The 288,358-nt window shown below is 42.3% G+C and overlaps 7 protein-coding genes, 1 long non-coding RNA gene and 1 pseudogene across 11 annotated transcripts; 5 read left to right on the forward strand and 4 right to left on the reverse strand.

Moving 5' to 3' along the window:
* The first annotated feature begins 40,924 nt into the window (after window positions 1-40,924).
* Window positions 40,925-42,219, forward strand: LOC139555848 (4-galactosyl-N-acetylglucosaminide 3-alpha-L-fucosyltransferase 9-like; annotated as a pseudogene).
* Window positions 42,220-42,330: 111 nt separating this feature from the next.
* On the forward strand, window positions 42,331-58,320 carry LOC139556195 (E3 UFM1-protein ligase 1-like). Of its 3 annotated transcripts, none has more exons than XM_071369826.1 (19): window positions 42,331-42,560; window positions 46,436-46,581; window positions 48,445-48,473; window positions 48,572-48,669; window positions 48,763-48,877; window positions 49,275-49,405; window positions 49,514-49,572; window positions 49,772-49,918; window positions 50,056-50,231; window positions 51,718-51,897; window positions 54,571-54,697; window positions 55,023-55,145; window positions 55,425-55,545; window positions 55,686-55,852; window positions 55,962-56,092; window positions 56,221-56,301; window positions 56,449-56,534; window positions 56,657-56,837; window positions 57,087-58,320. In XM_071369826.1, the coding sequence occupies exons 1-19, from the start codon at window positions 42,484-42,486 to the stop codon at window positions 57,288-57,290; spliced, it is 2,379 nt and encodes a 792-aa protein (XP_071225927.1). In that variant the 5' UTR covers window positions 42,331-42,483; the 3' UTR covers window positions 57,291-58,320. The 3 variants fall into 3 exon arrangements, with proteins under 3 accessions (XP_071225927.1, XP_071225928.1, XP_071225929.1); XM_071369827.1 differs by having other exon boundaries at window positions 57,044-57,177; XM_071369828.1 differs by lacking the exon at window positions 48,445-48,473 and having other exon boundaries at window positions 42,338-42,560.
* Window positions 58,321-63,098: 4,778 nt separating this feature from the next.
* LOC139556196 (probable G-protein coupled receptor 63) lies at window positions 63,099-72,702 on the reverse strand. Its single transcript, XM_071369829.1, has 2 exons — window positions 72,172-72,702; window positions 63,099-64,842 (listed from the first exon to the last, which is right to left on the reverse strand). Exon 2 carries the CDS (start codon window positions 64,714-64,716, stop codon window positions 63,457-63,459), a length of 1,260 nt encoding a protein of 419 aa, XP_071225930.1. The 5' UTR covers window positions 64,717-64,842; window positions 72,172-72,702; the 3' UTR covers window positions 63,099-63,456.
* A 767-nt stretch (window positions 72,703-73,469) lies between these two features.
* On the reverse strand, window positions 73,470-76,236 carry LOC139556197 (NADH dehydrogenase [ubiquinone] 1 alpha subcomplex assembly factor 4-like). The gene is made up of 3 exons (XM_071369830.1): window positions 76,015-76,236; window positions 75,536-75,627; window positions 73,470-75,426 (listed from the first exon to the last, which is right to left on the reverse strand). The coding sequence occupies exons 1-3, from the start codon at window positions 76,154-76,156 to the stop codon at window positions 75,124-75,126; spliced, it is 537 nt and encodes a 178-aa protein (XP_071225931.1). The 5' UTR covers window positions 76,157-76,236; the 3' UTR covers window positions 73,470-75,123.
* Window positions 76,237-82,478: 6,242 nt separating this feature from the next.
* Window positions 82,479-110,079, reverse strand: LOC139556211 (dermatan-sulfate epimerase-like). The gene is made up of 6 exons (XM_071369850.1): window positions 109,952-110,079; window positions 106,410-106,881; window positions 100,811-101,064; window positions 92,548-92,787; window positions 84,580-84,787; window positions 82,479-84,373 (listed from the first exon to the last, which is right to left on the reverse strand). Exons 2-6 carry the CDS (start codon window positions 106,835-106,837, stop codon window positions 82,624-82,626), a joined length of 2,880 nt encoding a protein of 959 aa, XP_071225951.1. The 5' UTR covers window positions 106,838-106,881; window positions 109,952-110,079; the 3' UTR covers window positions 82,479-82,623.
* A 235-nt stretch (window positions 110,080-110,314) lies between these two features.
* LOC139556214 (5'-nucleotidase domain-containing protein 1-like) lies at window positions 110,315-200,313 on the reverse strand. Its single transcript, XM_071369853.1, has 12 exons — window positions 200,067-200,313; window positions 199,304-199,395; window positions 198,974-199,045; window positions 198,667-198,776; window positions 198,383-198,462; window positions 198,178-198,259; window positions 153,363-153,537; window positions 136,009-136,106; window positions 122,339-122,460; window positions 116,546-116,719; window positions 112,052-112,220; window positions 110,315-111,768 (listed from the first exon to the last, which is right to left on the reverse strand). Exons 1-12 carry the CDS (start codon window positions 200,157-200,159, stop codon window positions 111,653-111,655), a joined length of 1,383 nt encoding a protein of 460 aa, XP_071225954.1. The 5' UTR covers window positions 200,160-200,313; the 3' UTR covers window positions 110,315-111,652.
* On the forward strand, window positions 155,805-187,463 carry LOC139556215 (uncharacterized). Its single transcript, XR_011671084.1, has 3 exons — window positions 155,805-155,937; window positions 157,039-157,140; window positions 187,054-187,463. It is a non-coding gene; the product is annotated as an uncharacterized lncRNA (long non-coding RNA).
* LOC139556213 (collagen alpha-1(X) chain-like) lies at window positions 190,244-198,020 on the forward strand. 2 transcript variants are annotated; one of them, XM_071369851.1, is made up of 4 exons: window positions 190,244-190,375; window positions 190,900-191,038; window positions 191,952-191,987; window positions 195,545-198,020. In XM_071369851.1, exons 2-4 carry the CDS (start codon window positions 190,915-190,917, stop codon window positions 197,398-197,400), a joined length of 2,016 nt encoding a protein of 671 aa, XP_071225952.1. In that variant the 5' UTR covers window positions 190,244-190,375; window positions 190,900-190,914; the 3' UTR covers window positions 197,401-198,020. The 2 variants fall into 2 exon arrangements, with proteins under 2 accessions (XP_071225952.1, XP_071225953.1); XM_071369852.1 differs by lacking the exon at window positions 191,952-191,987.
* Window positions 200,314-215,092: 14,779 nt separating the features above from the next.
* LOC139556198 (tyrosine-protein kinase FRK-like) lies at window positions 215,093-231,584 on the forward strand. Its single transcript, XM_071369831.1, has 8 exons — window positions 215,093-215,777; window positions 220,455-220,576; window positions 222,998-223,161; window positions 224,255-224,423; window positions 226,938-227,096; window positions 228,988-229,190; window positions 229,392-229,557; window positions 229,900-231,584. Exons 1-8 carry the CDS (start codon window positions 215,401-215,403, stop codon window positions 230,106-230,108), a joined length of 1,569 nt encoding a protein of 522 aa, XP_071225932.1. The 5' UTR covers window positions 215,093-215,400; the 3' UTR covers window positions 230,109-231,584.
* Window positions 231,585-288,358: the final 56,774 nt, after the last annotated feature.

Below are 288,358 nucleotides of genomic sequence, written 5' to 3' on the forward strand. Positions count from 1 at the left end.
GGATACACTGCACCAGTAATGAATGAGTAGGAAAGTGTATTGATAGTCTTGCATTGCTGGTATTATTAGCAGATTGGGTCTTTTTTAATATTGAGAAACTTTCACTTTTCATAGGAGTAACACCATAACTTTGTGCATGAGGCAGAAATTATGCGGTGAGATTCGAGTTTCGCAATCAGCTCGAAGACAGTGTCCCTTTTTTGTCAATGTCAGTGGAGGAAAGGGAGAGAGGAGGGCTGTTGACAGGGACGGACCCTCAGTCTGCTGCTCTCTCCCTCCACTGAGACTGACCATCAGATGCAGGCACCATCACCCCAGTAAAATAAAAATAAAAAGCGAATTAATTAAATGTATGCTCACTCAGCTGTGCCTCACAAGTAATACAACAACAGATCTATAGCCTACCTCAAAAATGTCCCGAACAACAATGCATTGGCAGTGCAATTCAAGCAAAGCCACTATGTGGTGATAATGTATTGGGCCTATAGCTTACTGCACAAACCTCATTGATACAGTACTGTTTTTAATTGGTTAATGTTGCATAGGCTTATGTATTTTAGACATGTTAAAAAATATATAAGCGTGAGATCTCGGCTTGCGTTTTGACTCAGAAAGTCATCTTTACTCAGAAAACGTTAGTGACCACTGTTCTAGAGTTTTCCCTGTTAACACTGTCAATGTTTCCCTTTACTGTGGGAATTGTAATCAAGTCAAAGCAATATTAGCCACGTTCAATACAACATACCGAAACAAAACTAACTATGCAAGAGATTTAGTTGTAGGCAGAATGCATCGGAGTAGGATTATATTGCATTGGCAAGCACGACTCAGCCCGTACTCTACACAGACTGGTGTGGCATCAACAATCAGAGCTGCAGTAGGCCGATATGTAAATAGACCATTGCCATATATGGATCTGTGCCATTGACTTTGAACTGGACTGTGTTTACAGCATGAGCGGTCGTGAGTAGATGTGCTTGTATTGAGATCAAAGTGAGAGCTGCATGTAGCCATGTGTGCAAATTTTGTTCATATCCTTTGCTAGTTAGTGAGTTATTACCCCAGTTATAGATCATTTGTAGTCAGCAATACAGGAGTGATTGTTTCCTACTAGAGCACAAAACGTGTACTTTTCTATCTTTGAAAAGTGAGTCAGGTAAAGAGCTTTTTTATCTTAAAAGTGCAGTGTTGTATTTTGAGACAGGCTGAATAAGCTATGTAACCAATAGGCAGAGGGTTGCATAATTTGTCTGATTCTCTGTAATAATAGTATGGGAATAATAATGCATTTTATTTTGTAAAGTGGTTTCTTGCATCAAACAACACAACAACATATTCAGTCACCTCCTTGCCTGAAGGACATGTGAATAAACAGGTTAACCTGTTAGTGTGTAGCAGGCGCTATTTTCACTTTGGGAAAAAATCGTGCCCAAATGAAACGGCCTTGTACTTTATTCTAGATCGTGCAATATGCATATTATTATTACTATTGGATAGAAAACACTCTCAAGTTTCTAAAACTGTTTGAATTATATCTGTGAGTAAAACAGAACTCATTTTGCAGCAAACTTCCAGATAGGAAGTGAAAAATCTGAAATCGAGGCTCTGTTCCAGGGCCTGCCTATTCAACTGGCTTATATCTATCGATATACATGCACTTCATACGCCTTCCACTAGATGTCAACAGGCAGTGGGAGGTGAAATGGGGTGTCTAGCTTGATCTGAGGTCGAACAAGAGCTTTTGGAGTGACAGGTCTGGAAATTTCATTGTCTTCGAAGGCGCGAGAAGGAACCCCAGATTACCTTCTGAAAAGCGTTCGGTATACACGGCTAATATCTCCGGCTCTGATTTTATTTGTTACATGTGATAATATCATCGTAAAGTATGTTTTTTCAACCGAGTTTTATCAGATTATTCAACGTTTATCGGGACTTTGAGTTTTTCGTTGTTTGCGTCGAGAGAAGATGGACATGTTCGCGCCACTTGGCTAGCTAAGGTTGCTAATTCGACAGGAGAAAAGGACATTCTAAAACCAAACAACAATTTATTCTAGACCAAGGACTCCTTGTACAAGATTCTGATGGAAGCTCAACAAAAGTAAGAACAATTTATGATGTTATTTCGTATTTGTGTGAAATGTTTAGTCCTATTCTCCGCCCTTTTAGCGGGCGCTGTCTCGCAATAACGCAAGCTGTATGTCGTACTAAAGTTATTTTAAAAAATCTAACTGTCACGATCGTGTGGAGGAGAGACGGACCAAGGCGCAGCGGGATATGAATACATCTTCTTTTATTAGAACGACGAAGATGAACATGAAACAAAACACTTATACAAACTATACAAAACAACAAACGACCGTGAAGCTACAAACGAAAGTGCACACACAAGCTACTTACGTTCAACATAGACAATTACCCACAAACACCTAAAGCCTATGGCTACCTTAAATATGGCTCCCAATCAGAGACAACAATAACCAGCTGTCTCTGATTGAGAACCAAATCAGGCAACCATAGACTGTCCTAAACACCTACACTCAACCATAGACAATACTAGACACATACACTCAACACAAACCCATACACTACAACCAACACCCCCTATACCATATAATCACCCAAAACACACACATACCCCATGTCACACCCTGACCTAACTAAAATAATAAAGAAAACAAATAATACTAAGGCCAGGGCGTGACACTAACACAGCGGTTGCATTAAGAACCAGTGTATGTTTCATTTGCCATACAACAAGTGTTTTTATGTAAAGTTTATGATGAGTTCTTTGGTCAGATTAGGTGAGTGTCAGAAATATATCCGGACATTCTGGGAAAAAGTTGCTACATTTTCACAATGTATAACCACGGTTTTCAGCTCTAAATATGCACATTTTCGAACAAAACATAAATGTTTTGTGTAACATGATGTTATAAGACTGTCATCTGATGAAGTTGTCCAAAGGTTAGTGATTTATTTTATATTTATTGCTGGTTTTTGCTAAAGCTATCTTTGCGGTGAATAAATGCGGTTGTGTGTTTGGCTATTGTGGTAAGCTAATATATTTCTATATTGTGTTTTCGCTGTAAAACACTTAAAAAATCGGAAATATTGGCTGGATTCACAAGATGTTTATCTTTCATTTGCTGTACACCATGTATTTTTCATAAATGTTTTATGATGAGTATTTATGTATTTCACGTTGCTCTCTGTAATTATTCTGGCTGCTTCGGTGCTATTTGTGATTGTAGCTGCAATGTAAAACTATGATTTATACCTCAAATATGCACATTTTTCGAACAAAACATAAATGTATTGTGTAACATGTTATAAGACTGTCATCTGATGAAGTTGTTTCTTGGTTAGTGACTAATTATATCTATATTTTGTCGGTTTTTTGAAAGCTACCTATGCGGTGGATAAATAGCATTGTGTGTTTGGCTATTGTGGTGAGCTAACATAAATATATATTGTGTTTTCGCTGTAAAACATTTTAAAAATCGGACATGTTGGCTGGATTCACAAGATGTTTATCTTTCATTTGCTGTATTGGACTTATTCATGTGTGGAAGTTAAATATTTCTAAAAAATCTTTTTTGAATTTCGCGCTCTGCGAAGGCAGCGGAATGTTGTGGGTGTTCCGCTAGCGGAACCCCGGGGCGAGAAAGGTTAATGTCAAGCCCTGTAAATTTTTTCAAAAGTCTCATGGAATGTAGGCCTGCATTGAACACCACACATTGGCTGCTACTGTAGGCTGAATGATAGAACAGCTATTTCCATGTTAAAATGTTATGGGGTGCATTTCCTCCATTGTTTTTGATGATCGGACACTCTGGTAGGCCTACATTATGATCAAATAGCCACAGTGGTCTACTTGGGCGCTGTTAAAACTGTAACTTAAAACGAGTACAGCCTCAGTGTTCACAGTAAACACGCGCTGTAAGTTGCAAGTTCAAGTTTGAAGTCATCAGACCTGAAATTTGCTTATTGACATGGATTTCTCCGGTCCCTAGTGTTGCAGTCATAACTCAAGTGGCACTATGCCCTATGTCAGCGTTCCCCAACTGGCGGCGGTGGTTTTATTTGGCACCCCAAGTCTAGAGAGCGAAAAACATTACTATAATTGTTGGACATAAAAAAAACTGTAAAAACAATAGGAAGTCAGCTCCAAGTGATTTTAATTTAAGAAATCTGTTCCCAAGTATTCCTATGCATAATAGAGAGACCCATGATCATTTGCAAATGTAAGCAAGATTAGAAATGATTATGTTTTAGTCAAACATTATATATTTTTAGGCTTCTTGCGGTCAATTTGCAGTCTACAAATTATTTGTAACTATGTTACGGCCCACCGACCATCTGCTCAAGAAAAAATTGTCTCGTGGCTGAATCTAGGATCCTGGCCTGTCGAATCCTCCCACATGTGCATGCAGGCTAAGCTGTCCTCTGCAGTTTATCAGGCTCCCACTAGAGGGAACTAACTTGGCAACGCCACTCCTCTATGGCAACGCCACTCCACTATGGCAACGCCACTCCACTATGGCAACGCCACTCCTCTATGGCAACGCCACTCCTCTATGGCAACGCCACTCCACTATGGCAACGCCACTCCACTATGGCAACGCCACTCGAAAGGACCAATCTGTGCAGTCAAACTGCTCCTAAATAAGTAATGCGGAAGTCTTTACTCAAGGGGCCTCAGTGACTGCTCTTGTTCATCCTTTTAACTGATAAGCAATTAATACTGTAAATACGGGGGACTAGGTGCTTTCTGTATTTTATTCGTCTATAAAGTAGTGCAAGCCATCATTTACCTTCCTACAACTACTGAATGTAAGAGATTAAATCTGCAAGATATGTCTTGCTGAGAAATGTAAAGCTTGATATCAGGATGCTACAATGATAATATGAGAAGGATTTGAGAATACAGTACATCTGTTTGATTATACTAGACAGTCTGAAATAGGGATGTCTGAAAATAATTCTGACAGCCTTATCAGTCGCTGGGTTAGAGCGAGAAAAAAATATAAAGGTTTGGCACACAGAACATCTCTCAGAGGTACCATCATCTCTTTTTCTGCCTTCCAGCCTCTGAAAGAAGATTCAATAAATATGTGATGGGAACTAGAGAAAAAAATCTAACAACTACCCCCTCCCCTGAAAATGTCCCTCCTCTGAAAATTCTACACCTCCAGAGAAAATGAAGTAGTTTAAAGATTTATGTAGGGTCCTACAAAGACCTAAATATGCATGCACATACTGTACATTCAACGCGTCAAAACTAATCTGTGTCTCTTATCTGATTCTGGAGTTATCTAACACATTTCAGAGTCTAGCATAATACAGATCCTGGCTCCTAGAACAGAAACCCATGCAGGAATCTCAAACCTTTCATTTTCCACCCAGATAGAGCCCAAGTAATTTCAGAATCAATTAGAGCTGGTGCCTGCACCATCCCATGTGTTAAGGGGATTAGCCGGTCACTTGCTCAGCTGCACTCCTCTCTGCCTGTTTTCTCAGCTTTACATGGCGAACAGGCTTATTTCATACAGCAAAGAGGCAATTGGAAGCACCGGCGGCAACAGCAGATGGCAAATAATGATGGTTAAAGCAAGCCCACTCCTCATCTCCTCCTCTCCTATTCTAGGCAACACAAACAAGCAGACACAAAGAAAGTCCCCATTAAAGATGCCAAGGACAGGGTTGTCTATCCAAGCTCTCTAAATGCGTACCTTTTTTACATCACGCATTTTATGTGAAGATAAATTCGTTGTGAAAAAGGATTAGGGGATTACAGCGCTGTGACACTCGTCTCCAAGACACAGGGGTCAGAAGTTCAGCGCTGCCCAGGGGTATCAGGCCTGCTCAGCCAGCTTCAAAGCCTGGGCTGTGATGCTGTGCCAGTGTGACTGGGTTGCCCACCAGCCTGCCAGAGTGAAGAGCTATGTGCATGGCAGAAGATAAAGACACCCTGCTGTCTGGCGATAATAGAAGTGGGTCCTGTCCTGGGCCTGACTGGGATGTCCAGACCCCCCAATACAACACCCACACACGTCCACATGGTCAGCTGAGGCCAGCATTAGCCCTCCCCCAAAACCCAAATGAGAACATTTTGAATCTGTCAGACCTCCCATAGAGGTGAATCAAGGACATCAGTAAATGCCTCTCTCTGTTTGTGGTTTAGCGGCCTCATCAACACAGTCGGTTTACACTGGGCTAGTGACCTGCTGACCAACACAGCCCCCCCCAAAAAAAAAATATATATAAGAAAAAGTAAATAAAGAAAATTAACTTCCTTGCCTTTCTTGCACTAATATTCCCACAAGACAGCTTTGCTGATAGCTACTTTATTGAGGACATTGTTGTTGCTTACTATGACTGTGATACGTGGTTGTCTCACCTAGCTATCTTAAGATGAATTCACTAACTGTAAATCACTCTGGATGAGAGTGCCTGCTAAATGACAAAACTGTTCAAATGTAAAATGTAAATAATTTACAGCTCTTCAGACCTGGGCTTTTTCATTGGCAAACAGCAAGCCATTTTGGTAACTTATCATGTAAAGATGAGTCGTTGTATTGATCATATGTGATGTGGTGCTATAATTGGACAATGTAGGCATATTTCTACAGGAATTTGTTGTTGAATTTGTTGAATTTGTTTGTATGTATGCTGAGGGCAAAAATCTAAAATAAATCCACAAACCAAATATATGTTTTCAAAAGTCAGAGGCATCTGCAAGTTTCATGTATGACAAAATGTAGGTCGAGCACTGTGGTTGCCAACATCTGAAACACTTTTCTGTTGAGAAAGATTTTAGGCTTTAGCTTTGTCTGCATTATTTTTTTTTAAATTTCAATTGAATTAGGCAAGTCAGTTAAGAAAAAGATCTTATTTACATTGACAGCCTACCAGGGAACAGTGGGTTAACAGCCTTGCTCAGGGGAAGAACAACAGATGTTTACCTTGTCAGCACAGGGATTTGATACAGAAACCTTTTGGTTACTGTCCCAATGCTCTAACCACTAGGCTACCTGCCGCCCCTCATGGTCAAAACTGGCATGGGATGTGTGCTACTTTAACTATGTGAACTCAAATGGCCAGGGGTTCTTTGAGCATGGGGCTATTGATATGGACACCATCACTCCAGATACGGATGGATTTTTCCTTATGCGTTGCTATTGACTGTTTCACATAGTAAATGGGTATTCTGAGGACAGAGGAGTTCACAGAATGGATGTGTCCTGTGAACACAGCATGGGATTGTTCAACACCCCGTCTATGACCCCACGTGGAAGCCCCTTTTAATCATGGATGTAAAACAGAACATCACTGTAGGCTACTGGGGGCTCTATTTTAAGATAATATTACATTTACATTTACATTTAAGTCATTTAGCAGACGCTCTTATCCAGAGCGACTTACAAATTACCTGCATATTTGAGCAAACGAGGAAGTTATACATTGCTCTACATGAATATTGCCTGCTCCTTAAAGGCCCAGTGCAGTCAAAAACAAGATTTCCCTGTGTTTTATATATATTTCCACACTATGCCATACAACTCTCCTTCCGTGGCCTCCAACTGCTCTTAAACGCAAGTAAAACTAAATGTATGCTATTCAACCGATCACTGCCCGCACCTGCTCGCCCGTCCAGCATCACTACTCTGGACGGTTCTGACTTAGAATACGTGGACAACTACAAATACCTAGGTGTCTGGTTAGACTGTAAACTCTCCTTCCAGACTCATATTAACCATCTCCAATCCAAAATTAAATCTAGAATCGGCTTCCTATATCGCAACAAAGCATCATGCTGCCAAACATACCCTCGTAAAACTGACCATCCTACCGATCCTCGACTTTGGTGATGTCATCTATAAAATAGCCTCCAACACTCTACTCAACAAACTGGATGCAGTCTATCACAGTGCCATCCGTTTTGTCACCAAAGCCCCATACACTACCCACCATTGCGACCTGTACGCTCACGTTGGTTGGCCCTCGCTTCATTCTCGTCGCCAAACCCACTGGCTACAGGTTATCTACAAGTCTCTGCTAGGTAAATCCCCGCCTTATCTCAGCTCACTGGTCACCATAGCAGCACCCACTCGTAGCCCGCGCTCCAGCAGGTATATCTCACTGGTCACCCCCAAAGCCAATTCTTCCTTTGGTCATCTTTCCTTCCAGTTCTTTGCTGCCAATGACTGGAACGAACTGCAAAAATCTCTGAAGCTGGAAACACTTATCTCCCTCACTACCTTTAAGCACCAGCTGTCAGAGCAGCTCACAGATTACTGCACATTACCTGTACATAGCCTATCTATAATTTAGCCCAAACAACTACCTCTTCCCCTACTGTATTTATTTATTTATTTTGCTCCTTTGCACCCCATTATTTCTATTTCTACTTTGCACATTCTTCCACTGCAAATCTACCATTCCAGTGTTTTACTTGCTATATTGTATTTACCTCGCCACCATGGCCTTTTTTTTGCCTTTACCTCTCTTATCTCACCTCATTTGCTCACATTGTATATAGACTTATTTTTCTACTGTATTATTGACTGTATGTTTTGTTTATTCCATGTGTAACTCTGTGTTGTTGTATGTGTCGAATTGCTATGCTTTATCTTGGCCAGGTCGCAGTTGCAAATGAGAACTTGTTCTCAACTAGCCTACCTGGATAAATAAAGGTGAAATAAATAAATAAAAAAGATGTTGGGATGATACTGTGAAATTGTGAACATTTTGATAATGCCATTTTAGTGTAAGAGCTGTTTGAAAAGACCGCCTGAAATTTCAGCCTGATTTGGTGGGATAGAGTTTTGGCCTGCCTGGTGACATCAACAGGCGGTAAATTTGTTAATTATTTAATAAATTAGTTTATAAGAGAAAGAGTTCCAGACCGCTCTGCCAATAACAGCTAGTATTCCCCTCCCCACTCAAACCACTCCCAGACAGTGCTAGCAAAGTTCATGCTTGCGAAATTGCTCTTGCTAAGAAGCTATTTTTGTTTCTTTTTGACCAATTAAATTGAAAAAAAATCACAGTATGTTACTTAATTGTTACCCAGAAATATTGACATTGAGATAAAAACGGCTGTATTGGGCCTTTAATGTCATCACATTGTGTGATTAGGGTGAACTCATTCGTCTCTGGGAGCAGGTTTACTCAGTCTATTGAGTTTTTCTATCCTGATTGCACAAGGCGTGACCAAATTGCAACACCACTCGGAGTAGTCAATTAGCCGGCAGTATTTTGAGTCAGTCACCATGTTGCTGTGAGCTTCGTTACTGCATTGATCACTGCTCTGCCAGCTGTGCTCTGAACTTTCAGCAGGGCGGAGGACTCCCACTCCTCTCCAGGCCACTAGTTATAGAACGAACCACAGCACTGTAAAAGATGTTGCATTCCATTTGTCCATTTCCTCAAGGGAAATGTTCATGAATTCCCATATTGAAATATTATTTGATTTCATAGCTGGGTTACACACACATGGTTATTTGAAAGAATATGTAAGCCTATATTTTGCTTGCTGTCCTTTCGGGAAAGTTGCGAGGGCCACCCTGTGCTTTAGATCTGAATGAAGCCTTGTGCTAGTATACTGGTAGCCACTCCATCCGTCCATTAAAAAGCAGCAGAAGCTGCTTACTATTCCTCTAGACACACTTAGGTTAAGTAGTTGTTTTGGCGCAAGGTTAAGCTCAAGCCCCAGAAAGCAGCAACCACCTGCAAGCCATTGTTACTCCCAGGCAGCCTGACACTTCAACTACACTACACGCGTTGCGTTGCGTCACCATCAGTATCGTGTCAATGTGACAATCTACCTGCTACACCAGAAACGAACAGAAATCTACTTTATTTCTCATTCTTTCAATTGACAAGATAGAATGAACGCCTGCATCAGCCATCGATAATTGAACCTCTGCGATTCTTGAGGTTGGACGCTACCATTGGACACGACACAACGTAGGCAGAAGAGCAGCTTTCATTAATTTCAAAGAAAGCATTCCCTCAATGGCTGATGGCAACACCGGACGCCCGGTGGCTGTAGTGTAGCAGAGCATTGAGGGAGCCATTTAAAATGCCATCCTGCCAATCAAAACGTGCCTCCACACAGCGAATCCAAACAATGACACAGGGATCAAGCCCATGACATTAAACCCTGCAAAGTAAATGGTAAGTGGTACAGTATCTTATTATCTACCTGCTGCTACTTCACACTGAGTAATACCACTTCCTTAATCTACTTATATCCAAGGGGAAATGTCTTGAGCTGCACAAGGTGAGAAAATTAAAGCTTTCCCATGATTTCCCAGTGTGTGTGTGATGCTCTGCTCCTATCCTTGGAGATCCCCGTGTAGATTAGTATCCAGACCTGTAAACGCCACCTCTCATTGGTGGAGGTCTCTTTCAATCTCACATCCAATTCAGTGTGTGAAGATCTACAGTTGGTGTGTTCCTGACTTTACTAAGTGGGTAGGAAGAAGACTGATCAAATTTGGTGACATATCTATTGTGACACCTGTACCATTCTTGTACTATAAGTCATATACCATACTATTAATGCATGAACATCCCTGCTAGATGTCGAATGACCTTTTCTCTCTGAACAACATTCATTGTCGGTTACAAGTTTGGGTGTCTGTGTGTGTAGGTCTAAAATGAAAGTTAATGGCCTCATGAGTCATTACACTTTACATTTTAGTAATTTATCAGACACTCTAATTCAGAGCGACTTAAACATTTATGCAGCCCATAGGCTTGGTACGGAGGGTGTGACGCAATTGCAGAGCCTCCAGAGATCTGCAGAGCCTCCAGAGATCTGCAGAGGCAAAATCAAGCTCGGATCGGCAATGTTGTGCACCTCCCAAATTTTGTAACAATGCGGAGGGCTCCGTATAGCTCCGCATTGACATGATTGGTTGACGGTAGGTGGGGGCGGTACGTGCAAGAAGTATCAATACTCAGACTTCTGCAGAGGCCACATCGCAGTAAATGCAGTATGGTCAATGCAGACGCCAGATTGACCATGTTGCTAGCTTTACAGTATTGCATACATTTTCTTACTTTTTTCATTAAACCTTTTTTACATTATAAGGCTGGCTGCCCATGTCACTGTCAATGTGAGTGTAATCCGCTGTCACCATGCACTGCAGCTTAGTAAACAGATTTGAGCTTCGACACATCAAGTCCAGGAAATGGTGGTGTCAATTCAATCTGATTGCCCCAACTTCAGTGGCCAACCATCCACTCAAGTTGTTCGTATCAGCTAATGGAATCGAGTAGCTGCCAATGTTTGAGATTATCTTCACATTATAGGGACATGTTGGCTGGGCCCCCTAGATAAGAATCCCTGTACTGGTATACACCATCTCAGTGAGACAGCATGGGAGATCACACTTAAGCCTCTTTCCTTAGATCCTAAAGTGGCAGATGGACGTGAAGTGCAACTTTTGTTAACCATGCATCTTTGAGATTCAACTTCTTCTGTCAGTGCATAGAAACTCAAGATCATCCAATTTTGGGTAATCAAAGCATTTATGATCTAGACCACCATCTAATGTCCCAATCCCTCTATTCCTCTCCAGGTATACAGTATTTAAGATCTAGTTACATTTATACATTTATAGGGTAGATCAAACATGTATAGGAAGGCCTAGGAGTCTATAAGTAAAATAAATACCACTGTTCACTCAGATTGACCAAGTTCAGGCTGGATCCCCAGCACTGTAATGTGAATATTAACTAAACTAATTGGATTTGGCTCTTAAGTCTCTTCTACAAGGGGACTGCCAAAAAGGCAGAGATATGGACCATATCTCTATCTCAGTCTGGCCATGGGAATACAAAGACGGGAAATTACAGTCATTTAATCCAAATTATATGTGTGAATCTTTCTGGGGAGAAAATGCCTGACTGTAACCTTGCATGAAAAACCTTGGTGTATATTTCAACAATAGAAGGCCAGTTAAGCTGTAATTGGACATTTGTGAACTGAAGTATCGATGATCAGAAGAAATTTGTGAAACTATGATTACTCGATGACAGAATGAATGAGGGTCATAACAAAAATGTCAGCTAGTGTGAGTTTTTCTTGTTAAGCGAAGCCAATAAGAAACTAAAGTTAGATCAAGTGTGGGTGTTGTGTTACATGCACTGATGTTATGCTGGCAGGGAATACTTATCACACTTAATTATGACGGATACAGCGCTAAGGGCTTCAAATGTCAGTGAAAATAACTGGGTTTTTCACATAGCTGCATGGTAAACCCAGATGCTACGGGTTGACTGACACTAGGCTACACTCTCTGTAAGTGCATTGATTTTCATGCTGTATGTCCAACATATTTCCTACCCTGCTGTGAAACTTTAATTTAGAATTTGTACGAACAAAGCTGTTCAGCTCCATATCAATGTTACAGTAAGCTCCAAAAGTATTGGGACAGTGAAATTGTTTTGGTTGTTTTGGCGCTGTACTCCAGAACTTTGGATTTGAAATTATACAATGACTATGAGTGCAGACTGTCAGCTTTAACTTAGAAGTATTTTCATCCAAATTCACTTATATATGTATTATACTAGTAAAAAGTATTTGGTCCCATATTCATAGCACGCAATGACTGCAGCAAGCTTGTGACTACAAATATGTTGAATTCATTTGCTGTTTGTTTTGGTTGTGTTTGAGACTATTTTGTGCCCAATAGAAATTAATAATGTATTGTGTCACTTTTATTGTTACAGACACTCAAACATCATCCCCTCCACGAAATAAAGCTAACCTCCCCTGTTATTATAATCGTGAGAGGTTAGCCTGTCTTGGTGGTATGATATATGTCCGTCTGTAACTTTCTCACTCATCATTATTTTACGATTCATTAAGGATTATCTGTAATCATGATTGCATCCACATTAATGTAATATAATCACATTCTATTCTTATTTCCATTTTTTTTTTTAAAACATACCTAACTTTTACTACTTTAATAGACATATAAGTGAATTCCTCACAATACTTTTGGTCCCCTAAAATGGGGAAACTATGTACAAAAAGTTCTGTAATTTCAAAACGGCTCACCCAATGTGGATGAAAATACCTTCAAATTAACAGTCTGCACTTTAACCTCATAGTCATTGTTTCATGTCAAATCCAAAGTGCTGGAGTACAGAGCCAAATACCTTTGGAGCTCGCTGTATATAAATGCTACCTGTGTTATGTTTGATAATAATATGCACTAAAAAGTTTACTTTTAAGCTAGCTAACATTTCTGTTGACTCAAGAGTTCACCTAAGATGAGGGAGTCAGGCAAAGTTGAGCCATCATATCTTTCTCCCACAGCTCAATTCTCAAGTCAATTTCATAGTGCCAGCCCGAGGGGGAAGTCATTCCTAAGAATATATAGCCACATGTTCAGTACAACTCCTCACATCAAAAGAGTCCTTAGAAAACATAAACTGTTTATCCAGAACATCTAGAGAACAACTTTCACCCTTTGACTGGACCTAGCTGTAGTGTCACATAGACAGAGTACAAATGAAAGTGTTATTAAACCTAGGCCTATCCTACCTCCTTGAGTTGGAAATAAGTCAGATCCTTCTCCCCGTAAGTCAGATCCTTCTCCCAGTAAGTCAGATCCTTCTCCCAGTAAGTCGGATCCCTCTCCCAGTAAGTCAGATCCTTCTCCCAGTAAGTCAGATCCTTCTCCCAGTAAGTCAGATCCTTCTCCCAGTAAGTCAGATCCTTCTCCCAGTGAAAGCCAATTTATGTTTGATCAGAAAAGGTTGTTGGAGGCTCCGTATGGAGGGTATGAAGCAATTAAAGAGTCTACGGAGGCATGCAGAGGCCAAATCCTAGCTAGTATTAGGAGAATGAAATTGTAATTCGTGTTGTTTAACTTCTTATGGATAGGGGGCAGCATTTTCACGTTTGGATGAAAAGTGTGCCCAGAGTAAACGGCCTGCTACTCAGTCCCAGTTGCTAATATATGCATATTATTAGTAGATTTGGATAGAAAACACTCTGACGTTTGTAAAACTGTTTGAATGATGTCTGTGAGTATAACAGAACTCACATGGCAGGCAAAAACGTGAAAAAAAATCCAACCAGGAAGTGGGAAATCTGAGGTTGGTCGTTTTTCAACTCATTCCCTATTGAAGATACAGTGGGATATGGGTCATGTTGCACTTCCTAAGGCTTTCGCTAGAAGTCAACAGTCTTTAGAACTTTGTTTGAGGCTTCTACTGTGAAGTGGGGCCGAATGAGAGGGGAATGAGTCAGAGGTCTGCCAGCAGCCACGAGCTGGTCACGTGCATTCACATGAGAGGTAGCTCCTGTTCCATTTGCTTTTCTGAAGACAAAGGAATTCTCCGGTTGGAACATTATTGAAGATTTATGTTAAAAACATCCTAAAGATTGATTCTATACTTAGTTTGACATGTTTCTACGACCTGTAATATAAGTTTTTGGACTTTTCGTCCGTACTTTCCGCTGGACTTGCACGCCCGTCGTGAGTTTGGATTTGTTTACCAAACGCGCTAAACAAAAGGAGGAATTTGAACATAAATGATGGACTTTATGGAACAAATCAAACATTTATTGTGGAACTGGGATTCCTGGGAGTGCATTCTGATGAAGATCATCAAAGGTAAGTGAATATTTATAATGCTATTTCTGACTTATGTTGACTCCAACATGGCGGATATCTTCTTGGGTTGTGTTGGTCTCTGAGCGCCGTACTCAGATTATTGCATGGTGTGCTTTTTCCGTAAAGTTTTTTTTAAATCTGACACAGCGGTTGCATTAAGGAGAAGCAAATTCACGGGATATTTTGGAGGCAAAGCCAAATGTAAACTGAGGTTTTTGGATATAAATATGAACTTGATCGAACAAAACATACATGTATTGTGTAACATGTTGTCCCGGAGTGTTATCTGATGAAGACTATCAAAGGTTAGTGATTCATTTTATCAATATTTCAGCTTTTTGTGACTCCTCTCTTTGGTTGGAAAATCGCTTTATGCTTTCTGTGACTAGTTGCTGACCTAACATAATGATATGTTCTGCTTTCACCGAAAAGCCTTTTTGAAATCGGACACTGTGGTTGGATTAACGAGAATTTTATCGTTAAAATGGTGTCTAATACTTGTATGTTTGAGAAAAGTTAATTATGAGATTTCTGTTGATTGAATTTGGCGCCCTGCAATTTCATTGGCTGTTGGCGAGGGGTTCCGCTAGCGGAACGGGGTTAATGTCCTAGACAGGTTAATGTTTTAGGGACTCCTGAGAAAACCAGTGTAACGGCTGTCGTCGGTGGAAGAAGGTGAGGACCAAGGTGCAGCGTGGTAAGTGTTCATGATATTTAATAATAACCAAAACTGAACACTGAATAACAAAACAACAAAAAAACAACCGAAACAGTTCTATCTGGTGCAGACACACAAAGACTGAAAATACCCACCCACAAAACCCAACAGAAAACAGGCTACCTAAATATGGTTCCCAATCAGGGACAACGATTGACAGCTGCCTCTGATTGAGAACCATATCAGGCCAAACACAGAAATAGAAAATCATAGAAAAACTAACATAGACAACCCACCCAACTCACGCCCTGACCATACTAGAACAAAAGACAAAACAAAGGAACTAAGGTCAGAACGTGACAACCAGCAAAACAGGCTTGCGTCTTGTGAAACAGTGGATGTTAAGAATCTAGTTAGCTAAAGCATTTACTGCAAATTGAATGTACAATTGTGTAAGCTTGCATTGCAATGCAGCTGAAGTAGCATAGCTCGCTAACTATTTACTTCAGCAGACACAAATTGCCTCAAAATAATAATACATGTTAAAACACTGCAATGGAATGTAGTTCAATGTTCAGGGTCTATGACAAGTTCATGATTCTACTGAAGTCGAAAAAATACTGGGGTGAGTTTCAGGCCAAGGGTAAATCTGTGGTTTGTCTGTGGGCTCACACTGCACTGTGGTAGCATCATAGCCACGTTACTCTACCACTTTCAAGCTCCATCTTGCTCCCTTGCAGTCCTTTTTCATAACTTAGTCAACATGCATATTTTGACAGCGAAACCTGCTGTGCTCTCCAACTTGGTTACCATGGACACCGTATAATTAGGGAGGGTTGCATGTTGTGCTATCTCCCTGCCATTTATCCTGTCGGAAAAGGATCTGACTTACGGAGAGAATAATCTGACTTACGGAGAGAAGAATCTGACTTACTGGGAGAAGGATCTGACTTACAGAGAGAAGAATCTGACTTACCGGGAGAAGGATCTGACTTACGGTGAGAAGAATCTGACTTAAAGGATCTGCATGGTCTATCCGATATCTGCATTGGCCGAGCAGTATTTACAGTGATACAGCCTCAAGTCAGGGCATTCATACTTCTTGCACTTCGCGGTGCAGCACAGAGCTGTTGAGCAGAGCTGTTGTGAAGGAATTTGTTAAGGAAGTGAGTTTGTGTTTATACAGGACCTTCTCGCCACCACCTACGGTCAACCAACCATGTCAATGCAGAGCTATACGGAGCCCTCCACATTGTTAAAAAATTTGGGAGGTGCACGGCGATGCGGTACAGAGCTCAATTAGGCCTCTGCATGCCTCCGTAGGCTCTTTAATTGCTTCATACCCTCCATACGGATTCTCCAACGACATTTTCTAATCAAACATAAATTGGCTTTCACTGGGAGAAGGATCTGACTTACGGGGAGAAGGATCTGACTTACTGGGAGAAGGATCTGACTTACTGGGAGAAGGATCTGACTTACTGGGAGAGGGATCTGATTACGGGGAGAAGGATCTGACTTACTGAGAGAAGGATCTGACTTACTGGGAGAAGGATCTGACTTACTGGGAGAAGGATTTGACTTACTGGGAGAAGGATCTGACTTACGGTGAGAAGGATCTGACTTACTGGGAGAAGGATCTGATTTACTGGGAGAAGGATCTGACTTACTGGGAGAGGGATCTGATTACGGGGAGAAGGATCTGACTTACTGGGAGAGGGATCTGATTACGGGGAGAAGGATCTGACTTACTGAGAGAAGGACTTGACTTACTGGGAGAAGGATTTGACTTACTGGGAGAAGGATTTGACTTACTGGGAGAAGGATTTGACTTACTGGGAGAAGGATTTGACTTACTGGGAGAAGGATCTGACTTACTGGGAGAAGGATCTGATTTACTGGGAGAAGGATCTGACTTACTGGGAGAAGGATCTGACTTACTGGGAGAAGGATCGGACTTACGGGTGAGATGTTTTTGCCCTGAAACCTGTGTGGCTCCGCAGGGGAAGGGCCATATTGATTGAAAAACGCACTCCGAGCAGCACCCGGCTGGGAGGCAAAACTGATTTAGAAGCAGCTACACAGCTGAGCCTCGCTTCACAGGTCACACAGAAACAAGCACACAGTATGACAGTTGACATTTTATCACATCACCTTTCCATCTCAACTAGGCACTTTTGATTTTAATGGTCCAGTGCAACCATTTGTATCTCAATGTCAAATTATTTCTGGCTAACAATTAAGTACAATACTGTGATTTTTTTTCAATTAAAATAGTCAAAAATAAACAACAATAGCTTCTTAGTAAAGCTGTCTCGGAGTGGTGTGAGTGGGGAGGGGAAAACAAAAAATGTGCTGTTATTGGCAGAGAGGTTTGGAACTTTCTTTCCTATTGGTCTATTAACTAATTTACCAGGCCAAAACTATGTCCCACCAAAACAGGCTGAAATTTCAGACAGTCTTTTCAAACAGCTCTTACACTAAAGGGGCATTATCATCACTGTCACAATTTCACAGTATTATTCCAACTTCATAGTGTGGAAATATATATAAAGCAAATCAAAATAAAGTATTTGACTGCATTGGGCCTTTAATGGTGCCTGGGGTTGGAAACTGAAAGCATTTTGAGAGTGGAGATTATAGAAATGATAATATGTACCAGAGGAGGCTGCTGAAGGGAATAGCCTTCATTTCTCAGAACAAGAATAGACTGACACGTTTCAGAAGAAAGGTCTTTGTTTCTGGCCATTTTGAGCCTGTAATCAAACCCACAAATGCTGATGCTCCAGATACTCAACTAGCTTAAAGAAGGCCCGTTTTATTGCTTCTTTAATCAAGACAACAGTTTTCAGCTGTGCTAACATAATTGCAAAAGGGTTTTCTAATGATCAATTAGCCTTTTAAAATTATAAACTTGGATTAGCTAACACAACGTGTGTAACGTCCTGACCAGAGTTATTATGTGTTTTGCTTGTTTAGTGTTGGTCAGGACGTGAGCTGGGTGGGAATTCTATGTTGTGTGTCTAGTTTGTCTGTTTCTATGTCCAGCCTAACATGGTTCTCAATCAGAGGCAGATGGTAATCGTTGTCCCTGATTGAGAATCATATATAGGAGGCTTGTTTTGTGTTGGGATTTTGTGGGTGTTTGTTTCCTGTCTCTGTGATTGTCTGCACCAGATAGGTCTGTCTCGGTTTTTGCACATTTGTTATTTTGTATTGTTGTTTGTAGTGTTTCACTTGTTCTTTATTAAACATGTTTAACACTAGCCGCGCTGCACTTTGGTCCTCTCCTTCACCCCTGGAAGAAAACCGTTACAGAAACACCCACCAAACCCGGACCAAGCAGCGTGGAAATGGGCAGCAGCAACAGAAGCAGCGGTACCAGGAGGAATGGTCTTGGGAGCAAATATTCAACGGAGAAGGACCCTGGGCTAAGGTTGGAGAGAATCGCCGCTCTCGGGAAGAGAAGGAGGCAGCCACAGCCCAGGAGCGGTGGATTGAGGAGGCAGCACGTAAGAGAGGCTGGAAGCCCGAGAGGCTCACCCAAACATTTATTGGGGGGGGGGAGGCTAAAGGGGAGTGTGGCGAAGCCGGGTTGGATACCTGAACCAACTCCCCGGGCTTATTGTGGAGTGAGAGGGCGTCGTACTGGTCAGACACCGTGTTATGCGGTGGGGCGCACGGTGTCCCCAGTACGCGTGCTTAGCCCAGTGCGGGCTATTCCACCTTGCCGCACTGGTAGGGCTAGGTTGGGCATCGAGCCGGGTGCCATGAAGCCGGCCCAACATATCTGGCCTCCAGTACGTCTCCTCGGGCCGGCATACATGGCACCAGCCTTACAGGTGGTGTCCCCGGTTCGCCTGCATAGCCCAGTGCGGGTTATTCCACCTCGCCGCACTGGCAGGGCTACGGGGACCATTCAACCTGGTAAGGTTGGAGAGGCTCGGTCCTCAAGAGCGCGTGTCCTCCTTCACGGTCCGGTATATCCGGCGCCACCTTCCCGCCCCAGCCCAGTACCACCAGTGCCTACACCACGCACCAGGCTTCCAGTGCATCTCCAGAGCCCTGTTCCTCCTCCACGCACTCTCCCTATGGTGCGTGTCTCCAGCCCAGTGCCTCCAGTTCCGGCACCACGCACCAAGCCTCCTGTGCGTCTCCAGAGCCCTGTACGCACTGTTCTTTCTCCCCGCACTCGCCCTGAGGTGCGTGCCCTCAGCCCGGTACCTCCAGTTCCGGCACCACGCATCAGGCCTATAGTGCGTCTCAGCCGGCCAGAGTCTGCCGTCTGCCCAGCGGTGCCTGAACTGCCCGTCTGCCCAGCGGCGCCTGAACTGCCCGTCTGCCCAACGCCGTCTGAACTGTCCGTCTGCCCAACGCCGTCTGAGCTGGCCGTCTGCCAAGCGCCATCGGAGCCATCCGTCTGCCAAGCGCCATCGGAGCCATCCGTTTCCCCAGCGCCGTTAGAGCCATCCGTCTGTCCCGAGCCGTTAGAGCCGCCCGTCTGTCCCGAGCCGTCAGAGCTTTCGTCAGTCAGGAGCCGCTAGAGCCATTCGTCAGTCAGGATCTGCCAGGGCTGCCAACCAGACAGGATCTGCCAGAGCCGCCAACCAGACAGGATCTGCCAGAGCCGCCAACCAGACAGGATCTGCCAGAGCCGCCAACCAGACAGGATCTGCCGGAGCCGTCAGCCAGCCATGAGCGTCCAGAGCCGCCAGCCAGTCATGAGCCGCCAGCCAGTCATGAGCCGCCCTACAGTCATGAGCCGCCCTACAGTCATGAGCCGCCACTCAGTCATGAGCTGCCACTCAGTCATGAGCTGCCACTCAGTCATGAGCTGCCACTCAGTCATGAGCTGCCACTCAGTCATGAGCTGCCACTCAGTCATGAGCTGCCACTCAGTCCGGAGCTGCCACTCAGTCCGGAGCTGCCACTCAGTCCGGAGCTGCCACTCAGTCCGGAGCTGCCACTCAGTCCGGAGTTGCCCCTCTGTCCTGAGCTACCTCTCTGTCCTGAGCTACCTCTCTGTCCTGAGCTACCTATCTGTCCTGAGCTACCTCTCTGTCCTGAGCTACCTCCAAAATCATGTGGGGGCCTTGGGGAGGATTCTTAGGCCAAGGTTGTGGGCGAGGGTCGCCACTCAAAGGACGCTAAGGAGGGGGACAAAGACAGTGGTGGAGTGGTGTCCTCGTCCACCGCCGGAGCCGCCACCGCGGACAGATGCCCACCCAGACCCTCCTCTTGAGTTGTAGGGGTGCGTTCGGAGTCCGCACCTCAGGAGGGGGGTACTGTAACGTCCTGACCAGAGTTATTATGTGTTTTGCTTGTTTAGTGTTGGTCAGGACGTGAGCTGGGTGGGAATTCTATGTTGTGTGTCTAGTTTGTCTGTTTCTATGTCCAGCCTAATATGGTTCTCAATCAGAGGCAGATGGTAATCGTTGTCCCTGATTGAGAATCATATATAGGAGGCTTGTTTTGTGTTGGGATTTTGTGGGTGTTTGTTTCCTGTCTCTGTGATTGTCTGCACCAGATAGGTCTGTCTCGGTTTTTGCACATTTGTTATTTTGTATTGTTGTTTGTAGTGTTTCACTTGTTCTTTATTAAACATGTTTAACACTAGCCGCGCTGCACTTTGGTCCTCTCCTTCACCCCTGGAAGAAAACCGTTACAACGTGCCATTGGAACACAGGAGTGATGGTTGCTGATAATGGGCCACTGTATAAAACATCTGCTGTTTCCAGCTACAATAGTCATTTACAACATTAACAATGTCTACACTGTATTTCTGATAATTTTTTTATCAGGACATTTCTAAGTGACCCCAATCTTTTGAATGGTAGCGTATTTGATACCATGCCACTGATTCCGCTCCAGCCATTACCACGAGCCCGTCCTCCCCAATTAAGGTGCCACCTACCTCCGGTGGTATGTACAGTATGAATTTTGCTATGACAACTGATCCTGACAACTGATCCTCTTACTCTCCTGTCAATTCACACTTTTATACTGTTGTTGTGACACATCTTTTAAAAGGAATTAAAATGGATAGAATTAACTTTCTTTGAATTAGATGATTTTATCCTCATGACAGGCTTTCAACACTTTACGATCTTTATTGCATGCTTGGAGATTAATGCTTTAATCCAATTTTTCCAGAAAAATCCTGGTTCATTAATGTTTACCACCGCCACTTTCCCAAGTAATTATTTTTTTCTCATTCGACAATGCCACATCATTTTACATGTATTGCTACCTTGCTGAATGCCCTTGCAGTAAACTTAATCCAACAGGAAATGCTGCATATTGTAGCCAATTTCCAAGGATTTTATGTGGAGACCTTTTTTAGGATTAAATCATGACGTATTGAAAGGAAGTCATCTGGAATAGGTTGCATGGCATGTAACGAATGCTAATTCACTCCATATGTTGATTGATAGGGTAAAACACTTTAATTAATATCAGAAAGAGAAAGGAAGGGAGACATTAGAATGGACATTGAAATATGGAACAGAACAGCGATGATGATTATAGAGTTAAAGGTTCTGCCATGGCTCTGAATAATCAAAAACTGAAACAATGCTAACAATTTGACTACAGTGCCTTTATGTCCACTTCGTGAATGACAGAACTGTGTGTTTGTAATAGGTTAGATCAGTGTTTCCCAAACTCAGTCCTGCCCCCCTCCTGGGTGTTTTTGCCTTAGCAATACATAACTGATTCAGATAATTAACGCTTGAGGATGAGTTGATTATTTGAATCAGCTGTGTAATGCTAGGGCAAAAAACAAAATGTGCACCCAGGGGGGGCCCCAGGACCTAGATGATTTGTATTATCATCTAGGCCTGTTAGTTACACAGACCACATAGAAACGACCTCTTGACTAGCCTACTCTCTACAAGGCGCATCAGAGGATTTAGACATTCTGTATAGGAAATCTACTTTCAGTGCCTTCTATCCCAGTCTTCTCCTGAATTCTCCTTGCATTTTCCTGACCCCGATTTCTTAGTTTGCAGCTAAGATTAGGATCCCCAGAGGAATTGGCTCTGATGCAGTCTGCAGCAGGGCCAACAAGGCTGGGGGTTTTCTGCACTACTTGGAGGCTACGGATCCCTCTGGATGTGGAAATAGATGTCAGTCAGAGACTGGCTCTAATTGTAGCTGCTCAATGTCCTGCCCATGTCGTGGCACATTTCTCTCAAATTGTTCACCAACGACAGAAAAGGACTAGAACAATCCAGAACACTCATAAAGGAATTCCATCCGTTCTGATATCTCAATTCTTGACTTCTACTCTTTTTTTCTACTCTTTGGTGGTTTAGAGTTACAAAACTATAGTCACTGGCTCCTTTTTTTTCAGCCTGAAATTACTATATGATGGCAGGCATTGAGAACTAATTAGCAGTTTTAATATTTAAAGAGAATATTGTCTGCCCAATTTTCCCCCTTTAACTTTTCAAGGAGATTGTTTGTGCTATATTCACCATAATTCACAGCAGGGGTCATTTAAACTATATACCTAGACCTCTAAACTATAAAAAGACTGCATGAAACATCCTTCATTTGGCCGTGATGAATGACTGTTTCCGATTTCATTTCCCATTTCCGCTTACCATTTATTTTTGTAGGTTAATTATTTTTCTAATATTATAGGCATAAATTAAAGCCTTGTTTGTTTTGTTCACATCCCTGGAATAGGGAGAAAAAAAGACCCCATGGATATGGAAATTTGATTTAGATCCAGGTGATTTGAATCTTTAAGTAGTCCCCGAGTCAGGTGAGTAGTGGAAGATATGCTACTGGCTCTTATTCTTGATGAAAATGATCAGTTCATGAGGTAGGATCTGAGAGAGAATGGGCACAAGTTATAATTAATCCTTAATTTCTTTCATATTGGAGGGCTTCCATCTAAAACAAGTCTCTCCATCACTTCACTATGCACTGCCATGTGCGGCAGTACATTTTAAAACACAGCCAAATGGCTGTTGAGTTTGTACACCATAGCAACAAATGACCAGAAGCAATTGTTTATCATGCAGGTAATAAGGCCATTACAAATGACAGAGCTGTTGATAAACCTGGGCTTCTGTTCCTGACTGTGTACTCACTGGCACACCTGGGGCCACGCAGCTGTAAAAACACTGAAAAAACAGAGGAGAAATCAATACTATATTAACTAAATTAAACTTGCACAACCACTGGTCCCTGAGCCCAAGGTGTTGAGAGAGCGAGTCTGAGAGACACAGAGCAGCCAGCAGGCTACATGTTGGGCTACTGATGACCTAATAATGAGGGTGTAGAGCAGGGGTCTCCAACCCTGTTCCTGGAGAGCTACCCTCCTGTAGGTTTTCACTCCAACCCTGTTCCTGGAGAGCTACCCTCCTGTAGGTTTTCACTCTAACCCTGTTCTTGGAGAGCTACCCTCCTGTAGGTTTTCACTCCAACCCTGTTCTTGGAGAGCTACCCTCCTGTAGGTTTTCACTCCAACCCTGTTCTTGGAGAGCTACCCTCCTGTAGGTTTTCACTCCAACCCTGTTCCTGGAGAGCTACCCTCCTGTAGGTTCACTCCAACCACAGTTGTAACTAACCTGATTCACTTTATCAACCACTATATTATTAGAATCAGGTGCGCTAGATTAGGGTTAGAGAGAACAGGGTTGAAGAGCCCTGGTATAGAGGCTCTATAATTTGTCATTATATTGTTACTCAAAATAAAGCAAAAAACATTTACAAGACTATTTGTGAATTATTAGCTATTGTGCCCTTCATGGATAAGATATTTGTGCATGTCAATGTTTCAAGGAATGAATGATAACATACCATGATGTATTTAATGTAATTCATCATGTTTAACTGAATGTTTGGTTTCATGCATATTTAAATTAAGAGGCGGCAGATGGGATAGCTCAAAATAGAAGAAAAACAAAGGATGTTGTTTACTCTCCAGTCTATAGGGAGAAACAGAATGGTGGACGTTGATCATACAATTCTAATGACAGAAGATAATTTTGGCTACTCCGTTTTTGATCAATATGACATGCCTAAAATATCCCAAAAATGTTTCTATTTCTTTTGTATTTTCATCAAAATATCAGCTTCAAATCATAACATTTTTCAATTACCCCTCATTTTTACCATTGAATATCGTGTTACAATAACCTTGCAGCCTGTTACTATTAACCCTGTGAGAAATACAAGAGGGACCTTTTACTTCCACCACTTCCGGTTGAATTGTACACAACTTGTACGTCCTAGAAACTCCTTTACAGTCTGTAATGGCAGATAAGATACTGCATGTACTGTATGTTGTTTATAGAAAAAAATGATGAATCTCAAATATTATTTTCATACTAAGCAAAAGCCTAAAACAGTTACTTTGTTCCCCGGTCTCCCCTACTTCTGATTTCTTCTGTACTGAGATTTGAACCACAAGCCCTCTCCTCACAATCAAACATTCATTACTGAAATAATAAAAGCTAAGCATACACTGTAGATAATGTAAATACAGTCAAGTATATCCCCTTTCTTGCACCACGCCTACCCAATGATAATTCATCAACATCAATAAGGAAACGCTAGTTATGTTCGCTTTGATTTTATTCATGAGAAATTTCCAAGGCACAACTATTTTTCAAAATATACATTCATTAGTAATGGGTTCTACCTCATTCTAACTTTTTTCCTGATATTTGTCCATTTGAAAACATTGTCCAACCTACATTGCAACTTGATAAATGACTAATTTAATGTAATGACAAATGGTGCAGAAACTGCTTTGGTTAGGAACACATGGGAGGTATTGCTTTTTAATTTGATTTATTACATTTTTCTCTGAGCATATGTGAGAACCAAAATTATACAAATGTGCGAGCGGATTCCCACCCCACACACACACCACACGCAGAGGCAACACATACAACACATACGTTCCCACCCCGCACACACACACACAGAAAGACAGATTTGTGAATAAACACATCCATGTGAAAAGGATGAAATGCTTCAGTCATGATTACAATCCCTTCAAAAATCTTTACCATATGCAGAGATGACCACCTTCTACCACAATCAAGAAACCAGGAGACTTCAGAGGAGGAGATAAAACAAAGTGAATCACTCTGCCCCTCAGACCTGATGCCTAGGCAGAAACACCACTACAGCACTTTTCCCTCTGTTGTGTAGACCAGCATCCAGGTGTGTGCCTTGGCCTATGAAAACATTTCCCCCAACACACTTGCTCTCATGCCGCACTTTAAGTATAAATACTAGTCAGCTTAATTTTCTCCAGAGAGATAAGGAATTGGTTGGCCAATTGAATAGCTATTTGAAAGACAGTCTCTGTCAAGCCTGAAAGCATGAGGAACTGACAAGCTGACCAATGGAAAAAAGAGAGAAAATGTGACAGGAGCTGACAGAAAACACTCACATTCAACACACAGGCGTACACATACACATACACAGCCACACAACTCCCTCTTCTCCCTGCTTTCCTGTGCCTTTGATAGGGAGGCACTAGAAAACAGTGAGGGGGCTTGAAACAAGCTGCACAGTAATATTTTTAAAAGAGCACCCGTTAATTTTGATCTGCAGACCTTTATGCAAATGAGCTAGTAGATACAGGTCCCAGCAGAGAATGTGTTGCTTTATTCTTTGTTCTGTTTTTTGTTGTTGTTGCTGTTGATAAATCTAAATGAACTTTTCACACTCCCTCTGCAACCCTGCTGCAGAAAAGGATAGTTAAACCCCTCCGCCTCCAGCAGAGTGTGTGTTTGTGCTTGTGTGTGTGTGTGTGTGTGTGTGTGTGTGTGTGTGTGTGTGTGTGTGTGTGTGTGTGTGTGTGTGTGTGTGTGTGTGTGTGTGTGTGTGTGTGTGTGTGTGTGTGTGTGTGTGTGTTTGTGCTTGTGTGTGTTTGTGCTTGTGTGTGTGTGTGTGTGTGTGTGTGTGTGTGTGTGTGTGTGTGTGTGTGTGTGTGTGTGTGTGTGTGTGTGTGTGTGTGTGTGTGTGTGTGTGTGTGTGTGTGTGTGTGTGTGTGTGTGTGTGTGTGTGTGTGTGTATGCGCTTGCAGATAAACAGCTGGCCATAGTGAAAAGCCTGTACCACTAACAAGGGAGTCACTCTACATAATGACCCTGAAAAAGAATTCAATATAATGTGTGAGTCTCAAAAGTGTCACAGAATACTGCCTCTCTACCAGTTAGTTGAACACTGACTATACAGTATAGCATGATTTGGCATTACAGTGTGACAGTGAGCTGAATGCAATTATGGGCTACTCTGAACATAGTTAGCCTCCCCCCATTATTACACAATTCATTTCCAAAACCATGCACTTCACCTAGTCGCTAGATTCTAGCTCCCAATGTGAAATAAGCTGCTGTATTTCAGGATAAAAGGTGACTCTATCTTCCGCCCCCCGATGTGAGGTAACAGCTATGAAAAATTTAGATATCTGCAGGACGAGTGGACAAAGATAATGGGTTTAATGTGGATCAGGTGTACTTCTCGACATTCATTTAGCTCAACATTCCTTTTAGGTTCACTGCTTTCCCTCAATCCTTCCGGAAAAGACGGCCAAGAATCTATTTAGAGCCATTTCAACCACAAACTTCTTGTACTGTGAAAAAATAAAGATCTTAGCTTTGCTGAGACCTAGCCTTGCATAAACTCTCAAACTGGTGCCACATTTTAACCTATTGTTATTCAGTTTATGAAGAAAAATGTGCGTTTCAGAGAGTCAATCCAGTTTATGTTGGTTAATACAGTACATCTGAAATGTCAAACATTTGAAATGTAAATGTGAACAAAAGTCCCAATGTAAATGTGTTATTTTCATGATTGGTTGAGGGAGTTTAGGCCCTTTAAGAATAATACCCTTCCCACTCATATTGAATTTTAAGACTTATGTATGTATTTATGTAAGTGTACGGTTCATATGTCACCCTATCGAATAATCAGTTGGAGAAACTATGTGGAACATAACAACCATATTAAAGATCACCATGCTGAACAACAGTGATTATGCATTTTTACAGCTTTTTCTAAGTTCACTGAAAACCTGAGTGTGCAATACTTGTGAGTACATGGGTAATTGTGACCCATAACCACTCATAATTTCCCTACGTAATTTGGTAATATTCTGTGGGGTTTAGTAATCCCCATTTCATCTGGTAGAAAATAAGGAAAGTATTTTTTTCAAACGTGTGTGCGTGTGTGGAGGGGGGGATACTGTAATAGATGGAAGAAAATGCACGAGGCAAAGGAGGGGCGGTGACTACAGGCTTTAATGCAGTCCCCATCAGAGGGAGAGATTGTGACCCAGACTAAAATGGTTTTCTATTAAGTCTGTGTCAGAGTTCATTTTCTCCTCAGTATGTTTAACACCAGAATGCAAATGATTCACATTCACTATATGCAGTAACCTCTACATTTGTGCGCGTGTGTGTGCGTGCGAGCGTTTGTGTGTTTGTGTGTGTGTGTGTGTGTGTGTGTGTGTGTGTGTGTGTGTGTGTGTGTGTGTGTGTGTGTGTGTGTGTGTGTGTGTGTGTGTGTGTGTGTGTGTGTGTGTGTGTGTGTGTGTGTGTGTGTGTGTGTGTGTGTGTGTGTGTGTGTGTGTGTGTGTGTGTGTGTGTGTGTGTGTGTGTGTGTCAGTGGAGGCTCCTCAGAGGAGGATGGGGATGACCATCTACCTCAGTGAACTTCATAAAAATGGTAAAACGTTGAAAAAGTTATCCTTTTTAGATAAAACTATACAAAATATATTCACATGTCACCAAATATTTGATTAAAACACACTGTTTTACAATGAAGGTCTACAGTAGCCTCAACAGCACTCTGTAGGGTAGCACCATATGGTGTAGCTGGAGGACAGCTAACTTCCGTACTCCTCTTGGTACATTGACTTCAATACAAAACCTAGGAGGCTCTTGGTTCTCACCCCCTTCCATAGACTTACACAGTAATTATGAGGACGTACTCCAACCTATCAGAGCTCTCATGAACTGACATGTTGTCCACCCAATCAAAGGATCAGAGAATGAATCTAGTACTGAAAGCATAAGCTACAGCTAGCATAAGCTACAGCTAGCATCTACTTACATGTGGTGAGTAGATGACTTAGAGACAAAGACAATAGTTTAACAGTGTTCAACAAATTAAAAGAAGCAAGAGAGAGAGAAATACATTTTTTTATTTTTTATTTTCAGTTTCGTTTACTGAGCTAGCCAATGCAGCTTTCTAGTTTAGCTACTCAAACACACGGCTCAAACAGAGGGATGCTATGTTAGCTAGCTGGCTATGACTATCCAACACAACACTAGAACTATTCCAAGTCAAGGTAAGCTTTTGGTTTTATTCATTTATTGCCACGGGGCCCGCCGGTGTAACTGCTTACTGACTATACACTGTAACGTTACTGCATGATTGTAGCGGGTTTACTAATGCATTAGTTCTATTAGCTATGTTGACTAGGATGTTACTTTAGCTACATTTACATTACATTTAAGTCATTTAGCAGACGCTCTTATCCAGAGCGACTTACAAATTGGTGCATTCACCTTATGATATCCAGTGGAACAACCACTTTACAATAGTGCATCTAACTCTTTTAAGGGGGGGGGTTAGAAGGATTACTTTATCCTATCCTAGGTATTCCTTAAAGAGGTGGGGTTTCAGGTGTCTCCGGAAGGTGGTGATTGACTCCGCTGACCTGGCGTCGTGAGGGAGTTTGTTCCACCATTGGGGTGCCAGAGCAGCGAACAGTTTTGACTGGGCTGAGCGGGAACTGTACTTCCTCAGAGGTAGGGAGGCGAGCAGGCCAGAGGTGGATGAACGCAGTGCCCTTGTTTGGGTGTAGGGCCTGATCAGAGCCTGAAGGTACGGAGGTGCCGTTCCCCTCACAGCTCCGTAGGCAAGCACCATGGTCTTGTAGCGGATGCGAGCTTCAACTGGAAGCCAGTGGAGAGAGCGGAGGAGCGGGGTGACGTGAGAGAACTTGGGAAAGTTGAACACCAGACGGGCTGCGGCGTTCTGGATGAGTTGTAGGGGTTTAATGGCACAGGCAGGGAGCCCAGCCAACAGCGAGTTGCAGTAATCCAGACGGGAGATGACAAGTGCCTGGATTAGGACCTGCGCCGCTTCCTGCGTGAGGCAGGGTCGTACTCTGCGAATGTTGTAGAGCATGAACCTACAGGAACGGGTCACCGCCTTGATGTTAGTTGAGAACGACAGGGTGTTGTCCAGGATCACGCCAAGGTTCTTAGCACTCAGGGAGGAGGACACAATGGAGTTGTCAACCGTGATGGCGAGATCATGGAACGGGCAGTCCTTCCCCGGGAGGAAGAGCAGCTCCGTCTTGCCGAGGTTCAGCTTGAGGTGGTGATCCGTCATCCACACTGATATGTCTGCCAGACATGCAGAGATGCGATTCACCACCTGGTTATCAGAGGGGGGAAAGGAGAAGATTAATTGTGTGTCGTCTGCATAGCAATGATAGGAGAGACCATGTGAGGATATGACAGAGCCAAGTGACTTGGTGTATAGCGAGAATAGGAGAGGGCCTAGAACAGAGCCCTGGGGGACACCAGTGGTGAGAGCACGTGGTGCGGAGACAGATTCTCGCCACGCCACCTGGTAGGAGCGACCTGTCAGGTAGGACGCAATCCAAGCGTGGGCCGCGCCGGAGATGCCCAGCTCGGAGAGGGTGGAGAGGAGGATCTGATGGTTCACAGTATCAAAGGCAGCCGATAGGTCTAGAAGGATGAGAGCAGAGGAGAGAGAGTTAGCTTTAGCAGTGCGGAGCGCCTCCGTGACACAGAGAAGAGCAGTCTCAGTTGAATGACTAGTCTTGAAACCTGACTGATTTGGATCAAGAAGGTCATTCTGAGAGAGATAGCAGGAGAGCTGGCCAAGGACGGCACGTTCAAGAGTTTTGGAGAGAAAAGAAAGAAGGGATACTGGTCTGTAGTTGTTGACATCGGAGGGATCGAGTGTAGGTTTTTTCAGAAGGGGTGCAACTCTCGCTCTCTTGAAGACGGAAGGGACGTAGCCAGCGGTCAAGGATGAGTTGATGAGCGAGGTGAGGTAAGGGAGAAGGTCTCCGGAAATGGTCTGGAGAAGAGAGGAGGGGATAGGGTCAAGCGGGCAGGTTGTTGGGCGGCCGGCCGTCACAAGACGCGAGATTTCATCTGGAGAGAGAGGGGAGAAAGAGGTCAAAGCACAGGGTAGGGCAGTGTGAGCAGAACCAGCGGTGTCGTTTGACTTAGCAAACGAGGATCGGATGTCGTCGACCTTCTTTTCAAAATGGCTAATATAGGGACAATGAGGTAGGCTGTGTCTAGCAGTTATGACATGATTTGGCTTGGAAAGGTTTTTTCAGATGTTCACATACAGCTAATGTGTTGTTCATTGAAGTCCACAAACAAAGGGAAAAGATGAGAGGAAGCAAACAAAACGGGGATAAAAATACGTAAATTAATATAAACTCTCATTTGCAACTGTTGGACTAATGATTACACTTTAGATAAGCTAGATGCAGGCAAGAGTGTGCAAGGCATTATTGAATGTGTCACTGTCTGTCCATATGTTACTGCCTGTCATCTCAAATTATTGTCTCGTCCTGTGTGCACCTGCGTTGTAAACTTTCACTCGTTGGCTAGGTTGTAGCAACCTCATGATAGGTATAGGGAACATTTGAGTATCATGTAGTAGCCTAAACCTATTGATGTTACATTGAACTGGGTGAATGGAATAGGAATAGTCATCCAACATGCTGTAATAGAAATAAGGCCATGCTCATGAACAAAAAAAATGTCCTCCCTCATCATAAACGGCACTGACCACCACGTGTGTTTGTGTGTAGGTCTAAACTGTATGTACATTGTAGCCACCTAAGTATACATAGCCTAGCTATATCCTAAAGGAGAGCAGAAATGACTGCTAAAATGACTGTTAAAATTAAAGATTACCTCTGGGACTAATACATACAGTATATTTGATTCCACAGTAAAATATGACCCTGTTTATTTTGTGTATTGGGTATAGTGATGATGAAGCCAGGTCACCCGTGACACAAGTCACTATTCGACATCCATCCATGTCTAAGGAATGTTTGGAGATGATGTTGAAACCAGCCACTGAGGGCAGCAGTGAGCGCTGTTACCTTCAAGTCGGTTTCGGTTGTGCTGGGGTGTTGAAGATGGGGAAGGCATTTTCCTCTGGTGCTGACGGTTGAATGTTTGAATCCAGTGATAAAATGTGGTTTTGGAGATTTTGGTTTTAAGCCTATCCAAACCTTAACCCTTACCTTAACTATTCGGAGTTAATGCCTAAACTTAACCCTAACCTTAATTACAGGATCAGTGGGTCCTCAACGGGACGGTTGAGCTAACGTAGGCTAATGCGATTAACATGAGGTTGTAAGTAAGAAGAACATTTTCCAGGACATAGACATATCTGATATTGGCAGAAAGCTTAAATTCTTGTTAATCTAACTGCACTGTCCAATTTACAGTAGCTTTACAGTAGCTACAGTGAAAGAATACCATGCTATTGTTTGAGGAGAGTGCATAGTTATGAACTTGAAAAGTTATTAATAAATTAGTTAGGCACATTTGGGCAGTCTTGATACCAAATGCAATGGTTCATTTGATCAGTCTAAAACTTTGCACATATATTGCTGCCATCTAGTGGCCAAAATCTAAACTGCACCTGGGCTGGAATAATACATTATGGCCTTTGTCTTGCATTTCAAACATGATGGTACAAAAAAAATACAAAAAGCACATGGTTTTTTCTTTGCATTATCTTTTACCAGATCTAATGTGTTATATTCCTTTCACATTTCCACAAACTTCAAAGTGTTTCCTTCAAAATCGTATCAAGAATATGCATATCCTTGCTTCAGGTCCTGAGCTACAGGCAGTTAGATTTGGGTATGTCATTTTCGGCAAATATTGAAAAAAGGGGCGGATCCTTAAAAGCATCCTTCAAAAAAAGATCCTTAAAAATGTGGAGTTAATGCCTAAAATCAACCACTTCAAAATGGTATGTTTGGAACAACTTTGAAGTTTGTTGGTTGAGGAACAGATGAACGTCTAATTCTGCCGTGAGATCGTGAGAGCTTGTTGGGTGGTAGTTACGTTAAGGAGCGTGCACAGACACTTCCATATACAGTATAGCATTCACGCCCCATAGGTGTGGAAGTTCACAGTCATTGCCAGCACCATGAAGTAAATAGCCAAACTTACCTTTCTGCCTCCTCGTTATTGTCTTGTGCTTTCACCATGACACAAACATAATAGTTTAATTCCTCATCTTTTCATCATATTCCTATCTAAATGTTTATCATTGAGTTAGTGACAAAGCTAAACACTAAGTCAGAATGAATCCATCGGGTGCTATTTCAGACTATTCTATTCTAGTGTAGACGTGCCAAACCTCTACCACAACATAAATTCAGATTATTTTTTTTTTACAATCCTTCTCTCCTTTTGGATGTTGATACATTTCAATGACAAAACCAATACTTCAGTTAAACTTTCTGACTGGCAGTCAGCCATTTACAAAGCATCCATTTCATACACCCTTTCACCAAAAAACTATTTTTGTCAGCGACTCCTGTTGTATTTCAATACAAATCTGTTCTCAGTGAAACCAAGGACATGTACAGCTCCATATAACCAGGTTTCGGCTTAGGAAAAATAAGGATATCTGTCAATCTACTGGATGTGGACAGAACATGTTTTTAGGTATCCAGATGGCCAGTCAAGGGGATCTCCCAGCTGAGCCCTCAGGAATGACAATGACATGCTGAGAGACTGACAGCCAATGTTACCAGCACCAGATCCAGGATGCCACAAGAACATGGACAAGGTCCTGTTCCGGCTGAAATTAAAGACACTGACAATAATTACGCAAAAGTTGCACTAACTACAGACCTACACTTTCTTTCAAGTTATGTTTTCTGATATTTATAAATCACAAATACTCACAAAAGATAGTCAATATGAACACATCTTGTGAATGCATGGGTGAGAACAGGACACTGTCATGACATGTATATAAGGACATTTGCATCAGTCAGATCACAGCAGGTAGGTGACCGCCATGCCATCTTCGCGTTATTATGACCCTTTAGTATGACAACCTTTCACAAACGCATTTCCACCCCTGTGACTGGATCAGGGCAGATCTCAGGTGAGCATCACAGTGCTAGGCTATACACTGTCAGGTGAGGCTCCACCTTGCCACTTGCTGAACACCAGCTGTCCCCCAGAGGATGGAGTGTTTGTTGAGGGGTGATACCAGGGTTATATCTGGGACCATGGGGCTTTTTCTCCTGTCAGGTAATGAAAAGATAAGCGCCAAACCAAGGCCTCTGCTGTGGGCAATACAATCCCTTTGTGAATTCACCCAGCACTTCTGCTGCATGATAGATAGGCAGCTCACCCAGGAGAGAAAAAATATATAGAAATAAAAATGTCTACCCACCCTCACTGAACATGTTGGTCTCAATAGAGACCGCTGGTGTAGTTGACTATATACCCCTGAAAGGAGTATTGGCTACTGTGTTCACACCCCCAAGCATCTCCAACTACTGCATGAGAGTGGCTGCTGTGTACATGACCCAAACCTCTCCAACTACTGCAGAAGACTTGGACAGCTGAAGATCTCTCCCCCTCCACCCACCCCCTCTGTTCTACCCTTCATGTGGCCAGCTGAACAGCCATCATACACAATGTCCAGTTGGCTTCTGCATAATTAGTAAGACCCGTTTCAATCAAGAGGAATTTACTTTTACAGAGACAAAACTGAAATGTCTGAATTTTAATAGCTTGTTATATCTATCATTAGTGGAGCATTTAAATGCTGGCCAAAGCTGGATTAAGAGGAATACTGGACAAAACACTTCTACACTGTCATGCTTGTTAAGCTAGATGTTAACAAGAAATTCATGTTAATCATTTATTCATAACCATAACATGCAATCACGATCTGCATTCACTCAGACAGCAAAGACCAAATAAAAAACATGTAATGATTTCCAACAGTCAGGCCTGCATGAATGCTACCCATAGGATGATATAGCAGTGTTCAATCTAAGAGAGCATCCCAGAGAGAGAGACATTACTGTGAAGGTACGTATTGTGCTCTCACACTGGCACTACTCTGTTATTTTCCTGTCTTTATCATGTTTCATTTCCTTCTCTGCTTAACACCTAACAGGGTAGGAGATGTGTCTCGTTACAAATGATAGTTTGGACAGGCAGAATTGCTACTTACAAGGCCTTTCAGGATGTTCTATTATACCTGTTAGAGAGCCAAATGTCAAGTAAGCACATCGGCATTGTTCCTTTTTCCTTCCTGATGGGGACAGAAGGGAGACTAGACTACACAAGAGCCCTACTCATGAGACTCTTAAGCTTAGATAAAAGTGCTACAACATTTTCACACACCCAATACTCCAGAAAATAAATAACCCATAATCAATCCAAAAGTGTTGAACAAATAGGCTCATTGCTTTTTTCAGCATGCTTTACTGTTGCATATCAATTGGATCAATGTCTTTCATGACAATAAGACAACACATATTAGCACTTGTGACCTAACTCTTCAGAGACGGAATAAGAAGAGGGACAAACCGTGTAATGAGGTAATGTAACACAAGCTGTTAAAAGTCTACAGGGCTATTTGAGTACAATTCTGAACAGAGCTGTGAAACATGCCCCATGAACATGTTTCTGCTGTTACACAAGAAAGCAAACAAATGAAGACATCGTACAGCAGCTTTTCCCACAGTAACCAAGTGGCAGCGTTAGTGACCCCAATTTCTTTGCATAATGATTCGAAAGCTCCTTCTCTGTGGGAGGTTTTACTGCAATAAATGGTTGCTTGTCCTGAATAACGTATCTTCCTCCTACATTCCACTACCTACAACAGAGCAGTCATAGGAACACTTTCACTCTCTTCCTTTCAAGGAATCGGAAGAAGATCACCACCAGGGTTGTCAACACTTTTGGAAGGTTGTGTGGATTTGTGGAATCACCTTTCTCTGCAACCCCTGTCTCAGTCCTAGTGGATCTGAATGGGCCCTGGTCATCAGACCATAACACAGGTGACAACCTGATGACACCCCTGATATGTCATGGCAACACCTGGTTAAAACCGTAGGTCACACTTTATTTGGATAGTCTGGATGGTCCATGTGTAGATGCTCTACAGATGGTCATACTATCAACAAACTATCTGATGATAAGCACCTGCTTGCTAAGGTTACGGTTAGGGTTAGGGTTAGGTTTTGAATAAGGGTTAGGCTAAGACTTAAGATTAGGTTTAGGGTTAGGGAAAGACTTAAGATTAGGTCTAGGGTTAGGGTAAGGGTTAGTAGATAGTTAGTTGAAATGTTACTGTAGATAGTCTGTAGAGCATCTACAGATGGACTATCCAAATAAAGTGTTAACAAACCATATTGCTAAAGAATATAATGTTACTTACCGACTTAGTCTTCTTCGTCCCGGGTGGGACACACGGCTGGAACGATCTTATACCATCAGAGTCCATCTTTGGTCACAGCTTGCATAAGAGAGGAGAGGATGCCTTTGAAGTATACAGTTAGATTGGAAAACTCTTGTCCCTCCTTTGGTGTGTGTGGGGGGGGGGGGGGGGGGGCTTATCATTGACAAACCACTTCGCTGGTCTTAACACACTTTTAACAGAAGGTTTACAAAAAATATCAAAGAACATTCTCGACCGCATTTTCAGCTTTCTTCATGTGAAAGTGTGTGCAGCATGTAGTCTAGTCTGTCCTTCAACTGTATCCTGTCATTACAATCAACATAGTACATGTAGAATATGAATTATAACAGGCAACTAACTGCATTTTGGGAAGTGGTGCAAATTGTTCCCAGTCATCCGGACTGTTGCTATGGTACAATAGTGAAGTGTATGCTACACGGGTGCAGGATGAGCCCAACTTGAATGAGTACACTTCTAATTGTAGTCCAATTCACCACAACCTGTAGGTGCTCAGTGCCACATAAGGTCAAACACATCTATTTTTGGAATTCTATTAAATTGGACTTTTAAGGCAGAGAAAATGTGGTATCTCACATTTGCTGAAATAGAGTCATACTGTGTGAACTAAATAGAGTATTATGCTCTCCTGCTGAAAATGCAAAAAAAGGCATCTCCATACAGATGGCATATCACATTGCAGAAGGTTGTAGCATTCTCCCACAAAATAAACAAAGCAATAATACTATGTGTACTCATTGACATACGACGGAATGTTTTCCCTGTTTTCCTCTAAGGTCAGTCCTATTTTATTCTAAACATATGAGAGTGGTCTTACACAAAGAGGAAATAGCCACCTGCAGCCCCTATCTAAATCGACCCCTTTAACCTGCACCCTCCACTCGTTGCTACAGTAATGTGCCTTGACGATTTAGATCAAATGCAAAGGAGGTGCACTAGTTGTTTGTGTAATGCAAACAGAGCTCCATTCTGTGGTGGGAGAAAAGACCATGCACTTTGCTTTTGTAAATCCTATATGTAAATTAGATGCACAGTCGAGCATACATATGAGTACTTAAGAGTTATCCGATCTCTCTGTAGGCTCCAATGGAGTCCATTTTGAAGTAGAAAAAAAAATCCCTGTGAAAATAAATTGCTCTGTCTGAGGATGGAACTGGCTGACACTGGGCACAGCAGGGCCCACAGGTTAATCAGGAGAGCAGGGAGAGAGGGTGAGAGAGAGAGAGGGAGGGAGAGGGAAAGAGAGAGAGAGAGAGAGAGAGAGAGAGAGAGAGAGAGAGAGAGAGAGAGAGAGAGAGAGAGAGAGAGAGAGAGAGAGAGAGAGAGAGAGAGAGAGAGATATCTCAGAGTGGCTATAAGGACAGAGGAATTTTCCTGCTGCTGCTTTCCCATTCAACCGAAATCCTCTCAAATGTCAAAGCCATGCTTATCTTCAAGGGGGATTTCGCAGAAATTAAGACTATTAGTTGGTCCATAACCATTACATAAAATAAGACAATAATTGGTTTCCAACACAGTGACACTTAATGTGTAAAAACAGTTTATAAGAATGTCTGTGAGTCTGTTACATACCTGTACTTACTAGCCTAGACAACTGAGACTTATTATAGTGGCTTCCTATTCAGAGCTTAATCTTGGGCTTCCATGACAGTGCTGTGACTGGTTTAATGCTACCTCACGCCATCTGCAGACGTCAATGAAAAGACATTACTTGTATTTTACTGCCCTCCAGAGTCTGTACTTGGAAACTACAAGTTCATCTAAACGGGGTAAAATCTCAACACAGTTCATTAACTTGAACTCTTTATAGAGCTAGACGGGAGAGTCTATAGACCAGGGCCCATATCCACAAAGCCTCTCAGAGTATGAATGCAGATCGCCTTTTAGATCATAACGAATAAGACTATATGGACAGATGGGGACCTGATCCTAGATCAGCACTCCTACTCTGAGACGCTTTGTGGATACAGGCCCAGGGCAGTGTTTCCCAAACCATGGATCTGAACGCATTAGCAAGATGCACTTGCAGCATATTCCTTTTGGGTCATATTCAGACTGGATTGTATCTACAGAAAAAACATAGTTTCATTTATTTTAGAGGGTCAAGAAATGTAAAAAGGTTTTAGGTGGGCCACCGAACAAAAAGCAACCACTAATGGCCCAATACAGCATATTATCCTGTAATATCAATCAATCAATCAATGAAATGTATTTAAAAATACTTTTTTACAATACCAGAAAGTGGCAGCAATGGCCAGTTCTCTCCCACAGTGACAGGTGGGTTGACTCCAAACACCTCTAAAATGTGTTTTGTACAAGTTTGTCTCTATTCTAAATAGAAAAAATAATGATAATGTGTAATGGCAACACATTGTCTAAGGTTATGATATTGGGAGACACGACTATTGGCACGAGTGCATCGTCCATGCATCACCGCTATTCAATATTTTCATCATTGGGTGAGTTGGTACGTGCCACTGGGAATGTTTTTTTAGGATTATACATAGAATTGCATGAAAGGCATTTATAAAATGCCATTTTTTCCCCGGACCCTACAAAAGAATTTGCCTCATATGCCTAAATCCTACAAATACTGTACCTCTAATCTACTCTATTCTATTATGCAAATGCGATGATAGTTCATGTAAAAGAACAAATGCCAGAGTCTGGTAGATTAATCATGTCATTCATTTAGAAGTGTTTGTCTTTTTGTTCAGGGAAGCAAATGCTGGTCGCTGACTTGAAAGGCAAACATCCTACCCATCGCAGCAACAGGGTTAACCTCTACAGGATCGGTGTCCCCCCCCGCGCGACGGTTGAGCTAACGTAGGCTAATGTGATTAGCATGAGGTTGTAAGCAACAACAAAAAATCCCACAACATAGACATATCTGATATGGGCAGTTAATCTAACTACACTGTCCAATTTACAGTAGCTATTACAGTGAAAGAATATCATGCTATTGTTTGAGGAGAGTGCACAATTATGAACTTCAAAATGTATTAATAAACCAATTAGGAACATTTGGGCAGTCTTGATACAACATTTTGAACAGATATACAATGGTTCATTGGATCAGTCTAAAACTTTGCACATACACTGCTGCCAGCTACTGGCCAAAATCTAAATTGCGCCTGGGCTGGAATAATACATTATGGCCTTTCTCTTGCATTTCAAAGCTGATGGTTACAACAAAATAAAATAAAACATTTTTTTTTCTTTGTATTTTCTTTTACCAGATCTAATGTGTATTATTCGCCTACATTAATTTCACATTTCCACAAACTTCAAAGTGTGTCCTTTCAAATGGTATCAAGAATATGCATATCCTTGCTTCAGGTCCTGAGCTACAGGCAGTTAGATGTCATTTTAGGTGAAAATTGAAAAAAAGACTCCAATCCTTAAGTTAACCTACTTGGTGGGAATTATAACATGGCTCATATAGCGAGGATTGCTACAATATTGTTTAATGTGTTTACTGTTCGCCAGTGATGTTAAATGAGCCACAGTGTTGACTTTAAAGTGTAGGCCATAGAGGGGTTCATTGTCATTTTGAAAATATAGCCTACCTGTTTTAGGTTTGTGCCCGGTAAGGGCAGGTCGTTGTAGGATGCCCGTTCTGCTCATTGTAGAAGAGCTATTGCATGTAGAGGTAACATGTAGCCTAGTTATGGCTCTGCCAGTTATAGCCTACTCAGATGCATGAGTTTATGGGTGTTTTGACCTGTGTTTGAAGGGCTTTAGCCCTAATTGTCCTAGGCTAGTATTGTTATTGGCCATGTTCATTTTCTTAAGTAAAACTGAACTTCTATGTGTTGGTGCAGCATGAACTACTGACAGTTGAAGGGGCAGGAGAGTGAGCCATGGCACTCATGTGGAGGAGATTCACCTGACCGAGACTGTTATTCATGGGCAGCTAGTACATCCCTTGCAGGCAAACTGTGAGATTTACAGACATGTAGCCACATTATTACGCATAATCTATTGCTTAAGTATCCTAGTTTGATATGAAAAGAGATTGCTTAAGTATCCTAGTTTGATATGAACAGAGACGGTGGAGAAAGCGAGACACCCCTCTCCCTAACCTTTTCTGATCGGGGCTGGGCCATTCTGGTCTACCTACTGCCCCAGGGGGAGTCCCAGTGCAAGACATCTCACTGGCAATTTTTTTCTGGTCGGGCGGGCGTGTGGAGCGAGTGGGAGGGGACAATAACTAGACCAGAAACAGCTGTTCCCTCTCTCCCATGAGTGTGACAGATATTATGGAGGAATCAGCTCACATGGGAAATGCATGCTCACATGGGAAAAGCAGGCTCGTGTAAGAGAGGAAACGCCCACCTACACAGACAGGAACCTTGACCATTTTTTAAAATGGTAAATGGTTAGAGTAAACTCTCTTATTTATCCACCATCTTTGATATTAAAATAACATGATTTTGTTTGCAAATCGTTATGCTCGATTGGTCAACATCAAACAGGAAGCCTAATTCACAGTGCGCTTTCCTCCTCAAATGCGATTAATAGATGTTGAATGAATGGGATGCGCATGGTTTGTAAATTGCCTTTTTAAACGTAAAAGCAACAGTAGTACTGTATAATGAATCAGCAGCCTATATGATTTGATTATCCTCTGAGTTTCTCTAACCAGTAAATCTTCTCATTTGTTAGTAATGTATGAAATTAGTTGGTTTATAGGTTATTATTCAATCATGATCAACCTACAGTATGAGCTTCTTAGGCTATTTGATCATCTTTTCCTATGCATCGATTGTGATCTTGCTATGTAAGCTAAAATAAGTAGACATGTTCCTATGTTGGACATCTGTGATTAGATAGTGTCAGATTTTTGTGATATAAAGGCTATAAGGTAAACAATGCATAATCACCTGAGAAAATATACACACCGAAACAAAACCAATACATTTACTGCATTGTTACATTATTAAACCACCAAATAACTTGCAAGACCCATTGAATCATCAAAATTACCAATTCAGAAGGAAGAACATCTTGACGATATTACAAAGGAGGTTAATAATAAGACCATAGTTTTAATAAGGCTGTGGCCTTCTGGTCATTCCGATGATTTGGACACATGCAGCTGTTCCCTCTCTCCCATGAGTGTGACAGATATTATGGAGAAATCAGCTTCAATATTGATGGCTGTTTTTTAACAGCTGACTGAGACCTATACAATAAGTCAAATGTGGTCATCATCCATCACAGAGACAGAAAAAGTGATTTCTCAAATCTACCACCATTGCAGCAGTGCCCACCTTTCCAAAAATGGGTGTGGAGGAATCTAGAGTCCCCGTCCCACACTTATAAAAAGCCAGGTCTTGGAAATATTTTCAATTTGACTTTGAATTATAGGCAAGATGCAGATATTGAAGTGCCTTATGGGTCAGTTGTATTCAGCCAAGAGGAGGGGGAAGCTTTCGTATTGCCAATTAAAACTAAATTGGTCTGCTGGATTGTGAGCAACTGGAACCCTGACCATGCCAGGGCGAGGTATGAATTGGTCAAACACATCGATAAACACACCTATGGAAAAACCTTTAGAGAACACATCAATGATCAATACTTCCTGAATACAATTTCCAGTTGTAAATTCTATCTGTCATTTGAGAACTCAATTCACAAATTACATCACTGAAAAGCTGTACAACCCACTAGCTGCTGGATCTGAGCTAATTGCTCTTAAGCCAATTAGAACTCTGTGCCTAGAGATGCCTTTATACATGTGGATAATTTCCTCTCAGTATTTTGACTGGCGCAGACATTTCAATGTAAAGAGGTCCCATTTCTGGGCGAACACACACGTCGTGCCTACGATTACATTAAAAGGAACAAGGAATATAACGTTTGTAATAACCTTGACACTTGGTTTTAGGGTTGATAGCTCATTTTCTTCTGTAATGTTGTGGTTCAACCAATGTTATGGTAGCTCATGAAACATAGCCTGATCTCTTGTCTGATAACCAGGACACCTAATTTTGGAGTATAATGTATATAAGGAGACTGCCAACATGTTTTGCTGCAGAATTTCCCTCCTTGTAATTTCTGTAGGCTACAGCATTGCATATTAGGATGAAATCATACAATTTCATATTTTTCAATAAGCCAATTTGTTTGTAGGCTGATTTCCAGTGAGTAATTTACAACAATGGATACTCAAACCATTTGTAGCTAGCTTGCATTTCCTGCTCTCAAGCAGTTTTTATGAAATTAGGCTATTATAATATTAACAGGCTAATAAAATGTGTGAATCAGTGAAATTGTACAAACGTGATTTTTTGTGTGTGTGTGTGTGTGTGTGACTGTATAATAAGGTGTGTTTGTTCGATGTTTTCCCAAAGATGTGACGTGCAGGTGCCAGATGATGATTAATTTAATTATGTGACGTCACACGCGAGGAAGGAGGAGGGGTTACGGGAAAAAATGGGTGGGGGAATTCTGGTGCTTTTTGGACTCTAGGGCTTTCCGTATTACGTTACTGTTATGTTGACGTGTGAATTTGTGAATCACTACTAGCTAACGTTATTGTACTTTGCACAACATGGTTTAGCTAGTAGCAAGAAATATAGCCATAGAGTTGAAGATTAACGCCCATGCAAACCTGTAGTTGAATCGTTTTAGAAACCAACAAATACCATGGCAGCCGCCTGGGAAGAAATCAGACGTCTGGCAGCGGATTTCCAGAGAGCACAGTTTGCTGACACAGTGCAGAGGTAGCGAAAGCCAGCTGGCTATTCCAAAATAGCTAACGATACTCGAGTCGTTAGCTAGCTTCTCTGAACTTTATAGTCAGATGTAACTACTAAGTTAGCTAGCTAGATAACTGACTTGTTGATTGTTTATGTCTGGGCAGTCATAGAACTAACGTTACAGTCCGAGTTGGCTAACTGGAGCGAACGTGTGGTGGGCTGAACCAGCAGGACAGCTATCGTTAGCCAGCTAACTATCTGTGCCTACGTACATTTTATTTTTAGTGTAACAAATACAACATACTTAAAAATAAACTGTGCCTACGGGCTTCCTGCAGAAGTTTTTAGCGGGACTAATATTGTATTACCTAGCTGTTAACTAGAGTCTGTTAGGTAATGTTAACAGAACCTCTGGCCTTCTATAGGAAACAGCTGCTAAATCTAGCCATTTCAGATACAATTTGATTTGTAACGTTACATAGTAAACGTTATGTCACATGCATCGAATACAGCTGGTGTAGACTTTACCGTGAAATGCTTGCATACAAGTCCTTCCCGACGATAAAGTTACAAATAAAATAGTAACACGATACAAGAATGGAGCTATACAGGGCGTACTAGTACGAGATCAATTTGCAGAGTTACTAGGTATGATGTAGACACTAATGTACTTGTCCTCTTGCTCAGTTGTGCCTCAGGGCCTCCCACTCCTCTTTCTCTTTTGGTTAGAGCCAGGTTGCGCTGTTCTGTGAAGGGAGTAGTACACAGCGTTGTACGAGATCTTCAGTTTCTTGGCAATTTTTCGCATGGAATAGCCTTCATTTCTCAGAAAAATAATACACTGACAAGTTTCAGAAGAAAGTTTAATGCTGATGCTCCAGATACTCAACTAGTCTAAAGGCCAGTTTTGTTGCTTCTTTAGTCAAGACAACAGTTTTCAGCTGTGCTAACATAATTGCAAAAGGGTTTTCTAATGATCAGTTAGCCTTTAAAATTATAAACTTGGATTAGCTAACACAACGTGCCATTGGAACACAGGAGAGATGGTTGCTGATAATGGGCCTATGTAGATATTCCATAAAAAATCTGCTGTTTCCAGCTACGATAGTCATTTACAACATTAACAATGTCTGCACTGTATTTCTGATCAATTTGATGTTATTTTAATGGACAAAATCTTCCAAAAACAAGGACATTTCTAAGTGACCCCAAACTTTTAAATGGAAGTGTACATAAGTATTCAGACCTTTTGCTATGAGACTCGAAATTGAGCTCAGGTTTATCCTGTTTTCATTGATCATCCTTGAGATCCACCTGTGGTAAATTCAATTGATTGGACATGATTTGGAAAGGCACACACCAGTCTATATAAGGTCCAACAGTTGACAGTGCATGTCAGAGCAAAAACCAAGCCATGAGGTCGAAGGAATTGTCCGTAGAGCTCTGAGACAGGATTGTGTCTCAAGGCACAGATCTGGGGAATGGTACCAAAACATTTCTGCAGCATTGAAGGTCCCTAAGAACACAGTGGCCTCCATCATTCTTAATTGGAAGAAGTTTGGAACCACCAAGACCTTTTGTAGAGCTGGCCACCCGGCCGAACTGAGCAATCAGGGGAGAAGGGCCTTGGTCAGGGAGGTGAACAAGAACCCGATGGTCACTCTGACAGAGCTCCAGAGTTCCTCTGTGGAGATGGGAGGACCTCCCAGAAATGGAAAGGGGGATACCTAGTCAGTTGTACAACTGAATGCCTTCAACTGAAATAGAAGGACAACCATCTCTGCAGCGCTCTACCAATCAGGCTTTTATGGTAGAGTGGCCAGATGGAAGCCACTCCTCAGTAAAATGCATATAATAGCCCGCTTTGGAGTTTGCCAAAAGGCACCTAAAAGACTCTCAGATCATGAGAAACAATATTATCTGGTCTGATGAAACCAGATTGAAGTCTTTGGGCTAAATGCCAAGCATCACGTCTGGAGGAAACCAGGCACCATCCCTACGGTGAAGCATGGTGTTGGCAGCATCATGCTGTGGGGATGTTTTTTAGCTGCAGGGCCTGGGAGACTAGTCTTGATCGAGGGAAAAATGAACGGATCAAAGGACAGAGATCCTTGATGAAAACCTACTCCAGAGCGTCCGGAGCTCAGACTGGGGGGAAGGTTCACCTTCCAACAGGACAATGACCCTAAGTACACAGCCAAGACAGAGCAGTAGTGGCTTCGGGACAAGTCTCAATCTACTTGAGTGTTTTTTTAGCAGTCTAATGCATTGGGGGTAGAAGCTGTCTCGAAGCCTGTTTGTCCCAGAGCTGACGCTCTGGTGCCGTTTGCCAGATGGTAGCAGAGGGAATAGTCTATGGCTTGGGTGGCTGAAGTTTTTGGCAATTCTTGGGGCCTTTCTCTGACACTAACTGATCTTGAGGTCTTGGATGGCAGGGAGCTTGGCCCCAATGATGTACTGGGATGTCCGCAGCACTATCTCTAGCGCTTTGGTCGAGGGCGGTGCATTTGCCATACCAAGTGGTGATGCAGCCAGTCAAGATGCTCTCTTGATGGTGCAGCAGTAGAGCTTTTTGAGATCTGAGGGCACATGCCAAATCTTTGCAGCTTCCTGAGGGGGAAGAGGCGCTGCCATGCCCTCTTCACGATTGTGTGGGTGTGTGTGGACCATGGTAAGTCCTTAGTGATGTGGATGCCAAGGAACTTGAAGCTATCGAGCCGCTCCATTACAGCCCTCTCGATCCAATCCACTATAGTGAGTACAGGAGGGGACTAAGCACACACCCCTAAGGGGGCCCCGTGTTGCGGTTCAGTGTGGCTGAGGTGTTGTTGCCTACTCTCACCACCTGGGGCCAGCCCATCAGGAAGTCCAGGATCCAGTTGCAGAGGGAGGGATTCAGTCCCAGGCTCTCTAGCTTGGTGATGAGCTTGGAGGGGACTATGGTGTTGAATGCTGAGCTGTAGTCTATGAACTGCATTCTCACATAGTTATTTCTCCTCTTGTCCAGGTGGGAGGGGGCAGTGTGAAGTGCAATTGAGATTGCATCATCTGTGGACCTGTTGGGGCGGTATGCAAATTGGTGTGGGTCTAGGGTGTCATGGATGATGGTGTTGATGTGTGTCATGACCAGCCTTTCAAAGTACTTCATAATTAAAGATGTGAGTCCTACAGGGCAGGGTAGTCATTTAGGCAGGTTACCTTGGTGCTCTTGGGAACAGAGACAATGGTGATCACCTTGAAACATGTTGGGATTACAGACTGGGACAAGGAGAGATTGAAAATATATTTTACACTTGCCAGCTGGTCTGCACATGCAGGTATTCCACTTTGTGATTGTTAACCTGTTTAAACGGTTGCTCACATCGGCCACGGAGAGCGAGATCACAGTCATCCGGAAACACAAGCATAAAAGGCATTTAGCTTGTTTGGGAGTTCTGCATCGCTGGGCAACTCATGACTGGGTTTCCCTGTGTAATCCGTTATCGTCTGCAACCCCTGCCAAATAAAACAAGTGTCGGAGTCAGTGTAATAGGATTCCACCTTCCTCCTATATTGTCCTTTTCCATGTTTGGTGTCTCGTCGGAGGTCGTAGTGGGCTTTCTTGTATGCATCCATGTCTGTTACCCGTTCCTTGTAAGAGGTAGCTCTAGCCCAGTAGGGATACTGCTTGTAATCCATGGTTTGTGGTTGGATACATTCTTAAGGTCACTGTGGGGGAAAACATCCTCTATGAACTTATTGTTGAAGCCCGTGACTGTAAACTCCTCAATGCTATTGGATGAATCCCAGAACATCCCACGGGAAAGAAAGGCCTTTTTACTAAATGCATAGAATTTCATATAGAACTAAATTCTAGGATCTTGTGTCTAAATACCCCTTCTACTGTAAATCCATCCCAGGTTGTCGGAGAGGAACTGCATTGAAATCGTTGCCAAGCTGGTTGAAGAGAAGAAGTTGGATGTGGTACACACACTTGATGGCAAAGAGTACATAACCCCATCCCAAATCAGTAGAGAGATACGGGATGAGCTCTACGTCCATGGAGGTCAGTTGGCTAGGCAATCTTCTTCTGATTCCAATACCTTTGTCATCAAGGAAAAAAGTGTTGCACTCATTCATCTCAGATCATGGTTGCGTAGATGTTCAAGGTTTAACATACACCTACACTTATTGACATGGACAAAAGGTTATGTAAAAGACCATCCTCTGTAGTTCAGTTAGTTGGTAGAGCTTGGTGCTTGCAACGCCGGGGTAGTAGTTTATTTTCCCAGGACAACCCTTATGTAAAATATACGCACGCATGACTAAGTCGCTTTGGATAAAAGCGTCTGCTAAATTGCCTACATAGCTCCCGAGTGGCGCAGCGGTCTAAGGCACTGCATCTCAGTGCTAGAGGCTTCACTACAGACACCCTGGTTCGATTCCAGGCTGTATCACAACCGGACGTGATTGGGAGCCCCATAGGGCGGAGCACAATTGGCCCAGCATCGTCTGGGTTTGGCCGGTGTAGGCCGTCATTGTAAATAAGAATTTGTTCTTAACTGACTTGCCTAGTTTAAATTTTAAATATATATATGTATATGTATGTATATGTATGTGTGTATATGTATATATATATTTAAAATTTAAACTAGGCAAGTCAGTTAAGAACAAATTCTTATTTGTATATATACACACACACACACACAGTTGAAGTCGGAAGTTTACATACACCTTAGCCAAATACATTTAAACTCAGTTTTTCACAATTCCTGACATTTAATCCTAGTAAAAATTCACTGGTAGGATCACCACTCTATTTTAAGAATGTGAAATGTCAGAATAATAGTAGAGAGAATGATTTATTTCAGCTTTTATTTCTTTCATCACATTCCCAGTGGGTCAGAAGTTTAGATACACTCAATTAGTATTTGGTAGCATTGCCTTTAAATGATTTAACTTGGGTCAAACATGTTGGGTAGCCTTCCACAAGCTTCCCACAATAAGTTGGGTGAATTTTGGCCCATTCCTCCTAACAGAGCTGGTGTAACTGAGTCAGGTTTGTAGGCCTCCTTGCTCACACATGCTTTTTCAGTTCTGCCCACACATTTTCTTTAGGATTGAGGTCAGGGCTTTGTGATGGCCACTCCAATACCTTGAGTTTGTTGTCCTTAAGCCATTTTGCCACAACTTTGGAAGTATGCTTGTGGTCATTGTCGATTTGGAAGACCCAATTTGCGACCAAGATTTAACTTCCTGACTGATGTCTTGATGTTCTTTCTATATATCCACATAATTTACCTCCTCGTGATGCCATCTATTTTGTGAAGTGCACCAGACCCTCCTGCAGCAAAGCACCTCCACAACATGATGCTGCCACCCCGTGCTTCACGATTGGGATGGTGTTCTTCGGCTTGCAAGTCTCCCCCTTTTTCCTCCAAACATAACGATGGTCATTATGGCCGAACAGTTATATTTTTGTTTCATCAGACCAGAGGACATTTCTCCAAAAAGTACGATATTTGTCCCCATGTGCAGTTGCAAACCGTAGTCTACCTTTTTTTATGGTGGCTTTGAAGCAGTGGCTTCTTCCTTGCTGAGCGCCCTTTCAGGTTATGTCGATATAGGACTCATTTTACTGTGGATATAGATACCTTTGTACCTGTTTCCTCCAGCATCTTCACAAGGTCCTTTGCTGCTGTCTGTAAACAATTGTTGGAAAAATTACTTGTCATGCACAAAGTTGATGTCCTAACCGACTTGCCAAAACTATAGTTTGTTGTCAAGAAATTTGTGGAGTGGTTGAAAAACGAGTTTTAATGACTCCAACCTAAGTGTATGTAAACTTCCGACTTCAACTATACATATATAATACTATTATGGTGACGTAGATTAAAAAAAATATATATCTTGTTTCTGCTTTCCAAAGGTCGGGTCAACATTGTGGACCTACAGAAGGTGTGTGTCATTCTGCAGTACTACTAATTCCTCTTCCTAGTTTGTAGCACTGTAGTTAAATGTTTCTGACAATAATGCTTTTTTATTATTGTTTACAGGTTATCAACGTTGATTGGGTTCATGTTGAGGCCAGAGCAAATGACATTGCAAGATCTGATAAAAGCGTTCAACTGGTGCTGGGGCAGCTTATCGATGAGTGAGTAGGACTTTTCACACAACACATTTTTTCATTGTAGTGCTGTCAGCTACTGGGCTATTAGATTTGTTCTGAATTCCCCCTGTCTTCTAGAAACTACCTGAATCGAGTTTCTGAGGAGGTGAATGATAAACTACAAGAGGCAGGCTTTGTGAACATCCCAGAACTATGTAAAAACTATGACCTTCCAGGGGACTTCCTGACTGAGGTGAGGCAAGGGGAAAAAAGTCTAAACGTGGTCCTTGGGATGTCCCAACTCTGACGTCACCCCATTTAAGTTGAAATTCAAAATGCTTAAGGTAAGGGTTAGTGTTTAGGGTAGGGACGTCCCAAGGATACCGGATAGCACTAACCGTGAGTCTAGAACCACCTCTGTCTCCTTGTCAATACCATTTACCTCTTCTATATTTGAGGTGATGCTTACAGAAAAGATCTGTTTTTTATCATGTTTATACTTTGATATCAATAGTCTTTTGAAAGTTAAGTATCTGTGTGCTTTGTCGGTAGCTTGAGTTTCAGCTTGAGGTGCATGTATGGACCTGTACACACAGTTATCTGAAATGTTAACCACTTTGTCTGATTGTGTGCTATGCTGTGTCTCGTAGGAGCTGTCGAAGCGTCTTGGGAAAGTCATCCAAGGCCAGATGGATGAGTACAACAGGGGAGTCTTATTTACCCCTGCATTTGTCTCTCGCCATGGAGCTCGCATCCGTGGGCTTTTCAGTGCAGTGACTCGGTATGTTCCATACCAATCCCTACCTGTCTTGCTTTTTTAACCAACACAATCTTAGTTTTTCCCCCCGCCCTGCTCCTAATACTTAATTCCTTTGAATTCCTTTTGTAGGCCAACACCAGTTGGTAATGTGATTGGCGTCTATGGTTTTCAGGAACATCTTCTCTACTGTAAGTAGCTGTTCCTTCTGTTGTTTTAAAATTCAGACCAAGCTGAATTGTCAGTACTGTACTGTGTTTTGGGTGTATAATGATTTTATCTGTGTGTTCTGTACAAACAATGTTTTGAGTACGCCTAATCAATCAAATACTTGTATGTCATGCTATTGTTGTATGTCATGCTATAGTTCAGCTAACTTTTGGTCCCCAGCTGTTTTGGAGGAGCTGGTGAATACTGGCCGTCTGAAAGGCACTGTGGTGGGGGGCCGGCAGGACAAAGCTGTCTACATCCCTGACATCTACTCCAAAACACAGAATGCCTGGGTGGACTCCTTCCTCAAGCAGAATGGCTATTTAGGTACTCCCACCTTTGATTATTTAGGGGATATACTAAGCTTATTGGTTGCAATATTTCTTTTTCATAATTTCCATACTGGAAATCTGCGTAAAACCTGATTTGTACCCTCAAATATGTCCTCTGTTCTCTCCACACAGAGTTTGATTCTTTGATCAGACTTGGCATCCCTGACCCAGTGAGCTACATCAAGAAACGTTTCAAGTCCAGCAAGCTGCTGTTTCTCATGGCAGCCTGTGTAGGCCAGGCCCTGGTAGACCAGGTGGAGGCTTCTGTGGAGGAGGCTGTCAACTCTGCCACATGGGCCGATGTGCAGGTCCATACCAACCTGCTTTATCAATCGTTCTCTGCCAAATCACAAAAATGATTTATAGCATAATTTGTTGATTTTGCTCAGTAACTAACCTGTCACGTTTAAAATATACAGTGCCTTCGGAAAGTATTCAGACCCCTTGACTTTTTCCACATTGTTACGTTACAGCCTTATTCTAAAATGTATTAAATCGTTTTTTCCCTCATCAATCTACACACACTGCCCCGTAATGACAAAGCAAAAACATTTTTGCCAATTTATATAAAAAAATACAACTGAAATATGTCGAAGGAATTGTCGGTAGAGCTTCGAGACAGGATTGTGTCGAGACAAAGATCTGGGGAAGGGTACCAAAACATTTCTGCAGTGTTGAAGGTCCCAAAGAACACAGTGGCCCCCGTCATTCTTAAATGGAAGAAGTTTGGAACCACCAAGACTTCCTAGAGCTGACCGCCCGGCCAAACTGAACAATCGGGGGAGAAGGGCCTTGGTCAGGCAGGTGACCAAGAACCCGATGGTCACTCTGAAAGAGCTCTAGAGTTCCTCTGTGGAGATGGGAGAACATTCCAGAAGGACAACCATCTCTGCAGCACTCCACCAATCAGGCCTTTATGGTAAGGTGACCAGACGGAAGCCACTGCTCAGTAAAAGGTACATAACAGCCTGCTTGGAGTTTGCCAAAAAGCACCTAAAGGACTCTCAGACCATGAGAAACAAAATTCTCTGGTCTGATGAACCCAAGATTGAACTCTTTGGCCTGAATGCCAAGCGTCACGTCTGGAGGAAACCAGGCAACATCCCTACGGTGAAGCATGGTGGTGACAGCATCATGCTGTGGGGACGTTCTTCAGGGGCAGAGACTGGGAGACTAGTCTTGATTGAGGGAAAGATGAACAGAGCAAAGTACAGAGAGATCCTTGATGAAAACCTGCTCCAGAGCGACGGTTCACCTTCCAACAGGACAACGACCCTAAGCACACAGCCAAGATAACGCAGGAGTGGCTTCGGGACAAGTCTCTGAATGTCCTTGAGTTGCCCAGCCAGAGTCCGGACTTGAACCTCATCGAACATCTCTGGAGAGACCTGAAAATAGCTGTGCAGCGACACTACCCATCCAAACTAACCAAGCTTTAGAGGATCTGCAGAGAATGGAAGAAACTTCTAAAATACAGGTGTGCCACGCTTGTAGCGTCATACCCAAGAAAACTCGAGGCTGTAATCGCTGCCAAAGGTGCTTCAACAAAGTACTGAGTAAAGGGTCTGAATACTTATGTAAATGTGATATTTATGTTTTCTGTTTTTTTATTATTCTAAAATCTTGTTTTTGCTTTGTCGTTATGGGGTAATACATTTTAGAATAAGGCTGTAACATAACAAATTGTGGAAAAAGTCAAGGGGTCTGAATACTTTCTGAATGCACTGTATATAAAATCATCTCATTTTCTTGAGTCACAGTGTCACATGTGCTCCCCCTGCTTTTGACATGTAGCCCATTCTGCCCAGCTGTCTGTCCATGGAGGATGTTGGCATCATAATCAACGAGGCCATGAGAACGACCAATGTGCAGTCGACTGCCAGGGTCCTGGGAGACACCGTGGTGGTCAGCGAGAAGTTCATCAGCAACTGTCTTTGTCTCTTTGAGGAAACCATGCAGCATAAAGCTCAGAAGGTATATCACACCTGTCATGAAGTTACCTGATGGGCAGATTGTCATTGTCTTTTGAGATGGAGATACACTTATTGTACAAAACATTAAGAACACCTGCTTTTTCCATGAGACTGACCAGGTGAATCCATGTAAAAGCTATTATACCTTATATATGTCACCTGTTAAATCCACTTCAATCAGTGTAGATGAAGGGGAGGAGACAGGATAAAGAAGGATTTTTAAGCCCTGATACATGGATTGTGTGTGTGTGCCATTCAGAGGGTGAATGGGCAAGACAAAATATTGAATTGCCTTTGAACGTGGTATTATAGTATGTGCCAGGCGCACCGGTTTGTTTCCAGACCTGCGACACTGCTGGGTTTTTCACGCTTAACAGTTACCTGTGTGTATCAAGAATGGTACACCACCCAAAGGACATCCAGCCAACTTGACCCAACTGTGGGAAGCATTAGGGTCAACATGGGCCAGCATCCCTGTGGAATGCTTTCGACACCTTATGGAGTCCATGCCCTGACGAATTGAGGCTGTTCTGATGGTAAAGGGGGTGGAGGTGCAACTCAATATTAGGAAGGTGTTCTTAATGAGTTGTACGCTCCGTGTATAGCTGTGTCTTTGAACTACTCACCTCTGGGTGCAGGTATAGGGCACCACGGTAGGGCTGGGCGATGTGGCCAAAATATTATATCACAATATTTTTTTTTAAATTGGACGGTTTGACGGTATTTTTAGTTTTTGAATAATAAAAGTTGTACATTTGCTCTATGAGTAGTGAGTGATCCTAGGGTGGCAACATATACATTCTAAGTGAGTCTTTCTCCATTCTGACTGTTTTATACTGTTCAATTAAACTTCAACCAAAACTAAATTTCAGTACTTTTATAATTTCTGCATTTCCTGTACTCAGTTGCAGCGGTGGAAAAAGTACCCAATTGCCATACTTGAGTAAAAGTAAAGATATGTTAATAGAAAATTACTCAAGTTCAAGTCACCCAGTAAAATACTACATGAGTAAAAGTCTAAAAGTATTTGTTTTTAAATATACTTAAGTATCAAAAGTAAAAGTATAAATAATTTCAAATTCCTTATATGAAGCAAACCAAATGTCACCCTTTTCTTGTTCATTTTTTTTTTTTTTACATTTATGGATAGCCAGGGGCAGGCACACTCCAACACTCAGACATCATTTAACAAACAAAGCATTTGTGTTTAGTGAGTCCTCCAGATCAGAGGTAGTAGATGACCAGGGATGTTCTCTGGACAATTGTGTGAATTGGACCATTTTCCTGTCCTGCTAAGCATTCAAAATTTACTTTTAGGTGTCAGGGAAAATGTATGGAGTAAAAAGTACAGTATTTTCTTTAGGAATATAGTGAAGTAAAAGTTGTCAAAAAGAGTCAAGTAAAGCACAGAAACCAAAAGACTTAAGTAGTACTTTAAAGTATTTTTACTTACCACTGCTCAATTGAGAGAATTTCCACATGTAGGGCTGCACGATATGGGCAAATAATCTAGGACTTATTTTTAGCCTAATGTTGCAATTGCGATTTGACTTGCGAATTAGAGAAACTGTTGGAATCATGGAAATAGAATGACTATTCTAATTCTATAGTTAGAATATAATAGTAGGCACTTTGAATAGAGTGTTTGAGATGACAATGAATTAAAATGCCAGGGAGAAGTTATTGTGACAGGGTAGGAACGAAAGTGTTGATAAGTGTTTCCTAGGGGACTCTATAAGCTTCGGCTACATTGCATGTTTTTTCTTAGCAACTTCATGTAGCTAACATATTCTTGCTTTGCGTATTCCTCTTTGATTTAGAAGATACTGTTGCACAAACAACATGCTGATTTAGGTCTACACAATCACTGGTATTATCAGGCTGTATTAGCTAGCTACGTTTGCTCTTACTCAGTACATTTATTAGCTAGCATTGGCGGCTAACAATTAGCGTCTCACAAGATTTAGGGCAACTTGCTAAGAAAAGACAAACTAGCTGTTTGCTGATTTAAGAAACACAAACTAATAGTGTCATTATAGAACGCTAGTGGATTTATATTAAAAGTGAAAACAGCATTGTTGTCATGAACATTGTTGCATGTGCTGCATTGACCAAGCAGACTGAACGCAAGTGTCTCGTGGTTGAGGAACATCAAATGCGCTCCTTGAGTGACGGGGGGCGTGGCTAGGTCTGTGGAAAGTGGCACGGAGAGAAAGTGGAGAGAGATGACTCAAGTAGCAAAGTAAACTATACAAATTGATATTACACATGGCATCACATTTAACAAACCAAACATTCAAATACCGGTATAGAAGGTAAAGTAAAAACCCAAACCGGTCCCTGCATCAATACCGGTATATCATAAAATACAGTATACCACCAGGCCTACCCCACGGCATGAAAAACAGAACTAGACAATAATTTGTGCCAGGTGTGATATCCCTCCTAAATAGCTCGAGCTAATGTTCCTTTCGACCCAGTAAGGCCAGCAGGCGAGTCTCTTTTTATTGGTATGTAACTGTTGTGTGAAAGTTGTTTTGTCAATTTGGTTTGTATTTAAACACGACTTTAAACGTGTACATGACACTAACAAAATGTCCCCATGGCGACAGTAAAGTCAGTAAATTAAAGTGTCTCCTTTCCACTTCATCAATTCCATGCTGTTCTCTTTCAGGAAGCCAAGAACAACCCTGTTTTCCTGATAACTGAAGACGATCTCAAGCAAGGCGCTATGATGACAGAAAATACAGCCCCCTCCAAAAAGGAGAAGAGGGAGACGGAGAGGAGGAAAAAGACTACAGGTAGTACAGGCCAGGCCTCATTCTAATCCCTCTAGAAAATGTCTGTTAGGTTATCAACTAGACATGATAAACTCTTCTAAGCCCAGGTATTTTCTGCTGGGTAGTTGGTGAGATTTGACTCCTGGTCAATTCCCCGTTATTCATTAATTAACCTAACGTAGCAGGTGTAAAAAGACGCCTGAGTGGAGACCCCACATCCGTTTTTCAGGAAAAATGGAAGTTAGGTTAAAAATACTGCAACCCTGAACCAGACACATCTGCTTGCTGCAGACCCTGCAGAGAGTGTTAATTAATTGTTTGACTCTGATATTGTTTTGCTTCCTAGAGGGCAGTGGCAGTAAAGGAGGTGGTGGAGGATGCAATGCCAGAGAGGTCAGGATACGCAAAACCAAGAAGAAGGGCAGGAGGGACGATGACAGTGATGAGGAGACAGCAGTCACCCCACAAAGTATGACTACAGTCATTATGTTGCCTGGGTTCCACAATGAATTCACTATGTAGCACTGGTCCCGTTTGGATCACAGGCTGAAGTTATTGTGGGTGTGCACAATAAAACCCTATGTCAATTAATGTACAGTATTACATTGTTTGTTCAGTGAGGTAGTCCTCTGTAATGAGATCTTAACAGTTGTGTTGGAGGAGATTGCTCCCCTGGGTGATTAAGCCTGTTAGTGTAAGACCAAGGTAACTGTAGTACCCCAATTAAGGACAATTATATATTTTGCAGATCGTAACAAGCAGACTGAAGTCCCCTTCATGGCCCTGGAGGAGATCACTGCTGTCCTAGAAGAGAGAGTGTGTGACTGCCCCGAAGAAATCCTCTCTGAGTTGGCGGAGCATTTAGTAAGGTAGGGATTCCTGTCACACTCAACGATCAGTCACAATCACTTTCAAGCACAATGTTTTAACCCCTTTACTCAATACACAAAATAAATACTGTGCATCAATGTGCCAGTTTTAACATGCAAGAGTCTTGCTCTGTCTGCAGGCCTTTGACTAAGACCTACCAGGAGGTGGTTCGGACTGTGTTCATGTCTTCCACTAGCTCCACGACCGGGGTGACAAAGAAGAGAAGCGTGAAAGACTTCCAGGAGGAGCTCTCCAACCTGTACAACAACATCAGGCTCTTTGAGAAAGGGACCAAGCTCTTCTCTGGTAAACCGCTTTATTTAACTCCTACAGAAGTACAGGTAATCCTCATTGAATGAAAAACCTAGTAATGCAGCATAAACATCAACTGATCCATCATTATTTGAGTCCACAGATGAGACCCAGGTCCACATTGCCAAGTACGTCCTGAAGACAGTGTGCACGGACGTCACCAACATCCTGGTGAATTTCATGGCAGCTGAACTCATGATGTCAGCAGAGAATCCCAACTCTATCACCAATGAGGTTAGCTCTCCTCTCAGCTTGTCATTCCAAGCCTGTTCAATCCTGTTGGTCGAGAACTTTAGTGAGGCTTCATCCATGTACTGCACATTCCCAAATGTCACAATGCATGTCAATATATCTCCCTTTAGGTCAGAGTGAAGATATTAGGAATGTTTCCAGTGGAAACCAAAGGGCCTCTTATGAAAGTGCACAACAGTCTGAATGGAAAGGTAAGTTATGTTCATTCAGTTGATGGAGGTTTACTACTTATCATTGCAGATGTTATTAAACAAAGAAAAGTACTTTGAGATTGCTCTCTCATATATGTATCATGTGCATGGAAAGCTTTTCTGACACTATTGATATTTTATTTTCAGACAATTGAAGATTTTGTAACCAATATAGAAATGGCAGTTGAGGTGTGTGGATTCATGCTGAAGAAGGGAGACAAGAAAAGAGAAAGGTAAAGGGGGAACATTTAAGTCCAAGCATATACCTTGTCTATAATCATGGACCTGGGTCATTGTCTGAGGTGCTACACATTGTTGGCTGACTGGGCAGTGTGTGTTGTTCTGGTTCCTATAGACAGGCCCTGTTCCTGCACCGCCAGGCTCTGATAGAGCAGCTGAAGGAGACTGAGGACCCAGCCCTGATTCTCCACCTGACCAGTGTATTGCTCTTCCAGACCAGCACCCACTGCATGCTGCACGCCCCCGGACGCTGTGTCCCCCAGATCATAGGGACTCTGGTGGGCCGCGTCTCTGAGGTACTGCTCCTTTTCTCCTTGGTTCTCATTGATTATACATTATACTAAATTGCTAGTGTTATTATACCAGTAATAGTTATAATGGTGTATATTTGCAGCCTTTAATGTTATTGGGATGTTTTTGATTAGCTCTATGGGGGACCTATGGTGATCTGTTTCTGCAACACTTACATTGTAACCTGTTTACAATTGACACCATTTTTAAGATGACGTCATACTGAAGCTTTTGGACGGGTGTGGTTGTTCCAGGAGCAGCACAGGCTGCTGACGGGCTACCAGGGTCTGGTGGTTAAGAGGTTGGTGATCCAGAGCCAGGGGAAAAAGCAGGGGGAGGGAGAGAACCCAGAGGAGGGGGACGAGGCAGAGGCCATCCGGAAGGAACTGGTCTCCCTAACCAGCGAGGTAAAGGATCTGGTCCTCTCTCAGAAGAAGACGTCTGGGACTGAAGAGTGAATGGGCTTGTGCTACATCGACTGCGTTGCAGTTGGAAACTGCCAGCTGACTGATCTGACTGATCACCTAACTACTCATTATTATTTGTAGATCAGCCTGTTAGTACCGATTTACCCACAATCCATTGCGGATGTATTGCTCGCCAAAGCGGCCAATGAATGTCTCGAGATCTAGAAAAAATCATAAATTAATAATGAAATTCTGTAGATCAGCTGCCCCAAACACAATTGTCTTACAAAGTGATTTCTCAACAGTCATACCCATTTAGACTAAGAAATATCTGATACCCACCTAGTGTAGTAGCGTTGTGAATGGTCCTGTTATTTCAAATGATTTGCAGAAAATTCCTTTGTGGGGTGTCATTTGAATTAACATTCCAATTAAGTCCTCAGTGAGGTAATGTAATAAATAATTCATGGTTTAATTAAAAAAACACTTAGCCTCTCTTGGAATGTAACTTAGTTTGTGTCTTTTGGGTTTATATTCAACGTGATAATTCAGAGGTGGTAACTATTTTATTCATGTCACTTCAAATTTCACAGAAGCTAGATATGTATCCATAGTAGTCCTAAATCACTGCCTCATCCAGGCTACTGTATCTTCAGTATCTTCTTCATTCTACTGAAATGAAAGATACACAGACCACTGGCGCCCTCCATTGATAACACACACTGGGAACAACTGCACATGAAACTTGTATTAGGGACAGATCGAAATTTACTGGGGAGAGGGCTAGTCCAACTAAAGGTGTCATAAAATAAATTGAAGACCCTCCCCCTCATACAATGAAAAACAATAACTGTAGCGACCCTGTGTTTATAAACTTGGATATCAACTTTGCCACTTGTGTGGCACATGCCACCACAGATGAGCTCCCTCTCCCTCTACACTGCGATCTGAGTTAGCTGCAGACAATGATCAGCTAGGGGGAAATCAGATGTTCTACATTTTGATGGCATATTTATAATAATATAAAATATATGTAACAAATGTCAATGCACCATACAAACAATAAACAAAGCATACTGACTTTGGGCACTTTAATATTATGGTTTGGGTTTTCAACACCACAATAAATAGACTGTCAAGCTTAACAAACAGAAAATACATCCCTCCCTACCTTGTAGGCTTACCCAGTATTGAAGGCTTGGCTCAACAATCTCAGAATGTCATTAAACTTTTTGGTGTTTTGTAACAGATGTCTCTTTCCATTCATCAATTGGCTGCGGCACAGTTTGGATTGGTTGATTTTTATTTGTCAGTAAAAAAAATACATCCAGTATATTCGGGAAAGAATTCAGACCCTTGACATTTTCGACACTTTGTTATGTTTACAGCCTTATTCAAAAATGTATTTAAAAAACTATCCCTCATCATTCTACAAACAATACCCCATAAAGACAAAGCAAAAAGACTATCACATTTACATAAGTATTCAGACCCTTTACTCAGTACTTTGGTGAAGAACCTTTGGCAGTGATTACAGCCTCGAGTCTTCTTGGGTATGACGCTACAAGCTTGGCACACCTGTATTTTGGGAGTTTCTCCCATTCTCTGCAGATCCTCTCAAGCTTGGTTAGGTTGGATGGGTAGTGTTGCTGCACAGCTATTTTCAGGTCTCTCCAGAGATGTTCGATCGGGTTCAAGTCCGGACACTGGCTGGGCAACTCAAGGACATTCAGAGACTTGTCCCGAAGCCACTCCTGCGTTATCTTGGCTGTGTGCTTAGGGTCATCCTGTTGGAAGGTGAACCTTCGCCACAGTCGCTCTGGAGCAGGTTTTCATCAAGGATCTCTCTGTATTTTGCTCCTTTCATTTTTCCGTCAATCCTGACTAGTCTCCCAGTCTCTCCCCCTGAAGAACGTCCCCACAGCATGATGCTGTCACCACCATGCTTCACCGTAGGGATGGTGCCTGGTTTCCTCCAGACGTGACACTTGGCATTCAGGCCAAAGAGTTCAATCTTGGGTTCATTAGACCAGAGAATCTTGTTTCTCCCATCTCCACAGAGGAACTCTGGAGCTCTGTCAGAGGGACCATCGGGTTCTTGGTCACCTCCCTGACCAAGGCCCTTCTCCCTCGATTGCTCAGTTTGGCTGGACGGCCAGCTCTAGGAAGAGTCTTGGTGGTTCCAAACTTCTTCCATTTAAGAATGATGGAGGCCAATGTGTTCTTGGACCTTCAATGCTGCAGAATTTTTTTGGTACTCTTCCCCAGTTCTGTGCCTCGACACAATCCCATCTCGGAACTCTATGCTCCAAAGCGCTCAGGACTTCAGACTGGGGTCAAGGTTCACCTTCTAACTTATGTAAATGTATATATTTTCTTTTAAATAAATGCAAAAATATCAGAAAAATATTTTTGCTTTGTCATTATGGAGTATTGTGTGTAGATTGAGGGGAAAAAACAATTTCATTTATTTTAGAATAATGCTGTAACAAAATGTGGAAAAAGTGAAGGGGTCTGAATACTTTCCTAACCCCAGAGAGATATGTCGGTGGTATGCTACGACACAGATATAGACGTGCAGATGGAGGGTAATTTGTAAATTTTTGGACTGAATATTTTGTATAAAGAGAAGCATATTCTTAGATTATAGGAGTAACTCTGGTAGGCCTGAACAAGTCTTCCTCACCTCAAGTTCAACTGTCGAAGTCAGTTGTAGCGCCGTGGCACACTGCCTTCATATCATAGGCCTGCAGTAGCTAAAGCCATACCAAACCTTACCAAACGTTTCTAAACTTTTTTAGTGTAATGTCAAGCCATTGTTTAGAGGGAAAATACGAGCAGAAGCACAAATGTATACAACCCTCCCCAAAGCAAAAAAAAAAGTTTGATAACCCTCCACTATTTTGGACCACCCCTCCCCCAGTAAATTTCGATCTGTCTCTTACGTTTTTGCCTCATGACTTCCTAATGCACAATATTATAATCATCACCACCGTGAGAGGGGAGTATTCCCTAATATTGAACAGCAAAATAGACTGAAATCTGTAAAATATTTTCTCTTTAGACTATGCCAGAAGTAAATTAAATCATTTTTATCCCCCCATCATGGTACCATGTGAACGGTTGAGTGAGTGGCTTGGATAATATTACATTATCTGGATTGTGTGTGCCAGATGGAACGAGATTTGCTGCTTTCAAAGGGGAATGCCAAAGCGGATATTTAACTGGAAGGTAGTAATCAACGTTCTACACATATAGATTGCTGAATGATAAATTTTTAGATGGAACCGAATGTAGACCGCTGTAATAGAAGAAACATGATTATAAAATGCTTTTCTTCATGGGTTTTAGGAAGGTCAGTGTCTAGACCTGCTCCATTTTCTACCATGTGGCAGTTGTCTGTCAGCTGATCTTTAGTAAAGCCCATGGCAGCATACTGTAGAGATGGTGGGTGCAACTCAATATTGTAAAGTGTCTTCTTTTCCTTCTACACTGATCTGATGATTAAGGATGGATGCAAGCAATGTAACAGAACCTACAGGTTCTAGCTGCATAGTAATTCTTTCTGATCGCTGCAGATCATCTGTGATGCAGTCTAACACCTGACTGCTATAGGTCTACTTGACTGACAGTATGCCACCACAGAGATGAGGGAGTCTGTCTTGGGTGGTTTTCACATAGACCTGCCTGAGGGACATATGCCTTACACAAGTCTATCCACAGGCATGTGCCTCCGATTTGCCATGGAAACAATCAAGAGCTCAAGCTGGATGAGCTATGTGCATGAAGTAGAGCCTGGGCCCAAGCACGAAAGTTAACTGTCATTTTTAGTTTTTCCAGTCCAAGGTTTCAGTGGGTTTTGTATCTTTAGCCCCTACTCTAGTAATCAAGTCAGTGGACCGCCCTTCATCTCTGTTCGAAGGCCGTCCATCTCCTTTCTCTTGTTGCTCGCCATCGCTTTTCATCAGCCATCCATCTCCTTTCTCTTGTCGCATGCCATCTCTTTTCATAGGCCGTCCATCTCCTTTCTCTTGTCGCTCACCATATTTTTGTTTACAACTCTTATATTTTTGTTAGCATTTTGGGGGTTTTGATCTCAACACACATTTCTTCATTTGCTTACAATTATTATTATTTCCGTTTACGGTTTTTATTAGTTTGAAGTCAAATCATTAAGTCCTCAAATTGACTGCATAGAATACACCTGTACACAAGAAGAGCTTCAGGCTCATTACCTGAGAGCTGACCTGATGACTCAAGGGTGCATGGGCAATGTGTTTCCAGGAGAGAAAAAAATACGTATCTTGCTAGTAGACAATCCACAGGAGCAACTGCAACATCATAGAATAATCAGGTTATGGCACACATCACATACCATTTATTGCCCATATAATTGGATATCATTCGTGTTATGTTCAACACATTCTATAATGCATGTTATTTAAACACAAGGCTCCTTAAGAGGAAGAAAACAACACCTTTTACTGAACAATACTAGATCCACCTTCTCTTGAGACACCCCCAAGTAGCTGTTGCTTAGTAATAGTGCTCGGAGCTATGATTTATAGTGAGCTTGAAAGCCCTTAGCACGCTCATTAGTCACTGCTGGCAGAATAATGAATTCCAGAGAGGAAGCCGATTTAAGAACACTATCTCTTATATTCTTCAAGCTGAAAAGAATTGCCTTGGTCCAACTCTGTTCTTTTGAATTTATCTTTATCTAAATTCACCTGGCCCAGCTACAAAGGGTTGCAGAGGCCAACGTCTCTTTGAGGCTAAATGTCCACATTTGGAAATCAACCCGTTGACCTTTCAGAGTCTGGCATCCGTTTTAGACTATAATGCCTGGGACCATGACCCAAATGTGTCTGCAGAGATGACCTTTGCTTTTGTCATTTAAGTTCGTATTAACAGAAATGAGCTGTTTACCTATTACTATCTATCCCAGTTGAATGTTAAATACATCAGGAGAATTCCACTAAAACCTGTTAGCAGATCAAACAGAACCTTGTGCATAAACACCTTCAAATAGTCCAGGCATCAGACATGACCGACTGGTAATATACCATTACCATATTCAACATTGTTTTATAAGCGGTGTGACCAATGCAACATTGAAGTGTGTAGCTAATATCAATAGCCAAGACGAAGGCGGATTTATGGAAATAAGTGTATGGTGAGATCATGCGTAAATGCACTGTGGAAACGTTTCACGTGTGTAGCCACTCGGTGAAGGGGCTGACAGGAAAGAGACACCACTGGGTGATGCAGAGATGTGCCGTGGGCCAATTATTTTCTTGAGCGGATGATCAGGGAGCCGGAAAATAATTACAAATCATTTGTAGACTGCAAATTGACCACACGCACATATAATATTTGACTAAAACATAATTTCTAACCTTGCACACATTAGTATTCAATCACGCCATGCGTGGGAATACTTACGAACAGATATCCAAAATTAAAATCTCTTGGAGCTGATTTTCTGAGGTTCTTAGTCTTTTTTTGCACAACAATGAAATTATTAAAGAATTTAAGAAGATTTGGGGGGCCAAATAAAACTGCCCGCAGGCCACCAGTTGGCAAACCCTGGTGTAATGCGTCTCTAGAGTGCATGGTACATTAAACACAAATAGGATTCAAGGCCATGTTGAGTCAATCTAAACAAATAGACTGCAGAAAGAAAAAAAAAATGTAATACAAAAATTAGTGGGTTGCTAATGAACTTTTTTATTTTCTTTGCCTTTTTTTATGGCGTGTGTGAACCATAGTATAATTGCAGAAGTACAGTATAAGTCAAAAATCTAACATGAGATATAAAGAAGTAAACCAAACCAGAAGTAAATGCCAAAGACTGTATTAACATGGTAAGAAATGTAAATGTTTTATTACATTCAAGAGAGGCCTAAGTGCAGTACACCGAAATAGCACATTTTCAGCAGATGTAGCAGCATTCTGACTGGCATAGACTAATTAATAGGCACAAAACAATCAAACAGAAATATCAATGAAAAAAATGTAATAGCCTGGCTGCCTTTCACCATCAAAACCACAGAAGCAGTTAATTTACATGCTTTGTAAACAAGTTCAACACAGCTAAAATATACTGTCCTTGTCGAAACAGCAATCCCAACTCCTCATGAATTTGACTGGTGAGAGCAAATTGGATAAATGGTCGAACAAAACCTACATGGCAGTGAAGTCCGTGTCCTCCAAGTCAGACCACAGAGCGATGGTCCCCACACACGTACACAGCGCTGGGTCGAATACGCCGCTTCGTGTGGCCGGGCAGCTGAGGGAGAAACTTGAAGTACTTGGGCATCAGGTCAAGGCATGCATCGCGGAACTTCTTGATCCGCCAGTAGTAAATGAGAGGGTTGAGGGCCGACTTGAGGTAGCACAACCAAAGGAGCCAGGTGCTGACTTCAAAGAAGTTGGCCTTGTGGTAGAAGGGGCTGCTGAAGGTGGAAACCAGGCTGTAGGCGGTGAAGGGCGCCCAGCACATGGTGAACACCGAGAAGAGGATGAGGATGGTGGTGAAGGCACGCGTCTTGAAGCTCATGTCTATGTTCATCTGGAAGGGCCTCTGCAGGCTCATGAGGCCCAGCTTGCTGGCCTGACTAAGGCAGATGCTGTCCGGATGGCTGTGGATGCGCACAGCGTTGTGCCGGATGGTGTTCAGGATCCCCATGAAAGTGTACAACATGACCATGAAGGGGATGAAGAAGGAGGCCATCATGAGGAGCAACACGTAGGCGTGGTACCCCGGCTCGCTGGTGTAGCCAAACACACACTGTGGAGCTCTAGAGGGGATCTGGAGAGAAGGGTGACCTGTGGCTAGTGGGAAAGAGAAACAGAGGGAGAGAGTCCAAGTGATGACTATGAACACTTTGGCTCTGTGGGGACTCAACCTGTCCTGTTTCTGGACTATGATCAGGAACCGATCTATGCTTATTATAAGCAGGATAGCCATGCCCTCTATGACAAAGAGCCAGAAGAACATTGCCGACACTCGGCAGAAAACATCCCCGAAAATCCAGCGTGTGGTCACCACAGTAACCAGGGCGAAGGGCATGTTGAGGACAGCCAGCATCATGTCTGCGAAGGCCAGGCTGGCCAATAGGATGTTGATGGCGGATCGCATGGCAGCACGCTGGTAGACCATCAGAACCACCACCACGTTCCCCAGGAAGGCCACCAGCAGGATGGAGACCATGGCCATGCAGAAGAAAACCTGGAGGGGCAGGCTGACGCCCTGCACACTATCCTGGGCATCAGATGTTGGCGTGACTGTGCCCAGGTCCAGAGGTGACCAGGAGATGCCATTGGAGCTGTTTTGCATGGACATGTCTTCCATGTCAGGCTGGCCCTGGAGGAGGTGGTCAGAGAGGTTCAGCAGCCTCATGACGAGGCAGCAGAGGCTGGCGTTGCTGAACTCCCCTGCCTCCACAGGGGGAACGACAGTGGAGTAAACCATTCTTCCCCAAGGGGTGCAGGCTTGGGTTTAGGCATTGTTACTGGAGCTCTTCTCTCGCCAAACATGATACCTCGGATGCATTTCTTAGTCCTGAAGAAGCCAGCATCTTAGCATGGAGGAGAGATCCTGGGGAGACAGAGAGGGAAATGGAGGCAACACAGAAACATAAATGTCTAAATAGCTTTGTCTGTTTTTCCATAATAATAATACATTTAAAATGGGTATTCTTTGTTTTAAAATGTTGCAATCCTCAAAAGACAATATTATGTATAAAATTAAATGACTTCATATACACATTGATCTGCACGTAATTCACTGTCTCCATGATTAGGCACTTTGAAAGGAGATCAACAGAGATTGAGATAACATCCTTTCCCTCCAAATCCCCTCAGTGTTACAGTGAATGAGACACCTAAAGCCTCTAATCCATTCAGTGTTGGACGGGAGGGAAGGCCCTTGTGGAGAAAAGTCAGTCAGCAAAATCCTACCCTGACACTGCACACAGCGCACAGAGAAGACAATAAAACCGCCAAAAGCTACCAACTTCATATGGCACTGGCAAGGATCTTCCCTGCACTTGCCATACTCCTCTCCATCCTCAGTAAATACTGCACTTCCCTACAAACAACATGGCCTTCCCAACACTAACATAACAGTTGTTGTTTCTCATTTTTAGGTTTCCATTTGGAGATAACTCCACTTTAACTCTGCCAATCAGCTGGTGGAACTGGTGTACAGAATGACTTTAAAGATTTAATGAGATATCTTTTGTGTAGTTATGTATCCCCTTAATGCCACAGGTAATTTATTTTCCCAGAAGAAGTGTGTTTTACAGATGTTAGAATGCCTAGCCTACATGGGGGAGAGTGGGGTAAATTGAGTGTTTTATATTCAGAATCACTCCGTCAAGGGAAATATATTATTCTTTCTAACAAAGAATATATACAGAATATACAAAGAAAAATATCTACATACACTACCGTTCAAAAGCTTGGGGTCACTGAGAAATGTTCTTGTTTTGTAAAGAAGAGCAAATTTAAAATAACATCAAATTGATCGGAAATACAGTATAGACATTGTTAATGTTGTAAATGACTATTGTAGCTGGAAACGGCAGATTTTTTGTATTTTTATGGAATATCTACATAGGCGTATAGAGGTTCATTATCAGCAACCATCACTCCTGTGTTCCAATGGCACGTTGTGTTAGCTAATCCAAGTTTATCATTTTAAAAAGCTAATTGATCATTAGAAAACCCTTTTGCAATTATGTTAGCACAGCTGAAAACTGTTGTCTTGATTAAAGAAGCAATAAAACTGGCCTTTAGACTCGTTGAGTATCTGGAGCATCAGCAAATAACTTTCTTCTGAAACTCGTCAGTCTATTCTTGTTCTGAGAAATGAAGGCTATTCCATGCGAGAAATTGCCAAGAATCTGAAGATCTCGTACAACGCTGTGTACTACTCCCTTCACAGAACAGAGCAAACTGGCTCTAACCAGAATAGAAAGAGGAGTGGGAGGCCCCGGTGCACAACTGAGCAAGAGGACAAGTACATTAGTGTCTAGTAGTCTAGAAACAGATGCCTCACGTGTCCTCAACTGGCAGCTTCATTAAATAGTACCTGCCTCAACATCAACAGTGAAGAGGCAACTCCGGGATGCTGGCCTTTCTGATCACCAACAACAATGAGACAGCCTATAGGGAGAAGGTCAGAGACCTGACCGTGTGGTGCAAGGACAACAACCTCTCCCTCAAAGTGATCATGACAAAGTAGATGATTGTGGACTACAGAAAAAGGAGGACCAAGCACGCCCCCATTCTCATCGACGGGACTGTAGTGGATCAGGTTGAGAGCTTCAAGTTCCTTGGCGTCCACATCACCAACAAACTAGCATGGTCCAAGCACACCAAGACAGTCGTGAAGAGGGCACAACAAAACCTATTCCCCCTCAGGAGACTGAAAAGATTTGGCATGGGTCCTCAGATCCTCAAAAGGTTTTACAGCTGCACCATCAAGAGCATCCTGCAGAGGGTAGTGCGTACGGCCCATTACATCACCGGGGCCAAGCTTCCTGCCATCCAGGACCTCTACCCCAGGCGGTGTCAGAGGAAGGTCCTGAAAATTGTCAAAGACTCCAGCCACCCTATTCATAGACTGTTCTCTCTGCTACCGCACGGCAAGTGGTTCCGGAGCGCCAGGTCTAGGTCCAAGAGGCTTCTAAACAGCTTCTACCCCCAAGCCATAAGACTCTCCCGCACATTGAATCTGTACCGGTACCCCCTGTATATAGCCCCGCTATTGTTATTTAACTGCTGCTCTTTAATAATTTTTTATTATTCCCCTACCTTTTTTTTAGGTATTTTCTTAAAACTGCATTGTTGGTTAAGGGCTTGTAAGTAAGCATTTCACTATAAGGTCTACCTACACCTGTTGTATTCGGCGCATGTGACAAATAAAATTTGATTTGACCTCGTATTCCTGCGATTAATGCCTTGCATTACACCTGGGAAGAAAACACTTACATCTGGTCAACTTGCCATAACCTCAACTTACCCCATGGCCATTGGCTCAACTTACCCCAAGGCAAACATTTTGACTATATTAGCCCACACAGCTACAAGGATGCACTTTAGGATCTAGGTTTAGGATCTCATATTTAAGCCTATAGAGACCCCGAATTATGTATAGAACAATATTTAAATGATCTACTTTGGTTTAAATAAAAGCATCATGAAACCTCTAACACAATAAATTCATTTGACTTGGTTAAAATCTGTTTTTTGGACCTAACTTGCTTACCACTTTTTCCATGTGGTTTATTCCTTCAGACTCCATGAAATTATGACCTCTTCCTAAATATTTGGTATACTTTCCTAGAAACATGGGTGGCACATCATACCTATTTGGTTCAACTTACCCCACTCTCCCGTACTTTATTTAGATAAGGCTAAGACTATTTGTTGGTACTTTGTCTGGCATATGGTTTATATCCAGAACTTGTATTGTAAGGGCTAAAAGGACTTCAGTCCTTGGAGTTTAGCTATTTAGATGTAAGCCCGGTTACTACACTATTATAAGCAGGCCAAACAACTAATTTACCACTGCTCTCCATCTCCAAAATGTCATAGCAATTTCATGCATTAATTAAACCGTGCCAGGGAGCGATTTCTCAAACCATGTCACTGACCAAGTCAATGTTTTTATGGGGACAACTCAAGACTGCAATAAAAAAGGCTTATCGCTTATATAAACATTGGATACTGTTATTTTAGACAGGCTGGTATCATTTAGAATGGCTCCACGGCAAACCTCAAACAGAAAATGTTGTAACCGCCAAACTATAAGCAGTTCCATCCATAGAGCTCGCCAGCTTGTAGTACTAAAGAATGGAAATGAAACCTCTGGTTCATTCAGCCATTCATATGAAGGGAGTTATTTGTGAAAGAATGGGGTTTTGGGATAAACGCCGAAAATAAGGTCTGAGGTTAACACAGATTCTGGAGATCTTTACGTGTTTAAAAACAAGAATGTATGAGATATTTCAGGTTGACGTTTATTGTCATGAGTCTTGTCCTGGAGGCAGAACTGCACGGTTTGGCCAGCTGCAAAGTCTAAATTGGCCATATTGTAAAAATGTATGAAAACAAAAATATGCTTTTGGTCTTCATTTAAGGTTAGGGTTAGGTACTAAGGTTAGCAGTGTGGTTTTGATTATATATATGCTTTAAAATTCATAAAAAGTGTCATTAGCTGATGAATATGATCTCATAGAAGAAAACATAAGATCTCCTAAGCATGTGTTTACCACAGACCATATTTTAGGCGTTTATCCAAAAACCCTAAAAAAAAAACATTAATTGTCAACGAGCCATGGCGGAGTAACACCTCGATCACACCAACAGTGTCATTGCATTTTGGTACACCAAAAGTACATTCATTTCCAATGGAACTTTGTGTTTGCCTTGCAGCATTGCATTACAGAGGCAGTTGCAGTGCGTTCGGTGTGGTGCATACGTTGGATTTATTGAACGCTCAAACTGTATGCGTAGACAGCTTGACAGAAATGGTAGCAGAATGTGAATGTTGAACTTTTGTTGCACACATCCAGATGATGCTGTGTGCCATTTTGCGCAATAACGCTGTAGGTGTGATCGAGGCATAAGCCTCTGTTAGTGCCTACAACAAGGCGCCATTACTATTTCTCTAAGTGTGATTTTCTAACATTCCTGCAGCACTTTCAAATGTGCTCTCTCTCATTTCTATTTTTAGTCATTCCATGTGGGTTGAACACACAAAGTGATACATTCAAAGTGATAAAGCGGATTCAAGGCCTATTAAATATCTTGCAGTAAAATGTAAATTGGCCTGCTTTTTTTCTACATTAACATTAATTTGTACACTGCACGGAGGACATGATTGTGTGATGGCTGTTGCTAGACTGAAACCTTGAGGCAAATTCTATCTATTTACCATTATGCATCAATAGAATTGTCAGTCACCTCACCACACCAAGGGAGAGAGTAAAATGGTTCATTGATGAAATAAACTGGCTAGCCAGAATAGAACAGGAACAAATGTATTATTAGGCGATAATACAATGACTGTTGGGTTGTGTGCTCCTCCTCTTACCTTGACAACAGGGTTAGAATACGCATGGCTATATTCTGTTTAAGACCGAAAGGATGTGTGCAAACAAACCTCAGACTGAAATCCAGGTCTGCCTCCTATCACTGACACTGATTGATCATAATGCTCTGCTCTCCTCTCACGAGGATACTATTGCAGGCAGTGTTGATAGATACAGTCGCACCAATTCTGCACTGTGTAGCAGACTTGTATTCTAATTCCCACTGGGCACAGACATCAATTCAACATCTATTCCACGTTATTTCATTGAAGTGACGTGGAAACAATGTTGTTTCTACATAATTCCTGATACAAATGATACAAATAGCGAGGGAAATGGAGGATATTGGCCATTCCGTCATTACAGAGGTTTTCAGTAATCCAAAAACAATTATTTGAGCTAAATGTCAGGGAAAATCATGGCCTACAGTATCTGTCCCCTTTTCATACAGAATGACCCAAAAGCCATTTGGCAGCTATGCACACACGGCTGACCCATAAAAGCAACCTTTTATCTTACCACTTTCAAATAGAATAAACATGAATTGGTGGTTAGGCCAGTATTCTTCCATTTTCAGATATTCAGCAGAATACAGTCATTTAAAGCATGTGATGGTAGAGCTAGAAAGAGATTAGAGTACATGTACTGTATCAGTCAAAAGTTTGGACACACCTATTCATTCAAGGGTTTTTCTTTATTTTTAATATTTTCTACATTGTAGAATAAGACTGTTTCAGGATGCAGCTGATGCAACTGTCAAAACTATGAAATAAAACATATGGAATCATGTAACCAAAAAAGTGTTATACAAATCAAAATAGATTTTAGATTTTAGATTCTTCAAAGTAGCCACTCTTTGCCTTGATGACAGCTTTGCACACTTGTGGCATTTTCTCAGCTAGCTTCATGAGGAATACTTTCCAACAGTCTTGAAGGAGTTCCCACATATGCTGAGCACTTGTTAGCTGCTTTTCCTTCACTCTGCAGTCCAACTCATCTCAAACCATCTCAATTGGGTTGAGGTCAGGTGATTGTGGAGGCCAGGTCATCTGATGCAGCACTCCATCACTCTCCTTCTTGGTCAAATAGTGCTTACGCAGTCTGGAGGTGTATTTTGGGTCATTGTCCTGTTGAAAAACAAATGATAGTCCCACTAAGCGCAAACCAGATCAGATGGCGTATCGCTGCAGAATGCTGTGGTAGCCATGCTGGTTAAGTATGCCTTGTCACCAGTGAAGCACCATCACACCTCCTCCTCCATGCTTTACACGGAGACCATCCGTTCACCTACTCTGCGTCTCACAAAGATACGGTGGTTGGAACCAAAAATGTCACATTTGGACTCATCAGACCAAAGGACATAATTCCCCTGGTCTAATGTCCATTGCTCGTGTTTCTTGGCCAAAGCAAGTCTCTTCTTCTTATTGGTGTCCTTTAGTAGTGGTTTCTTTGCAGCAATTCGACCATGAAGGCCTGATTCACGCAGTCTCCTTTGTTATTACTGTTATTTCTCTCTGCTTATTTGAGCGGTTCTTGACATAATTTGGACTTGGTCTTTTACCAAATAGGGCTATCTTTTGTATACCACCCCTAACTTGTCACAACACAACTTATTGTCTCAAATGCATTAAGGAAAGATATTCTACAAATTAACTTTTAACAAGGCACACCTGTTAATTGAAATGCATTCCAGGTGACTACCTCATGAAGCTGGTTGAGAGAATGCCAAGAGTGTGCAAAGCTGTCATCGCGGCAAAGGCTGGCTACTTTGAAGAATCTCAAATGTAAAATATATCCTGATTTGTTTAACACCTTTTTGGTTACTACATGATTCCATATGTGTTATTTCATAGTGTTGGTGTCTTCATTATTATTCTACAATGTAGAAAATAGTAAAAATAAAGAAAAATCCTGGAATGGTGTGTCCAAACCTTTGACTGGTACTGTACATATCCACAGAAACCATAGTAACTGGTAAGAAGGAACTGCCTGGTACCTTGCAAGTGAATGATAACACTGCATGTTGAGTAGTTGTGGAACCTAGCAACAGGGACCTGCTGCCAGCCACTAGGCCTACCTATCTGAATGCTTTGGATCTCTTTCAAAACGATGTTGAGCTTTTCATTAACCACTGCAAATGATCATGTTGATGTATCATATGGTCCTTAAAGCCTTAGATGATTCTAAGAGACGCAAAAGTTATGCTGCTAAATTGAAAGGGTTACCATACATTTAATGGAAATTGCGTGTGTGGAGTGTCTTTTGGAGTGTCTAAATAGGAATTTGAATTACACATTTGTTACTGAGCTGGATAATGTTGTTCAGTTATCAAATGGGGAAATAAAACATAATAAAGCCGAGTAATTCGTACAGTTGTAAAGTTACAAATAATAGTAGTCCACTTTAACATGGTAAGAGGTGTAGAAATTAGTGATTAAACGACATGACTACAGTGATCAAAATGTATAAACGTTCCTTTTGATGCATTTTCTGCAATTATAGCCTACAGTCAGCCATTATGTGCCGGCCTATTTAAAGAGTATCTCATCACAGGATATTATTGATTGTGAGGCTATATAATTTCATAGCCTATACATTCTGCGATATACAGACACTGAAACAAACCCATACAAATTCAAATTATAAGCCTATTTGGATATTTTTGATAACAGTGTTATTATTATTATGCTTGTTTGATGATAGCCTAATATTAATTTAATAAAACAGAATTGTTTTTAAATGTTTGCATTGTATTAACTGAAATCACTTTTCAGTGAGTATTTATTTCGATTATATTATCCTCGGTCTAGAAAAAGTTAAATTACCTTTTTCCTTCCAAAGTCTCAGGTTGACCAATATCGTTATTGGGTTTCAGTTAAGACAGACCCTTTCACGCTGCTTGTTTCATATAGTCTTTCTGTTGATCCATCTCGCTGTCCAGATGCTTTTTGTAATTCCTCGAAGTCAGACGTCACAACTACATATTCGAGGTGTATTCATCTCTCATTGCACGCTATTTAACAAGTCTAATCAAATAATATTGTTTACAGAGCGAGAAACGGCGAATGCCACCTAAACAATTCAACAAAAGCAGTGAAGTAAAATATAGCTCCTCTGCGTATCGTTATAGCTTTGTTTAGCAGGGAATTGATTTCGCAGCAACAACAAAAAAACTGCTGGATTGGCCTAATGGCCTACAAGACAAAATCATGACTCAAAACGGGCTTTAAACAAGTTGATTGTCTGTCATTTGATTTTCTTTCCTATAGCTCTACCCTAATCTTTCTGTTATCCTGAGAACGATCATTTTGATTTCCACTGTCAGGGTCCACCGTAGGCTCTAATATTGCGTCACTAAAATCTCTGTCGGTATCCCGGTTAACTGACAGTCCCATCATCCAGTAGTATGGACAGGATTGGGTACGGTCCTCCGTTAAGGCACACCCATTATCTCGAGCTCCAATTGAAATGGATAATGGCCATAAAGAGGCGTAAATATTTGGTTGCATGACTAGGCCTACAGGGCACGTGCGATAGGCGTTGTATTGTTACATTGTATACAATCATCATCAAACACTCTCAGAAAAACAAAATGTTACAAGATTCCATTCAGTGTATGTTTGGTCATTAGATGTTCCACTAATAATAGCTACTTACAGCTGTTTACAATTGCTTATTACACATCTCACTACCCCATTTTCAAATCAGGCGACCCCACATGGTGTCTCGACCCCTAATTTGGGAAAATCTGTGCAAGTTACACTATATTTTTTTAAGTCAGCGCTAAATGGATAATAGCAAGGTCAGTGCCTCCGTATTAGCAGTGCTCTATTCTCTGCCATCATCTCAGAAACTACACTTAGTAATGGTGAGAGGAGCGATGAGAGAACTCAGCAGTATCCAAGAAGCTGTTAAGTGTGAATAACTCAATCCAAGCATGTCATTCACACATTCAAGCTTTGGAAAGACTTATATCATAAATACAGTGCACGTAATAGATCGCATACATCCCTTCTAGTTACATCCGGTTGTAAAATGGGAACACACATTAGAACAGGAAGACTGATAACTGCTGAGGAACATTCTGGAATTTCCTTGCCATAAAAAAGGCCTACATTAAAGCAACTTTTAAAAACAATGTCCTTTATTTTGCAAAAAATGTGCATTTGCAGCAAGCTGTGAAAACTGAGACCATCAAACCAAAGTAACCTCACAAAATTGCTACTGAATCAACAAAGAACCCACTACTCATATCTCATGAATAAATAAGAGTTTATAACTTAATCACAATGTGGAGTAGGCCACAGAACATGACACTGTTAGCCATGTCAAAGTATGAACACCACAATACTTTTTTTATTACATGGGCACCCCCTTCCACAATAAATCAATTTATTTACACATTAATTACATTTCAAATGTATTAAATGTCTCTCAAACATCCCTTTAATTCACATCTTCATCAACATTAGTGACAAGTAAATAATGGCATCCTGATTATTCACTCTTTCATGAAATGGCCCAGCAATGCATTTATATATAAACTATAGAAGTTCTTGCCAGGATATCCCCACGCCGAACACAGAGATACATTCACTGGTCATTGCAAACTGCAGTCCTCACTTGATACACACTGGAGGTTTACATATCATGACACATTGGGGGCACACATGGAAGACAAAAACAAGTCAAATATATTAAATGATTTCCACTCTTGTAACAGGATTGACAAACATACAGAACATTTGTTTATATAAATGTCAAATTAAAGAGAAGAGTAGCTTGATACTTGCAGAGAGATGCACAACTGCTAAGTGACAACTTACTAGCATCTAGAACCAGTTTTGTAACTGGGATCCATTTACCACGGGGTCAGTTGTATGTGAACATGTAGCCTTATGACTCAACATACAGGGATGAAGCACTTAAATAAAAGTACTTTGTCAATAATCATTCATTAATTTGCAGGCCAAATATCATAGCTATCAGTCATAACTATATAATATAGGCCTAAATGGTTAAAGCAGGAATCCTTAATGGGGAAACAGCCACGTCCATTTGCGATATTACAACAAAGAAGTTACTGCAAACAACAAACACCGTTTTCTCCCCTCAGACATCATTGCACACGCGATAGAGGAGCACAATATGTAGATATATTTTTTTACTATGCTGATGCTCCGCAGTTTTGCAAAAACGATAACAATGATGGTGGGGTGGTCAGTGTTGCCGTTTCCCCCTTCTGCAGATTTCATCTTTAATGTGATTAGTAAATGTGTATTGAGATTGAAAGATGTCACAAATTATATGATTGTTTTATTATTACAACCTTGGTGTTTATAACACTGATTACCACCCCCACAAGGACGCCATATTTTTGGAGCAGTGGTAACATGTCTAGCTCTGGACCCTAGGGTACTGGGTTCAAATTGCAGGTTATCATTTATTGTCATGAATCTTGCCCTGGAGGCAGCTCTGCAGAGTGGTCACTAGCTGGCACAGCCAGAAAATCTGATTTAAACCTAACCTTAACCAAATATCCAATTGTCTTAATTAATATATAGCCAATTTTGACATCTTGCCTCCAAGACAAGATTCATGACAATAAACGTCAACATGCATTCAAATCATGCCTCAAAACCTCATGCTTCTCCCTCATTTCATTACAGTATGTAGAACTCCAAATATTGCAGTTTCATTTGGACGAGGACAACAAACATAAATAATTAATACACTTGGCTGTTGTGTTTAAAGACCAGGAATAATGCATCTTCGTCCTAGATATCTTTGATCTTCTTTGCATCCTCTGTCTTTGGTGGTATGATCTTAACCTCGAAGGGGATGAAATGCTCCAGAAGTGCTTTAGTATCTTTCAAGTCAAGAGAGTACTCCAGGGCGACCTTGTCCAATGTCCATGTTTGGGGAGCATTCTTATGATTGTTGAGAGCTTGGAGGGCCTCAATAATAGACAGTTTGCCTTTAGGGACATTAATGATCTCAACAATACCATAGGGGTCCCCAGGTAGGCTGAAAATTAGAGGCCTGCGCTCCTCTTTCTCCTCAGTCACCTCCTTTGGAGCCTGTTAGGATCAAACAGAGTAGGGTTATAATCAAGCACATAGATAAAGGCCTAGCTATCAAATAATCCATCACTGAAATGTAAATTGAATAGTCATTATTTAGACTCACCTCTGTAGGATCCTTTGATTCCACATAAACCGACTTCAGGAACCCCAGTAGAGGGTCGTTTCTCTTGTGGATGGCATCAGAGATCTCAGTAACTGAAGGAAACAGAATCAGCCCGAGCATGGAGGTAGAGGGTGAACCCTAGTGTTGAATGGGTAATTTGCCCACTGCCACACTAGGAATCTTTGCTGGTAACTAGGTAACGTTAAATAGCTAGCTATCTTTGTGCTTGCTACAAAATTGGAAAACTGATAGTCACCACACATTCATCCACACTTAAACCTTGGTTTCAAATTAGTTAACTAAGCTGTACGAAACACCACCCAGTACAGAGTAAGCTTTACTAGCTACCTAACGTTACTTGCGAGCCTGGCAGGCGTAACTGACTTTGATGACCCTCCGATTTGAGTTAGCTAAGTACTGTCTGTAGCTAGTCAACAGTACTTCAATGCAATGACATAAAGTCCTATGTATGTACTCACCCTGTGTACTCTGAACAGGATCAATGTGGGTCTGATGTCGAGGTGCCGCTTCAGGTTTTGCCTTCCCGATCTCACGATGTACCCGGTTTTCTAAGTTAAAATTCCTAAACAACCGTGCAACGCGTGCCCCCATGTTTGACATAATCAACTCTGGGAACGGTGAAGTTCGTCCAACAATTTTAACGGAGAGCGAGAAAGTTCTATCATGGTAGCTGGAAATTCCACAGCGAGCCCGTGTGGCCCGGAGAACATCAAGCATCTGGTTCCACCAGTCTGGGTTCCACATTCATTATTTCGCTGGGGACACACTTACCAGCAGGTGGTAGCAGATCCTTGGAGTCTATTCAGTACAGTAGCCTACAGTGTAGGTAGGCAGGCAGGCAGGCAGAGGGTGGAAACCGTATGATGCCTCTGGAAAAGGCTATAAGGACACGCAGGCGCCTGACGCCCAAACCGATATTTAATTTATAAAGCATTAGGTTAAGGTTAGGGTCAGGATTATGGGTTTGGTTAAGGTTAGGGCCGTTTTAGGTTTTTGCTAGTTGGTTTACGTGCCAGCTGTGTCCTTATAGTCTCCCAGCCTCTTTGGTGTAGGCGGGCCTATAGTTCAGTGTTGTTTGTTCTAATATTAGTGAGTGTGAGTGACACTTCTGGAGGCACTGTAGGCCTATGACCAAAGAGGACTGGTTATTGTAGTAAGGTAATGCTAGAGTCATACAGGTTTCTAGTCTTTTTACTTAGTAGAAAAACATATATTGCAGGTTTTACCTTCATAAATGCAATAAATATAACATCTGTATTTGTTAGTTTATGTATAGGTTAAGTTTGAGTGAGTCTGACTTGGGTTTGAGTTATATGGGAGCCAGGAAGGTGTTGTATATCTCTTGAATAGTTTGACCAACCAAGTCACCTTTACATATGTGAACACTACAGAGCAAATCTGGCAAGGACAAATACCACATTTCAAAATACCATAGCCTACAGTATTAGAAACACAAACATTATTTTGCTGAAATGTCATTGACTTGGGCGCCACTACTCACATTCATAGGAACTGTCAGGTGAAGTAGCATTTGAGCAACGTTGGAAATGTTTCAAAGGTCATTGTTTACCTAAAATATGATTTTGGCCTGGCTGTCACACTACCGAGGTCATGTTTCTGACAGTCTGATCACCTCTGAATGCAGGCATTGAGATTAATGATGGACTCATCGTCCTGTAACTCAAATTATTATCTAAGTAACTCAATTCAAGTTTATTACACATCATCACAACATTTGAGACAGAAGAGACACATTTGAGATCTTGCGTAAAACTCTTTATTGAAAAAATTGGTGAAAATGTGTTATTTAATGAGATGGCAAAACAATGGATTCTGATTGTTGCTTGTTGCGTGCAATCCCTGACCAAAAGCTGCTACTTGATTGTCATAAGTGCTTTCATAATCTCGGCATCCAGAGACAAATCTCTGCGCTGTCACAAAAGGCTAGGGCTTCCATTACTCATAGTTTAGTTAAATTCATTGGCAAGATACAGCACGATTAGGCAATAGTGGTATAGTGTATTGAGCACCACACTCACCTAATCAAACTGAATTCAACTAGTGGCAACACTGTCATGGGTTGTAGCTCCTCCCACTTGCAGGCTGAGGAGTCATGTGTCTAGATTCTAGACCAGGGTTCCGCTACTGGCAGCCCACAGGTGGTTTTATTTGGTCCCCCAAGTCTTCTGAGCAACATTTTCATTGTTGGACATAAAAAACGGTAAAAACACCAGGAAAACAGCTCCAAGTGATTTAAATTTGGGAAATCTATCCCCAAGTATTTCCACGTATAATAGAGAGACACGTGATCATATACAAATGTAAGCAAGGTTTGAAATTATACTTTTTTTGTAAAATATTATGTATATTTGGGCTTCTTGCGGTCAATTTACAGTCTACAAATTATTTGTAATTGTGTTCTGGCCCCCCGACCATCCACTCAAGAAACAATCGGCCCGCGGCTGAATCTAGTTGATGATCCCTGCTCTAGGCCATAATATTGACTTGCACATGTTCAGAAGACACGTCTGGGAATGTGTCTATCTTACAGAGAGAGAGAAAGACTCCGACATAGATAGTTGGACAGAGCCCACCCTCACATGTGCAAAACACGTCAAAGGAACTAAAGACTTGTTTGCATGTCTCTCCTTGTTATCTGTGTGACTGAGCAACAGTGAGTAAATATTGATAGCTGCATCATCTTCCTACAACCAACCTCCTGATCTGAGGAAAACTTGATCATACACACACTAAATTGAGGACAGATACGGGTAACTGCCAAAATAAAGGAAACACCAACATAAAGTGTCTTAATAGGGCATTGGGCCAACACGAGACAGAACAGCTTCAATGCACATTGGCATAGATTCTACAAGTGTCTGGAACTCTATTGGAGGGATGTGATGCCATTCTTCCAAAAGAAATTCAATCATTTGGTGTTTTGTTGATGGTGGTGGAAAACGCTGTCTCAGACGCCGCTCCACAATCTCCCATAAGTGTTCAATTGGGTTGAGATCTGGTGACTAAGACGGCCATGGCATATGGTTTACATTGTTTCATGCTCATCAAACCATTCAGTGACCACCTGTGCCCTGTGGACTGTTATCCTACGGGGGTATAGCCATGGTAACCAAAATATTGGCCCGCCAAGCATTTTTATACATGACCCTGAGCATTATGGGATGTTAATTGCTTAATTAACTCAGGAACCACACCTGTGTGGAAGCACCTGCTTTCAATATAATTTGTATCCCTCATTTACTCAAGTGCTTCCATTATTTTGGTAGTTACCTGTATGTCTGTATACATACAGTATGTACAGGTTCAGGACTATTTACATATTTCCCGAAAATCTCCTCCACCAATGCCCACCAAAAATCTACCCCTCTCCTAGCATTTAGTTCTCCCTTCCCTAACAATCCCATAATTATCAGAGTAGCGGTTTCCTCCTTACCAAGGTACATATCCCATCAAAGTAACACAAAAATCCTCATCCCTGTTATGCCGCCTGTAGACCCATTAGAATAGTCAGTAACAACAATAAACATGGGCAGTGATGACAAATGTTTCAAAATAATGCCACATTATAAAATCGGGAGGTGCAAGTGTGTAATTATTTTGGGTGGGTTTTGTGATGGAAAATAAAATGAATCAACGCTAGCATAATGGAATGGCCTTCACCAACATACTGTTGACAAGCAGTTGAGAGCATGAAAGTAAATCTATTACAGAGCAAAATTAATATTCAAAAGTGTATTAATCTAAATGGAATCACATGGACCCTGACAGCTATAGAACAATATCACAAGACTTAAATGTGGTTAACAATGTTTTCTGTTATGCAGTTAAGCCAATTTGGTTGAATGCAATAGTATCATGCTGCAGTTATAAACACAGAGAGGACCACCGCCTGTCACCTGAAGTAACATATTTCTACTGTTTTATATCTGCAAAGTCCCCACATCCATCAGACAAAAGCAAATACACAATGACAATAACATTGCACATCTATGCATATTGTTCCTTTTTCATTACAAAGAGTAGAAAATAACACAAAAATATATCTTGTTTGAACATACAGTACCAGTCAAAAGTTTGGACACACCTACTCATTCCAGGGTTTTTCTTTATTTTTACTCTTTTCGACATTGTAGAATAATAGTGAAGACATCAAAACGATGAAATAACGCATATGGAATCATGTAGTAACCAAAAAAGTGTTAAACAAATCAAAATACATTTTATATTTGAGATTCTTCAAAGTAGCCAGCCTTTGCCTTGATGACAGCTTTGCACACTCTTGGCATTCTCTCAACCAGCTTCATGAGGTTCACCTGGAATGCATTTCAATTAACAGGTGTGCCTTGTTAACTTGTTATGGATAGGGGGCAGCATTTTCACGTTTGGATGAAAAGCGTGCCCAGAGTAAACTGCCTGCTACTCAGTCACAGTTGCTAATACATGCAAAAGTATTAGTAGATTTGGATAGAAAACACTCTGACGTTTGTAAAACTGTTTCAATGATGTCTGTGAGTATAACAGAACTCATATGGCAGGCAAAAACCTGAGAAAAAATCCAACCAGGAATTGGGAAATCTGAGGTTGGTTGTTTTTCAACTCATTCCCTATTGAAGATACAGTGGGATATGGGTCATGTTGCACTTCCTAAGGCTTCCATTAGATGTCAACAGTCTTTAGAACCTTGTCTAATGCTTCTACTGTGAAGTGGGGTCGAATGAGAGGGGAATGAGTCAGAGGTCTGGCAGAATGCTTTGAGCTCGTGACGCTCGTTCACGTGAGAGCGAGCTCTGTTCCATTTGCTTTTCTACAGACAAAGGAATTCTCCGGTTGGAACATTATTGAAGATTTATGTTAAAAACATCCTAAAGATTGATTCTATACTTCGTTTGACATGTTTCTACGGACTGTAATATGACTTTTTGTCTGAACTTTTGCCTGGACCTGCCCGCGCGTCGTGAGTTTAGATTGTGTACTGAACGCGCGAACAACAAGGAGGAATTTGAACATAAATAATGGACTTTATGGAACAAATCTAACATTTATTGTGGAACTGGGATTCCTGGGAGTGCATTCTGACGAAGATCATCAAAGGTAAGTGAATATTTATAATGCTATTTCTGACTTATGTTGACTCCAACATGGCGGATATCTTCTTGGGTTGTGTTGGTCTCTGAGCGCCGTACTCAGATTATTGCATGGTGTGCTTTTTCCGTAACATTTTAAAAAAATCTGACACAGCGGTTGCATTAAGGAGAAGTATATCTTTAAATCTGTGAATAACACTTGTATCTTTTATTAATGTTTATTATGAGTATTTCTGTGATTTGATGTGGCTCTGTGCAAATTCACGAGATGTTTTTGAGGCAAAGCCAAATATGAACTTGATCGAACAAAACATACTTGTATTGTGTAATATGTTGTCCCGGGAGTGTAATCTGATGAAGAATATCAAAGGTTAGTGATTAATTTTATCAATATTTCAGCTTTTTGTGACTCCTCTCTTTGGTTGGAAAATCGCTGTATGCTTTCTGTGACTTTTCGCCGAAAAGCTTTTTTGAAATCGGACACTGTGGTTGGATTAACGAGAATTTTATCTTTAACATGCTGTCTAATACTTGTATGTTTGAGAAAATAGAATTATGAGATTTCTGTTGATTGAATTTGTCGCCCTGCAATTTCATTGGCTGTTGGCGAGGGGTTCCCCCGTCCTAGACAGGTTAAAAGTTAATTTGTGGAATTTCTTTCCTTCTTAATGCGTTTGAGCCAATCAGTTGTGTTGTGACAAGGTAGGGGTGATATACAGAAGATAGCCCTATTTGGTAAAAGACCAAGTCCATATTATGGCAAGAACAGCTCAAATAAGCAAAGAGAAACGACAGTCCATCATTACTTTAAGACATGAAGGTCAGTCAATACGGAAAATTTCAAGAACTTTAAAAGTTTCTTCAAGTGCAGTCACAAAAACCATCAACCGCTATCATGAAACTGGCTCTCATGAGGACCGCCACAGGAAAGGAAGACCCAGAGTTACCTCTGCTGCAGAGGATAAGTTCATTAGAGTTAACTGCACGCCAAATTGCAGCCCTAATAAATGCTTCACAGAGTTCAAGTAACAGACACATCTCAACATCAACTGTTCAGAGGAGACTACGTGAATCAGGCCTTCATGGTCGAATTGCTGCGAAGAAACCACTACTAAAGGACACCAATAAGAAGAAGAGACTTGCTTTGGCCAAGAAACACGAGCAATGGACATTAGACCAGTGGAAATCTGTCTTTTCGTCTGACGAGATCAAATTTGAGATTTTTGGTTCCAACCGCAGTGTCTTTGTGAGACACAGTACAGTAGGTCAACGGATGATCTCCGCATGTGTGGTTCCCACCGTGAAGCATGGAGGAGGAGGTGTGATAGTGTGGACCCCCAGTTTCAACAGCATTGCTGGTGAAACTGTCTGTGATTTCTTTAGAATTCAAGGCACACTTAACCAGCATGGCTCCCACAGCATTCTGCAGCGATACGCCATCCCATATTGTTTGCGCTTAGTGGGACTATCAGTTGTTTTTCAACAGGACAATGACCCAAAACACACCTCCAGGCTGTGTAAGGGCTATTTGACCAAGGAGAGTGATGGTGTGCTGCTTTAGATGACCTGGCCTCCACAATCACCCGACCTTTCTATATTCTTTATGACTTAGACTGCATGTCAAAACGTACGCAGAGAGAGGCAGAGACATCTGCATTTTAGTGGCTAGCCTTGGAGATCTTTGATATGAGTCAGGGGGTCTAATCTAAAAACTCTACATGACAAAGTTTATATAGACTCCATTCCCAAGCTCCACAGAAGCTTAGGATCTCCGAGGTTGTCTGGCTTAATATCGTTAAGTCTATCAATTCCTATTTGGAATTAATTATTTCCTGGACACCCATCAGGTAGATTTGGCTCAGACTGAGGTGTATGGTGCATTTTATTAACCCATGGCGAACTACAATAGTTCAATAGGTCTGTCTGTACATTGACATTCCCCGTCGTTGCACAGTGATGATGTCAACACTGTGCGCGAGAGCAGGAAGAGTAGAGGCAGAGTAAGATGAAGCTGTCGATGAGGAGAATGCCATAGAAACACCTTTGGGTGTGTAGACTTCTGCCTCTCTGGAAGCGTGTCAATAACACAGCCAGTAGCAGGAAGAAGGTGGCTATGTTTAAGATTAGGAATAGTCTGATATAAGAGGCTGCGTTTGACAGACTGTCACTCTTGGCTGTCGCTGACATGTGGACCTCCTTGAACTTGCGACCCTTCACAAAGCCACCCTTCCTGCCTTTATTTGAGTCTCCATAATCCATAAACGCCCTGGAGTCTCCATCTTCCTCTGAGCTCTCCTCAATAATCCGCTTTGTGCTCTTCGATCTCTCCTTCTTCTCACTCACCTCGATCTGTGCAAAGATGTCAGGCAGGCTCTCTGAGAGCTCTTTCCCAAGGTTCCCCAAGGCTTTCTTGGCCCCCTTCCCTTTGCCCTGTTTCTTAGTCAGAGCAAACATTTTCTCGATGGCCTCCTCTGTCTTCTTCTTGTCTGAGAACTGTAGGAGGCGCTCAGCTGTCTTGCGGAAGCTGGCCGTGTTGAGTACCCTGCCCAGGATGTGTCTCTCCAGCTGCTGGAAAACAGGCTTGGCATGCTGGAGGTTGTCCTCTACTACGTTGACATACTCCTCCACCTCCTCTGGCGTGTCATTCAGCACTTCTGCTGCTTTCTCAAACACAATCTTCTTCTGGTCCACCAGTACCATGGCGAACAGAGGCTTGTTGGTCACCTCTCCTGTCAGAAGGTAGATGGTGTAGGTGTGCTCGTTGGTGGCCAGGTAAATGTCCACCCTATTAGCATCAGCACGCAGGCTAAAGCTCTGCACGTCCACCCCCGGCCCAAAGAAGATATAGGCCACCCTGGTGTGTGGGTACCTCAGTGGCATTGTCACATTCACATAGTTAGAGCCATTATAGGGGTAACCACGTGGATAGTTCCAGTACCCCAAGACCCCTTTCTCACTGAAGCCCGTGTCATCCATCCAGAACATTTTATACGGGTCTTCACCGTGTCTGACAAAGGCTCCGTGCACACCATCTATTTTGGCTTCCTGAAAGGACAGGTCCGTGTTGTGGAAGAAGGCACTCATGGCCCTGGTTGGGCTGTCTGTCTCCAGATGGATATGATCCACTAGGACCAGCAGCTGGGGGTGCAGGAGCAGCAGGTTCCTCTGGAAGCTCCTGATCTTCAGGTCAGGGTTGTAGGCCGACTGGCCCTCCCCACGGATGAACACCATCCCCTGCCTCTCCAGAGCAGCCTCCACCCTGCCCTGGGCGTCCGCCGCCAGCCCCACCTTGTACTTCAGCCACTTGGAGTCACAGGCCTCGGTGACCTGACCTTCCCATGGCTTGAAGCAGCTCCTTGAGACAGCTGGGGAGAACAGCACTGCGTTGTTGAGGAAGGTATACTTGGGCCCGTACAGAGCCTCCGTGATAAAAGGAACACCGTTAGGGGCGAACGTAAAGGTGTTCTGGTCAGGGTGCTCATGGCCAGCGTTAAAGTTCCGCCACCCTTTGATCCAGTCTTTGTACTTGTTCCTGTGAACAATGTCAAATATGGCCTGTCCACCCAGCTTCCCCGACTTGAAAGAGAGGAAGGTGTGGTTGGTGTCTGCGGGTAAAGCACTTCCATACGTGACGACACCCCAGTCCTCAAAGTAGTGGAGTTGGGATGTACCGAAGTCTGCAGGAGCCCTGGGAGTCAGGCTTGGATCATACCTGCAGAATTGAAAAACAACAACATATTAATTTCATACATACAAATTAAGCTGCTCAAAATCCTATTTAACATTCAGAATGGAGTAAATTATTTAATTATCAGTATGATAATAAACTGTAGGTCTAAATCCATACAATACAGCACATTTAACAGTACAACTAAACCAACAGACAAGAGCGAAAGAGAGAGAGTGACTCAGTCTCACCAGATGAACTCTGTGTGCAGTGTGCACCATCTCTGTCCCTTCCCGGCCTGTCCTGGCCCCTCCAACACCCGGTTCTGATGGATCAGTTCAGCCAGCCAGTTCCCGCTGCCGTTCCTCATCACGTATCGGTCCAGGAACACCAGCTGGCTCTCAGGCCCGTAGAACCAATTGTAGTTGGAATCTGCTACGGCTACAGTCCTCTGGAACCCTGGTGAGATGGAACAGGCCAGGGCCAAGATCCATATGGATTATTTTACAGTTAAAATATAGGAGGAGGCAACTGCAATAGTGGCTTTTCATAGTGGTTTGTTAGAGAAATATTGAATGTTATTATCATAAAACTCTTACAAATTTGAAGTGACCGCTACATACTGATCAGTCCAAGGTCCAGTTTGGTTGTACAAACAATATACCTTCTTATGATTCAATCTTGAGTAGTCTACAAAATGTAAGTAATACGGTACATGTTGTATAGATATATAGTGCATTCAGAAAGTATTCATACCCTTTGACTTTTTCCACATTTTGTTGTGTTACAGCCTGAATTCAAAATGGCTTAAATATTTTTTTACCTCACCCATCTAGACACAATACCCCAAAATGACAAAGTGAAAACATGTTTTTTGCTAAAGTATTGAAAATGAAATACAGTATCTAATTTACATAAGTATTCACCCCTGAGTCAATACATGTTGGAATCACCAATGACAGTGATAACAGCTGAGTCTTTCTGGTTAAGTCTCTAAGAGCTTTCCACACCTGGTTTGTACAATATTTGCACATTATTATTTTAAAAATTCTTCAAACTGTGAAAACAGACATTTTCAAGTCTTGACATATATTTTCAAGCCGATTTAAGTCAAAACTGGAACTAGGCTACTCAGGAACGTTCAATGTCGTCTTGCTAAGCAACTCCAGTGTATATTTAAGCAATAAGGCCCGAGGGGGTGTGGTATATGGCCAATATACCACGGCTAAGAGCTGTTCTTAGGCACGTAGCAACGTGGAGTTCCTGGACACAGCCCTTAGTCGTGGTATATTGGCCATATATCACAAACCCCTGAGGTGCCTTATTGCTATTATAAACTGGTTACCAATGTAATTAGAGCAGTAAAAATAAATGTTTTATCATACCCATGGTATACCCGTGATATACCATGGCTGTCAGCCAATCAGCATACAGGGCTCGAACCACCCATTTTATAATTGGTCTTGTGTTTTAGGTTATTGTCCTACTAAAAGGTGAATTTCATCTCCAAGTGTCTGGTGTCTGGTGGAAAGCAGACTGAACAATATTTTCCTCTAGGATTTTGCCTGTGCTTAGCTCCATTCTGTTTATTTTTATATTGGAAAACTCCCCAGTCCTTAACGATTACAAGCATACCCATAACATGATGCAGCCACCACTATGCAAAAAAATGTGGAGAGTGGTACTCAGTAATGTGTTGTATTGGATTTGCTCCAAACACATTGTATTCAGGACAAAAAGTAAATTGCTTTGCCACATTTGTTTCAGTATTACTTTAGTGCCTTGTTGCAAACAGGATGCATGTTTTGGAATATTGTTTATTCTGTACAGTTTTCCTTCTTTTCGCTCTATCAATTAGGTTAGTATTGTGGAGTAACTACAGCATTGTTGATCCATCCTCAGTTTTCTCCTATCACAGCCATTAAACTCTGTAACTGTTTTAAAGTCACCATTGGCCTCATGGTGAAATCACTGAGCGGTTTCCTTCCTCTCCGGCAACTGAGTTAGGAAGGACGCCTGCATCTTTGTATTGACTGGGTGTATTGATACACCATCCAAACTGTCATTAATTACTTCACCATGCTCAAAGGGATATTCAATGTCTGCTTTTTTACCCATCTACAAACAGGTGCCCTTCTTTACTAGGCACTGGAAAACCTCCCTGATCTTTGTGGATGAATCTGGGTTTGAAATTCACTGCTCGTCTAAGCGACCTTACAGATAATTGTATGTGTGTGGTACAGAGATCAGGTAGTTCTTCAAAAATCATGTTAAACACTATTATTGCTAAACGTTTACTCCTAAACTTATTTAGGCTTGCCATTACAAATTATGTTTTTAGAAATGTTTACAAATTAATAAAAAATGAAGCTGAAATGTCTTGAGTCGATTAGTATTCATACTTATTGTGTAAAGACAGACTACAGGGAGTGAACGTTTAATAAATAATGTACATGAAACAAAACCCGGACAGCGTCTGGACAGGGGAAACATAATGACATTAATGCTGACACTGGGATCAAACTGAGAAACAGACAGATATAGGAGGGGCAATCAACAAAGTAATGGAGTCCAGGTGAGTCCAAATACGCGCTGGTGCGCGTAACGATGGTGACAGGTCTGCGTAAGGATGGGCAGCCTGGCGCCCCTGAGCACCAGGGAGGGGGAGCAGGCATGACATATTGACTGAAGACATTTCAGCTTTGAATTTTTTATTAATTTGTAAACATTTATAAAAACATTATTCCACTTTGACATTATGGGTTATTATGTGTAGGCCAGTGACACAAAATTTCAATTTAATAACATTTTTATTCAGACTGTAACACAACAAAATGTCAAAAAAAGTCAAGGGTTTTGAATACCTTCTGAAGGCATTGTAGAATCTTAATTTAAGACAGTTTGCTACAGCAGGAAAATAATCCTGCAGCAACAGGAAATGTGAATTATTATGTGGATTATAATGAATGGACATTTTTTATACATTTGTATAAAACGTAGAAGCCTTTGTTAAACCTCAAATACACTATAAATCTTACATATGTAGCTTCAACAGAATTTTTGCATTTTTAACACAAATGTCAAAAATGCATGGCATGCCATGTCCTAAAAGGGAAAGAGAAACTACAGGCCCTGTTGAAATTAGCATCTCCCTAGCTTTATTGCTGAAGCCATTTCCCCAAAACACACGGTTCCCATAAATTTAGCTTACTCTCAGTATCTAAGAAGAATGGCAGTTTGGCTTGAAAAGGTATCTTAATTAAAACCTAGCAACCAGTAGTAAATATTTAACCACAATAAATTGTTTATAAGCCAAAAACAACAACAGCAATAACCAAAATCAGACAGTGCACTGTCACACCCTGATCTGTTTCACGTGTCTTGTGCTTGTCTCCACCCCCTACCAGGTGTCTCCCAGTTGTCCCAGTTATCTCCTGTGTATTTATACCTTTGTTTTCGGTTTGTCTGTGCCAGTTTGTCTTGTCTTGTCAGGTCTTACCAGCATGTTTCCTGGTTCGCCTGCTCTCAACTTTGTTTTTCTAGTCTTGCCGGATCTGACCTATCTGTCTGTCCTGAGCCTGCCTGCCGTTCTGTCCCTGTTTGACCCTGCCTTGTATTACGAACCTCAACCTGCCCTTTGCCTGCCCCTTTGTAAAATACTTTGGTGTAAAGTACTTAAAGTTGAAGTCGGAAGTTTACATACACTTAGGTTGGAGTCATTAAACTCATTTTTCAACCACTCCACAAATTTATTGTGAACAAACTATAGTTTTGGCAAGTCGGTTAGGACATCTACTTTGTGCATGACACAAGTAATCTTTTCAACAATTGTTTACAGACAAATTATTTCACTTATAATTCACTGTATCACAATTCCAGTAGGTCAGAAGTTTACATACACTAAGTTGTCTGTGCCTTTAAACAGCTTGGAAAATTCCAGAAAATGCTTTAGAAACTTCTGATAGGCTAATTGACATCATTTGAGTCAATTGGAGGTTTACCTGTGGATGTATTGCAAGGCCTACCTTCAAACTCGGTGCCTCTTTGCTTGACATCATGGGAAAATGTAAATAAATCAGCCAAGACCTTAGAAATAAATTGTAGACCTCCACAAATCTGGTTCATCCTTGGGAGCAATTTCCAAACGCCTGAAGGTACCACGTTCATCTGTACAAACAATAGTATGCAAGTATTAACACCATGGGACCACGCAGCCGTCAAACCGCACAGGAAGGAGACGCATTCTGTCTCCTAGAGATGAATGTACGTTGCGAAAAGTGCAAATCAATGTGCGAATCAAATCAATGTGCGAAAAGTGCAAATCAATACCAGAACAACAGCAAAAGACCTTGTGAAGATGCTGGAGGAAACAGGTACAAAAGTATCTATATCCACAGTAAAACGAGTCCTATATCAACATAACTTGAAAGGCCGCTCAGCAAGGAAGAATCCTCTGCTCCTAAACCGCCATAAAAAAGACAGACTACGGTTTGCAACTGCACATGGAGACAAAGATCGTACTTTTTGGAGAAATATCCTCTGGTCTGAGGAAACAGAAATAGAACTGTTTGGCCATAATGACCATCGTTATGTTTGGAGGAAAAGGAGGAGGCTTGCAAACTGAATAACACCATCCCAACCGTGAAGCACGGGGGTGGCAGCATCATGTTGTGGGGCTGCTTTGCTGCAGGAGGGACTGGTGCACTTCACAAAATAGATGGCATCATGAGGTTGGAAAATTTTGTGGATATATTGAAGCAACATCTCAAGACATCAGTCAGGAAGTTAAAGCTTGGTCGCAAAAGGGTCTTCCAAATGGTCAGTGACCCCAAGCATACCCAAGCATACTTCCAAAGTTGTGGCAAAATGGCTTAAGGACAACAAAGTCAAGGTATTTGAGTGGCCATCACAAAGCCCTGACCTCAAACCTATAGAAAATGTGTGGCCAGAACTGAAAAAGTGTGTGCGAGCAAGGAGGCCTACAAACCTGATTCAGTTACACCAGCTCTGTCAAGAGGAATGTGCCAAAATTCATCCAACTAATTGTGGGAAGGTTGTGGAAGGCTACTTGAAACATTTGACCCAAGTTAAACAATGTAAAGGCTATGCTACCAAATACTAATTGAGTGTATGTAAACGTCTGACCCATTGGGAATGTGATGAAAGAAATAAAATGTCAAATAAATAATGCTCTCTACTATTATTCTGACATGAGATGGTAGACGGATCTTAGGCGTAACAAACACAAGTCCAACATTTATCGGAAACTGTTAAACTACCTGTTCACTACCCTCCTGCTCTCCGGGGATGTGCAACTCAATTCTGGGCCTAACATCACCGAGCCAGCGATACTCACCGGAGTGGAAAGCAGTGGATGGCCTTTGTCCAAGATGGACAAAGGGGGCGTTGTTGGGGCTGTGTTTCTGGACCTAAGGAAGGCTTTTGATACTGTTAACCATGAGGTTCTCATCACAAAATTGTCCAAGTTCAACTTTTCCCCCGATGCCTTGAGATGGATGAAATCATACCTTGAAGGCAGAACTCAGTGTGTCAGAGTGAGCAATGAGCTGTCGCCCACTCTTAGTTATGATGTGGGCGTGCCCCAAGGGTCAGTACTGGGGTCCCTCCTGTTCAGCCTGTACATTAATGATCTGCCTTCTGTCTGTACTGGGTCTGAAGTTCAAATGTATGCAGATGATACAGTGATATCGGCGCATGCAAAGAGCAAACAACAAGCTGCACAAGAACTCACTACTGTAATGGTCCAGGTTACAAAGTGGCTCAGTGACTCGTGTTTGCATCTCAATGTGAAAAAAACTGTCTGCATGTTCTTCACAAAGAGGGCAACCGTTGCTACTGAGCCAGATGTCTATGTGTCAGGGGATAAGCTCCAGGTGGTATCTGATTTTAAGTACCTTGGCATCATACTTGATTCCAACCTCTCTTTTAAAAAGCAGGTGAAAACGTAATTCAAATAACCAAATTCAACCTAGCTAACAAACAGGCTCTCAAAGTGCTTGATAGAAAGCCCAAAAGCCATCATCACTGTTACATCCTCAGAAAGCATGAGCTCCTGAGTTGGGAAAATCTTGTGCAATACACCGACGCATGTCTTGTATTCAAGATCCTAAATGGCCTGGCTCCCCCTCCACTCAGTATTTTTGTTAAACAGAAAACCCAAACATATGGCAGCAGATCCACAAGGTCTGCCATGAGAGGTGACTGTATATTTCCCTTAAGGAAAAGCACCTTTAGTCAATCTGCTTTCTCTGTGAGAGCTTCCCATGTCTGGAATACACTGCCATCAGACACACATAACTGCACCACCTATCACACTTTCACAAAAAACATGCAGACAGGGCTAAAGGCCAATCCGATTTGTGAACATAATCCCTAGCTGTGTATTGCCGCTTTCAATGTTGTCTGTTGTCTGTAGCTTGTGAGGTGTGGAAACACTTTGTTGCTTTTATGGATTTTGTCTTGTTGCTTTTTGTGCTATGTTGTTCTGTCTGCATGCTATGTCTTGCTTGTCCTATGTTGCTCTGCGTGTGCTCACTGCTCATTGATTGTCTGTATTGTAATTGTTTTAATAACCTGCCCAGAGACTGCGGTTGAAAATTAGCTGGCTGGCTAAAACCGGCTCTTTAACTGAAACGTTGATTAATGTGCACTGTCCCTGTAAAAATAAAATCAACTCAAACTCAAACATTTCACATTCTTAAAATAAAGTGGTGATCCTAACTGACCTAAGACAGGGAATTTTTACTAGGATTAAATGTCAAGAATTGTGAAAAACTGAGTTTAAATGTATTTGGCTAAGGTGTATGTAAACTTCCGACTTCAACTGTAAGTACAAATACTTAACTTATACAAAGTATAACTTAAGTCGTTTTTTGAGGTATCTTTACTTTACTTTACTATTTCTATTTTTAACAACTTTTACTTTTACTCCACTACATTCCTAAAGAAAATTATTACTTTTTACTCCTTACATTTTCCCTGACACCCAAAAGTACTCGTTACATTTTGAATGCTTAACAGGACAGAAAAGGTTCAATTCACACACTTATCAAGAGAACATCCCTGGTCATCCCTACTGCCTCTGATTTGGCGGACTCACTTAACACAAATGCTTAATTTGTAAATTATGTCTGATTGTTGGAGTGTGCCCCTGACTATCCGTAATTTTAAAAAACTAGAAAATTGTGCTGTCTGGTTTGCCATATACAAGGAATTTTACTTTTGATACTTAAGTATATTTTTGAAATTCCATTTACTTTTGATACTTAAGTATATTTAAAATCAAATACCTTTAGACTTTTACTCAAGTAGTATTTTACTGGGTGACTTTCACTTTTACTTTATGCATTTTCTGTTAAGGTATCTATACTTTTACTCAAGTATGACAATTGGGTATTTTTTCCACCACTGGTAAAATAAATATTCTGAGTATGAAACTATTCGCCTGTCTGCATCTGGGTCACATCCTGAGCTGTGATAGTGCACAAGCGGTGTGATACTAGGTGTGTGTGTTTCCCATTCTGAAAGATCGTCTGTTTACAACACTCCTGCCGTGATGCAAAGCTAGATCTTGGACAAACAAATGCCCCATGTCAAATATTGTGGGAGTCCAAAACTAGATCTCCTAGAGCTGCTCAGCCCCAGTCACAATACAAAGTGTTGGGAGGGGGCCCTTCCTCCAGCACTGCCCTCCCCCTGACTTTCAGACAGTCAGCCAGAAAAGGAGAGGAGAGCAGAGGAGAGGGATCAGCACAGCTCTGACAGACCTCCAGGAAGCTATTAAGTGCACGCATGCATATCCCATATCAGGACAAATGAGTAGTTACACTCTCTAACATGGTGGTAATGCACTCAGGGGGTTTCATACATAATCTACTTAGAACTTGGGAAACATTGCCAAGAAGGACGCTGGCTGGATGCAGGGCCAGGACGGGTGCCTCAGCAGTTCACTAAAGCATTTATGAACACTTATTCACAGATTGTTGACTGGCACTGTATTTCCTTTAAAAAATGGTCTTGCTCCTTATACAATATCCATATGACCTTTTAATATATCACGTGATATCTAGACTAAATGCACAGTTAGAGGTAAAAAGTCGATCGAACCAAGCAACTTCTGCAAAGGGAAACATTAATTATGTTCTATGCAATTGAATGGCAGAGCAGAGCAGAGTATACAACATCAATTATTGTATTACCTGGCAGGATGGTCCTGTACATGAATGCAAAGTGTTTGTGGAGCCAGGGGTGGTCGAAGTGGCTGATGGAGAAGTGTCTCTGCACGAGGAACATATACTGGAATAGAGAGCGGGTGGTATAGGTACCGTAGGCCACGCCCTCGTACAGTGAGCCGTCCGTCACGTCCTGGAGGAGCACCATAGACTTCTCCATGATGGCCAGAACCTGCTTAGTCCACAGGTAGGCCTCCTGCAGATAACCTGGAAAAGAACAGAGGAGAAACCAGGGTCAGCTTAGTGGGTGTGAGATAGATTGCTGTCAGCCACCTAAAGTGTTTATTGTCATGACTTTAACTAAGTAACTAGGTGTAATATGTGGTCTCAAGTGAGGTACTGTAGTTGTAAATGCAGTTAAAGCTACTCAGTTATTCAAAATTCAGATTTCTTAATTTCCAGGAACTTCATACAGGAGCCTTAACTCACGTTATATGGAAAGCATGATACTACCATACCAGACTAATGTATAGCGTCTCTCTCTCTCTCTCTCTCTCTCTGGATCACACACAGAGTTTACTATGAGAAGAAGTGACCACATAAACACTCCAGCCACACTTCATTGAGGAATCCCAGTCCTTCACTGGTGCCTGGCAGCTACCTAGTGGACTGGCTCCAGCCAACCACTCACCGGTGCCCACAGCCCAGCCCCTGAGCCGGCGTCCACCCCCGTGTTTAGTTTGGGCTAGCAGATCAGTGGCCTACACAGAGCAGGTATTTACCATTAAACAGGAACTACTGGCACACAAAGACCACATTTACACAAACAGCATCTCACTACACTAATGCCCACAGTCCGGTTCCATACTCCCAAGTCCACACACTGTTTGGACAGTTCTGCATTTTCCATTATTAGACAAGGGCATCATGTAGGAATTAATGAACCAATTTTTTTTATATAATTACAATAGAATATAAAAAAATACATAGAATTAAATCAAGTCAGGGGAATACCCAAACTAATCTGATTAATTTTATAAAGTCAAAAGATCCAATAATCTTAATGACCAGTAAGAAATTCTACCACCCATGGCTCAATCACATCACGTACAGTAACACTGTGCTCTAGCCATGAACTCCACAATCGATCTGGAGCCTAATGATGTGCCTCAGTTTACCTAATGACTGGCTGAGTGGATAATGCTGCTGTCATGCTGGGGCCTTATCTATGGCTTCTCTTCAGCCATGCTGTTAGTGATGTTACTGGCTCTGGAGCCCTCATCAGTACACATTAGTTGCCCACACCATGACGCTGTGGTTCGCAGGAATGTGGGAGGTCAAGGGATTTACTATTTATATGGTGCCATTTGACTTGCCTTCTACTCCTTTGAGTTTTTTTTAAACTAATTATGATTTGATGAGCCATTAAAAGAGAAGTTCTCTTTTTTACAACCAAATCTCTATTTTTGATTTCAATGGCATGTTCTAGAAGGGTCCAAACACCTCTTTTGTGATTTGACATGTTTTAGAGAAACTTACCCCAAACAGCAAATCACTTCCTCATCCTCATTGTGTAGTATGGGGGCCCTAAAAAACATGAACAAAATAAAAAATAAAACACCTCAAAACATCCTTTTAGAAACAGAAAAGCTCTCAGTATTGTGATGCAGGTCTTTAGATGTTGTACACATGAAGTTGTGTCATTCTGAACTTTATCCACAACGTTATATGCCCTTTCCCGCAACTCGAGCCGTCTCGAGCGGTTCCATTTTCTGTGTAGCCTGCTGCTATAGGTAACTGCCGAAATAAAGGACACACCAACATATAGTGTCTTAATAGGGTGTTGGGCCACCACATGCCAGAACAGCTTCAATGCACCTTGGCAAAGATTCTACAAGTGTCTGGAACTTCCTGTGTGGAAGTACCCCATGCTTTCAATATACTTTGTATCACTCGTTTACTCAAGTGTTTCTTTACTTTTGGCAGTTACCTGTAAAATGGACGGAGATGTATCGCTCGTGACACAACAAAATGGAAAATAACGTTGCGGATAAAGTTCAGAATTACACAATTTAATGTGTACAACATCTAAAGACCTACATCACAATAGTGAGAGCTTTGCCGTTTCTAAAAGGATGTATTTGGGTGTTTTCTTGGAGCCTTTGTTCATGTTTTTTGGGGATTTGCTGTTCGGGGAAAGTTTCTCTAAATTTGTGAAATCACAAAAAAGGTGTCTGGACCCAGTTGAGGAAAATTCCTGAAGCCTCTTATTTCATTTCCAAGAATGAACAAAGAATGATTTCTAAGAATGAAATAACCAAATATGACATAGGTTAAATACAATGATAGTGGGCTGACAAGAGTTTCTGCTTCATTTATTGACATGATGCAAATCAAGTGGGTTTAGATTATACAAGGCGGGAGGAGGAACAAGTCTAGACAATTGCTTAAAGCTGAGAGTATTGGCAAAATCATTTTCCATACTGTACCCACCGGGCAAAGACGTCAGATCTACAGTACCAGTCAAAAGTTTGGACACACCTACTAATTCATGGGTTTTTCTTTATTTTTACTATTTTATACATTGTAGAATAATAGTGAAGACATCATAACTATGAAATAACACATATGGAATCATGTAGTAACCAAAAAAGTGTTTAACGAATCAAAATATATTTCAGATTTTAGACACTTCAAAGTAGCCAGCCTTTGTCTTGATGAAAGCCATGCTGGTTAAGTGTGCCTTGAATTCTAAATAAATCACTGACAGTGTCACCAGCAAGGCACACCATCACATCTCCTCCTCCATGTTTCACGGTGGGAACAACACATCCGGAGATCATCTGTTCACCTACCCTGCATCTCACAAAGACACAGCGGTTTGAACCAAAAATCTCAAATTTGGACTCATCAGACCAAAGGACAGATTTCCACCAGTCTAATGTCCATTGCTTGTGTTTCTTGGCCCAAGCAAGTCTCTTCTTCTTATTGGTGTCCTGGTGTAGTGGTTTCTTTGCAGCAATTCGACCATTAAGACCTGATTCACGCAGTCTCCTCTGAACAGTTGATGTTGAGATGTGGCTGTTACTTGAACTCCATGAAGAATTTATTTGGGCTGCAGTTATTTGAACTCTGTGAAGCATTTATTCGTGCTGCAATTTTTGAGGCTGGTAACTCTAATGAACTTATCCTCTGCAGCAGAGGTAACTCTGGGTCTTCCTTTCCTGTGGCTGTCTTCTTGAGAGACAGTTTCATCATAGCGCTTGATGGTTTTTAAGACTGCAGTTGAAGAAACTTTCAAAGTTCTTGACATTTTCTGGATTGACTGACCTTCATGTCTTAAAGTTTGATGGACTGTCATTTCTCTTCACTTATTTGAGCTGTTCTTGCCATAATATGGACTTGGTATTTTTCCAAATAGGGCTTCTGTATATCTTCTGTATACCAACACTACCTTGTCACAACACAACTGATTGGCTCAAACTCATTGAGAAATTCCACAAATGAACTTTTAACAAGGCACACCTGTTAATTGAAATGCATTCCAGGTGACTACCTCATGAAGCTGGTTGAGAGAATGCCAAGAGTGTGCAAAGCTGTCATCAAGGCAAATGCTGGCTACTTTGAAGAATCTCAAATATAAAATATATTTTGATTTGTTTAACACTTTTTGGTTACTACATGATTCCATATGTGTTATTTCATTGTTTTGATGTATTCACTACTATTCTACAATGTAGAAAATAGTAAAAATAAAGAAAAACCCTTGAATGAGTAGTTGTGTCCAACCTTTGGACTGGTACTTTACATACAATTTTATTTGACATCTGAAAAAGTTCTCAACAAACTGTCAAAATGTAAACCAAACGTGTTGTTAATTCGTGTTTGAATATGATGTAAATTACATTGAAATAACGAGGGAACTAGGTCGACTCAACCCATTTTGCCCATAGGTTATACAGTATGTGTAAAATAGACACTTTTTCACAAATCAATCAAGTGTTCATGTATAACAGCTTTTGTTTAAGGAAGCAACACAATGTAATCTGACTGTGGCTATGACTTTGAATGTCTCCCAGAGTCCCAACATTCTACACTAAATAATACAACTTGAGCACCTGGTGGTCGTAGCAGACAGGTGGATGATTCAGGTCTTAGGGTGAAATCCTGATGGTTAAGTACTGATGAACCCATGGTAAACTACTGCACACATGGCTGTCCAATTAGGATCCCACCACGGCAGACCAGCCGCCAAGCGTCAACATGCGGACACCGGAATGCACTGATCCCATATCAGATGCTGTCCTGCGATCTAGTCATCTGTTCCACTCTCTCCCCGTGACTCACCCTTTGGATAGAGCCCATACAATATCCCTTCTGATGATAAGACCATAATGTACACAGTAGCTATATGCTGAGATTAACTTTCTCATAGAGGCCTTAAGAGGTTTTATGCTTTGGACAGATATGTCTTCCTTTATTTTCAACAGATGGAGCCTATCCCATTCTTATAAATAAATGCTTCAAATGGGCTTTTTATGTCCCCTATAAAATAATACACATATTTTAAAGAGAGGTGCTGTATTCTTCCATAAATCTCAGTACTATAGACATGTGCAATACAATGGCTCTGAATTAAATGTGACATGAAGCCAATGTTTGCTAGGATTGATTTCTGGCAGAACCTTAGTGGCAAAGTTCCATTTCTTCACTGGGTTCTTGATAGAATAATATTTGCCTGTTATGTCATACTTTTGCACAGGGTATGAATGATAAATTCATGACAAAGGAATGCAGAAAGTGAATATGCACACAGTAAAATAATTATGCCAGAGTTCGGCCCCTAAATAAACTGGTCCAAGAATGAGCAAAGTAACGGTTATCTGCCTTTTCTCAATCTGCTATACCCTAAGCAAAAACTGTTAGTTAGTTAAGCTACCTTTTCTCAATCTGCTATACCCTAAGCAAAAACTGTTAGTTAGTTAAGCTACCTTTTCTCAATCTGCTATACCCTAAGCAAAAACTGTTAGTTAGTTAAGCTACCTTTTCTCAATCTGCTATACCCTAAGCAAAAACTGTTAGTTAGTTAAGCTACCTTTTCTCAATCTGCTATACCCTAAGCAAAAACTGTTAGTTAGTTAAGCTACCTTTTCTCAATCTGCTATACCCTAAGCAAAAACTGTTAGTTAGTTAAGCTACCTTTTCTCAATCTGCTATACCCTAAGCAAAAACTGTTAGTTAGTTAAGCTACCTTTTCTCAATCTGCTATACCCTAAGCAAAAACTGTTAGTTAGTTAAGCTACCTTTTCTCAATCTGCTATACCCTAAGCAAAAACTGTTAGTTAGTTAAGCTACCTTTTCTCAATCTGCTATACCCTAAGCAAAAACTGTTAGTTAGTTAAGCTACCTTTTCTCAATCTGCTATACCCTAAGCAAAAACTGTTAGTTAGTTAAGCTACCTTTTCTCAATCTGCTATACCCTAAGCAAAAACTGTTAGTTAGTTAAGCTACCTTTTCTCAATCTGCTATACCCTAAGCAAAAACTGTTAGTTAGTTAAGCTACCTTTTCTCAATCTGCTATACCCTAAGCAAAAACTGTTAGTTAGTTAAGCTACCTTTTCTCAATCTGCTATACCCTAAGCAAAAACTGTTAGTTAGTTAAGCTACCTTTTCTCAATCTGCTATACCCTAAGCAAAAACTGTTAGTTAGTTAAGCTACCTTTTCTCAATCTGCTATACCCTAAGCAAAAACTGTTAGTTAGTTAAGCTACCTTTTCTCAATCTGCTATACCCTAAGCAAAAACTGTTAGTTAGTTAAGCTACCTTTTCTCAATCTGCTATACCCTAAGCAAAAACTGTTAGTTAGTTAAGCTACCTTTTCTCAATCTGCTATACCCTAAGCAAAAACTGTTAGTTAGTTAAGCTACCTTTTCTCAATCTGCTATACCCTAAGCAAAAACTGTTAGTTAGTTAAGCTACCTTTTCTCAATCTGCTATACCCTAAGCAAAAACTGTTAGTTAGTTAAGCTACCTTTTCTCAATCTGCTATACCCTAAGCAAAAACTGTTAGTTAGTTAAGCTACCTTTTCTCAATCTGCTATACCCTAAGCAAAAACTGTTAGTTAGTTAAGCTACCTTTTCTCAATCTGCTATACCCTAAGCAAAAACTGTTAGTTAGTTAAGCTACCTTTTCTCAATCTGCTATACCCTAAGCAAAAACTGTTAGTTAGTTAAGCTACCTTTTCTCAATCTGCTATACCCTAAGCAAAAACTGTTAGTTAGTTAAGCTACCTTTTCTCAATCTGCTATACCCTAAGCAAAAACTGTTAGTTAGTTAAGCTACCTTTTCTCAATCTGCTATACCCTAAGCAAAAACTGTTAGTTAGTTAAGCTACCTTTTCTCAATCTGCTATACCCTAAGCAAAAACTGTTAGTTAGTTAAGCTACCTTTTCTCAATCTGCTATACCCTAAGCAAAAACTGTTAGTTAGTTAAGCTACCTTTTCTCAATCTGCTATACCCTAAGCAAAAACTGTTAGTTAGTTAAGCTACCTTTTCTCAATCTGCTATACCCTAAGCAAAAACTGTTAGTTAGTTAAGCTACCTTTTCTCAATCTGCTATACCCTAAGCAAAAACTGTTAGTTAGTTAAGCTACCTTTTCTCAATCTGCTATACCCTAAGCAAAAACTGTTAGTTAGTTAAGCTACCTTTTCTCAATCTGCTATACCCTAAGCAAAAACTGTTAGTTAGTTAAGCTACCTTTTCTCAATCTGCTATACCCTAAGCAAAAACTGTTAGTTAGTTAAGCTACCTTTTAACAATTTGCAGCTGTTCAAAAACATACAAGTGCAAAGTCAGCTTTAAACATTTATACAGTCAGTACATAGACCCCAGGCCATGACCAAATTACGTTTATTTCCAAGGTAACAGAAGAGTTAACAACCAAAGCTGCTGGACCAAACTCGGTTTTTCCTGGACTTGAAACAAAAAAGCTGATTCAAAACAAAAGGGGTACTATAATTCTCCAGTCTGCACCCCCCCCCTCTCTCCTGCCCTCTGCTCAGTATCATAAACCAGACTCCAAGAAAAACCACGATGACCACAGTAATCTCCATAAGCCTGCTGTCATTTAGTTTACATGACTCTCATTCTTTCTGTACCAGAAACACTTCCCTTGTAAACAAACCAAGATATACCATAGCACTGCTGGGGACAACAATAACAACTTCACCTTCCTTTGGCCTCTCTGCCTCTCCGACTGAAACATCCAATAAAATACAACCAGGAAATTGAAAGCAAAACAATAGAAGGAACAGTTTTGAAATTAGCAGGAAATAATAAGGCCCTTTTTCAGACTTATGTTCCTTCCTTAAGTCTCTACTAAGAGAAACACTGGGAAAAGGTCAATCCAGAATGTTATGGAATTGTGTGGAGAGTCTCCGCTGGAGAAACAATTATGAGGGATTAAGTGCAGCTATGGAGAATAAACCCGGGCTCACTGAATGGAAATTCCAGCCCAGAATGTTTGTCTACTCAGGGGCAGAGGGGGCTGACTGGGAAGCCTCCACTGGATGAAACAATCTTACTCAAGTCATATGGAGCTGGACTGCAGCCATCCATTTAAGGCAAATGTGATTTCAAGTAACTCAGGAAGGATGTGACACAAGTTAACAAGAAGAGGCCACAGTATTCCAGGAACATGAATAGACTAAGTAGAAACTGACCAATCTACTGGATCTACACTGAGTGTACAAAACATGCTCTTTCCATAGACGGACCAGGTGAATCCAGATGAAAGCTATGATCCCTTAATGATGTCACTTGCTATATCCTCTCCAATCAGTTTAGATGAAGGGGAGGAGACAGGTTAATTAAGTATTTTTAAGCCTTGAGACAATTGAGACATGGATTTAAGTGCCTTTGAACGGGGTATTGTAGTAGGTGCCAGAAATATTGGTTTGAATGGGTCAAGAACTGCATTGCTGCTGGGTTTTTCACACTCACACCTGTGTGTATCAAGAATGGTCCACCACCAAAATGACATGATCTAGGTTACAGAGTAAAAACTGTAGGAACCCTCTGAAAGCTGATGATGTAATAATAAATGTGTTTGTGTTTAGCTGCACACACACACACACACACACACACACACACACACACACACACACACACACACACACACACACACACACACACACACACACACACACACACACACACACACACACACACACACACACACACACACACACACACACACGTTCACAGTGCATGGACCAGATGTACTCACCCTGGGCCATATAGACCAGGCTGCCAGTGAGGAGAGCCACACAGTTGGTGGGCTGGTGGTTGTGCAGGTACTGGAAGCCCCAGCCGCGGATGTAGGACTTCTCATACATGAAGCGCGTAGCATTACCGATCACCCGCAGGAAGCGCTCCTGCTGCACCTTGCTCAGGTACTCATACAGGAAGTCATAGGCTGTAGCGAAGCCAACCAGAGAGTGGGCTAGAGGAACCTCATCCCAAGGAGCATCTTTAACCAACCTGCAACACACAGAAAATGATTGATGAGTATAGTCCTCTGTGATAAATACGGATTTATATTGTGCCATTTCCTAACTTTGAAAGACTTAATACAATATGTAGTATCCTTACAAATAGTTTTGAATTAATTGAAATTCCTTTTTCACTCTAGCCCAAGCAAGGCAGGTGGAGCTTTCTCTTTGTCAACGCTTCAATAAGTGGTGAGTGCAGAAGTCAGGCGCAGAGAGCAGGGTAGTTCCAAACGATGTGGATTTTTAATATTCCAAATACAACCAGAGAGACGGTCACGCCACACACACAAGGGCGCGTAAAGTCCCAGTCCAACAAACAGGACGAAACTGAGCAGGAACAGACACCACAAGAATAAACGAACACCACAAACAGACAAACAAGCCCGCACAAAAGCCGGCGGGCCAACTGGGTTTAAATAGCCCACAACCAAACCTAAACATGAAACAGGTGCAACAAATCAGACACAACTAAATGAAACAGAAAAGGGGATCGGTGGCAGCTAGTAGGCCGGCGACGACGACCGCCGAGCGCCGCCCGAACAGGAAGAGGCACCATCTTCGGCAGGATTCGTGACACTCTTTTTATAAAACAACTAATTAACCGACATCTGTTCTATTATTTGAATTTCCATTTCGTTCATTTTTTTTCTGTGAGCGCAATGAGCAGTTTCTCTGGAGATAAATCAGATCAAGCTCGAACTGAGCAATGTAGTAGGCTTTCCAAAAGGCCAATATTCTACAAAGTTTAGTGTAGGACACATTAATTAACTAATGTGGAGTTTCTTGTCCCTATTATCCATTGTGCACCTACTTGTCTGAGCTAAGACTGATATTTAATATTCAGCAGTCATAAAAGTATGCCTTATTTACTTTGAAAAACTGCTAAAATAGTGACTTTGTCAGACAGCAGCTCTATAGAGATGATGACTTGGAATTAAATAATAAAGTCATCAAATAGGCCTGAAATGTTTTTATATACACAAGAACTGAAATATTTTATTAAAGTGTGAATAAAGGACGGTTAATAAGTGATAAGCAGTAATGTGCAGTCACTACCATCATGGGATATTAACTTTTTTATTATCTGTTGTTACAGCATTCAACTCACATAAAGCATAGTGCATTTAATGTCTAAAAACATTATCAAAACCAAAATCGAAAACAAACTGATCTCAAAACAAACGATTCGCTCAGTACTATAAGCTCCAATAAAAACAGAAAAGTTTAACTACATATTCTTGAAAGTTAAATGTCATCAAAAGTGTAGACTTTAACTTATCTTTCTCAGGCCCATTTTCTGATTTGGCAAAGATCTAAATAGCTTTCAGTTCTTTTACCAAAAACATGCAAAACAGCATCTTCACACATGCTTTAAAGTCCAACAACATATACTGCCTTTTAAAGTGATATATAGTGCACTATGTGCAATTTCAAAAGTAGCTGGCACCTCATACATTTTGAATGCTGACTGAATTGTGTTTTTAAGAGCTACTAATTGTGAAATTGGCAAATTAGTCCTTACCCATGCGTTAATGTCATATAACACCTACGAAGTGTTCTTGAAAAGCTCTCTCTGTGTAATTATAGTAAAAATGACAGTAAAATGTGGCAGTAAAATAAAAATCCAAGAAGGAAATTGTATTTTGAGCAGTTACCATTAAAGTGCATGCCATGTAAATACATTTTCATCCCCAACTTGACAATCATTCTTCTCAGAACATATAAAAGAAATAGTAGAAATCTGTTCTACTCATCACATGGACCCATACACTTTACTCCGTGCCAAATATCAAAGAAGCTGCCATACTTTAAAATTTGATTTTTTATTCCAGCTCGGATGTGGCAGTGCTTGCAAACTATTACAGACTACAAAGGGAAACCCAGCCGCGAGATGCCCAGCGAGGCGATCCTACCAGACGGGCTAAAGGCCTTTTGTGCTCGCTTTGAGAAACGCAACACTGAAGCATGCATGAGAGCACCAGCTGTTCTGGACGACTGTGTGATCACTCTCTCCATAGCCAATGTGAGCAAGACCTTTAAACAGGTCAACATTCACAAGGCCGCGGGGCCAGACATATTACCAGGACGTGTACTCAGAGCATGTGCGGACCAACTGACAAGTGTCTTAAACTGACATTTTCAACCTCTCCCTCACCAAGTCTGTAATACCTACATGTTTCAAACAGACCACCATAGTTCCTGTGCCCAAGAAAGCGAAGTTAACCTGCCTAAATGATTACCGCCCTGTAGCACTCACTTCGGTAGCCATGAAGTGCTTTGAAAGACTGGTCATGGCTCACATCAACACCATCATCCCGGAAACCCTAGACCCACTACAATTCACATCCCGCCCCAACAGATCCACAGATGATGCAATCTCAATCGCACTCCACACTACCTTTCCCACCTGGACAAAAGGAACACCTACGTGAGAATGCCTTTCTTTGACTACAGCTCAGCGTTCAACACCATAGTACCCACAAAGCTAAGGACTCTGGGATTAAACACCTCCCTCTTCAACTGGATCCTGGACTTCCTGAGAGGGTAAGCAACAACACATTTGCCACGCTGATCCTCAACACGGGGGCCTGTCAGAGCTACCCTCCTGTATTCCCTGTTCACCCACGACTGTGTGGCCAAGCCTGATCACCGACAACGATGAGACAGCCCATAGGGAGGAGGTCAGAGACCTGGCAGTGTGGTACCAGGACAACAACCTCTCCCTCAACGTGAGTAAGACAAAGGAGCTGATAGTGGACTACAGGAAAAGGAAGGCCTAACACGCCCCAATTACATCGATGGGGCTGTAGTGGAGCGGGTCGAGAGATTCAAGTTCCTTGGTGTCCACATCACCAACAAACTATCATGGTCCAAACACACCAAGACAGTCGTGAAGAGGGCACGACAATGCCTATTCTCCCTCAGTAGACTGAAAAGATTTGGCATGGGTCCCCAGATCCTCAAAAAGTTATACAGCTTCACCATCGAGACCATCCTGACCGGTTGCATCACTGCCTGGTATGGCAACTGCTCGGCATCCGACCGTAAGGCGCTACAGAGGGTAGTGCGTACGGCCCAGTACATCACAGCCATCCAGGACCTATTTACTAGGCGGGGTCCCAGGAAGGCCCAAAAAATTGTCAAAGACTCCAGTCACCCAAGTCATACACTGTTCTCTCTGCTACCGCATGGCAAGCGGTAGCAGAGAAATGACCTCGACTGACCTGTACCCCCTCACATTACCTCAGTACCGGTACTCCCTGTATTATTTTATTTTATAGTTATTTTATTGTGTCACTTTTTATAATTGTTGAAACTTTATTTAGTAAATATTTTCTTAACTCTATTTCTTGAACTGCATTGTTGGTTAAGGGCTTGTAAGTAAGCATTTTGCGGTAAATTTCAACTGTTGTATTCAGCGCATGTGACAAATAAAATTTTATTTTATTCACACATATCAAAGATATGCAGCTACCCTCTGGCAGCATTTCTTCCATTTTATGTAACTAATACATTATTTCCATCTGTCAACGACTAGTTAAAATGTTTTTTTGATGACAGTCTTTGGTTCACAAACCAAGTTTAATGGACTGTTAAAGTATTTAGAATGAGTACTGCTGTACTGTACTGTATATTACATTACACCAAAGCACACAAGACATCTCTTCTGTGTGTTTACACATGGACTGCCTTAAAACAAACCAGGGACCAGAGTACGTCACAAGCTGGAGTTTACCGGTCGGAATATGGTTCTCCTCGACAAGTTGTCGGAGCCACTTTTATGGATCCCTGTGAGATTCAGAATTCAGAAACTATAGTAAATGTGTGGCTGAGGAGAGAACTCACATTGTATGTTGTTAAACTGGGAAAATGTGCTCAGTGGGTTATCATTTCTTAACTTGTGCCACGGACAAATTTTGTGAGAAGTATTGGCAAATTTGGACTAATGCTTCTGGTCAGTACCCATAAGAAAACCTTGTCTCTCCCTCTGAACGGGGTGGCTAGACGCAGCAGCTAAAGACTAAGTAGAGGATTTAAACAATGAGGCTGAGGTAATGCTTTTTTCTGAAAAAGGATTGAGAGATAAGGAGAAGGTGAAACTGGAAAAGGGAAGCCCTCTGACCATGAAGCTAAAAGCAAAGACGTTCTGAGAACGCAGGCACCATGACTCCAAAATTGGTTGCGACAGTGAAATGACTTGCCTCATATGTCAGAGACCCCTCCTTAACACTGAATTCATTGGCTTGCGACGTGCAGAGAAAGCTTGTTATGAAGGACTTTATAAACTGTACTGTTAGTGAAAATATTAAAACCACAGAAGTTTCACAATCACAACCCTCACAGGAGGTCGGGGGTCATCTGAAGTACAGTACTGTAAGGGTTGGTTAAAATACAGAAACAACATGCTATCTCATAGGTGCCCTTGTCTTAGCCTATGATTTTTGTGCAACATAATGTGAACAAGTCTGCATGATAGCCTAGTACGGTTAAATAAATATCATATACTTTTGATTCAAATATAACATCATTCAGACTTTAAGCGATTCCCTTCTGATTCTGTAGACTGAGACCGCATTAGCACATCCTTTTGGTTGGGGGTGAACAATGTGAGATGCAGATGAGATTTCCCATGTAACCACTCAGAGTACCCCAGTCAAATGACTATCTCAGTCTCTGACCTCTAATCCAGAGCAGTAGTAGAGGCTGAAGGTCCTCCCATCCCACTGCACAAGGCCAGGCAGCTCAACATCGGAACATTTAATTTCCTTTCAACGGGGGCATGTTCAGCAATGAATTCGAACAGCTGCTAAACATATTTCCTGGACCACAGGCCCATCGGACCACAATGCATCTCTACTTGCAGGTCTGGCCATAAAGAAGGGGAGTAGGATTTGTCATGTATCCCCAGTGGGCACATGGTGATGTACAGAGGACAAATACATTGATTAAGCTGCATCTGTGCATTCTCCAAATATATCAGTATTGGTCATTGTAATGAGAAAATAGTTTTTCTTACTGCAAAGGGTAGGCTAAGCATAAAACAATAGAGATCCCAAGGGAAGAACGGCTCAGTTTTCTGCAATTGAGAAGCAAGGAATTCACTCAGGGGTTGAATTTGAGAATCTACTGTACACAGTAACTGTTCCCACAGGGGCTGAATTTGAGTAACTACTCAGAAACTGTTTCCACAGATTGTATCTCATATTTCTTTTCCCTATAAGTAGGGATGATGTTCACAGACAATTGATTGCATTTAGGTTTGCTTTCTGCAGCAATATCTCGGATAAGAAGATGTACACAAAGATTTGGGAAAAACAAAGATAGAAAATATACCAACTAGGCTGAGCTGCCATCCTCTCCATGTAATCCTTGGCCAGGTCAAGGGCCCCGGCCCTGTGTGGGTAGAGCAGACAGAACATAGACAACACTCCCAGGTTGTTTCCATACACCTCGTTCCAGCGGGCGCTGAACTCTGCCGGGCTCCAGGAGGGCAGGTATTCCTCAGGGTGCTCCAGCATGGCCTCCCCCGCCTCGCGGATCCTTGCAGCCATCTCCTGGTGAGTCCCAGCCGCTGCTGCCTGCAACTCCTCCACCTCACCCTGGCCGAAAAACAGCATGGGGTGTCCATCGTAGTTCCCTCCCATGAAGGGTATCCCTCCAGTGGGGTCCGTCTCCTCTCCCATCCCCACCACCGGGGACACCAGGGGCCACAGTAGACTTATGAAGAATGCTGTGGGGGCCCCTCTGGTGTAGGTCCTCATCCTCACATCAGAGAGGGCACCGTGGCATTTCCAATAGAGCTCAGCTGAGGAGGAAAGGAAAGGGGAGAAGAAAATACTTTGAGAAAGCTAGCCAGCCATATTCTCTCTCTCGACTCCCCAGCCTTTTCATACAAAGGGTGCATTCCTTGAATAATTGGATACAGCTGTATTCCTGATCATTCTGGCTATCCTCTACTGTTTTGAAAGGTTATTAAACACTACAAAACCATAGCACTTGCTGTAGACTGTCACAATTGAAAGGAAAATTGAGCTCTCTGTTGTAAAAATGCAACTCTTATCTTTATGAGTAATCATAACAGACCCCCCCCCCCCTCCTCCTCCCCCATGTGTGTCTTGAGAAGAGGTAGCAGTAATGTGTAAAGTGTGCTATGACATCTATTGTCGAGATGTGTGTTCATCGCTATGAATCCTGAGGCCTAGTTCATTCTTGTATTGACAGTATCTCAGGCAAGTCTAGCCATGTACACCCACATAGTCAGACACGTTGTCCTCAACACTCTAAAGGTCATAGAGTCCCCGATTAGTATTCTTATTCATCAGTTCTACTGGTTTGACTTAACCGATAACTAAGATGACATAGGTCAATTTGACACTATGGTAGTGCTAGTCATCTCTTCTCAGGAACATGGACGTACATTCCAGGACCTTACTCTTGGCACTTGTCTAACAGAAAACCATTTGGTGGTGATTTGAAGGTTGTCTAGAGAGTCTAGACTCTGGTCAGTTCCATTGGCATGAATTGTCTGTTGTGTATTATGCTACACTATTTAGTGTTGCCTAGCAGTGTTCTGTTCGAGACCACCTTAAGCGAGACTGATTCAAGACCAAGACTGGAGCGAATTGAGTCTGAGTCAAGACCAAGACCAGAGGGGGGGGGGGGGGGGGGCAAGACCGAGTCAAGACCGAGACCGGGAGGGGGACGAGAGGTTCGAGACTGAGCCAAGACCGAGACCAGAAAAATGTGAGTCCAATTCAAGACCATGACTGTAATTTTGTAAAATCGTCACCATGACAAGAGTTTAAAATGTCCAGTAGAACATATGGATTCTTTAGACAGAGAAAGACTAATGATTTATAAAATAATACAAATAATAATTGTTATATTATTTTCAATGATGTTCTGATTAAATCTATTCAGTTTTTGTTAGAAAGGAAAGGGTTAACACTGAAGAGAAAAAAAGATCCAATCAGGATTTTTCTATGGTGGTCTCTGGAGAGATAAATCAGCCATTGGCTAGGCCATCAGAAGCTTGATAGAAGGCATCTGACATTCAATTGTATTTGGGCAACTTTTTTTGAGTGACAGTGGAATCAACCAATCACATTGACCTGTAATGGGTTGGACCGTTTTTACAAAAATGCATGGAAACGTATGCCTTCTCGAAGGCCAACAGGTCGCTGTGCAATAGCGAGCAACGGTTTAACTACCTAGCTTTTGTTGTAGGCTATTGTAGGCTAGTTTGCAGTGGCTGCAGCAGGTGTTATCAAAGAGGATGTTGTTGCTAATTTGTTAGCATCTCCCTTTTAAACAATAACTTTCAACAAGAAGTTAAGTTTCAAATGATCATCATCAGGTGAGTGGAACTGTGTTTTTTATTGCAGCTCGCATGCTGTTGTTAGCCATCTCTTTGAAAATAACTTCAACTACATGACCAAAAGTATGTGGACACTTGCTCATCGAACATCTCATTCCAAAATCATGGGCATCAACATGGAGTTGGTCCCCCCTTTGTTGCTATAACAGCCTCCACTCTTCTGGGAAGGCTTTCCACTAGATGTTGGAACATTGCTGCGGGGACATGCTTCCATTCAGCCACAAGAGCATTAGTTACAGTAGGTCGGGGACTGATGTTTGGCTCGCAGTCGGCGTTCCAATTTATCCCAAAGGTGTTCGATGGGGTTGAGGTCTGGGCTCTGTGCAGGACAGTCAAGTTCTTCCACACTGATCTCAACAAACCATTTCTGTATGGACCTCACTTTATGCACCGGGGTATTGTCATGAAATAGGAAAGGGCCTTCCCCTAACTGTTGCCACAAAGTTTAAAACACAGAATCGTCTAGAATGTCATTCTAAGCGTTAAGATTTCCCTTCACTGGAACTAAGGGGCCTAGCCCGAACCATGAAAAACAGCCCCATACCATTATTCCTCTTTAGCCAAACTTTACAGTTGGCACTATGCATTTAGGCAGGTAGCGTTCCATTTCATGAAGCTCCCAATAAACAGTTATTGTGCTGACGTTACTTCCAGAGGCCGTTTGAAACTCTGTAGTGAGTGTTGCAGACTATTTTTAGTGCTACACGCTTCAGCAATCTCGTTCTGTGAGCTTGTGTGGCCTACCACTTAGTGGCTGTGCCGTTGGTGCTCCTAGATGTTTCCACTTCACAATAACAGTCCTTACAGTTGACAGGGGCAGCTCTAGCAGGGCAGAAATTTGATGAACTGACTTGTAATTACTGTAGAATAATGTGTCAATAATGTATTTTGGAAAGTATTCTATACTGCTCCATCACTAGAAAGTAATACAACAAACCCTAAACTCGTGTTTATATTTACAATGGCAATATTTATTAGGCAGCTCCACAGATCTTTCTTTACTTGGCTGTTCTCACCTCCTTACCTTGGATAGCCACTTTCAGGCCGCCAGCGTCTTAACTTGATACTTATATTAAAATACACCTTTGCAAAGTGTCCCAGCTTTTTCATATTAGTAGTTTTCATAGGACATATAATTATATATTTTTATACCTAAACACACCTCTGAGAACATCCTACACATTTCCATTTGGTAGGCTATCGAATGTCATCAATCGAGTAACGTTACTATCCTTGTACGTGACTTTTGTCATCAGTGTCATATTAAGAAAACTATTGAGTTCATTATTTCGTTTTATATGTACATCTACTTAAATAAATAGTACTTTTCTTAGGTTTAATTAATTATTATTCTCACATTGGAAAAACGTTACACCTACTAGTACCACACCACATAATCTCAAAATAGGATTACGCGCAAATTGCGCACTGAAATGGACATTTTCCGATCAGTGAAGCCTTGGTGTAAAGAATGGTACACTGATTAAGATTAGCCTACCTGTCAAAACCAGTTGTTGTAAAATTGTAGTCCAGATTTGATACTCCTACCAGTCACTTCATAATAGAATCCCCGCGACATTCATCGATGCTTTGAATCTTTCAAGTGGTGAAAAAAAATGACCATTCTGCGTAAGGGGAGAAATTGCTGTTTTGAAGAGAACGTCATAAATTCTGTTGTATGAGGGGCAGTATGGGTAAGTGCCTAGAGAAGTGGGACGTGGGAGGGAGACCGAAAGTAATGATTGTACACACAAACAACCAGGTAGGCAGAACAGATTTATAGAATTGAAGGCAGGCAGCCAATAGTCTCAAATAGGTTTGAAACAGTCTATTCCAATTTGGTAATGATCTCTGACTGACACATTTTCAGAAATGTTTTATTTTTACTGTCAAGAAACACAAAGCACGAGAAAAGGCAGTGTAACAAAATTGTAGAACATTTTTTAAATTTCATAGACAGTACATTAAACACTTTCCCTGTATCTTCTCTAGAACACAAGAGCACTAATGAATTGAACATAAGGCAAAGGGGCTTATAAAAGTTTGCAAATCACATGAAAAAAAGTAAATGGATCACTAAAGCTGCATTGTGTTTTACACCAACACACATTTATAACAAATAATAACCCACTTTGGCTTCCCAATTAAAGTCTCCTGTCCTCTCTTATCAACTAATACAGTACTTACTCTTAAAAGCATATTAAGACTTTGTTTCTTATCAATATAATACAACTAGTCTATATGCAGTCCACCAACACATGTAACCATTCAGGAGTCAGTTAAAGCATCTCTTCAGATTGGTACTGCATATGAAGCCTAAGTATAACACATTTTTACACAGTCACCCCAACAGCACTATAGTTTACTGCTGCACCAAGATAATACATAGAGTACACAGAGCATAGTATTAACCACCCAGTATTACAGTTTTCCTTTATTATAATTTTTTTTCCACAGAAAGGTAACACCAAGGACAGATTGTGCCATTTCTTCAAGAACAATGCTCTTACACAAAATCAATACAGGGGAAATGTTTTACCTTTAAGGGCATCTAAAGTTACTGTTATTCAAATGCATACAGCGAAACAAAACCAAACTGAATGTTTTATGTATTATACACACACTAATACCATGAATACTTGACATAATGGATTATTCGGAATTTCTCTCGGGAGACAAACACTGCTGGGACTGTTCAACGTTGCATTTCAGATCAGATTTGAGGTAAGGACACACAAAAACAAAATGTAGGACATTATTTGTGGGGCTTGAAAGGTTTGTTACTACTCTAAAGAGTTATTAACTTACATTGAATGATGCACTTACAGTATAGGGGGTTCAACTGGAACACCAATTACCTATCTATCTACATAAAAAAAATAGTGGTCTTCACATAAAACAATATGAATGTGCTTTAATCAGCACTGTATGCTGACAGATACCTACACAATTGGCAAGTCACATTTTCCACACACATGTACAATAATCCACGTAAAGAACAACGTTCAAATGTAGCCAAGTTACTTACAGAGAGATACTGTGCTTTTACATTCCCATGGTTTCTATCAATGTGAGCGTGATTTCCTGTGCTCTAGGGATGATTGGCGTGGTTCAGGTGTGGAACTACAGGAAAGATGGAGGCACATTCCTCCCCACTAGGCTGAGGAGGGTGAGGGGCGACTCTGGGAAGAAGGACTCTTTAAGACGACTGACTCTGGCATTTCTTCAGCAGGGAATCTGGAGGTCTGGGGTAGTAGCCGGTGGTGCAGGGTTTGTTGGGAGAGAACCTGGGGAACTTGTAGTCCAGAGGGAGATCTATGGAGGGTTGAAAAAATTTGTGAATAATACGACGTCACATCAACCAGTTTGGCCTGCTTAGCTGAGACAGTAGCTTTGCTAAAACCAACCTTCACAAAAAGGTACAGAAAATATTCCAGAGACACTTCTCAACAAGAATAGGGAACGGGTAGTAGAGGATATCTGGGGTCAAATGCCTCTTCAAACGAACAAAGCACGCCTCTCTCAAGACAAGACGCTACAGTAGTTAGGTAGGCCATTACGCAACACAAGAGTCCCCATAGCTCTCTCCTCCCTGTACCTGCAATAGACTCCACACTGGGGATGGCCATTGTGCTGTATTTGTGGATGCTATGGCAGCACCAGGTGAGTTTTTGGCTCTCCTCATCCCCTCCAGGAGTCTTGTGTGCGTCCACAAAGTAGGATCCCCACTGTTCGGATGGCGCAGAGGGAGCCTTCATGCCCTGGTCCTGAAAGCACATCACACGTGCTAATAAGGGAGTGATTCTCTGACCAGACAGAGGGAATGAATCCTACTAGGAGGGAAATTCATGAGTAATGATGGATCCACTGTTTTTTAACAGGAATTTCAAAATAAAAAGCTGTGTGGAGTTAGTCTAAAGTTTTCATGTCACCTGCACAAGTAGGGAAAATGCCTTTCTTGTAAGCTCTAAACCCAACAATGCAAACAATGTAATGAATAACATAGTAATACTACAAATAACAAGGTAGAACAGAAACACATAAGAAATGAAAATAAGAAATAAGAAGAAACGAGAAAGAAGTTATATACAGGGCCAGTTCCAATACCAGATTTACAATGTGCAGGAATACTGGAGTGATAGAGTTAGATATGCATGTACTGTACCGTATGTATGTACTGTAAGGTGACTAGGCATCAGGAGATATGATAAACAGAGTAGCAGCAGTGTATATTATGATTGTATGTGAGTGGGTGTGCGTGTGCGTACAGTCAGTATAAATGCATGTGTGTGTGAGCAAATGATGAAGTGACTGTGTGTGTGTTGGAATAAAAAATAAAATACAAGGGTCAACTCAGATAGTCCATTTAGCCATTTTGCTAACTATTTAGCAGTCTTATGGCTTGGGGATAGAAGCTGTTCAGGAACCCGCTGGTGTCAAACTTGATGCACCACTTTGGTTTCAGAGAAATCAAATCAAATTTTATTTGTCACATGCGCCGAATACAACAGGTACAGATAGACCTTACCGTGAAATGCTTACATACAAGCCCTTAACCTACAACGCAGTTCAAGAAATGGAGTTAAGAAAATATTTACTAAATAAACTAAAGTTAAAAGAAATACAAGAAAAAGAAAGTAAAACAAGAAAATGATATAACGAGGCTATATACAGGGGGTACCGGTACCGAGTCAATGTGCGAAGGTACAGGTAATTGAGGTAATTTGTACATGTAGGTAGTGGTAAAGTGACTATGCATAGATAATAAACAGCGAGTAGCAACAGTGTGAAAACAAGGTAGGGTCGGGGCGGCAATGTCAATAGTCCGGGTGGCCATTTGATTAATTGTCCACCAGTCTTATGGCTTGGGGGTAAAAGCTGTTAAAGAACCTTTTGGACCTAGACTTGGCGCTCCGGTACCACTTTCCATGCGGCAGCAGAGGGAACAGTCTTTAACTTGGGTGACTGGAGTCTTTGACAATTTTTAGAACCTTCCTCTGACACCGCCTAGTATATAGGTCCTGGATGGCAGGAAGCTTGGCCCCAGCTTGGCTACCCTCTGTAGCGCCTTACGGTCAGATGCCGAGCAGTTGCCACACCAGGCGGTGATGCAACCGGTCAGGATGTTCTCGATGGTGCAGCTGTAAAAAAAAATTGAGGGTCTGGGGACCCATGCCAAATCTTTTCAGTCTCCTGAGGGGGAAAAGTTGTTGTCATGCCCTCTTCACAACTGTCATGGTGTGTTTGGACCATGATTGTTTGTTATGTGGACACCAAGGAACTTGAATCTCTTGACCCGCTCCACTACAGCCCCGTTGATGTTAATGGGGGCCTGTTAAGCACTCCTTTTCCAATAGTCAACGATCAGCTCATTTGTCTCGCTCATATTGAGGGAGAGGTTGTTGTTCTGGCACCAAACTGCAAGGTCTCTGAGCTCCTCCCTATAGGCCGTCTCATCATTGTGAGTGATCAGGCGACACTGTTGTGTCGTCAGCAAACTTAATGATGGTGTTGGAGTCGTGTTTGGCCACGCAGTTGTGGGTGAACAGGAAGTACAGGAGGGGACTAAGCACGCACCACTGAGGGGCCCCAGTGTTGAGGATCAGAGTGGCAAATGTGTTGTTGCCTACCCTTACCACCTGGGGGCGGCCCGTCAGGAAGTCCAGGATCCAGTTGCAGAGGGAGGTGTTTAGTCCCTTAGCTTAGTAATGAGCTTTGTGGGCACTATGGTGTTGAACGCTGAGCTGTTGCCGATGAACAGCCTTCTCACATAGGTGTTCCTTTTGTCCAGGTGGGAAAAGGCAGTGTGGAGTGCGATTGAGATTGCGTCATTTGTGGATCTGTTGGGGTGGTATGCGAATTGGAGTTGGTCTAGGGTTTCCGGCATGATGGTGTTGTGAGCCATGACCATCCTTTCAAAGCACTTCATGGCTACCGACGTGAGTGCTACAGGGGGGGTAATCATATAGGCAGGTAACCTTAGCTTTCTTTGGCACAGGGACTATGGTGGTCTGTTTATAACACGTAGGTATTACATAATTGGTCAGGGAGAGGTTGAAAATGTCAGTGAAGACACTGGCCAGTTGGTCCGCATATGCTTTGAGTCCACGTCCTGATAATCCGTCTGTTGGCCAATAATACGGAGGGTAGTGGTGGTTTACCTACTCGCCGGCAAATTCTCACAAGGCACTCCGCCCTTCTCCCCCTTTATCTCCGTCTTTTCTTCACATGGATGACAGGGATTTGGGCCTGGTCTCGAGAGAGCAGTATATCCTTCGTGTCTGACTCGTTAAAGAAAAAATCTTTGTCCAGTTTGATGTGAGTAATCGCTGTTCTGATATCCAGAAGCTCTTTTAGGTCATAAGAGACTGTAGCAGCAACAGTATGAACAAAATCTGTTACAAACAATGTGAAAAAACTAACAAAATAGCACAGTTGCTTAGGAGCCTGTAAAACGGCAGCCAACCCCCCCCCCCTTCTTACTCATCCTTATCAGTGCCATTTGTCGGTCCAACATGTTAATCTCTAAAAAGTGCTGAAAGGCAGAACATGCCTTAAAAACAGGATGTGGTTAACAAGTACAGACTGTTATCAGATCAAACTAGAGGTAGCAGAAGACACGTATGCATCTAAATTACTCAACTCTTACAGATACTTCCTTGAAATGTGATTCAGTTCATCTGGGAGAAAGGGCATTGCGTAAAAAAAAAAACTGTTGCTACTTTGTCCCTCTCTTGGTGAAAAGTGTGATGGAAGACATTCTTCTGAATAATGACGCTTTTTGACTTCCAACCAGACTTGGAGACAGAGTTGAATGCTGAGAAGATCTGTTTATGTTAGAAGTCATTCATAAGATTAAATGAATCCACGATCTTTCACGTTAAAAGAACGTAGATAAAAGATCAGCTCCGAACTCTGAGCCATGGAAACATTCTGGCTTCTTCTGCACTAACTACTTCTCCCTCTTCTCTAGTTTATATCTTCTCTACACTGAACCTCATAATATATCATTAATAAGAGGCAACGTGATGCACAACATTACATACAGTAGCCTACTCATGTGGAAATTTTTACCAGATATTGAGGGACAAATTGTAACCAAAAGGAATCTGGGAGAAACATGTCATTCCAGGCAGTTCTCTTAAGAGTGTTACATACACTCTGGCTGCAGCAGAGCAAAAGAGAGATGGAGACCAACTGGAGCTTCCAGGAATATCTATTAAATGAGGCAAATACGTTTTAGAAAGGAAAGGGAAGTAGAGAGAGAGAGGCTGGGTGGGAGATAAAAAAAGGAGAGTGAAGTGAGTGAAGGGGTGAGACCGAGAGAGAGAATAAGAGGGAGAGATGGGGGGGAGGGGGACAAAAAGAGAGGGAGAAAGGACAGAGAGAGAGAGAAGAGGGTGGAGGGGGAGACAAAGAGAGAGGGAAAAGGGAAAAAGAGAGAGAGAGAGGTGGAGGTGTGAGTCTAGGCGGAGACAATTTGTCCATCTACAAGGCCCAGTGCTCCAAACGTGGCACAACCTCCTCAGTCAGTCCCTTCAGATGAAGGAGTCATCTATCCTAGTGGTGTTTTAGCCAAACAAGGACATTCCTCTCATTGCTCCTGGCAACAGATATGCTGACTCATCTAACTTCTCTACTGTCTGGAACAAAACATCCTCCATGGCCTGGTCAGTGAGGGAGAGGGCAGCACTGGGTGATATTGCATCCTGGTCGTACGGATTACTTCATAGTTTCCTTCCTAATAGTACGTCAGCTTCCCTAAAATGTTTATTTTCTGACTTTACTGTACTCACACTAGGCTTATTCTGAGAAATACAGACTCACATAAACTTGTTTTACAGGTTCCTCCTTTAGATGTGAAACTGTAATAATATGAAACCGCCACGGTATACTTACAACAATGCAATTGCAGAACGTCTTTTGATAATGCTCCAAAATGAACACACGCACATTCTCAGACACACATGCTACATTGGGTATATTTTGGCACTGAGCCAATGGATTGGGGGTTGGGAGAATATGTCTTTTAGGTAGCAGGGGCAAGGTGGGCGAGCACATTAAACGGAAACAACTGCTGGTGTGAACTTACCTTAAACTTTCCCTTCTTCTCCTGAGGCTCCACTTGGGCCTCGTTGGTCTCTGCTGCGTCGCTCCTCGGGACGCACTCTCCCTCCATTTCCTCCACGATCATCACAGTCTCCCACTTCCCAAACGTGCTAGCAGGGAACATGTCCGACCGCATGCTATCCCCAAAGTACACCACCTATAGAGGGTAGGAGACAGGACATAGACAAAGAATGAGGCCATTATCTGAGCAGCTGCTCTGTAAATTAAGTAGACGTTTCATAGAGTAACTACTTCTTTATGAGATTTGTAAAGGTTCAGTTGTAAAGTGCTGATAAAATAGCAATTTGGCTGGATTTGTTTCAAAGGGGGCATTCAGTCGTAGTCGAATTCAATTACGCTGACATGTCTTACTGCCCCTAGGGCAAACTAGACCAGACACGATGTGGCTGCAAAACTCATCATGTCTCTTTTGTACTTTTGCTATGGCTGGAAAGAAAAACACGTTAAGACAGGCTTAGCTGAATGGCATACCTCAACTGACTGGCAACCCCTTTCCTGACATTCAAAACCCATTGCAACAAATGTATATAGTTGTATGCTTTGCAACTCCAATGGAACCTAAGGGTTAAGAAGAGTGTCAGAGGGATTAGAGAACCACTAGGAAAAACAAACAAGAATTCTGCCATAATGGAATCAGCTTCAGCACATCATCAAACCCTGACTTCTTGAGGGGTTATTTTAAGGAGAGAATAAAGGTTATTACACCAGGCCACTGAGGCCAGTGTTCTATAAGGATGATACTATTTTGGTGCTTAAGACACACACTTAAAGAGTCCTTCACACAGCTATCTGTGTGGAATGCAGAGTGGTGTGTATGTGTTTGTTTTGGAGGCAGGCAGACACCCACTAAGAGAAGGTGGTGAGGGAGGAGTGGAGGGTCTCTGTTCATGTGGGCTGCTGGACTCACTCCGCAAACCCCCTCCTCTTCTCAGGCCCTTTACAGTGTCTGTGACCAGGTCTTGCAGTTACACGCATAAATAAACAGGACAGCCAGCCGGGGACTAGGCTGTGGAGCTGTGAGCTGGGCCTGTGGATCTCTGGAGCTGGGCATAGGTATCAGGTTTTCAGAGAAACTGGCCACAGAGAGCGAGAGAGAGAGCGAGAGAGAGAGGGCACTGCTGCGGAGTGCACCAATCGTTTTTCATCTCCCCACTGCAGGCAGAGGCATCGGATCAGTACGATAAATATTTACAGGCCAATTCCAACACAGCGGCAAAACATTAGAGAGAGACTTTCATGGGGCTCGCTAGATGCAAAACACAGTTTCATAAAGCTGGGACGAAAACCGCAACGTAATTTAGGTTTCAGCTACAACAAGACTGCTCTTCTGAGGACTCTTTCCCCTGAAGATATAACTTGCTACAGTCTGCAGCTCCCTCCTTTTCCCTAGGAGAAAATTAATGTCAGCCTGACAGCATGGCCTTTCCCCTGGGGAGGAAACAGGGTGACCAGAGCCCATTGTGCTCCACTGTGTGGTGCCTGGCTGGGACAGACAGAGCCTCCCAAATGCCACCTTGTTCCTTATGTAGTGCACTACTTTTGACCACGGCCCTTAGGGGTGCCATTTGGGACGCAGACAGAGAGGAGGGAAGGGGAGATCGCATATCTGACATGAGAGGACTATATCCATGTTACTTAGTCCCCAATCCGATCATTACAGCAGCTTTGCTCATACATGAAATTGTAACGACACAACAGAACTTTTAGAATGGTTAAATGTGTCTGGGGGCAGAAAAAGGTCTGAGATTCCAGATAGAGAGAAGTGAGTGGAGTACGCTTACTACAACAAAATGACTCACAGAGGAAAATGAGTGCCATTTGAATCATTGACTCATTGAGTCTGTATGAGCAGGGCAGCTCAGTGTCTAAGCTTTGATCCTCCATGTCGCAGCCAGACCTGTGCTCACTGCTACAGGGGACTGTAATCTGCCCTGAATGCCTCCCATTCAGCCGGCCGGCATTAAGTCCTGTCAGGTGAAAGTGAGGAGAACCCAAATCAGACTGCCTCAGATCACCGTTAGTGCTATCCGGGATGCTTGGGACATCCCTACCCTGAACCCTAACCGGAACCGGAACCCCTACCCATAAACCCCAACCTAACCCTTACCATAACCATTTTAAATCTCAACTTCAAATGGGGGTATGGACATCCCAAGGATCCCGGATAGCAATTACCCTCTGGTTACCCCAGAGGGGCTGCCTTAAAGCTGCCATAAGTGCAGGTTGTGGAGGTTGACACTGCATTCCTCGAGCGCTTTCTCCACGTGGCCCGAGAACAGAGGGGGCATTGAGCACTCCTGGCCGGGTGGGAGGGGTGGAGGAGGGGGAGAGGGAGGGGAGGCTGAGGACGTGGATGATGGGCGTCCCTGGGTGCACAAGTCCGTGAGCCGGAGCCTTTCCTTAAAGCTGAGAGAGGGCTCAAACAGGGTCTCGGAGTGAGAAGAGCTGGCTGCCTGCTTGTTAGAAATCGTATAGGCTGTGTACTCTACAGTAAGGGCCTGTTAATCACAGACCCTCTCAGCAGGACAGGCAGCTCTCTGGGCTGGCACTCTAGCCCTGTTGACACTTATGCCAAGGTGTGCACGGCCATGTTTCCCTCTCCTTCACACCGGTGTGAATAACCCCGAGCTGATTTATAGAGGACGTCAGATCTCTGTGCGTCTGCCAGGAATGGAAGCTCAAAGCAAACCTACACTGCTTTGTGGATAAACATTTTGACAAAAATCCCAGGATAATATGGAAGTGATGTGGTTACTTGGATATATACTGAACAAAAATACAAACACAACATGTAAAGTGTTGGTCATGTTTCATGAGCTGAAATAAAAGATCCCAGAAATGTTCCATATGCACAAAGTGTATTTCTCTCAAATTGTGTGCACAAATTTGTTTACATCCCTGTTAGTGAGCATTTTTCCTTTACCAAGATAATCCATCCACCTGACAGGTATAGCATATCAATAACTTGATTAAACAACATGATAATTACACAGATGCACCTTGTGCTGGGGACAATAAAAGGCTCCTTTAAAATGTGCAGTTTTGAAACAACACAATGCCAGAGTCTCAAGTTTTGAGGGAGCGTGCAATTGGTATGCTGACTGCAATAATGTCCACCAGAGCTGTTGCCAGATAATTTAATGTTCATTTCTCTATCATAAGCCGCCTCCAACATCATTTTAGAGAATTTGGCAGTATGTCCAACCGGCCTCACAACTGCAGACCACGTGTAAATGAGCCAGCCCAGGACCTCCACATCCGGCTTCTTCACCTGTGGGATTGTTTGGGACCAGCCACCCGACACAGCTGATAACTGGGTTTGCACAACCAAAGAATTTCTGCACAAACTGTCAGAAACCATCTCTGGGAAGCTCATCTGCATGCTCTTCATCCTCACCAGGGTCTTGACCTGACTGCAGTTCGGCGTCGTAACCGACTTCAGTGGGCAAATGCTCACCTTCGATGGCCACTGTAATGCTGGAGAAGTGTGCACTTCACGGATGAATCCCGGTTTCAACTGTACCGGACAGATAGCGTCGTGTGGGTGAGCGGTTTGCTGATGTCAACGTTGTGAACAGAGTGCCCCATGGTGGCGGTGGGGTTATGGTATGGGCAGGCTTAAGCTAAGGACAACAAACACAATTGCATTTTATCGATGGCAATTTGAATGCACAGAGATACCATGACGAGATCCTGAGGCCCATTGTCGTGCCATTCATCCACCACCATCACCTCATGTTTCAGCATGATAACGCACGGCCCCATGTCACAAGGATATGTACACAATTTCTGGAAGCTGAAAATGTCCCAGTTCCTTCACGTCCAGCATACTCACCAGACATGTCACCCATTGAGCATGTTTGGGATGCTCTGGATCGACGTGTATGACAGTGTGTTCCAGTTCCCGCCAGCAACTTCGCACAGCCATTAACTTCTTATGGCTGGGGGCAGTATTGAGTAGCTTGGATGAATAAGGTGTCCAGAGTAAACTGCCTGCTACTCAGGCCCAGAAGCTAAGATATGCATATTATTAGTAGATTTGGATAGAAAACACTCTGAAGTTTCTAAAACTGTTTGAATGATGTCTGTGAGTATAACAGAACTCATATGGCAGGCAAAAACCTGAGAAAAAATCCAACCAGGAAGTGGGAAATCTGAGGTTTGTAGGTTTGCCTATCCAATATACAGTGTCTATGGGGTCATATTGCACTTCCTAAGGCTTCCACTAGATGTCAACAGTCTTTAGAACCTTTTCAGGCTTCTACTGTGAAGGATGAGGGAATGAGAGCTGTTTCAACCAGGTGTCTGGCAGAGTGACATGAGCTCACTCAGGCGCGCCCCCGTGAGAGGTAGCTGCGTTCCTTTTCGTTTCTAAGGAATTCTCCGGTTGAAACATTATTGAAGATTTATGTTAAAAACATCCTAAAGATTGATTCTATACATCGTTTTACATGTTTCTACAAACTGTAATGGAATTTTTTTACTTTTCGTCTGGCCTGCGCGTCATGAATTTGGATTTTTGAACTAAACGCGCGAACAAAAATAAGGTATTTGGACATAAATTATGGACTTTATCGAACAAAACAAACAGTTATTGTGGAACTGGGATTCCTGGGAGTGCATTCTGATGAAGATCATCAAAGGTAAGTGAATATTTATAATGCTATTTCTGACTTCTGTTGACTCCACAACATGGCGGATACCTGTATGGCTTGTTTTTGTGTCTGAGCGCCGTACTCAGATTATGGCATGGTGTGCTTTTTCCGTAAAGTTTTATTGAAATCTGACACAGCTGTTGCATTAAGGAGAAGTTTATCTAAAGTTCCATGTAAAACACTTATCTTTTATCAATGTTTATTATGAGTATTACTGTAAATTGATGTGGCTCTCTGCAAAATCACCGGATGTTTTCGAGGCTGAACATAACGCGCCAATGTAAACTAAGATTTTTGGATATAAATATGAACTTTATCGAACAAAACATACATGTATTGTGTAACATGAAGTCCCATGAGTGTCATCTGATGAAGATCATCAAAGGTTAGTGATTAATTTTATCTCTATTTCTGCTTTTTGTGACTCCTCTCTTTGGCTGGAAAAATGGCTGTGTTTTTCTGTGACTAGGTACTGACCTAACATAATCAGATGCTGTGCTTTCGTCGTAAAGCCTTTTTGAAAATGGACAATGTGGTGGGATTAACAACAAGTTTATCTATAAAATGGTGTAAAATACTTGTATGATTGAGGATTTTAATTATGAGATTTCTGTTGTTTGAATTTGGCGCCCTGCACTTTGACTGGCTGTTGTCAAGTCGATCCCGTTAACGGGATCTCAGCCGTAAGAAGTTCAAGAGGAGTTGGACAACATTCCACAGGCCACAATCAGCAGCATGATTAATTCTATGCGAAGGAGATGTCTCACGCTGCATGAGGCAAATTGTGGTCACACCAAATACTGACTGGTTTTCTGATCCCAGCTCCTACCTTTTTTTAAGGTATCTGTGACCAACAGATGCATATCTCTATTCCCAGTCATATGAATCCATAGATTAGGGGCGAATTAATTCATTTCAATTGACTGATTTCCTTATATGAACTGTAATTCAGTAGAATCTTAGAAATTGTTACATGTTGCATTTACACACATCAGTGTATTTATTACACAGCTTGTTAGTTATTTCAAAACATGATCAGTAGAATTTCCTCTTGAAGGATAAGAAAAGATTAAACCAACTAACCAATCTATCAATCTTACCTTGGGCTCAGGATTGCCAGTCATGGTCTTGAGCAGCTGGTGGAGGTGGGGCCAGTTGCCTTGAGAGTACCAGCCAGGCTTGTCCAGGGATGGCAGCCCTTCGCTCTCCTCCACATCATTCACTACAGCCAGGAAAAAGACAACAACCACAAAGTCACCACACAGATCGATTACACCGTTCAACGACATGAACATACACGACCACACCGCTTAGCACACAACTACAACACCTCTCTACCTCTCCACAACATAACTCAACACTGGGCCCACAAGCAAATGTGACTCACTTCAGGAAACTAGGCGTATGTCGCGTGTCCCTACTTCACAGGAGAGGCATTTGTACGTAAACTTTTTTTTAATCAAATGCATTTTTGGGGGGGCAGAAATGCATTCTGGAACATTTCATGTGCCTTAACAACAAACGTGTATGCCATCTGTAAATATGAATACAATTGTGAAATTACAAGCCTAGTTGGTTTAGCCACGGAAAAAGGCAGGAACCTTTCCACTAGCCATGACTGGCTGAGATATTGGATGGGCTGGACATGCCAAGAGATTAGTTCGGATTTGTCTACCATGTAGCACACTTCTGTCTATAACATGAGCTGGTCAGTATGTGTAGGTAATCTTTTATAACGCAGATTTTTTGAAAGATATAATGTAGAACTGCAAAAGTGTTGTTCTCCACTTTCTGGAGGACCGAGTTTTGAAATCAGTGGAATGCCCGGTGGAATTAGAGTACGATAGCTAAGGAGATGGAGAAAATTCTGTTGTTTGATTGCAAATACGCAGAGGGAGTTGAAAAAAGAACACACAGAAGGCTGTTGTATAAAACACCTGTATCCAGATTACATCTTCAAACTAAGGGGAACCATGGCATCCGTGACAGATAGGGAGAAGCGTCCATCCATGTATATGGGTAAAATAGTCTAGCTAGCTACATTTTCAGATGTTATATGTTTCTAATTTTGGTAGTTTAGTTAAAGCGTACTGTTAGCTGGCTGGCTCGCTAGCTAACGTTACGTGTATGATCTGTGTAGTAATATTATAAGTATCTCAGAGCCATTTGCATTGCTAGTTATAGCCTAATGTTAGCTAGCTAGCTAACATTGAACCTGGTTGGTTAGCTACCTGCAGATTCATGCAGAGTAGTAACGTTAGGAGTTGGGATTATGGTTCTTTGTTTAGCTAGCTAGCTACATGTCTAAACAAAATACTCTACTATGCAAGTAACCATTTCACTACACCTTCTGTATCCTGTGCATGTGACAAATTAACTTTGATTTTATTTGATATAGTATGTGTTTACCAGAGATGGTAATGAGACCTGCACCAAAGTCAAATTAGGATATAACGTTAGGCCACTGAGACAGTGTCCACATTCTAAGATTTCTTTGGTAGAATGCCCTGCTTATATTTCGACACACTTACAACCATAAGCTATTTTCTGTAATTGGCTCGCCATTACCTTGCAAATAATGATCTTGTTGTGAGTTTATTTTCCTGTAATAATGAAGACCGTGTCAAGCTATATGATATGGTCATTATTTGAACTGGCTAGCCAGCTAACTTAACATTAGCTAGCTGGCTAACAAGCTAGAAACGACCCAAAACATTGTTTAGAAAGTAGCTTTTAGGTGCCTAGTTTGCTTGATTGACATATCCTAAATTCATTTTTAAAATGGGTGGATTTATTTACTATTTTGGTCCACGAGGCCGCTGATGTCATGCAGCATGTACTTTTTGTGTTTAGTACATGGCCTCACATGTGAATCCTTAAAGAGATGGGTGGGGGCTAAGGCTTAAGAGAGTGTGTACGGTGCTAAATGGGTGTAGACTAAGATGAGCTCTCCAGTAGGTGTACCAAAACATTCAAGGGCTATTTTCTCAAAAGTGAGGTTACAAGTTCATCAACTTTCAAAGCAGAATTACTTTCCAATTGTTACTCAACTGTAGTGTATGATATACCATTTTCGAGCTCAGTCTTTACTTTTCCGATGTAAAAAACACAATTTCAAATTTTGCTACATAAGACCGAATTGAGCCAGTCGGTAAAAAATATGGATTCTAATAATATATGGATACTTTCATATACATAATTTGTGAGGGATAAAAGTAACTCATTTAAAATAGATTTTTCACAGGTGCCTAATTGGAGCTACTGTACTTCCATGACTATGTTTACTAAACAGATATAGTGCACTACTTTTGAACAGGGCATATAGGGCTCTGGTTAAAAGAAGTACACTATGTACTTCTTTTAACCAAATGGCACCCTATGTACACTAGGGTGCCATTTGGGACAGACCCATGGAGGCTCGTCTACTTCCTCCTTTTTCAGGCACTCACTCACAGAAGTCACACATTATACAGGAAAGTGTGTCAATGACCTCATGGAAGCATTTACAGTTCATAAATAACACCCAATGATCTTTCCAGACTTCAGGAACCACGTGGTTTATGTCTTATTGCTCAACAACAGCCAAGTACTTTTCACTAAGAGAAAAAGTCTGTATCTATAGTCATTCCTGATTGACTGGAGGGTTTTTTGGCTTCCTTGATTGGGCTGCTGCTGGTTAGCAATAACCACAGTCTGTTTCAGTTTGTGCAAGGGGGTAGTGGAGCAAAGCCAATATAAGATACAGAGAAGCTGGAATCTAAACTGCACCACACAATTCTCACAGCATTACTCACACAATAGTAACTGCTGGGAGGGAGGCCCCAGAAAGTTCCTTGAAAACAAATGGAATGTTTAGCTGAACTCAGTAAAAGAGCTTAGGCCTACCGGGAATCTCCATTGAGTAAATATAACTGTATAAACTTTGTTATTCATATTGTGTTTCATCTTCAAAGTCTATGTGCCTGGCTTAACTGATTGGTGCTTAAGACCAGCAGCAGGAAAACCTCTACTTTCATTTGTTAAAACCACAGCCCTTGACAAAGTGGGCTGCAGGTTCAAATCAAATCAAACTTTTTTGTCACATGCGCTGAATTCAACAAGTGTAGACCTTACTGTGAAATGCTTACTTACAAGCCCTTAACCAACAGTGCAGTTCAAGAAGAAGAAAATATTTACCAAGTAGACTAAAATAAATAGTAACACTATATACTGGGGGCACCGGTACCGAGTCAGTGTGCGGGGTTACAGGCTAGTTGAGGTAATCTGTACATCTAGGTGGGGGCGAAGTGACTATGCATTGGCAACAAACAAACAGCGAGTAGCAGCAGTGTACAAAAGGGGGGGTTCAATGTAAATTGTCCGGTGGCGATTTAAAAAATTGTTCAGCAGTCTAATGGCTTGGGGGTAAAAGCTGTTGAGGAGCCTTTTGGTCCTAGACTTGCCGTGCGGTAGCAGAGAAAATAGTCTATAACCTGGAGTCTCTGACCATTTTATGGGCTTTCCTCTGACACGCCTATTATATAGGTCCTGGATGGGAGCTTGGCCCCAGTGATGTACTGGGCCGGACGCACCACCCTCTGTAGCGCCTTACGGTCAGATGCCGAGCAGTTTCCATACCAGGTGGTGATGCAACCAGTCAGGATGCTCTCGATGGTGCAGCTGTAGAACCTTTTGAGGATCTGGGGACCCATGCCAAATCTTTTCAGTCTCCTGAGGGGGAAAAGTTGTTATCGTGCCCTCTTCACTACTGTCTTGGTGTGTTTGGACCATGATAGTTTGTTTGTGATGTGGACACCAAGGAACTTGAAACTCTCGACCCGCTCCACTACAGCCCCGTCGATGTTAATGGGGGCCTGTTCGGCTCGCCTTTTCCTGTAGTCCACGATCAGCTCCTTTGTCTTGCTCACATTGAGGGAGAGGCAGTTGTCCTGGCACCACACTGCCAGTTCTCTGACCTCCCTGTAGGCCGTCTCATCGTTGTCAGTGATCAGGCCTACAACTGTTTTGTCGTCAGCAAACTTAATGATGGTGTTGGAATTGGAATCGTGTTTGGCCACGCAGTCGCAGGTGAACAGGGAATATACGAGGGGACTAAATACACACACCTGAGGGGCCCCAGTGTTAAGGATCAGCGTAGCAGACGTGTTGTTGCCTACTCTTACCACCTGGGGGCGGCCCGTCAGGAAGTCCAGGATCCAGTTGCAGAGGGAGGTGTTGAGTCCCAGAGTCCTTAGCTTAGTGATGAGCTTTGAGGGTACTATGGTGTTGTAGTCAATGAACAGCATTCTCACATAGGTGTTCCTTTTGTCCAGGTGAGAAAGGGCAGTGTGGAGTGCGATTGAGATTGTGTCATCTGTGGATCTGTTGGGGCGGTATGCGAACTGGAGTGGGTCTAGGGTGTCCGGGAGGATGCTGTTGATGTGAGCCATGACCAGCCTTTTAAAGCACTTCATGGCTACCGACGTGAGTGCCACGGGGCGGTAATCATTAGGCAGGTTATCTTCGCTTCCTTGGGCACAGGGACTATGGTGGTCTGCTTGAAACATGTAGGTATTACAGACTTGGTGAGGGAGAGGTTGAAAATGTCAGTGAAGACACTTCACAGTTGGTCCACGCATGCTTTGAGTACACGTCCTGGTAATTCATCTGGCCTAGCAGCTTTGTGAATGTTGACCTGTTTAAAGGTTTTGTTCACATCGACTACCAAGAGCGTTATCACACAGTCATCAGGAACAGCTGGTTCTCTCGTGCATGATTCCGTGTTGCTTGCCTCGAAGCGAGCATAAAAGGCATTAAGCTCGTCTGGTAGGCTCGCGTCACTGGGCAGCTGGTGTCTGGGTTTCCCTTTGTAGTCCGTAATAGTTTTCAAGCCCTGCCACATCTGACGATCAGCAGAGCCGGTGTAGTAGGATTCAATCTTAATCCTGTATTGACGCTTTGCTTGTTTGATGGTTTGTCTGAGGGCATAGCGGGATTTCCTATAAGCGTCCGGATTAGTCTCCCACTCCTTGAAAGCGGCAGCTCTAGCCTTTAGCTTTATGCAGATGTTGCCTGTAATCCATGGCTTCTGCTTGGGATATGTACTTACAGTCACTGTGGGGACAACGTCATCGATGCACTTATTGATGAAGCCGATGACTGAGGTGGTGTATTCCTCAATGCCATTGGATGAATCCCGGAACATTTTCCAGTCTGTGCTAGCAAAACAGTTCTGTAGCGTAGCATCCGCGTCATCTGACCACTTCCGTATTGAGAGATTCACTGGTACTTCCTGCTTAATTTTTTTATTGTAAGTAGGAATCAGGAGGATAAAATTATGGTCAGATTTCCCAAATGGATGGCGGGGTAGAGCTTTGTATGCATCTCTGTGTGTGAAGTAAAGGTGGTCTATGATATTTTTCCCCTGGCTGCACATGTGATATGCTGGTAAAAATTTGGTAACACTGATTTAAATTTGCCTGCATTAAAGTCCCCGGCCACTGGGAGCGTCGCTTCTGGGTGAGCATTTTCTTCTTTGCTTATGGCCTGATAGATTTGGTAGAGAGCGGTCTTAGTGCCAGCTTTGTTTTGTGGTGGTAAATAGACAGCTATGAATAATACAGATGAGAACTCTTGGTAGATAGTGTGGTCTACAGCTTATCATAAGGTACTCTACCTCAAGCGAGCAATACCTCAAGACTTCTTTAACTTCTTGTGGGCAGGGGGCAGCATTTTCACTTTCTGATAAATAGCATGCCAAAATTCAACTGCCTGCTACTCATCCCCAGAATATAAGATATGCATATTATTAGTAGATTTAAATAGAAAACACTCTGAAGTTTCTAAAACTGTTTGAATCATGTCTGTGAGAATAACAGAACTTATGTAGCAGGCAAAACCCTGAGGACAAACCATTCAGAATTGTTATTTTTTTGATGTCACTGTCTTTTCAATGAGATTTCTTAGAGACACCAGATTTCTAATGGACTTGCTTGCAGTTCCTACCGCTTCCACTGGATGTCACCAGTCCTTGGAAATCGGTTGAGGTTATTCCTTTGTGTAATGAAGAAGTAGGGCTATCGTAAATGAGGGTCACATGAAGTACATTTTTTGAGAGAGGCACGTTATGAAAAAAGTTGCGTCAGTTTGTTTTCTTTTTGTATTGAACACAGATCATCCAGTCTTCAAATTGATCGATTATTAACGTTTAAAAATACCTAACGTTGTATTACAAAAGTAGTTTGAAATGTTTTGGTAAAGTTTACATGTAACTTTTGATATATTTTGTAGTGACATGGCGAAAGTTGGAAGCTGTGTTTTTCTGGATGAAACGGTCCAAATAAATTGACATTTTGGATATATATCGACGGAATTAATCGAACAAAAAGACCATTTGTGATGTTTATGGGACATATTGGAGTGCCAACAAAGAATTTCGTCAAAGGTAAGGCATGATTTATATTTTATTTCTGCGTTTTGTGTCGTGCTTGCAGTGTTGAATTATGCTACTCTCTTTGTTTACTGTTGTGCTATCATCAGATACTAGCATCTTATGCTTTCGCCGAAAAGCCTTTTTGAAATCTGACATGTTGGCTGGATTCACAACGAGTGTAGCTTTAATTTGGTATCTTACATGTGTGATTTAATGAAAGTTAGATTTTTATATCATTTTATTTGAATTTGGCGCGCTGTATTTTCCCTGGCTATTGGCCGGTGGGACGATTGCGTCCCACCTGCCCCAGAGAGGTTAATATTAGACATCACGCACCAGCTGTTATTGACAAAAAGACACACACACCCACTCCTCGTCTTACCAGAGGTAGCGTCTCTGTTCTGCCGGTGCATGGAAAATCCCGCTAGCTCCATATTGTCCGTATCTTCGTTCAGCCACGTCTCGTTGAAACATAATATGTCACAGTTTTTAATGTCCCGTTGGTAGGATAATCTTAATCGTAGGTCATCAATTTTATTTTCCAATGATTGCACATTAGCAAGAAGAATGGAAGGCAGTGGGAGTTTACTCGCTCGCCTCCGGATTCTCAGGATGCCGATCTGCGGCCCCTTTTCCGGCATCTTTTATTCACGCAAAAGGCGTGGATCTTGGCCTGTTCCAGTGAAAGCAGGATATACTTCTCGTCGGATTCGTTAAAGGAAAACGTTTCCTCTAGTCCACGGTAGAGGTCGACCGATTAATCAGGGCCAATTTCAAGTTTTCATAACAATCGGTATTCTGCATTTTTGGACACCAATTGTGGTCGATTACATTGCACTCCACGAGGAGACTGCGTGTCAGGCTGACTACCTGTTATGCGAGTGTAGCAAGAAGCCAAGGTAAGTTGCTAGCTAGCATTAAACTTATCTTATAAAATACAATCAATCAATCTTAACATAATCACTAGTTAACTACACATGGTTGACGATATTACTAGTTTATCTAGTTTGTCCTGCATTGCATATAATCGATGCAGTGCCTGTTAATTTATCATCGAATCACAGCCTACTTCGCCAAACGAGTGATGATTTAACAAGCGCATTCGCGAAAAATAACACTGTCGTTGCACCAATGTGTACCTAACCGTAAACATCAACGCCTTTCTTAAAATCAATACACAAGTATATATTTTTAAACATGCATATTTAGTTAATATTGCCTGCTAACATGAATTTATTTTAACTAGGGAAATTGTGTCACTTCTCTTGCATTCTGTGCAAACAGAGTCAGGGTATATGCAGCAGTTTGGGCCGCCTGGCTCGTTGCTAACTGTGTGAAGACCATTTCTTCCTAACAAAGACCGTAATTAATTTGCCAGAATTGTACATAATTATGACATAACATTGAAGGTTGTGCAATGTAACAGGAATATTTAGACTTAGGGATGCCACCCGTTAGATAAAATACGGAACGGTTCCGTATTTCACTGAAAGAATAAACGTTTTGTTTTCGAAATGATAGTTTCCGGATTTGACCATATTAATGACCTAAGGCTCGTATTTCTGTGTGTTATGTTATAATTAAGTCTATGATTTGATATTTGATAGAGTAGTCTGACTGAACGGTGTAGGCAGCAGCAGGCTCGTAAGCATTCATTCAAACAGCACTTTCGTGCATTTGCCAGCAGCTCTTCAAGCATTGAGCTGTTTATGACTTCAAGCCTATCAACTCCCGAGATTAGGCTGGTGTAACCGATGTGAAATGGCTAGCTAGTTAGTGGGGTGCGCGCTAATAGCGTTTCAATCGGTGACGTCACTCGCACTGAGACCTTGAAGTAGTTGTTCCCCTTGCTCCGCAAGGGCCACGGCTTTTGTGGAGCGATGGGTAATGATGCTTCGAGGGTGGCTGTTGTCGATGTGTCCCTGGTTTGGGGCAAGGAGAGGGACGGAAGCTATACTGTTACACTGGCAATACTAATGTGCCTATAAGAACATCCAATAGTCAAAGGTATATGAAATACAAATGGTAGAGAGAGAAATAGTCCTATAATTCCTATAATAACTACAACCTAAAACTTCTTACCTGGGAATATTGAAGACAAGGAACCACCAGCTTTAAAAGGAACCACCAGCTTTCATATGTTCTCATGTTCTGAGCAAGGAACTTAAACGTTAGCTTTTTTACATGGCACATATTGCACTTTTACTTTCTTCTCCAACACTTTGTTTTTGCATTATTTAAACCAAATTGAACATGTTTCATTATTTATTTGAGGCTAAATTGATTTTATTGATGTATTATATGAAGTTAAAATAAAAGTGTTCATTCAGTATTGTTGTAATTGTCATTATTACAAATAAATAAATAGGCCGATGAATCGGTATCAGCTTTTTTTGGTCCTCCAATAACCGGTATCGGTATTGGCGTTGAAAAATCATGACTGGTCGACCTCTAGTCCACGGTGAGTAATAGCTTTTCTGATGTACAGAATTTATTTTCGGTCATAAGAGACGGTAGCAGCAACATTATGTACACAATAAGTAAAAAAATAATTTACACAAAAAGCAAAAAATAACAAAATAGCACAATTGGTTGGGAGAATGTAAAACGTCAGCCATGTTCTTCGGCACCATCTTTTAGACACTGTTGTTGATACGTTCAATGTGATATAAATATTGTGGCAGAAGATAGAAAGAAGAGACTTGGGGGTGCGGACTCTCTCGCTCGCACGCACACACACACAGCTGTGAGGACGTAAGGACCTTGACAGAAGATGGAATGAGAAGTATGTGGTCTCTGGAAGACCACAACCGAGCACAAAAACACACACACATTTCTATCTCTGAGCCCCCCTCCCCATATTAGAATGTGAAATCCGGTGGCATTTTCACTGTAACCAAAGTGAGGCTGTATGCACAAGGCAAATATTTAGAGAGACCTGGCCTGGCTGACATCCTTTGGACAAATGACCGCTGAAGGAAGGTCATGCTTAATACGAGACTGGGAGGAGTCTGACACCAGCAGCCAAAGTAAAGGATCGTTCCTGGCAGGAACTGGGCTCTTCTTAACTTCTTATGGCTGCAGGGGCAGTATTGAGTAGCTTGGATGAAAGGTGCACAGAGGAGCCCAGAGTAAACGGCCTGCTCCTCAGTAATAGTTGTATATATATGCATATTGTTATTAGTATTGGATAGAAAACTCTGAAGTTTCTAAAACTGTTTGAATTATGTCTGTGAGTATAAGAGAACTCATATGGCAGGCAAAAACCTGAGAAAAAATCCAAACAGGAAGTGGAAATTCTGAGGCTGGAGGATTTTCAACCACGCTCCCATTGAAATCCCAGCGAGATATGGATGAGTTTTCACTTCCTACGGCTTCCACTAGATGTCAACAGTCTGTACAACTTTGTCTGATGACTCTACTGTGAAGGGGGGCCGGATGAGAGGAGAATTAGTCACCACTGCCATGAGGTGACCATTCTTTGACCATGCGCGTTCACATAAGAGGGAGCTCCGTTCCATCGCTCATCTGAAGTCAATGTAATTCTCCCGTTGGAACGTTATTCAAGATTTATGTTAACAACATTCTAAAGATTGATTCAATACATCATTTGACATGTTTCTACTGACTGTTATGGAACTTTTGGACATTTCGTCACGTTTTAGTGAACGCGCTTTGTGACTTTGGAATTGTTTACCAAACGCGCTAACCAAAGTAGCTAATTGGACATAAATAACGGACATTATCGAACAAATCAAGCATTTATTGTGGACCTGGGATTCCTGGGAGTGCATTCTGATGAAGATCATCAAAGGGAATATTTATCATGTAATTTCTGGTTTCTGTTGACTCCAACATGGCGGCTAATTTGACTATAGTTCTGAGCACCGTCTCAGATTATTGCATGGTTTGCTTTTTCCGTTAAGTTTTTTTTAAATCTGACACAGCGGTTGCATTCACTTTGTAAAAAATCATGCCCAAATGAAACTGCCTCGTACTCTATTCTAGCTCGTACAATATGCATATTATTATTACTATTGGATAGAAAACACTCTCAAGTTTCTAAAACCGTTTGAATTATATCTGTGAGTAAAACAGAACTCATTTTGCAGCAAACTTCCTGACAGGAAGTGAAAAATCTGAAATCGAGGCTCTGTTCCAGGGCCTTCCTATTAATTTGCTTGAAATCTATGGATATACATGCACTTCATACGCCTTCCACAAATGTCAACAGGCAGTGGGAGGTGGAATGGGGTGTCTAGCTTGATCTGAGGCCGAACAAGAGCTTTTGGAATGACGTGACTGGAAATTTCATTGTCTTCGAAGGCGCGAGAAGGAACCCCAGATTGCCTTCTGAAAAGCTTTCGGTATACACGGTAGATATCTCCGGCTCTGATTTTATTTGATAGATGTGATAAAAACATCATAAAGTAGTTTTTTCCAACCGAGTTGTATCAGTTTATTGAACGTTAATTGCGAGTTTTGGAATTTTCTTTTCTTTGCGTGAGGTGAAGTTGGGCACGTTTGCGCCACATGGCTAGCCATGGTTGCTAATTCGACAGGCGAAGAGGACATTCTAAAACCAAACAACGATTTATTCTGGACAAAGGACTCCTTGTACAAGATTCTGATGGAAGCTCAGCAAAAGTAGGAACCATTTATGATGTTATTTCGTATTTCTGTGGAAAATGTTTAGTTCTATTTTCCGCCCTCATTGCAGGCGCTGTCTCGCTATAACGTAAGCTGTATGTCGCACTAAAGTTATTTTAAAAAATCTAACACGGCGATTGCATTAAGAACTAGTGTATCTTTCATTTGCTGTACAACATGTATTTTTTAGTAAAGTTTATGATGAGTTCTTTGATTAGATTAGGTGACTGTCCAAAATATCTCCGGACAATTTTGTGCAGTTTGGCTACGTATTCACATTGTAAAACCAGGATTTGTAGCTCTAAATATGCACATTTTCGAACAAAACATATATGTATTGTGTAACATGATGTTATAGGACTGTCATCTGATGAAGTTTGTCAAGGTTAGTGAATAATTTAATATCTTTTGCTGGTTTTTGCAATCGCTACATTTTGCTGCTGATAAATGCGTTTGTGTGGTTGGCTATTGTGGTAAGCTAATATAATGCTATATTGTGTTTTCGCTGTAAAACACTTAAAAAATCTGAAATATTGGCTGGATTCACAAGATGTTTATCTTTCATTTGCTGTACGCCATGTATTTTTCATAAATGTTTTATGATGAGTATTTAGGTATTTCACGTTGATCTCTGTAATTATTCCGGCTGCTTTGGTGATATTGTTTATGGTAGCTGCAATGTAAAACTATGATTTATACCTCAAATATGCACATTTTCGAACAAAACATAGATTTATTGTACAACATGTTATAAGACTGTCATCTGATGAAGTTGTTTCTTGGTTAGTGACTAATTATATCTCTATTTGGTCGGTTTTGTGATAGCTACCTATGCGGTAAAAAAATGGTGAAAATATGCAGTTGAGTCTTTTGCTATTGTGGTTAGCTAATAGAAATACATATTGTGTTTTCGCTGTAAAACATTTTAAAAATCGGGAATGATGGCTGGATTCACAAGATGTGTATCTTTCATTTGGTGTCTTGGACTTGTGATTTCATGATATTTATATGCTAGTATTTTTCTTGTGGCGCTATGCTAGGCTATGCTAGTCAGCTTTTTTACTGATGAGGATGCTCCCGGATGGTGACCAAGTAGAAGTTAAGGAGAGGTATATCTATAATTCCATGTGTATAACTTGTATTATCATCTACATTTATGATGAGTATTTCTGTTGAATAGATGTGGCTATGCACTATCACTGGATGTTTTTGGAACTAGTGAACGTAACACGCCAATGTAAACTCAGATTTTTTTATATAAATATGAACTTTATCAAACAAAACATACATGTATTGTGTAACATGAAGTCCTATGAGTGTCATCTGATAATGATCATCAAAGGTTAGTGATTAATTGTATCTCTATTTGTGCTTTTTGTGACTGCTATCTTTGGCTGGGAAAATGGCTGTGCCTATTCTGTGGCTTGGTGGTGACCTAACATAATCGTTTGTGGTGCTTCGCTGAAAAGCATATTTGAAATCGGACAATGTGGTGGGATTAACAACAAGATTACCTTTAAAACGGTATAAGACACATGTCTGAGGAATTTTAATTATGAGATTTCTGTTGTTTTGAATTTGGCGCCCTGCACTTTCACTGGCTGTTGTCATATCATCACGTTACCGGGATTGCAGCCATAAGAAGTTTTTAAGGAGTAGATAATGTTATTATGTCCTGTATAAGACTAGAGCCCATTGACTTACAGTATGTGACCCAGTCCATCAACTTGAAGCTCATGTTGAAAAAAATCTAAAATGGGGTTTTACATTTTTTCGGTAAGTACAGAATTAGTGAGATTTGAATTATCGATAACTTGTTGAATATTGATGGACATAAAACTGTTGTGCTGACATGATAGCAACCTGCTGATAGTCAACTAGCTTAGCTTTGAGCTGAACTTGTCAGTTCTTTATCTGATCAACTTGACAGGCAAATACAGCAACATCATTAGAACATAATAACTGAGGCAAAATAAGTGACAGTGATGCTGTATCCAAAAAAGCCCCAAGGCATACAGTATCTCTGCTACATTATGGAATAAGATCTCTCCCAATATCTCTGCTATAGTATGGAATAGCAGCAGTCACTGACTGTGGCTATATCTGCCAACGTTGCGAGGGCTGGAGGAGGTATGAATATTTGAGTGACTGGGTCATTGTTTCATACATACCGCATCCATTCCTGGCAGGAACGCAGTCCAGATGGGGGAGCATTCCAGAGTTTGTGCACACCTTTAGGAACCGACCGTGATTAAATATCAGCTGCCTGAGCAGGAAAACTACGATCACGTGTGGATAACAGATCAAATTAGAAATACTGACAGCTAATATGAACCTAGTTTAAACCCTACTATGTCTGCAAGTAGAGGTGGTGTGATGGTCACCACCTGTCTTGATGCTAGTTTATCTTACTGGTTTCAGAAGAGATTTGATTTGACGCTTGGGTTTTATCTTCTGGAAGACAACTCCACTAGTAGTGCTTTTCTCATCCTAAAAAAGGAAATAATTTGCAGTAATCACCATCATGAGATTCCATTAGGCTATAAAGTCCACAGCCCTGTAATGTTCTTTTTGATGTTGGCAGAAAGCTGATCTACAGTGCTTACTGTTGGTGGAGTGTACTGTACGTAGGGTACTGATGGTTTTCTGGGAAGTGGGATCCTGTATGGACAGGCAGACATACAGACAGGCAGGGAAGCAGGTACTCACCCAGGGTCCTGAATGGCCTCTGTTGGGGCACCAGTGAGAAGAACCCAGGCTTCAAGGCGTTGGTGATGATGATGTCAAACAGCTCCTCCCAGTCCTTCCTGCAACAGCCAGTGAGAAACAAACCCCTGATTATGAAAATACATCAGCAAATACTGTGAGATCAAAACCTGGCCGCCATCCAACTGGATTTGTGTTGCACACAAAAACACTTACTTGAACTAAACATTGGCGAGTTGATGAAAAACATGAACCATAAACAGTGTATTTATGAAAAGAGCATGAGGAAAATGTTAAGGAACCTCTTAAGGATCGGACCCTTTTTTTTAAATTTTCGCCTAAAATGACATACCCAAATCTAACTGCCTGTAGCTCAGGACCTGAAGCAAGAATATGCATATTTTTGATACCATTTGAAAGGAAACACTTTGAAGTTTGTGGAAATGTGAAATGCATGTAGGACAATACAAAGAAAAAAACATGTTTTTTTGTACCATCATCTTTGAAATGCAAGAGAAAAGCCATAATGTATTATTCCAGCCCAGGCACAATTTAGATTTTGGCCACTAGATGGCAGCAGTGTATGTGCAATGTTTTAGACTGATCCAATGAACCATTGTATTTCTGTTCAAAATATTGTATCAAGACAAGACCAAATGTGCCTAATTGGTTAAATAACTATTAATAAAATTCATAACTGTGCACTCTCCTCAAACAATAGCATGGCATTCTTTCACTGTAATAGCTACTGTAAATTGGACAGTGCAGTTAGATTAACAAGAATTTAAGCTTTCTGCCAATATCAGATATGTCTATGTCCTGGAAATGTTCTTGTTACTTACAACCTCATGCTAATTGCATGAGCCTACGTAAGCTCGGCTGTCCTGAGTGGGACCCATCAATCCTGTAGCGGTTAAGGAACAATAAACATTTTTTGAGAGAAACAAACTCAGGCCAAAAAAGACATACAACAGCCAAAAAAGACATACACACATACACGCATGGTAATTATTAACACTGGCTTAGTGTTAGCATCATGCTCCAAGCACTAGCAGACATTCAGACCAGGGTTGCATCCTGTCTCCAGGAGTTTACCTGGACCTCCTCTCCAGAGCAGAGCCATGTGGGTGGGTGGACTGGTGTTTGCTGTTCTCTGACCTGGCTAGAGCTGACTGGGATTACACTATGAGAGAGACCTCTAACTGCAGCCCTACGTGGGCAGATACAGTACCTACCCTGAGTGGAGGCCCAGGATCATTCAGAGCACTGCCTTTTGATATAAAACTCACAATTCTAAAGCTAGGTCATGGGCATGCAGGACCTCATCCGTCTCAGAGTCATACACCCTGGCAGCTTCATTAAATAGTACCCGCAAAACACCAGTCTCAATGTCAATAGTGAAGAGGCGACTCCATGATGCTGGGCTTCTAGGCAGAGTTGCAAAGAAAAAGCCATACCTCAAACTGGCCAATAAAAATAAAATATTAAGATGGGCAAAAGAACACAGACACTGGACAGAGGAACTCTGCCTTGAAGGCCAGCATCCCGGAGTCGCCTCTTCACTGTTGACGTTGAGACGGGTGTTTTGCGGGTACTATTTAATGAAGCTGCCAGTTGAGGACTTGTGAGGTGTCTGTGTTGTACAAGATCTTCAGTTTCTTGGCAATTTCTCGCATGGAATAGCCTTTATTTCTCAGAACAAGAACAGACTGACGATTTTCAGAAGAAAGTACTTTGTTTCTGGCCATTTTGAGCCTGTAATCGAACCCACAAATGTTGATGCTCCAGATACTCAACTCGTCTAAAGAAGACCAGTTGTATTGCTTCTTTAAATCAGGACAACAGTTTTCAGCTGTGTTAACATAATTGCAAAATGGTTTACTAATACTCAATTAGCCTTTTAAAATGATAAACTTAGATTAGCTAACACAACCTGCCATTGGAACACAGGAGTGATGGTTGCTGATAATGGGCCTATGTACGTCTATGTAGATATTCCATTAAAAATCTGCCGTTTCCAGCTATAATAGTCATTTACAACATTAACAATGTCTACACTGTATTTCTGATCAATTTGATGGTATTTTAAAATGGACTAATAATGTGCTTTTCTTTCAAAAACAAGGACATTTCTAAGTGACCCCAAACTTTTGAACAGCAGTGTACATGCATACATATACACACTTTCTTTAGAATATACAGTGGCTCGTGAAAGTATTCAACCCACTTGACATTTTTCCTGTTTTGTTGCCTTACAACTTGGAATTAAAATAGATTTTTGGGGGGGATTGTATCATTTGATTTACACAACATTGCACTTTGAAGATGCAAAATATTTTTTATTGTGAAACAAACAAGAAATAAGACAAAAAAAACTGAAAACTTGAGCGTGCATAATTATTCACCCGCCCAAAGTCAATACTTTGTAGAGCCACCTTTTGCAGCAATTACAGCTGCAAGTCTCTTGGGGTATGTCTCTATAAGCTTGGCACATCTCGCCACTGGGATTTTGCCCTTTCTTCAAGGCAAAACAGCTCCAGCTCCTTCAAGTTGGATGGGTTCCGCTGGTGTACAGCAATCTTTAAGTCATACCACAGATTCTCAATAAGACTGAGGTCTGGGCTTTGACTAGGCTATTCCAAGACATTTAAATGTTTCCCTTTAAACCACTCGATTGTTGCTTTAGCAGTATGCTTAGGGTCATTGTACTGCTGGAAGGTGAACCTCCGTCCCAGTCTCAAATCTCTGGAAGACAAACAGGTTTCCCTCAATTATTTCTCTGTATTCAGCGCCATCCAGCATTCCTTCAATTCTGACCAGTTTCCCAGTCCCTGCCGATTAAAAACGTCACCATGCTTCACTGTGGGGATGGTGTTCTTGGGGTGATGAGAGGTGTTGGGTTTGCGCCAGACATAGCGTTTTCCTTGATGGCCAAAAAGCTACATTTTAGTCTCATCTGACCAGAGTACCTTCTTCCATATGTTTGGTGACTATCCCACATGACTTTTGGTGAACACTTTAAGCAATGGCATTTTTCTGGCCACTTCTGTGAAGCCCAGATCTGTGGAGTGTATGGCTTAAAGTGGTCCTATGGACAGATACTCCAATCTCTGCTGTGGAGTTTTGCAGGTCCTTCAGGCTTATCTTTGGTCTCTTTGTTGCCTTTCTGATTAATGCCCTCCTTGCCTGGTCCGTGAGTTTTGGTGTGCGGCCCTCTCTTGTCAGGTTTGTTGTGGTGCCATATTCTTTCCATTTTTTTATAATGGATTTAAATGGTGCTCCGTGGGAGGTTCAAAGTTTCTGATATTTTTTTTATAACCCAACTCTGATCTGTACTTTTCCACAACTTTGTCCCTGACCTGTTTGGAGAGCTCCTTTGTCTTCATGGTGCCGCTTGCTTGGTGGTGCCGCTTGCTTAGTGGTGTTACAGACTCTGGGGCCTTTCAGAACAGGTGTATATATACTGAGATCATGTGACAGATCATGTGACACTTAGATTGCACACAGGTGGACTTTAATAAACTAAATATGTGATTTCTGAAGGTAATTGGTTGCACCAGATCTTATTTAGAGGCTTCATAGCAAAGAGGGTGAATACATATCAAATCAAAGTTTATTTGTCACGTGCGCCGAAAACAACATGTGTAGACCTTACAGTGAAATGCTTACTTACAGGCCCTAACCAATAGTGCAAAAAAAGGTATTAGGTGAACAATAGGTAAGTAAAGAAATAAAACAACAGTAAAAAGACAGTGAAAAATAACAGTAGCGAGGCTATATACAGCAGCGAGGCTATATACAGACACCGGTTAGTCAGGCTGATTGAGGTAGTATGTACATGAATGTATAGTTAAAGTGACTATGCATATATGATAAACAGAGAGTAGCAGCAGCGTAAAAGAGGGGTTGGACACACAATGCAAATAGTCCGGGTAGCCATTTGATTACCTGTTCAGGAGTCTTATGGCTTGGGGGTAAAAACTGTTGAGAAGCCTTTTTGTCCTAGACTTGGCACTCCGGTACCGCTTGCCATGTGGTAGTAGAGATAACAGTCTATGACTGGGGTGGCTGGGGTCTTTGGCCATTTTTAGGGCCTTCCTCTGACACCGCCTGGTGTAGAGGTCCTGGATGGCAGGCAGCTTAGCCCCAGTGATATACTGGGCCGTACGCACTACCCTCTGTAGTGCCTTGCGGTCGGAGGCCGAGCAATTGCCGTACCAGGCAGTGATGCAAACGGTCAGGATGCTCTCGATGTTGCAGCTGTAGAACCTTTTGAGGATCTCAGGACCCATGCCAAATCTTTTTAGTTTCCTGGGGGGGGGGGGGAATAGGCTTTGTCGTGCCCTCTTCACGACTGTCTTGGTGTGTTTGGACCATTCTAGTTTGTTGTTGATGTGGACACCAAGGAACTTGAAGCTCTCAACCTGCTCCATTACAGCCCCGTCAATGAGAATGGGGGCGTGCTCGGTCCTCCTTTTCCTGTAGTCCACAATCATCTCCTTAGTCTTGGTTACGTTGAGGGATAGGTTGTTATTATGGCACCACCTGGCCAGGTCTCTGACCTCCTCCCTATAGAAAGTCTCGTCGTTGTCGGTGATCAGGCCTACCACTGTGTGTCGTCTGCAAACTTAATGATGGTGTTGGAGTCGTGCCTGGCCATGCAGTCGTGGGTGAACAGCGAGTACAGGAGGGGACTGAGCACGCACCCCTGGGAGCTCCAGTGTTGAGGATCAGCATGGCAGATGTGTTGCTACCTACCCTCACCACCTGGGTGCGGCCCATCAGGAAGTCCAGGATCCAGTTGCAGAGGGAGGTGTTAAGTCCCAGGTTCCTTAGCTTAGTGATGAGCTTTGAGGGTACTATGGTGTTGAACGCTGAGCTGTAGTCAATGAATAGCATTCTCACATAGGTGTTCCTTTTGTTCAGACAGGAAAGGGCAGTGTGGAGTGCAATAGAGATTGGATCATCTGTGGATCTGTTTGGGGGGTATGCAAATTGGAGTGGGTCTAGGGTTTCTGGGATAATGGTGTTGATGTGAGCCATTAACAGCCTTTCAAAGCACTTCATGGCTACGGACGTGAGTGCTACAGGTCTGTAGTCATTTAGGCAGGTTGCCTTTGTGTTCTTGGACATAGGTACTATGGTGGTCTGCTTGAAACATGTTGGTATAACAGACTCAATCAGGGACATGTTGATAATGTCAGTGAAGACACCTGCCAGTTGGTCAGCACATGCCCGGAGCACACGTCCTGGTAATCCGTCTGGCCCCGCAGCCTTGTGTATGTTGACCTGTTTAAAGGTCTTACTCACGTCGGCTACGGAGAGCGTGATCACACAGTCGTCCGGAACAGCTGATGCTCTCATGCATGACTCAGTGTTGCTTGCCTCGAAGCGAGCAGAGAAGTGATTTAGCTGGTCTGGTAGGCTCGTGTCACTGGGCAGCTCGCGGCTGTGCTTCCCTTTGTAGTCTGTAATAGTTTGCAAGCCCTGCCATATAAGACGAGCGTCAGAGCCGGTGTAGTATGATTCAATCTTAGCCCTGTATTGATGCTTTGCCTGTTTGATAGTTTCTCGCAGGGCATAGCAGGATTTCTTGTAATCTTCCGGTTTAGAGTCCCGCACCTTGAAAGCGGCAGCTCTACCCTTTAGCTCAGTGCGAATGTTGCCTGTAATCCATGGCTTCTGGTTGGGGTATGTACGTACAGTGATGCACTTATATGCACGCACCACTTTTCTGTTTTTAATATATATATTTTTTTAAACAAGTTATTTTTTTCCATTTCACTTCACCAATTTGGACTATTTTGTGTATGTCCATTACATGAAATCCAAATAAAAATCAATTTAAATTACAGGTAGTAATGCAACAAAATAGAAAAAACGCCAAGGGGGATGAATACTTTTGCAAGGCACTGTACCTTTATTATTCCCCGCAAACCCTACCACCCTTCCCCCAATTGGAGTAAACTAATAAACCATAACACTTAGGCTTCTACCTTCAGTTTATACATACTATACACATTTTAAAGACAATCTATTTTACAATAGTTAGATTTCGTTTGTTTTTAGTCCTTCCTCTATTTCTGATGTCCATCCAGTTTGATTTCTATTTGTAACTGCTATTTTACAACATTTCTGAACCTATATACATTTTACAGACCCCGTATGTTTTACATTGGTTATCTTGTTGTTATTAGTTCCACCCTTCAGCTCCATTCAACCCCTCCCATCTATCTCTTAACACCATCCATTTTGGATTTCTATTTGCCATATATTTTTCAAATGTGCTGTCATGCATCGCAAAAGTACTTTCTATTTTCAGATTCTACAGATTGTAAATTAAAGATAAACATTTTTGCCAAAATAATTATTATATTATTGATCGATTGACTATGACTTTTCAAATCACCCAGTAGCGCTGGGCGATATGAAGATATATATCGTTTGACGATAGAAAAACATCTACCGTTTCATATTGTGCTCTATCATTTATTTTGTTGTGTTGCAAATCACACTCTTTACGGCAATATTTTTTGTCAATTGGACGACGCTTTGAGTTCTTCAACACGTGCCGTTTGAAAGGAAATTTGCAACACAAACAAACATGGAAGAGAGTGAACATGACACAGAGCACGGAGACACTGAGCTCGTACCTAAGAGGGGCAACTTCGGTTGCATGCATGTGGTTTGGGTATGAAAAGTCTGACACGGACCAGAAAACTGTCCACTTCAAAATATGCCGCAGGCAGGTACCAACAACAGGCTCAAACACCACAAACACCACTAACCTATTTTACCACCTACGCAAGAATCATGTGAAACAGTACGGAGAGAGTCTACGAATGAGACCCCAAAAAGTACAGTCGAGTGCTCAAAACAAACCCCCGACTCAGACGTTGCAAGAGGCTTTTTGTCTGCGGCACACCATATGGCAAAGAATCACTAAGATGGAAGGAGATAACAGATGCCCTTACAACTTACATCTGCAAAGACATGGCCCCAATTTACACGGTCCAGAAACAAGGGTTTCGTGAGATGGTGCTCACACTTGACCCAAGGTACTAAATGCAAATTGATATGTGACACGTATTAATGCCAAAATGACATGCAAAACAGGCAAGCCCCCAAAAAGATGTATATATTTTAACCCTATATTTATTTTGTTTGCAACTATAGTTGAAGTGTTTTTTATTTTCCTTTTTAGATTTTATACATTCATATTTTATATTTTCTTACATGCTTAATTGAAAATTTGTACAGGTTCTAAATAAAATAAATAATCAAATATGAGTAAGAACCTTTTTATTTGTTGAGTATAATTCAAAATGTAATAAGAAATAGGCCTTTACATGTGGTCATTTTATATAAACTATTTATAAATGGAATTTACAGAAAATATATCGTGATATGTATCGTTATCGGGATATGAAATGACCTATATTGGGATATGAGATTATGGCCATATCGCCCAGCCCTATCTACCAGTATTGCTATATGCAGCATTAGTTCTAGGAAAATGTTGCAATTCTTCAGCCATTCCTGAACCTGTGACCAAAAACGAGCTACATATGGACAGTACCAAAATAAATGATCTAATGACTGCCTCCTCGCAGCAAAATCTGCAGAGCTGGTAAGATTGTATCCGCCATATATATATAACATTGTATTGGTTGCAAGAATTTTGTATAATCATTTAAATTGAAAAATTCAAAGTTTTGAATCAGGCGTCGTTTTGTGTGTCAATTCATAAACCATGTGCCATGGAATCTGTACATCGAAAATCTCTTCCCAACTATTTTGCAATTCATATGGCACAGCTGTCAATTTTTTGGCCTTAAATGAAATTGTAATATATTTTTATTCATCACAATTTTCTTTAACCATTTTTGGTCATTATTGCAGGGCCAACAGACAAGTTCCTTACTTTTTTCCCCTTCTACTTGCCTCTTTTGTGGTAATGCTGCAATTAATTGGTTGTAATTTTTGGTAGAGCAGACATTTCCTAATGTCTGTGTTAGCTGCATGTGTGACATAATGCCATCGGTCCTATTTATGATATCACTTACAAAAATTAAACTTTTTTTTATTTTTTATGTTAATCAAAAAATCAGTTTTTTTTAATCAATTAGTATATTTGTTGTATTATTTGTTCTGTCTTTTCAGGTGGATTAAACTGAAATTGCAACCAACTTTCTTAGGCTTGTTTAACTTCTCTAGGATAGGGGGCAGCAATTTCACGTTTGGATGAAAAGCATACCAAAATTCAACTGCCAGCTACTCATCCCCAGAAGATAAGATATGCATATTATTAGTAGATTTGGATAGAAAACACTCTGAAGTTTCTAAAAAACTGTTTGAATCATGTCTGTGAGTATAACAGAACTTATTTAGCAGGCGAAACCCCGAGGACAAACCATTCCGATTTTTTTGTTTTTGAGGTCACTCTCTTTTCAATGGGTTTTCATTGGGAATCCAGATTTCTAAGGGACCTTCTTACAGTTCCTACCGCTTCCACTGGATGTCAGTCTTTAGAAATTGGTTGAGGTTTTTTCCTTTGTGTAATGAAGTACGGCCATATTGAACGAGGGTCACGAAGTGTACTGTTTGTTAGAGGCGCGTGACCAGAAAGCTAGCTACAGTTTGTTTTAATCCTGTATTGAACAAAGATCATCCAGTCTTCAATTTTATCGATTATTTACATAAAAAAATACCTAAAGTTGTATTACAAAAGTAGTTTGAAATGTTTTGGCAAAGTTTACAGGTAACTTTTGAGATAATTTGTAGTCACGTTGCACAAGTTGGAACCGGTGTTTTTCTGGATCAAACGCGCCAAATAAATGGACATTTTGGATATATATCGACGGAATTAATCGAACAAAAGGACCATTTGTGATGTTTATGGGACATATTGGAGTGCCAACAACAGAAGCTCGTCAAAGGTAAGGCATGAATTATATTTTTATTTCTGCGTTTTGTGTCGCGCCTGCAGGGTTGAAATATGCTTGTTTACTCTGTTGCTATCCTCAGATAATAGATTTGTTTGCTTTCGCCGAAAAGCCTATTTTGACATGTTGGCTGGATTCACAACAAGTGTAGCTTTAATTTGGTATCTTTCATGTGTGATTTAATGAAAGTTTGATTTTTATAGTAATTTATTTGAATTTGGCGCTCTGCATTTTCTCTGACTTTTGGCCAAGTGAGACAGTAGATCCCGCCTAAACTCAGATTTTTGGATCTAAATATGAACTTTACTGAACAAAACATACATGTATTGTGTAACATGAAGTCCTATGAGTGTCATCTGTTGAAGATCATCAAAGGTTAGTGATTAATTTTATCTCTATTTCTGCTTTTTGTTACTGCTCTCTTTGGCCGGAAAAATGGCTGTCTTTTTCTGTGACTTACTGGCTTTTGGCCAAGTGGGACGTTAGCGTCTGCTGTTTCCTGAAGTCCACGATCATCTCCTTTGTTTTGTTGACGTTGAGTAAGAGGTTATTTTCCTGACACCACACTCCGAGGGCTATCACCTCCTCCCTGTAGACCGTCTCGTCGTTGTTGGTAATCAAGCCTACCACTGTAGTGTCGTCTGCAAACTTGATGATTAACTTGGAAGCGGGCTGAGAACGCACCCTTGTGGGGCCCCAGTGCTGAGGATCAGCGGGGTGGAGATGTTGTTTCCTACCATCCCCACCTGGGAGCATCCTGTCAGAAAGTTCAGGACTCAGTTGCACAGGGCGGGGTCGAGACTAGAGGTCGACCGATTATGATTTTTCCGATACCGATTATTGAAGGACCAAAAAAATCTGATACCGATTAATCGCCTGATTTTTATATATATATTTGTAATAATGACAATTACAACAATACTGAATGATCACTCTTATTTTAACTTAATATAATACAACAGAATCAATTTAGTCTCAAATAAATAATGAAACATGTTCAATTTGGTTTAAATAATGCAAAAACAAAGTGTTGGAGAAGAAAGTAAAAGTGCAATATGTGCCATGTAAGAGAGCTAACGTTTAAGTTCCTTGCTCAGAACATGAGAACATATGAAAGCTGGTGGTTCCTTTTAACATGAGTCTTTAATTTTCCCAGGTAAGAAGTTTTAAGTTGTAGTTATTATAGGAATTATAGGACTATTTCTCTCTATACCATTTCTATTTCATTTACCTTTGACTATTGGATGTTCTTATAGGCACTATAGTATTGCCAGCCTAATCTCGGGAGTTGATAGGCTTGAAGTCATAAACAGCGCAATGCTTGAAGCACAGCGAAGAGCTGCTGGCAAATGCATGAAAGTGCTGTTTGAATGAATGCTACGAGCCTGCTGCTGCCTACCACCGCTCAGTCAGACTGCTCTATCAAATATCAAATCATAGACTTAATTATAATAACACACAGAAATACGAGCCTTAGATCGTTAATACGGTCAAATCCGAAAACTATCATTTCGAAAACAAAACGTTTATTCTTTCAGTGAAATACGTAACCGTTCTGTATTTTATCTAATGGGTGGCATCCCTGTAATGTAATACTGCTGTTACATTGCACAACCTTCAATGTTATGTCATAATTATGTACAATTCTGGCAAATTAATTACGGTCTTTGTTAGGAAGAAATGGTCTTCACACAGTTCGCTACAAGCCAGGCGGCCCAAACTGCTGCATATACCCTGACTCTGCTTGCACAGAATGCAAGAGAAGTGACAATTTCCCAAGTTAAAATAAATTCATGTTAGCAGGCAATATTAACTTAATATGCAGGTTTCAAAATATATACACATGTGTATTGATTTTAATTAAGAAAGGCATTGATGTTTATGGTTAGGTACACATTGGTGCAACGACAGTGCTTTTTTCATGAATTTGCTTGTTAAATCATCACCCGTTAAGTAGGCTGTGATTCGATGATAAATGAACAGGCACCGCATCGATTATATGCATCGCAGGACAAGCTAGATAAACTAGTAATATCATCAACCATGTGTAGTTAACTAGTGATTGTTAAGATTGATTGTTTTTTCTAAGATAAGTTTAATGTGTCCACAAATGCCGATTATCGATTGTTATGAAAACTTGAAATTGGCCCTAATTAAAATCGGCCATTCCGATTAATCGGTCGACCTCTAGTCGAGACCCAGGGTCTCGAGCTTAATGACGAGTTTGGAGGGTACTATGGTGTTAAATGCTGAGCTCTAGTCAATGAACAGCATTCTTACATAGGTATTCCTCTTGTCCAGATGGGATAGGGCAGTGTGCAGGCGATTGCATCGCCAGTGACCTATTGGGAAGGTAAGCAAATTGAAGTGGGTCTAGGGTATCAGGTAGGTGGAGGTGATATGATCTTTGACTAGTCTCTCAAAGCACTTCATGATGACAGAAGTGAATGCTACGGGGCGATAGTCATTTAGTTCAGTTACCTTAGCTTTCTTGGGAACAGGAACAATGGTGGCCATCTTGAAGCATGTGGGGACAGCAGACTGGGATAGGGATTGATTGAATATGTCTGTAAACACACCAGCCAGCTGGTCTGCGCATGCTCTGAGGATGCGGCTATTAATGCCGTCTGAGCCGGCAGCCTTGCGAGGGTTAACACGTTTGAATGTTTTACTCACGTTGGCCACGGAGAAGGAGAGCCCACAGGCTTTGGTAGCGGGCCGTGTCAGTGGCACTGTATTATCCTCAAAGTGAGCAAAGAAGTTGTTTAATTTGTCTGGGAGCAGGACGTCAATGTCCACGACGGGGCTGGTTTTCTTTTTGTAATCCGTGATTGACTGTAGACCCTGCCACATGCGTCTTGTGTTTGAGCAGTTGAATTGTGACTACTTTGTCTCTATACTGACGCTTTGCTTGTTTGATTGCCTTGCGAAAGGAATAGCTGCACTGTTTGTATTCGGTTATGTTTCCAGTTGCCTTGCCATAATTAAAGGCGGTGGTTCGCACTTTCAGTTTTGCGTGAATGCTGCCATCAATCCACAGTTTCTGGTTAGGAAAGGTTTTAATAGTCACAGTGGGTACTACATCTCCGATCAACTTGCTAATAAACTCGCTCACCGAGTCAGCGTATACATCAATGTTATTGTCTGAGGCTATCCGTTTCCTGTTTTAGTTTCTGTCTATAAGCTGGGAGCAACAAAATGGAGTCATGGTCAGATTTGCCGTATTCCTGTTCGTAATGATGGTAAGTTGACATCGCTTTTATATCCAATAGTTCTTCCCTGCTGTATGTAATAACACTTGAGATATTCTGGGGTGACAATGTAAGAAATAATACTTAAAAACAAATAACTGCAGTTATTTAAAACTTTCTGAGATGTAACCATTATTTAGTATTTTACACCTAGGGTTACTGTACATAACTTTAACCCATTTTATAAGAGATTCTCCAAAATGGAAATATTCTAGGCATTTATATGTCAACTCCAGTCGTACTTTATCAAAAGCCTTTTCAAAATCAGCCATGATAACCAGGCCTGGTTTCCACGATATTTCATAGTATTCTATTTCCAGTTTCCAGTACTTGTCTTATATTATCGCCAATGTATCGTCCATGTAAAAAACCTGTCTGATTAGGATGAATAATATCTGACAATACCTTTTAAATTCTATGCGCCAAACATTTAGCTAGAAATTTGCATCACAACACTGAAGTGTAAGAGGCCTCCAGTTTTTTTTAAATGGACTGGATCTTTATATATACCACTTGGATCCTGTTTCAGTAATAATGAAATCAGACCTTGTTGCGTGTCCGATAATCTACTGTTTATAAAGGAGTGTTTAAAACATGCTAATAATGGTCCTAGGAGTATATAAAAAAAAGTTTGGTATACTTTCACTGGTATGACATCCAGCCCTGGAGTTTCCCCAGACTTAAAGGCTTTAATTGCATCAAGTTCCTCCTCTGTAATTTGGCCTTCACATGAGTCTTTCTGTAGATGTAAATGTTTCATTATTAATAGGGAAAAAATCCATACAATTAGCTTCAGTTAGTGGAGATGGAGGAGACTGAAATGAAAACATATTCTTAAAGAACTTTACTTCCTCTTTCAAAATATTGTCCGGTGAATCATGCGTGACTCCATCATTTGTAACAAGTTTCAATAAAACATTTTGGTAGCATTTCTATGTTGAAGATGGAAAAATAATTTTCAACAATGTAGAAAATAGTAAAAATAAAGAAAAACCCTTGAATGAGTAGGTGTGTACAAACTTTTGACATGTACTGTATACAAAAGTTTTAGAACACCTAATCATTCAAAGGTTTTTCTTTATTTTTACTATTTTCTACGTTGAAGAATAATAGTAAAGACATTAAAACTATGAAATAACACCTATGGAATCATGTAGTAACCACAAAAGTGTTAAATCAAAATATATTTCATATTTGAGATTCTTCAAACAGCCACCCTTTGCCTTGATGACAGCTTTGCACACTCTTGTCATTCTCTCAACCAGCTTAATGAGGTAGTCACCTGGAATGCATTTCAATTAACAGGTGTGGCTTCAAAGTTAATTTGTGGAATTTCTTTCCTCAATGCGTTTGAGCCAATCAGTTGTGTTGTGACATGGTAGGGGGGTATACAGAAGACAGCCCTATTTGGTAAAAGACCAAGTCCATATTATGGCAAGAACAGCTCAAATAAGCAAAGAGAAATGACAGCCAATCATTAATTTAAGACATGTAGGTCAGTCAATAAGGAACATTTCAAGAACGTTGAAAGTTTAAGTGCAGTCGCAAAAACCATCAAGTGCTGTGATGAAACTGGCTCTCATGAGGACTACTACAGGAATGGAAGATCCAGAGTTACCTCTGCTACAGAGGATAAGTTCATTAGAGTTACCAGCCTCAGAAATTGCATCCCAAATAATGATGTGATCTGTGATTTATTTAGAATTCAAGGCACACTAAACCAGCATGGTTACCGCAGCATTCTGCGGCGATACGCCATCCCATCTGGTTTTGGCTTAGTGGGACTATCATTTGTTTTTCAACAGGAAAATAACCTAACACACCTACAGGCTATGTAAGGGCGATTTTACGAAGGAGAGTGATTGAGTGCTGCATCAGATGACCTGGCCTCCACAATCCCCCGACCTCGGGCGGGGAGTGAAGGAAAAGCAGCCGACAAGTGCTCAGCATATGTGGGAAAAGCATTCCAGGTGACGCTGGTTGAGAGAATGCCAAGTGTGTGCAAAGCTGTCAAGGCAAAGGGTGGCTATTTGAAGAATCTCAAATATATTTTGATTTGTTTAACAGTTTTTTGTTTACTACATGTTTCCATGTGTGTTATTTCATAGTTTTGATGTCTTCACTATTATTCTACAATGTGGAAAATAGTAAAAAATTAAGAAAAACCCTTGAATGAGTAGGTGTCCAAACTTTTGACTGGTACTGTGTACACACACACAATGAAATATAGCTCTCTTTCACTGCTCCTTAATTTTGGAAGAAATTAATTTGTTCTACTATTGTCTTTCTCTTTGAGTCAACTACTCACCACATGCTATGCACTGCAGTGCTTTCAGTACTAGAATCATTCTCTGAGAGGTTGGAGGACGTCCTCCGGAAGTTGTCATAATTACTGTGTAAGTCTATGGAGGGGGGTAAGAACCATGAGCCTCCTAGGTTTTGTATTGAAGTCAATGTACCCAGTGGATGACACAAGCTAGCTGTCCTCTGGCTACACCACTGTGCTACCCTACAGTGCTGCTGGGCCTTCATTGCAAAACAGTATGTTTTAATTATTTGGTAAAGTGAATATATTTAGTTTTATCTAAAAAGGCTAACTTTTAAAATGTTTCAATATTAAACATTTTCTGAAATTCACTGAGGAGGATGGTCCTCCATATCCTCCTCTGAGGAGCCTCCACTGGTGAAAATCCACATTCTACAGCATTAGGAGCTAGTCAAATATATTCCTGACATAACATTATAGATACATCCATTTCTAGCCAGCAAAAAGTATTACAGGGAGGTCTAAAAATACTAGTCAGAGCAAACATACTCACTGTCCAGTTTATTGGGTACACCCATCTAGTACTGGGTCAGACCCCCCTTTGCCTCCAGAACAGCCAGAATTATTTGGGGTATTGATTTTACAAGGTGTCGGAAACCTTTGTTGCTCAATTGGTATCAAGGGATCTAACGTGTGACAGGAAAACATTCCCCACACCATTACACCACCGCCACTAGCCTGTACCATTGACACCAGGCACGATGGTGCCATGGACTGCTAACGCCAAATCCTGACTCTGCCATCAGCATGATGCAACGTTTTTTCCGCTCCTCAATTGTCCAGTGTTGGTGATTGAGTGCCCAATGGAGCGGCTTCTTCAATTTAGTGTATGGGGTGTTGTAACTAATAAACTCCCCGGTGAGTGTATAAATGAAGCTGTAATGTAGACTGCTATGGTTTCATCTTGCTGTGTCCAACGGCAGGAGAGGCCAGGAGACACCTAGCTACACTTGGCACGTAGGGGCCTGTCTGGCATCCCTGGTCTTGTTGTGCGACTTCTGACAGCTGTCTGTCCCTGGTCCACATCCTGCACGCCTCTGTGGTGTTCCTGAGAGAAGCATGGGCTTTAAAAAGAGGTGACATTATTTCTTCCCAACAGAAACCAAAGTCAGATCACGAGGGGGCATTCTTCACTGGGGAGTGTCTATGCATTAGAGAGGTGTTGAAATGCATATTGTTTATAGACTCCAGACTGGAACTAATCTGAGTTTCTTGTGGAGTCAAATGTTGCCTCACACAGGAGGTTCACATGCAGGCCAACCCGTACAGCAGAACAAAGCAAAGCTTATCCCTGAGCCACCACACGGACAAGACACAGCCTGCATAATTTCCTGGCTTCAGTTATCTGTGGGGAAAGCCTGGGCCACAGAGGTCCCTGAAGACCTAGCAGGCATCCAGAACAAACGGTTCACTTTCAGCCGCTCTCCCCTAAGTCTGACTGTCCATCATAACGGCCAGCTACACTAGCAGAGTGGGACAGAATAATAGATTATCTGGATGTGTGGTTGGTTACTTACCAGATGAGCATCAAACGTTACTGTAGCTAGGCTATGGCATTGGTTGGATTAAAACTCACGACCAAGTTCTCCACTGTGAAGTAATACTGGTGATGTGTGATTGTGTCTGTTTAGATAATGTGCAGAGACACTTCACGAAGGCATTCTATTAAACACACTTTGCCACCAGCAAGACCAGCCACAGCACCAGTCCGCAAGACTTCCCCTTGCTGCCTGACCGAATGCGTAAGAGGTTTTAGGCTAGAATAATAACCCTAGACCACATAGTGTACACTGGAGAGAGAGAGAGAACAGTGATACTGACACAGTCCAGTCCCCTGGTCTAGGTCAGTCCACAGCTGCAGCTGGCTAGTAATAATGAGTCTATGGAGAGTCTGCTAGCACAAACAGCACCACTACATAATGGTCAGGCTCAGCCATTGTAAGTTTCACTCTAGTCTTCTGTTATATTTCTGCTGGGCTGAGTGGGAATGAGAGCTGACAGTGCACGGTGTTGAGAGGGGGTGATGAGCTTGGAGGGCACTATGGTGTTGAATGCTGAAATATAGTCAAAAGAAAAGCATTCTCACATAGGTGTTTCTCTAGTCCAGGTGGGAGAGGGCAGTGTGGAGTGCAATAGACATTGCCTCATCTGTGGATCTGTTTGGTTGGTATGCGAATTGGAGTGGGTCCAGGGTGTCTGGGATGACGGCATTGATGAGAGCCATGACCAGCCTTTCAAGCATTTCATGGCTACATATGTGAGTGCTACGGGGCGGTAATCATTTAGACAGGTTACCTTGGCATTCTTGGGCACAGGGACGATGGTGGTCTGCTTGAAACATGTAGGTATTACAGACTGGGTCAGGGAGAGTTTGAAAATATCAGTGAAGACACTTGCTAGCTGGTCAGCAGATGCTCTGGTGACTGAAGGAATGAGGTGTAATGGCATGTGAGAGCTGTACGCAATGTGGGTTGGGAGAGATGAGCCAGTAGGGCAGGGCTATTCAACTCTGGTCCTGGAAAGCCGAAAAGACTTCTGGATTGTGTTTATACCTGGTAGTTAATTGCACTCACCTGGTGTCCCAGGTCTAAAACGGTCCCTTATTTGAAGGAGAGGAAGAAAACCAGAAGTGTTAGACCCTTCTGGACTGGAGTTAAGTAGCCCTGCATTAGTGGCTCATCATAAAACCATAAAATAAATATTGACTTTAGCCCGACTGGTTCTGCTCTCCCATCTCACATACTGGGGCTAAACCAATATGGTTAGTGCCTGGCCCCTATCAGGTGTGTTTTATGATCTGCGTCCCAAATGACATATTGTGCACTACTAACTCACCCCAGGATTTGGTCACAGATGAGCCTGCAGTAGTCGCTGTGGGAGCTGGTGATGAGCAGGAGGACCTTCCCTGCACTCTTCATGCTCCTCAGCCAGGTCTTGACAGACTCAGAGCAGGGCTGCAGGTAACGACCAGGGTCCCTCTTCACACTGGGAAAGTACCACCCAGCATCCTCTGAGGGGCAGACAAACAAAACACCCATTACTAAACTTAGAGACCCATAACTTGCATAGTAGCTAATATTTGAGATGTAGAATACAGATGTAGGATCTTCATTTGATCATGCTGTTGCATGAAATGCAAACGTGTAGCCTATTCAAGGTTTAAAAAAGGTTACACTTTAAAATATCAGACTTGATTTGCCCTAACTAAAAATGTATCAACCACTGGAAAAATGTCCATTAATTATAGTCCACAGAATAACTAACATTTCCTGTTGCTACAGGATTATTTTCCTCCTGTGAGAAATTGATCAAATTATGATCCTAGCTGCACCTGTAGATACACAAAAGTATGTGGACACCCCATCAAATCTGTGGATTAGGCTATTTCAGCCCCAGCCGTTGCTGACAGGTGTATACAATCAAGCACACAGCCACGTAATCTCGATAGACAAACATTGGCAGTAGAATGGCCTTAATGAAGAGCTCAGTGACTTTCAAAGTGGCACAGTCATAGGATAACACCTTTCCAAAAAGTCAGTTCATCAAATTTCTGCCCTCCTAGGAGGTCCCCTGGTCAATTGTAAATACTTTTATCGTGAAGTGGAAAGGTCTAGGAGCAACAACGGCTCAGCCGCAAAGTGGTAGGCCACACAAGCTCACAGAACGGGACAGCCGAGCGCTGAAGCGTGTAAAATTCATCTGTCCTCGTTTGCAGCACTCACTGCCGAGTTCCAAACTGCCTCTGGAAGCAACGTCAGCACAATAACTTTATTTAACTAGGCAAAGCTAGTTAAACTAGGTAAAGCTCGAACAAACTCCATATTAAATGCCCATGATTTTGGAATGTTCGACGAGCAGTTGTCCACATACTTCTGGTCATGTAGTGTACTTTATTTTCCATTTGCAAAACAAATATGTCTTCAGCCCAACTCAACCCCCCCAAATATAAATAAATATATATACACATACACACACAGGGTAACTATCCCTGGATGGAGAACAAAGCAATTTCATTACAAGAATTCCATGATGACCACACTCCTCTCTCTTTCCAAAAAGCTGTTCCTGTCAAAGAAGTATAGCCTTGTCCTATACACGAAGAGTTGTAATGGATTTGAGAGACAATCATGGGACACAGAACATCTATTTTCTCATTAACGTGTGAGTCAGTAAGCTTAGCCAAGGATGATCTTCTGGTCGTTCTATTTTCCATGTACAGTTGGCGTATTACAAATGTCATCTGGCAGACAGCCCTAACCAAGTGGATGAATACTATTCAATACGGCTGTGTGCCATCCTGGCAGGCCAGGTCAGAAGACAGGCACAACTCCCCTTCTAAACCAGTGGACTGTCTGTTTGAAGTTAGAAGGCTCTCAACCAGTATATGGTTTTCATTAGAGGATAATGAGCCCCAGACTCACTCAAACGGCACCCTATTCCCTATAAAGTGCGCCTTTTTAATACCAGAACCCTTTGGGCCTTAGTCAAAAGTAGTGTACTACAAAGGGAATAGGGTGGCATTTGGGATGCATCCTCAGTCTGGCCAGGATGATGAGATGGTGCCCTGTGACACTGACTGGACTGAAGGACAAGACTGACTTATGTAGAATTAACCACAGAGTGGACAGCTCACTCCCTGAGCTATATCACAGGAAACAGCAGGAGGTTAGGGGGATGAATGGGTCACGTCCCACCCCCACTCAGACAGCAGTACGGGCAGCCTGTTCTTCAAAGACCCACTGGCTGCTCCAAGGCACCTCCAGCCGGGCTAAATTTGGTACAATCCTCTGATCTCTGTTATAAAAACAGGCAGTCAAAATATCCCACTTAACCTGCTGTACTGAAAACAGCCTGCTAAAATGCAGCATCGAAAGCAATCTGAATGCATTATAATGGGAGGGAGTTATTTGCAGCAGCAACACATGCTTTTCTACTACTTGTTTTTTTTAAAGAGGAAACCAGGGAAAATATTGCATAGTACCATACCCTCACTGGAATGCAATTGATATGCTTGTCATATAAACAGGAGACAAAGGCCAAATTTAAAATGAACAATAACACATTAGCAAGCTTATTAAAACAGGCCTTATTAAAAACAGGACTTGTAGAGTTGTATTTGCACCGGAGCAAAAGAACGTGACCAATATGTGAAAAAAAAGCAGTGCCACTTCTGACGAGTAAGAGAAAAGAAGGCATAGGGAAACATCCCGTGTGCAAATGAGTGGAGTGTATTCATCAAGCCAGGTGTTTATCCTGGCACAGAGAGAGGGGAGGAGAGGAGCTCTCAGGGAGGGAGCATCACAGTGCACACACTACAGATAGCAGGGAGAGGAGAAGACACTCACCCTTCTATTCTACTTTTCCACTCCTTCTCTCAAGGCAACAGCCCAGAGTCCTTACCTCAACAAAGGTAATAAGCTACAGACACCAGAAGTTGCATGGGTAAATGATAAATAGCTAGCTAGCTGCATAGCATGGGAGTAGGGCGAAGTCGCCCCTAGACATTTCCCCCACTAATGGTTGAGGTTAGGATTGGGGAAGAGAAAGCTGATCCTAGATCTGATCCTAGGCAGTTCACAAGCTCAGTTCACCAGAGGCCCATGTGCAAATGATAAATAGCTATATAGCGTTCCGTGTATGCAATGGGAATGTCTTCTGTAGCTAGCAAAGGGCTAAACACAAACATTGACTCACATCTACGTAGCTTAGCTTACTATGTAGGAGTTGCAAGTGCTTCCATATGCAACATGTATATAAGGGTGACATGATAAAGGACATCTGTTACAGCTCCAACATACTGTAAAGAAAATAAACCTTATTTCAACCGCCACTAAGGACCCTCTACTTTCAAACTAAACAGGACTTTCTAGAGGCTGTAAAAGATTTGAGCATACTGCCATCATGTGGTACAAAAGCAACATTGCATTTACCAAGAACAAGTCCAACCCTATTCATACACCTCAGCAGAAGAGGGGAGACTGATATCAGATGAGACTCTCTTGAATATTTCATCAATGACAAGCTATGCATTGCAAAGAAAATTATCTATTTAGTAAAGCCAAAGTAATTTTTGTTATTTTAATTTGAAATACAGATTTGTACTGGAAGTTTTAATCATGTTATCCATCATGCTAACATTCTTAAACAGATTGAACGGGATCTTAACCACCTACAAATTCAAAACATATTGTATGAATTGGAATTCAGGACCAGTTTTGGATCATAAGCGCTATTTTCAAAACTAGCATCACTTTAACAGCAGAGGTCAGCATTGGACGAGAAACAAACTGATACAGAAAAGCACCCATCAGTCTCACAACCAACTTCCCAGTGTGACATGATAATGTGTCCTAATGAAAGGTTACATAACCTAAACATTAGGCAAAAACTGATTAACTTTGTTTCTCTTTTTGAAATATCAGTAGTTTTAGGAAATAAACAAACACCTGGCTGTGATCTCCAGCCCTGCTGTCGCCTCCACTGTTTTTCTCACACTTCATTTCATCTCTAGATAAACAGAACAGCCTGGCCAGAGTGGCTGCCTGGCCTGCCTGACAACCTATGGACCGAGGGCCAAGGACCCGGTTGTCCCTCTGGATGTCACCCTGCTACAGTAAGACACCCAGCCTGCATCCTAAATGAGACCATATTACCTATGTAGTGCACTACTTTTGACCAGGGCCCTTAGGGCTCTCAGTGTTTCCCCTACATTAATAATGGTCACTAAACCCAACACCACTAATAGAAGAAAATGGGAGGGCACGCATGTCATGAAAGGAAGATGTGTATTTCACAAATAAAGCAGATTGCATAGAAAATTCAACTAGTGAAAAAAATCGAACCAAAGACTCAATGTTCCTGAGTGGCCAAGTTACAGTTTTTGACGTAAATGCTTGAAAATCTATGGAAAGACCTGAAAATGGTTGTCTCGCAATGATCAAGAACCAATTTGACAGAGCTTGAAGAATTCTGAAAATAAAAGGGCAAATGTTTCACAATCCAGGTGTGCAAAGCTCTTAGAGACTTACCTAGAAAGACTCACAGCTGTAATCGCTGCCAAAGGTGATTCTAACATATATTGACTCAGGGGGTTGAATACTTATCTAATCAAGATGTTTTTTTTTATATACATTTATCTTCCACTTCGACAGAGGATTTTGTGTAGATGGTTTACAAAAACAAATTAAATCCATTTGAATCCCACTTTGTAACACAACAAAATGTGGAAGTCAAGGGGTATGAATACTTTCTGAGCGCACTGTATATCATCATGGAAACTAGGCATTCAAACATTTCCTATTCACCAAACATTTTCTCCAACCAACATGCACTCAAAATGCCATGCCCGCCCCCTACATCCTGACACACACACGTCCTATATCACCTTAAACCAGGAAGTGACAATGGGTGTGTCTAGGGAGTGACCAGGGCGGAGCCCAAAGCCTATACACATGTCAAGAACCGTGTGGGTTACATATACTGTACACCCCCTTCAAACGAGGCTCAGAGAGGCGGAAATACAGTTTAAAGTTTTGAACATGATACACATCACTGAATCTTAGCACTTAGGAGCTAGTTTGGCCATGAAACCAGCATCAGCTTTGGACAGTGGGTGGGCTCTGATCCACACCAGATCAGTGTTGTGCTTGTCCTTAGCAAAGGATGCGATTATGGTCTTCAGCGTGCAATTGATATGTTCTGTCAGAATTGTTTGTGGATGGCATGCTATAGTGAGCTTTTGTACGCCACTCCATTGCTGGCAAATCTGATTGAGAAGGGAGGTGAACTGAGCTCCTCTGTACGAGACAGGCTGTTGTTCCCTTTCTGGTGAATATTTCATCAGTGAGAATGGAGACGATCTTTGGGGTCTTCGCCTCTCTCATGAGGAACAATTCAACCCACTTGCTTCAGTAGTCAACGACCACTAGGAGGTGCTGATGTTGCCTTCTGCTCCTAGATTGTAGTAGACTGCAGATGACCCGACAGCTTAGTCAGTTGAGGCTTGTTCTTCTGAAAAGTAATGCACCTCTTGGTGTATTCCTAATACATCCTTCCTCACATCTGGCCAGTAGGTAACTTCCAGCACCTTCAGTAGGGTTTTTAGCTTCCTAGATGTCCACCAAGTGGACTGTCGTGGAAGTGTCTCAAGAACTGCTCTCTCATCCCCTGTGGCACAAACAGTTGAAACTTCTATACATCCCTTGTCCAACAGGGACGACCCGGAACAGATACCTATTTTCAATGGCCTAATTGATGCTTCCATGTCTTGGTATCTCGCCCTGGACTTCCTTCATTATGGTCTGCACCTCGGGGTCGTACTGTTGGGATGAAGGTATTTCAGACTACTCCACGGGGAGTGGACATTTGTGACTGCTGGAAGCTTGGCTGACGCAGACCGTGGATTGCTTCTGTATCCCAACCGGGGCACAGGAGAGAGCATCCGGGACAATGTTGCACTGTAATTTTCTGTAGGTGATATTGAAGGAAAACTCCTGTAGTCTGATCATCCATTTTACCAGTCTTGAATTGGGCTTTGGATGGTTGAACACCTAGACCAGGGCTGAGTGGTCAGTAATGACCTTGAACTTCCTACCTTCAAGGAAAGCCTGACACTTTTTCACCGCCTAAATGCCTGCTAGGCACTCTTGCTCAGAGACACCGTAGTTCTTCTCAGCAGAGTTCAGCAGTCTTGATCCATAGGTGATAACTCACTCACCGCCAATCTCGTGTCAAAACAGCAACAAGACCGATGTCACAGGCATCTGCTTTTATTTTGAAGGATAGTTAGATGTCAGGGGAGAGGAGCACTGGTGCTTTGGTTAGGGCTTACTTCAAGTCCTAGAAAGCCCTCTGGCATTCTGATGTTCAAGCCCAAGACACATCCTACCTCTTCAAGCATTGAGAGGAGCAGAGCCGTCTGCATAGTGAGGGATAAAGCGATGATACCATCCTGCCATACTGAGAAATCTCTCCACATTCTTGACTAAATGAAGCGTTGGAAAAAAACTTGATAGCCTCAACCTTCTTTGCCTGTGTCACGATGCCCACAGTCGACACCACATGCCCAGAGACAGAAATGCTCCTCTGGAACAGGCTACACTTCTTCAGGTTCACCATGAGCCCGGCTTTGTGCAACCTGCTGAACACAGCTCTCAGGTCTCCCAGGTGTTGCTCTGAGCGGGAGAACACTGCATGTCGTCAATGTTTACAAAGAAACACTTCCCCTTCACATCTTCAAGGGCTATTTCGATGAGCATTTGGAATGATGCTCCAGCATTTTTCAAACAAAAGGGAAGAACGAAAACCTCAAATAAGCCCACCGGAGTAACAAATGCCGTATTCTGGATGCTGTCAGGGTCCATCCCCACCTGCTCAAAATTCTGAATACTGTAAGGACTCCAGTATTTCCTGAATTTGAGGCATGGAGATGGCGTCAAGAGGGGTCTTCACATTGATGCCTCTACAATTAACACAGGGCCTTGTTCCTTCATCCCTTTTCTTCACATGCACTAGAGGTGAGGCCGAGGGGGATGTTGATCGTCTGATCTTGCCGTCGCTCAAAATGTCCTTGACGTGTCTGTCGATAAACTCCTGCTTCTGCAAAGACACTCGGTAGGCCTTCTTATTTATTGGGACCTCATCAGTTGTTATGTTGCGGTGAGAGACAACAGTAGTGTGTCCAACAGAATTTGTGCAAACAGTGGGCCACTCATGCAAAAGACTGTCAAGCTGCGGGCTGGTGTCCATCCCACTAACTAGCTGCTGTATTAGGGCTTCAGATTACCCACTGGTTGACGTGGAGACATTGGCCTCCTTCTCTCGATCTCTTGAGAGCCTTAGCTACGCTACCCAGTGGTGTTGGGATGGCTAGACACTGTGGTCTGTGGGTTGCCGGCTGTTGACCCCTGCTGGTAAAAAGGGAAGTAGGAAAGTCCTGGGACTACTGGTAGACCATTACATGAGTTCTTGATGTCAAGACTGAGGCCAGTCATGGACAGAAAATCTAGCCCAACAATAACAGGAAAGGCCAGGTGATCATCCCTCATGACATACAGTTGAAGTCGGAAGTTTACATACACTAATGTTGGAGTCATTAAAACTCGTTTTTCAACCACTCTACAAATTTCTTGTTAACAAACTATAGTTTTGGCAAGTCGGTTAGGACATGTACATTGTGCATGACACAAGTCATTTTTCCAACAATTGTTTACAGACAGATTATTTCACTGTATCACAATTCAGAAGATTACATAAACTAAGTTGACTGTGCCTTTAAACAGCTTGGAGACTCTGAGACTATTGATACTGACAGAATAAGAACAAATCTTTGATACTAATTACTAGTCTGCAGCTAGGAATTATGTACCCGTAAACGCGAAGTCCGACAACTGCCGAAACATCTATCTATAACAAAAAATATAAAAAATCCAACCACTGCAGAGAGAGAGAGAGAAGACGGACAAACTCTCCAACAGAAACAAACTTTCCAACAGAGATCACAATGACACACTGAGCGTAAATAAATATATTGATTGCAATTATTCCCGAATGAGTGAGACGACATGTGCAAAGGATTAGCATTTCAATTGTTATAATTATCAACTTTGTAGTGTCTTATCTTTCGCGCCCTTCTCAGTCCCTTTGTCTAACAAGCCGGCATGCCGGTTTAGCCCACTAGGGCACATTCCCCTATAATTGCCTTGTAACCATATCTACTTGTTTGTTTGTGTGTGCATTTCTGTGATGATTTGGTTAGTTAATAAATAAATGATTGAGACAATTGATGTATGGTTGACTCATAATGAAGACTGGGTTCGTGCAGATAACCAACAATATATGACGTTTGGAATGAGACTAATGTGAGGTAAAGAATAATTCATTAATTAGAAGACTAATTGATCAGATATTAAAATATCTGAAAGTTATATTAGGAAAATTATAACTTTGAAATCTGAATATTTTCCTTGGTGCCCCGACTTCCTAGTTAATTACATCTACCTAATTAGTTAACTTCTCTAGGGTATGTGGGACGGTAGCGTCCCACCTCGTCAACAGCCAGTGAAACTGCAGGGGGCCAAATTCAAAACAACAGAAATCACATAATTTAAATTCCTCAAACATACAAGTATTTTACACCATTTTAAAGCTTACACTTGTTGTAAATCCAGCCAAAAGTGTCCGATTTCAAAAAGGTTTTGCGACGAAAGCACACCAAACGATTATGTTAGGTATGAGCCAAGTCACATAAAAAGACAGCCATTTTTCCAGCCAAAGAGAGCAGTAACAAAAAGCAGAAATAGAGATAAAATTTATCACTAACCTTTGATGATCTTCATCAGATGACACTCATAGGACTTCATGTTACACAATACATGTATGTTTTGTTCAATCTGAGTTTAGGCAGGACGCTACTGTCTCACTTGGCAAAAAGCCTGAGAAAATGCAGAGCGCCATATTCAAATTAATTACTATGAAAATTACTATAAAATCAAACTTTCACTTTCATTAAATCTTTCATTAAACCTTTCATTAAATCACACATGAAATATAGATGAAAGATACCAAATTAAAGCTACACTGGTTGTGAATCCAGCCAACATGTCAGAATTCAAATAGGCTTTTCGGCGAAAGCATACGATGCTATTATCTGAGTATAGCAGAAATAAAAATATAATTCATGCCTTACCTTTGACGAGCTTCTGTTGTTGGCACTCCAATATGTCCCATAAACATCACAAATGGTCCTTTTGTTCGATTAATTCTGTCGATATCCAAAATGTCCATTTATTTGGCGCGTTTGATCCAGAAAAACACAGGTTCCAACTTGCTCAAAAGTGACGACAAAATATCTCAAAGGTTACCTGTAAACTTTGCCCAAATTTTTTTAACTACTTTTGTAATACAACTTTAGGTATATTTTAACGTTAATAATCGATAAAATTGAAGACGGGATGATCTGTGTTCAATACAGGATTAAAACCAAATGTAGCATGCCTTCTGGTCATGTGCTTCAATCAAACAGGACACCTAGAGTGACTCGACTTCAATATGGCCGTATTTCTTCATTACACAAAGGAATAACCTCAACCAATTTCTCAGGACTGTTGACATCCAGTGGAAGCCGTAGGAACAGCAAGCAATTCGCTTAGAAATCTGGTTTCCCAATGAAAACTCATTGAAAAGAGAGTGACCTCAAAAACAAAAAAATCAGAATGGTTTGTCCTCGGTTTCGCCTGCTAAATAAGTTCTGTTATACTCACAGACATGATTCAAACAGTTTTATAAACGTCAGAGTGTTTTCTATCCAAATCTACTAATAATATGCATATCTTATCTTCTGGGGATGAGTAGCTGGCAGTTGAATTTGGATATGCGTTTCATCCAAACGTGAAAATGCTGCCCCCTACCCTAGAGAAGTTAATCACGTAATAATAATTACAGAGAATTGATTTGATAAACTAAACAGTCTTCAATTTATTGATTCCAAAGACACGACAATACCGTTTGCCACTGCACATGGGGACAAAGATCGTACTTTTTGGGAGAAATGTCCTCTAGTCTGATGAGACAAAAATAGAACTGTTTTGCCATAATGACCATCGTTATGTTTGGAGGAAAAAGGGGGAGGCTTGCAAGCCGAAGAACACCATCCCAACCGTGAAGCACTGGGGTGGCAGCATCATGTTGTGGGGCTGCTTTGCTGCAGGAGGGACTGGTGCACTTCACAAAATAGATGGCATCATGAGGTGGGAAAATTATGTGGATATATTGAAGCAACATCTCAAGACATCAGTCAGGAAGTTAAAGCTTGGTCGCAAATGGGTCTTCTAAATGGACAATGATCCCAAGCATACTTCCAAAGTTGTGGCAAAATGGCTTAAGGACAACAAAGTCCTGACGTCAATCATATAGAAAATGTGTGGGCAGAACTGAAAAAGCGTGTGCGAGCAAGGAGGCCTACAAACCTGATTCAGTTACACCAGCTCTATCAGGAAGAAGGGGCCAAAATTCACCCAACTTGTTGTGGGAAGCTTGTGGAAGGCTACCTGAAACGTTTGACCCAAGTTAAACACTTTGAAGGCAATGCTACCATATACAAATTGAGTGTATGTAAACTTCTGACCCACTGGGAATGTGATGAAAGAAATAAAAGCTGAAATAAATCAGTCTCTCTTCAATTGTTCTGACATTTCACATTCTTAAAATAAAGTGGTGATCCTAACTGACGTAAGACAGGGAACATTTACTAGGATTAAATGTGAGGAATTGTGAAAAACTGAGCTTAAAATGTATTTGGCTAAGGTGTATGTAAACTTCTGACTTCAACTGTAGACACATGGCTTGGCCATTCGCTAAGACAAAAGAAGTCAAGGCATGGTTTCAACTCCTCTTTGGGCTCTCTCACCCACCACCCCAATGATTCCTGTACAAGGGTGTATGTGCATCCAGTATCAAGAAGAACATGGCATGGAATGACCTCAACAGTAACAGCATGTTATGAATTTTATGAATAATAACTAAACAATGTATACATTTAACTATAACTATATGAATTCTACCCTGTTTTTACTTTAGTGATTAATAATGTTATTTCATGAGAAATAGGTTATGTAGCATGGACAAGGGGTAATTAAAAATGATAACCATTGTGGAAGAAAGGAATGTATGTGTGTGCCGAAAGAAAGCAAAGAGACTTGTTAACCTATGTTTGAACCGACTCAGCTATAACTCTGGGGAGATAAAATAGGACAGCGAGAGCCCCTCCAGGTTTTCCGTATCTGGGGGGGACTGGAACTGTCAGCTAAGTGGTAATAAACTGTGGTGAGACTTCAGGAGATAATCCAAATATAGTGTGTAATGTACGTGCGTTAGTTTAAGAGAAGGGATAAAAAGAACTGTTGTGTATATGCACGGGAGAGCTCTCGAGAATAAACGCTATTGATTAATTTGGTGGCTGGTCTTTGTCTATTTTATGCAAATAAGAACCTTTATAAATTCTTAGAAACGCACAGAGTGTTTGCTTTGTTATAATTGAATTGGTTAACGAACACATAGGAAACTAATTCCTCTAACACAGCAGCATGATTGGATTGGAGAGTGCAGTCCCTTCATTGGCAGGCTGAAAGATGCTAATGTTCCCTGGAGGTTAACTTCCTCCAAAATGAGGGAAAGAGGGAGGTTTGGAGTTCTTCTGCTGCTCACTGTCGTATTGACTTGGGACCCGTATGTATTGGAGGCCTGCAAGTCCCTTTCTATGAGAGTTCCCACTCTGACCAGCTCCTCCGTATGAATGTAACCACTCCCCTAAGATGGCATGCCAGCCTTGGGTTGCAAATTCACTGCCTTCTAACCCTATATACACTGAGTGTACAAACCATTATGGACACCTGCTCTTTCCATGACACAGACTTACCAGGTGAATACAGGTGAAAGCTATGATCCGTCATTGATGTCACTTGTTAAATCAACTTCAAAATCAGTGTAGATGAAGGGAAGGAGACAGGCTAAATACGTATTTTTAAGCCTTAATACATTTTAGGCATGGATTGTGTATGTGTGCAATTTAGAGGGTGAATGGGCAAGACAAAAAAATTAAGTGCCTTTGAGCAGGATATGGTAGATGCCAGGTGTCAAGAACTGCAATGATGCTGGGTTTTTCATGCTCAACAGTTTCCCGTGTGTACCAAGAATGGTCCACCACCCAAAGAACATCCAGCCAACTTGACACAACTGTGGGAAGCATTGGAGTTAACATGGGCCAGCATTCCTGTGGAACACTTGACACCTTGTAGAGTCCATGCCCTGACGAATTGAGGCTGTTCTGGGGGCAAACGGGGTGGGGGGGTGCAACTAAATATTAGGAAGGTGTTCTTAAAATGTTTTGTACACTCATTCTATATACCACTATCCCTGGCAGGCTGGAAATCCTTCTCTCAAAACCCCTTGTAGTTCTTCTGCACTAAAATCTCTGATAACCAAAAATGTCTCTGCTGCTGCTACTACCAATTCAATCTCCTGAGATTTCCTTTCCATCTGTGGGTTTCAAATGAATGATCCTTGCAATAAACAGCAAGAAGCCAACCTTACTAAAGCAAACAGTTGGGGTCACTCTGTACTGGCCTGATCCTCTCAGGCTCCCTCACTCTTTGTCCACCATCCTCTACTTTCCTCACTGCCTCAGCATATGACCCTTTCTGCCCTGCTCTCACCCTGGAAACTTCAACCTGTATCACTCGCATAGGACATGTCTTATCCCCAGCAACAATGCCAACCTCCACAATTAAAACCCTCCACTTTTTCCACCGAAACTACACACTTTTTTCTCCCATGCCCTCCTGCACACTTTTCACACCTTGGAATCGCCCTCCTACATACTGCTGCAACATGACCAAACTACTTGGCACCTGAAACACCATAATGGGTTCGGAACAAAAGCTCTCACAGGATAATTAACTAGCATGACTTTATTCTGCAAACACGCTGCAACAAAACTCAAAAGAACAGACAGTGTCTCCTCAGTCTCGCACTCAACACCGGGTCTGCGTCGCATCAAACGGCATGCATCACAGACACCGGGGATCCCCAACTTCAGTTGATCCACCTTAACACTCAACCCCACCCCAGTTATCACTCTTTCAGTGGCGCTCTGCTCCGGAGAGCAAAGCCGCTTTCGCCCCGAGTCTCAAAACGCGCAGCGCCCTCTCCCTCTGAGCAGCACACACACACAAACAAAATCAACACAAGTCCGCCTCTGGATACTTTGATCGAAATGACTGAACCCAACCTGATACCACAAGGCATGGATCCACTTTCTTCATGAATCGTACTCACACTGGGCCAGTGTCATCGAGCATTTTCCTGATCATTGGGGTGAGGCTTGGAAAGCCTTCATATCACCTGACGACACAGGTTCTTTCTCCTCACTTTTATCAGGATGAAAAGTTCACTATCTGTCGACTATTCAAGGCCTTCAGGGCCGTAACGTGCATTTCTCTCTCCTGTATTTGACCCCAACAAGAAAGTACTCAGCTTGTATTTTGCAGTCGGTTCGGGTTTGCACCTCGTGCCCTTCTTTCTGCCTCGCTTCTTCTCACAATCCGCCCTTTTCCTCGCCGACATGACGACTCAATATTGAGCCGCCCGGTGCTGCCATGCTCCCTCAAGGTTCATCAGCCATTCCCTTCTAAAAACCACATCGGCCCCCTATATCCTGACACACCACTTCCTATATCACCGTAAACCTGGAAGTGACAATGGGTGTGTAGGGAGTGACCAGGGGCGGAGCCCAAAGCCTATACACATATCAAGAAACTATGGAACCGTGTGAGTTACAAATTTAGCAGCAGAGGTGCACAGAAAAGAGGACACTTTGGACTATCTGTGTGTGTATGTGTGGCATACATATGTGTGTCTGTATGTGTGCGTGTGTACGTGGCTTTAAAGTGAATATGTGGGGTGCTACTACAGCTCCTACACGTTGGCACAGTAACAGGAGGGGGCAGGGCCTGACTGGAGCACTGCCCAGCATCTGTGGTGAGGCGAGAACCACGTCCGACAGGCCAACTCTCTCCTCACATCAAAGAGTGGCGACAGGATGCACAAATCAACAGAATGAAAATTAGGGCAGAGCACAGCACAAGTTCACAAACAGCTGCATCATAAGTGAAGGGAAAGGAGCTTAAGTCAAACAAACATTTTCCTTATCATCTACAGAATCAACAGGGAGGGAAGATATAGGTTATGGAAATGAAAATAAACTGTGCATTTATGTAGTCCTAATTGAAGTTGATAGATAACTACATGGCCAAGTATAAATAAATAATATGGAGCGCTATCTATTTTGAGGAAAGCTATAATCTAGGAAAACATGTTGTTTTCTTTTCTCTGAAGATACAAAACAGAGTAACCTTACATAGCATGGGGATATTTTGCCTGCACCTGCGTGAACCCTGGAAAAATATTTGCACAGCCACCAGCGGCCGAGCATGGGCCATTTTTAGACGAATGACCACAAATTGCTGCATCGGATCACCTATGATGATTTTTTCTATCTTTTTGAGGTCAGTGAAAAGACAAGGGGCGTCTTAATTTGTGACCCATGGTAACAATAGTGGCATGGTTCAACAAAGCCAAAGCCACAGACTCTTATGTTATCTGTTTGTCCTACTGAATGGACACAAATATTTGTAAGATGGTTCAACACATATTTGCGTCTTCAGGATTGGGTGCAGTCTGTCATCAGCAGAGAGTATCCTTTAGTGTCTGGGTTAAGAAAGATGCTGCGAAACGGTCCTCTACATGTGATTAAGACTCCAAGAGAGCATGGGAAAACTGAAGACCTCGGGCTGATGTCTGCCACCTGTTACCACTAGCATCATGATGGCTACAGAGATAAAATCCCCAGCGAAAAACTATTTTCAAAAGGACACTCACCAGCTCACCAAGTCTCTCCTGATGATATATTGACATGTTTCAGAAAAAGAAAGAGACAGACAGTGATACACAAAGAACAATGGATGGCAATTCAGATGAATGGGATGGTGGTTTTGGGACACCAATGTGCAGTTAACTCTGGGGACACTGACGCCAGTTACATAGTCACTCTCCCCTAAAAGGAAAAGTGTGGACATTGAAATCTGTCATTATATAAAACCAAAGTTATATTTAGCATGGACATCTTAGGAAAATAAAAGTTGGGTGGAATTGTATTTCAGGATCTGATCTTCAGTCAAGTGAAGCCTCATCTTAAATTCCCCATCATCAGGGAGAAAAATCTCCATTATTGTGTCATTACATAGCCCAATATTGCAAAAGATAACCCTAATTGTCTAATATTAGGCTATTGAGTGGGAATACAGGGGGAAAGGAGAAAAAACAGACAGACAGAAAGTGAAAAATCCCAGCAAGCAGCAAGTCTAGCCCGGTTCTGTTTTAACGATAGAGGATTATTACACTAATGGGTACAATCCCCATAAACAATGCATTCAGACCTGCTGCTGGGCACGTTATAGCCCCAGAACAGACAGTTATTTATAGCTACAGTAGTGCTAGACACTAAGTGGGATTTATGGGATTCATCTTCATTTCATCATCTGATTTATGGCAACATCAAGGTGCTACAGTACACCACAACAGTGGAAGGGTTGGTAACATTCACATTGAATACTTCTGAATGATGCTTCAATGGGTTAAGATACACCTGAAGATGTGAGATTCAACATTAGGTTACATATGTTCAATAGACAGTTTGAAAACTGTGCTCTAGTGTGTTGTATTCTAATGGAAAACTGACCATTGTACGCATATATGTAGACCTAGAGGGCAACCAACTCACATGTCATTCAAATCTAAGCATAGTTCTGAACACACCCACATTTGCCACTACTGGGGAAGGTCTATTCAAATCTCATAATGAAGCTAAGATCCCCAACCACAGTTCGAGACACGAAACTCTGCAGTGACAATATTAACACATTAAACACATTAACTAATTTCTGCCATCAATCTTTCATCCCACTCCAAATGTCACAAATATTACACATCAGTAACGCATACTTCATTATCAGTTTTAATGTGGTTCAGAGACCCGATATCTGCTCATAAACTACAGGGAGAGACGATTGTTTTTCTAATTAAGGAATAGTACAAAATGTTGACCAAAACAAGTCAAATCTAATATATGCCATTTAGCAGATGCTTATATCCAAAGTGACTCTATATTAGTGTGGTAAAATACATATAGTTTATGCCAATAGGCTATCTCATTCTATGAGAGGGGGTCACTTGTTGAATAGCGTGTTTGACTATCTGGTGTTTTCTGTGGCTGACATAACTCACTTTGACATTTCACACCCCTAAAAAGGCCACATAATGGTTGCATGTCAGTGAAACATTGAGTCTTGATGACTAAAATACACTTTCTGATCAAAGAAACGTGGCGTCCCTCACACCCTCTGCAAACAAACCTGCCAACATTTTAGAAGTACACTATATATATATGTATGTGGACAGCCCTTCAAATTAAAGGATTTGGCTATTTCAGCCACACCGTTGCTGAGAGTAGGGCTGGGTTATATGGCCAAAATCTCATATCCCAATATAGGTAATTTCATATCCTAATAACGATACATATCAAGACATAGCAAGTTTTCTGTAAATTAAATTTATAAATAGTTTATATACAGTTGAAGTCAGAAGATTACATACACCTTAGTCAAACACATTTAAACTCAGTTTTTCACAATTCCTGACATTTAATCCTACTAAAAATTCCCTGTCTTATGTCAGTTGGGATCACCACTTTATTTTAAGAATGTGAAATGTCAGAACAATTGAAGAGTGAATGATTGATTTCAGCTTTAATTTCTTTCATCACATTCCCAGTGGGTCAGAAGTTTACATGCACTCAGTTAGTATTTGGTAGCATTGCCTTTAAATTGTTTACCTTGGGTCAAACATTTTGGGTAGCCTTCCACAAGCTTCCCACAATAAGTTGGGTGAATTTTGGCCCATTCCTCCTGACAGAGCTGGTGTAACTGAGTCAGGTTTGTAGGCCTCCTTGCTTGCACAGGCCTCCTTGCCCACACATTTTCTATAGGATTGAGGTCAGAGCTTTGTGATGGCCACTCCAATATCTTGACTTTGTTGTTCTTAAGCCATTTTGCCACAACTTTGGAAGTATGCTTGGGGTCATTGTCCATTTGGAAGACCCATTTGCAACCAAGCTTTAACTTCCTGACTGATGTCTTAAGATGTTGCTTCAATATATCCACATAATTTTCCCACCTCATGATGCCATCTATTTTGTGAAGTGCACCAGTCCTTCCTGCAGCAAAGTACCCCCAAAACATGATGCTGCTACCCCCGTGTTTCACGGTTGGGATGGTGTTCTTCGGCTTGCAAGCCTCCCCCTTTTTCCTCCAAACATAACGATGGTCATTATGGCAAAACAGTTCTATTTTTATTTCATCAGACCAGAGGACATTTCTCCAAAAAGTATGATCTTTGTCCCCATGTGCAGTTGCAAACCGTAGATTGGCTTTATTATGGAGCAATGGCTTCTTCCTTGCTGACCGGCCTTTCAGGTTATGTCGATATAGGACTTGATTTACTGTGGATATAGATACTTTTGTACCGGTTTCCTCCAGCATCTTCACAAGGTCCTTTGCTGTTGTTCTGGGATTGATTTGCACTTTTCGCACCAAAGTACGTTAATCTCTAAGAGACAGAACGCGTCTCCTTCCTGAGCGGTATGACGGCTGCGAGGTCCCATGGTGTTTATACTTGCTTACTATTGTTTGTACAGATGAACGTGGTATCTTAAGGCATTTGGAAATTGCTCCCAAGGATGAACCAGACTTGTGAAGATCTACAATTTTTTCTGAGGTCTTGGCTGATTTCTTTTGATTTTCCCATGATGTCAAGCAAAGAGGCACTGAGTTTGAAGGTAGGCCTTGAAACACATCCACAGGTGCACCTTCAATTGATGTCAATTAGCCTATCAGAAGCTTCTGAAGCCATGACATCGTTTTCTGGAATTTTCCAAGCTGTTTAAAGGCACAGTCAACTTAGTGTATGTAAACTTCTGACCCACTGGAATTATGATACAGTGAATTATAAGTGAAATAATCTGTCTGTAAACAATTGTTGGAAAAAGTACTTGTGTCACGCACGAATTAGATGTCCTAACCGACTTGCCAAAACTATAGTTTCTTCACAATAAATTTGTGGAGTGGTTGAAAAACGAGTTTTAAAGGCCTATTTCTTATTACATTTTGAATTATACTCTACAAATAAAAAGGTACTTACTCATATTTGATTATTTATTTAGAACCTGTGAATTTTCAATTAAGCATGTCAAAAAATATAAAATATGAATGTATAAAATCTAAAAAGGAAAATAGAAAACACTTCAACTATAGTTGCAAACATAATAAATATAGGGTTAAAATATATACATCTTTATGGGGGATTGCCTGTTTTGCATGCTGCTTTGGCATTAACACATGTCACATATCAATTTGCATTTGGTATCTTGGGTCGAGTGTTAGCACCAATTCACGAAATCCCCATTTCTAGACCGTGTAAATTGGGGCCATGTCTTTGCAGATGTAAGTTGTAAAGGCAGCTGTTATCTCCTTCCATCTTAGTGATTCTTTGCCATATGGTGTGCCGCCGGCAAAAGCCTCTTGCAACGTCTGAGTCGAGGGTTTGTTTTGAGCACCCAACTGTACTTTTTGGGGACGTGACGTTAACCTACCAGATGAGCTAAATGCCTTTTATGCTCGCTTCGAGGTAAGCAACACTGAAGCATGCACGAGAGCACCAGCTGTTCTGACTGTGACTGTGTGATAGCGCTCTCCGTAGGCTATGTGAACAAAACCTTAAACAGGTCAACATTCATAAAGCTGCTGGGCCAGACGGATTACCAGGATGTGTACTCATCGCATGCGCGGACCAACTGTGAAGTGTCATCACTGACATTTTCAACCTCTCCCTGACCGAGTCTAATACCTACATGTTTCAAGCAGACCACCACAGTCCCTGTGCCCAAGGAAGCGAAGGTAACCTGCCTAAATGATTACCGCCCCGTGGCACTCACGTCGGTAGCCATGAAGTGCTTTGAAAGGCTGGTCATGGCTCACATCAACAGCATCCTCCCGGAGACCCACTCCAATTCGCATACCCCAACAGATCCACAGATGATGCAATCTCAATCGCACTCCACACCGCCCTCTCTCATCTGGACAAAAGGAACACCTATGTGAAAATGCTGTTCATTGACTACAACACCATAGTGCCCACAAAGCTCATCACAAAGCTAAGGACTCTGGGACTAAAGAACTCCCTCTGCAACTGGATCCTGGACTTCCTGACGGGCTGCCCCCAGGTGGTAAGAGTAGACAACAATACGTCTGCCACGCTGATCCTTAACACTGGGGCCCCTCAGGGGTGTGTACTTAGTCCCCTCCTGTATTCCCTGTTCACCCACCACTGCGTGTCCAAACACGACTCCAACACCATCATTAAGTTTGCTGACGACACAACAGTGGTAGGCCTGATCACCGACAACGATAATACGGCCTATAGGGAGGAGGTCAGAGAACTGGCAGTGTGGTGCCTGGACAACAACCTCTCCCTCAATGTGAGCAAGACAAAGGAGCTGATCGTGGACTACAGGAAAAGGCAGGCCGAACAGGGCCCCATTAACATCGACGGGGCTGTAGTGGAGCGGGTCGAGAGTTTCAGTGCTGAGGATGTGGTGTCCACATCACCAACAAACTATCATGGTCCAAACATACCAAGACAGCCGAGAAGAGGGCACGACAAAACCTTTTCCCCCTCAAGAGACTGAAAAGATTTGGCATGGGTCCTCAGATCCTCAAAAGGTTCTACAGCTGCACCATCGAGAGCATCCTGACCGGTTGCATCACCGCCTGGTATGGCAACTGCTCGACATCCGACCGTAAGGAGGGTAGTGTGAATGGCCCAGTACATCACTGGGGCCAAGCTTCCTGCCATCCAGGACCTATATAATAGGCGGTGTCAGAGGAAAGCCCATAACATTGTCAGAGACTCCAGTCACCCAGGTTATAGACTGTTTTCTCTGCTACCGCACGGCAAGCGGTACCAGAGCGCCAAGTCTTGGACCAAAAGGCTCCTCAACAGTTTCTACCCCCAAGCCATTAGACTGCTGAACAATTCAATAAAACTGGCACCGGACAATTTATATTGACACCCCCCTCCCCCTCTTGTACACTGCTGCTGCTTGCTGTTTGTTTGTTACCTATGCATAGTCACTTCGCCCCCACCTACATGTACAGGTTACCTCAACTAGCCTGTACCCCTGCACACTGACCCGGTGCCGGTGCCCCCTGTATATAGCATCGTTAATGTGTTAATTTTTATTATAACTTTTTATTTTAACCTACTTGGTAAATATGTTCTTCTTATTGAACTGCACTGTTGGTTAAGGGCTTGTAAGTAAGTATTTCACAGTAAAGTCTACACTTGTTGTATTCGGCGCATGTGGCAAATAAAGTTTGATAATGACATTCTAGATGATTCTGTGCTTCCAACTGTGTGGCAATAGTTTGGGGAAGGCCCTTTCCTGTTTCAGCATGACAGCACAAAGCAAGCTCCATACAGAAATGGTTTGTCGAGATCGGTGTGGAAGAACTTGACTGGCCTTAACAGAGCCCTAACTTCAACCCCATTGAACACCTTTGGGATGAATTGGAACGCCGACTGCGAGCCAGGCCTAATTAGTGCCCGACCTCACTAATGCTCGTGGCTGAATGGAAGCAAGTCCCCGTAGCAATGTTCCAACATCTAGTGGAAAGCCTTCCCTGAAGAGTGGTCATGTAGTGTATGTCATGTAGTGTACAGTATGTCCACCTTAGTCTGTAATGACTTTCTGGTATATTTGGTTTTGTACAGTAGGTACTTCTGTTATCGTTAACAGAGCAAATTAAATGTAACCACACATTTATCACTCATATACTGTACATCTCCTTTAAATGTTGATATTGAGTTGTCAACTAAACACAATTCAATATTACTTTGTAATACAGTAAATAGCCTACAGTTAAGGCCATCTTACAAACTAATGTAACATTCAACCTTAAAATGAGTAACACATCCATGGCCACATTTTGAGGTTATGGTAACTATAAATGTCTTGTTTATGTAATCATATAAAGCCTACATGTTCAAGATAGAATACATAGGTCGTTGCAGGTCTGTGGAGATCTTCACAGTTGCTCTAATAATCTGTGCAGAATCTCGAACGGCATTGATCTCTTGCACCATGTACTTTTAATGTAAGTTCAACTGCAATCCAGGTCATTTAGTTCTGCTGTTAGATGAAGCACAGCGATAACACAATCTGTTGTATAAATCATCAAAATATCTAACGTTGTATTCCCATTTAAACTTTGCTGTGCTTTTAAATGGTTGAAAGCGCAGTGATAAACATTTGGGTGACAACTAAACCAAAAATCAGACATTGTTTTTCCATTGGAATTTGGTTATGCTTTTAAAATGGTTGAAAGCATAGTGATAACACATTCGAAATTTAGCTAACTTTTGTCTGTCGTTTTGAGTGGGTGAATATACTGTAGGTTGTAATCTCATTGATGTTTCAACCAACTATTACCTAATTATCCACATTGAAATGACCTGGTGTGCCCAGTGGGTTGTTGCATCTCACTAATCTAGCACAGACCAGAGAACAAACAAAACTAGGGCACAATTTAAAGTGTCAGACGTAATAGTGGACATTCCCACCCTTCGAAGAGTTAAGCCTTACCAGAAGTTGTATGGAAACAGACGTACATTTCTTATGCTACACAGGCCACCCTACTTGCACCCTACCCTACTATAAACTGAACTATACAATAGATACACATTTTCAAAAACCAAAACAAGTTTGAACAATATGGAGTTCTCGTGTTAATTGATAAAATAAGAAGCTGTATCTCATGTGAAAATGTTGACACTCAAATAGAGATATCCTCTCCTCAGAGACAAGCTAAGGTAAATTGTGCCCTTCCTGTATGTGGACACAACCTTAAGAGCCCATCCACATTTCAAATGCAACTTACGTCACCACTGCAACCTTATAACTTAAAAGCAAAACATTGTGCTAACTTCTGCCATGCCATTGAAACAAACTATGAGTTATGGATACAAAACTGAAAAGCAGTCAGGACACAATGACTGCTATAAATAAAAACCAAAGCCTGAGATCTTCTACTATAATGCCTCAATGATTCACTCCTTACATGTTTCTGCAAATTAGTTTGGCCAACTCATTTCACAGTGGTTGTGGGTACACTGTAAATGTAAACAGACTGCCAAATTGCCTTTCCTGCCCAGTTTTCGACTAGCTGTCGTATCATTTATGACATAAAGTTAGTGTGCGACGACATGGATAACATCATGGTACCAAGTTTAACATGTAGCATTACAAAGCTGCAAAAACATGGATACAGTTGCTATGTCAACACACAAGCTGCATGTACATGCTCAATTCATGACAAGCAGCTTGCAAGATTAAACCATTGCCCATGCATGCTTAAACGATTCATTAAAACCAAAGACCACAGAAGATTTAAAAAAAGTTCTGCTCATTTAAATTTCACAATACATCAAAGTCTAATTTTACAGGAGTACAGTACACCAGTTTGGCGACTGTCTTGAACAAGAGCAGTACAGACAAGATCCATTGACACATTTTTGCCGAGAGTCCCAATGGATAGAGAAGGATGACCACCAAGCTGTTCAAAAATACACTTCAATGACAGTGATAGTGATGACTTGGAGCCAAGCAGATGGCTTTAGATAAGCTGGGCTGAGAAAAATAAAACCTTCTGTAACAAGTGTCCTTCCAATCAGTTGGGCCTTTTGTTTTAGACAAATGTTGATTACTCAGAAAATAAATCCAATTTCAGGCAGGAGATAATGGTTAGTAAACCACGTAGCTCACTTATCATGGCTGCGGTGTACTGTAGTGAGCGAAAATATCATTAGATTGATTTTGAAGGCATATGCCAAGTCTATGCTATAAACTTTATTTTCTCTACCCTGCAGGCCAGAGCAGTTAGAATCTTGACAGATTGCACCTTTGTGCCATGGCTACATGTATTTGTAAGACTATTTGTGAATTATAACAGTTTGGTTGAATAAAGTATTTTAAAGAAGATAAAAAAGGCTTTAGATATTTTTGAGCAACTGTTCTGGTGTTTATTCACTTTGAAAGGCACTAATAAGCAATGGAAACATTTGAAGTGGTTGGTTTGATGAGAGCAGTTTGATATTCAAATACTACATTAGCATTAACTGACAAAGTACTTGTCACGATCGACGTCAGGGTGGAAATGACCGGACCAAGGTGCAGCGTGGTGAGCGTACATTTCCTTTTATTTTGAATGTCGCCAACAAAAACGAACGTGAAGCTGACTAGGGCTATACAGGCCACAGACAACTACCCACAACTAAGGTGGCAAAACAGGCTGCCTAAGTATGATTCCCAATCAGAGACAACGATAGACAGCTGTCCCTGATTGAGAACCATACCCGGCCAAAACATAGAAACAGAAAACATAGAAATAAAGAAACTAGAATGCCCACCTTAGTCACACCCTGGCCTAACCTGAAATCCAAGATGGCGTAGCAGTGTAGACGTGTTTTGTTTCGTCCTCTCGTGTACGTTTGTATTTTTCGTATTTCTTGTATATATTAAAAAAAAAAAAATCTCTCTTTTCGATTTTTAATTCGATTATACCTTCCGGTAACCAACCTCACCCAATGTGATACGGAATCGCTATTATTTTTTAACTTTGGAACACATTCAAGAACCCCCAGTAGCTAACCAGCTAATCAGCTACTTAGTCATTTTTAGCCGCTGCTAGCAGCTTTTACCTTCTGCACAGACACCAGCCCTGTTATTAGCCTGGATATTACTCACCAATTTACCAGCATCGGACTGTCTCTCCACAACAACGCCGGATTCCTGCCGTAATCCCTGAGCCACTACTTCTGATCCTCACAGCTAGCCTGCAGCTAGCGCCACTGCCACGAAGCTAGCACCAGTTAGCAAACACAATTCTACAATACCTCTTTCGCCATCGCCATCCGGCTTAGATTCTCTGTCGACACGACCACGTCTGGTCTGCAGACGAATACCCCATCCGCTGTGCCCTCAACCGGCCTCCGTCTGAGTAGACCCCCTCCGTCTGAGCAGACCACCCCCCGGGCTACTAACTTTAAACGCCGCGTGCTAGCGTAGTGGCGGCTTCCCTGCTCCATCTACGGCTGCCCCCTGGACACTATGATCACTTGGCTACATAGCTGATGCCTGCCGGACAGTCCATTAATTCACGGTACTCCATTTTGTTTATTTGTGTTTTATCTGTCGGCTCTGTGTTTTAACTCAGGCTCTGTGTGTAGTTAATCCGACAATCTCTGCCTCGTCTTCGCCATTTTTACCTGCTGTTGCTGTGTTAGCTGACTAGCTGCTGTTATCTCATCTGTTGTTTTAGCTAGCTCTCCCAATCAAGACCTGCAATCACTTTATGCCTTACTGTATGTCTCTCTCAAATATCAATATGCCTTGTATACTGTTGTTCAGGCTAGTTATCATTGTTTTGGTTTGCAATGGACCCCGTAGTTCCACTCTCCGTACCTCTGATACCTCCTTTGTCCCACCCCCAACACATGCGGTGACCTCACCCATTGAGACCAGCATGTCCAGAGATACAACCTCTCTTATCATCACCCAGTGCCTGGGCTTGCCTCCGCTGTACCCGTGCCCCACCATACCCCTGTCTGCACATTATGCCCAGAATCTATTCTACCACGCCCATAAATCTGCTCCTTTTATTCCTTGTCCCCAACGCTCTAGGCGACCAGTTTTGATAGCCTTTAGCCGCACCCTCATCCTACTACTCCTCTGTTCCTCAGGTGATGTGGAGGTAAACCCAGGCCCTGCATGTCCCCAGGCACCCTCATTTGTTGACTTCTGTGATCGAAAAAGCCTTGGCCTCATGCATGTCAACATCAGAAGCCTCCTCCCTAAGTTTGTCTTACTCACCGCTTTAGCACACTCTGCCAAACCTGATGTCCTCTTGCCGTGTCTGAATCCTGGCTTAGGAAGGCCACCAAAAATTCTGAGATTTCCATACCCAACTATAACACTTTCCGTCAAGATAGAACTGCCAAAGGGGAAAGAGTTGCAATCTACTGCAGAGATAGCCTGCAAAGTTCTGTCATACTTTCCAGGTCTATGCCCAAACAGTTCGAACTTCTAATTTTAAAAATTAATCTCTCCAGAAATAAGTCTCTCACTGTTGCCGCCTGCTACCGACCCCCCTCAGCTCCCAGCTGTGCCCTGGACACCATCTGTGAATTGATCGCTCCCCATCTAGCTTCAGAGTTTGTTCTGTTAGGTGACCTAAACTGGGATATGCTTAACACCCCGGCAATCCTACAATCTAAGCTAGATGCCCTCAATCTCACACAAATCATCAAGGAACCCACCAGGTACAACCCTAAATCCGTAAACATGGGCACCCTAATAGACATTATCCTGACCAACTTGCCCTCCAAATACACCTCTGCTGTCTTCAATCAAGATCTCAGCGATCACTGCCTCATTGCCTGTATCCGCTACGGGTCCGCGGTCAAACGACCACCCCTCATCACTGTCAAACGCTCCCTAAAACACTTCTGCGAGCAGGCCTTTCTAATCGACCTGGCCCGGGTACCCTGGAAGGATATTGACCTCATCCCGTCAGTTGAGGATGCCTGGTCATTCTTTAAAAGTTACTTCCTCACCATATTAGACAAGCATGCTCCGTTCAAAAAATGCAGAACTAAGAACAGATATAGCCCTTGGTTCACTCCAGACCTGACTGCCCTCGACCAGCACAAAAACATCCTGTGGCGAACTGCAATAGCATCGAAGAGCCCCCGCGATATGCAACTGTTCAGGGAAGTCAGGAACCAATACACGCAGTCAGTCAGGAAAGCAAAGGCCAGCTTTTTCAAGCAGAAATTTGCATCCTGTAGCTCTAACTCCAAAAAGTTCTGGGATACTGTAAAGTCCATGGAGAACAAGAGCACCTCCTCCCAGCTGCCCACTGCACTGAGGCTAGGTAACATGGTCACCACCGATAAATCCGTGATAATCGAAAACTTCAACAAGCATTTCTCAACGGCTGGCCATGCCTTCCTCCTGGCGACTCCAACCATGGCCAACCGCCCCCCCGGTGCTACTCGCCCAAGCCTCCCCAGCTTCTCCTTTACCCAAATCCAGATAGCAGATGTCCTGAAAGAGCTGGAAAACCTGGACCCATACAAATCAGCTGGGCTTGACAATCTGGACCCCCTATTTCTGAAACTGTCCGCCGCCATTGTCGCACCCCCTATTACCAGCCTGTTCAACCTCTCCTTCGTATCATCTGAGATCCCCAAGGATTGGAAAGCTGCTGCGGTCATCCCCCTCTTCAAAGGGGGAGACACCCTGGACCCAAACTGTTACAGACCTATATCCATCCTGCCCTGCCTATCTAAGGTCTTCGAAAGCCAAGTCAACAAACAGATCACTGACCATCTCGAATCCCACCGTACCTTCTCCGCTGTGCAATCCGGTTTCCGAGCCGGTCACGGGTGCACCTCAGCCACGCTCAAGGTACTAAACGATATCATAACCGCCATCGATAAAAGACAGTACTGTGCAGCCGTCTTCATCGACCTGGCCAAGGCTTTCGACTCTGTCAATCACCATATTCTTATCGGCAGACTCATTAGCCTCGGTTTTTCTAATGACTGCCTTGCCTGGTTCACCAACTACTTTGCAGACAGAGTTCAGTGTGTCAAATCGGAGGGCATGCTGTCCGGTCCTCTGGCAGTCTCTATGGGGGTACCTCAGGGTTCAATTCTCGGGCCGACTCTTTTCTCTGTATATATATCAATGATGTTGCTCTTGCTGCGGGCGATTCCCTGATCCACCTCTACGCAGACGACACCATTCTGTATACTTCTGGCCCTTCCTTGGACACTGTGCTATCTAACCTCCAAACGAGCTTCAATGCCATACAACACTCCTTCCGTGGCCTCCAACTGCTCTTAAACGCTAGTAAAACCAAATGCATGCTTTTCAACCGTTCGCTGCCTGCACCCGCACGCCCGACTAGCATCACCACCCTGGACGGTTCCGACCTAGAATATGTGGACATCTATAAGTACCTAGGTGTCTGGCTAGACTGCAAACTCTCCTTCCAGACTCATATCAAACATCTCCAATCCAAAATCAAATCTAGAGTCGGCTCTCTATTTCGCAACAAAGCCTCCTTCACTCACGCCGCCAAACTTACCCTAGTAAAACTGACTATCCTACCGATCCTCGACTTCGGAGATGTCATCTACAAAATGGCTTCCAATACTCTACTCAGCAAACTGGATGCAGTTTATCACAGTGCCATCCGTTTTGTTACTAAAGCACCTTATACGACCCACCACTGTGACCTGTATGCCCTAGTCGGCTGGCCCTCGCTACATGTTCGTCGTCAGACCCACTGGCTCCAGGTCATCTACAAGGCTATGCTAGGTAAAGTGCCGCCTTATCTCAGTTCACTGGTCACGATGGCTACACCCACCCGTAGCACGCGCTCCAGCAGGTGTATCTCACTGATCATCCCTAAAGCCAAAACCTCATTTGGACGCCTTTCCTTCCAGTTCTCTGCTGCCTGCGACTGGAACGAATTGCAAAAATCTGAAGTTGGAGACTTTTATCTCCCTCAACAACTTTAAACATCTGCTATCCGAGCAGCTAACCGATCGCTGCAGCTGTACTTATTTATTTACTTTTCTGCTCTTTTGCACACCAGTATCTCTACTTGCACATGATCATCTGATGATTTATCACTCCAGTGTTAATCTGCTAAATTGTAATTATTTGATTTATTGCCTACCTCCTCATGCCTTTTGCACACATTGTATATAGATTCTCTTTTTTTCTACCATGTTATTGACTTGTTTATTGTTTACTCCATGTGTAACTGTGTTGTTGTCTGTTCACACTGCTATGCTTTATCTTGGCCAGGTCGCAGTTGCAAATGAGAACTTGTTCTCAACTAGCCTACCTGGTTAAATAAAGGTGAAAAAAAATAAAATTAAAATAAAAGAGAATAAAAGCCTCTCTATGGCCAGGGCGTGACAGTACTTCTTATTTAGAGCTGCAGGATTGCCCGGGCAACAAAGCACATTTCAGTGTTGCCATCTATGTGTTTACTGGCACAATTAAGCATGAATTTTCTCCTGTGTGCTCCTCCCTCTCTCAGCAAAACTCAGGCAAAGTACTATACATATGCTTTTGTCCCAAATGTGCAGTAAAATATAAGTATAGTGGCTATCTATGCAGCTTTAGCTTTAATCCACTTTCAACAACATGTGAAATAGGCTAACAAGTACATATCTTTGATGACAATTTTCATTCACATTGTGATACTCCATTGTAAACACCAGTATCTTGAAAGGCTAATGTAAGCTTACTGGCTTTTACCAAATCAGCAATTTACCACTCAGTCACTTTTTCCTTGGCACCAAAATACTTCAAAATAAGCAGTCTTAGTACAACTATTCTTGCTGATGATGGTATGCTGTTTGGTTAATTCTGACTTAATTGCTGGGAAAAAACAAGAAAATTGAGGGTTCTATTAAATCACTTTTCTTTCCTTTGCAAAGTAAAAAATGTCCACTGCGCAAACCTGACATTGATGTTTCATAGTGATTAAGTTGGGGGCATGGTTAACGAGCCCTCACCAGTGGTCATTATAGGACAGTTACAGAGCCCAAAGCAGTTAAACCTGACTCATATCTCACATGCACCCTTGGCCTATTATTTGTGGAGGAACAACTTGTGTCTTTTGAAGTGGGGGAAATTGACTTCACCTCAGCTGAGTGAAAGTTGTTAAACACTGCCAATTACAGTAGCTCATCTAAACAATCTGGTACTCCATGTCATTGTTTTTGTCTGACTGCCACATCACTAGCAGCGTCTTCTGCTAGATGCCATATTAAACCAAATGATCACAGAGACAAAATTCTCAAATGAACGCATTTCAAATAGGCGATATGATTTTTTTCCTGGTAAGACAGTGCTTCAAAAGTCAGTGTTGTGCAGACCTATTTTATTCATCTCCTGTGACTGCAGGAGGCCAAGGATGTGGAGAAGAAAAAAAATTGTGAAAAGCTTGATTCTACAAATAGCTTGCTCCTTACCTTTGTTTACAAATATAACTCCACACATTTCTAAAACTGTCTTGTTCTAGCTGTTGGACACACAAGCACCCATTTTGAGAAGAGAGGAGAACCCGACACTATCTTTAAATGTTCTGTACTTTCTGCTCCAACTAAGAATCCTGTCATGCCAGAAAGAGTGGGAGGAGAATTACAGATTCTTTCTTTTCTCAAACACACGTGTCAACAGCCTTTAATATATGGATTTCACAGAGCTCAGCTGATGATAGCTACACGCATACAGCACCCTAAGCCTACACATGGCCAACAATAATTGCATAAAATGAGGGAACACATGTGGTGGTGAACTACAAAGATCCAAACATTGACATTTTGTAACATAAGGACCAAAAAAATATAAGAGGAAAACTAAACATTTATCCAGACAATTTAGCACCATCAAGAATAATTGGTTGAACAGATATAGTAATGGAATCCTTTTTTAGCCAGTCTAATCATAGTAATGTAAATTAACTTCCAACAAAATAAACATTTAGCTTTCCCCCCCCTTCTACTCCGCCACAGTATTCACAAGAAAAGATTGATTCAGAAGTTCTACCTCATTCATTGGACCTGGGTTTCTGTTCAAAGAGGAAGTAGCTAGCCTACAGTACCTCTTAAACTCTACCAAACATTCTTCCCACCGTACTGAGAGTGGTGTTCAGAGATTCTTAACCCACACACCTAAAATAAAGATCCAACCAAGAAAAACAAAAACAGTCCTGACCTATAACAAACTCTAAAAGGGGAAATCCAGAAGTTTGACAGTACTGTATGAAGACATACTACAGGCCACTAAGAATGATAGGTCGCAGCTTCAGAAACACTATAAACAAACAATGTGTGCAGAGATTAGGATTCAAGGCCACTGTGAACAACATATTAGGGATATTCAACCAAAATGTGGATCTAATGTTTCAGACAAAGCTGCTCACTCTTGAATGCTGTTTGCAAGCTTTGGCACTTCTAAGTTCAGGTCAAGGCTTTTAACCAAATCCTGGTCAAAAGACCAAAGTGAAAACGCAGTATACAAAGATAGCTCTAAAATATGGCTATGGGATGTTTACCAACATGCAATGGCTTGGATTCTCAATAGTGCTTGCATGTCTTATTCTTTTTTTTTCATCTGACCATAATTATTTTGAGAGCTTCATAATTTGGTAAACACAGGAGCTCCTCCCAGAATAGCAAAAACAAAAAATGGTGCATCCTACTGGGCACATATGTCAATTCGGAGTAGTGGGCGTGTCCAATGATATGGTTTTAGAGGCCCTCCTTTTGACCGCAGAGAACGTATTGTGCTATTTTCTGCTATTCAAAACATTTTGCCATGGCTTATGCCATGTTCTTATGCTATCTGAGTGACTCAAACGTTATATCAAAATCGATGGGGGCCCCATGCCATGACATTTATTGCATTTTAGTTTCTCCCAATCTGTCTAGTTTTTATTTTGGTGATTGTTCGTTCTCAAAGACGATCTTATTTAAAAAAATATATATAGCTCTATCATCTTTTCTACATAGTTTATATCTGGTTTTAGTCTTTTAAGTTCACTTTGAAAACATTTTACAATCCCCCCCCCAAAAAAAATATGTTAAAAAAATAAAATAATCTTTAGTTTTGTCTTTGTGGCGGCCACGATTTAGCAGCAGCGGTAGGGGAAAACACTGCTATCTCACCACTAACTCCTACACCAGCTCCAGAGGCGGAAACCTGAAGGCCGACAGCCAGCCCAGGCCAGAGCCCTCTACACCCCCAGCGTCCCCTGGTCATGAGTTGCTGGACTCTGGGTCTGGGTTGGGGACGCCAAACTAGACAGCAACTGTCTGATTGACAACACAGAAGTGAATGGGAAGCAGAGAGTGGGATAATGGGAAAAAAACATGGAAAACATCCCATAGTCTTTCAATGGACTCAAATTATATGCTTTTGGAGAATATAACCATAAAAGGCATATAACCATATAAGCACTCGCTGTGCTTTATTGTGATCATTAATCAAAAGTTTAAAGTAATGTGAATTAGACATGCAGTCAGTGCATACATGGCCTCTTCAGGAACTCAAGCCAACCAAACAGGATACCAGCTTTCCCCGGTAACTGCTTATAATTACATGTCACATCTCTCTATAAAATGTCTAAAACAATCCTAACAAAAACAGCCAACTTAGATAATATGGCAATAGACGTCAATCTACATTAAATGCATGTTATACGGTACAATACAGGTTTAGGCTTAAATCAGAGTCAGTCAAACATACAGTACCAGTCAAAAGTTTGGACACACCCACTCATTCAAGTGTTATTTATTTTTTACATTGTAGAATAATAGTGAAGACATCCAAACTATGAAATAACACATATGGAATCATGCAGTAACCCCCCCCCAAAAAAGTGTTAAATCAAAATATATTTTATATTTGAGATTCTTCAAAGTAGCCACCATTTGCCTTGATGACAGCGTTGCACACTCTTGGCATTCTCTCAACCAGCTTCATGAGGTAGTCACCTGAAATGCATTTCAATTAACAGGTGTGCCTTGTTAAATTAATTTGTGGAATTTCTTTCCTTCTTAGTGCATTTGAGACAATCAGTTGTGTTGTGACAAGGTAGGGGTGGTATACAGAAGATAGCCCTATTTGGTAAAAGACCATATTGGTAAAAGACCATATTATGGCAAGAACAACTCAAATAAGCAAAGAGAAACGACAGTCCATCATTACTTTAAGACATGGTCAGTCAATGCGGAACATTTAAAGAACTTTGAAAGTTTCTTCAAGTGCAGTCGCAAAAACCATCAAGCACTATGATGAAATTGTCTCTCATGAGGACTGCCACAGAAAAGGAAGACACAGTTACCTCTGCTGCAGAGGATAAGTTAGAGTTAACTGCACCTCAGATTGCAGCCCAAATAAATGCTTCACAGAGTTCAAGTAACAGACACATCTCAACATCAACTGCTCAGAGGAGCTAGCGTGAATCAGGCCTTCATGGTCGAACTACTGCAAAGAAACCACTACTAAAGGACACCAATAAGAAGACACTAGCTTGGGTCAAGAAACAAGAGCAATGGACATAAAGACCGGTGGAAATCAGTCCTTTGGCTTGATGAGTCCAAATTTGAGATTTTTGGTTCCAACCGCCGTGTCTTTGTGAGACGCAGAGTAGGTGAACGGATGATCTCCGCATGTGTGGTTCCCACCGTGAAGCATGGAGGAGGTGGTGTGATGGTGTGGGGATGCGTCGCTGGTGACACTGTCAGTGATTTATTTAGAATTCAAGACACAGTTAACCAGCATGGCTACCACAGCATTCTGCAGCGATACACCATCCCATCTGGTTTGCGCTTAGTGGGACTATCATTTGTTTTTCAACCGCACAATGACCCAAAACACACCTCCAGGCTGATTAAGCGATATTTGACCAATAAAGAGAGTGATGAGTGCATCATCAGATGACCTGGCCTCCACAATCACCCGAACTCTACCCAATTGATATGGTTTGGGATGAGTTGGACCGCAGAGTGAAGGAAAAGCAGCCAACAATTGCTCAGCATATGTGGGAACTCCTTCAAGACTTTTGGAAAAGCCTACCTCATGAATGCTTTTAAGATAATGAGAATGCCAAGAATGTGCAAAGCTGTCATCAAGGCAAAGGATGGCTACTTTGAAGAATCTCAAATGTAAAATCTATTTTTATTTAACACTTTCTTGGTTACTACATGATTCTGTATGTGTTATGTCATAGTTTTGATGTCTTCAATATTATTCTACAATGTAGAAAATAGTAAAAATAAAGAAGTAGGTTTTTCCAAACTTTTGACTGGTACTGTATATAGTTTGCAGATTTCAATCCAGAGGCAGACTTCTTGTACAGCATACTCTTAGATCCATACCTAGTAGAAAATATGCTGCAAATTACAATATTATTTCAGACTCAAAAATAATGCACTTGGACAACATGTTCCATCTTATTTTGTCCTGGTCAGAGTTCAAACACATATTTTAAAGAAGATTGAGCAACAGTGCTGGTGTCTCAATACCAGAAAAAAAGCCATGGGATTGGCTCAGGCACCCATGTGAGCCGTTTGTTCCACTTAAAGAGCTGTGGAAGGCATAGTTAGACTGAAAGGCACTAGTCATTAAGGCTCTCCTTTGTGTTTTGTACTGCCTCAATGAACATAATTGACTTCCAACAATCCCCTCCCATTACCTGGTCCTCAAGGAGAGCCTAAAATTGGAACCAAATCTGATTTGTAACATTCTCAAGACTTTAGCGTGAAAAATAAAACATTCAGCGCTTTTGGCCTTAATCCCCCCCTTTCTCTGATTACCAGCTCGTCAGTACTTTTTTAATGTAAGTATTTTCATCTTAAAATGACAACAACAAAGTCAGGAGGGGTGCATTTTGGATTTCTGGTTCCTATTTGAAACACAACCTCAGCCTCCTCAGGTTGGTCAGTTCTGCTTTTGACTGTGATTTCTAGATGTTTTTCTTTTGGGTCCCTGTAATTGCACCCTTACTCAGCTTGGAGGGCCAACATCAATCCTTCCATTCATAAAGCTGCAACTGCCTCTTAGTGGCATATTGGGTTTATTAAAATGTTATATCTGTATCCCAGTCACTTCCCAGCTAAAACAAGCTATCTTTAGACTCCCACTTTCTACTCCTTTAACTGGCATAGTTACATCATCAACCTGCAATTATTTTCTCCTTTCTCTCAGGCAGTGTGGCATCCTCAAATCACTGGGACCAAACAGAGGAGAGAGATTCTAAACACAGACAAACGTGTCTGTCTCACCCAGCCTATGCCTTCCCAGCAATCTAAAACAGAAGCAACCACCACCACAATGATTCAAATAACCCAGGCAGCAAAGACAAGCCCAGGGATGATCATTTTATGACAGTTATGATGGCAAGGTCTGTACTGCAATTATGATGGAAAAAATTATTGGGCAAAATAATACATTCCATAAATCTAACACAGAGTGCTGTAAATCATTGGGCTTTGTAAGAATAAAATATATATTTATCTGTATCTGTCAATTATAGGATTTAAACATCCAAAATTACTTATTTGTAGTCCTAGTCACCAGTCCAACTTTACCCATGAGAATAAATAAGACTACAAAAAGCAGTTGCTGTTTTGACAGGGTATTTTGCACACCAGACGCATGAAACCATGGCGAATGCAAAAGGCTTATTTTAATTGTATATATATATATATAAATATATATTCAGCTTTCAATTAGATTCAAGACATCTGCCTAGTGCTTACTAATTTGAGAAACATAGGAGTGTACATTTGATCTCTACAGTGTGCCTGTATCTTGTACTAAGATAAATGGGATAAACGACTGCCCCAGAATTCCAGTCATCAGCATACTAATTAAACCCAATGAAAGTGAATTAGTCACATCTGGAGAGAAGCATTACTGTTCAACAGTAGCATTACAAAGGTTACGTCAGAACCTTTCATAGACTCTCCTACCATTCTAATAGAGTAGCAAGAATGCCACCACATCATAAAGTGGTTCAGGAGTGATGTGACAAAGGCTTACTGTAAAAACGCCAACGTTTGTGCATTTCTTAACAGGCCCCATTGTCATGATGCAACACTCTGATGACTAATACAATAGAGTCGTCTTGAAGGTGTTTAACTTCTATCCTGCACAAAAACTGTCTGTAAGACAATCCGGACACACCAAAAAAAATCATAGACGCAAATCAAAAATAAACATGTTGCCACTGTGGGGTCCACGTAGCTTTCATGGTGAAAGTGTGATGAGGGACTGGGACATGTGAAGTTAAGTGTTGACTCCACCCCCTGTGACTCTGTCATTTAAATAAAGGGGGTTTACCAAGGATGCCCGGTGGCTCGACTGGCTTTCTTCTGCGGGCTGTAAACTAAGAGTTGAAAATATGTCGAAAAAGCACAGTTTAGGTTTTCTGAAACCTAAACACATCCTAGAGTCCATTTCAGTCATAACTACAGTAAAACTTGAGCTGGCATGGATTAACAGGTGCAAAACAGCTCAAAGAAGAACAAAGATAAATACTGCCGATAAGGAGACAACCACAGTCAGCTAACCTTGTGGGGACACACACTTCAGTCCCATTCAAAATCCTATTTTCCCTAACCCCTGACCCTAAACCGTACTCTTACCCTAACCCAAAAACATAACCTTAACCCTAAAACTAACCCTAGCTCCTAACCATAAATTTGATTCTAACCCTAATTCCAACCTTAACCCTAAACCCCCTAGAAATAGCATTTGACCTTGTGGGGACCAACAAATTGTCCCCAGTTGGTCAAATTTTAGTTTGTTTACTATTCTTGTGGGGACTTCTGGTCCACACAAGAATAGTTAAACACGTCCACACACACACACTAGTAGCAATGTGAGGCAGAGCTTCTTTATACAAAATGTAAAGCTGCTACCCGACCAAATTCACATAGAAGTGTGAGTTATAGATCTGCCATTCTCATTGAAAGCAAGTCTAAGAAACTGTTCTATGTGCTCTATTTCTATGTTTCCAGTTCTTAAGTTTTGTTTTTGTTTAATTTACTTCCAGTTTTGTACACCTGCATCAAACAGCTGAAAATACAATGTTTTTGAATTCATGAAAATATATTTCACAGCGGTTTAGATGGTACAATGATTCTGCTTGTTTTGTCATATAAACTGAAATTAGGCGAACAATTAGAATTTTAGAAATCAGGAAATGGCTGATCAATTTCTGCATATTGCACCTTTAAGTATATTTGTCCACTGCATATGACTGTCCCACATGACATTGTGTGTAATACGAATGTTAATATTTAGCCCGTGGTGACATCACAAAACACAGTTGAGACTCTTGGGAAAACCAAAGGTAGGTACTGCACATAAGAGTACTGTACATAATCAAATCAGTTAACAAGATAGGAAAAAGAAGTAGAAGTAAAGAAAATTACACAAATAAGACCATGGTGGACCTTCGATGACACCCGACCACAAGAGGTCTGAAGACAGAAACTCAACTCTGCCCTCTGATGTACCCATCTTGCACTGCGGCTCAGTGGAGGCATAGTACCGCTGTATGCACTCTACACCACACACGGTTAAAACAATCTAGCTCTCCAGTGAATAAAATAGCATGGCTATAAATGTAACTAATGTTTACCAGAGTTCACTAAGCTGACATACCATATTGATTTTGTTACCACAATTCATACACTATCTGACATTAAAATCCTGCAAGGGAGCAATATATTAATATTTGTTTGCGTGCACAAGGCAGAAACTACACTGTTGCCTGGAAATTCCTGCCATAAGGACTCAATGGTCTGGGCCATTCACGTTGTTATTTACCCTGACAGAGGGACTGCATGGGGTGACCGGGAAAAAGCTCAAGTATAGATGTTTTTCCTGGTTAAAATGCTCACTCACTTTGTCAATCAAATTATTTTGTAAACATGTAATGTACTAAAGCCATTCCCCAGCACCTGTTTCTGAGCAGTCAAAAATACGCATCAATGGGTAAAAGAGGGGAACACTTATGTAATTATTAGAATTCATCAAAAACACAGCAATTAAGATGTCAAAGACATCCCAGAAAAAAGTTATACCCATATAGCTCTGTATATGACTTGAACTTACAACCACATATACCCTCAAAAATATCAAAATGTCTCCTACACCGAGCTAAATCTCTTTCCGTTCCGCTCCATTGAGAATGGGGTAAGGGAGGGGAGGGAGGGAGGGAGCTGTGGGGTTTTTAAATGCTATGAGAGGACTATCATCCTGAAGTGACATGCCTTCTCTCTCTGAAGACATGGCACCCTTCATTAAAGCTGACATCACAATGGGGTGGGACGCTTATACTAGGTCGATTGTGGGTGATGTTAGAGACAGATTTGGTATAAATACCCCGAGCCCAGTGGCCTGGGTAGCAGCAGCCAGCTCAGACTTAACCTCCAGACTTAAGGACTATACAGCAACTTGCCGGGACAGCAGCCTCCCGACCTCCACTGATCTTTTGGAGCCTAAGTCTTCTCTGCTGGTAGGTGTACCCTGCCTGCTCTCTCTGGTCTGCTCTCTGGGTGTATGTGTGTGTGACTCTTGTGTGGCCCTCTGTTTCTGGTGCTGTGAGGTGTACATTGTGCATGGGGCCATGGAGGAGGATGTTGGGGTCTTGGGGGAGTCTGTTGGGTGCATGGTTGAGGATCAGGTGTAAGTAGAGGGTACTGGGGGTGTGTAGCTTCAAGTGTTCCTCGTAGCACGGGTCTTAATCATCATTGTGATGAGATGGTTCACTTGACGGTGGGGAAGGGACGACCCATACATGACAGACTGAATCTGAGGTAGCTCTGGAAATCTGACTGAAGATTGAGGGTCCGCAATGTTCCCTACTGTGCTAGTTTCTTGTAATTCTGACTCAGAAATGTTAGTTTGCTATTGTGCAGGCCCTGCTATAGAATGGTACTGTGTGTCTCGCCACTGTCTCTATGTTGAAGACCATTGACATTTCAACAAACTGATAGAATGTCTGAAAAGATTCTGATGTTCTACATTTCTTTCATGCAGGTTTAACGTCACAAGATGGACCTCAGGGTGACAAGCGTTCTCCTCCTCCTGGTGGCCTTGGCCGTGGCAACACCAGAGAGATATTACCATGTACAGAAAGTAGCCAAGCAGCAGTATCCTACCAAGAGCCATGTCCAAAGTAAGTCTCAACATCTTCATGTCTATCAGCATGTTATTGTTGTAAAAAAGATTTTGTACATCAGCTTTGCAGTACATTCTCTTGGTGGAAAGCTTATGGAAGGTTTCATTCCAATTCTAGCATGTACTAGAGGTTTGTCAGAGGACCAGGAGTTTTTCTTCACCTCCTGACTAGGAAAAACTCTTGGCCAGAGAATAAAAATGTCAACCTGGAAGATGCATGACTGTTTTGAACTCCTTATAGTTTTAACAAATGGGACTTCAAGTACAGAATAGTGAGAGGTATATGTAATATGGACAAATAAGCATGGTTTGTTAAAATATATGTTTTAAAAAGTTACTAATTAGCCAACTTGATTAAAGTTATTTAGCCAATTAATTAATTTAAAATTGCAGAATATCCAGCATTACTTTAATTTACATAAAACAATAAATCACTGTGGAATTCAACAGTTTCTAGTAAAACATTCTACATAGAACATGTAATCTTATGAAACAGATTTGATAGCACATTATCCTTAACAAGGGAACCAGTAACAGATGTATTGATGGGACCTGAGGCAATGTCTCAGTCAAAATTGTTGAGGGTTTTCACCTGACCATAGTTGTGGTGGCAATAGGAAACCATGGGCCCATGCATCCTTCCACGCTCCCAAGACATGACACACTCGTTCATCAACAGAAAGTGGATAATAAACAGTAGTTAGGATAACAACTATTCTCCTGGCTGCAACGGTGCTGACAGTCAGACCACAGAGGTTCTGTAGAAGTGAGAGCCAGGGGCAATTATCACTTCTGTATGCCTCGTTAAAACACCAACATGCACCAGCTGCCACATAACACTGCTTCCAAGATATCTCACTCTTGACAAATATTGAAATATCCTGCTAAATATCCTACTATCTTCTCTTCAGGAGAAAGCTCAGAAGACAGCGGGGAAAGTAGAGAGGGTAAGACAGTGGGGCTTGACAAAATGGAAGAGATCAGACCATTCTGTCAAGAATATGGTCCGGAGTCAAGTGTTGCCGCTCAACCAGACTCCGGCACTCAGTAGCTTTGTTGAAGATGTTTTGATGCAGTTTTTATGGCCGGTGGCCTCTGACATATAAATAGAATACTTTTCCACAAGTCAACAATGAAAACAGATGTTACCACAATGCACTCCCAAACAAACCACTTTGTAGTGTGCTTAAATTGTCTCAAGACTTCTCAAAACAAACACCCTAAAGTAGAGTAGACAAAATTGCATATAATCTCAAATATGCATCCTCAGATTGTATAACGTTACAATGTGAGAGCCATGGCATAGCCTACATATAGAAATATATAGGGTTTGACGCTGACAATAGACACATGATCTAGGCCTAAACCATTCAGACTAGACAAGTCAAGGTTCAACAGCTGGCTATCCCACTGTGCTGACCGTGGTCAGTACCATCACCTCCCAGTTTCTGAGGTATGACTTGGCTGCCAAAGTGTCCAGTTCTGACACATTCTGCTCTTCTGGGGTTTCAAACCTACTCCTCAGTGGCTTTCAAATTACAGCCCTGTCTCGCCATTTTGTTCTCAAAGTGCTATTCCAAAGCAGGAAAAGGCAAACACATTTTTCAACAAATCGTGCATCCAATCCACTTTGTTCACTGTAGCCAAATGTTCCCCACTGATTTTGTATCAGTACTTTACACCATGGCAATACAACACCACACATTACTTGAGGACAGTGTTGGGGAATAGTGAACTACATGTAATTTAATTTAATTTAGCAGTAGCTTGGAGGTAGTTTAACTACATTCAAATCTTGGTAGTGTTTTCGGTAGTTAATTACTTTTGGGCATACAAACAACATGGATTCAGGAAATTGTTGAGGTATTGTGGGCTAACCTCTCAAAGACGGGGATAAAAGTATCCTGTCAGCATTTCAGGACTTAGACCAGATGCCACACATTTAAACAACCATTATATCCCAATATGGCCTGCATTGTACCCTAATATGACCTACCCTGTACTGCCTCACAAATTCCACACTAACAAAGAGGAAAGGGTTCAAGGTGAAGCACATTCATCAACAACTGGAGGACCACTAACCATACCATGCACTACAGACAACTTGGGAAATTAAAGGGTTCAACATAGTATGGGAAAATTAAACTAAAATAACTGGTTACAGTAGTCTAATATAGTCTCAACATGCTGTGCATTGTACACCAGTGTTTATGTGACCATCTCCTCAGACCACTGGTGCTGTCAAGATGACCCTAGAAAAAGCAGTCAGTTCCCACAACCTCCCTCCATAAATCAAAGAGCCTACTCTGTTGTTTAAATCGCATTGTGGTGTTTCAGAGGGGAATACCAAAGCAAAGAACTCAAGGACAAAGGAACCAATTGACCTGCAAGTGGTCAAAGAGGGAGAAATGGACTTGACTTAACAATGATACATTACATGATCAAAGGTATGTGGAAACCTGCTAGTCGACCATCTCATTCCAAAATCATGGGCATTAATATGGAATTGGTCCCACCTTTGCTGCCTACTAGCCTCCACTCTTCTGGGAAGGCTTTCCACTAGACGTTGGAACATTGCTGCGGGGACTTGCTTTCATTCAGCCACAAGAGCATTAGTGAGGTTGGGCGATTAGGCCTGGCTCGCAGTCGGCGTTCCAATTCATGCCAAAGGTGTTCGATGGGTTTGAGGTCAAGGCTTTGTGCAGGCCAGTCAAGTTTTTCCACACCGATCTCGACAAACCATTTCTGTATGGACCTCTCTTTGTGCACGGGGGCATTGTCATGCTGAAACAGGAAAGGGCCTTCCCCAAACTGTTGCCACAAAGTTAGAAGCACAGAATCGTCTAGAATGTCATTGTATGCTGTAGCGTTAAGATTTCCTAAGGGGCCTAGCCCGAACCATGAAAAACAACCCCAGACCATTATTCCTCCTCCACCAAACCTTACAGTTGGCAAAATGCAATGGGGCAGGTAGTGTTCACCTGGCATCCGCCAAACCCAGATTCGTCCGTCGGACTGTCAGATGATGAAGTGTGATTTATCACTAGAAAGAACGTGTTTCCATTGCTCCATAGTCCAATAGCGGCAAGCTTTACACCACTCCAGCCATCACTTGTTATTGCGCATGGTGATCATAGGCTTGTGTGAGGCTGCTTGGCCATGGAAACCCAATTCATGAAGCTCCCGACAAATAGTTATTGTGCTGACCTTGCTTCCAGAGGAAGTTTGCAACCGAGGACAGACGATTTTTACCCGCTACGTACTTCAGCACTCTGCGGTCCCATTCTGTGAGCTTGTATGGCCTACCACTTCGCAGCTGAGACGTTGTTGCTCCTAGATGTTTCCACGTCACAATAACAGCACTTACAGTTGACGAGGGAAGCTTAAGCAGGGCAGAAATTTGACTAAATTTGTTGGAAAGGTGGCATTCTACAGTATGACGGTGCCATGTTGAAAGTCACTGAGCTCTTCAGTACGGGCCATTCTACTACCAATGTTTGTCTATGGAGATCGCATTACTGTGTGCTTGATTTTATGCACCTGTCAGCAACAGGTGTGGCTGAAATAGCCAAATCCACTAATTTTAAGAGATGTCCACATACTTTTGACCATGTACTGTATATAAAGCAATGACAAGCAGAGGCAAAATGTTACATTTTCAAGCCTAAATTGAAGAGATTATAATTTCATACTTTGCTTTATGACTTCTATTTTGCACAGGATGGACACCTGAGAGATGGTAGTTTAATCCGATCAGGGAAACCCCTCTGCCACTACATGTTTGCAACAGGACTCAATAGCAAAAAACAAAACATGACTGGTGCATGATGTTCCTCAAAACCAATACAATTAGGGCACAGATATCAGTCATCAGCTTTCTAAAACATCTAAGATCCATTTGGGGCCTCACTGAGAATACATCAACATATAAAATGAAACAGACAAATAATTCAGATGCATTAAGAATAAAAAAGTGGACTCAACTCTTCAATTGAGAATACTCTGATAGCAGACAATGGACTAAGTGTCTAAGTTCACTTTGACTGAAATCTAATGAACTCTGGCAAACTTATTGAGATGAAGAAAAAAAAAAAGAGATCCTGAATCTAAACCAATTACTGTTGACTGTAGTTGTTACCTGCATCTTAAAGCCACAATATGTAACTTTTTGGGCGACCTGACCAAATTCACATAAAAATTTGAGTTATAGATCATTCTCATTTATGTCAAGTCTAAGAAGCGGTAGATGTATGTGTGTGTGTGTGTGTGTGTGTGTGTGTGTGTGTGTGTGTGTGTGTGTGTGTGTGTGTGTGTGCTATTTCTATGCTTCTCTTTCGGTTTTGTACATCAGCTTCAAACAGCTGAAAACACAGTATTTTTGGATATTGAAAATATATTTCACAGAGGTTTAGATGGTACAACTGAAATTAGGCGAACTATTAGAATTGAAGAGCGATTTCTGATTATTGCACCTTTAAGTAATTATACTTATCCATTTACCCAGCTGTTGCAGGGGAGCCAGGTATTCCAGGATCCCCTGGTGAGCCAGGACCTATGGGCCCCCCTGGGCCTCCCGGCAAGAGTGGCATGGGACAACCCGGACCAAAGGGCCCAGCCGGGACCCCCGGACCTGCTGGCTACTCTGCAGCTGGCAAGGCTGGCAAGCCAGGTGGTCCAGGGAAACCAGGTAGTAATGGCATGCCTGGTGAGAAGGGCCATACTGGCGCAACTGGCGCCATGGGTCCAAGAGGATCTCCCGGTTCCCCTGGAAGCCCAGGACCTGCTGGACAATCTTCTGTTGGCAAACCAGGCCCACACGGTCTGCCCGGCGGCATGGGGCCAAGGGGTGAGTCCGGACTTAAAGGACATCCAGGTATCCCTGGTCTGCCAGGACAAAGGGGAGAGAAGGGAGTTGGTATTCATGGGGCACCAGGTGCAAATGGTGCAGTGGGACCAATGGGACCATCTGGTATGCCAGGTCAACCTGGAGTTGGTAAGTCTGGTGCCACTGGATACCCCGGGGAGCCTGGAAAGTCAGGTACTCCAGGTAGGGATGGAGCTCCAGGAGACATGGGTATGCCAGGGCCAAAGGGCCACAATGGAAACCCTGGGGCAGGAACACCAGGAAAGCCAGGTGAGAATGGCAGTCCAGGTATGTCTGGAAATATGGGACCTAAAGGTCCCCAGGGACATGCTGGACAACCAGGTGAACCTGGCATGCCAGGAGTTGGTAAACCAGGAGCTAATGGCATGCCAGGAGACAGAGGATCACCAGGTACATCAGGAACCACTGGTCAAAAAGGAGAGCCAGGGCCAACAGGTTACACTGGGGCAACAGGTGCTACTGGGCTTACGGGTCCAGCTGGTCCCCAGGGTGCTAGAGGATTCCAGGGAGAGACAGGTATTCAGGGACTTAAAGGTGATGTCGGCATGGTGGGAGCTCCTGGGGCAAAGGGAACCAAGGGAGATCAGGGACATCAAGGTTATGCAGGGAAGTCAGGTATCCCCGGGGCAGCAGGACCTCCTGGTGCAACAGGTGCTACAGGACATCAGGGTAATAAGGGAGGTCAGGGCCATACTGGCGCTCCAGGTACTCCAGGTGCAAATGGGCTTCCAGGAGCAAAGGGACACACAGGCACACCTGGAGGACCTGGGAAACCAGGCGAGAACGGTATCTCAGGGGGAAGAGGACCAGTGGGGCCTTCAGGTCCAGCAGGTCAACCAGGTCTTAAGGGTCACCCAGGTCTTCCCGGTACACCCGGCCCAGCTGGCCAGATGGCGAAGGGAGTTTCTGGTCCCATGGGTCCACCTGGAGCTCCTGGTTCCAGAGGTCACGATGGTAACCCAGGTGCTATGGGACCTCCTGGCCAACCTGGTCCCCCTGGTGAGATGGTCTACCATCATGAGAAGAGCATGCCCATAAAGTCCCATGAGATTATGATGCCTCATGAGATGATGAAGGCCCCTATGTCTGCCTTCAGCGCTGTTCTGACTAGGGCTTACCCTTCAGCAGGATCACCTATTCAGTTCAACCAGATTATTTACAATGGTGAGCAGCACTACGATTCCCAGACTGGCATCTTCTCCTGCCAGGTAGCAGGTCTCTATTATTTCTCCTACCATATGCATGTTAATGGTGCTAATGCATTGGTGGCACTGTACAAAAATGGTGAGCCAATCATGTTCTCATACGATGAGTACAATAAGGGCTTCTTGGATCAGCTGTCTGGCAGCACTGTCCTTATGCTGAATGCCCATGACCAAGTCTACATTCAGGTCCCTGATGAGGAGACCAATGGTGTCTTCGCTGCCGACAATGTTCACTGCTCTTTCTCTGGGTTCCTGATTGCTTCAACGTGATACAGACACTAATAAAACCTTGAAACCTTAAAGAACCGATCAGTTTACAACTTCCATTGAAATTTGGTTGTCATTGTTGAATAGAAAATGTCATTGTAGAATAAAAAATGTATGTAATATTCTACAAGTTAATTTGTCTTTCAAAAGGCTAAAAAAGCAAGAGCAGCAATTTTCTGAAGTATTCCATTGAGACGGGCATTCAGTTCATGGAGGCATTAAAATAAATTCAGGGGAAGAATATAAATTAGGAATTAAATGGTTTTTTAATCACTATTCCCTCTCCCAGTATTTGCACAAGTATTCAGCAAACAACGATTAAAAAGTTTGAAAATACACAAAATGATGCTCTTTGACTGCCTGTAACATTTACAGCAGATTTTTTGTTTTCAAAGTGTTTAATAAATGTCTTGTAATATACATGCAAAGGAAATCATGTTGTTTTTTTTGCAATGCTGTAACAAACCTTTGACAAACCAGCAGTGTATTATTGTTACACGCATTATGAAAAAAAGTCATTCAAATATGTACTATGTCAACAACAACGTTATGCCTGAGGATGCATTATGCTGTGTTTAACTTACTGACCAAAGTAAAGAATAAAGTCGAAGTTCTGAAACTGATGCTTTTCTCTTGTTTTTTTGTGACAGTACGGTAGGAAATGTAAAATATTGTTTGATTTTGAGCCCACTGATATGGCCAATTAAATGAGTGATTCTAATATGGTGCACTGGTTCAACAACGGAAAGTGATTGATTCTAAAATAAGTGATCAACCTACCTTTAAATGCTGATGTGTTGTAATTGTGATCGATAGCAGCGACCATGTCTTTCCAAAAGTCTGAATTCACCTCATTCCCACGCTGTTGACCAAAACAAAATAATGTTATTGAAATTAAGTGCTTTAAATGTTGTTTTTATGTTTTATTTAAACAAATGTGTAAACATTAACTATCATAATGAAGATTGATTTTAATAGATTTTACCTTGCGCAACATATCCACAACTCTTCCACAGAGAAGAGCCCCAGGTAGATCGAAATAGTTGTCATAAAAATAGTACTTTGCTGCGGAGAATAAAACAGAATATATTTATTATGAGAAACAATCCAATCATTCACCACTCTGTACATTGGAAATAAAGTGAGAAGAAAAAAGTCCATGTTTTCAGGAGATTGCATTATCATGAAAATTCAACTGCATTACAAAAAAAAAAAGCACTAACAAAAAGCGAGGGGAGGGGTCACACAGATTAAAGATATAAGACTTACTAGATCTGGTAAATGTGGTATTGAGGCTATTGAAGTGCTTCCATTCCCTTTTTGGACCGTAATGCTTAATGATCTCTTCTGTTCTGAGGTTATTGGTCCCATGGGTTGCTCTGATGAAAACAAACAGGTTTAAAGTCAGGCATTTTATTTATTTTGGGTGGAAAGAGGAGTAACAAAAAGACATGCGTGCCCAAATACTGTACATTTATACTGTACCAACACTTCAAAACAGGCATTTTTCCTATCAATATAAACAGAAACCAATATCAAGGCATGCATTTAACTGTATCATTAACTGTAATCCTACCGTAAGACAGTTCCATCTTCCGCCAATTTAACCAAGTTTCCATCCTCAAGGTCTACCACTAAGCCCTTGAAACTGGACATACAGAATACACATTTCATAGTGGTCATTGGCAAAGAAAACACATGTTGATCCATGTCCTATGCTAGGCAATAACAACAAGAACCTGTGAGCATTATTCAGCATCTTCCTTTTTGCTTAAAAAGTGCCCTTTATCCAACCTGAAAATGGGGTAGTCTGAATTTACAAGGGCACACCACGGTCATTACTCATTACAGCATAGAGAGGAAGGGATGATTGTATTCAGTCATTCTGCTGCTGCTAGTGACTCACCAGAAATCCCAGGTAGCAGGGGTCAGTGTGAGCAGGTCCTTGTCATAGTCTTTATGCTCCACCAGATACCTGGTAAAGCTCTCATAGATCAGCTGCAGAGGCACAAAAGGGTCACTGTTATAATCTATCCACAGGTGGGGTGAACATTCAGTGACACTGAACATGTATTACTGTACAATACATATACACTGTACTGACAGCTACCACGATGGAGCTGCCTCGTATGCATTAAACCTATTTGTAAAATCATGGCTTCAATGTCATTTACGTTCCACACAGAGGATACCATTGGTTTTCTGCAGCTGGCAGTCAGATGTCACACAGACACAGCTGTGACTCATACCAGACACCTTAAGGGCCTGCTGGCTAATCTATTGTTGCTAACATATTGCTTATACATGTCATGTTAGCTATTTCATGTTGCAAAAGAGAAAGAATCCCCTGCACTACAACAATATCGTTTTAGGTTTTGGCGCGTGCAATACGACTGCAACGTTTAACATATGAACACCATGTAGGAAGTATTTTATATTCCATTCGTTTAGTAATACATTACGAGTAGTAGCTATTGATGACATGCAGCGAACCGTGAATGTCTGACTTGACACTGCGAGTTGGAAAGGATGGTGATGTTGCATGCAATCGTTAGGCTACTTGGTAGCAATAGCCGGCTACATTGTTACTGTATCGTACTGTTAGAAATGCGAAAAACAGCACGCAACGTTAACGTTAGCTTTAGCTCGTGAACTACAAATAAACTCACCCTGGAGGTCTCTTTCAAATGGTACCGACAGAGAGTGTGGTCCAAATCAAAACCAATGACATCACAATCTGAAAGGGAAAAATATTCGCTCATTTTAACGAAAATGCTGGAAAACAAGGATGTTGCCCTGTACACACAAACGTGCACTCCTGCACACTACTGTCAATCAATGGGCTCGTTTGCGTGGTTAGGCGGAAGCAACCGACTGCAGAGGAAAGCCGATGAGTAACGCTTCAAACACACCGACAGTATTTTTTGCGTTTTGGACACCAGAAGTGCTTTAATTTCCAATGGAACTCTTTGTTTGCCTTGCAGCGTTGCGTTGCAGTGTGTTCTGTGTGGTGCATACGTTCGATAAATCGAATGTATGCATCAAATTGTATGCGTAGACTTGACAGAAAGTAGAAAAATGTGAATGTTGAATTTTTGTTGCACACATATCCAGTAAATAAATGTAGGATTACATAATAAAAACAGTTTGATTGCGTAATTTCTTTACATATTTTATTCATTTATTTGCTAAGCAGCATACATATTATTTATTCGAAGACATCCAAAAATGTATTGTGAGAGCCTATAATATAATTTCCCTCCAAAATGCATAGTTTCAGAGCGAAATGCAATAATAAATAGTCAAGATAGCGGAGAGTAGGCTCTTTCAACAATGAGACCAACGTTGAGGAAGATGGTTTTGATCGCTCTGTTGGGCTGGGACCAGCCCCGCTGAAAGCGCAGGTCTGTGTGGGGAGTTCCACCGTCTCATTCAAGAGCTTCGACTATTTCGAGGTTACTTTCGTCTGGACCGAAGCGAGTTCGATCACCTGCTCCAGATGGTTAGAGCTGTTATAATAGAGGTAGAACCCTTTGGGGAAGATTACTTTATCCTATCCTAGGTATTCCTTAAAGAGGTGGGGTTTCAGGTGTCTCCGGAAGGTGGTGATTGACTCCGCTGACCTGGCGTCGTGAGGGAGTTTGTTCCACCATTGGGGTGCCAGAGCAGCGAACAGTTTTGACTGGGCTGAGCGGGAACTGTACTTCCTCAGAGGTAGGGAGGCGAGCAGGCCAGAGGTGGATGAACGCAGTGCCCTTGTTTGGGTGTAGGGCCTGATCAGAGCCTGAAGGTACGGAGGTGCCGTTCCCCTCACAGCTCCGTAGGCAAGCACCATGGTCTTGTAGCGGATGCGAGCTTCAACTGGAAGCCAGTGGAGAGAGCGGAGGAGCGGGGTGACGTGAGAGAACTTGGGAAGGTTGAACACCAGACGGGCTGCGGCGTTCTGGATGAGTTGTAGGGGTTTAATGGCACAGGCAGGGAGCCCAGCCAACAGCGAGTTGCAGTAATCCAGACGGGAGATGACAAGTGCCTGGATTAGGACCTGCGCCGCTTCCTGTCTGAGGCAGGGTCGTACTCTGCGAATGTTGTAGAGCATGAACCTACAGGAACGGGTCACCGCCTTGATGTGAGTTGAGAACGACAGGGTGTTGTCCAGGATCACGCCAAGGTTCTTAGCGCTCTGGGAGGAGGACACAATGGAGTTGTCAACCGTGATGGCGAGATCATGGAACGGGCAGTCCTTCCCCGGGAGGAAGAGCAGCTCCGTCTTGCCGAGGTTCAGCTTGAGGTGGTGATCCGTCATCCACACTGATATGTCTGCCAGACATGCAGAGATGCGATTCGCCACCTGGTTATCAGAGGGGGGAAAGGAGAAGATTAATTGTGTGTCGTCTGCATAGCAATGATAGGAGAGGCCATGTGAGGATATGACAGAGCCAAGTGACTTGGTGTATAGCGAGAATAGGAGAGGGCCTAGAACAGAGCCCTGGGGGACACCAGTGGTGAGAGCACGTGGTGCGGAGACAGATTCTCGCCACGCCACCTGGTAGGAGCGACCTGTCAGGTAGGACGCAATCCAAGCGTGGGCCGCGCCGGAGATGCCCAACTCGGAGAGGGTGGAGAGGAGGATCTGATGGTTCACAGTATCAAAGGCAGCCGATAGGTCTAGAAGGATGAGAGCAGAGGAGAGAGAGTTAGCTTTAGCAGTGCGGAGCGCCTCCGTGACACAGAGAAGAGCAGTCTCAGTTGAATGACTAGTCTTGAAACCTGACTGATTTGGATCAAGAAGGTCATTCTGAGAGAGATAGCAGGAGAGCTGGCCAAGGACGGCACGTTCAAGAGTTTTGGAGAGAAAAGAAAGAAGGGATACTGGTCTGTAGTTGTTGACATCGGAGGGATCGAGTGTAGGTTTTTTCAGAAGGGGTGCAACTCTCGCTCTCTTGAAGACGGAAGGGACGTAGCCAGCGGTCAAGGATGAGTTGATGAGCGAGGTGAGGTAAGGGAGAAGGTCTCCGGAAATGGTCTGGAGAAGAGAGGAGGGGATAGGGTCAAGCGGGCAGGTTGTTGGGCGGCCGGCCGTCACAAGACGCGAGATTTCATCTGGAGAGAGAGGGGAGAAAGAGGTCAAAGCACAGGGTAGGGCAGTGTGAGCAGAACCAGCGGTGTCGTTTGACTTAGCAAACGAGGATCGGATGTCGTCGACCTTCTTTTCAAAATGGTTGACGAAGTCATCCGCAGAGAGGGAGGAGGGGGGAGGAGGGGGAGGAGGATTCAGGAGGGAGGAGAAGGTGGCAAAGAGCTTCCTAGGGTTAGAGGCAGATGCTTGGAATTTAGAGTGGTAGAAAGTGGCTTTAGCAGCAGAGACAGAAGAGGAGAAAGTAGAGAGGAGGGAGTGAAAGGATGCCAGGTCCGCAGGGAGGCGAGTTTTCCTCCATTTCCGCTCGGCTGCCCGGAGCCCTGTTCTGTGAGCTCGCAGGGAGTCGTCGAGCCACGGAGCAGGAGGGGAGGACCGAGCCGGCCTGGAGGATAGGGGACATAGAGAGTCAAAGGATGCAGAAAGGGAGGAGAGGAGGGTTGAGGAGGCAGAATCAGGAGATAGGTTGGAGAAGGTTTGAGCAGAGGGAAGAGATGATAGGATGGAAGAGGAGAGAGTAGCGGGGGAGAGAGAGCGAAGGTTGGGACGGCGCGATACCATCCGAGTAGGGGCAGTGTGGGAAGTGTTAGATGAGAGCGAGAGGGAAAAGGATACAAGGTAGTGGTCGGAGACTTGGAGGGGAGTTGCAGTGAGATTAGTGGAAGAACAGCATCTTGTAAAGATGAGGTCAAGCGTATTGCCTGCCTTGTGAGTAGGGGGGGAAGGTGAGAGGGTGAGGTCAAAAGAGGAGAGGAGTGGAAAGAAGGAGGCAGAGAGGAATGAGTCAAAGGTAGACGTGGGGAGGTTAAAGTCACCCAGAACTGTGAGAGGTGAGCCATCCTCAGGAAAGGAACTTATCAGGGCGTCAAGCTCATTGATGAACTCTCCAAGGGAACCTGGAGGGCGATAAATGATAAGGATGTTAAGCTTGAAAGGGCTGGTAACTGTGACAGCATGGAATTCAAAGGAGACGATAGACAGATGGGTCAGGGGAGAAAGAGAGAATGTCCACTTGGGAGAGATGAGGATCCCAGTGCCACCGCCCCGCTGACCAGAAGCTCTCGGGGTGTGCGAGAACACGTGGGCAGACGAGGCGAGAGCAGTAGGAGTAGCAGTGTTGTCAGTGGTAATCCATGTTTCCGTCAGTGCCAAGAAGTCGAGGGACTGGAGGGACGCATAGGCTGAGATGAACTCTGCCTTGTTGGCCGCAGATCGGCAGTTCCAGAGGCTGCCGGAGACCTGGAACTCCACGTGGGTCGTGCGCGCTGGAACCACCAGGTTAGAATGGCGGCGGCCACGCGGTGTGAAGCGTTTGTATGGTCTGTGCAGAGAGGAGAGAAGAGGGATAGACAGACACATAGTTGACAGGCTACAGAAGAGGCTACGCTAATGCAAAGGAGATTAGAATGACAAGTGGACTACACGTCTCGAATGTTCAGGAAGTTAAGCTTACGTTGCAAAAATAAAATAAAATCTTATTGACTGAAATCTTATTGACTAAAATGATATAGTACTGCTGGCGGTGAAGTAGGCTGGCTAGCAGTGGCTGCGTTGTTGACTTTGTTTGAACGTGTAGCTGGCTAGGTAACCTCGACAATTACTCAAAAACTACACAATTATCTTGGATACAAAGACAGCAAAGACAACTATGTAGCTAGCTAACACTACGCTAATCCTACAGGACCATCAGATTCAGCTTCGGAGTTGGATGGTCCACGGTGGCAGGCATTGTCCCCCCTGTGGCACAAGCCATTTGGGACTGTCTTGTAGGTGAATACATGCCTGTCCCCAAGGAGGAAGACTGGAGGGCCATTGTTGCCGAGTTCCTGGAGAGGTGGAATTTCCACAACTGTCTTGGCTCCATTGCTGGGAAACATGTAGTAATCCAGGCTCCACCGTGATCGGTTTCGCAATGGTACATATTGCGGGCGGCAGGTACCCTAGTGGTTAGAGCTTTGGGCCAGTAACCAAAAGGTTGCTAGATTGAATCCCCGAGCTAATAAGGTAAAAATCTGTCTTCTGCCCCTGAACAAGGCAGTTAACCCACTGTTCCTAGGCCGTCATTGTAAATAAGAATTTGTTCTTAACTGACTTGCCTAGTTAAATTACAAAAAAATAAATATTCAGTTGTGCTGTTGTAGATTTATTTTTTATATTATTTGACCTTTTTTTAACCAGGTAAGCCAGTTGAGAACAAGTTCTCATTTACAACTGCGACCTGGTCAAGATAAAGCAAAATCAGTGCGACAAAAACAACAACACAGAGTTACACATAAACAAACGTACAGTCAATAACACAATAGAAAAATATATGTACAGTGTGTGCAAATGTAGAAGAGTAGGGAGGTAAGGCAATAGATAGGCCATAGAGTCGAAATAATTACAATTTAGCATTAACACTGAAGTGATAGATGATGATGTGCAAGTAGAGATACTGGGGTGAAAAAGAGCAAGAGGGTAAGTAATAATATAGGGATGAGGTAGTTGGGTGTGCTATTTACAGATTGGCTGTGTACAGGTACAGTGATCGGTAAGCTGCTCTGACAGCTGATGCTTAAAGATAGAGAGGGAGATATAAGACTCCAGCTTCAGTGATTTTTGCAATTCATTCCAGTCATTGACAGCAGAGAACTGGAAGGAAAGGCGGCCAAAGGAAGTGTTGGCTTTGGAGATGACCAGTGAAATATACCTGCTGGAGCACATGCTACGAGTGGGTGTTGCTATGGTGACCAGTGAGCTGAGATAAGGCGGGGCTTTACCTAGCAAAGATTTATAGATGACCTGGAGCCAGTGGGATTGGCGACGAATATGTAGTGAGGGCCAGCCAACGAGAGCATACAGGTCGCAGTGGTATATGGGGCTTTGGTGACAAAATGGATGGCACTGTGATAGACTACATCCAGTTTGCTGAGTAGAGTGTTGGAGGCTATTTTGTAAATGACATCGCCGAAGTTAAGGATCGGTAGGATAATCAGTTTTACGAGGGTATGTTTGGGAGCATGAGTGAAGGAGGCTTTGTTGCAAAATAGGAAACCAATTCTAGATTTAACTTTGGATTGGAGATGCTTAATGCGAGTCTGGAAGGAGAGTTTACAGTCTAACCAGACACCTAGGTATTTGTAGTTGTCCATGTACTCTAAGTCAGAACCGTCCAGAGTAGTGATGCTAGTCGGGCGGGAGGATGCAGGCAGCCATCGGTTGAAGAGCATGCACTTAGTTTTACTTGCATTTAAAAGCAGTTGGAGGCCACGGAAGGAGTGTTGTATGGCGTTGAAGCTCGTTTGGAGGTTTGTTAGCACAGTGCCCAAAGAAGGGCCAGATGTATACAGAATGGTGTCGTCTGCGTAGAGGTGGATCAGAGAATCAACAGCAGCAAGAGCAACATCATTGATATATACAGAGAAAAGAGTCGGCCCGGGAATTGAACCCTGTGGCACCCCCATAGAGACTGCCAGAGGTCCGGACAACACGCCCACGATTTGACACACTGAACTGTATCTGAGAAGTAGTTATTTGAGACGCCAAGGCTATTGAGTCTGCCGATAAGAATGCGGTGATTGACAGAGTCGAAAGCCTTGGCCAGGTCGATGAAGACGGCTGCACAGTACTGTCTTTTATCGATGGCGGTTATGATATTGTTTAGGACCTTGAGTTTGGCTGAGGTGCACCCTTGACTAGCTCGGAAACCAGATTGCATAGTGGAGAAGGTACGATAGGATTCGAAATGGACGGTGATCTGTTTGCTAACTTGGCTTTCAAAGATTTTAGAAAGGCAGTGCAGGATGGATATAGGTCTATAACAGTTTGGGTCCAGAGTGTCTCCCCCTTTGAAATAAGACAATAATCAATAACCAAAACAGCAGTAGACAAGGCATATTGACATTAGGGAGAGGCATGTGTAGCCGAGTGATCATAGGATCCAGTGAGTAGCTAGGCGTGCTGGAGACACGGCGATTCAGACAGCTAGCAGGCTAGCAGATGGGCCTCTGGGGGACGTCGCAACGGAAGAGCCTGTAGAAACCCCCTCGGACCGTTACGTCGGCAGACCAGTCGTGATGGATCGGCGGGGCTCCGTGTCGGCAGTAAAGGAGTCCAGGCCAATTGGCAAAAGAGGTATTGTAGCCCAGGAATTGGCCGATGGATCTCTGCGGCTAGCCGGGAGATGGTTCTAGCTTGAGGCTAGCTCCAGGCTAACTGGTGCTTGCTTCGGGACAGAGATGTTATCTAGGAGTAGCCACTCGGATAGCAGCTAGCTAGCTGCGATGATCCGGTGTAAAGGTGCAGAGCTTGCGGTAGGAATCCGGAGATGTGGTAGAGAAAAAGCCGTCCGATATGCTCTTGGTTGATATCGCGCTGTGCAGACTGGCAGGAATTGACCGGGCTGAGGCCCGAGTTAACGGTGATGACCACTAGCAGTGGTTAACTGACTACTAGCTAGTTAGCTGGCTAGTTTCTGATGGGGGTTCCGGTTCTAAAGTATGCCACTAACCTGGGGCGGCAGGTAGCCTAATGGTTAGAATGTTGGACTAGTAACCGAAAGGTTGCAAGATCGAATCCCCGAGCTGACAAGGTACACATCTGTTGTTCTGCCCCTGAACAAGGCAGTTAACCCATTGTTACTAGGCTGTCATTGAAAATAAGAATTTGTTCTTAACTGGATTGCCTAGTTAAAATAAGGAACAGTAAAAAATTCATTATAACATAATAGCAGATCTGTACCACATTGAGTGAGGCGAGGGAAAGTATGTTCAGTCTGTAGATGGAAATTAAAATTAAAAATAAACATGAAATATATATGAAGAAAACAATATATACACGGGACAAGACAAAAACAGATGTCTGTGTCACGGTTCTCTAAAGTAGAACCCAGAAGCAGACCAGGACAAGGAGAGTAAGACGAAGGTGAGTATTTATTTACAAGTTTAAATGTAGTGATAGAAAAATCCAAGTAGCGGAGCGGGCAGCGGAGGTGAGTTGATGGAATTGAGTAAGCAGATCCAAGGAAGTAACTGAAGTCACCGACGACCAGGTAGGGATGGGATGAGTGTTCCGGGTGAATGACTGTAGACAGAAAAAACAGAGGTAAGTTCAAGGCAAGCAAGACGTACAAAACAACAAAACAAACTCTATCAAACTGGAGGCTGATACGCTGGCACAACATACTGTTCATGGCTAACGATCCTGCAGGGAATGGTTGTCAGGTCAGCGCTTATGAAGTGGAGGGGTGATGATCAGGACCAGGTGTGCAGATAGCTGATGGGATACAGGTGCGGGTACTCAGAGATCCTCTAACTAGCTACGTCGCCCGGCAACCAGACAGGGTGCGTTCCAGGACACCGGAAAAAACACTCCAGGACAGAACACAGGCAAAAACAGACTCAGGAAGCGGGATTCGTGACAGTCTGACTGCTACGCCATGTTGGAATTAGGTAGCTGCCTTCTACTGTTTCTGTGTCATTGATGTTGGTGCTTACGGCAAGGGAAGTGATGGTGGGACTATGCCTTTGGCCAGGCACTTCAGGATGGCACATTGGAGATTCCACCACCTGCATCACTCCTTCCCTTCCCTTGAGACCCAACCTCTTGAGACTGGACGCCAGCTTCCATTGCCAAAGCCTGTAAGGATCTTTAACAAACCAGGGCAAGATTAGTTGTTAAATGCGCCTTTGGGACTCTGGCAGCCCGGTGGAGAATGTATCAGAGAGTGCTTGGTCTCAGCCCCTCAAATATCGATGCCTGCATGAAGGCCACATGTGTTCTCCACAACTACCTGCGGAGGTCATTCCAGGAGCCACTCCAGATGGAGACGGGCACGCCAAATGGTCACCTACCTGATGTCACCAGGGCAGGTGCCAACAACGCCCCCAGACAGGCACTCCAGGTGAGGGAGAAGCTGACCACCTACTTGTCATCGCCAGCAGGTGAAGTCCCATGGCAGTATGCCGTGGAGTGAAACAGCTCTTTTTAGAGCCCCCTAACACTAAGGTTATTTTAAGAACCATCCACCGTTGTCCATAAAATAGCATTTTCCCCCAAATTATTTTATGTCTCCTTGTCTCTCTTCATTTGGAAGTTATATTTAAGTGAAATTTGGGAGTAAAGGTGTGTGCATGAATTTGCATGTAAAAATACAAAAAATAATGTGAACCCTTTAATCTGTAAGAGAACAACAAGAGCATGTATTTTTGGCACAACTGCAGACAGATACAGGGACTACGCATAAAGACTAGACATAGTAGGGGAACTTCAGACATGGCCATAAAGAGAGAGAGGGCAGGGCACTGGAGATCTGAGGTTCAGAGAGGAGTGGAGGAGAGGTGTGTGTATGAAAGAACTAAAAGTGAATGTGTAGCCACAATACAGGTAAACACACATTTCACCTTTAGTCTTGTAAAAGAAAAACAAGAGCATCTGAATTCTCCGGTGTGTCAGTTTCAATTCAATACATTTTCCTGCAATCTATGTACAACTAATAATGAATGCTATCCTAAGTATTGAGAAACTACTAACAAGGACATAGTAAGTGGAAAAAGGACAGTTGGAAAATCTCAATTGAGGACAGTTGAAAAATCCCATTGGAGGAGAAGGTCAAAACAAAAAGTAGACAACTCCTCTTCCTGTCCTTCCTGTGAGCTTGTCGGCTAAATTGACTCCATCTCCGGAGGGGAAGAGAAAAACAACACATACAAGCATTACATAATATAACACCATAAAACGTGAGATTTATGTTAACTAAATACTGCTTGTATAGTGTAGTTAGTGGCATAAATATTGGAACAGTGTGGTAAAGTTGGTCATTCTTGCTGTTTACTCATGGAATTTGTATTTCAGATCAGAAGATGAATATGACAGGCAAGTATTTAGACAGCAAACTGTTTTAGGATATTTTCTAACCCAGAAACAACAGCTATATATTTGCCTCATATTAATCCTTTGATCTGAAATACCAATTAGCCTACATGAGTATACTGTAAAATTACCTACTTCACTGTCGCAATACTTATGACACTACCTGTGTTGTGGAGAAAAAAAACATACCATTGAACTTAGCATCGAAAAGCAGCTGATGAATTTTAACCTTGACTGCTGCTCTTTGCTGAGGCAGCCTCTTCAGTGTTGGCACCAGGCTCATGGCAAAGAGGGTCTCTTCATCCTCCTTCCTGTGAGCATCAGGTTGGGCTGCATCCCTCTCGACGGCTTGGAGGAGCCTCTGCTGAAATGAATTAAGTGGATCTGGGGGCAGGGGGCTGGTACCGCCGATGGCGCCTGGTGTGACGTTGTTCCTCTTCGTTTCTCTCCATGTTTCTATCCTCATTGCTCTCCTCGTTTGTCTCCATGGCCACATCCTGTTCAACGAGGTCCTCAGTGGTCACTTCCGTGAGGTTCATAATAATCTCAGGTGGTCCCAGATCCAGAGGTGCTTCCTCCATTTCATCATCTTCCATGGCTGCACCGGTGGTGGTCATACTTGTGGATGATGTAGACATTATAGAGGGTCTCGCTGCACCGGTGATGGTCGCACTAGTAGATGACATAGAGGGTCTCGCTGCACCGGTGGAGGCAGTGGTCTCACTTGTAAATGACGTAGAGGGTCTTGATGCACCGGTGGCGCCCACACTTGTGGATGACGTAAGGGGTCTGGCTTTAAAATTGCCACTCAATGCCCTAAGCACAATAAATGGATCCAGAAAAGAAAGAATGTGGCAGAAGCGCCAAGGCTGCTGGCCTGAAGCTGCTGACCCAGACCTCTTCTCTTTCTCTGCCCTTCTCTCTCTCTCTGATACCTGTCCCTGAGTCCTCTCCACTTCCTCCTACAGTCTTCTTCTACATAGACATGAACATGATAAGCCAAACCATTACCTAACACAACTATAGTTTTTAGATAGCTATCATGGACATGTCACCTACACACACACACACACACACACACACACACACACACACACACACACACACACACACACACACACACGGTTATCTGACCAAATTATCAGTGGTACAGTAGTATCTACCATTTCTATTACTATTTAATATAAATAAATTACTATTTATACACACACACTCTTTCAAACATGATTATTTGGGCAAGTTAACAGGGGTAGTAACTAGCATAATTTATATTAGTATTTATTTCACACACACACACACACACACACACACACACACACACACACACACACACACACACACACACACACACACACACACACACACACACACACACACACACACACACACACACACACACACACACACACACACACACACACACACATACCTCATTGGCTAGGTTAGCTAGCTAACTAGCCACATCTAGCACAAGCTCACTACTAAACTGACCTGGCAATCCTACTATCGTGGACACTTGTCTCCAAGCAGCATTTGTTGTGTTTATGTTCCTGTAGCTGTCAGCAGTTGTGTCAAAAAGGCACATTTTTGAGGATACTGAGAACATGATTCTCTCCTCCATGTGTCCAACCGCATGCGACCATCTGCAAAAGATACCTGCATCAGTATAGCTGCCTAGCTGTGCAAAATGTTATGCAGCATTGATGCCAGGATGCAGTTGGTGTGTTTGAAGCGTAACGTTGGGGAGGTGCATCTGCAACAGTCAGACGCAGATGTGGTTTTCCAACAGCAAGGCTCAATGCAACATGGCAGTGTTGCCGTTGTTTATAAAGTTTTTCTTTGTAATGTCGAAATAAACCTGTCTCCAACTACCATATCACACATTCACAAACTGTTAATATACAGTATGTGTGTACATTGTACAATCAATTCAATTGGTGATAGAACCTCAAGTATCACATACATTTGTACATTGAAGTCTATACATGAATCACAGAAAAGTTGTTTCCTGTTTCAGTCACATCTTTACTCACATTTGGGTGGTAATTATTATTTTTAAATAGCACAATAATGATTGGTTGACAATAGAGCCCACGATTGCGCTGGCTGCAGGATGAATTTGATGAAGAGCAACTGCAGAAATTTGCAGTCAACTGCAGTCAAAACATTATGACCTTTGAACAGATGGTTTTTGTAAGATTCACACAGTCGTCATGTAGGCGCAAGTTGGACAATTTTTATCCCATAATGCAACACACTTTGGAAGATGGCGACTAACGACAGTCACCGACTTGACAAAAGTGATCTGCTTGAACACGCCCAAAATCAATGACGAGTCTGCAGCCTCCAATGGCAATGGCCGTGTTCGAGAGGCTCAACATTGCAATGTATAATGGTAAATTATGACTGACTGACTGAAAAAATAATAATGAGTTGTTACTTATGATGCAAGGTGATTTGTTGATCAGTCAGTCGGCAGTCGACTGCAGTCGTGTTGACGCTCTGGAACATAGCCGTTGTCTTTATCTCTAAGGAAACATGTGGGCTGTTACAAAAGGCAAGGGGATGCATTAGAGGATTCCTCCAACAACCGGACACTATCGTACAATTTTAGTTAATCAAGTCTATGAATTATGTGTCTATAGTTTGATATTGTTTATCAACCGCATCAGTGATATATCTGGTGGAGGTGCACAGGTTGCAGAATGTGCACAAAAGGTTTGTGCCGGAGGCTTCCCGGTGTGCCGTAGTACATGTAATAAATGTACATGCTTTATCCGAAGAGTGGAGAATTAAAAATGGGGGTCACACGTGCACAACACCAGAGCATACTGACAACATGCATACGGAAGGCTACCCAAAGATGCAAGTTGCCTAAAAGTGTTATTTATAATATTAAATAATTAATCACATTTTTAATAAAAGGTATTCATCCTATTCAATTTAGTCATTGCCTACAGGTAAAGCAGTTCTTAAAAAGTTGTAGCCTTAATTAGTTAGGCTTGATAATTAAAACCCCCTTGCAGTCTTTTAATTTTTTTAATCATCAATGTATGTCTAGTAAATCACTGTGTGTGTTTATTTAATGAAAATAACTTGAAAATATATTGTCATGATTTATTTCACTGGGCCTCTTTTGGCCATTGAAATCCTGAGGCTGGACGTGTGGGTTAGGATAACTAACTTGGCAGGTTAGGATAATTAACATGGCAGGTTAGATGAAATAGCGTGGCAGGTTAGGAAAATTAGGTTAAGGTTAGGAAAAGGGTTAGGGTTAGGCTTAGCTACAATGCTATGGTTGTCAATAACTTGTCCCTGACGTGAAAGAAACAGCCACGGACCAATGGCGAGCATCAATGGGTGATGTCAAGAAACGCTGTTATCAGAAAACGCACCTAATTGTGGTCTGCAATTATACCCTTCTCAAAACAGGTAGGCTATTATTGCCTGTAGGTGGTGAAATATGAGTTAACGCCCTGGACGGGTATCACTCAAAGTGCACACAGGCAGAGAGGAAGAGGCGAAGCGAGAGGTTTTATTCAGCCCAAAACCTGTCCACGAAAATACTCCCAGGAAGTGAGGAATTGTATGGAGGTCTAATAACATTTTTTATTGCTACTTTATTTAACCAGGTAAGCCAGTTGTGTTCAAGTTCTCATTTACTTTGCTACGTAAGGCTTATTTTATCGAATATAAGTTTCGTAATGGTTAGGTTGTTATGAATGCAATGATATAAAAGGCCACACATGGCATTTCGGCAACAAAAAAACATGTATTTATTTTTTATATCAGAGATGTGCCTGTTTTCATAGAGATGGAGGACTACTCATGGATATAACCCTTTTTAGCATGAACATTACCATTGAAGGCTTCTACCCTTTTAAAGTAGTTGGGATTCATATGAGTTGGGAGCAATCAGCCAATGAAGACGAAGAATATTGACTACTTTAAAATAGAGATAACCTCAATGGCGATGCCCATGCTGTCGCAAACGCTATAGTAGCACAGATGCATAATGAGTCCTCTCTCTATCTGCCTCTTTCATTGGCTAGACTCATTGACATTTCAGACATTTAGCAGACACTGTTATCCAGAGCCACTTACAGTAGTGACTGCATACATTTTCTGAGTTACTTGATATCAAGTTACACTCATTGATGCTCGGCATTAGTCCATGGCCGTGCCGTTTCCTTCGAGTCGGGGGCAACAGTTGTTGACAACGGTACACAGGGGGATGGGGGCACCTTAATTGGTGAGAACGGGCTCGTGGTGATGGCTGGAGCCATCAATTGGTTTCCATGTGTTTGATGCCATTCCAGCCATTACTATGAGCCGTCCTCCTCTCAGCAGCCTCCACTGCAAATGTAGCATAGTAGTCAATTGATCAATAATATAATAATACTCTTAGCAAAGGTGTTTATCTTTAATTTACAATCTGTAGAAACTATGAGAATAGAAAGGTTTAGAACTTTTGTGGAACATCACAGTACAGTAGGAAAATATATGGCAATATATGGCAGAAATCAAAACTGGATGGTCTTCAGAGATAGATGGGAGGGGTTGAGGGTAGGCTGGGACTAAAAACATAACTAATGTAAAATATACTGTTCATGAAATGTATATAGTATGTATATGCTGGAAGTGGAAGCCTAAGTATTGTTTTCCATTAGTTTACTCCAATTAGGGGAGGGGTGGTAGGTTTAGGGGGGAAAAATAAAGAAGGAAAATAGATTTAATTTGTTTACTCCAATTAGAGAAGGGATGGTAGGGTTATGGGAAAATAATACATGAGCAAAATATATTTTAAAAAATATGTATATTTAAAATAATATATTTACAAATAAAAAATATTTTGGGGATTGGAAATAATGCAGACAATGACATTGATAGAAGCTACAATCTATTATGCAATATTAAATAAATAGTAATATATTTATTTAACCCTAACCCTTTTCCTAACCTTAACCTCAGTCTCCTAACCTGCCACACTATTTTACTTAACCTGCCATGTTAGTTATCCTAACCTGAGACGTTAGTAATTCTAACCTGCCAGGCTAATTATCTTAACATGCTATGTAAACAAATCAAGGCTGCATTCAGTACGTTTTTACGTTCTGGAACACACAGGTACAGACACATGCATAAGCACACACACATACATTGTAATATTGTTGTATAATGGTATTAGACATGTTGTATTGTAGATATGTAGTGGTGTAATAATATTATATGATGTACTGTTTTATCTTTTGTTTTATGTGTGATGTAAGTGCCTTAATGTGATTGGACCCCAGGAAGAGTAGCTGCTGTAGTGGGGATACCGAATAAATACAAATACAATTAAACAGAAATGGTGCTGTACTGAACGACCAGTTGAAAAACTGAGTTGAGTATCGGGTTGAGTATCGCGGTCAGCATGGCCACTGCCCATTAAATACGTTACTCGTTACTTCAAGCCACACCCACCAAACCAGAACAAACGTACCTCAGTCTGTTCAAGAACGTACAATAACGTTTTGTGGAACCGTGTAGTCCAGTACAAACCGTTCCGCAACGCAGCAAAAGTTCAAGCGAACTGAATGCACCTCATCTATGTCGAGAAACCGTCAGTCGCCATAACACTGGAATTGACCAACTGCAGGTATCAATGGGCGTTTACTGGTATGAGGGAACACCCATACCAAGAAACGCCTGGAATTTCGGTCTGCAATTACACCATATTCACCAGGTGAATGAGACATAAAGGTAACAGGGAAACACTGGTACGCGGTGAGTTGGCCTCCGGCAATAAATCATTTTATTTTACTGCTAGTCAGTGTGTGTTTCTGTGCACTAAATTGTATTCCAGTCCAAAGACCAGGTTTGACAAGTGTTTGGGGAATGAGTCAAACTTTCTAGGATCCAATTCATGATGTGAAAAATTCATTCGAACCGCATTGGAATATGAGCGCAAAAATATAACTTTTACATTTTATTTGATCACAAAATGATTTAGTGCGATTAACCCGGGAGTCTTCACAATGGAAATTCGAGAGAAGTGTTTTTTGTGTTGTCAGACTGTTTTCCCGTGTTTTAATAAACCACGGTCAGATTCAGAGTCGGCGACTGAAAAGAGAGAAATCGTGGTGATTAAAAATGATCACGCTCTGGGTCCCAAAAACAGGGCTTTGCCACCTATACCCCTTGAGAAACCGGGATACGTTTATATCGCTCTCTATGATTATACCGCCCGAACGGAGGAGGACTTGAGCTTCAATGCTGGGGACAAGTTAGAAGCTTTGGAAAAAAGTGCTGGCGATTGGTGGTACGCAAAAGCGCTCAGTGGAATTTCAGCTGCCAAGAAGGGTTACATTCCAGCCAATTATGTGGCACCTGTGGAGAGTCTGGACGCTGAGCCGTAAGTAGCCTACATTCACAAAATTATGCACTGGATGAATTGTTCTGTTGAAATGCTTGACATACTGTAGTAGACTAGACTAGAACAGCAACCGGTAAAGTTTGAAGAATGACGGTGTTTCTATAGCTTCATTCAAAGATGTGAAGAGAACTGAATATGCTACAGAAAAGTACATTGTATCATTCTTCAGTTATACAGTAGGGTAGCCTATTCAAATTCAGTCGACATCACTAAATCATCTTAACTTATTATGGATATTGGGCTACTTGTTGCCAGAATAAAAGCAGTATTGGCATAGACTCCCACACAGACTTGATGCATGTTCCAAAGGGGCTTATTTACCCTTGATCCCCACTGATCACTTTACCATATATTTTTTGAAGGGGACACTATCCTACACACTTCTGTTGTGGTTATTTGATTAACCACCATAACTGACCTGTTATCCCTTAAACAACTGGACCATTCCCAGATGGATTTGGCTAATATTTGCATACATTCACAGTTTATGAGAATGAGCATGTTCTAGAATCTAGATAGCCTTGGTACATTCTGGTGTGTGTTTATTATTCCAATTGAAAGAATTGCTAAGGCCAGAGTTGTGGAATATGATGAGTCACAATGTTGGTGGTTTATGGATTAATGTCTGTGCTTTATGGATTCATATAATCTAGTTTTAGGCGAGGCCTCAGATTTGTGTGACTACTCCTTAACAAACACATGATACACGACTAACCAGCTGTTGACGGGCTACAGTAATGTAATTGTTTTGAAAATGGTAAAGCACAAGTTTGGTTTAATGCAGGCCTACTTTGGATATTGTGAACAGATTTGGTCAATAGGCAAATGCCACGCTATTGGTGCCGTTGCATGTGTGTAGACCTAAGTGGGAGGTCAAACTGGGTAATGATTGTCAATGACCAGGAAGTACAATGGATTAGTTAATAATTCCCCAGATCACAGAGGAAAATGCATATGTAAAATGCAGAGGTCCAACCCTAAAAATATGAATTGTACATGTAGCTGTTTCATACTGTGTTTACAACCGTGTGTAGCATCAAAACACCATACAAGTGTACTGGCTAAATATAGAAAGAAACTGGTTTAGCAAGGCAATTGCACTTGGCATGACCGAGAGTAAAACGTCACTTTGTCGAAACCAAACACTCTGGGTTTCTTGGTCAAGGTGAATGTTTTGGTGACACTTTGGAATCATGGAGCAGGTACCATTCATAACTAAATTAGCTTTTCAAGAGGAAAATTATTTGGCTTACCATACCCTATTTATCAATGCCTTTTTGAGACTAAATGTTTCTTATGGAAATTAGGTGTCCATCTTCTGAACGACGTCAGTACTCTTGGCTGTGACTCACCAATGTTGTCGTCTTATCCTGTTGATCTTCCCCATGAAACTGCTTTCCGTTCAGCTGCAGTCACGTTTTTCCCCCCCAATTTCTTTTCACACTGACTGGAAAAATCTTGAGGGTTTTGTCTTGGTAATTAGGAGTAGTTTCCCTGAAGTATCACAGAGTGGCTCATATACACTGTACGTAACCTGATTAACTTGATTAGCGGATGTGTAGAGTACGGTACCAATGCAGCTTTAAAAAAATCTCAATATCAAATAATTTCAGGGTAACAATTAAGTGCCTTACTGTGATGTATTTTCTATTAATTGTAAAAAAAAATAACAGTGCAATTTCTCAAGGAAGATTTTTGCTAGGACTGTCTGGTATTGGTCAGAGTGGGGAGGGGAAAACTAGATGTTATTGGCAGAGGATTGGAGCTTTTTCTTATTGATTTATTAACTCATTTACCGCCTGGTGATTTTTAAAGTGTATTTTTTTTAAAATGTATCCTTTATTTAACTAGGCAAGTCAGTTAAGAACAAATTCTTATTTACAATGACAACCCACTGTTCCTAGGCTAACTGCCTTGTCCAGGGGCAGAATGACAGATTTATTTTACCTTGTCAGCTCGGGGATTCGATCTAGCAACCTTTTGGTTACTGGCCCAACGCTCTAACCACTAGGCTACCTGCCACCCCCAGTTTTGGCTGAAACAGGCTGACATTTCAAGCTGCCTCTTCAAACAGCTCTTACACCAGAAATAGCATAATCATAAATTTCGCAGTAATATTCCAACCTGCATAGTGTAGAGATGTATATGAAAACCAGAGTTTTGACAGGACTGGGCCTTTTAAGCTTATTGATTACATCCACATTGGCCATTTAATTTTTATAGGATTCATATAATATTCAATAAATGTAGTATGTTACATCCTATTTTGACCAAACCATTGTCTAACAATGATTTAGACATGAGGAATCCAAAGAAATGGTCAAAAGCCTCCCACAGACCCTCCACATCCAAGGCAATGGCACCTAATATTAGCATGTTCATGAATCACACTACCTGTTCAAATCATCCTAAAGTATCTAAAACTTGATTGTGTAACTCAATGATGTTACTTATAGATGATCTGGATATGAAGCGTGTCAATGCTAATATATACAGTGGGGCAAAAAAGTATTTAGTCAGCCACCAATTGTGCAAGTTCTCCCACTTAAAAAGATGAGAGAGGCCTGTAATTTTCATCATAGGTACACTTCAACTATGACAGATAAAATGAGGAAAGAAAATCCAGAAAATCACATTTTTAATTAATTTATTTGCAAATTATGGTGGAAAATAAGTATTTGGTCACCTACAAACAAGCAAGATTTCTGGCTCTCACAGACCTGTAACTTCTTCTTTAAGAGGCTCCTCTGTCCTCCACTCGTTACCTGTATTAATGGCACCTGTTTGAACTTGTTATCAGTATAAAAGACACCTGTCCACAACCTCAAACAGTCACACTCCAAACTCCACTATGGCCAAGACCAAAGAGCTGTCAAAGGACACCAGAAACAAAATTGTAGACCTGCACCAGGCTGGGAAGACTGAATCTGCAATAGGTAAGCAGCTTGGTTTGAAGAAATCAACTGTGGGAGCAATTATTAGGAAATGGAAAACATACAAGACCACTGATAATCTCCCTCGATCTGGGGCTCCACGCAAGATCTCACCCCGTGGGCTCAAAATGATCACAAGAACGGTGAGCAAAAATCCCAGAACCACACGGGGGGACCTAGTGAATGACCTGCAGAGAGCTGGGACCAAAGTAACAAAGCCTACCATCAGTAACACACTACGCCGCCAGGGACTCAAATCCTGCAGTGCCAGACGTGTCCCCCTGCTTAAGCCAGTACATGTCCAGGCCCGTCTGAAGTTTGCTAGAGAGCATTTGGATGATCCAGAAGAAGATTGGGCGAATGTCATATGGTCAGATGAAACCAAAATATAACTTTTTGGTAAAAACTGAACTCGTCGTGTTTGGAGGACAAAGAATGCTGAGTTGCATCCAAAGAACACCATACCTACTGTGAAGCATGGGGGTGGAAACATCATGCTTTGGGTCTGTTTTTCTGCAAAGGGACCAGTACGACTGATCCGTGTAAAGGAAAGAATGAATGGGGCCATTTTTTATTTTATTTATTTTATCCCCTTTTCTCCCCAATTTTCGTGGTATCCAATCGCTAGTAATTACTATCTTGTCTCATCGCTACAACTCCCGTACGGGCTTGGGAGAGACGAAGGTCGAAAGCCATGCGTCTTCCGAAGCACAACCCAACCAAGCCGCCCTGCTTCTTAACACAGCGCGCCTCCAACCCGGAAGCCAGCCGCACCAATGTGTCGGAGGAAACACCGTGCACCTGGCCCCCTTGGTTAGCGCGCACTGCGCCCGGCCCGCCACATGAGTCGCTGGGCGCAATGAGACAAGGATATCCCTACCGGCCAAACCCTCCCTAACCCGGACGACGCTAGGCCAATTGTGCGTCACCCCACGGACCTCCCGGTCGCGGCCGGCTGCGACAGAGCCTGGGCGTGAACCCGGAGACTCTGGTGGCGCAGCTAGCACTGCGATGCAGTGCCCTAGACCACTGCGCCACCCGGGAGGCCCCTGTATCGTGAGATTTTGAGTGAAAACCTCCTTCCATCAGCAAGGGCATTGAAGATGAAACGTGGCTGGGTCTTTCAGCATGACAATGATCCCAAACACACCGCCCGGGCAACGGAGTGGCTTTGTAAGACGCATTTCAAGGTCCTGGAGTGGCCTAGCCAGTCTCCAGATCTCAACCCCATAGAAAATCTTTGGAGGGAGTTGAAAGTCCGTGTTGCCCAGCAACAGCCCCAAAACATCACTGCTCTAGAGGAGATCTGCATGGAGGAATGGGCCAAAATACCAGCAACAGTGTGTGAAAACCTTGTGAAGACTTACAGAAAACGTTTGACCTCTGTCATTGCCAACAAAGGGTATATAACAAAGTATTGAGATACACTTTTGTTATTGACCAAATACCTATTTTCCACCATAATTTGCAAATAAATTCATTAAAAATCCTACAATGTGATTTTTCAGGATTTTTTTTCTCATTTTGTCTGTCATAGTTGAAGTGTAACTATGATGAAAATTACAGGCCTCTCTCATATTTTTACGTGGGAGAACTTGCACAATTGGTGGCTGACTAAATACTTTTTTGCCCCACTGTAGGTGTCAGGTAAACAACCACGGCATGGGTTGCTGTCCTACTTTGATGCTGCTGTTGAGTTGTTTCTTCCTGTTCTGGTATACAGATGGTACTTTGCAGACACCAAGAGACTGGATGCTGAGAAGCTGCTTCTGTCAGAGGGGAACCAGCATGGAGCCTTCCTCATCAGACACTGTGAGACTCAGAAAGGAGAGCTCTCACTCTCAGGTAAATCTCAGCCTCATGTTCTTGAACATTTCGCATCTGCAAGAGACTACAGGTGAAACCTGTATACTACCATAGATGTACATAGATCAGTATACTCACAATGCTGGTATTGGGTTTAGAATGACTTTGTAATGTCTGTCTATTTTTTCTGACTTAGCTTTATTGTTCAGGAATGCATTTTATGGTTTTATTGTGATCAATCTATTTCTGTTACTGGTATGAGAACGGAACTCGATGCACAAAAAACACAAGTCGTTTCCTCATTCCTGAACAATCCCCAATTTGTTCTGTGTAAATCACAGTTTCTCATAGTCCACTGAAGTGATTGAAGGTTCAAGGTCTTAAAGTAAACAAACATATACCTCTGCTCTCAAAGAGACTGATAACATCACCTAGGACCACATGAGTCTGGCTGACCATTCCCTGTCAGTCTGACAGAAAAAGTCCCTTGATTATACATTAACAGTTGGCTGTAAACTTAGTCTCTGCAGAAGCAATAATGGCATAGCAACCCGATTACAGGAAAGTACAATTCTGTTGCTATCAGCCTCTACTGTATATGTTTATAATTTGCCATTTGATGTTCCAACATTTCTCACTACAGTGCCTTCAGAAAGTATTCATACCCCTTGACTTATTCCACATTTAATTGTTACAGCCTGAATTCAACATTTATTAAATCGTTTTTTTCTTCTCATACAATAAACCATAATGACATGTTTTTAGGAATTTTTTATTTTTATTTTTGACATTTATTAAAAATGAAAATGAAATATTAAATTTTACATGAGTATTCACACCCCTGAGTCAATACTTTGTAGAAGCACCTTTGGCAGCGATTACATTTGCCCATTAATCTTTTAAAAACTCTTCAAGTTCTGTCAAATTGGTTGTTGATCATTGCTAGACAACCATTTTCAGGTCTTGCCATAGATTTTCAAGTAGATGTAAGTCAAAACTGTAACTCGGCCACTCAGAAACATTCACTGTCTTCTTGGTGAGCAGCTCGTGTAGATTTGGCCTTGTGTTTTAGGTTATTGTCCTGCTGAAAGGTGAGATCATCTATCCAGTGTCTGGTGGAAAGCAGACTGAACTAGGTTGTCCTCTAGGATTTTGTCTGTTTAGCTCCTTTCTGTTTATTTTTTTTATCTGGAAAAATTACCCAGCCCTTAACGTGTACAAGCACACTCATAACATGATGCAGTCACCACTATGCTTGAAAATAAGGAGAGGTACTCAGTAATGTGTTGTATTGGATTTGCTGCAAACATAACACTTTGTATTCAGGACCAAAAGTTAATTGCTGTGCCACATTTGTTGCAGTATTACTTTAGTACCTTGTTGCAAACAGGATGCATGTTTTAGAATATTTTTATTCTGTACAGGCTTCCTTTTCACTCTGTCAATTATGTTACTATTGTGAAGTAACTACAATGTTGTTGATCCATCCTCAGCTAAGGCTATCACAGCCTTTCATTTCTAACTGTTTTAAAGTCACCATTTACCCCATTGTGAAATCACTGAGTGGTTTCCTTCCTCTCCGGCAACCTGAGTTGGGAAGGATGTGTGGATCTGTATATATTTTTTTCTACCAATGGGTGCCGTTCTTTGAGGCATTGGAAAACCTCCTTGGTCTTCGTGGTTGAATCTGTGTTTGAAATTCAGTGCTGGACTGAGGGACATTACAGATAATTTTATATGTGGTGTACAGAGATGAGGTAGTCAATCGACACTTATTGCACACAGTGAGCCCATGCAACTTATGTGACTTGTTAAGCAAATTTTTACTCCTGAACTTACTTAGGTTTACTATATCAAAGGGGTTGAATACTTGGACTAAACATTTTAGCTTTTAATTTGTATTTTTTTTTATTTTTATAAGTATAATTCCACTTTGACATTATGGGGTATTGTTTGTAGGCCTTTGACCCCCAAAAATCTAAACTTAATCCATTTTAAATTCAGGCTGTAACACAACAATGTGAAAAAAGTGAATGTGTGTGAATGATGTGTATGATGAAAAATGCCTGAGTTTTGGCGCAGGTACAGCAGACTAACGATACGTATATATTTTATACAGATTGATGCTTGGAGTCAAAGTATCTATGTAATATCGTCCAAAAATATAGCAATTTTTTTCCCACCTCACTATTTATAATGGTACATTAATCATGTAATGTTTGAATGTCTAAACAAAATGCATAAGTTCAGTCAAATCACCCAAAATAGGGTTTTTAATGTGGTCAGCCCAGGGTTAAGTCATTTATGTCGTAACGGCCATGTACTGTACACAGATTTCAATATGATAGTTTCCCCATTCATTTACAATTCTGCACAGATTAGCATGACCATAGTTGATTTTACTGTCATCGTTCTCTCGTTTCAGTATTGTGCACTTATGCTTTTGGATGTATCTTTCAGTATTGGACAGGGGCAAAGTGAAGCACTACAAATTAAGGAAGTTGGACACTGGAGGCTACTATGTGTCAAGATCTAGGAGCTTTTTGACCCTGAGGGAGTTAGTGGAACACTATTCCAAACTGGAGGATGGTCTCTGTGTGTGTTTGCTTGAACCATGTAAAAAGGTATTTACTTTCTTTTAACTATCATGTGACTGTGATTTAAGCACATTTGTTTAGCAACCGTTTTGATCTGAATTCATGAACCAAAAGCCTGTAAGCCTGGCAAATTTGCTAAAGATGTTGACAGAAACACCCTTCAAGTATTGGGGTTAATGCATTACCCTGATCATTTTCAGTGTCAACCATGTACACTCACTTGCCAGTTTATTAGGTACACCAATCTAGTACTGGGTCGGACCCCCCTTTGCCTCCAGAACAGCCTGAATTCTCCAGGCATTCTACAAGGTGTCAGAAACATTCCACAGGAATGTTGGTTCATGCTGAACTGACGGCATCACACCGTTGCTGTAGATTAGTGGTACATTCATGCTGCGAACGCCACGTTCCTTTTCATCCCAAAGATGCTTTATTGGGTTGAGGTCTGTGGGCTGCACAGGCCACTCAAGTAAACTGAACTCGCTCTCATGTTCCATGCGATATTTTTCCACTCAATTGTCCAGTGTTGGTGTTCACGTGCCCACTCGAGCCGGTTTTCTTGTTTTTAGCTGATAGTAGTAAAGCCCCGTGTGGTCGTCTGTTGCAATAGCCCATCTGTGACAAGGATCGATGAGTTGTGCATTCCAAGATGTTGTTCTGCACATCACTGTTGTACTGCTGCTTTATTTGTCTGTTTGTGGATGTTTTTTATTTGTCGCACCATTCTCGGTAAACCCCTAAACACTGGGGCGCGGAAATCCCAGGAGGGCAGCCATCTTTGAGATACTGGATCCGGCCCGCCTGGCACCGACGATCATATCACACTCAGTCGCTTAGGTCATTCGTTTAGCCTATTTCTAAGTCCAATTGAACAGTAACTGAATGCCTGTCTGACTGCTTTATATAGCAGGCCATGTGACTCAGTCAGTAGGAGCGATCCATTTTCGTGAATGGGATGGCATACCGAATAAACTGGCCGATGAGTGGTTAGCGCCATCAAGCGTTCACGAAGGACAATAGAACAACAGTGATGTGGTTTTACTGAAATATAGAGAGGACAGTTTGTCAGGTCTGTTCTGAATCTTCTTATGGTATTAATGTTGCATCTCTCTCCTGTCAGACGGAGGCTCCTCAAACCCACGGTCTGTCCTACAACACAGCCGACCACTGGGAGATTGACCGGTCGTCTGTCAAACTGCTGAATAAACTGGGCGCTGGACAATTTGGAGAAGTCTATGAAGGAATCTGGAACGACACCACTTCAGTAGCAGTGAAGACCCTGAAACATGGTAAATGGCCTGTTTTGCACGAACACTGAATTCAAACCCAGAAAATCACTTTATTTCAAATCCATGATTATCTTCTATTTTATTTATACACTGCTCAAAAAAATTAAGGGAACACTAAAATAACACATCCTAGATCTGAATGAATGAAATATTATTATTAAATACTTTTTTCTTTACATAGTTGAATGTGCTGACAACAAAATCACACAGAAATTATCAATGGAAATCAAATTTATCAACCCATGGATGTCTGGATTTGGAGTCACACTCAAAATTAAAGTGGAAAACCACACTACAGGCTGATCCAACTTCATTGTAATGTCCTTAAAACTAGTCAAAATGAGGCTCAGTAGTGTGTGTGGCCTCCACGTGCCTGTATGACCTCCCTACAACGCCTGGGCATGCTCCTGATGAGGTGGCGGATGGTCTCTTGAGGGATCTCCTCCCAGACCTTGACTAAAGCATCCGCCAACTCCTGGACAGTCTGTGGTGCAACGTGGCTTTGGTGGATGGAGCGAGACATGATGTCCCAGATGTGCTCAATTGGATTCAGGTCTGGGGAACGGGCGGGCCAGTCCATAGCATCAATGCCTTCCTCTTGCAGGAACTGCTGACACACTCTAGCCACATGAGGTCTAGCATTGTCTTGCATTAGGAGGAACCCAGGGCCAACCGCACCAGCATATGGTCTCACAAGGGTTCTGAGGATCTCATCTCGGTACCTAATGGCAGTCAGGCTACCTCTGGCGAGCACATGGAGGGCTGTGCGGCCCCCCAAAGAAATGCCACCCCACACCATGACTGACCCACCTCCAAACCGGTCATGCTGGAGGATGTTGCAGGCAGCAGAACATTCTCCACGGCGTCTCCAGACTCTGTCACGTCTGTCACATATGCTCAGTGTGAACCTGCTTTCATCTGTGAAGAGCACAGGGCGCCAGTGGCGAATTTGCCAATCTTGGTGTTCTCTGGCAAATGCCAAACGTCCTGCACGGTGTTGGGCTGTAAGCACAACCCCCACCTGTGAACGTCGGGCCCTCATACCACCCTCATGGAGTCTGTTTCTGACCGTTTGAGCAGACACATGCACATTTGTGGCCTGCTGGAGGTCATTTTGCAGGGCTCTGGCAGTCCTCCTCCTGATCCTCCTTGCACAAAGGCGGAGGTAGCGGTCCTGCTGCTGGGTTGTTGCCCTCCTACGGCCTCCTCCACGTCTCCTGATGTACTGGCCTGTCTCCTAGTAGCGCCTCCATGCTCTGGACACTACGCTGACAGACACAGCAAACCTTCTTGCCACAGCTCGCATTGATGTGCCATCCTGGATGAGCTGCACTACCTGAGCCACTTGTGTGGGTTGTAGACTCCGTCTCATGCTACCACTAGAGTGAAAGCACCGCCAGCATTCAAAAGTGACCAAAACATCAGCCAGGAAGCATAGGAACTGAGAAGTGGTCTGTGGTCACCACCTGCAGAACCACTCCTTTATTGGGGGTGTCTTGCTAATTGCCTATAATTTCCACCTTTTGTCTATTCCATTTGCACAACAGCATGTGAAATTTATTGTCAATCAGTGTTGCTTCCTAAGTGGACAGTTTGATTTCACAGAAGTGTGATTGACTTGGAGTTACATTGTGTTGTTTAAGTGTTCCCTTTATTTTTTGGAGCAGTGTGTGTATATATATATATATATATATATATATATATATATATATATATCTCTACCATTCAAAAGTGTGGGGTCACTTAGAACTGTCCTTGTTTATGAAAGAAAAGCAATTTTTTTGTCCATTAAAATACCATCAAAATGATCAGAAATACAGTGTAGACATTGTTAATTTTGTAAATGACTATTGTAGCTGCAAACTGCAGATTTTTTAATGGAATATCTACATAGGCGTACAGAGGCCCATCATCAGCAACCATCACTCCTGTGTTCCAATGGCACGTTGTGTTAGCTAATCCAAGTTGATCATTTTAAAATGCTAATTGATCATTAGAAAAAAATTATATTCTAATGATCAATTTGCCTTTTAAAATGATAAACTTCGATTTGCTAACCCAACGTGCCATTGGAACACAGGAGTGATGGTTGCTGATGATGGGCCTCTGTATGCCTATGTAGATATTCCATAAAAAAATCTGCAGTTCGCAGCTACAATAGTCATTTACATCATTAACAATGTCTACACTGTATTTCTGATAAATTTGATGTTATTTTAATGGACCAAAAATAAGCTTTTCTTTCAAAAACAAGGACATTTCTAAGAGACCCCACACTTTTAAACTGTAGTGTGTGTTTGTGTATAGATAGATAGATCTATCTCATTCATACATGCATACATACAGTGCCTTCAGAAAATATTCAGACCCCTTTACTTTTTCCACATTTTGTTAGGGTATAGCATTGTTCTAAAATGATGAAAAAACAACAACTATTTAATCAAATCTAAGGTAAGATAAAATTGCAGCCGGTGTTACTGTGCAGTACAACTCATGTACATGTTTTTCTCCTAGGCTCCATGGACGCTAAGGACTTCCTACAGGAGGCCCAGATCATGAAGAAACTGCGGCACCCCAAACTGATCCAGCTCTACGCTGTGTGTACTGTGGAGGAACCCATCTACATCATCACAGAGCTCATGAAGAATGGCAGTCTGCTGGACTACCTTCAGAGTAAGAACACTGTTGTATTGCATTATAACCTACCCACGTACAAGCCCACTGCACCTTCCTTTTTAACGGGATGTTTAGATTAGAACACCATCTCAATGTGCCTACTGTAGCAAGAGTTTAAATAAGGTGCAGAAGTTGAACTTGTATGATGTGTGTTATGGGGAAGTGAAGTGATACTTCAGGATTTTGGCAATGTTTTTTAATAAAACTATTTTTTTTATTTCAATGTGGCCCTTTATCTACTTCTCCGGAGTCAGATGAACTTGTGGATACATAAAAATGGTATCTGCGTTTTGAAGGAAGTTTCTAACTAGCATTAGTGCAATGACTGGAAGTCTATGGGTATCTGCTAGCATACTAGTAAATAGTGCAATAACTGGAAGTCTATGGGTATCTGTAGTTAGCATTGGCTCACAAAACTACCTCTAACGTCCTTCATAATTGACACCAGAGATGTACAAATCCTGAATTATCCCTTTAAGCTCCATGACCCTCATGACATGTGTCCGTGACCACAGCACCATGTCTGGCTGACGTGTGCCATGCTATGGACTAGCAACACGTGTAAAATGTGAGGGAGATAATCCAAGCAACCTGCTTTGTGCCATCTCCTCTCCTTTAGCTATGCTACACCACAAAATGCTGATCTTTGTGGTTTAGCATGATTGTAATGGTGTTTAACACTTGCTACTGGGGCGGCAGGTAGCCTAGTGGTTAGTGTTGGACTAGTAACCGAAAGGTTGCAAGATCGAATCCCCGAGCTGACAAGGGAAATATCTGTCATTCTGCCCCTGAGCAAGGCAGCTAACCCACTGTTCTCCGGGCACCGATGATGTGGATGTCGATTATGGCAGCCCCCCCCCCCCCCGCATCGCTGATTCAGAGGCGTTGTGTTAAATGCGGAGACACATTTCAGTTGAATGCATTCAGTTGTACAATTGACTAGGTATCCCCATTTCCCTTACATAATCACGTGCATTTCATCATTGCTCTAAATGAGTGCATTGAATTCCATCTATATTTACCAGTTGCATTGCTAGATTATCTGATGTTGTCCACTCGCATGACAGATGCTGTGCCATTGTGTGAAAGATGCAGTAACATTGCCTGTCAGAGTGATGGTCCCCCTTTTGAGGCGGTCATGTGAAATTGATGTTGGTAGCCCTGAGACCGTCTGCATTGCATCCCCCATATTTCACCAGAGTCTTGCGCACACACATTCAACCATTTACTAACTCATTTTTTGGGAACTAAACTTCGTAAATGTTTACAAGGAATCGCATGGTCATACTTTTGCATACACACTCCGTTACGTTGGATATTTGTTTGTTATTCAAGTGAAAAACATCTAGACATAGTACTATACAAATTTACGATAGTACTCATCTTAATGAGATGCCTGTTTTTCTCCTCCTGATCCTTTCCTTCCCTCTGTTAAAAAGAAAAATGCTATTGCAACCTCTTTGCAATAAGGAATTGAGACCAAAAGCTCAAGAGAAGATTCAAGTGTTTAATACCAAGGGTACAGTCAGCTGAGTGCATACATTTAGAAAGTTCACAACACATTTTATACTCTCCCTTGTAGGCATCACCTCTCCAGCTATACATTTTATGACCCCTGTGAGTTTCCCTCTGGCTCCCCTGTGGAATGTCCATGGTCCTCTCTTTGTTTAGCCAGAATCACACCCTGTCCATCTTCTGTTCTGGGCATGACCCTGCTCTCTGATCATGGGCAATTTCCTCTTATCTGATTAGGTCTTTTTTTATTTTATTCTAAATTCGCATACACACAGTTCCATGGCCTAAACTCCATTCATACTCACAGTAATCATTCATTACACAGGATACAAACTAACTACAGTTTAACTTGAAACATGTTACATTTTGACAGAATCCAACACCTCTTCCTCCAAGGACATGGGTATGATGCTTGGTGTCTCGGAACAAATAGAGATGGCTGCTCAGGTGGCTTCTGGCATGGCCTACCTGGAGCAGCAGAACTACATCCACAGAGACCTGGCGGCACGCAACGTTTTGGTGGGAGAGAACAACGTCTGCAAGGTGGCTGACTTCGGACTCGCCAGAGTCTTCATGGTGGGTATCTCTTTATTTATCTAAGAAAAACAAGGAGGGACTTGACTATTTGGTCTTGAGTAACACCTTAGTGCTGAAAGGTTGACAGTCTCAATTTCTTTCTTTTGAAGACATGACACCAAACTGTAGTAAGTCCACGACAATGATTAATTCTACTCTTTAAAGCCCATTGAAGATTTTTTTGTTTTGTTGCCACTTTAGATGGAGAGTGAGAATGTGTATGAAGCCAAAGAGGGCACTAAGTTTCCTGTGAAATGGACCGCCCCTGAAGCCATCCATGGCAACAAGTTCACCATCAAGTCTGACGTGTGGTCCTTCGGCATTCTGCTGTATGAGATCATGACCTTCGGTCAGATGCCCTATGCAAGTAAGACCTATTCATAATAACATGTTCATCTCTTTGGTAGGAAAGCTTATCAAATCAGTCAGTGTTAATCCTGTAATTTACTACCATGGAATGTTGTGAGTGAGGAGCATGCCCTCTGGTTAACAGTTAACAGTTAAAAATGTATCTGGCACCTGTTCATCACCTGGTACAACTTGCATGCAACCTGCCATTGCAGTTGATTGTCCAGAGAGTGTTTCCAGCCTAGACTGATCCAACATGTACTGTAGCAGTACTAGTGTATGTTTTTGCATATCCTAGGTTTCATTGTGTTACTATGTGACATCAGTATCATAATAATTATCCCTTCTGTTACTGTTCCAGCCATGACCAACTACCAGGTGGTCCAACGTGTGCCCACGGGTTACAGGATGCCCTGCCCACCAAACTGTCCCAAGGTGATGTATGAGATCATGTCTGACTGCTGGAAGGACAATGAGAACGACAGACCCACCTTCGAAACCCTGCAGTGGAAGCTGGAGGACTTCTTTGACCTGGAAGTGACCTCTTACGATGACGCCAACCGTTACTAGTACTGTACGGTGTTGTATTGAGTGTTCAATGATGCTCTCCTCATACTCGCAGCAAGAGTCAGCAGAGGAAAGTACAGTATGTCCACTGTCACAGGTAATATAATCATATGCCTAAGATAAATGGCATTTCATTCTCCCAACAGTTAATATCTAGAATGCAGGTGCTATTGATTTTATTATAGTTGAACCGTCCACTTCCTGATCACATTATGGTTGGATATGTATTTGTTAGGATTATATTATGAGGTCGAACACGTGTGACCACAAACGGTTTGATGAGAAAATATTGTATGTGGATGTTTTATTTGGCTGCTTGTGTATAGTTGTCGTGACTACGATGGGGAATCCTCTATTGTAACTGTTTGACACTCCCGCTAGTTTTGATTTGTTTGCCAATTTAATGCACTTTTTAATGGGTTTTACTGAGAGTGACTTCTCATATCCAGCTAAACTCACTAGACACACTTGACAAAGTCAAAACCCTGCCCATGGCCCGGTCGGGCTTCCATAACAGCCGCTGTTCTCAGGTGAGCCTGATGGAACTATCAAGCCGGGCGAACCGGTTCTGTGTTCACTGCATAGCAGTCATTCTTCCACTACACTGGTTGGCTGCCAAGGATTTATCAGGAGTCTCCTGTAAGAATGTGCTTGAGTCACGTTCACTAAGAAGCATTTGTTTTATCTACGTCTCTGAAGCATAGTGAGTGATCTGTTATCTCTGAGCACTTATCAATACACACACCATAGGAATGAGAGGATAATGTAGTTAGAATATGTTCACATAAATTGTAGATTTGATTCTGACTGGACAGAATTGGATTTGAATTGGATTAAACCTTACTGTGCAGTCACCAATGTCTATTGATGTCATAGTGGGGATATTGTTATTCTGCAATAGGACCTGGAATTTAATAACCGGAAAGTTTGCTTGCTCACCACACCTCAGTGACCATGTTGATTTGAGTTATGAATTTGTATTTTATGGCTCACTGACTGAAAGTAAGTTTTTACACTGGACTTGTTTGTTGAGACTGGAATTGTACAAGTGCTTGTTGATTATGGCTTGTTCTGATCATTTTATGCAATGTTTTTATAACATTTGAACAATGTCTAATAATTGGTCGTAACCTGTCAGTGTACACTTGATCAGAAAAATGAAATTGTTTCTTTAATTTTGTTCATTGTAAGATTAATTGAATGTTTGATGCATAAGAATAATTTAAATTGAGCTATTGAATTTTTTCATATGACATTGATAATTAAAACTAATCTGGGGTGAGTCTACGTAATACTATTACTAAACGGTAGCATCATTGTGTGCCATCCCTTGTTCTGAATAGCTTTATTTTGTTAATAATCATTTAGAATTATTTGTTAACATATGTTGCCAAATGATTTGGTCAAGGTGTCTGGACACCGAATCCTCTGTGATATTTTCTGTTGTCTAATAAATTGTTTTTGAAGTTATAATCCAAAGCGATGGTCATTTCTATCTGATTCCTGAAGTGTAATTTACCATACTGGCCACATGATGGTGCTAACATTCTCCTAGTGCTTAGAATAACTCTGCCATTGCCTTGCTGTGATGTGAAATAAGTTTTAAATATGGCACATCTAGTTATTTGATAACCTATCTATAACTAAACCAAGCCATTTAAAGGATACTAAATAGCTCTCCATAATATAACAGGGTTCCAGTAGTCCTAAATATTGAATAGGTTTCCCCAGTGTTCATGCTGAAATCACAGTTTGTATTAATTTGATCAAAACGGTCACCTGTGTGTGTGTGTGTTCCCTGCAAAAATGAGGGCTGCTGGAAGCCTCATAAATGCTCTGTGCATTCCAAATGGCACCTTATACCCTATATAGTGTACAGGCTCTGGTCAAAAGTAGTGCACTATATAGGGGATATGGTGCCATTTGGGACTCAGATGCTGTCATTGCCACATTGACCCCAGTAGCCTCTGACTCCTCATGAATATCCTATTCCATAGATTGCATTTGTAAATCTAAGAATGTATGATATCCATGTTATGATATCATATAGTTACAGCAGGTGGGGGATATATACAGTTGAAGTTTACATACACTTTAGCCAAATACATTTAAACTCAGTTTTTCACAATTCCTGACATTTAATCCTAGTAATATCTACTAGGATTAATATATCCACATCTTTTCACTCCTCATGATGCCATCTATTTTGTAATGTGCACCAGTCCCTCCTGCAGCAAAGCAACCACACAACATGATGCTGCTACCCCCGTGCTTCACGGTTGGGATGGTGTTCTTTGGCTTGGAAGCGTCCCCCTTTTTCCTCCAAACATAACGATGGTCATTATGGCCAAACAGTTCTATTTTTGTTTCATCAGAGGACATTTCTCCAAAAAGTACGATCTTTGATCCCATGTGCAGTTGCAAACCATAGTCTGGCTTTTTTATGGCGGTTTTGGAGCAGTGGCTTCTTCCTTGCTGAGGGGCCTTTCAGGTTATGTCGATATAGGACTTGTTTTACTGTGAAAATAGATACTTTTGTACCTGTTTCCTCCAGCATCTTCACAAGGTCCTTTGCTGTTGTTCTGGGATTGATTTGCACTTTCGCATCAAAGTATGTTCATCTCTAGGATACAGAACGTGTCTCCTTCCTGAGCGGTATGATGGCTGTGTGGTCCCATGGTGTTTATACTTGCGTACTATTGTTTGTACAGATGAACATGGTACCTTCAGGCATTTGAAAATTGCTCCCAAGGTTGAACCAGACTTGTGGAGGTCTACAATTTTTTTTCTGAGGTCTTGGCTGATTTCTTTTGATTTTCCCATGTCAAGCAAAGAGGCACTGAGTTTGAAGGTAGGCCTTGAAATACATCCACAGGTACACCTCCAATTGACTCAAATGATGTCAATTAGCCTATCAGAAGCTTCTAAAGCCATGACATCATTTTCTGGAATTTTCCAAGCGTTTAAAGGCACAGTCAACTTAGTGTATGTAAACTTCTGACCCACTGGAATTGTGATACCGTGAATTAGAAGCGAAATAGTCTATCTGTAAACAATTGTTGGAAAATTACTTGTGTCATGCATGAAGTACATGTCCTAACCGACTTGCCAAAACTATAGTTTGTTAACAAGAAATTAGTGGAGTTGTTGAAAAACTAGTTTTAATGACTTCCAACTTCAATTGTGTGTGTGTATATACAGTGGGGAGAACAAGTATTTGATACACTGCCGATTTTGCAGGTTTTCCTACTTACAAAGCATGTAGAGGTCTGTAATTTTTATCATAGGTACACTTCAACTGTGAGAGACGGAATCTAAAACAAAAATCCAGAAAATCACATTGTATGATTTTTAAGTAATTAATTTGCATTTTATTGCATGACATAAGTATTTGATACATCAGAAAAGCAGAACTTAATATTTGGTACAGAAACCTTTGTTTGGAGTTTAGACCAAAAAGCTCAATTTTTGTCTCAACAGACCACATGACCTTCTCCCATTCCTCCTCTGGATCATCCAGATGGTCATTGGCAAACTTCAGACGGGCCTGGACATGCGCTGGCTTGAGCAGGGGGACCTTGCGTGCGCTGCAGGATTTTAATCCATGACGGCGTAGTGTGTTACTAATGGTTTTCTTTGAGACTGTGGTCCCAGCTCTCTTCAGGTCATTGACCAGGTCCTGCCGTGTAGTTCTGGCTGATCCCTCACCTTCCTCATGATCATTGATGTCCCACGAGGTGAGATCTTGCATGGAGCCCCAGACCGAGGGTGATTGACCATCATCTTGAACTTCTTCCATTTTCTAATAATTGCGCCAACAGTTGTTGCCTTCTCACCAAGCTGCTTTCCTATTGTCCTGTAGCCCATCCCAGCCTTGTGCAGGTCTACAATTTAACCCTGATATCCTTACACAGCTCTCTGGTCTTGGCCATTGTGGAGAGGTTGGAGTCTGTTTGATTGAGGTTGTGGACAGGTGTCTTTTATACAGGTAACGAGTTCAAACAGGTGCAGTTAATACAGGTAATGAGTGGAGAACAGGAGGGCTTCTTAAAGAAAAACTAACAGGTCTGTGAGAGCCGGAATTCTTACTGGTTGGTAGGTGATCAAATACTTATGTCATGCAATAAAATGCAAATTAATTACTTAAAAATCATACAATGTGATTTTCTGGATTTTTGTTTTGGATTCCGTCTCTCACAGTTGAAGTGTACCTATGATAAAAATTACAGACCTCTACGTGCTTTGTAAGTAGGAAAACCTGCAATATCGGCAGTGTATCAAATACTTGTTCTCCCCACTGTATATATATATATATATAGAAATGTCCGGCCTGCCAGACACCTCGGTCAGGCCTGCCAGACAGACAGACGGCCGGTTCTAGCTAACCAACCAGTTATCCGCTATCCTAGGTGTCCGGCTGGTCAGATTGGTATGCCGGACCTAGCTATCTTGCTGGTCGTCCGGACCTAGCGATATGGTCTGTGTGCCGGCCCGACCTAGCTGTCTGGCCGGTCTGGACGTACGTATCTGGCAGGCTGGACCTAGCTATCTATTCGTCCTACCGGTCCTGGCTATCCGGCCAGATAGGATCAGTCGGCTGGCCAGATAGGTCCTGTTGGCAGGCCGGATGGGACCGGTCTGCCCGCTAGATGGGCCCTGTCGGCCAGATAGGACCAGTCTGTCTTCCAGATTGGTCCAGTCGGGTGGCCAGATGCTACCAGTCGGGTGGCCAGATGCTACCAGTCGGCTGGCCAGATGCCACCAGTCGGCTGGTCAGATAGGACCAGTCGTCCTGCCAGATGGTACCAGTCTCCCGGGCAGATGATACCAGTCGGACGGCCGGCCTGATAGTATCGCTCGGCCTGCCAGATAGGATGGGACAGGTCTGCCCACTAGATGGGCCCAGTCGGCCAGATATGACATGTCGGCCGGTCAGATATGACACGTCGGCCTACCAGATGGGACACGTCGGCCGGCCAGATGGGTCCGGTCGGCCGGCCAGATGGGTCCGGTCGGCCGGCCAGATGGGTCCGGCCGGCTGGACAAATAGGTAGGTCCAGCTGGCCGTCCGGCTAGATGGGTCCAGCCGGACCTAGCTGTCTGACCAACTGGCCAAACCGAGCTATCTGTCCGACCAGATCTAGCTACTGTATCTGGCCAGCCCATTATCTGCTATCCTAGGTGTCCGGCTGGCCAGATAGGTATGCCTGAACTAGCTATCTTGCCGGTTGTTTGGACCTAGCCGTCTGGCCGGCCTGCCGGCCCTACCTATCTGGCAGGCCGGACCTAGCTATCTGGCTGGCCAACCGGTCCTGGCTAAATTCCCAATCTGGCCCTCATACCATCATGGCACACCTAATCATCCCCAGCTTCCAATTGGCTCATTCATCCCCCCTCCTCTCTCCTGTAACTATTCCCCAAGTCGGCCGGCCAGATAGGACCAGCTACTGACCGGCCAGATGGTTAGGTCAAGCCGGCTGGCCAGATAGCTAGGTCCACTTAGCGCTTTCCGGCCAGATTGCGAGGTCGTGCCAGCCAGATAATTAGGTCCAGCCACCCAGATGGCTATTACCGGTCGGCCAGATAGCTATTACCGATCGGCAGGTCCGGCCAGATAGCTAGGTCCGGCTAGATAGATAGATAGGTCCAGTCGGCTGGCCAGATGCTACCAGTCGGCTGGCCAGATAGGATCAGTCGACTAGATAGTACCAGATAGGACATGTTGGCAGCCCGGATGGGACAGGTCTACCTGCTAGATTGTCCCTGTCGGCCAGATATGACACGTCGGCCAGTCAGATAGGTCCAGTCGGCCGGTCAGATGGGTCCAGTCGGCCGGTCAGATGGGACCAGTCGGCCTGCCAGATAAGGACCAGTCGGCCGGCCAGATAAGGACCAGTCAGCCTGCCAAATAGGTAGGTCTGGCTGGCCTTCCGGCTAGATAGGTCCACCCGGACCTATCAAATGCCAGCCGCATTATCTACCAAAATAATTTTCTTCGACGGCGCTGAAAGAACTTCATTGGACTCTATGTAAACTGGAAATCACATATCCCAAGGCTGCATTTATTGTAGCTGGGGATTTTAACAAGGCTAGTCTGAAAACAAGGCTCCCTAAATTTTATCAGCATATCGAATGTGCGACCAGGGCTGGCAATATTCTGGATCATCGTTACTCTAACTTCTGCAACGCATACAAAGCCCTCCCTCGCCCTGCTTTCGGCAAATCTGACCACGACTTCATTTTGTTGCTCCCAGCCTATAGACAGAAACTAAAACAGGAAATGCCTGTGCTCAGGTCTGTACAACGCTGGTCCGATCAATCTGATTCCACGCTTCGAGATTGCTTCGATCACGTGGACTGGGATATGTTCCGGATAGCGTTGAACAACAACATTGATGTATACGCTGATTCGTTGAGCGAGTTTATTAGCAAGTGCATCGGTGATGTTGTACCCACGGCGACTATTAAAACCTTCCCCAACCAGAAACCATGGACTGATGGCAGCATTCGCGCAAAACTGAAAGCGCGAACCATTGCTTTTAATCAGGGCAATGCGACTGGAAACATAACCGACTACAAACAGTGTAGCTATTCCCTCCGCAAGGCAATCAAACAAGCTAAGTGTCAGTATAGAGACAAAGTAGAGTCGCAATTCAACGGCTCAGACACGAGAGGTATGTGGCAGGGTCTACAGTCAATCACGAACTACAAAAAGAAAACCTGCCCCGTCGCGGACCCCGATGTCTTGCTCCCAGACAAACTAAACAGCTTCTTTGCTTGCTTTGAGGATAATACATTGCCACCGACACGGCCCGCTACCAAAACCTGCGGGTTCTCCTTCACCGCAGCCAACGTGAGTAAAACATTTAAATGTGTTAACCCTTGCAAGGCTGCCGGCCCAGACGGCATCCCAAGCCGCGTCCTCAGAGCATGCGCAGACCAGCTGGCTGGTGTGTTTACGGACATATTCAATCAATCCCTATCCCAGTCTGCTGTTCCCACATGCTTCAAGAGGGTCACCATTGTTGCTGTTCCCAAGAAAGCTAAGGTAACTGAGCAAAATGACTATCGCCCCGTAGCACTCACTTATGTCATCATAAAGTGCTTTGAGAGACTAGTCAAGGATCATATTACCTCCATCCTACCTGACACCCTAGACCCACTCCAATTTCCTTACCGCCCCAATAGGTCCACTGACGACGCAATCACACTGCACACTGCCCTAACCCATCTGGACAAGAGGAATACCTATGTAAGAATGCTGTTCATCGACTACAGCTCAGCATTTAACACCATAGTATCTTCCAAACTTGTCATTAAGCTCGAGACCCATGGTCTCGACCTCGCCCTGTGCAACTGGGTCCTGGACTTTCTGACTGGACGCCCCCAGGTGGTGAGGGTAGGAAACAACATCTCCACTCCGCTGATCCTCAACACTGGGGCCCCACAAAGGTGCGTTCTTAGCTTCTTATGGCTGATGGGGCAGTATTGAGTAGCTTGGATGAAAGGTGCCCATTGTAAACGGCCAGCTCCTCAGTCTCAGTTGCTAATATATGCATATTATTATTAGTATTGGATAGAAAACACTCTAAAGTTTCTAAAACTGTTTGAATTAAGTCTGTGAGATTAACAGAACTCATATGGCAGGCAAAAACCTGAGAAGTTCCACTTCCTGTTTGGATTTTTTCTGGGGGTGCCATATTTTCAACCAAGCTCTTATTCAAAATACAGAGCGATATGGATGGGTTTTCACTTCATACGGCTTCCACTAGATGTCAACAGTCAATAGAACTAAGTCTGATGACTCTAATGTGAAGGGGGGTCGAAGGAGACAGAATTTAGTATGAGGTGCCATGAGGTGACCATGCATTCAACATGCGCGTTCACGTGAGAGGCAGCTCCGTTCCATCTCTCAATTGAAGTCGATTTAATTCTCCGGTTGGAACGTTATTCAAGATGTATGTTAACAACATTCTAAAGATTGATTCAGTACATCGTTTGACATGTTTCTACTGACTGTAACGGAACGTTTGGACATTTCGTCACGTTATAGTGGTCGCGCTTTGAGACTTTGGTTAGGGTATTTGGTAAACAATTCGAAAGTAGCTAATTTGACATAAATAACGGACATGAACGAACAAATCAAGCATTTATTGTGGACCTGGGATTCCTAGGACTGCATTCCGATGAATTCATCAAAGGTAAGGAAACATTTATGTATTTTCTGGTTTCTTTTGAGTCCAACATGGTGGCTAATTTGGCTAATCATCTGAGCTCCGTCTCAGATTATTGCATGGTTTATATTTCCGTAAAGTTTTTTTGAAATCTGACACAGCGGTTGCATTAAGGAGAGGTATATCTATAATTCTATGTCTATTACTTGTATTATCATTTATATTTATGTTGAGTATTTATGTTGAAACGATGTGGCTATGCAAAGTCACTTGATGTTTTTTTTTGTGAATCTAACGCCTCAATGTAAACTCAGATTTTTTTATATAAATATGAACTTAATCAAACAAAACATGCATGTATTGTGTAACATGAAGTCCTATGAGTGTCATCTGATGAAAATAAATGAAGGTTAGTGATTCATTTTATCTCTATTCTGGTTTTTGTGAAAGCTATCTTTAGCTGGAAAAAATGGCTGTGGTTATTGTGGTTTTGTGGTGACCTAACATAATCGTTTGTTGTGCATTCGCTGAAAAGCCTATTTGAAATCGGACACTTTGGTGGGATTAACAACAAGATCACCTTTAAAATAATATAAGACACATGAATGTCTGAGGAATTTTAATTATGAGATTTCTGTTTTTTGAATTTGGCGCCCTGCACTTCGACTGGCTGTTGTCATATCGATCCCGTTAACGGGACTGCAGCCATAAGAAGTTAGCCTCTAGGCTACCACCTACTTCTGGGTATATCTTTCCATTAGATGAAAGCCATGACTAGTGTATGCATCGCCTTAGTTTTAGAACCCCATATACAAGGGTGAAATGTTCCATCTGGTTGACTGGTCCTATCTGGCCGACTGGACCGACTGGCTGGCCGACTGGTACTATCTGGCTGGATGACTGGACCCATTTTGGACCTATCTGGCAAGCAGACCAGTCAAATCAAAGCAAATGTTAATGTGAGTGTAGCGAAATGCTTGTGCTTCTAGTTCCGACCATGCAGTAATATCTAACAAGTAATCTAACAATTTCAACAATCTAACAATCTAACCTTTACAAGTGTAAAGGAATGAATACGAATATGTACATATAAATATATGGATGAGCGATGGCCGAACGGCATGGGCAAGATGCAGTAGATGGTACAGAGTACAGTATATACATATGAGATGAGTAATGTAGGGTATGTAAACAATACATAAAGTGGCATTGTTTAAAGTGACTAGTGATACATTTATTACATCCAATTTGTAATTATTAAGTGGCTAGAGATTTGAGTCAGTATGTTGGCAGCAGCCACTCAATGTTAGTGATGGCTGTTTAACAGTCTGATGGCCTTGAGATAGAAGCTGTTTGTCAGTCTCTCGGTCCCAGCTTTGATGCACCTGTACTGACCTCACCTTCTGAATGATAGCAGGGTGAACAGGCAGTGGCTCGGGTGGTTGTTGTCCTTGATGATCTTTATGGCCTTCCTGTGACATTGGGTAGTGTAGGTGTCCTGGAGGGCAGGTAGTTTGCCCCCGGTGATGCGTTGTGCAGACCTCACTACCCTCTGGAGAGCCTTACGGTTGTGGGCGGAGCAGTTGCCGTACCAGGCGGTGATACAGCCCGACAGGATGCTCTTGATTGTGCATCTGTAAAAGTTTGTGAGTGTTTTTGGTGACAAGCCAAATTTCTTTAGCCTCCTGAGGTTGAGGAGGCGCTGTTGCGCCTTCATCACCACGCTGTCTGTGTGGGTGGACCATTTCAGTTTGTCCGTGATGTGTACGTCGAGGAACTTAAAACTTTCCACCTTCTCCACTACTGTCCCGTCGATGTGGATAGGGGGGTGCTCCCTCTGCTGTTTCCAAGATCAACTCCTTTGTTTTGTTGACGTTGAGTGTGAGGTTATTTTCCTGACACCACACTCCGAGGGCCCTCACCTCTTCCCTGTAGGCCGTCTCGTCGTTGTTGGTAATCAAGCCTACCACTGTAGTGTCGTCTGCAAACTTGATGATTGAGTTGGAGGCGTGCATGGCCATGCAGACATGGGTGAACAGGGAGTACAGGAGAGGGCTAACTAATTAAGAGCTTTGGGTCAGTAACCGAAAGGTCGCTGGTTTGAATCCCCAAGCCGACTAGGTGAAAATTCTGTTAATGTGTCCTTGAGCAAGGCACTTCACCCTAGTTGCTCTGGATAAGAGTGTCATGGAAGTATTTGAAACTTTGTTTCCACTTGGTTAAAATAACATTATGAAAGGTTCGGATGAGACAGTGCACTTTACTGAGTTATAATGTACGTGTCGTGTACATAGCCTGACCATAGCAAGTAAGTGTAGGCTGAGTTTGTCATCTGAAATCCAGAAAAAAGCTCAATTTAAGATATAGTCATAATTATTATAATATTTATAATTCATTTAATTTTTAAAGTGCTTTTCTCACAGCCAAGGCGTTGAAGAAAATAAAAAATGTAATAATAATAAAAACAATCCAAAACACAAAACATTGTAAGCAGACAACAATCAAAGCTATATACAGGAGTTGTCAGATCTGGTGAACAGGAAAACATAATTATTAGTTGTTTTAGCTGTTTCTTAAATGAGGCCAGAGCCCTGACAGTGACTGGAAGTGTGTTCCACAGCTGAGGTGCGCAACTGAAAGCCCTGTCACCCATAATTTTTTGTCTGCTGTGGAGCTGCTGAAGGGAGACGGACCTGGAGGAGTGGTTGGATGGTCTGCTGTGGGGCTGCTGAAGGGAGACGGACCTGGAGGAGTGGTTGGATGGTCTGCTGTGGGGCTGCTGAAGAGAGGGACCTGGAGGGGTGAAGGGTGCGTTTGGAGCTGGTGAAGGGGGACCTAGGAGAGTGAAGGGTGCGTGTGGAACTGGTGAAGGGGAACCTGGAGGAGTGAAGGGTAGTCTGCTGTGGGGCAGCTGAAGGGAGATGGACCTGGAGGAGTGAAGGGTGCGTGTGGAGCTGGTGAAGGGGAACCTGGAGGTGTGAAGGGTAGTCTGCTGTGGGGCAGCTGAATGGAGATGGACCTGGAGGAGTGAAGGGTGCGTGTGGGACAGGAGGGTAGGATGAGTCCAGACAGGTACTTGGGTCCAGACTTGTGAGTAGCTTGGTAGGTGTGAACCAGGATTTTTCTATGTAATATTTGTATTATTTAGTGGTTTTAGACAGATTCACAACAACAGATAAATACATTTACCACCCCCCCAAAACTGATAATATATGCAGTATCAAGTCAAATTTATTTATAAAGCCCTTCTTACATCAGCTGATATCTCAAAGTGCTGTACAGAAACCCAGCCTAAAACCCCAAACAGCAAGCAATGTAGGTAAGGAAGCACGGTGGCTAGGAAAAACTCCCTAGAATGGTCAGAACCTAGGAAGAAACCTAGAGAGGAACCAGGCTTGGCCAGTCCTCTTCTGGCTGTGCCGGGTGGAGATTATAACAGAACATGGCCAAGATGTTCAAATGTTCATAGCTGAGCATTCAGAGTATCTCTACCGCTCCTGTTGTCTCTAGAGAGTTGAAAACAGCAGGTCTCGGACAGGTAGCACGTCCGGTGAACAGGTCAGGGTTCCATAGCCGCAGGCAGAACAGTTGAAACTGGAGCAGCAGCACGGCCAGGTGGACTGGGGACAGCAAGGAGTCGAGAGAGAGAGAGAGAGAGAGAGAGAGAGAGAGAGAGAGAGAGAGAGAGAGAGAGAGAGAGAGAGAGAGAGAGAGAGAGAGAGAGAGAGAGAGAGAGAGAGAGAGAGAGAGAGAGAGAGAGAGAGAGAGAGAGAGAGAGAGAGAGAGAGAGAGAGAGAGAGAGAGAGAGAGAGAGAGAGAGAGAGAGAGAGAGAGAGAGAGAGAGAGAGAGAGAGAGAGAGAGAGAGAGAGAGAGAGAGAGAGAGAGAGAGAGAGAGAGAGAGAGAGAGAGAGAGAGAGAGAGAGATATTAAATTCACACAGGACACCGGATAAGACAGGAGAAATACTCCAGATATAACAGACTGACCCTAGCCCCCCGACGCATAAATACTGGAGGCTGAGACAGGAGGGGTCGGGAGACACTGTGGCCCCATCCGACGATACCCCCGGACAGGGCCAAAAAGTTTGATGTTACAGTACCAGTCAAAAGTTTGAACACACCTACTCATTCAAGGGTTTTTATTTATTTGAACTACTTTCTACATTGTAGAATAATAGTGAAGACATCCAAACTATGAAATAACACATATGGAATCATGACGTAACCAAAAAAGTGTTAAACATATTTTATATTTGAGATTCTTCAAAGTAGCCACCCTTTGCCTTGATGACAGCTTTGCACACTCTTGGCATGGTTCCCACCATTTAATGACTTTTGGAGTTGCCTGAGGGGCAGCCTGCGGAACTGAACAGTGTCCTTTATCATCCAACTCCGGGTGTGCGTGTTTTACTGCACTCATTTGGAATGCACACAATAGACTTTAGTTTGTTAAATAGTCTCGTACCGCCTCGTCGTCTGCATTCTTTTTGTAGGATCCCGTATTGAACGTTGCTTTTCTTGAGCTCCGTAAAAGGGTTAATCTGTGAAACGGCTGAAGAATCCTTCTGAATAATAAATGAAGGTTGCTGCCATTTCTGAATCTTTTGGTCCAGCCTTTGGTCCAATAGATGAGATGAGGATCTAGGAAGATCTTCTCTAGTAGCTAGGCTGGTATATTTTAATCCCAAAAATTAGCTAGTGTAATGGAGAAGTAGCCAAATATGATAGCTAATTTAACGATGATGATTTAAATAACTAGCTTCCTGTGTTCTATACTTGATAAACTATCAAAAAAACTAAAGGTTGTTAAAAACAATGCACATTACAAACACTTAAAACAAATAATGAAGTATAATTTTGCAGGAGTGAACTACCAAGACTGTCACTAGGCGCCACGGCAACCATGGAACTATGCACAGTCTTCTACAACTGTTCAGAATGATAAACTATTTGCATATTTGGGATATGATTTATCGAAGATGCACAAGTGAGCAACGCACAATAATCAATCTTCTTTTCAGTGTCTGAAAAAAGGCACTGGGATGGAGATCCACCAAGGAAACGACCTGTCTGTTCCAATTAAAAGTGTACTTTTCCCCATTTACCATAACACTAAACAATAACACAAAGTGGGTCTTCCTAGGCATCACCGTAGAACCATGGTGGATTTGACTGTGGTCATAAATTACAAGCAGACAAGGGGTGATTGCTCCTCAAAGGGAGAACAAGTGGATGAGACAGGTTTAGAGAGAATTATTAAAATGAATTGCTCTTGTTTGCAGAGAGAAAGAGGATTGTGAGATGACGGGCTCCATAGAATGGGATGGGTAATTCTTCTTCCCCCAACATATTTATGTGTCCAGAGTTAATTCCCTTATTCACAGAGACAAACTCAGAGTTACTCTGTGTGCATCTCCTTTCCCCTCATCCTCACCTCTTCTATCCTCTCCCCTCCTCTCTGTCTGCAGGCATCTATGATTGACTTTGACAGAGTAACAGTATTGAGAAGTGATATAGAAGGCATTTGGAACGCCATTCAATACAGAGTCTAATTAAGCTCTATGACTTACAGTACATGGCTTTGATATGAGGCCCCCATATCAAAAAATCTACTTGAGAGACAACAAAACAGTATCCCCTTTCATGGTGTAATATTTTTTTTTTTATCACCGTTGGAAATCTTTTGTTTGTTGTTTGCTTTTAAAAGGAACATGAATATAAACAATTGGGATTCAAATTAGGCCAGAGTTGCAATGGTTGCTCGTAGGATTTTAATACATAGTAGATTTAGCTATGCAAAATAATCTCTTTGATCGTTTAAACAAAAAAATATTTCTGCCAGTTATCAAATGAAACTCTTGCAACTAACATATTCAAAAGATGCAGTGTAACCCCCAGGAGGAGTCAACAGCCACCTCCTCAGCATCAAGAGCCAAACCTTGCTTGTTTGTCTGCTCCATGTAGTTAACTCCCTGATTAATTCTCTCAGAAATCACACTCTGCAAATTTTTCTGCAGATCAACCAATCACTTAAAGTCTTATCTGCAAATGTCACTGTGCGTCTGAGGAAAGTGCCCAGGGAGGAAAGACAATCAGACTCTCTCTGTCACCATCCAAATGCTGGCCTTTCCTTATCACAGGAAAAAAGGCACGGGAAGGCTATTTTTCAGAGCCCCTAATGTGCCGGCCCAAATGAAGGAGTGTTTCCAGGAGTGTTTCACCATAGAAATGGACTAGTCTTTAGAAAAGAATAAGCAGATAATAAACAGGAGGTATAGCATTTTCTTGTGTTTTACTGCCGACCTGGAAAAAGGATGTTTTTGAAGGGATAAAAAAAGAACACCCTGTCAATTAAATTAGCTTGCATTAGTCAAGGTTGTGTCGTGTCGAAATTGGATTCGGACATGAATGTCCATCTTGCATCCTTTTTTAACAAAATCATTTCCAATCTCAGGTAGCAATCTAGATGAGATCAGAGGTGCGGTTGACATAAATGTGTGTGTGTGTGGGGGGCTTATTAACCAATCATGTTTCACAATCATATCAGTCCTACTTTGATCCTTTGTGTACTCTGAAAGTGATTGTGGTGGTCCATATCTAATCTGATATAGTCTTGCAGATACACCTTATTTGATCAAGTCAGGCATGAATTTAAACCAGAACACCACTGATTCTCACAAGGCACTACAGGAAGTTAAGAGAAACTCCAATCTCTGTCATCCTTGTAAGTGTATGCTATTTCATGTTACCTTATAGATCAAAGTCAGACAACATAGATATAGTATGAGCTGTGCTTAATGAGGAAGAACAGAACTAGATTATGACAGACAACCACCAATTCTCAAGCATGCACATAATTATAATTCCCTCTCATCAGACAGACAATTCACCTAAATCAGTTACATTTACTTTATTTACCAGATGGACAATCAACAACTCACAACAACAATAGCGACCTCTGTTGTCTTCAAAATAGAAATGTCATGTGAGTGGAGGAGGTGGAGTCCAAGAGAGACTGAGTATAATTACATGTGTGGTGGGTCAGGCCAGGTTCACAGTCAGGGCCAGCTCCAAAAGGGACATCATGAGTGTGTGGGTGGCTGACATGATGGATGGACTTCTCCCTGGCTGGCCCTGCCTGGTCATATTGATCCTGCCAGGCATAATTGCCCATAGGGCTCTGGTCAGAAGTAGTGCACTAAATAGGGAAAAGGCCCTGGTCAAAAGTAGTGAACTAAAAAGGGAATAGGTTGCCACTTGGAATGTAGTCTGGGACTCCAGGGGATCGAGCTAGGAGGGCCATCCATCATTCCTATCCCGGGGCCCCACCACCATATTTTAATCACTCCTCGATTGGTGGCCGATGATAAATACCTGGTGGCGGTGGACGGCAGACAGCCGTGGGAAGGGAAGAGGACACTGCCTGGCCATGCGGTAGCCTTCATTAGCAGTGTTAGCCAGGCCACTGTGGTTCTGACCTGCCATTAGGGATCTCTTTTTTTTCTCTCTCTCTCTCCTCTGGTTGTGAGTGGCTGGGTCCTGAGAGGACCCGGGCAGGTGCTGCTTTTGCAGGATCAAGGTCATCACACAGGACAGGACTGGACAGAGCAGGACTGGACAGAGCAGGACTGGACAGAGCAGGACAGGACAGAGCAGCCAGGCGTGTGAGTCCCAAATGGCACCCTATTCCCTATATAGTGCATTACTTTTGACCAGAGCCCTATTGACCACGATCAGATTAAGATGCCATTTGGGACGTAACCTGCCTGGGACAGTGACAGCTTTCTTTAGCTCCCATCACGCTGGCATGGCTGGAATATGAACATCTGGAACCACATCAAATGTGCACTCAGGAGAACAGGCAATATTATCAAAGGGTCCAAATGAAGATTGAGTGTCCGCCGAGCATCTGTGTTCTGCAGATGGGAAACAGGGATCTGTCTAGAAACCTCATCTACTGGGTTATCTATTTAACATGTAGAGCTTCTTCATTCTTTGTTTGACGTAATATAACACAGACCCCCCCTGTACTGTAGGCCCACATTGAGGCACCAGAGCTAAACTACTAAACTAATCAGCTATGCTAATTACAGTAACTGATTTCCTTTTTTAAATATTTAACAGTAGGCTATTTGGCTTTCCTTTACAGTCATGAACTTGCTCCAGCCCTTATTTATTTTAAGTGACTGTCTTTAGCTTTCCTGCTGTAGTTATCAATTGTAATATGAACTATAATTTTTATTATAGTTATAGATGTATGCTTTTTGAACAATTGTTTAAGATTCAAATTAAGATATCGATAGATATGGTATAGAATACTCCTCTTTATAAAACCAGTGTTTAATCTGAGTATTAGTCCTGACGTCTCACAGGATTCCCCGTTCTCTCTCTCTCTCGCTCTCTCTCTCTGTTTAAACATTCAGAACTTCCGCTCCAATAACTAATTTCCTCAATTAAATAATATATATGCATGTTAATTGGAATTATATAAACCCATTTAACAGTTCGTGTCATACATTTTTTTATTCAGGATTCTTTTTTTTTGTCTCATCCTAAAGAGAAAAAAAAATGTCTCATGGTGACATTAGTTAAATTTTTTTAAACATTTTATTTCACCTTTATTTAACCAGGTAGGCTAGTTGAGAACAAGTTCTCATTTGCAACTGCGACCTGGCCAAGATAAAGCATAGCAATTCGACACATACAACAACACAGAGTTACAAATGGAATAAACAAAACATACAGTCAATAATACAGTAGAAAAAAAGAAAACAAAAAGTATATATACAGTGAGTGCAAATGAGGTAAGATAAGGGAGTTAAGGCAATAAATAGGCCATGGTGGCAAAGTAATTACAATATAACAATTAAACACTGGAATGGTGGATGTGCAGGAGATGAATGTGCAAGTTGAGATACTGGGGTGCAAAGGAGCAAGATAAATAAATAAATACAGTATGAGGATGAGGTAGATAGATGGGCTGTTTACAGATGGGTTATGTACAGGTGCAGTGATCTGTGAGCTGCTCTGAGTGAGGGAGTGAGGGAGATATGAGTCTCCAGCTTCAGTGATTTTTGCAGTTCGTTCCAGTCATTGGCAGCAGAGAACTGGAAGGAAAGGCTACCAAAGGAGGAATTGGCTTTGGGGGTGACCAGTGAGATATACCTGCTGGAGCGCGTGCTACGAGTGGGTGCTGCTATGGTGACCAGTGAGCTGAGATAAGGCGGGGCTTTACCTAGCAGAGACTTGTAGATAACCTGTAGCCAGTGGGTTTGGCGACGAGTATGAAGCGAGGGCCAACCAACGAGAGCGTACAGGTCGCAGTGGTGGGTAGTCTATGCGGCTTTGGTGACAAAACAGATGGCACTGTGATAAACTGCATCCGATTTGTTGAGTAGAGTGTTGGAGGCTATTTTATAGATGACATCGCCAAAGTCGAGGATCGGTAGGATGGTCAGTTTTACAAGGGTATGTTTGGCAGCGTGAGTGAAGGATGCTTTGTTGCGATATAGGAAGCCAATTCTAGATTTAATTTTGGATTGGACATGCTTAATGAGTCTGGAAGGAGAGTTTACAGTCTAACCAGACACCTAGGTATTTGTAGTTGTCCACGTATTCTAAGTCAGAGCCGTCCAGAGTAGTGATGCTGGACAGGCAGGCAGGTGCGGGCAGTGATCGATTGAATAGCATGCATTTAGTTTTACTTGCATTTAAGAGCAGTTGGAGGCCACGGAAGGAGAGTTGTATGGCATTGAAGCTCGTCTGGAGGTTTGTTAGCACAGTGTCCAAAGAGGGGCCAGAAGTATACAGAATGGTATCGTCTGCGTAGAGGTGGATCAGAGAATCACCAGCAGCAAGAGCAACATCATTGATGTACACAGAGAAGAGAGTCGGCCCGAGAATTGAACCCTGTGGCACCAAGGCTGTCGAGTCTGCCAATAAGAATGTGGTGATTGACAGAGTCGAAAGCCTTGGCCAGGTTGATGAATATTGCTGCACAGTAATGTCTCTTATCGATAGTGGTTATGATGTCGTTTCGGTCCTTGAGTGTGGCTGAGGTGCACCCATGAACAGCTCTGAAACCGGATTGCATAGCGGAGAAGGTACGGTGGGATTCGAAATGGTCAGTAATCTGTTTGTTAACTTGGCTTTCGAAGACCTTAGAAAGGCAGGGTAGGATAGATATAGGTCTGTAGCAGTTTGGGTCTAGAGTGTCACCCCCTTTGAAGAGGGGGATGACCGCGGCAGCTTTCCAATCTTTGGGAATCTCAGATGGTACGAAAGAGAGGTTGAACAGGCTAGTGATAGGGGTTGCAACAATTTTGGCAGATAATTTTAGAAAGAGAGGGTCCAGATTGTCTAGCCCGGCTGATTTGTAGGGGTCCAGATTTTGCAGCTCTTTCAGAACATCAGCTATCTGGATTTGGGTGAAGGAGAAATGGTGGGGGCTTTGGCGGGTTGCTGTGGAGGGTGCCGGGCAGTTGACCAGGGTAGGGGTAGCCAGGTGGAAAGCATGGCCAGCCGTAGAGAAATGCTTATTGAAATTCTCAATTATTGTGGATTTATCGGTGGTAACAGTGTTTCCTAGCCTCAGAGCAGTGAGCAGCTGGGAGGAGGTGCTCTTATTCTCCATGGACTTTACAGTGTCCCAGAACTTTTTTGAGTTTGTACTACAGGATGCAAATTTCTGTTTGAATAAGCTAGCCTTAGCTTTCCTAACTGCCTGTGTATATTTGTTCCTAACTTCCCTAAAAAGTTGCATATCACGGGGGCTATTCGATGCTATTGCAGAACGCCACAGGATGTTTTTGTGCTGGTCAAGGGCAGACAGGTCTGGAGCGAACCAAGGACTATATCTATTCCTAGGCCATTTTCTTTTAATGAGCCATGCTTATTTATTTAAGATGGTGAGGAAGGCACTTTTAAAGAATAACCAGGCATCATCTACTGACGGGATGAGGTCAATGTCATTCCAGGATACCCCGGCCAGGTCGATTAGAAAGGCCTGCTCGCAGAAGTGTTTTAGGGAGCGTTTGACAGTGATGAGGGGTAGGGTTGGTCGTTTGGTCGACCCATTACGGATGCGGACAATGAGTCAGTGGTCGCTGAGATCTTTATTGAAAACAGCAGAGGTGTATTTGGAGGGCGAGTTAGTTAGGATGATATCTATGAGGGTGCCCGTGTTTACGGATTTGGGGTTGTACCTGGTAGGTTCATTGATAATTTGTGTGAGATTGAGGGCATCAAGCTTAGATTGTAGGATGGCCAGGGTGTTAAGCATGTCCTAGTTAAGGTCACCTAGTAGCATTAGCTCAGAAGAGAGATGGGGGGCAATCAATTCACAGATGATGTCGAGGGCACAGCTGGGGGCAGAGGGTGGTCTTTAGCAACAGTGAGAGACTTGTTTCTGGAAAGGTGAATTTTTAGAAGTAGAAGCTCGAATTGTTTGGGTACAGACTTGGATAGTAATACAGAACTCTGCAGGCTATCTTTGCAGTAGATTGCAACACCGCCCCCTTTGGCAGTTCTATCTTGGCGGAAAATTTTATAGTTAGGGATGGAGATTTCAGAGCTTTTGTTGGTTTTCCTAAGCCAGGATTCAGACACGGCTAAGACATCCGGGTTGGCAGAGTGTGCTAAAGCAGTGAGTAAAACAAGCTTAGGGAGAAGGCTTCTAATGTTGACATGCACGAAACCAAGGCTTTTACGGTTACAGAAGTCAACAAATGAGAGCACCTGGGGAGTGGGAGTGGAGATTGGCACGGCAGGACCTGGATTAAGCTCTACATCACCAGAGGAGAAGTAGGATACGGGTATGGCTAAAGGCTACACGAACTGGCCGTCTAGCACGTTCGGAACAGAGAGTAAAAGGAGCAGGTTTCTGGGCACGATAGCATAGATTCAAGGCATAGTGTACAGACAAAGGTAAGGTAGGATGTGAGTACATTGGAGGTAAACCTAGGCATTGAGTAATGAGGAGAGAGATATAGTCTCTAGAGATGTTTAAACCAGGTGATGTCATCGCATATGTAGGAGGTGGAACAACATGGTTGGTTAAGGCATATTGAGCAGGGCTAGAGGCTCTACAGTGAAATAAGACAGTAATCACTAACCAGGACAGTAATGGACGAGGCATATTGATATTAGAGAGAGGCATGCGTAGCCAAGTGAACATATGGGTCCAGTGAGTGGTTGGGCTGGCTGGGGACACGGCGATTCAGACAGTTAGCAGGCCGGTGCTAACAAGTTAGCAGTTAGTAGGCCGGGGCTAAACAAGCTAGCAGTTAGTAGGCCAGGGCTAAACAAGCTAGCAGTTAGCAGACTGCGGCTAAACAAGCTAGCAGTTAGCAGACCGGGTTAGCAAGCAAGCAGTTAGCAGACCGGGGCAAGCAAGCAGTTAGCAGACCAGGGCAAGCAAGCTAGCAGTTAGCAGACCAGGGCAAGCAAGCTAGCAGTTAGCATACCAGGGCTAGCAAGTTAGCAGAAGGGCCTTTGGGGGATGTCGCGATGGAAGTATGTCTGTTTTGCCTCTTCGTGCGGTGACGTCAATAGACCAGTCGTGGATTAGTAGGGTTCCAAGTAGCTCTAGGTAGCTAGCAGGCCGCGGTTAGCAGAATGGGCCTTCAGCGGACGTCGCGCCTGAGGTACCTGTTGGAATCCTCGGGCAGATTATGTCGGTATTCCAGTCGTAGAGGATCAGCGGGGTTCCGTGCCCCGTACCGGCAGTAGAAGGGGTCCGGATATTGTAGCCCAGAAGTGGGCTTCGGTGGTAGCACAGGAAAAAAAAAAAGATGTAAAAAGATATATACAAGGGACACGACAGGACAAAGACAAAGACGTCTGACTGTTACGCCATCTTGGAAATGAGGCAGATGACATTGGGGTTCTGCTGTAAAGTGTTATTTGTCCAGAGTCCCAGTAACACCTACCCAGGTGCTGCTCTCACCGTGTCAAGCTATTAACTCTGTGTTTTACCATGGCCACCTGCTCCAACCATCGGCCAGCAGACCACAGCGGACCCCTAACAGAGAGCCATGGCTATAGAGATGACCCTTCACTGCTGAGGCTGCCCTGAGCACTGAGGAGACAGTAACATCTCTGATTACACAACACATTATCAGGCTACTTGTCCTGAACCATCAGACAAAGGGGGAAATGACCACAGAGTCCAACATTTCAGGTACTGTTTGAATATTCATCTTCATAAGATATGATGATGTGCTACTGTAGGCTACACACTGAAAAGGCCTGGGAAAAAAGCCCTTCCAATAAAGTATTTGCAGCCTATTCTTATGAAGTAACTAATTTTTATAAATGTACACTACGTGTACAAAACATTAGGAACACCTTCCTATTGAGTTGCACCTCCTTTTGCCCTCAGAACACCCTCAATTCATTGTGGCATGGACCCTACAAGGTGTTGAAAGCATTCCACATGGATGCTGGCCCATGTTGACTCCACTGCTTCTCACAGTTGTGTCAAGTTGGCTGGATGTCCTTTGGGTGGTGGACCATTCCCGATACACATGGGAAACTGTTGAGCGTGAAAAACACAGCAGTGTTCAAACCGGTGCACCTGGCACCTACTACCATAACTACCGTTATGTTCGGTTACATTATACTACCATACCCCGTTCAAAGGCACTTCAATATTTTGTCTTTGAATGGCACACACATAATCCATGTCTCATTTATCTCAAGGCTTAAAAATCGTTATTTAACTTGTCTCCTCCCCTTCATCGAAAATGATTGAAGTGGATTAAACAAGTGAAATCAATAAGGGATCATAGCTTTCACCTGGATTCACATGGTCAGTCTATGTCATGGAAAGAGTTCCTAATGTTTTGTCCACTCAGTGTATAAGTTGAAGTTACTGTACAGTAGTACTTTAGCTGTTATTAGAGTGGTGTGAGGGGCATAGTGTTAAGTCATTAAGTGGTGTGTTATAGGACAATAATGTGAACTTTCTACTCCTCGTAGCAAGGCTTCATTCTCATTCAGAGTGATGACAGCAAAGGGGGTGAAATCACCCAGAATCCTGCTGCGTGACCATATGGTTGATACATTTTGTCAGAGGCTCACATTAAGGAGCAGTCTGCTGCTAGCTGGATGAGACCAGCGGAGGAAGAGTCCCACAGATAGAGGTCCATTAGCAGGGAGAGAGAGAGTAACAGACTGAAACAAAGGTTTACATGGTGAAAACCTCACTCTGTCTACTCCCCTACTGTACTGATGGTCTTGGACCAATTCAATATTTTCGTGACATACTGTCTAGTTTAAAGTACTGTGTTATATCTATTTTCTGGTGGAGTAAGGAAAAACAGTACAAGCATGCAACCAGTGAATGGAATTTTCAACCCCCTTGAATCTTCTAGAATGATCCTCTAAATGTCCATGGACCTGTAATCAACTTCTCTTCCATTTGGCAAATGAACTTGATAACGTATGTTGGTCAACAGTACGTGTTTCTTACAGATATAAGAGACCTAAACAAAAGCCAGAAATGTCCATCTCCAGCCCTGGACAATAAAGCATCAGCCTTGCCAAGTACTCTCTGACAATGACACAGATGTCCAAGTCTATCAAATGGTGTTCAAGGACTGCCATGATCATTGACAAACCTGGCCAAGAAAGCACTCGGATATTCTAATCTGACCATGAGAAACTCTTCTCACTTTGAATAAAAGGATAACGTCCCTCGACTTGGACGTCCTCTTGCTTTTTATTTGCTAGATTGGTGCTGGACATGGCACAGGAACATGGTCTCAGGGCAATTTCTATTATTCTGTACGTAAATCTGTGCCACTCCATTTAGTATGATACTGCATGTTAAGTTATGTTAGGTTATATTATGAATATAATAGACGTCGTACAATATCATACAAGTTATAGCATTTACTCTATAGTATCATACGTCTTACCTGTTTGTACAAATGCATACAAATTGGATGACGTAACATATCACAACGTCTTGCAAAAAAATAAATAATTGAAGATTAAACGACTGCTAGTTTTTTTGCAGTCGTTCCATCTTCTCGGTGTAACAGTTGGCACAATGGGACAAAGGAGTACAAACAAATTTCTCATCCCTGGATTGAGGTATGTTTTCAGACCCGTCCCGCGCCGGCTCTGTGGTGTCTTAAGCTAAACAGGAAGTCTGTCCGACCCCAGTGCAGCTGTAAGCAAGCATAGGGTCGGAATGTGTTCTGGCTACCTGTCAAGCTATCCTCAGGTATGTATACGGACCTGAACAGTATTGTTGAGTTTTTTTCAGAGAGAGTAAGATGAAAGCATTTTGATGAAAGCAATCTCTCTTGGATATTTACAATCATCCTGTAAACGGGTTGGACAAGCAAGGTTAATGAAAGACTGATTCACATTTTGGGAGAATTAATCAAGTAATTTTACTCTCCTTTTGTGTGACCCTCAAGTTTCTGACACCTCTAGCCTTAATTTGAAGAGAGAGAGAGAGATTAGAAGCCTACCTTGCAGTGCTGCTGTTTGTAACACAGTGAAAGAAAGATGCACAATCATTCAGCAGATGAAAGAATTCAATCATTCCATAAGCACTGAATATGGAATAAAACATTTTTTTACTCCACTTCTCTGCATAGTTGTTATTCAGCGGTGTTGCCTAAAGTGTGTATTTCTCCACACAGCTGTAGCACATGAGACTCTTCATAACCTTGTCCTCAGGCTCAATTGCTACCACATATAGAGCCTGAAAACACTGTGAAGCAAAGTGGGTCTTGAGGGGCGTGGATTAAAAGTGAGGCGGTAGAGAGAGAGAACCTGCTACAGCTGTATTAGATGGGACATAAAACAATTCAGAAAATAGCCAATCAAAATAAATGTTATATCACAGTGAACATGTTATGTTTTGGAACCCCTGAGTTCGGGCATATAAAGTTTATATGTGAAACTATTCCCATGATACATACTTTCAGATTTCCCAAACTAATTTCCTTGTTTAGCAAGCGCTGCTTGCACTTGGAAATCCAGCGGGGAGGTTTCAAGGGTTATGCTAGATGGTGATGGACTGAGTGATCAGCCAATTAAAACCGGCGGTTGTTTCGTCTGCTCTTGCCATAGACTTCCAGTCAAGTCCCGTTCTTATGCACTCGGAGCCAAACGTCTCGACAGAGAGAGAGCCGGCTGGTGGGTGAGATTAGATTCTTCACAACCTGTCACAAATCCCTCTCATGCTATCAATCCTGCTTTTCCTCATTCCACTTCATTGTCTCTTTATTTCGGCACTTTCCTGCATGGGGAAGCTTGATTGATTCGGCCTTATAGGCCAGGAGACAGGGGTTGGGGGGCTAGGCAAATTGTTTGGGAGCATCGAATAAACTCTGACACAGACAAATGGCATGATTGCCTGTGATGAATCATTTGACTTTCTCAAAATTGCATTGGTTCCCGCTCAGACAAGTGGCCTCCTCATGCGTTTTCAACCAGCAAGGTAATGTGACGGCACGCACATCTGTTTTCCTTTGGCCCACATTATTTAGTACAGACACATGAGGATATCCTAACTTCCTGGACCTTCTGTGCTAGGCAATAGGGAGTCATTTCACAGTGAACATGAAATTGTGGGGAAATGGCACCCAAAGGGGTAGTGCAAAGCAGAACTAACTAGAAATCACCTACTTCTATTGATACATCACTGTGTAGAAAAACAGTTATTTGATCAAATTCAGGTTGCATTTGTGAGAGAGTAAGCGAAAGAGACCACAGCAATATCATTAAAATGGGAAAACAATATTTCTGTGTGCTTGCACGATTAGCCTTTTTGACAAAAGTCCATATTGCCTCATGTGGCCCACACACTTTCCCTTTTCTATGCGCAACTGTTTTATCTCCAAGAGGAAGGATTTCCAAGTCTAAAGTGCAAAGTACAAAATGACATATGCATCATGTATCACCAGACTTTATACAACGTATTAATCGACACCACTGTGAATTTTAAATATTTTTCTCATAGAGTAGTTTGCCTCGTTGTAGAAACCATAGCATTAACACTGTGTTAACACTGTATGCAGATTAGTCCATGGGAGCAGAGAGGCTACAGAGAGCCACAGTGTTGGACAGGGACTTGGCGGCAATTAACAGCACTGACACCATTTTGTGTGTTCTGCCTGAGCTCGCATCGCAGAGAAGCCCTCCACCCAACCCTCCCCAACTAATCCTCTGCAAGATTTCCATTTTTAATTAACTTCATTTATTTTGTTTAAAGGCGTTTAAACATTTCAACAGCCCCCGATGCAGGGACATTGCTTGGGCTGTTGCTTTTCTAAGTACATAAAGGGTAGAGCTGGGGCTTAGCCAACAAGATGCATAACACATATGGCAGAATGCTAAGGCTTTGGTTCACACTCCCAGCATTTATGAGCATTTATAACTGTAAGGAAAATATCAGTCACCTTTGTCCTGAAATTACATTTTAGAGTTTACATTACAACCATCTTTATTTGTATCTTTGATGATACAAACATACCCCTCCACATCGACTTGGAACTGGTTCTCCCACTGTGTATTTATTCCTTGTGTCACTATTTCATTTTTTTAAATTAAATTTTTTATCGTTATCTTTTAATCTGCATTGATGGAAAAGGACCCTTAAGTAAACATTTAACTGTTACACCTGTTGTTTACTAAGCATGTGACAAATACAATTTGATTTGATTTGATATGATAGAGAATATGTCTGCATTGTATTGCTCTATGACTGATTAAGTCCTCTTCAAAAGAGAATGCTAATATTTCTATTGCCACTCATTGCAGTCTCAATGTGGACAGAGAGGAAGCCATTCTGCAACTGTGAATGTGTTGGGCCTGGTATTTAACTGGGCTATTTAATAGTCCCCACTGCATGTATAAATCATCATCCCCATGCAGCGTGGGCCTAATCTTCTGGCTGGCTGATAGGGACCTGAGGCTTCTGTCTGCTATCAGTGTTTGACAGCCAACACACCAATTAGGAGGGTCACTGGAAGCAAATGAAGCTCTAGTCCAAATGGAGTGAGGGAGGAGAGTAGCCTCCCCCTCCATTCTGAATGAGTGGTTTGGTCGTGGGTGGGTGCGCTGAGGCTGGGGGAGAGGGCGAGGCTGTGCAGAACTTGTCCCCAGTAGCAGAGCATGGCATGGCTGCCCAGGGCAGACGGACGATGAGGGCTAACAGGGGGCACCATCTGTGGAGGGCCAGGCTGTTTCCCATCCATCCATCCCCTGGGCTCAGAGAATAATCAAAACATTTAGTGTCTCATCCTCCCTCTGTTCCTCCCGCTCCGCTTGGTGCCTCAGCCTCTTTAGAGGGGCAATTGGCTGAATGGAAAAACAAAGCATTATGAAAACTGGATATTTTGGGCAGGAGGCCGAAACAACACTCGACACTGGGCTGCATAATGTTTCCTTCTGAAAACACAGATTTGTTCATGTCCTATCATGTTTATGAGAACCTCAATCATATTTTCTCAATTACTGTAATGAATTGGCTTTGGACTAATACATGGATTTGTGTAGAACCATTCACATGATGGGGTGATAATAATTTGCTTACCGCCCCAATAGATCTACAGACGATCCAATCGCCATCGCACTGCACACTGCCCTATCTGGACAAGGAATACCTATGTAAGAATGCTGTTCATTGACTATAGCTTAGCATTCAACAACATACAGTAGTACCCTCCAAGCTCATCATTAAGCTCGGTGCCCTGGGTCTGAACCCTACCCTTTGTAACTGGGTCCTGGACTTCCTGACGGGCCGCCCCCAGGTGGTGAAGGTAGGAAACAACACCTCCACTTCGCTGATCCTCAACACAGGGGCCCCACAAGGGTGCGTGCTCAGTCCACTCCTGTACTCCCTGTTCACCCATGACTGTGTGGCCACGCACGCCTCCAACTCAATCATCAAGCTGGGACCGAAAGACTGAAAAACAGCTTCTATCTCAATGCCATCAGACTGTTAAATAGCCATCACTAGCACATTAGAGGCTGCTGCCCTATATACATAGACTTTAAATGACTGGCCACTTTAATAATTGGAACACTAGTCACTTTAATAATGTTTACATATTTTGCATTACTCATCTCATATTTATATACTGTATTCTATTCTATTCTATCGTAGTCTATGCTGCTCCAACACTGATTGTCCAAATATTAATATATTTCTATATATATAGATTTGTGTGTATTGTGTGTATTGTTGTGAAATTGTTAGATATTACTTGTTAGATGTTACTGCACTGTTGGAGCTAGAAACACAAGCATTTCGCTACACCTGCAAAAATATCTGCTAAACACGTGTATGTGACCAATACGATTTGATTTGATTTGAACAGTTCTGAGCTTGCTAAGATGAATGCACACAATGGAGTAAAAGTAACTCAAGCTTATTCATGATCATGTTGACAATAATGCTTTAATTTTGATTGTTTAGGGCTGAAGTTTGGAAAATAACCAACAATTCTGCTGTAGCTGATATCCTTTGAATTATAAAAATGGCAACAGTAAACATGTCGTACTCCAAGAAATATGCAGTGCCCCACCCTTGGGCCAAATGAGATATTGCGTGTGACTGGCACATTTCAGTTAATTACTATAGCTCTCGCCTTGGGCCAATCAGTGTCATTTTGTAAACGCCGGGTTTCTATGGTAAGACGCATCATTCTTTCCAGGTTTTGTTAAATCAGGCCAGTGCTGATTTAAGATAGAGCCCCAGTCCCCTCCCGATAGCATTGTGGGGGACAAATATTTAAAAAACAATGTTTCTACCAAGTTACACTGTTGCCTTTCATGTGACACTCAACCTTGTCCAATAGTAGCTCTAGTAGCTGAGACATCGCTGTAACGTTTTCAGTCATTAATGAGATGAGAAGTAATTGAGCTTGATTGGACTGGCCCTCTGCCACATCATTAGAGTGATAGATGGAATTGGCAGATCAGACGAGGCAAGGCGGGAAGCGCCTCATTTGCAATGTTTGTTTCCAGTTGCCTTGGCGCAGTGCGCGAAATGTAAATTAGGAACACCTGCTATTTCCATAACATAGACTGACTGACCAGATCAATCCAGGTGAAAGCTAAAGTATGGTCCCTTATTGGTGTCACTTGTTAAATCCCCCTCAATCAGTGTAGATGAAGGGGAGGAGACAAGTTAAATAAGTATGTTTAAGCCTTGAGACAATTGAGACATGGATTGTTTATCTGTGCCATTCAGAGGGAGAATGGGCAAGACAAAATATTTAAGTGCCTTTGAACGGGGCATCGTAGTAGTTGCCAGGAGCTGGGTTTTTCATGCGCAACAGTTGACACAACTGTGGGAAGCACATGCCCCAATAAATTTAGGCTGTTCTGAGGGGAAAAGGGGGGGGGGGTTGTACACTCAAACATATATTCATACTGTATTACATGGTGTATTCATATTGTATGACATGGTTTATTCCTACTGTATTATATGGTATATTCATATTGTATGACATGGTTTATTCCAACTGTATTACATGGTTTATTCATATTGTATTACATGGTTTATTCCTACTGTATTACATTATATATTACTGTATTACATGGTTTAATCATGCTGTATTACATGGTATATTACTGTATGACATGGTTTATTCATACTGTATTAAATGGTATATTAATGTATGACATGGTTTATTCCTACTGTATTTCATGGTATATTCATACTGTATTACATGGTTTATTCCTACTGTATTACATGGTTTATTCCTACTGTATTACATGGTATATTACTGTATGACATTGTATATTCATACTGCATTACATGGTCTATTCATACTGTATTACATGGTATATTCATACTGTATGGAATGGTATATTCATACTGTATTACATGGTTTATTCCTACTGTATTACATGGTTTATTCCTACTGTATTACATGGTATATTACTGTATGACATTGTATATTCATACTGCAATACATGGTATATTCCTCCTGTATTACATGGTTTATTCATACTGTGTTACATGGTATATTCCTGTATGACATTGTATATTCATACTGCAATACATGGTATATTCATAATGTATTACATGGTTTATTCATACTCGATTAGACGGTTTATTCGTACTGTATTAAATGCTATGTTACTGTATGCCATGGTATATTCCTACTGTATTACATGGTATATTCATACTGTATGACATGGTTTATTCATACTGTATTACATGGTATATTACTGTATGACATGATATATTCTTACTGTATTACATGGTTTATTCCTACTGTATTACATGGTTTATTCCTACTGTATTACATGTGTCACGAACCGGCTCAACGTTCGTAACAAAAAGGGAGACAATGTGGAGATAAGGAATAACAAAATACATTTATTAACTAAATTAAACTAAATATAATTAACAATGGTGTGTGTGTAGTCAGTAGTGTAAGTGAGTGGTTGTGTGCATAAATGTGATAATGAGGGGTGTTGAAAGGTGCCAACGCAAACAAATGCAAACAACCAAAAACATCCACAAAAATGCCACAACCAAAATCTGTGTCTGCATGGAGAGAGTCTCCTCAATGAATGGGGAAGAGGTGCATTTATCCTGGGAAACACCCGAACCCAGGTGTGTCCCATTTCGCTGACGACCCTCCCGGCTCTGCCCACCGACATCATATTAACAGGTCAAATTTGCACAAACTTAGCTGCTCCTACTTGATCAACACATTCCTCCATCCGAGGAAGCGGGAAATGAATCTGGCTTAGTGACACTGTTTACTTTACTGTAGTCTGTACAAAATCTGTTTGTCCCATCCGGTTTACTGACCAAGATACAGGGAGAAGCCCAACTGGAGAAAGAAGGCTCTGCTATCTTACTCTCCAGCATGTATCTGACCTCAGCATCCAGACAACGCAGTTTCTCTGAAGGAACTCTATAGAACCGCTGACGAATGGGGTCAGCATCTCCAACGTCAATATATCGTGTTCTATTAAGTTTGTACGTGTAGGTGTACCCGAAAACAAACCTGGAAATCTTCGAATCAGACCTACCATCTCTTCCCGCACATCAACAGGTACATGAGCGAGAAGGCTGTCTAAAATATCCAGTGTCTCTGATTTTTTTAATCTACCCTGCAGTATGCAATTGTCGGGACCAGGAACATCTTCCTCCTCATGCACGGACCTAGTATGACAAGAACCCAGCGAAATAACGGTACTGGCCAAAATAACAGGTTTACCGTCCTCTGTAGACTCCCACTGTTCAGCCGCAGAGGAACGTGCATAATAGGGTTTTAACAAATTTACATGGCATAGTTGGTGTGCTTTTCTCCGTTCTGGAGTGGCAACTAGATAGTTTTGCTCAGTGCACTGGCTCACAACGGTATATGGACCATGAAACTTGGCTTGAAAAGTAGAACCAACAATTGGCAGCAGAGCAAGAACCTGGTCACCTGGACTAAAGTGACGAGGCTCAGTTCGCCGATCAAATATGCCCTTCATCCTCTCCTGTGAAGATGATAGCTTGTCTTTAGCCATTTCACCAGCGGCGTACAGGCGTCGCCGGAAATCACACACATAAGATAACAGGGACTGAGGGGGCTCGGAAGACTTGCAGTCATCCTGGAGAACAGATAGAAGTACACAAGGTCCAAACACAAGGTAATTTGGACTGAAACCCGTACTCTCCTGTGAAACCTCCCTAGCGGCTAACAATAACCAAGGCAACCCCTCCTCCCAATCCTTGTCCATCTCAGTACAATAAGCTCTCAACAAAGACTTAAGTGTTTGATGGAAATGTTCCAGTGCTCCTTGACTCTTGAAAACCTGACCAAACAGAGTAGAGGTGAAATTAGATCCTTGATCACTCTGAATGACCTTAGGGATTCTAAACAGTGAGATAAACTGAGTCAAAGCTTTTAGCACAGACTTAGTCGTGATAGAGCGGAGAGAATAGGCAGCAGGAAACCTAGTGGTCTGACACATCACAGTGAACATGTAACTATTACCCTTTAGAGAACGAGGCAGAGGACCAACACAGTCAATAATCAGATACTCAAAAGGTTGGCTGAGTACAGGAATAGGAAACAGTGGTACCGGCTTAATAGCTTGATTAGGTTTACCAGTTAATTGACAGGTGACAAGTTTTGATGAACTCAGAAACATCCCTCTTTAACCTAGGCCAAAAGAAATGTCTTAATATGCGATTGTAGGTTTTCCTCACACCCATACTGTATGTCCAGCAACATCGTTGTGGGAAGTTGTCAACAACAACTCACAAAGCTTAACTGGTACAACAACCTGACTAATCGCCTCCCCCAGAAAACAACTACCATGAGACACCCACCTTCCCATCAGGACATCCTCTTGTAGAAAATAGCCATGCGCGACATCTCCCAACTGTTCCACGGGCACAATTTGGTCACGTAAGTCTTCTAATGTGGGGTCAGCCCATTGTGCCTTGATTAGATCGGAGCGGGATACAGATAACGGGATAACAGGGAAAGTATTGCCAGACATTTTTGTGGTATTCTCGTAAGCCGGCGCAGTGACCTGGTCGCCACGGCTCATAGAACGCTTCACTGCACACACAGAGAACACCTCTGGGAAACTCTGCGCAATCTCATCAGGAATCCCTACAAATGACGGCTTAGTGGAAACCACTAGAGATGGAAACACGACAGACCATACCCGCTCACCAGCCAAGTTATTCCCAAGGATAACGTCAATACCCTCAATAGGCAATGAAGGACGCACCCCCACAACAACCTCACCTTTCACCAGTCCTAAATCCCACATCAGTTTATGCAATGGAACTGACAGTGTTCAAACCTATTCCCCTAATTAGAACACTATTCCCCGAATCAGTCTCAGCAGAGAAGGGTACCACAGACTCCAACACAAACAATTCAGAGGCACCTGTGTCTCTCAGGATCTTCACTGGCACTAGGTCCTTACTTCCTAACATAGACACAACACCCTCTGTAATGAAAGGTAAATAGTCTGGGTCAATATGGACTTTCACATGCGCCTGGGCCTGAGACCATGTGTCATGAGTGAACTGATGTGGAACAGGCGCAGCTAACGCCGTAGGCTTAGATTTAACGTAAGCACAAGCACTGAATTTACCCCTAGCCCTGAGAACCGGACATTCGTTTTTCCAATGACCCGAACCTTGACAGTAGTGACACTCTTGACCAAAGTCAGCTTTACCATGGGAGTCAGGCTCAACCTAAGTTGAATGAAACTCTGCCTGTTAACCAAAGTGTCTCGGTGAGCGAGGCCCAAATCTCTCCGAACGCCCCCACTCACTCTGAATACGGGGCTCTGCAAAGACACTTTTGTGAGTCAAAACATACTGGTCCGCCAAAACCGCAGCTTCAGCGACAGTCTTTACTTTTTGTTCGTTAATGTACGTGGCTATACGATCAGAGATTGTGTCCTTAAATTGCTCTAGCATAATCAGATCACACAGCCCCTGGAAAGTCATAACTGCAGAGGCAGAACACCAGCAATTAAACTGTGAAGATAATTCTCACGCAAACTCAACATGAGTCTGTTAATCATCCCTTTTTAAAGTTCTAAATCGTTGGCGGTAAGCCTCAGGAACGAATTTGCAGCTTGATTTTAGCACTCTCCAAATCCTGCTTAAATTCCAATTCCTTTTCATACTTTAGCCGATCAGCATGCTCCAAATCCTGTTTAAATGCCAATTATTTTTCATACTTTACACGATCATGCTCTAGCTTCTCACGATCATGCTCTAGCTGTAACAGAAGCAGTTCTTTCTGCTGTTCAAAAAGAAGACTGCTAGGACTAACCGATGGAGCGGCCATTGTAACGTTATGGGGAGACGGCGAGTCCTCAGCAGAGGCTGCCCCAGTAGTATCTTCAAGAATACCACTCTCCATCAGATTGGCCTTCAATATCAACCTAATCGGATTTTTTAGACGTTTATCACTAATTTCAACCTTGTAGTGTTCAGCAACCTTCAACAGCTGTTCGTTAGTACATAATTCTAACAGTTCCTCTGATGGAAAGCGAATGAACTCGTCTATGTAAGACGCCATAGTCACAAGAAAATACAAAAAAATATATATCTCGCTCTTCCCCTCTGTTGAACACACCAGACCAGACCACAACCAGAGAAATGACAATCAAACTGGGCAATATGGTATATTCATACTGTATAAAAAAACATGAGCTCGCGAACACCCAGAGAAAACTATTTCATGTATAGGTGCTGAGTTACGGCGAATAAACTATAAGCTATAAAAATGAAGAGAGTTGCACACTCTATATGTATATAAACTCCCAGTAATTTATTGGGTAAATCACCAATGTTTCGGCATCACTGTGCCTTCTTCAGGGTAATGTCATGAATGCTTGAACCAGGTTATGTAGACAAACAGTGCAATTAGTGCAACCAATGACAATAGTGAGGGGTGTGTCATGATTATTGAGAAACTGTTAAAAAAACAATAGTTTATAGCGTTTTGAATATATTAGGCTATTGTTATCATATGGAAACATAATTTAATATTGTACATAACATTAACATCAACATACATTATTATTTAATTCAATTTCACATATATATTTAATTGTTTCCTTTTTCATATGTGTTACATGTAATATTTTCCTTCTACCATGATGCATAACAAGCATCATCAACAGGGGGAACATATTGGTTGTACGTTGATAAGCTGTAGAAAGAATATATCCATTCATAAGACTTATTTTAAAAAAAATAGAGTATTGTTCATAAGAAGGACCTGAGATCAAAGTCAATAGTCAGACCACTAGGGGTCAATGTTTTTAGATAGGATATCCAGTAAGCCTCCCTTTCTAATAGTAGGATCTCAATGTTACCTCCTCTCCTTGGTAGAACAACATGCTCAATGCCGATGAATTTGAGGGAGGAGATGGTTAGCTTCAACAAAGTGAGCTGCTACTGGATAGTCACTGGATAGTCAATGTTCTGACACCTGATTGAGCTGCTACTGGATAGTCAATGTTCTGACACCTGATTGAGCTGCTACTGGATAGTCAATGTTCTGACACCTGATTGAGCTGTGGTGTTCAGCTATGTGTTGTTTTAATTGTCTTTTCGTTTGTCCTACGTAGGCTTTCCCACATGAACAGGTGATGAGATATATTACTCCCTTTGTCTTGTATGAGATGTTACCCCTAACAGGGATTTTTCAACCTGTATGTGGGTGTCTGAAGAAGGATGTTTTTGTATAGTGCTATTGCACTGTGCGCATGAGCCACATTTGTAGTTCCCATTTGGAATGGGTGTCAAGAGTGTCTGAGAGGCTCAGGGGGCAGGTCAGATCTCACCAAACTATCTCCAATATTGCAACCACGCTTATAGACCACCAGTAGGGGTTCCTTGAAGAGGTGTGCAATTATTTTTGACTGATTGCAGAATATGCCAGTGCTTTTTCAGGATTGCTTTAATTTTCTCCGAACACTTGGTGTTCTTGGTGCAAAAGACTGTTGCGTTGTTTTTCTTTGGTTGAGTTTCTAGCAATTCCTCTATTGGTTTTTGAGATATTTTCATCATTGCAGCTTCAAGAGTTTTGTCCTTCTAGCCTCTCATTTTGAATGTATCATTGTTTTTGCATTGTCAAAATCTGTCTGGTGGCCACAGATTGTTTTAACCCTGCATAACTGGCTATATGGTAGACCATTCTTGAGTGGAAGGGGATGCATACTATCCGCACATAGCAGTGTACTGCGGTCTGTGGTTTTGTGTATAAGTCTGTGTGTAATGCATCATTCACTTTGATGATCCATAAGTCCAGGTAGTTTATTTTTCTCTCATCAGTCTGCATGGTGAATTTGAGGTATTCAATTAATTTAGTTCCTGCTGACTTCCTTCCCAGAGCACAAAGATATCATCTATGTATCTCTCCCATAGGAGGATTTTAGAAAGTAGGGGGGGGGTATCTGTTTTGTAAATGAGTGCTTCCTCAAATTGTCCCACATAAAGGTTTGCGTAGTTGGGGGCAAAGGCGGAACCCAGTGGGTCAGAAGTTTACATACACTCAATTAGTATTTGGTAGCATTGCCTTTAAATTGTTTAACTTGGGTCAAATGTTTCGGGTAGCCATCCACAAGCTTCCCACAATAAGTTGGGTGACTTTTGGCCCATTCCTCCTGACAGAGCTGGTGTAACTGAGTCAGGATTGTAGGCCTCCTTGCTCGCACACACTTTTTTCAGTTCTGCCCACACATTTTCTATAGAATTGAGGTCAGGGCTTTGTGATGGTCACTCCAATACCTTGATTTTGTTGTCCTTAAAACTTCTTGTCAATAGGGGGGCGCTATTTCCACTTTGGAAAAAATTGTGCCCAATTTAAACGGCCTCGTACTCTATTCTAGATCGTACAATATGCATATTATTATTACTATTGGATAGAAAACACTCTCAAGTTTCTAAAACTGTTTGAATTATATCTGTGAGTAAAACAGAACTCATTTGGCAGCAAACTTCCAGACAGGAAGTGAAAAATCTGAAAACGATGCTCTGTTCCAGGGCCTGCCTATTCAATTGCCTAATTTCTATGGATTTGCATGCACTGCATACGCCTTCCACTAGATGTCAACAGGCAGTGGAAGGTAGAATGGGGTGTCTAGCTTGATCTGAGGTCGAACAAGAGCTCTTGGAATGACGTGACCACAATTTCCTTTCTCTACCTAGGCGCGGGAAGGACATCAGCATTGGCTTCTGAAAAGCGTTCGGTATAGACGGTGGATGTCTCCGGCTCTGATTTTATTTGATAGATGAGATAAAAACATCATATAGTAGTTTTTTTCAACCGAGTTGTATCAGTTTATTCAACGTTTATTGCGACTTTTGGCATTTTCCTTTCTTTGCGTCAGGAGAATTTGGGCATGTTCGCGCCACATGGCTAGCTAAGGTTGCTAATTCGACAGGAGAAGAGGACATTCTAAAACCAAACAACGATTTATTCTGGACAAAGGACTCCTTGTACAAGATTCTGATGGAAGCTCAGCAAAAGTAAGAACCATTTATGATCTTATTTCGTATTTCTGTGGAAAATGTAGAGTCCTGTTTTCCGCCCTTTTTGCGGGCGCTGTCTCGCTATAACGTAAGCTGTTTGTTATGGTAAAGTTATTTTTAAAAATCTAACACGGCGGTTGCATTAAGAACTAGTGTATCTTTCATTTGCTGTCCAACATGTATTTTTTTGTTTATCCAGCAGCATACCACCCTGCATACCACTACTGGCTTGCTTCTGAAGCTAAGCAGGGTTGGTCCTGGTCAGGCCCTGGATGGGAGACCAGATGCTGCTGGAAGTGGTGTTGGAGGGCCAGTAGGAGGCACTCTTTCCTCTGGTCTAAACAAAGATCCCAATGCCCCAGGGCAGTGATTGGGGACACTGCTCTGTGTAGGGTGCCGTCTTTCGGATGGGACGTTAAACGGGTGTCCTGACTGTCTGAGGTCATTAAAGATCCCATGGCACTTATCGTAAGAGTAGGGGTGTTAACCCCGGTGTCCTGGCTAAATTCCCAATCTGGCCCTCAACCATCACGGTCACCTAATAATCCCCAGTTTACAATTGGCTCATTCATCCCTCTCCTCTCCCCTGTAACTATTCCCCAGGTCGTTGCTGCAAATGAGAACGTGTTCTCAGTCAACTTACCTGGTAAAATAATGGAAAAATAAAAAAAATAAAACATTTAGTAAAGTTTATGATGAGTTCTTTGGTCAGATTAGGTGAGTGTCCAAAATATCTCCGGAGATTCTGGTGAATCGATGCTACATATTCACAATGTATAACCACGGTTTGCAGCTCAAAATATGCACATTTTCGAAAACCTAAGTGTATTGCATAACCTGATGTTATAGGACTGTCATCTGATGAAGTTGGTCAAGGTTAGTGATTCATTTTATATCTTTTGCTGTTTTTTTGCGATCGCTACCTTTTGCTGCTGATAAATGCATTTGTGTGTTTGGCTATTGTGGTAGGCTAATATAATGCTATATTGTGTTTTCGCTGTAAAACACTTAAAAAATCTGAAATATTGGCTTGATTCACAAGATGTTTACCTTTCATTTGCTGTACACCATGTATTTTTCATAAATGTTTTATGATGAGTATTTAGGTATTTCACGTTGCTCTCTGTAATTATTCTGGCTGCTTTGGTGATATTTTTGATGGTAGCTGCAATGTAAAACTATGATTTATACCTCAAATATGCACATTTTCGAACAAAACATAAATTTATTGTATAACATGTTATAAGACTGTCATCTGATGAAGTTGTTTCTTGGTTAGTGACTAATTATATCTCTATTTGGTTGGTTTTGTGATAGCTACCTACGCGGTAGAAAAATTGTGAAAATATGCGGTTATGGTGAAAATATGCGGCGTCTTTTGCTATTGTGGTTAGCTAATAGAAATACATATTGTGTTTTCGCTGTAAAACATTTTAAAAATCGGAAATGATGGCTGGATTCACAAGATGTTTATCTTTCATTTGCTGTATTGGACTTGTGATTTCATGAAAATTATATTATATGATATCCCTGTCGCGTTAGGCTAGGCTATGCTAGTCAGCTTTTTTGATGAGGATGCTCCCGGATCCGGGATGGGTAGCAATGAAAGGTTAAGCCATTTCGCCACAACTTTGGAAGTATGCTTGGGGTCGTTGTCCATTTGGAAGACCCATTTGCGACCAAGCTTTAACTTCCTGACGGATGTCTTAAGATGTTGCTTCAATATATCCACATAATTTTCCAATCTCATGATGCCATCTATTTTGTGAAGTGCACCAGTCCCTTCCGCAGCAAAGCACCCCCACAACATGATGCTGCCACCCCGTGCTTCACGGTTGGGATGGTGTTCTTCAGCTTGCAAGCCTCCCCCTTTTTCCTCCAAACATAACGATTGTCATTATGGCCAAATAGTTCTATTTGTGTTTCATCAGACTAGAGGACATTTCTCCAAAAAGTACGATCTTTGTCCCCATGTGCAGTTGCAAACCGTAGTCTGGCTTTTATATGGTGGTTTTGGAGCAGTGGCTTCTTCCTTGCTGAGCGGCCTTTCAGGTTATGTCGATATAGGACTCGTTTTACTGTGGATATAGATACTTTTGTACCTGTTTCCTCCAACATCTTCACAAGGTCCTTTGAAGGTTGTGCTGGTATTGATTTGCCCTTTTCGCACCAAAGTACGTTCATCTCTAGGATACAGAACGCGTCTCCTTCCTGAGCAGTATGACGGCTGTGTGGTCTCATGGTGTTTATACTTGCGTACTATTGTTTGACCAGATGAACGTGGTACCTTCAGGCGTTTGGAAATTGCTCCCAAGGATGAACCAGACTTGTGGAGGTCTACAATTTTTTTTCTGAGGTCTTGGCTGGTTTGTTTTGATTTTCCCATGATGTCAAGCAAAGAGGCACTGAATTTGAAGGTAGGCCTTGAAACACATCCACAGGTACACCTCCAATTGACTCAAATGATGTCAATTAGCCTATCAGAAGCTTCTAAAGCCATGACATCATTTTCTGGAATTTTCCAAGCGTTTAAAGGCACAGTCAACTTAGTGTATGTAAACTTCTGACCCTCTGGATATGTGATACAGTGAATTATAAGTGACATAATCTGTCTGTAAACAATTGTTGGAAAAATTACTTGTGTCATGCACAAAGTAGATGTCCTAACCGACTTGCCAAAACTATAGTTTGTTAACAAGAAATTAGTGGAGTGGTTGAAAAACGAGTTTTAATGACTCCAACCTAAGTGTATGTAAACTTCCGACTTCAACTGTATCTTCAAACTGTATGCGTACCCTTATGTGAGCTTGTATCACTAAGCATGAGGAGGCCTCCATTGCTAATGGATAAGGACAACTCAAGGCAATTGGACAAACTGTAATGCTGTTATCAAGTTTTGCATCTGCACTGTTCTTCAAGTAAATGTGTTTTGTAAAATGTTCACTGGAAATTGTTAAACGTAGTCCTTGTGCATAGTGTTGTATGGTTTGTTTAAGTTTGCAATCGTTGGTTTTTGTTTGACGTACGTTAGTGTGGAATTGCCCATAACATGTTCTATGTAAACCCATGAAAGGTCACCAATGATATCCTCTCCCAGCTCTCGAAGCTTTAAGAGTCTATAAAGAACTCTGAGCTCTACAGTATATAGAACTCTTAGATTTCAAGGATAGGGCAGCTTGAAAAGACACTCGCATTGTATGATAAGTAAGATCCCTCGCTCAGGTAATGGAACACCTGCTGTAAACATCCAACATATCTAAGTCTTTAAACCGCTTCTCGGTACTAAAGGAAAGGATGGTTAAACTAAACTTTTATAATCATATTGGACATTAAGTATGCCAGTCCACTTTCAATACTTAGTAAATCGGCATTCATGCCCACGTGTCTGTTTCTCCTTCATTTAGGGTAAAGGCATTAGCCAGGACTCGTTGGGAGAGAGTACACCATTACTGGCGTTTATGGTGCACTGAAGGGGTAACCAACGGCACTGCTCGGTGTTTATGCAGTTCATGTGGGGGAGTAGAGGATTACACTGATCTCATTAATTACCATCATAAAAACAGCGAACATCGTTAAAGTGTAATTCCATTAGAGTTCATCATTCCACTGCTGTTCATTAGCAGACACGAGTGGGAGATGGGGAGAACGCTGAGGGATTGAACACACGCTGTTGAAGTTATGCTGTTAAAGATTGAGAGACAGGAAGGAAGAGGAAGATACTGTATGAACTCAGTGGTCATTTTAAAAATAAATGTAGACTAAAACACAGTTTGAAAGCATTCAATCCATAAGGGATTATTTCCATTCATGCATTTATTCAGTATGGATGTGGCATACAAATACGCTTCAAATGTAAAGTATTCAGCCATAAAGCCCACTTAGACACCATGCAGACACATTTCTCAGCATGCACAACTCTAAAGCCCCATCTCCACCATTTTTAGGAAATCCATGTGCAACACTGGATTGAAGTTAAAGTTGTGCATATATGTTTTTGGGAAATCCATAATAATGAATAACTGTGTTATTTACAACAGCTGAAGCTGGGCCTTATCCTGGCACACCATCGGCATCAGATTAAGCGGTGTCATTAATCAATCTGTGTCATCTGTAGCTCAAAGATGCCAAACAGTGATAATAAAGAGGATCTAGAAATCATATGAATATTCCAGACAGACAGAAATATTAATCAGAACACAGACAATGCCCACATTCTGAATAGATGCTGTGATGCATAGAGTTAAATATAGAACACACATGTACGTATACAGATGTAGGATCTTAGCCAGTTTGCTACAGCTGGAAAATAATGCTGCAGCAACAGAAAATGAATTATTATATGCATTAGAAGGAATGGAATTTTTTTGTAAGGGTTGATACATTTTTCATCAGGGCAAATTCAAGACTGACATTTTAAAGTGGAAATGACACACTTTTTCAGCAACAAAAAACGGATCAAACCTACACCTGTTGCATCTCTGTTGTGATCTTCCATCCCGATCCTCACATATTATATGTCTGGTGTTACGTTCCCCAGTTTCTGTGTTGTTGTGGGTTTGTATGTGTGTGTATTTCAGGAAATGGCTTCCTGGAATCCTAAAGCAGCTGATTGGTCAGCCCCATCAGTGATTGGAGCTCTGACCCCTCCCTCTCATCAGGGGAAACAGCTGTCTCTTCAATTACCAACTCCTTCTCCAGCTTGATAAAAGCCAGTGTTCCCTCCTCAGAGAGGAGAGCTTCTTTTTATGTCCTGTGTTGGTTGTTGGTCAGTGAAGGTTTTGTTGATATTATTTTGTAGTTGCTCCTTCAGAGGTATGTGTATGCCAATAGGACTTAGTGTTTTTGGTTATTGAAATTGTTCACTTAAATTATTGGTAAATTAATCTGTTTCATTTGTTCCCAGGGGGCAGGGGAACGCACCTTGGGAGTGTTTTAGGTAAGAGGCCTGCGGACATACATAACTTGTAGTATTTAATCTGTCTATGCACACTAGGTAAGACCTGGGCGGACCACCCCCTGCATTTTGCTTAGCGCGCCAGGTGGTGCTTAAGGTTAGGTGGGAAGGCAGGTAAGGTAGGAGAGGGGACTCTTTTACTTTCTTTGCTTTGGTTCCGTCCAGCCCCTTTTCCCCACATTACCGTGTTTAGGAATAATAAATTCCCTGTAAACAGTATTTTTCTCTGCCTCTGTCGTCCTTCCCTGCACCTACAATCACATACCTTTTTCACTCCAAGGGGTTAGAAGAATACATGCAGCCATGATGAACTAAAATGAATGTAACATTTAGCATTGGTTCCATACCAGACCTCGCAATAGTCATGCCTCAGTCTTTCTAGTTTAGCATTGATTCTCCTCATATGGCAAAGCTCTCAATGAGCAAAGTGTATTTCTGATCGATTTGATGTTTTTTTTTTTTTTATGGACCAAAAAAGGGTGCTTTTCTTTCAGAGACAAGGACATTTCTAAGTGACAACTTTTTGAATGGTAGTCATATATATACAGTTGAAGTCGGAAGTTTACATACACCTTAGCCAAAAACATTTAAACTCAGTTTTTCACAATTTCTGACATTTAATCCTAATAAAAATCCCCTGTCTTAGGTTAGTTAGGCTCACCACTTTATTTTAAGAATGTGAAATGTCAGAAAAGAGAGAATTATTTATTTCAGCTTTTATTTCTTTCATTGCATTCCCAGTGGGTCAGAAGTTTACATACACTCAATTAGTATTTGGTAGCATAGCCTTTAAATTGTTTAACTTCTACTTGGTACTCATCCCGGATCCGGGAGCACCCTCATCAGTAAAAAAGCTGACTAGCATAGCCTAGCATAGCGCCACAAGTAAATACTAGCATCTAAATATCATGAAATCACAAGTCTAAGACACCAGATGAAAGATACACATCTTGTGAATCCAGCCATCATTTCCGATTTTTTAAATCTTTTACAGGGAAAACACTGTATTTCTATTAGCTAACCACCATAGCAAAAGACTCAACCGCATATTTTCACCAATCTTTTACCGCATAGGTAGCTATCACAAATTCGACCAAATAAAGATATAAATAGTCACTAACCAAGAAACAACTTCATCAGATGACAGTCTGATAACATATTTATTGTATAGCTTATGTTTTGTTTGAAAAATGTGCATATTTCAGGTATAAATCATAGTTTTACATTGCAGCCACCATCACAAATCTCACCAAAGCAGCTAGAATAACTACAGAGACCAACGTGAAATACCTAAATACTCATAAAACATTTATGAAAAATACATGGTGTACAGCAAATGAAAGACAAACATCTTGTGAATCCAGCCAATATTTCAGATTTTTTAAGTGTTTTACAGCGAAAACACAATATAGCATTATATTAGCTTACTACAATAGCCTACCACACAACCGCATTCATTCAAGGCAACGTTAGTGATAGCGAATAAACCAGCAAAAGATATTAATTTTTTCACTAACCTTCTCAAACTTCATCAGATGACAGTCCTATAACATCATATTACACAATACATATATGGTTTGTTCGAAAATGTGCATATTTAGCGGCACAAATCGTGGTTTTACAATGTGAATACGTAGTGAAAATGCAGAAATATTGTCCGGAGAAATCTTGGAGAGGCACCTAATCTAATCAAATAACTAATCATAAACTTTACTAAAAAATACATGTTGGACAGCAAATTAAAGATACACTAGTTCTTAATGCAACCGCTGTGTTAGATTTTTAAAAATAACTTTAGTACGACATACAGCTTACGTTATAGCGAGACAGCGCCCAAAATCCTGGCGGAATATACGTCTAAACATTTTCGACAGAAATACAAACTAACATAAATGGTTCCTACTATTTGATGAGCTTCCATCAGAATCTTGTACAAGTTGTCCTTTGTCCAGAATAATCGTTGTTCGGTTGTAGAATGTCGTCTTCATCTCTAGAATTAGCAGCCAACGCTAGCCATGTGGCGCAGCAGTGTCCAACTCACCATAACGCAAGACAAAGAAAATCCAGAAAATCGAAATAAACTGATATTAACTGATATAAGTCGGTTTAAAATAACTAGTTTATGATGTTTTTAACACATATATCAAATAAAATCAGAGCCGGATATATCTACGCAATCTTGAGGTCCCTCTCGCGCCAAGCTGAACGGTGAAAAGACTAGACCCACCGTTCCAAGAGGTCTTGTTCGGCCTCACATAGAGCTATACACCCCATTCCACCTCTCACTGCCTACTGACATCTAGTGGAAGGCGTGTGCAGTGCATGTAGACCCATAGATTCCATGCAAATTAATAGGATGACCCTGGAACAGAGCCCCCGATTTCAGATTTCTCACTTCCTGACAGGAAGTTTGCTGCAAAATGAGTTCTGTTTTACTCACAGATATAATTCAAACGGTTTTAGAAACTAGAGAGTGTTTTCTATCCAATAGTAATAATAATATGCATATTGTACGAGCAAGAATTGAGTACGAGGCAGTTTAATTTGGGCACGATTTTTTACAAAGTGAAAACAGCGCCCCCCCCTATTGAGAAAATTAACTTGTGTCAAACGTATCAGGTAGCCTTCCACAAGCTTCTCACAATAAGTTGATCCATCTGCTTGAACTTTGGTAAGAAGCTCCAAAACAATTTAATTGAGAGATTTTGCATTGAGTCTTGTAGGATCCCGAAGAGAGCCCAGGCGCTTTCTGAATGATTAACGCGCGTCTTTGTTCTGCTTCAAGAAGCTTTTCTTACAAGCACCATTCAACCTGAGATCAGGGAAGGGGGAAAAACACTGACAATACTGTAGGAATAAGAGTCCCAGACCTCGTAGACATATCTCAGAGGGTATTGACAAAGAGATTCTCCCATTGCATGGTTCATTACAAATGTAAAAATGTGAACGGTGGCCCGCAAGGTGTTTTTATTTCTCCAATTCTAGAGCAACACAGCGTGTTAAAAGGGATCAGCCTCTCAGCCTTGTGTCTTTCGCCAGTAAGACAAACTGCTACAACCGCCACACAAGCTGTTGCCTCGCAATTCAATACACCAATAGTCTCTATAGTTCAGAACACATTCAATTCACACTGTAATCTAGCAAAGTGTATCAACATTGAATTGACAATATCACATTACATCTTGTAATACATATGGCAAACACAAATAAATAATTAAGTTAAAATGTCACTTCAAGGTGACAACCAACATATCGCTCAATGAAACTTTGCTGCTGTGGATGATTATGATGTAACGATCGTCCTGGGAAGAAGGTGACCAAAACGCAGCGTGGTCAGTGTTCATGGTATACATTTAATCAAAACTGAACACTAAACAAAATAACGAGGAAGAACGAAAACAAAACAGTTCTGTCAGGTAATACACTGAAAACAACTACCCACAAACATAGGTGGGAAAAGACTACCTATGTATGGTTCTCAATCAGAGACAACGATAGACAGCTGCCTCTGATTGAGAACCACACCCGACTAGACAACATAGAACACAACATAGAATGCCCACCCCAACTCACGCCCCGACCAACCAAAATAGAGACATAAAAAGGATCTCTAAGGTCAGGGCGTGACATATGCATCCAATTTAAGTGATGGAACAAAGTGGCCATTATTCCAATCCATCTGGTCAAGTGTTGATGAGGTGCCTGGGAAATGAGAGTGGCACCAGGCAGGCACCATCCTGAAGTGCCACTGGCCTGAGGGGTCTGGCACATTGACACTGACCCTGAATCTGACTGGAACCAGAGAGATAGGAGGGCTCAACACAACCCCAGCGTGGAAGTTGTGGTTTGTGATGTGTGGTGTATCCTTGTGGAACATCAGGAGGTCAGGCAGCGAGGCCTGTCAGGCAGACATTTGGCCTCGCAGGCAGAGTGTTGGCTGCAGGATCACAGTGCACAGAGGGATCTGGAAACTGCCTTTGGCTAGAGAGGTTAACATGAAGCCTTTAACAAAGAGCTCTCCCTACCCTCGCAAGGCCCGGCACGCCAGGCACATCTCTATGGATCCAGCCGTGTTAGTTAGAGTGCTCTGCTTTGCTCTCTCATCAGCCAGCCAGCTGAGGTGTGCAATATTTATGACAGGAAACTTGCTTGGACACCAGAGGGCAAGGTGTTTAAAAGCCCAGCACAGCTGCTGATGGTCCATTTGGCACACCCTAACGGAGTCTATAAGGTGTGCTGACTTCACTTATTCAAAATCTAATAGAAAATATATATATATAAATGCTGAGGGAACTTTTTATATGCTCCAAAAATGACAGCATATGCGCTGGTGTTCATTTCATTTCCCCTGACATCATAAAACTCCACTTGACTGATATTATTTTAGAAATATATAATTTTGAGAAAGAATAGCAGGTGTGTCTATCTATATCATAAACCAAACTGGAATGGTGAAGTAAAGTTGGTACGATTAAATTTGTTTATCGTGTAGCATTGATAACATATTCTAGAGGACACAATTGAATTCCTTAATGCAATGCTAATCTGAATGTGTACATTTGAATGCCCTAAAGTTGCTCGCTGTAGCAGAATTTTGTCACCTATCAAGTGGTCGTAGATATTAGGTCAAACTTTTACACTCAGTTTCACATCAACACCTGGTGTTAGTCAAAATACCACGGAGAGGAATATAGTGAATTCAGAAAAGTATTCACCCCTTTAACTATTTCCACATTTTGTTGTGTTACACCCTGAATTGAATGTCAACATGGAATCATGTTTTTATAATGTCAAAGTGGAATTATGTTTTAGAAATGTTTACAAATTAATTAAAAATAAAAGTTGAAATGTCTTGAATCAATAAGAATTCAACCCCTTTGTTATGGCAAGCCTAAATACGTTCAGGAGTAAAAATGTGCTTAACAAGTCACATAATAAGTTGCATGGACTCTGTGTGCAATAATAGTGTTTAGCATGATTTTTGAATGACTACCTCATCTCTGTACCCCAAGCGTACAATTATGTGTAAGGTCCCTCAGTCGAGCAGTGAATTTCAAACACAGAATCAACCACGAAAACCAGGGAGGTTTTCCAATGCCTCGCAAAGAAGGGAACCTTTTGGTAAAAAAACAGATATTGAATATCCCTTTGAGCATGGTGAAGTTATTAATTACACTTTGGATGGTGTATTAATACACCCAGTCACTACAAAGATACAGACGTCCTTCCTAACGCAGTTGCCGGAGAGGAAGGAAACCACTCAGTGATTTCACCATTAGGACAATGGTGACTTTAAAACAGTTACAGAGTTTAATGACTGTGATAGGAGAACACTGAGGATGGATCAACAACATTGTAATTACTCTAATACTAACCTAAATGACAGAGTAAAAAGAAGGAAGCCTGTACAGAATAAAATATTCCAAAACATGGACCCTGTTTGCAATAAGGCATAAAAGTGCAAAAAAAAAGAAATGTACTTGTTTTTGGTCACGTACACATGGTTAGCAGATGTTATTGTGAGTGTAGCGAAATGCTTATAAATGCTTACGTTATGTCCTGAACACAAAGCGTTATGTGATGGGCAAATCCATCACAACACATTGCTGAGTACCACTCTTCATATTTTCAAGCAAAGGTGATGCTGCATCATGTTATGGCTATGCTTGTCATCGGCATTTTAGAGAATAAAAAGAAACCGAATAGAGTTAACCACAGGCAATCCTAGAGGAAAACCTGGTTCAGTTTAATTTCCAACAGACACTGGGAGACAAAATCACCTTTCAGCAGGACAATGACCTAAAACACAAGGCCAAATATACACTGGAGTTGCTTACCAAGATGGCATTGAATGTTCCTGAGTGGCCTAGTTACAGTTTTTACTTAAATCGGTGTGAAAATATATGGCAAGACTTGAAAATGGCTATCTAGCAATGATCAACAACCAACTTGGCAGAGCTTGAATAATTTTTTAAAGAAGAATGTGCAAATATTGTACAATCCAGGTGTGCAAATCTCTTAGAGACTTACCCATGAAGACTCAGACCTGTAATCGCTGCCAAAGGTGATTCTAACATGTATTGACTCAGGGTTGTGAATAATTATTTAAATGAGATATTTCTAAAAACGAATACTGCACTTTGTCATTATGGGGTATTTTTTGTAGATGGGTGAATTAAAAAAAAATATTTAAACCATTTTGAATTCAGGCTGTAACACAACAAAATGTGGATTAAGTCAAGGGGTATTGTCACGTTCGTTGTATTGAGGAGACCAAGGCGCAGCGTGATATGAATACATTCTTCCTTTAATGAAGAAAAACCACTGAACAAACTAACAAAGAAACAAAACGAACGTGAAGCTATACAAACCGAGTGCTGACAGGCAACTACACATAGACAAGAACCCACAAAACCAAAAGGGAAAATGGCAACCTAAATAGGATCCCCAATCAGAGACAACGATAAACAGCTGCCTCTGATTGGGAACCAATTCAGGCCACCATAGACCTACAATTACCTAGACTTACAAAAACCCCATAGATCTACTAAAACCCTAGACAAGACAAAACATGCATACCCACCCTCGTCACACACTGACCTGACAAAAAATAATACAGAAAACATAGATAACTAAGGTCAGGGCATGACAGTACCCCACCCAAAGGTGCGGACTCCCGACCGCCAACTTGAACTTATAGGGGAGGGTCCGGGTGGGCATCTACACTCGGTGGCGGCTCTGGTTCTGGACGCCGCCCCCCATCTTTACACTGATCCCTCCGCCTTTGTAGAGCTGAACCGTGGCTCATCTCCGGAGGCTCTGGACTGTGGATCGTCGCCGGAGACCCCGTGCTGTGGATTGTCGCTGGAGACCCCGGGCTGGGGACCGTCGCTGGAGACCCCGGGCTGGGGACCGTCGCTGGAGACCCCGGGCTGGGGACCGTCGCTGGAGACCCCGGGCTGGGGACCGTCGCTGGAGACCCCGGGCTGGGGACCGTCGCTGGAGACCCCGGGCTGGGGACCGTCGCTGGAGACCCCGGGCTGGGGATCGTCGCTTGAGGCTCCGGACTGTGGCCCGTCATTGGAGGTTCCGGACTGTGAAATGTCGCCGGAAGCTCTGGACTGGGTACTGTCGCCGGACGCTCTGGACTGGGTACTGTCGCCGGAAGCTCTGGACTGGGTACTGTCGCCGGAAGCTCTGGACTGGGTACTGTCGCTGGAAGCTCTGGACTGTAGAAGCGCACTGGAAGCCTGATGCGTGGTGCCGGAACTGGTGGTACCGGGCTGGGGACACGCACTTTAGGACTAGTGCGGAGAGGAGGCACAGGACGTACTGGACTGTGGAGACGCACTGGAGATCTGCAGTGTAGAGCTGACACAATACGTCCTGGCTGGATGCTCACTTGAGCCCGGCAAGTGTGGGGCGCTAACACAGGACGCACTTGGCTATGCAGACGCACCTTAGACACAGTACGTAGAGCCGGCGCAGGATATCCTGGTCCAAGGAGGTATACTGGAGACCAGGAGCGCTGAGCCGGCACCTTCCGTCCTGGTTGGAGTCCCATTCTAGCCCGGGAACTGCGAGGAGCTGGAATAGAGTGCACCGGGCTAAGAATGCGAACTGGAGACACCGTGCGCATCTCTGCATAACATGGTGCCTGACCAGTCACACGCTCCCCACAGTAAGCACGAGGAGTTGGCTCAGGTCTCCAACCTGACTCAGCCAATCTCCTCGTGTGCCCCCCAAAAAATATTTCTTGGGGCTGCCTCTCGGGCCTTCGTGCTAGCCGTGTCCCCTCATATCTTCGCCGTTCCTCCTGCGCTGTGACAGGTATGAAGACTTTCTGAAGACACTGTATGTGAGTTCATTTCTAACCTAAGCTTTAAAGAGAAATTTGATCAAAGGCCATTCTCCTGTTGCTAAAAAATACATCAGTTATTTTTTTATCCACTGAGCGTGAAGGTGAAATCGGGTAGTCCTATACTTTTTCCAAGTTGTATTTTTTAGAATACACTAATTCAAGTTTTTTTTTTGTATTGTTTGAGATTACTGGATACTACCCAGAGCCCAAATACACTTTACATCTCATTGGTCCAACAGAGCTGTTGCTACATCAATATCAACAAGTGACAGAAGGTACTGTATGTGATGCGACAAGATATTCTTGCTGTTACCAAGCTTGCTCTTACCGAGTCTTAATCTCCTCCCAAAGGCACAACAAGGAACAAACAGAATCAGAGCTGATCCCATATGTACAGTATGGCCAGAACTGGGGGACAACAAGACAACCAGTTGTGAACAACTAGGAAATCAGCCCACTCCTCCTCTGCCTGTACTCTGAGCTCTCAGACACCGCTGAAATGATAAGCTTGAGATTCACTCACCCAGATTCTGAGGCAGCCTAAACAAGATGGTGTTTCTCGCCTGTGGCAGAAACGACTCTTGGGGCTCAGAAAAGAAGATGAAAATTAGGTTAGTTGGGGCTGGAGAAAGCACAATTAATGAATACCAATGGAATAAGATGTGGGAGAATCCTCCTGGAAGTGCCATATGTTAATGGATTCATGGAGACTAAACAAGGTACCACGCAAGATTTCTTAAAAATGTCTATTGGATCAACTCATGGGATCGTGTCAGTGGGGGTAGTGTTGCGTGCCTACAGGAAAATGATCCAGATGTGAAGAGAGTGGATCACTGAGTTGGGAGGATGACTGTCTGTCTCCACCTGTTTACTGTAGACTGATTATGAAACATGACAAACAGACAGAGCAGTCGGATAACTTCCCCGATGACACGGGTTTCTCCTTTATGTCCTCCATCCTGACTTTAGCAGCAGTCTAATCAGCCGTGCTTTCATAATGATGGGGATTCTGCATGCACAGTTAAACCCACTTAAAGCAGCTCCATTTGGTCTACATGTACACCTGACTTTAATGTCAGGAAGGGAAGAACACAGAGAGGTGGAGTTCATCTGTGTTACCCAGCTCGAATGGATATCTATGGACGCCATTATACAGATGCTACAGCCTAGTCACATAGTCCCCCTTATAGGGAGAGAAAGAGACGCTTCCCTTCCATGAAGGAATGACAGACAGTTTAGCTCTTTGCATTTTCCAGGCATGTCATGTATATGGAATTTGAATAATCGCCTGTACTCCAGAAGAGTGGCTTTGACCTCCTCTGACATTGTGCTCCCTCCACTTTGGAGAGTGTATGCGGAAGGTCATCCGTCTGTCCATCTTTCAACGTGACGCATCCGCCTATGTCTGGCACAGGGAGACGCATGCCACTGCCTCCTGGACTGCCGAGCTGGCTGCCGCTCTTCATCATGAGTACTGGCAGGAGCAATGTGTGTCAGCAACATTTCCCGGCCATCTAGGAATTCTCCAGGCTCCCGGATGGGAGATGCCTTGGCCCCAGAGCCTCCTAGTAGAAGGGCATCTCTGTCAGAGCTCCTCCATCTCCTCAGTCTCCTCCATCCTCCCAGGTCTTATGTCTGTCTGTCCACACCTGCCCTCCCAGCAGATGGACAGACAGATAGTCTGTGTGACAGACCCACAGCGGAACCTGCCGCTATGCTAATGGAGTCGCGGCTATCAGGCGACGATGGTGACATCCTCCCATGCAGCTCGACTCACTCAGGAGACGGCCAGATGATCTTTATCACTTCTACTAACTGCCTTCATTTTTCACACTACAGCTTCATCGGTTATTGGATTCCTGGGTCGGATCACCACTACAAGTTAGAGCAGAGCAGGGCCATCACCAGGCTATATGGGAAATTGAGTGCAGTGCTTTTAGCCATATAGAATGATGTACTGTAGTGAGTAATAGCTAGGGTTGCGGGAACGTTCAATAAATTCCATGGTTTTACTGAAGTACCGGTTGGAGTATTACTGGAATCAGGAGGGAATAAGTAGGACATCTGGAATTTACAACCAGGAATTCTGGAAAACCAGGGAATTTATTGAAAGTTCTCAGAATGTTGCAACTCTAGTCATAGCTAGATGTGTGCTATTATCAACTGAGAGACCTTCATTGATGTATTTTTATTGTTGCGTGTTGTTTGAATGGCACCAGTGAACTTAAACTTCTAAAAGGGTAGATTGAGAGTCCTATAGTCACACCTGGTCTAACTGCTCTAACTTTCACATGGTGGTGTTAATGCAGGGAGGAACAGAGTGATCCTGCTAACAATTTGACCTCAATAACTTTTCTCTCAATAATTTATTTCCCCTCTAAGCATCGATTAAAGCCATTTAGGAGGATCGTTACCCTTCTGACCTGATGATGGAGCGTTATAAAAATATACTTGACAGACAGTTGGAGATTCAGTGGATGAATCAACGTAATAAAAGTGAAAGACATCCATCATCTCTCCAATTACCTTTCAGACCTAATAAGAACAAGTCACAGAAAAGGTCAAGGTTGCTTTGGCGTGCGTGTGTCTGTCGGCCACAAATGGCCCAGGAAGTCCAACAGTTTTTTGCCAAATGCTTGGGTTCATTGTGCTTGTCCTTTAGTGACGGGGCAATTCAAGCACTCAAAGGGAATGCCAAAACGCTACTCTGTCACAGACAAGTGGCTCTGAACACTCCTAAATCATCTCCTAAATAGCCCTACCTGTGACAGGCTCTGCAATCAGAGAGGGAAAAAAATTGACAAATGACCTAGGGCCAATTTAATAATGTACACAGGATTGCTTCTTGGCAAGCAATAATTGTGTCCTGTGATAAACATAAATGTCACACACAACATTGTGCTAAAATAACCCTAAACCTTTCCTTCTCGAGACGTAGTTACTCACTATGGCACATTCAACATCTCACGTAGCTTGTTATATTATGTCAACTATAATGTTAAAGGGGTATCAGCAGTTGAAACAATAATGTTTTATTCCGCACCACTGTTTCCGTAAAAAGCTAAGAAATGTGGCAGGAGGGAGCAATGTAACCATTCAAAACAGAGCTATGGATGCAAGGACTGACCATCCACGATATCAAGATTCTATTTTTGACCATGTTTTGAGGCTATATAGGGTTTGATTACATTTACTTTGTTAGCAAACATTGGAGTAAAACAAGCTTATATTTTGGGTTCTGATGGGGTACAACAGTTGAACTAAGCTCATGAGGCATTTTATAAGTTAAATGATTGGGTACATATATTGTATGTGAAGTCCAAAAATGTATGTAGCAACTGCAGATGTCCCCTTTAAGTGCTCCAGATAAGACCATAAATGGTTCATGCTAACCATTTCCTGTATTTGGAAAGTGGTACCTGTGTGTTCAGTATTACTGTCCTGTCACTGCCCATAGCATGAGCAGGCCTCTCTCATCATGACAGGTCTGTGGGGGGAGCTAGGCATTTCTTCTCCTTGTTTCTTCATGGAATTCCTGTGGAAAGGTAGAGAGCTGGACTGAGGGGAAGTGAGTATCATTCCCCCCCTGCTCTCTCCAGGCCTTGTGGGGACAACTACATTCTGTAGCATCTCTGGACCCCAATAGGAAGTAAATCACCTGCCCCATCCAAGCAGCTCATCGTCACACCAGCCCTCCTCCCCTCAAACGAACAACTGCATGGAAGCATCATCAAATGGATCAACAGCAGTATTGCATCTGTACAAATGGAATGGATAGGGATTCCTCATCCTTTGAAAAAATGCTAATATTTGTCAACTTATAATTGGCTATAACTAAAGAGGAAACTTAACTTAATTTGTTTTAGCCAAAGCCTTGTTTCACTACAATTAATAACTGTTTATTCATACTAGGTTTCAGAATAAGTTCAAAAGCCATAAATTAGCTTTCGACTTACTTACATTTCCACCCTTTTTAAATGGAGAAAACTTTTTCCTGCAGGATAAACATGATTTTCTAATTCTAAGGACCATATTCGTGTACGTCAGCCTGACACTTTGATAAGCTCTCAGACAAGCATTCCACCCAAACAAATCATGATAGTGAATCTTCAGGCCGAGAAGTCATTACTTAGCCATCAAATCCTACTATTACATTAAAAAGATAAAGTACTGTACTGTAGCCTATAAGAAAAGACATGTTAGTACAGAATTCACCCCATGTTTAAGAACATACTTAGTCCTCTTTGTCCCAGGTGGAAACATAAGACAAACAACAACATTTTAGAATTCTAACATAGCCTACGTTATCCTCCCAAACGCTTAGCATGTGTCTAAATGAAGCTGAGGCAAGCTCAAATTGATCATAAGGCCCCAGTACACAACACACACTAACATGTACTATATATGTCTGATGAACAGATGAACTGGCTCACAGTGGGTAAAAATCTTGAGCTAGTAATTAGCTTCAGTCTGCTGTACATTACCCCAGGATCTGGAACAGAGACGATGGATCAGCAGACAGGACAGTCAGCTAGGTTACAGAGACAGTCACAGCAGGCAATGAAGAGGGGGAGAGAGATAAAGACATTAGGAAGATGCTGAAAGCCATCCTGTGAATGTCCTCAGTACTTGCAACGCAACATCTTTTATCTTTCGCTGGGATGAATAGAATACAAGGCTTAACAACGATGACAATCACTTAGTTCTGTTTCTATTTCCATTACCGTCTTGAAAACAAATGTGTATCACAAATGAAACTGGAACTATCGGGCTGAAGGAGATGATTATAAAGGGGCTGTTGAATTAGCCATCATAAATGCAACATAGAAAGCTGTTTTACAGAATCCCTAAAATCTCCATTCAGTGTCCTGCCCTCTGGCCAGTGTAAATAACATTTATTTTGGAAGTGGATTCTAAATGTATGCAGAGGTCCTGATGCCATGAAATATGGTCGCTACAATAAAATGTCAAATCTATTTGGGAATTGCAGAATGGACAATATAATAGTCTTTAGGACGAAGATTAATGTCCCTTTGAAGTGTTCATAAAGAATGCGAGGAGGAGGAGGAGAGAGAGAGATGGGGGGGGGGGGGGCATTTGGAATATGATTAAATTATGCCTTGGATTTACCTCCTGAGTGCATTTTCATGTTCGACACCTTGAATTACACCCCTCCGGTCATTTCCAAAGCTACTCAAGGAAATCTATTCATTTGCTTTTTTAATATTGATTTGTTGTGGCTACCCCTCTTCAGGCATTTCTCCCACCGGGGAATAAGGTTACTGATCTCTAGAACCAGAGGTATCCAGGTTCTGGAATGGTCTGTAAATCTTTATGATCCCTATGGTTACTGGGTCTCAAAAACAGAGGACACTCTCTCTAAGGTGGACCGTGCAGCAATACACATCACACACTCATCACACAGCAATGTAATACCTCCACATCAACATATCATAAAACGAGGAGGCTATTTTGTGTTTTACCATGCTTCAATGTTCAGTGGATGTTAGGGTAGGCTACAGGGAGCCATTTCCACCCATCCCTATGAGTGCTGCTTCACAGACACACTCCCAGTAATGAGGCTGTATATGGAGCAGCCTGGCCGTCTACTTCTTCTCTTCTACTCTCTCTCTCTCTCTCTCTCTCTCTCTCTCTCTCTCTCTCTCTCTCTCTCTCTCTCTCTCTCTCTCTCTCTCTCTCTCTCTATCCCTCTTTCTGTCTCTTAGTCAGCATATCTTTTTCTCTCTCTCTCTCTCTCTCTCTCTCTCTCTCTCTCTCTCTCTCTCTCTCTCTCTCTCTCTCTCCCTCTCTTTCTGTCTCTCTCTCTCTCTCCCTCTCTCTCCCTCTTTCTCTCTCTTTCTCTCTCTCTATCTATCCCTCTTTCTGTCTCTTAGTCAGCATACCTTTTTCTCCCTCTCTTTCTGTCTCTCTTTCTTTCTCTCTCCCTCTCTTTCTGTCTGTCTCTCCCTCTTTCTTTCTCTCTCTCTATCTATCCCTCTTTCTGTCTCTTAGTCAGCATACCTTTTTCTCCCTCTCTCTTTCTGTCTCTCTTTCTTTCTCTCTCCCTCTCTTTCTGTCTGTCTCTCACTTTCTTTCTCTCTCTCTCTCTCTCTCTCTCTCTCTCTCTCTCTCTCTCTCTCTCTCTCTCTCTCTCTCTCTCTCAGCATATCTTTTTCTCTCTCTCTCCCTCTCTCTTTCTCTCTCTCTCCCTCTTTTTCTGTCTCTCTCTCTCCCTCTCTCTCCCTCTTTCTCTCTCTTTCTCTCTCTATCTATCCCTCTTTCTGTCTCTTAGTCAGCATACCTTTTTCTCCCTCTCTTTCTGTCTCTCTTTCTTTCTCTCTCCCTCTCTTTCTGTCTGTCTCTCCCTCTTTCTCTCTCTCTATCTATCCCTCTTTCTGTCTCTTAGTCAGCATACCTTTTTCTCCCTCTCTCTTTCTGTCTCTCTTTCTTTCTCTCTCCCTCTCTTTCTGTCTGTCTCTCACTTTCTTTCTCTCTCTCTCCCTCTCTCTCTCTCTCTCTCTCTCTATCCCTCTTTCTGTCTCTTAGTCAGCATACCTTTTTATCTCTCTCTCTCTTTCTGTCTCTCTTTCTGTCTCTCTTTCTCTCTCTCTCTCTCTCTCTCTCTCTCTCTCTCTCTCTCTCTCTCTCTCTCTCTCTCTCTCTTTCTGTCTCTTAGTCAGCATATCTTTTCTCTCTCTCTCTCTCTCTCTCTCTCTCTCTCTCTCTCTCTCTCTCTTTCTGTCTCTTAGTCAGCATATATTTTTCTCTCTATCTCTCTCTCTCTCTCTCTCTCTCTCTCTCAGCATACCTTTTTATCTCTCTCTCTCTTTCTGCCTCCCTCTCCCTCCCTTTTTGTCTCTCTCTCTTTCTCTCTTTTTCTCTCTCTCTTCCTCTAGCTCTCTCTCTCTTTTAGTGAGCATCTCATTCTTTCTCTCTCTTTCTCCCTCCCCCTACTTTTTTATTTATTCCTGCCTAATGTCTTTCCATAATGATAGTGGCAGAGCACAGAGCATCTCTCTGGGGGTCTGTCTGCATGTGGAATGGCAGCATTCTCTACTTTACCGTGGACTGCTAAACACATTATGGAACATCCGCTTGATTTATCCACCTGTTATTGGAGGTCTTTTAACCATTTGTTCTCACAGCTGAAGCAGAATGATGTTCCTCTGTGATCTGTCGTGTTGCAATGGGGGTCATCCATGAGTGGTGCAAGTCTTAAATGACAATTTGGGAATTGGTCGACACGTGACAGATGTCACTGCCATCAGAATATCACCACGTTAGTTTGACCATTTTATTTGAACAGATATCACATGCTGTAATGTTCTTTATCTAAAGATATGATAGCCTCAGACCTCCATACCTCAGTGTCTCCTTCTGGAGATATGGTCCTTCCGAACTTCAGTATGAGAGTTTCGAGACAATCCGACCAGCACCACAATCCTCTTCCTGTCGAGCTAAGTGCAGTCTCACTGCTTGGTCATTGCCTTTTTCCAAGTGTGACAGTAAACAACAGAGGAGACTGGAGGCCTTAGCAGGCCTAGAGAACTGCAATAATTGAATGCCATCTTTTATGGAATCAGGCTGTTAGATGCTGGCACACAGTAAGGTTTCTTCATGTCTGAGAAGGTGGTGAGGCACATTGATAGAAGAACCAATATGGGGCATTTGAGTCCAACCGTATGGCCAGTAATAACCTATAGCAGGAAATTGAAAACAGGAGATACGGACAATGTTTTAACCAGCTTAATACTGCCTCTTTGAGATTCAATTTTTTTTTCAAAAGACTTCAGGTGAGAGTATCAACATTGTCTATGTATTACGACTAGGCCTTAACATTGTAATGCATTATGGACAATACAAAAGGAGTCTACGTATGTTTTGAAGAATAATGAATAAAGAAAATTGTACCATGTCATAAAAACACTCAAGGCTGAATTACAGAATACTTAGCACCTCTAGAGCAAAATAATATACACGGAAAAAAATATAAACTCAACATGTAAAGTGCTGGTCCTATGTTTCATGTGCTGAAATAAAATTCTCCATACGAAAAAAGCTTATTTCTCTCAAATGTTGTGCACAAATTTGTTCACATCCCTGTTAGTGACCATTTCTCCTTAACCAAGAAAATCCATCCACCAGACAGGTGTGACATATGAAGAAGCTGATTAAACAGCATGATTATTACACATGTGCACTTTGTGCTAGGGACAATAAAAGGCCACTCTAAAATGTGCAGTTTTGTTACACAACACCACAGATGTCTCACGTTTTGAGGGTGTCAGGACCCGGTGCGAGAAACAGTCACTAATAATCGTCAGAACCCAGAAGATGAGGCAGACACAGTAGTACTAGAGATGGTGGTTTAATTAAAGAACAAAATCTTCAGGCAAAGAAACTAAATCCACAATGTCCAAAAATAAAGCCAAGAGGCACAAAATGGAAATCCTCCAAAATACAAAAGAAACTCCACAAAGTGGTAAAAAACAGCAGGGAAAAAACAAACCTCAAAAGACTACTCAAAATATACACAAGAACTAAACCAGAGAACCTCTGGAAAATCCAATAAAATAAATATCTGTAAAGAACAAGGCTTGGGCTGAGGCTGGGTGCTAACTTACAAACACTGAGCAAGGAACTGAGGAACACACAGGGTTTAAATACTAACAAGGGAATGACCTACAGGTGCAAACAATAATTAGAGCAAGAAAAACAAAAGGTACAAAAAAGGTGCAATGGGGACATCTAGTGACCAAAACCCGAACAGTCTTGGCCAAAACCTGACAGAGGGAGCATGCAATTGTCACGCTGACTGCTGGAATGTCCAACAGAGCTGTTGCCAGATAATGAAATGTTTATTATACTACCAACGTCGTTTTAGAGAATTTGGATATACATCCAACCGGCCTCCCAACGGCAGACCACGTGTAACCACGCCAGCCCAGGACGTCCACATCTGGCATCTTCAGCTGCGGGATCGTCTGAGGAGGGGGAGGGGGAGTACTGAGGAGTATTTCTGTCTGTAATTAAGCCTTTCTGTTGGGAAAAACCCATTCCGATTGGCTATGCCTGGCTCCCCAGTGGCTGGGCCTGGCACCCAAGTGGGTGGGCCTATGCTCTCCCAGGCCCACCCATGGCTGCACCCCTGCTCAGTCATGTGAAATCCATAGATTATGGCCTAATTTATTTATTTCAAGTGACTGATTTCCTTCTATGAACTGTGAAAATTTTGAAAATTTTGAATGCTGGGTTTATGTT

This window comes from Salvelinus alpinus, chromosome 27 (assembly GCF_045679555.1).
Source record: "Salvelinus alpinus chromosome 27, SLU_Salpinus.1, whole genome shotgun sequence".
Lineage (NCBI taxonomy): Eukaryota > Metazoa > Chordata > Actinopteri > Salmoniformes > Salmonidae > Salvelinus > Salvelinus alpinus.

Coding starts and splice junctions, on each gene's coding strand:
- LOC139556195 (XM_071369826.1), top strand. CDS start 42,484: ATGGCAGCCGCCTGGGAAGAAATCAGACGTCTGGCAGCGGATTTCCAG. Junction 48,474..48,571: donor ACATTGTGGACCTACAGAAG/GTGTGTGTCATT, acceptor TATTGTTTACAG/GTTATCAACGTTGATTGGGT. Junction 54,698..55,022: donor GAGGAGGAAAAAGACTACAG/GTAGTACAGGCC, acceptor TTTGCTTCCTAG/AGGGCAGTGGCAGTAAAGGA.
- LOC139556211 (XM_071369850.1), bottom strand. CDS start 106,837: ATGAGGACCTACACCAGAGGGGCCCCCACAGCATTCTTCATAAGTCTA. Junction 101,065..106,409: donor ATGGCAGCTCAGCCTAGTTG/GTATATTTTCTA, acceptor TGTGTGTTGCAG/GTTGGTTAAAGATGCTCCTT. Junction 92,788..100,810: donor CCTGGTCTATATGGCCCAGG/GTGAGTACATCT, acceptor GTTCTTTTCCAG/GTTATCTGCAGGAGGCCTAC.
- LOC139556213 (XM_071369851.1), top strand. CDS start 190,915: ATGGACCTCAGGGTGACAAGCGTTCTCCTCCTCCTGGTGGCCTTGGCC. Junction 191,039..191,951: donor TACCAAGAGCCATGTCCAAA/GTAAGTCTCAAC, acceptor TCTTCTCTTCAG/GAGAAAGCTCAGAAGACAGC. Junction 191,988..195,544: donor CAGCGGGGAAAGTAGAGAGG/GTAAGACAGTGG, acceptor CCATTTACCCAG/CTGTTGCAGGGGAGCCAGGT.
- LOC139556214 (XM_071369853.1), bottom strand. CDS start 200,159: ATGAGCGAATATTTTTCCCTTTCAGATTGTGATGTCATTGGTTTTGAT. Junction 198,260..198,382: donor TTGTGGATATGTTGCGCAAG/GTAAAATCTATT, acceptor TTTGGTCAACAG/CGTGGGAATGAGGTGAATTC. Junction 122,461..136,008: donor GAGGCCATTCAGGACCCTGG/GTGAGTACCTGC, acceptor TCCTGGCTGTAG/TGAATGATGTGGAGGAGAGC.
- LOC139556198 (XM_071369831.1), top strand. CDS start 215,401: ATGGAAATTCGAGAGAAGTGTTTTTTGTGTTGTCAGACTGTTTTCCCG. Junction 220,577..222,997: donor AGGAGAGCTCTCACTCTCAG/GTAAATCTCAGC, acceptor TGTATCTTTCAG/TATTGGACAGGGGCAAAGTG. Junction 224,424..226,937: donor AGTGAAGACCCTGAAACATG/GTAAATGGCCTG, acceptor TTTTTCTCCTAG/GCTCCATGGACGCTAAGGAC.
- LOC139556196 (XM_071369829.1), bottom strand. CDS start 64,716: ATGGTTTACTCCACTGTCGTTCCCCCTGTGGAGGCAGGGGAGTTCAGC.
- LOC139556197 (XM_071369830.1), bottom strand. CDS start 76,156: ATGTCAAACATGGGGGCACGCGTTGCACGGTTGTTTAGGAATTTTAAC. Junction 75,628..76,014: donor TCCTGTTCAGAGTACACAGG/GTGAGTACATAC, acceptor TGTTTCCTTCAG/TTACTGAGATCTCTGATGCC. Junction 75,427..75,535: donor AATCAAAGGATCCTACAGAG/GTGAGTCTAAAT, acceptor TGATCCTAACAG/GCTCCAAAGGAGGTGACTGA.